Source organism: Pomacea canaliculata, linkage group LG6 (genome assembly GCF_003073045.1).
Source record: "Pomacea canaliculata isolate SZHN2017 linkage group LG6, ASM307304v1, whole genome shotgun sequence".
NCBI classification, from domain to species: domain Eukaryota; kingdom Metazoa; phylum Mollusca; class Gastropoda; order Architaenioglossa; family Ampullariidae; genus Pomacea; species Pomacea canaliculata.
Genome location: NC_037595.1, coordinates 1494597 through 1778626, shown reverse-complemented (window position 1 = coordinate 1778626; position 284030 = coordinate 1494597). Strand labels below are relative to the sequence as shown.

At 40.5% G+C, this 284030-nt stretch overlaps 16 protein-coding genes and 1 long non-coding RNA gene across 37 annotated transcripts; 9 read left to right on the top strand and 8 right to left on the bottom strand.

Moving 5' to 3' along the window:
• Nucleotides 1–37830: 37830 nt before the first annotated feature.
• LOC112565937 lies at nt 37831–38874 on the bottom strand. The gene has a single exon (XM_025241840.1). The coding sequence runs from the start codon at nt 38872–38874 to the stop codon at nt 37831–37833; it is 1044 nt and encodes a 347-aa protein (XP_025097625.1).
• Nucleotides 38875–55422: 16548 nt separating this feature from the next.
• On the top strand, nt 55423–58808 carry LOC112565660. Its single transcript, XM_025241275.1, has 4 exons — nt 55423–55753; nt 55963–56147; nt 56601–56725; nt 56975–58808. Exons 1-4 carry the CDS (start codon nt 55429–55431, stop codon nt 58476–58478), a joined length of 2139 nt encoding a protein of 712 aa, XP_025097060.1. The 5' UTR covers nt 55423–55428; the 3' UTR covers nt 58479–58808.
• Nucleotides 58809–65211: 6403 nt separating this feature from the next.
• Nucleotides 65212–68157, top strand: LOC112565936. The gene is made up of 2 exons (XM_025241839.1): nt 65212–66186; nt 68086–68157. Exons 1-2 carry the CDS (start codon nt 65212–65214, stop codon nt 68155–68157), a joined length of 1047 nt encoding a protein of 348 aa, XP_025097624.1.
• A 13402-nt stretch (nt 68158–81559) lies between these two features.
• Nucleotides 81560–85685, bottom strand: LOC112567227. Of its 2 annotated transcripts, none has more exons than XM_025243839.1 (4): nt 85603–85685; nt 84463–84572; nt 82738–82950; nt 81560–82501 (listed from the first exon to the last, which is right to left on the bottom strand). In XM_025243839.1, exons 2-4 carry the CDS (start codon nt 84545–84547, stop codon nt 82329–82331), a joined length of 471 nt encoding a protein of 156 aa, XP_025099624.1. In that variant the 5' UTR covers nt 84548–84572; nt 85603–85685; the 3' UTR covers nt 81560–82328. The 2 variants fall into 2 exon arrangements, with proteins under 2 accessions (XP_025099624.1, XP_025099625.1); XM_025243840.1 differs by lacking the exon at nt 85603–85685 and adding an exon at nt 85211–85572.
• Nucleotides 85686–87132: 1447 nt separating this feature from the next.
• LOC112567225 (apolipoprotein D-like) lies at nt 87133–89374 on the bottom strand. The gene is made up of 4 exons (XM_025243837.1): nt 89079–89374; nt 88534–88655; nt 87961–88046; nt 87133–87545 (listed from the first exon to the last, which is right to left on the bottom strand). Exons 1-4 carry the CDS (start codon nt 89190–89192, stop codon nt 87316–87318), a joined length of 552 nt encoding a protein of 183 aa, XP_025099622.1. The 5' UTR covers nt 89193–89374; the 3' UTR covers nt 87133–87315.
• An 815-nt stretch (nt 89375–90189) lies between these two features.
• Nucleotides 90190–92465, top strand: LOC112567226. The gene is made up of 4 exons (XM_025243838.1): nt 90190–90481; nt 91219–91305; nt 91532–91580; nt 92080–92465. The coding sequence occupies exons 1-4, from the start codon at nt 90419–90421 to the stop codon at nt 92190–92192; spliced, it is 312 nt and encodes a 103-aa protein (XP_025099623.1). The 5' UTR covers nt 90190–90418; the 3' UTR covers nt 92193–92465.
• A 3339-nt stretch (nt 92466–95804) lies between these two features.
• LOC112567374 (rho GTPase-activating protein 8-like) lies at nt 95805–128579 on the bottom strand. 11 transcript variants are annotated; one of them, XM_025244074.1, is made up of 18 exons: nt 128168–128579; nt 127474–127611; nt 125702–125827; nt 124427–124474; nt 122013–122039; nt 118702–118770; nt 115860–115960; nt 115270–115330; nt 113228–113315; nt 112459–112590; nt 111655–111741; nt 109410–109508; nt 108623–108724; nt 108234–108307; nt 106974–107051; nt 106330–106458; nt 105908–106014; nt 95805–105695 (listed from the first exon to the last, which is right to left on the bottom strand). In XM_025244074.1, the coding sequence occupies exons 2-18, from the start codon at nt 127541–127543 to the stop codon at nt 105528–105530; spliced, it is 1566 nt and encodes a 521-aa protein (XP_025099859.1). In that variant the 5' UTR covers nt 127544–127611; nt 128168–128579; the 3' UTR covers nt 95805–105527. The 11 variants fall into 11 exon arrangements, with proteins under 11 accessions (XP_025099859.1, XP_025099858.1, XP_025099865.1 ...); XM_025244073.1 differs by having other exon boundaries at nt 128160–128578; XM_025244080.1 differs by lacking the exon at nt 127474–127611.
• A 2546-nt stretch (nt 128580–131125) lies between these two features.
• LOC112566879 (citramalyl-CoA lyase, mitochondrial-like) lies at nt 131126–135906 on the top strand. The gene is made up of 6 exons (XM_025243290.1): nt 131126–131922; nt 132095–132286; nt 132602–132800; nt 133518–133631; nt 134201–134379; nt 134652–135906. The coding sequence occupies exons 1-6, from the start codon at nt 131596–131598 to the stop codon at nt 134745–134747; spliced, it is 1107 nt and encodes a 368-aa protein (XP_025099075.1). The 5' UTR covers nt 131126–131595; the 3' UTR covers nt 134748–135906.
• A 1549-nt stretch (nt 135907–137455) lies between these two features.
• On the bottom strand, nt 137456–142073 carry LOC112566344. Of its 3 annotated transcripts, none has more exons than XM_025242487.1 (5): nt 141867–142073; nt 139099–139364; nt 138747–138849; nt 138147–138398; nt 137456–137976 (listed from the first exon to the last, which is right to left on the bottom strand). In XM_025242487.1, exons 2-5 carry the CDS (start codon nt 139351–139353, stop codon nt 137879–137881), a joined length of 708 nt encoding a protein of 235 aa, XP_025098272.1. In that variant the 5' UTR covers nt 139354–139364; nt 141867–142073; the 3' UTR covers nt 137456–137878. The 3 variants fall into 3 exon arrangements, with proteins under 3 accessions (XP_025098272.1, XP_025098270.1, XP_025098271.1); XM_025242485.1 differs by lacking the exon at nt 141867–142073 and adding an exon at nt 141565–141794; XM_025242486.1 differs by lacking the exon at nt 141867–142073 and adding an exon at nt 140843–141397.
• Nucleotides 142074–142131: 58 nt separating this feature from the next.
• LOC112566756 (kinetochore protein NDC80 homolog) lies at nt 142132–155587 on the top strand. 2 transcript variants are annotated; one of them, XM_025243095.1, is made up of 16 exons: nt 142132–142249; nt 143290–143452; nt 144084–144246; nt 144758–144844; nt 145486–145671; nt 146335–146427; nt 146762–146855; nt 147788–147882; nt 148242–148386; nt 150323–150528; nt 151061–151207; nt 151500–151589; nt 153135–153227; nt 153542–153672; nt 153899–154001; nt 154324–155587. In XM_025243095.1, exons 2-16 carry the CDS (start codon nt 143295–143297, stop codon nt 154429–154431), a joined length of 1899 nt encoding a protein of 632 aa, XP_025098880.1. In that variant the 5' UTR covers nt 142132–142249; nt 143290–143294; the 3' UTR covers nt 154432–155587. The 2 variants fall into 2 exon arrangements, with proteins under 2 accessions (XP_025098880.1, XP_025098879.1); XM_025243094.1 differs by lacking the exon at nt 142132–142249 and adding an exon at nt 142295–142653.
• Nucleotides 155588–159906: 4319 nt separating this feature from the next.
• On the top strand, nt 159907–165432 carry LOC112566632 (transcription factor A, mitochondrial-like). The gene is made up of 8 exons (XM_025242903.1): nt 159907–160085; nt 161168–161301; nt 161609–161679; nt 161975–162109; nt 162529–162534; nt 163077–163172; nt 164046–164102; nt 164462–165432. Exons 1-8 carry the CDS (start codon nt 159931–159933, stop codon nt 164624–164626), a joined length of 819 nt encoding a protein of 272 aa, XP_025098688.1. The 5' UTR covers nt 159907–159930; the 3' UTR covers nt 164627–165432.
• Nucleotides 165433–165937: 505 nt separating this feature from the next.
• Nucleotides 165938–171854, bottom strand: LOC112566631 (histone deacetylase 8-like). The gene is made up of 11 exons (XM_025242902.1): nt 170743–171854; nt 170382–170434; nt 169107–169246; nt 168753–168894; nt 168178–168290; nt 167948–168025; nt 167727–167835; nt 167180–167352; nt 166779–166873; nt 166478–166583; nt 165938–166217 (listed from the first exon to the last, which is right to left on the bottom strand). The coding sequence occupies exons 1-11, from the start codon at nt 171265–171267 to the stop codon at nt 166153–166155; spliced, it is 1599 nt and encodes a 532-aa protein (XP_025098687.1). The 5' UTR covers nt 171268–171854; the 3' UTR covers nt 165938–166152.
• Nucleotides 171855–173024: 1170 nt separating this feature from the next.
• On the top strand, nt 173025–197981 carry LOC112565558 (inhibitor of Bruton tyrosine kinase-like). Of its 2 annotated transcripts, none has more exons than XM_025241068.1 (25): nt 173025–173179; nt 173607–174349; nt 174838–174934; nt 175552–175787; nt 176037–176122; nt 176466–176565; nt 176890–177007; nt 177130–177301; nt 178467–178590; nt 178944–179133; nt 179299–179464; nt 179821–179926; nt 183081–183514; nt 185664–185753; nt 186013–186133; nt 186334–186430; nt 186948–187049; nt 188091–188208; nt 188538–188598; nt 190263–190595; nt 190896–191080; nt 191449–191640; nt 192424–192618; nt 193929–194148; nt 194612–197981. In XM_025241068.1, the coding sequence occupies exons 2-25, from the start codon at nt 174026–174028 to the stop codon at nt 194756–194758; spliced, it is 4014 nt and encodes a 1337-aa protein (XP_025096853.1). In that variant the 5' UTR covers nt 173025–173179; nt 173607–174025; the 3' UTR covers nt 194759–197981. The 2 variants fall into 2 exon arrangements, with proteins under 2 accessions (XP_025096853.1, XP_025096852.1); XM_025241067.1 differs by having other exon boundaries at nt 178944–179142.
• Nucleotides 197982–198376: 395 nt separating this feature from the next.
• Nucleotides 198377–214877, bottom strand: LOC112565559 (arginyl-tRNA--protein transferase 1-like). Of its 4 annotated transcripts, none has more exons than XM_025241070.1 (10): nt 214746–214877; nt 211787–211850; nt 209080–209513; nt 208629–208738; nt 207239–207319; nt 205177–205338; nt 203557–203747; nt 202456–202555; nt 201735–201852; nt 198377–201310 (listed from the first exon to the last, which is right to left on the bottom strand). In XM_025241070.1, the coding sequence occupies exons 1-10, from the start codon at nt 214840–214842 to the stop codon at nt 201132–201134; spliced, it is 1536 nt and encodes a 511-aa protein (XP_025096855.1). In that variant the 5' UTR covers nt 214843–214877; the 3' UTR covers nt 198377–201131. The 4 variants fall into 4 exon arrangements, with proteins under 4 accessions (XP_025096855.1, XP_025096854.1, XP_025096856.1 ...); XM_025241069.1 differs by lacking the exon at nt 205177–205338 and adding an exon at nt 204954–205115; XM_025241071.1 differs by lacking the exon at nt 205177–205338 and adding an exon at nt 204954–205115 and having other exon boundaries at nt 198377–201307.
• LOC112565560 (2-oxoisovalerate dehydrogenase subunit beta, mitochondrial-like) lies at nt 214403–223241 on the top strand. 3 transcript variants are annotated; one of them, XM_025241073.1, is made up of 10 exons: nt 214403–214488; nt 214992–215062; nt 216202–216279; nt 216967–217035; nt 217779–217912; nt 218325–218480; nt 219853–220024; nt 220292–220437; nt 220820–220906; nt 221526–223241. In XM_025241073.1, exons 1-10 carry the CDS (start codon nt 214430–214432, stop codon nt 221664–221666), a joined length of 1113 nt encoding a protein of 370 aa, XP_025096858.1. In that variant the 5' UTR covers nt 214403–214429; the 3' UTR covers nt 221667–223241. The 3 variants fall into 3 exon arrangements, with proteins under 3 accessions (XP_025096858.1, XP_025096859.1, XP_025096861.1); XM_025241074.1 differs by having other exon boundaries at nt 214433–214455; XM_025241076.1 differs by lacking the exon at nt 214403–214488 and having other exon boundaries at nt 214900–215062.
• A 5637-nt stretch (nt 223242–228878) lies between these two features.
• On the top strand, nt 228879–233671 carry LOC112566434. The gene is made up of 3 exons (XR_003099587.1): nt 228879–229370; nt 229621–229817; nt 232888–233671. It is a non-coding gene; the product is annotated as an uncharacterized LOC112566434 (long non-coding RNA).
• A 26488-nt stretch (nt 233672–260159) lies between these two features.
• Nucleotides 260160–266109, bottom strand: LOC112565651 (putative nucleotidyltransferase FAM46C). The gene is made up of 2 exons (XM_025241237.1): nt 265722–266109; nt 260160–263740 (listed from the first exon to the last, which is right to left on the bottom strand). The coding sequence occupies exon 2, from the start codon at nt 263702–263704 to the stop codon at nt 262472–262474; it is 1233 nt and encodes a 410-aa protein (XP_025097022.1). The 5' UTR covers nt 263705–263740; nt 265722–266109; the 3' UTR covers nt 260160–262471.
• Nucleotides 266110–284030: the final 17921 nt, after the last annotated feature.

Below are 284030 nucleotides of genomic sequence, written 5' to 3'. Positions count from 1 at the left end.
CTTGCTACTTGGCTGACTTCGCTGAGCTGGCTGACTTGGCAGACGGCTGACCTGGGCTGATCTGCTGAACTTTGATCTAGGCTGACCTGGCTGACTGCTGAGCTTGCTGCAGCTTGGTGATTGCTACTCTGACGCTGAGTGGCCCTGACCTGGCTACATGCGACTGGCATACTTGCTGAACTGCTGAGCTTGGCTGACGCTGAGCTTGGCTTGAGCTATGGCGAGCTCTCGGCTGAGCTTGCTGAGCTGTCTGAGCTGCGGACTGCTTAGCTTGCTGAGCTTGCTGAGCTGGCTGAGCTTCTAGCTTGGCTGAGCTTGGCGAGTTGGCGAGTTGCTGCTGAGCTTGCTGAGCTTGGCTAGCTTGCTGACAGCTTGGTGAGCTTGGCTGAGCTATGGGAGTTGGCTGGCTTGCTGAGCTTTGGCTGAGCGGCGAGCTTTGGCGAGCTGGCTGAGCTGGCTGACTGCTGAGTGGGCTGAGCTTGGCTGACTTGCGAGCTTGCTGACCTTGGTGAGGACTTGGCGTGAGCTTGGCTGAGCTTGGCTGAGCTTGGCTGAGCTGGGCTGACTTGGCTGAGCCTTGGCTGAAGCGGCTGACTGCTGAGCTTGGTTTCTGGAGGCTGGGCTGAGCTTGCTAGTTGGCGAGCTGCTGAGCTTCTGAGCTTGCTGAGCTGGCCTGAGCTGCATGAGCTTGGCGAGCTGGCTGACTTGCTGAGCTCTGACGCTGGAGCGGCTGACTGGCGAGCTGCTAGCTTGGCTGACTGGCTAAAGTGCTGCTGCTGAGCTTGGCTGAGCTTGGCCTGAACTGGCGAGCTTGGCGAGCTGTGAGCGGGCTGAGCGCTGAGCTGGCTGAGCTTAGGCTAGCTTGCCTAGCTCGCTAGCATTGGCTGAGCTTGGCTGAGCTTGGCTTACAGCTTGGCTGAGCTGCGCTGAGCTCTGGCTGGCTGAGCTGGCTGAGCCTGGAGCTTGGCTGAGCTGGTGAGCGTGGCGAGCTTGGCTGAGCTTGCTGGCTTAGTGAGCTTGGGAGTCTGCGAGCTTGGCCTGAGCTGCTGACGGGCTGGAGCTGTGCGGGCTGGCTGAGCTGGCTAGCTTGCTGAGCTGGCTGAGCTGTGGCGAGCTTTGGCGAGCCTGCTGGAGCTTGGCTGAGCTCGGCTGGTCTTGGTGAGCTTGGTTGAGCTTGGCTTTGCTGGGCTGACTGGCGAGGCTGGCTGGCTTGGCTGAGCTTGGCTGAGCTTGCCTGAGCTGGCGAGCTTGGCTGGCTGGCTTGACTTGGCTAAGCTGCATGAGGCTGCTGGCTTGGTGGCTGCGAGCGCTGACTGGCTGACTGGCAGCTTGCTAGCTGCTGAGCTGGCTGAGCTTGGGCTTGCTGGCTGTTGCTAGCTGCGACTGGCTAGCTGGCGCTGGCTGAAGCTGCGAGCATGGCTAGCTGGCGAGCTTGGCTGAGCTCGCGGCTGCGAGCTAGATACTGGCTGACTATGCGACGCTGGAGATCGACTGGCGAGCTTGCACATGCGAGCTGCTACGCTGAGCTTGGCCTGAGCTGCTGAGCGCTGACTGGCTGACTTGCTGAGCTTGGCGAGCAGGCCTGAGCTGGCGAGCTTGGCAGTTGCCACTTGCTGAGCTTGGCTTAGCTTGCTGACTTGGCTGAGCTGGTGAGATGCTGGCTTGGCTAGCTGGCTGAGCTGTGCTGATGCTTGGCTAGCTTGGCTGAGTCTTGGCTAGCTTGGCTGAGCTTGGCGGAGCTTGCTGGCTTGGCTACTTGCTGAGCTGGGCTGCAGCTTGGCTTGAGCTTGGCTGAGCATTGGCTTGAGCTGGCTAGCGTGGCTGAGCTTGCGCGGCTTGGCTGACTTGGCCTGAGCTTGCCGAGCTGCTGAGCGGCGAGCTGCTGACTTTGGCTGACTGCTGAGCTGGCTGAGCGCGACTTGCGCGCGTGCTGAGCTGGCGAACTGGCTAGATGTCTGAGCTCTTGCGGAAGCTTGCTGAGCTGGCTGACTGCTAGCTGGCGAAGCTGTAGTCTGCCTGAGCTGCAGCTTGGCTGAGCTGCTGAGCTTGGCTGAGCTGTAGCTGGCGAGCTGGCTGAAGCCTTGGCGAGCTGCTGAGCTTGGCTGACTGCGAGCTTGGCTGAGCTTGGCTGAGCTTGGCTGAGTTGCACTTGGCGAGCTTGGCTGACTTGGCTGAGCGGCACTTGGCGACTGCTGAGCTGGCGAGCTTGGCTAGCTGGCTGAGCTGGTGGACTTGGCTGACTTGCTGAGCTGCATGACTTGCGAGCGGCGAGCCGGCGAGCTTGCGAGCTGGCAGCTCGGCTAGCTGCTGAGTTGGCGAGCTTGGCTCGACCTGGCTGAGCTTGCTGAGCTTGCTGAGCTTGGCTGAGCTTGGCTGACTTGCTGAGCTGGCTGAGCTTGGCTGAACTGGCTCTTGGCTGAGCTTGGCTTGACTTGGCGAGCTGGTAGCTCTGGCTGAAGCTGGTGAGCTTGTCTGACATTGGCGAGCTTGGCTGAGCTTGGCTGAGGCTTGGCTGAGCTTGGCTGACTTGGGCTATTGCTAGCTGGCTGACTTGGCGAGCTGGCTGAGCTTGCTGAGCTGGCTGACGGCTAGCTGCTGCGCATTGGCTGAGTGCTAGCTGGCTGAGCTGCTGACGCTTGCGAGTTGGCCGAGCTGGCGAGCTATGGCGACTTGGCTAGCTTGGGAGCTTGGCTGCACTTGGCACTGCTGGCTGGCTGAGATTGGCTGAGCTTGGCTGAGCTTGGCTGAGCTTGGCTGAGCTTGGCTGAGCTTGGCTGAGCTTGGCTGAGCTTGGCGAAGCTGGCTACTTGCTGAGCTGGCAGAGCTGGCTGATTGGCTAGCTTGGCGATGCTTGCTAGCTGGCTGAGCTGGCTTGAGCTCGGGCTGAGCTTGGCTGAGCTTGGCTGAGCTTGGCTGAGCTTGGCTGAGCTTGGCTGAGCTTGGCTGAGCTTGGCTGAGCTTGGCCTGAGCTGGTGACCTTGCTGAGCTTGCGAGCTTGGGCTAGCTTGGCGAGCTTGTCGAGCTGGCGACACTCTCTGAGCTGGCTGAGCTTGGCTGAGCAGCTTGGCTGAGCTTGGCTAGCTTGGCTGATCGTTGGCCTGAGCTGGCTGAGCTTGGTAGCTTGGCCTGAGCTGGCTGGCTTGGTGAGCTTTGGCTGAGCCTTGGCTGACTTGGCTGGAGCTGTGGCTCTTGGCTGAGCATTGGCTGACTGGCTGAGCTTGTGAGCATGGCTTAGCTGGCAGCTTGGCGAGCTGGGCTAGCTGCTGAGCTGGCGAGCGCCGAGCTGGCTGAGCTTGGCTGACTGGCTGAGCTTGGCTGATCTGGCTGACTGGCTGCGCTTGGCGAGCTCGGCGAGCTTGGCTACTTGGCTGAGCGGCTGACTTGGCTGGCTCTCGGCTGAACTCTGGCTGAACTTGGGCTGAACCTCTGGATGAACTTGGGCTTGAACATTGGCTGAATTGGCTGAACTTGGGCTGAACTTGCGCCTCGACTCTCGCGCTGCACATCCTGGCTGACTGGGCTAACTTGGCTGACACTTGCGCTGAACTCCTGGCTGAACTTGGCTGACTTGTGCTGACTTGGCTGAACTTGGCTGCAACTTGCGCCTGAAACTTGGCTGACTTGGCTGCACACTTCCGCGCTGCACTCCTGGCTGAACTCTCGGCTGAACTTGGCTGACATTGGCTGAACTTTGGTGAACTTGGTGAACTTGGATAACTTGGCTGAACGTGGCTGAACTTGTTCTGAACTTGGTGAACTTGGCTGAACTTGGCTCCTGGGCTGAAGCTTGGCTGAACTTGCTGAACTGTGCTAAACTTGGCGAACTGGCAAACAGGCTGAACTTGGCTAACTGGCTGAACTTGCCTGAACTTGCTGAACTTGGCTGAACTTAGGCTGAACTTGGTTCTGAACTTGGCTGAACGTGCTTGAACTTGGCTGAACTTGGCTGAACTTGCTGAACTTGCTGAAATGCTGAACTTGGCTGAACTTGGCTGAACTTGCTGAATCTGCTGACTTTGGCTGAACTGGCGAACTTGGTGCTTGGCTGAACTTTTTCGAACTTGTGCTGGCGAACTGACTAACTGGCAACTGGCTGAACTTGGCTGAACGGCTGACTATGGCTAACTGCTGGATTGGCGAATGCTAAACTGGCTGAACTGGCTGATGGCTGACTGCTGAACTTGTCGTGAACTGCTGAACTTGGCTGAACTTGCTGAACTTGCTAGACTTGGCTGATTGGCTGACTTGGCTGGTCCCTGGCTGAAACCGGCTGAACTGTGCTAACTGCTGAAACTTGGCTGAACTGGCTGAACTTGCTGAACCATGGCTGAACTTGAACTGGCGAACTGCTGAAACTTGCCTGAACTTGCTGAACTTTCGAACTGGTGAACTGCGCTTAACTTGGCTTTGAACTTGGCTGACTTGGCTGAACTTGGCGACTTGTGCGACACTTGACTAACTGCTGAACGAGTAACTCTGCTGATGGCTGAATGCTGAACTGGCTAAATTGGCTGAACTTGCTGCTGCTGAACTGCTACTTGCTGAGACTGAACTCTGTGCTGAACTTGGCTGATCACTTGCTGAACTCTGTGCTGAACTGCTGAACTTTGGCTAACTTGGCTGATTGCTGAACTTGGCTGAACTTGCTGAACTTGGCTCCTGAACTTGGCTGAACTGGGCCTGAACTTGCTGCTGAAACTTGGCTGAACTTGGGTCTTGAACTTGGCTGAACTTGGCTAACTGGCTGAACTGGCTGAACTTGGCTGAACTTGGCTGAACTTGGCTGAACTGGCTGGCTTTTTGTCGATTGGCTTGAACTTGGCTGAACTTGGCTGAACTTGGCTGAACTTGGGCTGAACTGCTGAAACTTGGCTGAACTTGAGCTCATTGGCTGAACTTGTGCGAACTTGGCTGAACTTGGCGAACTCTGGTCTTGGCTGAAATTGGTGAACCTTGGCTGAACATTGGGCTGAACTTGGCTACTTGCTGAAGCCGAACTTGGCTGAAACTGCTGAACTGGCTGGAACTCTTGGCTGAAACTTGGGCTGAATTTGCTGAAATGGCTGAACTTGAGCTGAACTGAGGCTGAACTGGCTGAACTGGGCTGAAACTTGCTGAATTGGCTGAACTTGGCGGATACTTGGCCGAACTTGGCTGAACCTTGGCTGAACTTGACTGGCAACTGGCGAGCTTGCAGAACCTAGGCTTGAACTGTCGGCCGAACTTGGGCGAACTTGGCTGAACTTGGCTGAACTTGGCTGAACTTGGCTGAATGGCTTGGCTGAACTTGGCTGAACTTTGGCTGAAACTTGGCTGATTGCTGAAACTTGGCTAACTTGGGCTGAACTGGCTTGAATTTGGTATAACTTTGAATGAACTTGGCTGAACTTGGAACATAATTGGCTGAACTGCATTTGAACTTGAACTTTGGCTGAACGTGCTAACTTGCGTGAACTTGGCTGAACGGCTCTTGAACGCTGAACCGTGGCTGAACTTGCGAACTTGGCTGAACTTAGCTGAAACTTTGCTGCACATTGCTGAACTTGCTGAACTTGGCGAACTTGCTGCGTGAACTTGGCTGAACTTGGCTGAACTGGGATGAACGTTGCTGAACTGCTCCGTTTGGCTAACTTGGCTGACTTGGCTGAACTTGGCTGACTGGCGCAACTGCTGACTGACGAACTTGGCTGAACTGCTGAATTGGCTGACAACTTGCGAACCATCTGAATTGGCTGAACTGCTGAACTGACTAGGCTGAACTTGCTAACTTGCACTGAACTTGGCTGAACTTGCTGAACTTGGCTGAACTTGCTGAACTTGGGCTGAACTGAGGCTGAACTTGGCTGAACTGCTGGCTAACTTGGCTGAACTTGCCTGAACTGACTTGGCTGAACTTGCTGAACTGGCTGGCTTGAACTTGGCTGACACTTGCTTGAACTGGCTGAACTTGCGCTTGTTAAATTGGCTGAACTTGGCTGAACTTGGTGCAACGATGCTAACTTGGCTGACTTGGCTGAATTGCTGAACTGGCTGAACTTGCTGAACTTGGCTGAACTTGGCTGCACTGGCTGAACTTGCCTGAACTGGCTGAACTTGCTGAACTGGCTGAACTTGCTGAACTTGGCTGAACTTGGCTGAACTTGCTGAACTTGGCTGAACTTGGCTGAACTTGGCTATAACTTGGGCTGAACTTGCTCAACTTGGCTGACTTTGGGCTGAACTTCGGGCTGAACTTGGCGAACTTTTTTTGGGGGAACTTGGCGACTTGGCTGAACTTGGCTTGAACTTGGCTGACTTTGGTTGGCTGAACTTGGCTGAACTTGCTGAACTTGGCTGAACTTGGCTGAACTTGGCTGAACCTTGGCTGAACTGGGCTGAACTGGCTTGAACTTGGCTGAATCTTGGCTGAACTTGGCTTTGAACTTGGCTGAACTTTGGCTGAACTTGGCCCATGAACTTGGCTAACTTGGCTAACTTGCTGAACTTGGCTGAACTTGCTGAACTGGCTGAACTTGGCTGAACTCACTTGGCTGAACTTGGCTGAACTTGGCTGACTTGGCTGAACTTGCTGAACTTGGCTGAACTTGGCTGAACTTGGCTGAACTTGGCTTCGAACCTCTGGCTGAAACTTGGCTGAACTTGGCTGAACTTGGCTGAACTGCTGCTGAACTTGGCTGAATTGGCTGACTGCGAACTGGCTTGAACTTGCTGAACTTGGCTGAACTTGGCGAACTCTTGAACTTGGGGCTATAAACTTGACTAACTTGGCTGAACTTGGCTGAATTGGTGAACTGAACTGGGCTTGCTGAACTTGCTGAACTGCTATTGGCTGAACTTGGCTGAACTGGCTGACTTGGCTGAACTTGGCTGAACTTGGCTGAACTTGGCTGAACTTGGCTTGAACTTGCTGAACTTGGCTGAACTTGGCTGACTTGGCTGAACTTGGCTGAACTTGGCTAACTTGGCTGAACTGCTGAACTTGCTGAACTGCTGAACTTGAAACTTGGCTGAACTTGGCTGAACTTGGCTGAACTTGGCTGAACTTGGCTGAACTTTGGCTGAACTTGGCTGAAACTGCTGGCTGAAATTGGCTGAACTTAACTTGGCTGACTGGCCTAACTTGCAACTTGGCTGAACTTGGCTGAATTGGCTGAAACTTGGCTGAACTTGCTGGCTGAACTTGCTGTTTGGCTGAACTTGGGTGAACTCTCTAAAACTTGGCTGAAACTGCTGAACTTGCTGAACTTGGCTGAACTTGGCTGAACTTTGGCTGAACTTGGCTGAACTTGGCTGGCTAACTTGGCTGAACTTGGCTAAGACTGAACTTGGCTAACTGGCTGAACTTGGAACTTGAAACTTGAACTTGCTGAACTTGGCTGAACTTTGAACTTGCTGAACTGAACTGAACTTGGCTTGAACTTTGGCTGAACTTGGCTCTTGGCTGAACTTGGCAAACTTGCTGAACTAACTTGGCTGAACTTGAACTTGGCTGAACTGGCTGACTAACTTGCTAAACTTGGCTGAACTTGGCTTGAACTTGCTAATTGCTGAACTGGCTGAACTTGCTGAACTTGGCTGACTTGGCTGAACTTGGCTGAACTTGGTGAACTTGGCTGAACTGGTGAACTTTGGCTGAACTTGCTGAACGGCTGAACTTGGCTGAACTTGGCTGAACTTGGCTGAAACTATGAACTGGCTGAACTGAACTTGAACTGGCTGAACTTGGCTGAACTGGCTGAACTGGCTGAACTTGGCTTCGACTGGCTGAATTGGCCTGAACTGGCTGACTTTGGCTGAACTTGGCTGGCTCTTGAACTTGGCCTTGAACTTGGTAACTTGGTTGCTGAACTTGAGCTGAACTGGCTAACTTGCTGAAATTGGTGAACTTGGCTGAACTTGAACTGAACTTGCTGAACTGCTGAACCTGAACTCTGAACTTGGCTGAACTTGGCTGAACTTGGCTGAACTGGCTGAACTTGGCTGAACTAACTGGCTGAACTGCGAACTGCTGAACTGCTGAACTTGCTGAACTTGCTGAACTTGGCTGAACTTGGCTGAACTTGGCTGAACTTGAACTTGGCTGAACTTGGCTGAACTTGGCTGAACTTGGCTTGAACTTGGCTGAACCTGAACTTGGCTGAACAACTTTGGCTGAACTTGAACTTGCTGAACTTGGCTGAACTGGCTGAACTTGGCTGAACTTGGCTGAACTTGGCTGAACTTGGCTGAACTTGGCTGAACTCGAACTTGCTGGCTGAACTTGGCTGAACTTGGCTGAACTTGGCTGAACTTGGTGAACTTGGCTGAACTTGGCTGAACTTGGCTGAACAACTTGGCTGAACTGCTGAACTCTGGCTGAACTTGGCTGAACTTGGCTGAACTTGGCTGAACTTGGCTGAACTTGGCTGAACTTGGCTGAGACTTGGCGAATTTGAACTGCTGAACTACTTGGCTGAACTTGGCTGAACTTGGCTGAACTTGGCTGAACTTGCTGAAACCTTGGCTGAACTTGGCTGAACTTGGCTGAACTGGCTGAACTTGGCTGAACTTGGCTGAACTTGGCTGAACTTGGCTGAACTTGGCTGAACTTGGCTGAACTTGGCTGAACTTGGCTGAAAACTTGGCTGAACTTGGCTGACTTGGCTGACTTGGCTGAACTTGGCTGAACTTGGCTGAACTTGGCTGACTTGAACTTGGCTGAACTTGGCTGAACTTGGCTGAACTTGGTGAACTTGGCTGAACTGACTGGCTAACTGCTGAACTTGGCTGAACTTGGCTGAACTTGACTGAACTTGGCTGAAACTTGGCTGAACTTGGCTGAACTTGGCTGAACTTGGCTGAACTTGGCTGAACTTGGCTGAACTTGGCTGAACTTGGCTGAACTTGAACTTGGCTGAACTTGGCTAACTTGGTGAACTTGGCTGAACTTGGCTGAACTAACTTGGCTGAACTTGGCTGAACTTGGCTGAACTTGCTGAACTGAACTTGGCTGAACTTGGCTGAACTTGGCTGAACTTGGCTGAACTTGGCTGAACTTGGACTGAACTTTGGCTGAACTTGAAGGCTGAACTTGGCTGAACTTGGCTGAACTTGGCTGAACTTTGGCTGAACTTGGCTGAACTGGCTGAACTTGGCTGAACTTGGCTGAACTTGGCTGAACTTGGCTGAACTTGGCTGAACTTGGCTGAACTTGGCTGAACTTGGCTGAACTTGGCTGAACTTGGCTGAACTTGGCTGAACTTGGCTTGAACTTGGCTGAACTTGGCGAACTTGGCTGAACTTGGCTGAACTTGCTGAACTTGGCTGAACTTGGCTGAACTTGGCTGAACTTGGCTGAACTTGGCTGAACTTGGCTGAACTTGGCTGAACTTGGCTGAACCTGGCTGAACTTGGCTGAACTTGGCTGAACTTGCTGAACTTGGCTGACTTGAACTGGCTGAACTTGGCTGAACTTGGCTGAACTGGCTGAACTTGGCTGAACTTGGCTGAACTTGGCTGAACTTGGCTGAACTTGTGAACTTGGCTGAACTGGCTTGAACTTGGCTGAACTTGGCTGAACTTGGCTGAACCAACTTGGCTGAACTGGCTGAACTTGGCTGAACTTGGCTGAACTTGGCTGAACTTGGCTGAACTTGGCTGAACTTGCTAACCTTGGCTGACTTGGCTGAACTTGGTGAACTTGGCTGAACTTGGCTGAACTTGGCTGAACTTGGCTGAACTTGGCTGAACTTGGCCTTGAACTTGGCTGAACTTGGCTGAACTTGGCTGAACTTGCTGAAATTGGCTGAACTTGCTGAACTTGGCTGAACTTGGCTGAACTTGGCTGAACTTGGCTGAACTTGGCTGAACTTGGCTGAACTTGGCTGAACCTGAACTTGGCTAACTTGGCAACTTGGCTGAACTTGGCTGAACTTGCTGAACTTGGCTGAACTTGAACTGCTGAACTTGGCTGAAACTGGCTGAACTTGGCTGAACCTGAACTTTGGCTGAACTTGGCTGAACTGGCTGAACTTGGTGAACTTGGCTGAACTTGGCTGAACTTGGCTGAACTTGGCTGAACTTGGCTGAACTTAGGCTGAACTTGGCTGAACTGGCGAACTTGGCTGACTTGGCTGAACTTGGCTGAACTTGAACTTGGCTGAACTTGGCTGAACTTGAACTTGGCTGAACTTGGCCTGAAAAGGCTGAACTTGGCTGAACCTGAACTTGGCTGAACTCTGACTTGGCTGAACTTGCTGAACTTGGCTGAACTGAACTTGAACTTGGCTGAACTTGGAACTGAACTTGGCTGAACTTGGCTGAACTGCTGAACTTGGCCTGAACTTGGCTGAACTTGAACTTGCTGAACTTGGCTGAACTTGGCTGAACTTGGCTGAACTTGGCTGAACTTGGCTGAACTTGGCTGAACTGGCTGAACTTGGCTGAACTTGGCTGTGAACTTGGCTGAACTTGGCTGAACTTGGCTGAACTTGGCTGAACTTGGCTGAACTTGGTGAACTTGGCTGAACTTGGTTCTGAACTTGAACTTGGCTGAACTTGGCTGAAACTTGGAATGGCTGAACTTGGCTGAACTTGGCTGAACTTGGCTGAACTTGGCTGAAACTTGCTGAACTTGGCTGAACTTGGCTGAAACTTGGCTGAACTTGGCTGAACTTGGCTGAACTTGGCTGAACTTGGCTGAACTGGTGAACTTGGCTGAACTTGCTGAACTTGGCTGAACTTGGCTGAACTTGGCTGAACTTGGCTGAACTTGGCTGAACTTGGCTGAACTTGGCTGAACTTGGCTGAACTTGGCTGAACTTGGCTGAACTTGGCTGAACTGGCTGAACTGAACTTGGCTGAACTTGGCTTGGCTGAACTTGGCTAACTTGGCTGAACTTGGCTGAACTTGGCTGGCTGAACTTGGCTGAACTTGGCTGAACTTGAACTTGGCTGAACTTGCTGAACTTGGCTGAACTTGGCTGAACTTGGCTGAACTTGGTGAACTTGGCTGAACTTGCTGAACTTGGCTGAACTTGGCTGAACTTGGCTGAACTTGGCTTGAACTTGGCTAACTTGGCTGAACTTGGCTGAACTTGGCTGAACTTGGCTGAACTTGGCTGAACTTGGCTGAACTTGGCTGACTTGCTGAACTTGGCTAACTTGCTTGCTGAAACTTGGCTGAACTTGGTGAACTTGAACTTGAACTTGGCTGAACTGGCTGAACTGGCTGAACTTGAACTTGGCTGAACTTGGCTGAACTTGGCTGAAACTTGGTGAACTTGAACTTGGCTGAACTTGGCGAACTTGGCTTAACTTGGAACTTGGCTGAACTTTGGCGAACTTGGCTAACTGAACTGCTGAAACTTTGCTGAAAACTTGGCTTTGGCTGAACTTGGCTGAACAACTTGCTGAACTTGGCTGAACTGAACTGCTGAACTTGGCTGAACTTGGTGAACTTGCTGAACTTGGCTGAACTTGGCTGAACTTGGCTGAACTTGAACTTGGAACTTGGCTGAACTTGGCTAACTTGCTGAACTTGGCTGAACTTGGCTGGCTGAACTTGGCTGAACTTGGCTTGAACTTGCTGAACTTGGCTGAACTTGGCTGAACTTGAACTTGGCTTGAAACTTGGCTGAACTTGAACTTGGCTGAACTTGGCTGAACTTGGCTGATTGGAACTTGAACTTGGCTGCTGAACTCTGAACTTGGCTTGCTGAACTTGGCTGAACTTGGCTAACTGGCTGAACTTGAACTTGGCTGAACTTGGCTGAACTTGGCTGAAACTTGGCTGAACTTGGCTGAACTTGGCTGAAAACTTGGCTGAACTTGCTGACTTGGCTGAACTTGGCTGAACTTGCTGAACTTGGCTGAACTTGGCTGAACTTGCTGAACTTGATGAACTTGGCTGAACTTGCTGAACTTGGCTGAACTTGGCTGAACTTGGCTGAACTTGGCTGAATTGGCTTGGCTGAACTTGGCTGAACTTGGCTGAACTTGGCTGAACTTGGCTGAACTTGGCTGAACTGGCTGAACTTGGCTGAATTGCTGAACTGAACTTGGCTGAACTTGGCTGAACTGCTTGAACTTGGCTGAACTTGGCTGATGACTTGGCTGAACTTGGCTGAACTTGGTGAACTTATGGCTGAACTTGGCTGGCTGAACTTGGCTGAACTTGGCTGAACTTGCTGCTGAACTTGGCTGAACTTGGCTGAACCTTGGTGCTGCTGAACTTGGCTGAAACTTGGCTGGAAACTTGCTGAACTTGGCTGAACTTGCTAACTTGGACTGAACTTGGCTGAACTTGGCTGAACTTGCTGAACTTGGCTGAACTTGGCTGAACTTGGCTGAACTTGGCTGAACTTGGCTGAACTTGGCTGAACTTGCTGAACTTGGCTGAACTTGGCTGAACTTGGCTGAACTTGGCTGAAACTTGGCTGAAAACTTGGCTGAACTGGCTGAACTTGGCTGAACTTGGCTGAAACTGGCTGAACTCTGGCTGAACTTGGCTGAACTTGGCTGAACTTGGCTGAACTTGCTGAACTTGGCTGAACTTGGCTGAACTTGGCTGAACTTGGCTGAACTTGGCTGAACTTGCGAACTTGCTGAACTTGGCTGACTTGGCTGAACTTGGCTAACCTTGGCTGAACTTGGCTGAACTTGGCTGAACTTGGCTGAACTTGGCTGAACTTGGCTGAACTTGGCTGAACTTGGCTGAACTTGGCTGCTGAACTTGACTTGCTGAACTTGGCTGAACTTGGCTGAACTTGGCTGGGAACTTGGCTGAAACTTGGCTGAAAACTTGGCTGAACTTGCTTGCTGAACTTGGACTGAAACTGGCTGAACTTGGCTGAATTGGTCTTGGCTGAACTTGGAAAACTTGGCTGAACTTGGCTGAAAACTGAACTTGGCTGAAACTTGGCTGAACTTGGCTGAACTTGGCTTGAACTTGGCTGAACTTGGCTGAACTTTGGCTGAACTTGGCTGAACTTGGGCTGAACTAAACTTGGCTGAACTGAACTTGGCTGAACTTTGGCTGAACTTGGCTGAAGCTTAACTGTGGCTGAACTGGCTGAACTTGGCTGAACTTGGCTACTGAACTTGGCTGAACTGGCTGAACTTGGCTGAAACTTGGCTGAACTTGGCTGAACTGGCTTGGCTGAACTTATGGCTGAACTTGGTGAACTTGGCTGAACTTGGCTGAACTTGGCTGACTTGGCTGAACTTGTGAACTTGGCTGAACTTGGCTGAACTTGGCTGAACTTGGCTGAACTTGGCTGACTTGGCTGAACTTGGCTGAACTTGGCTGAACTTGGCTGAACTTGGCTGAACTTGGCTGAACTTAACTTGCTGCTGGCTGAACTTGGCTGAACTTGGCTGAACTTGGCTGAACTTGGCTGAACTTACTTGGCTGAACTTAACTTGGCTGAACTTGGCTGAACTTGGCTGAACTTGGCTGAACTTGCTGAACTTGGCTGAACTTGGCTGAACTTGGCTGAACTTGGCTTGAACTTGGCTGAACTTGCTGAACTTACTTGGCTGAAACTTGGCTGAACTTGGCTGAACTTGGCTGAACTGGCTGAACTTGGCTGAACTTGGCTGAACTTGGCTGAACTTGGCTGAACTTGGCTGAACTTGGATGAACTTGGCTGAACTTGCTGAACTTGGCTGAACTTGGCTGGACTTGGCTGAACTTAACTTGGCTGAACTTGGCTGAACTTGGCTGAACTTGGCTGAACTTACTTGGCTGAACTTGGCTGAACTTGGCTGAACTTACTTGGCTGAACTTAACTTGGCTGAAACTTGGCTGAACTTGGCTGAACTTAACTTGGCTGAACTTGGCTGAACTTGGCTGACTTGGCTGAACTTACTTTGGCTGAACTTGCTGACTTGGCTGAACTTGGCTGAAACTTGGCTGACTTGGCTGAACTTCTTGGCTGAACTTGGCTGAACTTGCTGAACTTGGCTGAACTTTGGCTGAACTTACTTGGCTGAACTTACTTGGCTGAACTTACTTGGCTGAACTTGGCTGAAACTTGGCTGAACTTGGCTGAACTTGCTGAACTTGGCTGAACTTGGCTGAACTTGGCTGAACTTGGCTGAACTAACTTGGCTGAACTTGGCTGAACTTGGCTGAACTTGGCTGAACTTGGCTGAACTTACTTGGCTGAACTTACTTGGCTGAACTTGGCTGAACTTGGCTGAACTTACTTGGCTGAACTTGGCTGAACTTGGCTGAACTTGGCTGAACTTGGCTGAACTTGGCTGAACTTGGCTGAACTTGGCTGAACTTGGCTGAACTTGGCTGAACTTGGCTGAACTTGGCTGAACTTGGCTGAACTTGGCTGAACTTGGCTGAACTTGGCTGAACCTTGGCTGAACTTGGCTGAACTTTGGCTGAACTTTGGCTGAACTTTGGCTGAACTCTTGGCTGAACTTGGCTGACTTGGCTGAACTTACTTGGCTGAACTTACTTGGCTGAACTTGGCTGAACTGAACTTGGCTGAACTTGGCTGAACTTGTGCTGAACTTGGCTGACTTGGCTGAACTTACTTGGCTGAACTTAACTTGGCTGAACTTACTTGGCTGAACTTGCTGAATTGGCTGAACTGGCTGAACTTGGCTGAACTTATTGTTGAAACTTGGCTGAACTTGGCTGAACTTGGCTGAACTTACTTGGCTGAACTTACTTGGCTGAACTTGGCTGAACTTGGCTGAACTTAACTTGGCTGAACTTACTTGGCTGAACTTGGCTGAACTTGGCTGAACTTACTTGGCTGAACTTGGCTGAACTTGGCTGAACTTAACTTGGCTGAAACTTGGCTGAACTTGGCTGAACTTACTTGGCTGAACTTACTTGGCTGAACTGGCTGAACTTACTTGGCTGAACTTGGTGAACTTGGCTGAACTTGGGACTTGGCTGAACTTACTTGGCTGAACTTGGCTGAACTTGCTTGGCTGAACTTGCTACTTGGCTGAACTTACTTGGCTGAACTTGGCTGAACTTGGCTGAACTTGGCTGAACACTTGGCTGAACTTGGCTGAACTTGGCTGAACTTACTTGGCTGAACTTGGCTGAACTTGGCTGAACTTGGCTGAACTTCTTGCTGAACTTGGCGCTGAACTTGGCTGAACTTGGCTGAACTTGGCTGAACTTGGCTGAACTTGCTGAACTTGGCTGAACTTTGGCTGAACTTGGCTGAACTTGGCTGAACTTGCTGGCTGAACTTCGGCTGAACTTGCTGAACTTAACTTGGCTGCTGAACTGAACTGGCTGAACTTGCTGAACTTGACTTGGCTGAACTTGCTGCGAACTTGGCTGAACTTGCTTGGCTGAACTTGGCTGAACTTACTGCTTGAACTTGGCTGAACTTTCGCTGAACTCTTCTGAACTTCTGAACTTGCTGAACTGCTGAACTTTCTGAACTTCGCTGAACTTGGCTGAACTTCGCTGAACTTCGCTGAACTTGCTGAACTGAACTTGGCTGAACTTGGCTGAACTTCGCTGAACTTGCTGAACTTCGCTGAACTTCGCTGAACTTGGCTGAACTTCGCTGAACTTGCTGACTTCGCTGAACTTGGCTGAACTTGCTGAACAACTTGGCTGAACTCTGAACTTGGCTGAACTTACTGCTGAACTTCGCTGAACTTCGCTGAACTTCGCTGAACTCGCTGAACTTCGCTGAACTTCGGCTGAACTTCGCTGAACTTCGGCTGAACTGCTGAACTGCTGAACTTCGCTGAACTTCGCTGAACTTCGCTGAACTTGCTGAACTTCGCTGAACTTCTTGCTGAACTTCGCTGAACTTGCTGAACTTGGCTGAACTGGCTGAACTTCGCTGAACTTCGGCTGAACTTCTGCTGAACTTGGCTGAACTTCGCTGAACTTCGCTGAACTTCGCTGAACTTCGCTGAACTTCGCTGAACTTCGCTGAACTTCGCTGAACTTCGCTGACTTCGCTGAACTTCGCTGAACTTCGCTGAACTTCGCTGAACTTCGCTGAACTTCGCTGAACTTCGCTGAACTTTCGCTGAACTTCGCTGAACTTCGCTGAACTTCGCTGAACTTCGCTGAACTTCGCTGAACTTCGCTGAACTTCGCTGAACTTCGCTGAACTTCGCTGAACTTCGCTGAACTTCGCTGAACTTCGCTGAACTTCGCTGAACTTCGCTGAACTTCGCTGAACTTCGCTGAACTTCGCTGAACTCGCTGAACTTCGCTGAACTTCGCTGAACTTCGCTAACTTCGCTGAACTTCGCTGAACTTGCTGAACTTCGCTGAAACTTCGCTGAACTTCGCTGAACTTCGCTGAACTTCGCTGAACTTCGCTGAACTTGAACTTCGCTGAACTTCGCTGAACTTCGCTGAACTTCGCTGAACTTCGCTGAACTTCGCTGAAACTTCGCTGAACTTCGCTGAACTTCGCTGAACTTCGCTGAACTTCGCTGAACTTCGCTGAACTTCGCTGAACTTCGCTGAACTTCGCTGAACTTCGCTGAACTTCGCTGAACTTCGCTGAACTTCGCTGAACTTCGCTGAACTTCGCTGAACTTCGCTGAACTTCGCTGAACTTCGCTGAACTTCGCTGAACTTCGCTGAACTTCGCTGAACTTCGCTGAACTTCGCTGAACTTCGCTGAACTTCGCTGAACTTCGCTGAACTTGCTGAACTTCGCTGAACTTCGCTGAACTTGGCTGAACTTCGCTGAACTTCGCTGAACTTCGCTGAACTTCGCTGAACTTCGCTGAACGCTGAACTTCGCTGAACTTCGCTGAACTCGCTGAACTTCGCTGAACTTCGCTGAACTTCGCTGAACTTCGCTGAACTTCGCTGAACTTCGCTGAACTGACTTCGCTGAACTTCGCTGAACTTCGCTGAACTTCGCTGAACTTCGCTGAACTTCGCTGAACTTCGCTGAACTTCGCTGCTGAACTTCGCTGAACTTCGCTGAACTTCGCTGAACTTCGCTGAACTTCGCTGAACTTCGCTGAACTTCGCTGAACTTCGCTGAACTTCGCTGAACTTCGCTGAACTTCGCTGAACTTCGCTGAACTGCTGAACTTCGCTGAACTTCGCTGAACTTCGCTGAACTTCGCTGAACTTCGCTGCTGAACTGGAACTGAACTTGGCTGAACTTGGCTGAACTTGGCTGAACTTGGCTGAACTTGCGAACTTGGCCTGAACTTGGCTGAACTTGCTGAACTTCGCTGAACTTCGCTGAACTGCTGAACTTCGCTGAACTTGGCTGAACTTGGCTGAACTTGCTGAACTTGGCTGAACTTGGCTGAACTTGGCTGAACTTGGCTGAACTTGTCTGAACTTGGCTGAACTTGGCTGAACTTGGCTGAACTTGCTGAACTTGGCTGAACTTGGCTGAACTTGGCTGAACTTCGCTGAACTTGGCTGAACTTGGCTGAACTTGGCTGAACTTGGCTGAACTTGGCTGAACTTGGCTGAACTTGGCTGAACTTGGCTGAACTTGGCTGAACTTGGCTGAACTTGGCTGAACTTGGCTGAACTTGGCTGAACTTGGCTGAACTTGCTGAACTTGGCTGAACTTGGCTGAACTTGGCTGAACTTGGCTGAACTTGGCTGAACTTCGCTGAACTTGGCTGAACTTGGCTGAACTTGGCTGAACTTGGCTGAACTTCGCTGAACTTGGCGCTGAACTTGGCGCTGAACTTGGCGCTGAACTTGGCGCTGAACTTGGCGCTGAACTTGGCGCTGAACTTGGCGCTGAACTTGGCGCTGAACTTGGCGCTGAACTTGGCGCTGAACTTCGCGCTGAACTTGGCGCTGAACTTCGCTGAACTTCGCTGAACTTCGCTGAACTTCGCTGAACTTCGCTGAACTTCGCTGAACTTGGCTGAACTTGGCTGAACTTGGCTGAACTTCGCTGAACTTCGCTGAACTTCGCTGAACTTCGCTGAACTTCGCTGAACTTCGCTGAACTTCGCTGAACTTCGCTGAACTTCGCTGTTTGTTGATCAATCATCGCTATTTATCATCATCAATGATAATCATCATGATCATCATTATAAACAAAGATAATCATCATCAACAAAAATCATCATCATCCTTATCATCGTCAACAAAGATAATCATCATCATCAACAACAATAAAGATAATCATCTATTATCATCATCAACAACAAAGATAATCATCATCATCATCATTCAACAAAACAACAAAGATAATCATCATCATCATCATCATCAACAACAAAGATATCATCATCATCATCATCACAACAACAACAACAACAAGATAATCATCTATTATCATCATCAACAACAAAGATAATCATCATCATCTACAACAACAACAGATAATCATCATCATCATCATCAAGATAATCAATCATCATCATCTACAACAACAACAAAGATCATCATCATCATCAACAAACATCATCATCATCATCAAAACATCATCATTAAGAAATATAAACAACAATATCAACAAACATCATCAACAAACAAACATCAACAAACAAACTTCATCAATGTGCATCATGAACACTCATCATCAACATGACCATCAGCAACACCACATCAACACATGAGCAGTTTAGCAATGTCATAGATAACTTTCAACTTCTCGTCATTCAGTTTACTTAGACAACTGTTATTTTAATAGTTCCCAACATTCTCACTTACGGTTCGGATTCTGTCCAGGAGGTTCACACTAACTAACACACATATCTACACTTCTTGAATCTTGAAACTTCCTTCAATATTCTTCCTCGAAAACTCTCCTAAGCTGGGCCGCTGGGGTGACGAGGCCAACACACCCTCCCCCCTTCCACATTTCTATCATAACGACCGCCACTCTACATTATGTATCTACTCAGAGCTTTACCTTCTAATCATATCATTTCGCCTTCTGTCTTACATGAGATCACATCAAATACTAGTGGGGTATCCATGTTGCACACACAGATAGCAAATAAAATCAATAAAATAAAATAAATAAAATAAAATCAGCTAAAATTATCTCACGAATACAGTCGGGATAGAAATGTAATCACATCATCAAAAACGAGCCTTCACAATGATTCGCAAAATGAAAGAAGGAATAAAATCCCTAAGTCAAACACAGTTGTAAACACTTCAAGGTGTAAGCCCTAGTTCAATCAAGGCTATTCGGTAAACAACTATACACAATCATCAATCAAAGCAGTGGGTTTACACATCTCAAATCCAAATCTCAGTAAACACAATAAAGCCCACAATGACAATTTCTCTGTAGAGATGCAATAAACACATAAGCAACCCTAACGAGCAAACAAAGAGCAATCAGAATCTTTAAATGTAATAATGTGAACACTACTAATCATCAAGATTTAAAGTTCAATATAGGTTTGAGGAACAACCAAAAATTTTTTTCTTAAAACAATAGAATATAGAACCTAATGGGGAGATAATCACACGCTCAGACACTACCAAGCTTCCTCCAATAAACACCACACTCAGGGGTAAGGTGAAGATAGCAGGGAAAGATAGACAGACTACAGTAGAGACAGAGGCTATGTCCTTACTACGGGTAGAACTTTACAGACCCGTAGACCCCTGGAGCTGGAGACGGGGAATAAAACGTGAAAATTAACCATAAACATCAACAGAAAAACCACGTGACTCCTCAAAGGACAATCCTTCCACACAACAACTGTTCACAAGACAGACAGCCCCGCAATCACGTCGGGGTCACCACTTGTCACGGACAATCACAGTGGTCACACTTGAAAAACAAGAATAAGTCGAAGATAACACTTACAATTCCGTCATCTGCCATCTGCCATCCCGATGTCAGCGAACCTCAGCGCTAGGAATGCTCCTCCTCCACCCAATGGCTGTCCGGTAGCGTAACGGTTAACGCTGTCACCAAGACTGAAGATTGATTGTCCTGGGTTCAGCTCTCGTCTCGGGCATGCTGTTCTTTCTCTGCAAAGTGACATCTGTTTACAGGGCTGGCTGCCTTGCCGTGGTATAGCCTTTGTTGCTGGCTCCGCGTAAAACACAAATTCCCCCTCCTCCTCCTCCACCCACTCACTGTAGGCAGGTGCGCTGTCACACTAGCAAATACACTAACACGCCACTGCACATATTTGCATGGAAACAAATGCTGGTAGACACTTCCAGACTCTTTGGCCTGGACATGCGTGGAAACGTTGACAGGATGCTTGGTTCCTCGACGACCGACAAGGGAAGAAACTCCAGGGCTACCCGGATCGGTTCGAGCTACCCAGCCTTGCCTCGGTTGTAGTTACCCCTGGGTGGGTCCGGTGTAGGAAGAAGGCTCTCAGGCCCTCCTGTAGTTAGGGCTCCGTTTCAGCAGGTCCTCCTTAACTGTTCCTCTACATGAGTTCCTGTAACTTAATTACTAATGAGACTATCATTCACTGCTACTATTAGTCTCCCTGAGTTAAACTCATCACGTGATTTCTTATTGAACGTTAAGATTTTTCTCATGAAACAATTTAACAATACTTTTACTGTGAAATCAGAATTTAGAATTCAGAAAAATATAAACATAACATATTTGTTTACCTTTAGTCGACAAGGCACTAAAAGCACAGACTCCCCTGTCTGTATTTACACCTGTACAGGTAGGACCAACTGTCTCGGCGGCTGCGTTGGGAATGTCACACACTGTTCACTGAGCGAAAAACCTGGAGGTGAGCTGTCGTTACTAGTGTCACGTGTCATCAGCTGTGCTCCAGGACGGGGTTTACGAATTGGACTCTTTTTTCTCTTTTATTCTCACGCAGTACACACACTCGCACATTCGCACACACACACACACACTCGCACACACTCTCGAACTACGCTTACAAGCGAAATAAGACATTTCCCTGACACACAACATCATCCTTATCTTGTAATCATCTTGTAACTAGCACTTGTTTTGCTTAGTTTATTATTTTTTTTACTCTTTAGTTTAGTTTTGTATGTGAGCACACTTGTAGTATCCATGCAAGATGAAAAGTGTTTAAGGAATGCTGTCATTCCAAAATACAAACATAAAAAATTAAATATATTAAAACAGAAGAAAAAATTGTTAGTCTCTCATTGTGTTAAATTGTTTATTTTACTATTTTACTTTCTCTGAATTTTTGTTATCTTTATCAAGGTGCATCCTGAGGAAACTTTTGTTTACAAGTAAATCAGCAGCGGTCCGGTGACGCAGCGGTCAACGCCTGTCACCAATACAGTGAAGGTTGGCTGCCCTGAGTTCAGTTCTCGTCTCGGGCACGCTGTTCTTTCTCTGCACGTGGCATCTGTTTACAGGGCTGGCTGCCTTGCCGTGATATAGCCTCAGCTGCTGACACGGTCTAAAACACCAGTTCACCCCCCCCCCCTTACAAGTAAATCACACTGGAAAAGGAAGCATGCACAAGTTGACTTTTTCTGTTCATTTGGTCTTTCCTTTTGCATTCTGTCCTTTTCTGTTGACAGATGAAGTTACATTTACACCAGATACAACCATGTCTTTAATTATAATAATTTATATGTTTGATATCGAGTCGGTTATTAGCAGTGATAGTGTGTTACCGACAACCCAGGTACTTAGTTGTAATACACACACACACACGCAAGCACGCACACAAACAAAAAGAATAAATAGACAGAAAAGGGAGACAGACGAACGAGTTGAATAGACATTAAAAGATTTTCGTTTCGCTGAAATCTTTATCACACATCATAATAAATTTCTTTCAATGGAAAACAAAAGCGAAATCGGATTGGTTCACAAGTCCTTTATTTTCCAAGACATGAACTGTAATATTGTGTCAAATAAAAATGATTTCGTCGTCAGACCTAAACTCCCGAGTGACAGCCAACAGAATGTTTAGGCATGCGGACTTAATCGTGTATCTTCTCTTCCTTAAATGATAATAATCAGATTTGTTAAACAAATAATTTGTGTCGAGGTGATCTCAATGCGCTGAGCACAAACGAATAAACAGCAATTCATCATAAAACAATCAAACAAATTTTGTTGTAAAGTTTATACCAGTCTCTTTGATAACATTTTCAAAAGTCCACCTGAATTAAAATGTTGTTCAATTACTTAGTTAAGCTATTAAAATAATACTCAAGCTAATAACCTGAGCATTTAGACTATGTGCTTAGATGCCACACTAAACAACTCATTCAATCTGGCAGAGGATCAACTAATCAAAGGGACGTAAGACAGACAAGTTTTTGCTTGTTATCTCCCATTCTTCATTGTTTTGTTTGTTACCTGATGCGCACTGAAAAAAATATTTTTTCAAGATATATATATAATCAAGTCTGTAAAAGAAGATAGAAGAAATCAATGTTTACTCCCTTACTGCAATTGTTTATTTTAATCGGTCTGTTTTTGTTTTCTTTAGCAAGATAACCCTACGCTACGGAGACGGTGCTCGCGATCTTACTACTGTAACCTACTTGTAGTTTGACATCGTCTCGGTTGCTTTAGGCCCTCGTTTATTTTACCTTTACCTGTCACCAGTTTTAGGCCTTGAGTTATTTCGCCTGTCGCAATAAACTTTATGCAGCCCTTCATAGTGTTTAAAAGTTGTTGGATTAGCGCCAGAACAAGTTTCATGGCTGGCGAAGTTGGATGCGAAGGGTTGCTCTGAACGCTGACGTCACGTTTCCGAAGGTTCCAGAAGTTTTTCCCTTCACTGAGACCTTCTCCCCCCCCCCAAAAAAAAAAAAATCAGCCTCCGGTACTGCGCCGTGTAGTGTCACGAGTGATGAGTGATTGCGCCAGCAGCAGACATGCGCCGTTACCTGCACTTAGCGCCACGTGACGAGAGCTGATGCATGGCGACGACCCGTTCGTTTGAATGCTCGAGGGATTGGTATTGATGACTCTCATACCTTGCCTTCCCACCAAGGCCGACTGCTGTCACAAACGATTTATTTATTTTCTGACCGTAGCCTAGCGACTAGCGCGTCCGTCTTCCTAAACGCTTGTCGTATCCTTCCCAGATTGCTGTCTGATTTATCGAGGGAGGTACACAGGAAAGGGCTCGGTTTCCGACCTGCACACAGCTAACCACTACAGTTCACTGCCGTGCTCTCCATTTTTAAAAATTAAATTAAATGTAATTTTTAGTTTAATGTAAAATTTTAGGAATTGATTTAAATAACTTTAGTACCTTATTATATGCTCTTTATTTCTTATGAAAGCCAGTATCTGCCTCAAAAGTGAGTTGCCAGGTTCGTATCTTGCGAATGGGATCTGCTTCTCCGCGCGAAGTCAGCTGAGAGGGTCTGCCACTGCGACACTCAGTTTCCAATAAACCACTCACTTCAACTCGCTTGTACACACTGCAGCAGCTGGATGCAGCACTACCGCCACAAGAACTATTTCCCAGTGTTTATTGCCATCTTGCTGCATGTGTATAATCAGATACTCTGCCTCAATCCTAAGGTTTTGACTTGCCTCTGCCATGTTGCTTTTGCAAACTCCTTTCTTGTGGTCCTGGAGCATGTAGGCGACCCTGAATAACATTAGCATGAAAAAAACCAGCTAGTCTGACATGTTTACTGATGTATTTTAGCGTTCGATGAAAGGTTTGCACAAGGTTACTAAGATAACAACTTCTGGGAAAGACTTCTGGAAACAATTTTGCAATTGAAATCAGGTGTAGTTAAAAACAAAACTAAGGTAACTTAGGTCTTCCTCCAATGACTCGTTCTATTCTGGATTTTGTTTATAAGACAATTAACGAATTAATGTGTTCATATAAATTAGAGTACATAGATTTTCTTCTGAAATTACCGCGTAATTTTCAATTGTTCGGAGTCCTAGTCTACTGAATGTTATCATGGCCACACAGTTTCCCCAAACTCCCAGATCCCAATCTTCTCCACGTTTATTGCTTTTCCTCTTAAATTTCTCCTGATCTTTGCTAAGAACCCTGCAGTGTGCAAAAGAAAGAGAACATGAGGAGGGATGCTGTCATGGCCTCTCTGCTTTTCACTGCACTCGGAAGTTTTCGATGGCGAGCGGGTTGGTGAGTGAGGACCTCGACAGGTCTTGGCGACCTCAGGGAGGTCAGTCGTGGCGCGACGTGTGCACGAGGGAGGACGCTGTACGTCTCGCGCCACGACACGACAACCATCGCTGTCCGCGTCAACACGAGAAAAGAGAGGAAGGAGAGAGTCGGGTTGTCGGTCCGTGAGAGACAATGAAGTGCTTTTAGCTCCACCATAAACCATGAGGTCCTGTTCTCCTGAGTCTTAAAAGCTTTCCCCAAATCTCTGTGACCCAGTAACGCGTTTCTAATGCGATCTTCTTGCCTTCTTTATCATGTCCGACGGCCGTTTTTTTCCACGGAATTTGCTTAACGTTTCGAGTCAAAGTTTATTATTTTTTCTCTTCATTCTCCTTTCCCGCGGTCTCTCCCTTTTCTCCTTGTCGCTGTTCTCCTCTCTACATCTCTTTGTCTCTCTTTGTCCCCACCTTTCTGATCTTCTAATCATCTTTTTTCTTTGTGCTTTCTTTTCTTACATTGAACTGCATGTCTGATATTTTCCCTTTTTCTTATCTTGCTTTCATCTTTCTCTCTTATGTGGCAATAAAAACCAGTCTTTTTTCTCTGCTCTTTCTCTTTAATCTCTATCATCTCTCTCTCCTTATCTTTCTGGGCTCTACTCCTCCTTCTTTCTTTGTAATTCTCTCCCTGTCTGTAGTTCCTAACGCTGTTATTACCGTTTATTCTACATTTCGAATTCCTCTGAGCAGCGCCCATTCTTTCATTCTCCGCCATGTCTGTCCACAACAACCCACACACTGTGCTCGAAGATGGGAGACACATTCCAACCCCGCTCTCCCCTCCCTACTAACTGTTCACCTCGCTGAAATCCTCGTTACTGTCCTCTGTAGCAGAACAGAAGAGTGCTCTGTCTTTCGTCTTGGCCGTCATCGACCTCGGTGATGCTCCGGATATTGTCGTCTCAGGGCGAACTCAGAGGTGAAGTGATGGCGTCCACTGCTGGCTTCCTTGGTTTACAATGAAAGAAAAAAAAAGTCCGATGAAAGTAGTGAAATAAACAAACAATGCGGCTGCAGTGGTGACAGTGTGTATGTGTGCGTGCATGCGTCTATGAATAGGTACATGGATGCACGTACATGATACGACAGCCACAGATAAAAGACAATTGTGCGAAAGACGATACTTCACAGAGTATCATTGACACAGCATGAGGTACAGGAAGTACTTCACAGATGGAAAGAATGATAAATAGAAATGTCTGACAAAACACTTTCGTAGAAGTGTACAGAGTCGTTATCGAACAGCGTTCATCAACAGCAAACTCTAAACAAACAAAATAATAACAAAGTGATCGTCCCACTGAGAAAATGGCTGTACATATCAAAGCAGTGCCAGTCAGCATTAACAACTTAAGCATAATGATATATAGACATATTTTAACCAAAATGGACGCAAGCAAAAACTCTTTTGTGTATGTATCTACTATTTTAATTATAAAAGGATGCAGTCAAAGCGAGACCAAAGGCGCTCCGGAAGAGACGATGTTTGATGAAGGAAACATTTGGATGAAATCCAGAATCTAGCACTAGTCACATCACGAACACGTATTACTGGACGACATGCAGACGATTGTTTTTTTAATTTTTTTTTTTCAGTTCACTACTGGCTTCCAGTGTTTATTCACATTCATTGTTTAGGCTCGCCGAGACTAAAAGCGGAGAACTTCGCAAGCGTTGGTCTCGGCAGACAGATAGCAGTCCACCTAAACACGTCCGTGGTCACATGATGAGGGAAACCTTATCCTCTGTCCCTGTTTAAAGGTTCCCAAATGTTATCCTTCTTGTGTATCTATCCCAGATCATTTTTCTTATCCCGAAGCTTCGAGAAGTTTCTTTGTGCCTGGTTAACAAAGATGTCTAGCCCATGAAAACAGTCTCGTCTCGCGCGCTCTAGCGACATAAATATTTAGCCACACATTTCAGGAGAATTTTGTTGTAATTGAAGAGCTGGACAGCCAGGTATAGACATTCACACGCACTTGCCTTCTTCGTGTGCGAGACAAAACTGCGATACAAAATAGACGCTTCATACTTGTAATGCACGAAAAGAATTTATTTTCCTTTTTTCGATGTTCTCAACTGTTCAATTCTTTTGTAAGTTCTTCCCGATCATCTCTTGCAGACCTTCCTCTCAACCCTTCCCTCAAGTCCCTCCAGGCCAGATGCTCTTGTGACACTCCATTCACCAAAAAAGTCGTGGAATTTTCTGTGCAAGATTTACAGGATGCATCCTCGTACTAATGTTCACTAGAATCGTGCTAGCTCTGTGTGCATGTGCACGAAAAAATTTTAAACCACTCCGCAGCTAATGGCGTGCCAGTGACGCAAACAGCTGGCTTATTCCGACTCAAAAAACGAGTCCTGCCAGCCGCACACTGATTGGTTCCTGCCTTCACGTGACCCTGCGCCTGTTTGGTGCTTTGTTTTGTTGTGCTGTTGATTCGAAGCCTGCACTCTGTGTTTTATGGTTTAATCTTTGCGCAAAGATATCCTATTTAAGATTAAAAAAAGAAATTTGAAAGATCCTTTGCTATTTTGTTTTGAATCCTTTTACCGATAAATATAAAATCATGAGATTTTAATTTTTTTTTTAAAGCCTAAGCGATGATCTCCCCTCGCGACAACAGCTTCTCTTTTACTTGCCTCAAGATAACGAGAGCAAACTCGGGACGCATCTTGCCTAAATGAGGATGACAGTTTGGAAAATATGTTCTTTCAACTGCCACCAAGTCCTTAACGGGTTGCTGAAAAGCACGGTCTGAAAGCACATCATCCTTGTCGTTAGCGTCGTTTGCGACATCGACTGTCTCCTGGCGGCCCGCTAATAGCCAGCCGGTCGACGTGATGGTGTGTGCGGGTGGATGTCCCCTCCTGTCCCCATCCCACCTACCCCAACACCCAGCATCCCAAGCCCTTGTGCACAGCGTTATTAATCGTGTCCTAGGGCGGAAGTGCTGCAACATGATGAAGTTTAACTCCTAGTGAGACTTTTATTAGTCGCTGCATGCTGACATTTCACGCTGAACGGAGACCTTGTCCCGATGACTGATCGAAGGCGCTGGGCGAGAACTGTCGAAGTTTGGGGGAGGAGAGAGGGGGAGAGATTGTGAGAGTCTGGTCCAGACAGGTTGTGACAAAACGGGATTTGTGTGATGCTTCAAAGAGACGAGTCCGTCGACGAGTATTCACCCACCACCCACTGACCCCCACCACCACCACCAGGCCCGTCTGTTCAGGTGCAGACGCCAGTTTATAAGTACTGAACGATTTTCACGACGAGTGCAAACCGAATTCTCGTACATGTACAGATTTACCGAGTTGATACCTCGACAGAAAAAAAAGAAGAAAAAAAATGTATTTCTCTCCCTCTTTCATCCCGGGTCCAATGGGAGGACACCGACACTTTTGGGAAATAAGAGATAGAGAGTTCTTCATTATTCATTTAAAACGTCCTTGTCTCCCTTCGGGGGATACCCCTTCCTACCCTCCGTCACGCGTACTCTCACAGGGGCGGGGGACAGTAATGGTGGTGATGACAAAGAGTGACTGTCCCTGTCAAAAATAATAAGTGTTTGGTGTGAAACAAGGGTTACAAGCGGACATTCCCACCGAGTTCTGGGTTGTTGGGTTTTCTTTTTCTTTATACAAAGCTTTTAATGTCCTAGAACTGAAACTGTTTAGCCTCAGCCACAAAATCTTTGTATGCAATCTCTCTCGTTCACACCCACACACACACATTCACTGGTCAGTTTGTAACAGTTAATGTAATAAAATCTAAGTTTTTTCCCTCACTTACTTGTTCTTTCCTGCTTCTATCCCTTTAATGGATATCGAGTCACTGCGTATGTAATCAAATAAATGGAAGTATATAAACACAAGTAAACAAGCTAAAAGATTTTTGGAGGAATGTTTCTACCCCCACCCTCTCTCTGTCATTCTGACCTAAACACAGATGCATGCACATACTCTCATTCATACCTATACATACTCATATATGCTTATATATGTAGAGAGAGAGAGAGAAACCCCCCCCCCCATCAACACACCCACACACACACATTCTCTTCATTCATCTAAATGGCCGTCCTAAGTAACACCAAACTGAGCTCATCTAATGAGGATCTTTTTATTTGTTGATGTTAATTAAGAATGTGAGGCATTGGGAGTGTGAGTATAGTAAGCTGACAAATTATTTGTACATTGGTCAGTAAATGTTTTAGAGTTGACTAGACCAGTGGTTCTCACAGTATGTGGGACCGCGGACCACGTGACTGCAGTAAAAAATACGGCGGCCCACTGAGGTCTAAAATCACTTTTACCGTGAATTCCACATTTAAATGACCGCATGTGTCTCTGACATATGATGACTGTCAGCCATAGACCACGTGACATGGATACAATCAACACTGGTGTGAAATCAACACTGGACTAATTAGTGTCTCTTGCGATTTCAAGATCACTTTCCTGGCATATGATGACAGCCTGCCATGGACCACGTGACATGCGTGCGGAATTACTGCTTTGATTCCCCCTCTATGAGCACAGGTGACATTATAAAATCGGGGAGACTTCCCTTTTCTGTAGCTTTGAGGTTAAAGGAAAAAACTTGTCCAGTATCTGTTCCTTCTGCCTTTTTTGTAAAACTCTTCGGTAATACCACATCACATATCCGACAGACGCATGCCACCTTCATACTTTGAAATCATTTCCTTTTTCACTTCATTTGTTGGCCGCTTCCTTGTCATTAACTCACTACTGTTTATTGCTGTTAATCTTCTTTGGAGCCATGATTGAGGATTATCTTATTAAAATAAAGCACAACAATCACTAAATAAGAAGGATGTGCACAGATAAGGAACGACTGATCGTAACTGTGTCTCGAGCGCGAATGATAACATGCTGGTCGGTCACGTGTGGTTCACGTGGCTGTTCGTTATCCGAAATTTTGTTCGCTGTCCGAAATATTCGCTATCCGAAGCGTTCGCTAACCGAGGTTCCACTGTAAATATAATTTATTTTTCGTTGGAGCCTGAATTCGAATTAAGTTGCTGTCGATAAATCCAACTACTCTTTGAAATTCATAGACCCTGACATCTTTGTCTTTTGAGCACAACCTTGATCCAAGAATGACATTTCGTAAGGTGCTCGCTGATGCAAAACATCGGTGAATCTCGCCACAGTACGACTAACAGTCGATTTGTCTACATAAGTGAAAGCTTGATGTGAAATAATACCGTAGAATTACATTGATAAGCACTTACAGTAAAGGTGTTATTCACCTTGCCGACTTGTGACAGCCATCTCGCATGCCACTTCAACCGTCAGCGCTAGAAAGTTCTCTCGTCTACAATGAACTTTGTAATACAATTCTAAGTCATCAAACACTTCAAACGGGTGCAATCTGTCACCAAACAATCTTCTCAACAATCGACACTGCTGGCACTGAATGATATGAAGGCTGCCATGGTTCCTCGCGAGTAGCGAGTTATTCCTCCCCGACAACTCGAATAACTTTAAACGCGATCCGTTTGTTGTTTAACAATAAATCCAGAGAACACTTGTCTTTGACCATTTATTTATTTATTTAATGCTGATTAGCTAGAAATTGCTTCTTAATATGCAGTCATTCATTATCAAAAGATTCCTTAGCCAGTAACAAAGCATTAATCAGCAAACGTGGTTTCGTCTCTAACAAGTCTCTCGATATTTTGAGAATTTGTTGTTTATCAAATACGCAAACATAAATCAAAGCATGTATTCACTAATTGCTTTCCTTTTATCATATCTAGATGTCTTGTGGACGACAAATTTGATTTTAGTCATAGAAATAAAAAGGTATTCCACAGCAAGTCTCTTTTGTGGACAACAAAGTGTTACAAGAAAAGTAACACAAACGACAGCAGTCTGTTTAATTACTGGTTGTCTCAGTTTCACGGCTTTTTTTTTTTTTTTTTTTTTTTTTGGAGGTGGAGGAGAATGTAAAAGAGGATGTGAATTTTACTTCCAAAATATTATACTTATTCCGTGTGATTGGCAATGCTGAAAATGATGATATCATTACCATGACAACACAAATAGCAGAAGGCACCCAGTGTTCTCACTACTTTGTGCCGCTGTTTCCATAGTAACGTTGAACGACCATGTATACAAACACCACTTCTCCAACTTACTGTCACTAATAACACATCGACATTGAAATATTTTCCAGAAGGAAACAAGAAGTTTATTACTTCCGCAGACGGATTCAATTTTCACGCAGAACATCGGACTACAGACGATATGGTATTGCAAAGTTCGGGTTTTATGGAGTGGCTCGCCCTTGACCTCAGACAGCAGCTGATGGCGCGACACTCCCGCCGGAAGCGTGAAGACTGGCAAAAGTAGACAAAGATGCTGCACGAGCTTCTCACCATGGACAGCACGATCACCAAAATGCCACAGACTAAAAAGCTATTCTGGTATCGCCCTCCAAGATCAAAATCGTCGATGGCCACGCCAACCACTATAAACACCACGTAGGGAACGGAGGTGGCGATGTACACACACGACACCACCACCAGCATCTTGGTCAGCGCCACCTGCTGGCTGCTGTTGCTACTACTGCTCACCGACTTCCGCCACAGCATGGCGGTCCGCAGTCTCGCCACAGTCAAGGCTGTTGTGACGGAAATCCCTACAAAAATTACTATCGGTAACACGGTCATCAACAGCACTTCTTGGATGGTAGAAAATAAAGTGTAGTTGTCCATCCACGTTTTAGTGGATGTCCACTTCCAGCCTGTCACGTGACTACTGTTGTTGGCCTTTACTGCAATCACGTCATACCGGAAGATGTTAACGGAAAAGCCTAGCTGTGTGGTGATGTATATACTCCCCAATATTCCCCCCATAGCCCGCGAGCTGAGGAGCGAAAGAGCCCGCAGTGGGGTCATGACACACACACACCTGTCCACGGCCACAACTAGGGTGATGCAGGTGGAAAAGGTGTTCATCTCCAGCGTGAACCACCTCGTATATTTAATGGCTTTCAAGTGGATCTCCTTACCTAGAACCTTGTCTACGAACTGTACATACGATCCTATGACACTCTGGCCGAAGGAAGACACGAGGTAGAGCAGGTCTGTGAGGGCCAGGCAGAAGAGGCAGAGGTTCATGCGGTCCCTCAGCCCCTGTCGCCTGAACACGATGCCGTTGACCACGTTAGACGGCACGCCCACCAGCAGAATTAAAGGCTTGATCACACACTGTGATATCATGTTAAACATCTCAGCAGTCTCATATGTGATGATGTCAACATCGCTGTTGGGAACAAAAGATGTGAGGTTCAAGAGGTCCTGCCCCATGTTCGGATAGTGACTCTATGGTGTGTAACTGCTTCTGCTCGGAAAGCTGGCTACAAGGCCTGCCGCATCTTATAAGCATCTACAAAATATTTTTTGCTCCTTCCTGTGTCATCTGCTGAAGTGTTGTGCAGGTCATTAATGTACTTTATTATATGAGACTCCTAGTCTTCCGCACATGTACCTACAAAATCAATTTGACTGTATTCTTGTTCACAAATTTATGAGTTCTTTCTAACGCATTTTAAAAAATATAAATTGTAATATTGAGAAAAAAGGATTTTTTAAAAATACTTCTGTCGATGGTTCAGAAGAATAATTAGGGAATATTTTTAAATATATCAATAAAAAATAATCTTCGGTGTTTGTAGCTTAGTATTATATAGGCTTTTAAAAAAAATTCTTCAAAGATCTACACTAGCACACCGGTGAGCTCATTAGTCCAGTATAAGTAACCGGCAGAAAAAAACCTCCGAGGAGGTGGAGGGCGACGGTATTTCTGAAAGCGTACCCCGAGTACGGAAATAATGTGTGTATCTATTACACTGTGAATGTATCTGTGTGCAGGAATCTGTGTGTGTATGTGTGTGTGTGTTGACAGAGGGGTGGGTGTGTGGGTGGAGAAGAGAGACTCGATTGATTAACGAAGCTAAAAACGCACACACAGAGAAAGGAAAGAATGACTAAAGAAAAAAAAACACCTCAGTTTCGAAAAAAAAAAAAAACAGTAAAGGAGGAGGACGAGGCATATTTTGATGTATTTCTGAAACAAACATATTCTCCTTCAGCATTAACAGCTTCCAATAGTGCCTTTCCTTAATTTAATAAGAATTGGAAAAAAAGCCAAAATAGTGTCGTAAAAATACTTTATGTCTTGATGATAGGATATTTTCCATGAGTGTGGTCACTCACGTGACTCATTCTGTTGTCTGCATTCTGAGACTGAACAAGAACAATGAAAGACCGGGTGTTACCAATTGTTTTTAAATACAGGTTGGGAAACAACATTTAGCGACACCATGCGGTAATATTGAGAGTTTACTCTGTAAAGAGATGTCACACACATCGTTATGCCCACTGGTTCTGAATCCAGAAACTTCCAGTCTTGGACTGGCGACATGTGCTTGCTGCCTGTGGTCACTGCTGTAACTCTTGGGGATATCCTAAACACGGTTTATTCGCTTTTCTACCCGTGTTCCAACGCTGAGAAGTATTGACGACTTTCTCACTTGAAAGCATCTTCTTTCCGTTATTTATTTTCTTTGGCTTTGCAGGAATTAAATGTTTCTTTCAAACATATCTTTCTTTTGATTTTAATTCTTCTTGTTTATCTTTCTGTCCTTCCTACTCTACCCATGTCTTGTCTCAAGCGCTCGTGAGCGAGATTACACGCTATATAAATCACACATTTATTATTTATTATTAATAATATAAACACAAACATTGCAGATGCAGTCGACAATGACCACATATTTTGACAGGTCTAGAGTGTTACGACACTTAGGAAATTTTCTTTCCCAATAAAATCAGCGCTCCTTCCATCTAAATTATGTATCGAAAGACTTGGTATTGTCGTATTTTCATTTATTATCACCACCATTTATCGTGGTTAAAGAGCACCATCTCTAGTCTATAGCAGATGCCATATTATCTCTTGACAATTTTTAAGATTTAAAAAAATCGCTATCTTTTGTTTTCGTATGTTTTGCGGGGTTTCCTGTTTTTCCTGTTCCCTGATAGGAGGAGTAACATCAAGACGGTGAGGTAAGCGAATCTGTCAAACACATGAACGATAAAACAAGGTGTTGTCACTTAACGGTTGTGTGAGAGAGAGGGTGTGAGGGGTGGGAGATGAGCGATTTTGCTCCTTAGCTGATATCTGGTCATAAAAGGATAAAATCAAAGGGAAACCGCATTTTATAGACGAATCCGTAATAATAATAATAATAATAATAATAATAATAATAATAATAATAATAATAATAATAATAATAATAATAATAATAATAATAATAATAATAATAATAACAACAACAAGAATAAGAAGCTGATAATTGAAATACATTGTTATAATCTTGGTCTTTTGATGACACTGTGCCGGTGCGCATTACCTGCGATGCTTTTTGAGATTCTGAAGGCGTAATCATGAAAGACTACCTGGAAAAGGGAAAAACAATTAATGGATTGTGCTATGCATTATAATTAACACAACTGAAGGAAGCAGTCAAGTGGAAACGCGGAGGGAAGCTGAGGGCAGGTGTGCTCTTGCTCCAGGATGGCGCACGTTCACTCTGTCAGGTTGCAGTAGGTGAAGCAGCCAACTGTCACTTTGAATTGCTACCCCATCTCCCTTACTCACCAGACTTTGCTCCATCTGACTTTTACCTGTTTCCTAAACTCAAATCCTACCTACGTGGTCTCCATTTTGGAAACAACGATGAAGTCACATGTCCTGTGGAAGATGGTCGATGGTCCAGGAAAGAAACCTTCTTACTTGGTGGGATTCCAATGCTTGGGTATCATTGGTTGGACCAAGTGCATTGATATCAAAGGGGGCTACATAGAAAAATTGTGAGAAACTGTCTTGTTTCGGCAACTCCTTCTGGGTGAGACTTAGAACTTTTTGAACGACCCTCGTAACTACGTCCTCCTCTACTCTGAATATGACCAGCGTACTGCGACACAGTGAGGTAACTACTCAGAGCTGGCCTCTCTGTGTCCGTAGCCTGGACATTTAGCATGTTGTTCATTGTACATCTCTTGACTAGTCATCAGCCACTTCAAAGACAGATAAATCATTTGACATTTTTTTTAAACTTCTGACACTATCAGCGAGCACTTTTGTTGTAGACTTGCAGATGTGTACCTCATAAGCCGCATACAAAACAGTGCCATTTGTTTCGCTTGTGTATGAAAATTACTCAAGGAGAAGATTTCGATTATCACAACACAAATAGAAATAGAAAAGGTCGCTCCATGACCTTACAGTTACAGGGGCCAGTTTTCTCTACAAGCACGCTGTACCCCGGTATCGAAGCGTTCGGGGTACCTGCAGTTGTACGCCGCTGCTCTACCCGTTAAACTGTCAGCTACCCCGATGTTCATAATGCTTACCTGCAGTCTCTATAACAATTTGTTTTCTTTGATAGTTTTTTTTTAAAGCTATCACAGATGCATTTATCAATCCAAGCATTTATTTGAGCAGTTCGCAATGGTTTTCTAGTCGTTTGCAGATCTCTAGCCTGGGGCTTAAAACAACACGTGGGCGTTTGACTGCCCACGTGACGAGAAAAGGTCTCCCATCCCTCCAACACATTATAACATTTCTACGACAAGAGAGAGATGGTCTCCCTTCCAGAAGTCCTACTCTAGACATGATGAACCACTTACAGTTTATTTCCTCAGCAGGCCATTATTAGCCTTTTGATTACTTTACTACTTTTGTTTACTACGCGCTTATGATGAGGCTCATCAAAACACGCATGGCCTCTAAATTGATATTGTTCATTTAATTAAAAACTTGACAAGTGTACTAAAAGGTGAGTGAAACGACATTTACCACGTAGGGTGTGCCTAGAAAAATTATATTTTCTGCAAATATAGCTGCCTGAAACAAAAACTTTATTATCTAATTTCAAAGCTGATGATTTTTGCACCTGTAATTAATTAGCACGTCCTGCAAAATCTCGCTCTCGCGTGCTCGTAACTTGTTACCTGTCACCGGGCGCCAGAGGTGAAGTGGTTAAACCATTTGCTTGTCACCACTGCAGTGAGAGGCTCTGGGTTCAGATCTCGTCTGGGAACATTCTCTGTATGACACATCTGTTCGCAGGACCGGTCATACGGGGTTTTCTCCGGTTCCACCTCCCTCTTCCCCCATAGCACGAAATCGTCTGTAGGTGGAAGCACTCTCCCGCTAAACCAACCAACAGGTCAACCAATCATCAAACCGTATCGCCAGTCTAAGCATGTAAAAATGGCCAACGGTCGGAGCGATGTAGGGGATTTCTTGGAAGATATACATCTATTTTGAGTAATGGTATCTTAAGTCCAGCAACAAAACTTCCCACTACTTTAAGTCTCGACTCTAGTCGAGTCTCCGTCAGTCGAGTTTCCCAATGATCGTGCAACAAGTGTCTTCACCAGTGCTGCCAAACCACAAATATCATAAACTTTCTTGTCATCACAGAAGTGACATACGTTAGAGATGATGGCATCTCTATATCAATAAATTACTGATCAAGCAACCTTGTGAATTTATCTCATTATGCTTTTCGTAAGTTTAAATTAGTAACAGCCAAGGGTTGATATACTAATGTTTGCATCATGCAGTGAAATTCTAGGTGCATTTACAATATTTTTTCCGTTCAATCAGGTGGTGGACATGACATGTTTAAGGGAAGCCAGAAGAGCCTGCAAAATGCTGATTATGAAGACTAAAGTCCTAGGCTGCAATTTTATATCAACTGTACAGCTTTTACACAATACTTTTGTTTTCATTTCTTTTCTTATGATTCATGAACATTGTCTGGCGACATCAATGCTGTTGTTTCCCGACCTTTTCGCTGCTAGATTTTATTTGTTACATTCGTTGTTTTTCTTTGCTAACTACTTGGTTGGAGTTGGTCTGTGTTATTATTGCTTTATTTAAAAGTTACTGTCCACATTGGAAAACAAAATATAAGATTTAATGCGATGCGTGTTGTTACGTTTGTTGACAAAACATCGTCTCTACTCCTCAACCTTGACACATCACAATTAGAACAATTAAAGCTGGTCTGTGCAGACGACAGTAGTAGGGCAGAGATGGTTAAACTGTACTTGTGCCCCTCTGACAGATGTTTGAGACCACAGTACTACAAACCCTGCAAGTTTTCACGATTGAGATGTGGAGTTGCTGCACGAGAAAAGTATTCGTCTAAACACTAGGAGGGAGCTCTGGGAGTGGATGCTATCATCAGCTCCTTCAAGCTCTCTTGACTTTGCATAGTAACATTCACAAGCAGCCTGCCATTAATTGAAAACCGTAGATGACAGTGCAGTTGACCCTCGAACAACACGGGTCTAAGTGGCGAGGGTTCTTCTTCTCTTTTTTTTTTTCTTTTTTTTTTTTTTTGTTTTGTTGTTGTTGTTGTTGTTGTTTGTTTTTGTTTTTTTGTTTGTTTTTTTTTTTTGTTGGTTTTTTTTTAAGAGAGATATAATTACAAAAATTTGCAAAACTTCCCTCGCAAATAACGCAGGCTAGGAATAATTATAGAAACAAGAACAAGTCGGGTGTGTCACAATACAAATCTATGTAGATACTAGTTTATAAGCAACTTTTTAAAGTTACAAATTATCAAACTTAATCAACACAAACACAGTGGAAGTCACCGTTGGTAGTTGAGCAAAATAAAAACAACAATAGAGCAGTAAATCGTACCTGCATACAACAAACTGTAGCACACACTGTATTACTGTAATATCGTAACCACTCCTTGCTGTTGTACGAGAAGCAGTGATGCAACTGTATCGGAGCCAAACTGTTTCTTATTCCCAACAGTCGACATGCTGGTGACAGAGCCTCTTGGTGCTTTGTTTTTGGAAGGGAAAGTGCTTCCACCTTGCGGTGATTTCGCAGTGAGGGATGGGGATTTTTATGGGGGGGGGAGGTGGGTGAAAGGAGGGGAGAGTGTCGTTGTTTTATGGCGCCGCAAGTGTTGTCTGCTCTTACTTGTGGTCTCTGCTGGTTTGCCGCTGGCATTGGGGGTGAGCTGTGTTTGTGCCATCTTTTCTTAATTTTAATCTGAGGCCTGTCGAGCTTGGGCTGGTGGTGGACTGTGCTGGTGCCATCTCGTCCTGCTGTTGTCGCTTGCTATTGGGGCCTAGGAAGCCTGAAGTCCACCGTGGTGGGAAACCGCTCTGGTTGCCGTTTCCCTCGTGATGCTCTATTTTTATTTACTTTTCTGGTATGATTTTAGTTTCTACTTGTTCACTGGGTTTTAGACGGTTTGTATTTTTTCCTCTGCGTGTTATAGTTTTATTCATGGGAATGTTTATGGCTATATTTTTTGTATAAATATATATTTTGGGGGTTATGTTATCCAGTTCTAACCTTCGGCTATCATATACTAGTCTGGACTTTGGGTGGCTTGTCGCTATTGATGCTACTAATAAAAGTATAGTAAGCCAGAGTTCTTTACGTGGGTTGAGAGTTATTAAGGTTTAGCGCCAGTCTATATCTAAAAAAGTGTTCTTCTCTTTCTGGTTTGTTTTCATTACACACCAGAAGCACAGGGGTTGGGTGGTCTGTACATCTTGTTAAGTATTCTCCATTAAACTTCATTCTATTTTGGTTTCGTCAGACATATTTGTCTTTAAGAACATCAGAGTGGGACTAGATTGGTTGTCTGTCAGTCTCTTAGTACCTTTACCTTCATTTTTACATTTCTCTTGCCACGTCTTGCTGGTTTTTAGGCTTTTCTTCTTTCTGCTGTTGAAATAGAGATGTTAAGCCCGATAGGTGGGGCATCACCTCTTAAGCATCCGATGGCAGTAGAGAGAGAAAGCGACTCACGCCGGAAGCGTGAAGACTGGTGGAAGTAGACAAAGATGTTGCACGAGCTTCTCACCATGGACAGCACGATCACCAAAATGCCACAGACTAAAAAGCTATTCTGGTATCGCCCTCCAAGATCAAAATCGTCGATAGCCACGCCAACCACTATAAACACCACGTAGGGAACGGAGGTGGCGAAGTACACACACGACACCACCACCAGCATCTTAGTCAGCGCCACCTGCTGGCTGCTGTTGCTACTACTGCTCACCGACTTCCGCCACAGCATGGCGGTCCGCAGTCTCGCCACAGTCAAGGCTGTTGTGACGGAAATCCCTACAAAAATGACTATCGGTAACACGGTCATCAACAGCACTTCTTGGATGGTAGAAAATAAAGTGTAGTTGTCCATCCACGTTTTAGTGGATGTCCACTTCCAACCTGTCACGTGACTACTGTTGTTGGCCTTTACTGCAATGACGTCATACCGGAAGATGTTAACGGAAAAGCCTAGCTGTGTGGTGATGTATATACTCCCTAATATTCCCCCCATAGCCCGCGAGCTGAGGAGCGAAAGAGCCCGCAGTGGGGTCATGACACACACACACCTGTCCACAGCCACAACTAGGGTGATGCAGGTGGAAAAGGTGTTCATCTCCAGCGTGAACCATTTAGTAAATTTTACAGCCTTGTGGTAGATCTCTTTTCCCAGTAGCTCGTCTCCAAATTCTACAAAAGGTCCTATGACACTCTGGCCGAAGACAGACACGAGGTAGAGCAGGTCTGTGAGGGCCAGGCAGAAGAGGCAGAGGTTCATGCGGTCCCTCAGCCCCTGTCGCCAGAACACGATGCTGTTGACCACGTTAGACGGCACGCCCACCAGCAGAATTAAAGGCTTGATCACACACTGTGATATCATGTTAAACACATTGAAAGCATCATACGTGATGAAGTCCATGATGAGGCAGCACACAGGGATCCTGCTCCATCAAGGGACTTTACCTTTGTGTATGCCTCCCGTCCTCACAGTGCCGACAGAATTAGAGACTTGGCCTGCTTATCAACATACTCATTACACCATTCCGCCTGTTATTTCCCTGGCACTACTACTTCAGAGGATAATAACGGCAAATGTTTTATGTGCTTGCAAAATATCGACTTTTTCCTTTCATTTGCAAAGGAGAAAGCTCTTGTTATCTAGTTTATTATTTCAAAGAAAGAAAAAGCTAATTATCAAAAACATTTTATTCCAAAGTAATTAACGTAGCCGTATATTCTGATTTTCACAGCGTCATCTACGCGTTTTTATGGCCCAAAATATTTTTTGAAAGGTTTCTTTATTTGACTATTAACTGACCTAACTCTTTGATCGAATTTAATTAAATACGTCTAACGAGAACAAATATTTCTGGGCTTTTCTTTTATTTTGGGGAGAAAAATTGACGGTGTCTTTGTTCTGTTTAATTATGGATTCAAAAATATAAATAAAGCCAAGCTAAACAAAAGCGGAGCGGGCATTGACGTGCACGGGTGGGTGAGTCAGTCGTCTCTGTGCACAACAGGCGATATCTTAGGTGGGTGTGTGCGTGTCTGCGCTTCCTTTACGCATTTTCTCACAAGATATCTGAAAATAAATCACAACTTTTGGTGTTTTCCTATTGAAAATATACCTTCTAAAATAAAAAATAAAATAGAAATCAGACTTTTGTCTTAGTATTTTTTAGAGCGCGTGCTTGAAGTGTGCATAGGAGCGAGAGGGTACACACTGCACACTTTGAGAGAGAGTGGTCTCCGTGTTTCTTTCTTAAACACTCCGCTTAGTCAATTTTAACAATTTAGCACGAAAACAGAAATTCACAAAAAGAAAGTTTCACTACAAAAATATTTCTTTTATTGAAGATGGTCACCAGTTGAAGAAATCGAGAATGAACTAAAATAAGTAAAATGTATATTCCTGTATGGATTACTGGAATATTTTCACTGAATTTGGTTTGTCTCCGTCACACACTACTACAAGCCATTAAAAGCATTGAAGCACAGGTTGTAAAGACCAGTCTGGCTTTTGTGGTATAGTTACATGTCCTTTTTACAGCAGAATAGGTATCGCTTTGTTTCACATTTAAAAAATTGCATATTCATATCATTGTTCACCATTTACTAAGGCCTAAAAAATCTCTCGCTTCATTACAGGGAAATTATTTGCATTCCTTTAAAGAATAGTCTTTCACTTTTAAAAATGAGGATATAAAGTGTCCCGTTATTTATTATTATGAACTTTTAAGACGTTTAATAATATAATTTTTTTTATTCTCCCCGTGGATTACAAGTAGCAGATCACCGGAAACTTAGAGAACAAGCTGACTGGAAATTGGTGTTTTTTGGTACTTGTGTAAATATTGTCAAAAATTCTCGATCATTTTACACTAAACTGCGCTGCTGTTTATTGAGGACGTAGGCTATGGTGGATCAGAGCCATTGTGAGAACACAATAAAGTGTAAGTGTATTGCGTACATGCACGTGTCGGCGAATTTCAGAGGAAGGCCCAAGGTTCACCACAGCAGACATTTTCGATCTCTCATATTTCTAATCATCACTCGACGCTTTTCTTTAGTCCTTTATTCTTGTGAGGTCTCCTCTGTTGGTTGTTAGTCTTGTGAATGACTGATCCATAGGTTAGGTGGTTGTAGCTGCACACTATTAACATAATCATCCTCGTCGTTCATATCATCATCGCTAACGTGCTGTCCTAAAGAATTGTGATCTGACAATCTCGCATCATCATTTTTGTCATCAACGACAAAGCACATCCACTTCGCCAAGGAATCTAGCATCCCATGGAGTAGGTGGTTGAATCCATCAAATTACATACAACACACACATTAGTCTCCACAATGTTGTATTTTATTGTTCATTCATGTTATATATATATACACACACAACCCAATAGGTAAATAAAGATACACAAAATATGTACTTAACTATTCTGACATCTCAAGATACTGGATATCTGATGGCAATACAATCCAAAATAACATTGGTTGTTATGTGTTCCATAATGGTTAAGTACTGATATACATAAAATACTTCATCGAACGCCCCAGAAACTGTCGACTGAGAAAAATTCTCAAATACAAACAGCAGTGTAAAAAAAAATCAAGATGATAGTCTTTAATACAACTTTCATTGTAGCAGAGGTTATTCTCTCTGTTAAGACTGGTCGATATCGTCCTAAGACTAGTTTACCGAAGCTACCTCAAAGATAATTGTTAGTATTAGAGAACAATCGTTAAATTTTCTAGTTACTTAGCTGACCGTTTTCAAGATGTATTAACGAAGGGTGAAAAAAAAGACATATTTCAGAGTGCCTGCATGCGTTTCCCATATAGCTCTGTTTATTGTGATTTATAATGACATTGTTGTCGACATAAAACCAATCATCAGACTATTTGCTGACGATACTAGTTTATTTTTAGCCATGTGTAATCCTAACGTCAGGCATATCCAACATGCGGCCAGTCGTAACCACGAGTGACTTATTTACAAAAGGTTTTGTGCTTAGGTATCTGACTATCGTAGTCTACACGCTAGTCACTCCAAGCTGGAGAATAGGAACCTATCCGCCTTTTCGTAATCAGGTGCGCGGAAAGAGATGCGCAGAAATTAGAAACCCACGCTACTTCCTGTTTACACCTCACGAACATGTCCGAGTCGTTTACCCCATCTGTGTCCTGTCGAAATCTGCAATGCGTACCCGATATTTCTATCAGAGATATTGAAGGATTTAGTTGCAGAAGCTCGGCAAAATGCAATCATGAGCGTGGACACAATTATTTCGCCGAGAAATATATATTCAACGTACGGGGTCAGCAGACCCTTTGCAGAGTGAATGTGCAATTGTGATTCCAGCTTTTTGTCTGAATGTGCCACTATGTCAGTGTCATAGATATAATTGCAAAAAAATAAATATATTCTTACATCAGAAATATATTACAACATATACTGAAGTAGATTTTGATGAGATCAAATTAATTTTAAGTTGTGTCTGGTCCTGTGATGCTTTTTCTGTTTTTTCTGCACATGCATTTATCCGATTTTTAAAAAAATACAGTTGAACCGAATCCCAACAACGATGGTTGTCAAGCAACATCTCGATGCTACAGATCATACACGAAAACTGGAATTCCCCACACACTTGAAGTTAGTGACGGTGAAAATTTTCTTCTCGCTAAAATAATTGTTAAAAAGGCATAGTGAAACAATTTCACAGAGGAGAGAGAGAGTATAATAGACTTTCTTTTTCTAATGCAAAATTTTCTAAATTGTCTATGATAATGTTTTCATCAAAGAAAGCACTGTTAAATTGAAATTGTTTTATTGTGATTACCAGGTCTTAATCAGTGCCACAAAAGCAATCGAGAACTTTATGCTTTAACAAAAGAGATGGTCAACATAGTTAATAGCCTCTTAAAAATTTATTTTAGTTTTATGATTACAGTATTACAACATTTCATCCCACAGCAATGATACCATTCTCTATAAGCAAGAAGCTGACTCCAATGGTTGATACCAAGTATGGTAAATATCCTAGAGGCAGTACACTGGCTCATCAGCAAAAACTTCATGACAGCTTCATCATGAACTTCACTAAACCAGACACATTTCCTGCTCTTCCCCTAAAGAATGTGATGTCAGGAGATATTCCTGATTTATCAGAAGAAAACCTTTTAACCTCACTCAAAGTTTGTTTTCTTTTTCACCACTGTATTATTAGATACATTAAAATTTTAGAAGTGGACAGTGAAATTAGCTGACCTCTCCAAGTCATCTTTATTCCTGTCCTTTTCTTTCATACACATGGTTACAGTTTAACATTGTCTTTTGAAGGATTCTCATTGGCACTTACATGGGTAAGGAGGCTGGCATCCAGGACAATGGAGAATGTTTGCCTGCATTAAGGAATCATTTTCCTCTTTTTTTTTTTATTACCATTGTATATTCTCTTCCAAAGTGCTTGGTATAGCCCAAGGTTAACATGTGCATTTATTCTTTATGGATTTCAAATTATTTTGCCAGGTCCCTCAGCAAAAATCTGTTGAAATAGAAAGGGACACAAGACTCCAGTTAAATTGTCCCTTGTGGCACAAGCTGCAACAACACCGCATCACTGCTTCTGTTGTAGCAGATGTCGCAAAAAGGAAGAAAGGTTAGGTTTTTGTTCCAGTTTTTTGTAGTAAGTGCAGCTATATGAATTCGGAATTCCATGAAAGGATAATGTTGGACATTTGTCGGCTTTAACTGTGCATTGAGGTACACAGCAAAATCGACTATCACTGTTATTTTTAAAGAGCCGGCATGGTCGAAGAACGCTACGTGCATCAACAGTAAACATCAAAACCTTAAGTGGTTTGGATTTTCTGAGTGGTAAAGGTCATCTGCATGCATAATTTTCCGAAACTGTAAATAACCTCGTCAGAAATGCACTGTTACCAGAAATAAGAGTTGGACAAAAGAATTAGAGAGCAGATGGGTTTGGGAGGATAGGGTTCGAAAAGGGATGCAGCACAGGATACAACAAGGGTGTGCTGACACGACCAAGCAATTGGTGGTACCATCACAATCAGCGTGAAATGGTCGACGTGGTTGGAAGAATTTAATGCCTATGTCGACAACATTGGACTGATCATCTCTACCACATTAACACTAACAAACAGCAGAGACGTGGGTGAGGTGTTATTATACACAGCAGGATGGCGGGTGAAACGTCTAAAACGTTGCCTAATGGTGGCGACGACTAATATTAATGGCAGTGGATGCTTTAAACAGACACTACATCGTGCGTCCATACACAACTTTCGTGCGTCGTAAATTCCAAAAACTTGTCCAGGAAGATGGTAAAACCATTGCACAGTTCGTTAGTCGCTTGACATTGAAAAGTGATGGGTGCAACGCCGACTTGAAATATGCCATTAGGTAGTAGAGAAATGCAAATCACACTCTTAGAAACAGGTGATAAGCTCTCATTCTCAAGGAGCTTTTGAGAATAGCCAAAACTTACGAAGAAGTGAACGAATATTTACAGGTAATGCAATGTTTCTCGCAAGAGGCAGGGCGGAATATGCCGCTCTGTCGCCTCTTGAAAAACAAAAACTGGCGAGGGAGGCTGCAACCCCTGCTCTTCCAAGTACTTTAGAAGAAAAAAAGAAATATTTGAAGCAGCTAGTGCAGCAGCTGAGGAAGGTGGTAAGTGTTCACCACGTCCCTTTGACACTGGCATGACATGTATATAATTCCTTTTCCCCTTTGTTTAATTATAAACTGGTATGTATTAGATGTATAGAGGTGCACTGTACGTTTATTTGCAATCTAATAGTGAAAGTACAATGGAATAATTTAATTTGCAGGAAAAAGTACTTTCACACATTGGAGTGGCATACTATTTTGAGATGGAGTTAGATGACATGAACCATGTGTTACCACATGACAACATATATAGAAATGTGCTAGCAGAAAGGCCATCAATTCCATATGACATCAAGTATCTGCGCCAATGTGTGCAGAAAATATTTAATGATTCATATGGTAAGAGAGTGTCAATATTTGTATACCTTGGAAAATCTATAAAATCCTTGCAATTAGATAAATGACTTTTATATTTTTGTTATACTAAGGTGTCATGCTACAGGGAAATGCAGTCAGCCTGACAGGCATTGTTCGTTTTTATAACCCACGAAGTCAGTACAGAATATGCTGTGAAAAGACTGCTTTCTCCTTTACAAGTAGATGCAGGATGAGCTGAGAAACTGCTATAGCAAGTATGAGCACAGCAGTTAATCTTTCTACTGTCTTGGGGCATAAGATGTACAGTATTAGAGTACTCAATTGTTTGAGAAAATGAGTTGCTTTCAAACATCCTAGAAGAATTATAAGTAGGTAATATGTATTTATTGTATTGTGCCGATAATTTTATACCACTTTATCTGATGTGTGAATGTTTGATTTCAGGAAGAGCACTGGGGAAGGAGGATTGTAATTCATGCTTCCCATACAAGAAACACTTTCTGGCACTTGTAGTCAAAGTTGCAGGGATGCCAGAGGGTGTTCAGTTTAAACACCCTGCGGATTCGTCGTGTCCGGAGAAAAAAGGATCGTCCTTACCTAAGATGAGTCGCACACAGCGCTCAAACTTGACATTGCGACAATTTACACCACCTGACATTGTCAATGAAACTCCTTCCTACTCTCTAGTGTCATCACCATTAGAGGAGGAAGCGTTTAATTATGAAGGACTTGACAGAGAAAGTGGCAATACCGAGGACGACGTGGTGACAAGAAATGCAGCAAACATGGACACGGCTAGAGCGCTGATCTTTATTCCTCAGCCTTCTACCTCTCGTGAAGAGGAACAACCGTCGACTTCTAGACAAGCGGACGTCAGGGCCGTGGAGACAAATGATATAACCGTCTCCTCTGGTTCTGCTACAGGAGGCATCAGACAAGCATCTTTTGCAATGGATAATGTTAGACTATTGAACAAAGTATCATAGAACCCTGAAGTTTGCTGGTTTGTGGATGAATGTCTGATTCGTCAGAAATGCAAGAATTTGCCAGGGAATTTTGGCCTAACTAACGATTTCACAGAAGGACTTTAACAAAGTTTATATTGTAACTGATGGCTTTCTCAGAAGTGCAGTGTCAGAAAATCATTTTGTGAAAACGGCTACAGCTCGGGCAAATGGATTTTTACTCTGTTACAAAATTGGTAAACTTTATTCCTTTGACATTTTTCATGTAATTCAAAACTTGTAGAGGCCGTTTTTACTTAGACCTTTTTTCTTCTTGATATATTTAGTACCGTTGTAGCTATTTCTCGACTTTCAATCATTTTTCGAATATTCGATCTTGTTCCGGTGTCAACATGATACGAAATCACGTTCCTCCAAAGCAGATAGCCGTAGGAGCAGCAAAAACACAAACTGCATGGCTAAGTCACCGTAAACAATCCAGTCGTCAGCAGGTTGGTAGTATATGGCTTGTGTATCAGCTACTTTCTCTTTGTTCACTTTGTGTAAATATGTTTAAGTCTGTAAATCTTAATGCATGATAGTTAATTCTCAATGTGGCAACTATTTTTTTCCAACATTCATTGTATGCATGCACGAATAAATATAAGTGGTTGCCAAGCTGACAAACCTTGACAGCGATATGATTGTGGGAGAAGGTGAACTTCTTACTCCGTTATATGTACTTAAAACATTGTCATATTAGGAAGTCTTGTTAAGAAAATACCTCCTTTCTAAAGTTGTCTACAGTCTACAAATGTATCCATATTTCAGCATTTACATAGTAGTCAATAGTAGTCAATCATCATCAGATTCTTTTCTTACTTTTTATGGTATTTTATTAGTTTATTTCATTTATCTGTTTATATATGTTCATTTTTAGATGGATACTTATTCTGATATTTTAGATGGAAAACCAAAGATCCACACCGTTTGGAGCACCCTACCAAGATATACCTTTTATTCCACCACAACCACCCAATTCATGCTGCCTCAGCACTGAAGCACAGGGATGTGTCAAAAGAAACACAGACCAAGATGGACCAGCTGCTTTTGAATGGGTATGCTCCTGCTGCTGCTCTTGAGAAATTTTAGTTTGACTTGCAGCTGGAGGATCCAGTTAACTATATTACCATCAGTGGTGATCGTGCTTTGTGTCCAGATCTCAGCTGGGTGTACAGGTAAGATGAATCTACTTTCTTAATCTTTACATTTTCTAAATTGTCATTGATACTGTTTGGTTCCCCCACCCACCTGACACAAAATTCCTATACATCTGATTTTACTCGTTTACATCCTGCAAAAACCAAGTAACATCTTAAAAACTAGAAAGGAGTTCTTTACTAGAATCTTTACTAGACTGATGACAGAGTTCAGAGTTAAAAATATTAAGATTTAATTAAATTTAAAATCGAGTCTGGAGTGGAGGCTTTAGAATGTTTTGGATCAGGCCTTCATTGCAAGAACATATCGGTCTTTTGTATAGCCAGGAATATTTTACAATGACAATATTTCTAGCAGAACAGAAATTTTTGACAGCCCTCTTGTCACACGAAAAACTGATGTTTATGCATCTTTCCTGATAATGATACATATATTTATAATAAAATGAAATTATATGCTTGCAGTTAGGCAGAAGGCATAAGAATTCATTTTTCGCAGTTTCATGTCTTTTATGGCATTTACAACTTCAATGAATGTAACTTTCATGCGGAGTTATGCACTGGGACAGGAGAGATATGGAAGAAATGACTCTACTGAGTCTTTGAAGGTCTTCATACAGAGTATAAACTCAAATTTTCCACAACAGACAATCACCTGTCAGGAAGATTCAACCACCAAAGATGCTACTGTGGATTTTGCAAAGATGGACATGACTGAAGAGGGCAAAATGATTGTGGCCATTTGTACCCCACTGATGCGTAGGGTGCATCACCCCTTAAAACACAGTGGGGAAATAGTGTTCATAGATTCTACAGGAAATGTAGACCGCACTGGTGTTCGTGTGTTTCTTCTGGTAACTCACAGCTGTTTGGGTGGATTACCACTTGGTGTGATAATCACATCCAGTGAATTCACAAGCACCATTAAAGCAAGCCTAAAGTTGCTCTGTTCTGTAATTGGCCCCTCTGGGTTTTTTGGCCGAGGTCACAAGGGACCTCTCATCTTTATGACTGATGACTCTAGGGCAGAGAGAGCAGCTCTTGCGGAAATTTTCTTTGAGTCAGGGCAGCTTTTGTGTGCATTCCATTTACTACAAGCCTTTTGGCGTTATATATGGGATCAAAAGACCCAGGTACACAGGGATCAACGGCAACATATATTTCATCTGGTAAAAGATATTATGTATGCAGATAATAAAGAAATGATGGACAGAATTATTGAAAAGGTACTAACTGATGAAGTACTAAGTAAGTATATTCATGTTCAAGATTATATCAAGAAAAATCTTTTAGACAGGAAAAGTGTATGGGCCATATGTCTTAGGGAAGGGCTACCCATACGTGGTAACAACACAAATAACTTTTGTGAGGCAGCAATGCGTATATTAAAATACCAGGTTTTGATGCGCACCAAAGCATTCAACCCACAGCAACTTGTTGACTTCCTTTGTCATGATTTGGAAGCATATTATGGAAGGAAATGTATTGATATTGCAAATGGGCAGCTACAGAAAGTGCAAAGCTCCAAATACTTAATAAATCAGGAACATATTGCAGATGACTTCATCACCCAAGTTGGGGGTTCAAAAGAAATGCAGTTTGATGTGAGAAGCATGAGAGACCCAAATGTTGTATACAGAATAGACATGACAGGTGATTGATTTCAGATGCAAGAGCACTGTTATCCCTGACCTATTCATTGATGGTGCCAGGGTTGAACGTGTTGAACAGTACAAATATCTAGGAACTGTGATCAACGACAAACTCACTTTTAACACCAACACAGAGGTCATTCACAAAAAAAGTCAATCTAGATTGTACTGTTTACAAAAACTCCGTTCCCTGAATGTAAACAAAAAGGTTTTAAGTTCTTTTTATAAATGTTTTCTCGAGTCTGTGTTGACATTTGGTATGGAGGATTGAGAGCTAGTAACAGGAATGTGTTAGGTAGAGTTGTGAGTGTGAGTGGGAGGGTGATTGGGGAGAAACAGGAGTGTCTGAGTAAGTTGTATGAAAGACGAGTAGTACGGAAAGCGAGAGTGATTGTGAAAGATAGTACACGTGTTAGCACAGTACTATAATCTTCTTCCGTCCAAGAGACGTTTTAATGTTCCAAGAGCGTCCACTGCCCATTCCAGGAATAGCTTTATAAATAAGTCTGTTGTCTTACTTAACAAGTGTTGTAAGGATTTGTGAGTGTGTGGGTGTGGGTGTGTGTTTTTGTGAATATAGTTTTAGTGATGTTTCTGTCTTATTTAGTTGGGCTATTTACATGGATTGTAGGTGTTTGTGTGAGATGATAGTTTATTGGTTTGAGTGGAATTAAGTTTTTATTATAAGCCAGTTGTTTCACTACGTCTTGCAATTTCTCCTCGTTGAGATAATAAAGTTGAATTGAATTGAATTATAGAGCAATAGGAACAACTATCTATAACTCTTGAATAAATATTTCATACCATAGCCAAAAATTATTTCTTCATGTTATTAATTTTTTATTTATTATACAGTTGTAATATTAATGTGTTTTTTAATAATGTATATATTATTTTGCTATGTTGTTCTGTATATACTATTACAGTTATGCCATAATTTAAGATGTGGGTCTTCAAACACCAAACAAAATGATCTATGGTGACCTAGGACGGTATCCAGTATTGGTGACCACAAAAGTTCAATGCATTAAGTACTAGCTCCGACTCATTCATATGCATGACACTAGACTCCCCAGAAAAGCAAACAACATGTTATATTATCTACAAGAAAACTGTAAACGTACTTGGGCTTTTTTTGTAAAAGAACTTCTCTGTGTCAATGGCTTTGGATTTGTTTGGCTTCAGCAAAGTGTCGGTAACAAGAACGTGTTTTTAAGAACCTTTAAACAAAGACTTATAGACTGTTTCCAACAGGAATGGCACAATGATATATGCACAAGTGAAAGACGAGCTGTATTCTAGTTTTAAGAGCTACGTACAACCTGAGAGATATGTAAATATACTGAGAATACGCTGTTTTAGAGAAGCATTTATTAAGTTTAGATTTGGAATATCACCCATCAATGTACATCGTTATCGCTACAAAAATGATGTATCTCCCAGTATGTTAAGTTGCCCCCGGTGCAAGAATGAGATAGAAGATGAAGTGCATGTTTTGTTCCATTGTCCTGCCTATGACAGTTATAGAGCAAAAGTCTACAGTACCATATGAACAGGGCAATGATGGAAGTGTACCGGGAGCACTAGTTTAGGTCAGCAGGTACTGCTGACATTGCCTACGCCCCCAACCCACACCCTCCTCCACCCCACGCGTGGTCGTGTGAGCGGCGCGCAGCACAAGACGGGCAGCAACAGCGGGTGACGTGGTACCCAAACTGCCCTGTACAAAATGCGGGCGAAGAGCAGCGCCTGCGCCTTTTCTGTCGGCACGGGAACTGGTCCTGCTGGTATAGCAGTAAGCGAAGAACCTTGAGACTGAGTTAGCGAGAAGTACCTTAGTACCGCAAGGCGCTCTGGTCCGCTGGAAATAGCGGCTCGCGACTCTCAGTCTCTTTTCTCTCGTCCCCACCCCAGGAAGTCGAGCTAGCGAGAAGTACCCTGGTGCCGCAAGGTGCTGTGGTCCGCTGGAAATAGCGGCTCGCATCACTCAGCGTCCCACCCCACGGAGTTAGGTGTTAGGTTTGGCAAGGTAGGTAGTTGTTAAGTTTGGTAGTTGTTTTGTTTCTTTTGTAAATAAATTTATGTCTTTGAACTGTAAGCACTCGTGTAAGCGTATTAGTGTCAGCGAGTCCTAGTGTGCCGTACGCATGTCTCTGCCGTGTGAACGCGAGCGAGGTTTGCGTACTGTCCATGTATGTAGATGTGACAACAGCAGAAGAGAAAGAACACGCGAGAGCAGGTCCGGCAGAACTGACGGACGCACCGACTGAAAAGACACTTTACGTGTAGTTTGGAAGTAAAGCAGAGTCTTTTGTTGGACTCCTAGGTCGGCTGAAGTTCGGGTGCATGTTATGGATAGGTAAAAAAAGAACACAACGCGAGGCAGGTAAAAACTAGACGACGCACCCGACTACGAGAGCCAGAATTTTTGTAGAGTGGAAATCCAGCTGGCAGTTCTTCATTCACTTTTTCAGAAGATAGCGTCAGGATTTATATAAGGTCAGTGTATGGTTATTTATGATTGAAGTTTTTCATGATAATAATTATATGGACGTCCTAAACTGAAGTGATCTCGTGTTTGTTTTATTTGAAAGAACACGCAGTCTGACTGCCGGTCATGACATACCCACCCTTTTTTAACTGCCTCACGGAAAGCGCTACTTCCGGTATATTTTGTACATCATCTAAATGAATTTAAATTTCACCAGCTAATGAATGTTAAATTCAAGCGTATACTTATTAACTTGAGCAAATTTATCCAAAAGGTATTTTCATTGTTTAAATAATCAATATATATTTATATACACACATAGTGCCATATGTATCTATTTACATATATTTGCCATATTGTCGCCATGTGTTGTGAGCTTGTTACTGAGATAAAATTGTCACTGTGTTTTTTATAACTGTGATGTCATGGCTAAAAATGCCCTCATGAAGAATGACTACACTACTGGTATCGTTTCAGAACATGAACTATCTATGGAGAACAGCGGAATACCTAGCGAGATATGCAGGAAACTGGGTGTGGGGGCGAGTAACAGCAGCGCTATTACACCAACCTCAAGCTGCACCAGCTCAACCCCGTGAGTACTTTAACACGCTGATAGGGTGTTAGCGAGAGGTGTCGGTCAGTCCGGTTACAGAATAACGCAAGTTTTTACCGATACCTCGGAAACAACAATAAGACAAATATCAAGATTTTTGTATCTTGTATTTAAAACTAAGAATGAAATAAGTTCTTGAAGAAATGTTAATATGCTTGATTAGGGATTTATTAGGAATATTGCTGATGATGTTTTTTTTGTTTGTTGTTTTTTCTGAAATTGTCTAACCTCCGTGAAACAAACCAAATGGTTTATTCAATAAATCGTTCGTTCGTTCGAATGACATGCTCCAGTGGTAGACTGCGCGTTTACCACGAGAACTACAGGGTGTTAGCGAGAGGTGTTGATCAGTCCGGTTACAATATATAGTATCGGAGAGTGTTTTTGGTTGCGTCGTGTTTAGCGTCAGAACACGACGTCATTTTATGACGAAGTTTTAGATTGTGGGGAGAGTGAAAATTTTTGGAAGAAGCAGACGAGATATCGAAGCGACAATCAAACAAAGGACATACGAAATCTTCAGTGCTATTTCAAATTTCAAGGGAGTAATATAACGAGATTCTGGTCAGTGTATGGTTATTTACGATTGAAGTTTTTCATGATAATAATTATATGGACGTCCTAAACTGAAGTGATCTCGTGTTTGTTTTATTTGAAAGAACACGCAGTCCGACTGCCGGTCATGACATACCCACCCTTTTTTAACTGCCTCACGGAAAGCGCTACTTCCGGTATATTTTGTACATCATCTAAATGAATTTAAATTTCACCAGCGTATACTTATTAACTTGAGCAAACTTATCCAAAAGGTATTTTCATTGTTTAAATAATCAATATATATTTATATACACACATAGTGCCATATGTATCTATTTACATATATTTGCCATATTGTCGCCATGTGTTGTGAGCGATTTACCAGAGACGCATGAGAGACCGGCCTTGTGATTATATATGTGTATGGCCAAAGACTGTGTCTTTCAAGTGGATGGCTTTGTACAGGCTCCGAAGAACGGGAGACGGCAGGTGTAAGCAAAGGCATCCTTCTCAAAGCTCAGAAGGGTACGCTTGGACTACCAACCAGCGGCCAAATTCCAAGACACCAGAACTGTGTGACTCGTCAGGCCACAGGACAGTAAGCGTGGTTACTGGACGTGGCGAGGTCAGCTTTGCATCACCTCTGGCAGCAGTCAGGGAGGCGGATAAACTGTGTTGTTACAGTGAACACTGGACGTCGCGCGGGACCTTTAGTTTGTTCAGGGGGTGTACTTGACTGTTTGCGGTTTTTTTTTTCCCGGAAGGGAGGGGGGGGGGATCTCTCCTTCGGTAGGGTTACTTTGTAGTTTTGATTTCATGCCTGTTTCGTTTTTTCTTTCCCGTCCTTTGAAGTTGGCGAGTCTTAGTTTGGGTACCGCCAATAAACTTGTGTGTTGTATTGTCCTCTCTTGTCTGCGTTTTGTGTCCACTGAGAAGTGATTGGCTTTGTTGCTCGCTTCGGGGGCATGGAAGTCTGTGTGTGTGGTTGTGAGTGTGTCTGTGAGAGTGCGAGTCTTGCGGTGCCCGAATGCGATACGCGACAAAATGGTGGAAATGCGGGGTAGTTAACCCACTACCCTAGTCCTCACTTCTCAGTGCCGTCTTGTCCTGTGTTTGTGTTGTGATGTTTTGTTCGTGTGTTGGGACGACTGTGAGCCGAGTTTGATTCTGTATACGGCAGGTGGCTGGCTAGCGTAGGCTTGGTCAGGACGGCTTGGGGCAGGAGGATCTACTCATTCGACGTGCTACGTGGCGCGGTTCGGTCAGCTGCAAGTAGCAGTGGTTACGGGTCAGGAACACCAGGCAGGAGAGCAGACGCGTGGGTGCGCTACACTGCAGGGGGCGGGAGCCTTTCCCTTAGGACCTGGTATTATTTGTTAATTGTGGTCAGTTCTGTGCAGTTCTGTTTTCATTTTCTTTTTCCTGCTATTATTGATTTCCCAACTGTTCTCTGATGTCGCGGTCAGGATCCCCCGTGTCAGCGCACACGCAAGCGAGTGCAGGTAGAATGGCCGGGAGCATTTCTGGGAATGATTTGCAGGGGGTTGACACTTCAGACAAGGAATGGGTGACGCCTTCTTGTAAGACGGTCCAAGAGTCCTCCATGGAGAGATATGTCCGGGTGGGCTGGGAAATAGGCCTCAGTGGCAAGGACCTCCTGGATTTTGCCAGAGAGGAGAGGGAAAGAGAAGAGGAGAGAGAAGAGAGAAAGACAGGCAAGAAAGGATCCGGAGGGATGAGCGGAATCATGAGCTGGAGATGGCCAGGTTCCAAAGTGAGGGCGCAGGGCAGCCAGGGGCGAGGCTATAAAACTGAAAATGCCGTTCTTCGAAGATGGCGAGGACCTGGAGGCCTACCTGCGTCATTTCAAGCGCTGCGCTAGGACACAGAACTGGAGCCCTGACTCGTGGGCTGTGAGGCTAGGCGCCCTGCTCAAGGGGAAGGGGCGTGACATATATGTGAGCCTCAGCGACGAGGAGGCAGGAGATTATGGAAAGTTGAAGAATGCGCTGCTTGTCAGCTTCCAGCTCACGGCAGACACGTACCGGAAAAAGTTCCGTGCAGCCATGCGAGAGACCGAGGAGACTTTCTCTCAGTACGTGACGCGGATGAAGACGTACCTGAACAGATGGTTGGGGCTGGCCATCCACTTTCGAGGGGTTGCAGGGCTATTTTTAGGTGAAATATTTTTGTCAAGTTTTTCTTAAGTTACAAAAAATAAAAAATTAAGAACAAAAATTTGCCAGCAGGTATTACTGCATAACGAGAACTTTATGCTTTAACAAAAATCAGGAGGGATCACCTTGGGCTACCTCGATTAAAATGTATTTTAAGACAATTTCGAACTTTTATTTTAACACAGACGTGCATTTTTTGTCAAGTGTTTCTTACGTTCAAAAATAATAGAAAATTAAGAAAAAAATTTGCCAGCAGATATTACTGCTTAACGAGAACTTTATGCTTTAATAAAAGAGATGGTCAACATTTATGCTTGACAAGAGCATACAAAAGATAAATTTCATTATTTGTTTGTTCTGTAACAAATGATTCCAGAACAAATGTTTCCATTCAGAGTAGAATGAGCAGCGATTTAGCATCTATGACGTCATACATGATAAATTACTCTTGCTCATTATATAATAGTTAATAGCTTCTTAAAAATTTATTTTAGTTTTATGATTACAGTATTACAACATTTCATCCCACAGCAATGATATCATTCTCTATAAGCAAGAAGCTGACTCCAATGGTTGATACCAAGTATGGTAAATATCCTAGAGGCAGTACACTGGCTCATCAGCAAAAACTTCATGACAGCTTCATCATGAACTTCACTAAACCAGACACATTTCCTGCTCTTCCCCTAAGGAATGTGATGTCAGGAGATATTCCTGATTTATCAGAAGAAAACCTTTTAACCTCACTCAAAGTTTGTTTTCTTTTTCACCACTGTATTATTAGATACATTAAAATTTTAGAAGTGGACAGTGAAATTAGCTGACCTCTCCAAGTCATCTTTATTCCTGTCCTTTTCTTTCATACACATGGTTACAGTTTAACATTGTCTTTTGAAGGATTCTCATTGGCACTTACATGGGTAAGGAGGCTGGCATCCAGGACAATGGAGAATGTTTGCCTGCATTAAGGAATCATTTTCCTCTTTTTTTTATTACCATTGTATATTCTCTTCCAAAGTGCTTGGTATAGCCCAAGGTTAACATGTGCATTTATCAGGGCATAGCATTGTACGCCGTTCGGCGCATTTACGCCGACTTGACTTCTGACTTACGCCGATTTCGAAGTAGCGTACGCCGATCGCGCTCGCCTCGTCAGTAGCACATTTTGTACTCAAACGGTCTCCGGTTCCCAAACGGTCTCCGATTCTTGCATTTTGTGTTACTTCCTTTGCGCGCCACACGTGTTGGCTTTAGTCAGTTCTTACGCTGCGCGGCATTTGCGAGTACAAAGAAAAAAGCTTGTGGTACGTTTGACGATGGCAAGATCTGACATCGTACGGCGCGGTGAGCTATTCAGCGATAAGGGTTCCCGTTATTCGTGGAATTGGGAATGGCTTGAAAAAGAATACAGTGTTACCGTGTCGGAAAAGGAGGGGAAGAAAGGAAAACAGACCAAGATTATGATCTTGTGCTACGATCATTGCATTAAAAAACTCGCAGCAGTGGGCAAGGCATATTGTGATGTATGCAGAAAAGAAGTAGCCTACGGGAATAAAGGGTTCACTGCCATCAAAGTCCATTGTGACACATCTTCTCACAAGGAGAAAATAATCTGCCGATCAGAGAACAATCATCTGCCTGGTAAGTAATTTAGATTGTAAGTTTGAATAGACTTTAACTCTTAGTTGCAACTTTCAGTTGAAACAATTTTATCTTAGGACGTTTATCTTAACATGAACTTGTAATCAGATAAATCTATTATCTTTTCTTAGGGTAAGCGTGCTGAATAAATAAACATTTGAAAATTAGGTCATGAAAGCTAAGGCTTGGGGTTTTTTTTGAATTTCTAGGCCAGCCTTTGGAATCTGAAACTTGTGGACCTCATGCTGGTCCAAGTCAGAAACAGAAGGAAAATGTTTTGACTCTCACACCAGTATCAGACAGAGTTCACAATCTTACGGCACTCACCTTGGGATTTGTGGCTGAACATTCACTGCCTGTGAACTTGGTACCAAGTCTTCTGGATTACGTTAAAGTAAGTCCTACTGTTATTTTATTTATTTATGTATTTTTATATTGTTTTTATTTATTCATTATTATTATTAAATGTGTGCTTTGATTTTTTTAATGGATGCTACACACTAGATCTGTACATGAACAACGTTGATATTAATACTCAAGGCAAGGTATATCAGATACAATGTGGTATGGACCTGTGTTGCAAAGAGTAGGATGAACAAAAATATTGGCAGAATTATATTCGCTATCCATTCCGTGTCTGTGAACCCAAAGCAATTGCTGACACAATATTCTCACACTATTCCTCTATTTCTGGAAAAAAGAGGCAAAGAAAAACAAAAAGACATGCAATTCACACGTACACAAACAGAATTAAAGAGGGTTGGGGGTTGGGGATGAACTTTGAGAGAGAGAGAGAGAACTCAAGCTTTGTCTGATTTTTTTTTTTATTTTTGTTTCTTTACTACAGGCCATGGCTTCTGACAGACGTGCTGTTCAGCGCATGCCTAGCATAGCAGCAAGCACTGCTTCTTACAAGCTTAGGCACGGGCTGCAGAAGACACTACAGGATGAGATACTGGCAGAATTGAAAACATGCAATTCACATGTACACAAACAGAATTAAAGAGGGTTGGGGGTGGGGGATGAACTTTGAGAGAGAGAGAGAGAACTCAAGCTTTGTCTGATTTTTTTTTATATTTTTGTTTCTTTACTACAGGCCATGGCTTCTGACAGACGTGCTGTTCAGCGCATGCCTAGCATAGCAGCAAGCACTGCTTCTTACAAGCTTAGGCACGGGCTGCAGAAGACACTACAGGATGAGATACTGGCAGAATTGAAAACATGCTATTTCAGTCTCAATATTGATGAAGCTATGAGCAAAACCAAGAAGAAAGTGCTGGCGATTTTGACCAGCCATTTCTCGCCGTCCATGAACAGGATTGTGGTGCATCATTTCGCTGCCATCAGTGTTGTGAAGGTGACATCTGACAATCTGTTTGAGGAAGTATCCAACTTCATGACAAAGCATGGCCTTCCTTGGGCCAATTTGACATCGGTTTTGATGGACTCGTGCAGGGTGATGAGGGGAAGCAAGTCAGGGCTGGAAGTACAGATCAAGGAGAAAGCACCAAACATGCTAGATATTGATGGTGACACATGTCATCATGCTAATAATGCAGCACACGTCTTCTGCAAACCGTTTGGAAAGCACGTGGAACAACTTCTTGGAGATCTGCACACAGAATTCCACTACAGCACAGAACTGCGAGATGTCTTCTTCAAGTTCTGTGTGGCATTGCAGATAAAGGCAACAGCAGCAGAGCAGTTTGCTTCTCACCGCTGGTTGTCAGTACTTGATGTGTCAGTTGACACACTGCGTCTCTGGGATGCAACTGTTCTCTACACTGCCAGCTTTTTGATGGAGAAAGACATGCCTGCGTATCAGCCTTTGATTGATGAAGTTTTCCAAAGAAGAGGAGTGAATGAGAAGGGTCGGGACTCTATCAGAAAGGCACAGATCTATCTGAGAAAGAAATGGTCTACATTCACCGTAGCTGGCAAGGATCGGAAGTTGAGGCTGGTGAACAAGATTTTCATCTTGGGCGAACAGACTCTCATCTTGTTGAACTTGTACGTTTCCATTCTTTCCATTCTGAAAGAGTACATCGTCTTCTTCCAGAAGAGAGAGCCTGTTGTGCACAGGTTGCATGACAAGCAGACGGAATTGCTGAAAGATTTTTTGGCTTGTTTCGTCAAACCAGAGGCTTTGTCCGCTGCCTCAGATGTTACCAGCATTGATCTGACAGATCCAGACAACATCCACATGGAGTCTATGTTCACCATCAGCTCAGCAGCCAACACTCTGATGAAGAAGCAGCCCAAGGAAGTGAAGAAGTCTATCAGACTCAAAATGAGAGAAGCGTTTGTGAAGTGTGGCACTTACCTTCAAGAGAAAATGCCTGTAAACAACAAAGTGCTGAAGATCTGCTCTGTACTAGATCCTATCATGAGGAACACAACGCAGGCAAGACAACTGCTGGGCCAGATTCCTTCAAGGACAAACTTAGTGCAGAATGACCAGGACACAGTGGATAGATTTCACAGGGAGGTGAACAAGTACACCTACGACGTGAGTCCAAGCAGTGCCTCAGAAGATGCACCTGTGGATGTGTGTGGGGTGGAGTTTCGCAGGACAGGTTTCCTCTCCTGTGTGCAGCAGCAAAAGCCTTGCTCAGTTGCTTCCATGGCCCAATTGTGGAATCCACCTTCAGCGAGATGGGAAAGATCCTGTCCAAGGAAAAGACCAACATGGATGTTGACACATACATGGCCATGCAGACTGTGAAGTCAAGACTGGCTACAGCCAAGAAAACAGCAGTGGAGTACTTTGCTAAGGCAGACCCCATCAAAGAACCTGTGAGCAAGCAGCTAGTTGAGAACATGAGGAATGCTTGGATTGACAATGAAGAAAGAAAAGCCACAAACCAGGAAACCAGGAACAAACTTTGCCATGAAATGGCTTGGAACCTGATCAGAAACTGCCGTCTAAAGCAAAAGAAAAAAGGAAAATACTGGATGAAGCAGTGCTCGAAAGAAAATCTAGCAAGAAGCAGAAAACAAACAGCCAGAATGACAATCCTGACCAAGAAAGGGTTGTCAACGGCCAGAAAGCAGATGCTGTCAAGGATAATGTTGTCAACAGCCAGGAGGATGCTGGGGAGGATATATCTGACCAATTAGTTGATGTGGCAGTTGTCGCAGACAAACCAAAGAAGCAAGCAAAGCTGTCTTCATTCTTTAGATTTGACTGTGCATAGAAAAGAAACAATGCAAACTGATATTGTGACAATTCCTGCTAGTTTTATTGACAGCCTAGTAAAGTGTCAAGGATAATGAAGATGCTAACCAAGGAGTGAATGTTGTCAGCAGCCAGAAGGGTGCTGGGAGGATATTCAAAAACGCTGACCAAGTAGTTGAACATTGTGACAGTTGTCGCAGACAAACCAAAGAAGCAAACAAAGCTGTCTTCATTCTTTAGTTTTGACAGTGCATAGAAAAAAAAAACCAACGCAAGCTGATATTGTGACAATTCCTGCTAGTTTTATTGACAGCCAAGTAAATAATTATATAAGTATAATTTGTGTGTGTGTGTTTCATTGGTCCCAATGGATTTATGTTTGGTATACATGTGTGTGTGTGTCTTGTTAATGTTATTGTGAATGAAAATATTTGCAAAACGTTGCAGAAAAGGGTGAAATTAATGCTTCAAAAACTGAAAATCTTTCAGCTGACCCCCCAGTAGGGGTTTTGCCCCTACACCCCACCAGGGGTACGTCGGCCCCTGGACCCCGACCCTGTAAGCGGAACTCAAGTTTTCCAATGCTATGCCCTGATTTATTCTTTATGGATTTCAAATTATTTTGCCAGGTCCCTCAGCAAAAATCTGTTGAAATAGAAAGGGACACAAGACTCCAGTTAAATTGTCCCTTGTGGCACAAGCTGCAACAACACCGCATCACTGCTTCTGTTGTAGCAGATGTCGCAAAAAGGAAGAAAGGTTAGGTTTTTGTTCCAGTTTTTTGTAGTAAGTGCAGCTATATGAATTCGGAATTCCATGAAAGGATAATGTTGGACATTTGTCGGCTTTAACTGTGCATTGAGGTACACAGCAAAATCGACTATCACTGTTATTTTTAAAGAGCCGGCATGGTCGAAGAACGCTACGTGCATCAACAGTAAACATCAAAACCTTAAGTGGTTTGGATTTTCTGAGTGGTAAAGGTCATCTGCATGCATAATTTTCCGAAACTGTCGATAACCTCGTCAGAAATGCACTGTTACCAGAAATAAGAGTTGGACAAAAGAATTAGAGAGCAGATGGGTTTGGGAGGATAGGGTTCGAAAAGGGATGCGGCACAGGATACAACAAGGGTGTGCTGACACGACCAAGCAATTGGTGGTACCATCACAATCAGCGTGAAATGGTCGACGTGGTTGGAAGAATTTGATGCCTATGTCGACAACATTGGACTGATCATCTCTACCACATTAACACTAACAAACAGCAGAGACGTGGGTGAGGTGTTATTATACACAGCAGGATGGCGGGTGAAACGTCTAAAACGTTGCCTAATGGTGGCGACGACTAATATTAATGGCAGTGGATGCTTTAAACAGACACTACATCGTGCGTCCATACACAACTTTCGTGCGTCGTAAATTCCAAAAACTTGTCCAGGAAGATGGTAAAACCATTGCACAGTTTGTTAGTTGCTTGACATTGAAAAGTGATGGGTGCAGCGCCGACTTGAAATATGCCATTAGGTAGTAGAGAAATGCTGTAGCATCAGCAGCATCATGAAAACAATGGCCATTGGCATTCTGTCTGTGTTTTCAGCACTGTTCAAATTTCCAAGCAGGCAACTTACTCCGGTCAAAAAAAACAAGAATGTGCAGTTAGACATAAGGAGTCTTAGGGTGTGGTATGCCACCATGATATTCCTCTTTATTTTGTTAGCATGCAACATGGAGAAAAGTAAAATGTTCAATAGATTAATGCATACAGTGTTGATTAGTACATATCATGCCAGGATACATTTTTATAACTGATAAATGTTGTTTAACTTTTTTAGGTTTGGATACCCCGTATACATAGCAAAAAGAATTGCTGAAGAGCTCGCTGACACAATCACCGATAAACATAAACTTACAGTTCACATGGTGATTTTTCTTCGCTATGTTTTGGGATGAAACAGAAGCATGCAGAGCTCATAGCACGACTGGATGACAAAGTCAGATTTGCAGTCCATGTGTTTCACATTTATGCTCACAATGCCAAATATCAGGTCTGTTTTATTTACCTTGGATTTTTCCCTTGGCATGTTTATCTTTCTAGATTACAAATTTTAAAATTTTGTCTACACAGGGTCTGAATAATGAGCATGTGAGGGCTGCCAACTGTGTGATGGAATGCTTTCAAGCACAGGAAGAGAAAGCACGCATCCTTGAGATGAGAACCTGTTTCAGCAGTGGCTGCTGGAGTGCAACACATCTTTATATGTCCACAATAATATGCCAAACCAGCTACTCGATGTGACCACGGCATGAAACATGTGAAGCCTCTAAGCAAATTCAAAGTAGAAACAGAATTAAGGGGTCTTTTAGCAAGATTTAGTGGCAGCGGAGCCTCGAATCGAGCTACACAATGAGCCCTTTCCATCGTTTCGACTCCCTACAGAACCAGTAAAAGCAATGCGGACCGGGTGTCACAGCTGATGAATTGATTTAATATTTTTACACTAAAGAATGTGGAAAATCAATGGACCAATGGGGCGATACTTCTCCTCATGGACACCTATGCCAAGCATAAGGAAAAATGTGCAATTCCTACTGTGAGGAAGACAGAGGTATGGGTGGATTGCTTCAGAAATGGCAGCCTCAGGATATACCACTTTGCTCTGGCAGCACTTGAGAAAAAAATGGAGCAATATGAAAACTTATGCCAAAACGTGTAAGAAAGCTGGTCAAAATCCAAAATATTTGCTGCTATCAAAATTTAGGTCAACAGACAGCAACAGAAAAAAGCAGGAGGCCTGGAAAAATGTGGTGAGGACGATATATGCTCAATCATTGGCTGAGCGATCAATGGATGAGGTAAATAAAAATAATGTTTTAATTATTTTCTTTTTGCCCATAAACAACTGCAGAAGTAAAAGATAGAAGTAATTTGGTTAAGCGCAATTCAACTGGAAAATAAAATGTCACTCAACCTGACACTGACCATTGTTGATAAGAATTTGTTATTCTCAGGTAAAGAAGAAATAGACCTTGAATCTCAGGCAAAAAAAAGATGCCCACAATAAAAAATATCCAAGTACAGGTGGAGGTTCATAATCTCAGGTTGCAGAATGGACTGACACAATATAAATGTGTTTGGATTGCACAATCCCGTTTTCAATGGCATTGAAAAGGAGGGGGGGGGGGAAGTGGAAATACCTCTTTTCTCAGATGGAGGCAAGTTAAAATTTCACGTTACTAAAAAATATTTAAACGCTCTATTAAAACTACCATACATTTTTGTCTGTTTATTAATAAACTGGCCAATTATAAGTGGTTAGAGTTTAATGTGCATTAGTTCATGTCATTATTAGCCAGCAATCATTTATTGGTTGGCACATGTTGTTATGCTGCTCGGTGCAAAAATTCTAACAAGTTGAAACCCTCATATCTTGAGAAAAATAGGAAAAAAACATGAAAGGTGCAAGAACCCCAATGTCACGGACCAGTCTATTGGGAACAGGGGGTTGTTGCCCCTGTCTTTTGTTTTTCAAAGATTATTGCCCTTACCTTACACAGGGTTCCCAGGGATCAGGGATGGTGCCAAAAAAGGACCTTAAAAGGACCTTTCATGCATTCGTAAGGACCTAAGTGACAGTCATCAATGCTTAAGTTTTTCTCTTGTGTGGTCGGAAAGATGTATTATTTATGAATCTGTGGTCTTCTCTATGTTCTCAAATACATGTATTTCTAGTAATAAATAATCAAAGAGTTAATTTTGATGCCTGTCTGCCATATTTAGATTAGATAACTTAAAAAGTGTCCTTAGCGCGCTGATAACATACACCGTTAATGTTCCAAGTTTTCTAGAAATCTAAGTAATAATAATTGCAAAACCTGAAAGCCATTCTTTGGTGTAATACAAAAGTCAGTTCACGTGTCTCTCTCTCGCACGCACACTCTAACGGGAAGAGAGAGAGAAATAGAGCTATGCACAGTAGTACTAGAAGATCAAAGTTCAAGAAAGAGTAAGTTTCTAAAGACCTTTTGAAAAAAGAGTGCTTTTTGCGAATACGGAAGGGCAACTAGTGTTGTACAGATGTGTAGACCAAACATGCAGCGAAAAATCGTCGGTATTTTGCGCCAAAGTCGACTCCGGAAATAAATTTGTGGTAATATTTTATCGATAAAAGGACTTAAAAGGGTCACAGAGAAAATGTAAGGACCTGTGTGAGAATTTGAAAGGACCGCATGGCAAATAAAAGGACTTAAAAGGCCTTTTGGCGAAAATTCAATATAAAAGGACTTAAAAGGACCTTGCAAGGACCTGGGAACCCTGTTACATATATGAGTGTGTTGGTTGCGTGGTGGTTTCGCATCAGAACCCGACGTCATTTTATGAAGCAATTTGAGAGGGACATAAGGTGAAAATTATTTGGAAGAGAGCAGACGGCTGTGAGCAGGGAAGAGAGGCGGACGGAAAGTGTGTGTGGTGTTAGCTTCGGATATTGTGTCGATCCCTGCGGATTTATGAGTGGTGCCCACTTTGGGTCATGTGTTGATCCCCAGGAGTATATTTGTGGTGCCCGCTTTGGGTCATGTGTTGATCCCCAGGAGTCGTCAATTAGGTGTCTGCCCAGTCAGCACCTATTATTATTATTATTAAGCATAGGAACGTGTATGTGGTTTCCTCTAATCGTTAGTGTGAGTGTCAAGTGAGGGCAAGACTACACCACTGTTGGACAAGGGGCAGAGAGGATTTTACCTAGACGTTGCAATTTTGGGTGTGAGTAACTAAGACTAACGATTTATTCAAAAACATACGACAGTGGGAAGTATATTGAAATGGACATGTGTATGTCGTCTTGGTGACATTAAGAGAACTGTTTGAGTTACAAGGCGCTGTGTGGAAGACCTATGGACTTTGTATATATTTAGTTAATGTTGATTGATTTAAAGCTTTGATTCCTACGACAAATCTTTGTGATATATGATTGAAAGAACACGCAAGGGGACGCGTGCGTGTAGTGAGTGAAAGTGAGATCAAAAACAGCGTCCCTGACACCCAAATGAGAGTGATGTCCCCTGGCCCAACTGGCTGGAGGGGACAGAGCTCTGTTGTATTTTTTGTTTTATCTGACATCCTCCTGGTGTCGGACTTGTGCTTGTGTATGATTTTGATGGGCCTGCCATCGTGTGTGTGGAGTGTAGTGCCTCTTCGCTTTGGTGACTGCAATTCTTTGTCAACCTTCTGACTTGGCGATCGGCGGCGCAGTCAGTAAGCTTCATGCCCGTTGGATCGGTGAACTTTTGTGTGTGCTAGGGTCATTCGTCGTTCCGTAGGACTGATGTTGTCTTTTGGATGTGACATGTGCAGATATATTTCGTATGAAATGCATTCTGGCTTATATGACATGTCTGATATTAGGCCTGCGGATTGTGCTCATATTGCGTGTAGTCGCTGACCTTTGGCTTGGAGTACCGTCATTTTGTTCTGACGTCACATTATTTTACGTCATTTTATGTCATGTGTTACGTCCCCGGAGGATCATTACCTTGTCGAGGTCGAGGGGCTAATGTGTATCTATGTCCCTGAGAGCTATACCGGACAGGGTCACCCAAGCCGGGCAGGTCAAAGGGTAGATACCAGATGAAATATGATCCCTGGTCCTCCAGGTTGGGGGTTGGGCACAGGGCTAACAACCCTGTCCCGTAAAAAACACTCTTGTTACGGAAACAGTGACGAAGAAAACCAACACCAATGTGTGCGATGGGCTCCCAGAGGTATCGCAAGATCCTTGTATGACTGTCAGTAGCGAAAGCCGAAAGGAAACTACTGGCACGAAGATGGAAGTCTTGAGCGCCAAATGTAAGACCAGAATAGGCTTCTGGAATGTGCGCACCATGTATGAAACAGGCAAGTTAGCACAAGTTACAGCCGAGATGAGGCGTTACAACTTACACATCCTTGGAGTAAGTGAAAGCAGATGGACAGGTTCTGGAAGAGTAAAGACCCAGACCGGAGAGACAGTGCTGTATTCTGGCAGAGAGGACAGCCAACACCATGAGGGAGTAGCCATCATCCTGAGGAAAGGAACAGATAAGTGCCTAATAGAGTGGAAGCCGATCAACAGCAGACTGATTACAGCCAGAGTGAGAGGGAGACATGGCAACATGACCTTGATCCAGTGCTACGCACCAACCAACGATGGCGATGATGAGGCGAAGGACACCTTTTACGATCAATTGCAAGCAGAAGTAAGTGCAGCACCCATCATGACCTGTTGATTGTGATGGGCGACATGAATGCCAAAGTTGGGAACGACAACACCCATGTAGAGAGAACTATGGGCAGACATGGTTGTGGCTGCATGAACGAGAACGGAGAGAGGCTAGTGGAGCTATGCACTATGTACAACCTGGTGATTGGAGGAACACTATTCCCTCACCGTAACGTCCATAAGCTAACATGGTGCTCACCCAATGGTAGGGACAGTAACCAGATCGACCACCTAATGATCAACGGCTCCTGGAGACGTTCCCTGCTTGACGTCAGGGTGAGAAGAAGAGGAGATGTTGGAAGTGACCATCACCTTGTTGTAGCAAACATAAAAATGAAACTGCGAAGTACAGGACGCAAGTCAGCAGCACACAGACGCTTTGATGTGGAAAGATTGCAGGACCCCAAGCTGAAAAATGCCTTCACTCTTCAAGTGAAAAACAGATTTCAGGCACTTGCAGACATGACAGACATTTGCGAGGCAGACGCAGAAAGCATAAACCAGAGATGGGACCTTGTGAGAACAGTGTACCAGAAAAGCAGCGAGACGAGTCTTGGACTGAGAGGAACTAAGAAGAAGGAATGGATAACACCAGAGACGTGGAAGGCGATAGAGGAAAGAAGAGACCTTAAAAAGAAGGTGGCTAGCACCAGATCTGAAAGACTGCAAGAGACATTCAAACTACAGTACAGAGAGATGAACCGGAAAGTGAAGCGCTCGGCGAGATCAGATAAGCGTGCCTACTTGAACAATCTAGCAAGTGAGGCCGAAGAAGCAGCAAGAAAAGGAGAACAAGGAAAGCTGTACAAGATCACCAAGACGATTAGCGGCAAATTCCACAGCACCAACAATGCCCCAGTCAAGGACAAGGGAGGGAAGCTGCTAACGACAGAGAGAGAACAAGAAGCACGCTGGGCTGAACACTTCAGAGAGATCCTGAACAGACCACCACCTTCCGAAGAAGCCGACATACAAGAAGCCATTGAGGACCTAGACGTTAACATCGCCCCACCAGAGAAGCAGGAAATCATCACAGCGATTAAGTCCTTGAAGAACAGAAAGGCACCAGGTCAGGACAATCTGAATGCTGAATTATTCAAGGCAGACCCAGAACTGGCAGCCAATATCCTGCAACCCCTATTTACCGCAATATGGGAAGGGAAGCAAGTCCCAGATGACTGGACCAGAGGAGTGATCGTCAAAATCCCAAAGAAAGGATCCCTTAGCGACTGCAACAACTGGCGAGGAATAACTCTCCTGTCCATCCCGAGCAAGATCATGACAAAGATCATCATCCAACGAATCTCAGAGGCAGTGGACACACAACTTAGAGAAGAACAAGCTGGTTTTCGTAGAAGAAGAGGATGCACCGACCAGATATTCGCACTACGCAACATCATTGAACAAATCACAGAGTGGCAGAGGCAGCTCTATATTAACTTCGTAGATTTCCAGAAGGCTTTTGACAGCATCCATAGAGAGAGCCTTTGGCGCATCCTGAGAGCATACGGAATACCAATGGAAATTGTACTGCTGATCAAAAGCTTCTATGCGAACTTTTCATGCTGTGTTGGAAACAGTGACATCTCCTTTGAGGTCGGGACCGGAGTGAGACAGGGCTGCGTGATGTCTTCCCTGCTCTTTAACCTTGTCATTGACTGGGTAACGCGCCATACAACGGAAGATGAACCAAGGGGCATACGATGGACACTCTCCACGAACTTAGAAGACCTAGACTTTGCCGACGACCTGGCCCTGCTGTCACACACCCACCGGCACATGCAGGAGAAGACGACTCGCCTGCACACTTTTGCGCAACAGGTCGGACTGCACATCAGCCGGACAAAGACAGAAGTGATGACCCTGAACACCACCAATCCAACACCGATCAGCATAGAGGGAGAAGACCTGCCGATGGTTGAAAGCTTCACCTACTTGGGCAGCGTGGTCACGCAAGATGGAGGAGCAGGCCGTGACATCCAGAGCAGACTGAGCAAAGGCAGGGGCATCTTTTGTAGCCTACGCAACATCTGGAAGTCGACACAGTACAGCATCAATACCAAGCTGAGACTTTACCAGAGCCTGGTCATGTCCACTCTATTGTATGGCTCGGAGTGCTGGCGAATGACTGACAGCAACCTCAACAAACTGTCAGTCTTCCACACCAAAAGCCTGTGAAGAATCCTGGGCATCTTCTGGCCAAGGACAATCTCCAACGAACAACTACTTGCCCAGTGCGGGCAGGAGAGTATGGCCACCATCCTGTTGAAGAAGCGATGGCGCTGGATTGGTCACGTCCTCCGAGGCGGGAGCAACTCCATCATAAAAACTGCCTTACACTGGACGCCAGAAGGAAAACGCAAGCGAGGTCGGCCCAAGATCACCTGGCGCCGAACTGTGGAGGCAGACATGAAGACCCAAAACCTCAGCTGGGGTACTGTGGGGAGTCTAGCCCAGGACAGGCAAAAGTGGAGGACCTTTGTCGCTGCCCTACGTGCCGACCGGCATAACGGGAACTAACTAACTGACACCCAAATCCCAAGGTTTTTGGAATAAAAGGACTCTTTCAGCACCTGCTGGGAACATCTTTTGAGGGTAGTGGGTGGAAGTCATTCTTCCTTCAAAAAGCTCCAAGCAGGAAATATTTGGTGCATACAGGGAGTGCATATTTCAATGTAGTTAATTTGTAAGTTTATACTTGTTTGTATGAATGTTGTATGGAAGACTTCTTTCAAAAGTGGCTAAACAAAGCCAGTCCAAATTTTGGTCAGTTGGCTTGTTTCAGCTATATTTTGGATAACAAAAATAGTGGGAAAATAAGTTACACATATTTCTTTTTTTTTTCCCTTATCGTCTTTATTTTCACTCAAATCTCATTTCTACTTGTTGTTTCAGGTAACGGTAATAGAACAACACTGCAATGACTGTGTAGTTTTGGGAGAGCTGGATAATGCACAGTGTAAGTAGTTTATATTATGGTGAGGGGTGAGCGATCGCTCAGTGCGAGTGGCAGCTTAGCAGGTCTTGCCAACGTTTACCAGATTAGCAGCTGCTAAATGAGGATTATGGAATAATGTCATAGCCCACAGTGCTCGCCTCACCAAGCCAAATCCAGAGATAGATTTTTCGAGTGGAAATACTGATTGTTTCGACATTTATTGTGTAAAAGGTTATGCAGGGAAAACGTTCACTGAGACCAACCTCACCAAAGACAATTACACATATATTTTTTTAATTATATATATATATGAGTCATCACGGATCTGAATAAGAGAAATTAGAAACGAGGCTCTGTGCGTTGATTTATGCCATTAAGGTCACTTAACCGACACATTCTCCGGACAGCAAACCAGTCGAAAAGTAAGAAATTGTTTATGATTATTAGTAGTAGTGGTTTGTTTGTTTATTTATGTTTTATGCCGTGTTAGAAACTGTGGCCATATCACGGCAAAAAGCAGTTGTAAATGTAAAAGTTTTGGAATAAAACTGCCCAAGTCGTATAAAAAAATATATACATGTTTTAAAAGCTAGCACAGTAACTAACTAAAATGTAAAAATGGTGGACAAAGCATTGAAAAAGGGGTGTTGAAGCGCTGACTCACTCATTCTGCTTTACTGGCATCATTTCAGAATGCAATTTATAAGAAACATATTGGTACGGCTGGTGAGGTTCAGCCTAGTTAGAGTAGCAGCATTGACGTTGCGATGGGTGCTGAACCTTTTGGAGCAACAGGCACCTCCTCAGCCACCTCCTCAACCCCGTGAGTACTTTAACAGGCTGGGGTCGTATTTAAATTATGCACTCAAAGATCCAGAAATGTGGAAAGTTCAACCCGCTGCTTCTTTCATATTGTCACTTTGAAAACATGGTTTTCCCTCTTCAGGGCGAGAATAAAGAATAGCTGTTTGCTACCCTTATTAATGAACAATTGTCATGGTCATTAAAATTGCCATTGTCATTGTTATAATTGCTACTGCAATTGCAAATATATTTTTATTGCCAGTATTATTTTAGCTGTACGTTTCATTAACAAAGATCATTGTAGTTATCAGGGTCATTATTGTTAGGTTAAGCATTCTCTCTCACACAGAGGTACCTAAATGTTTTACCTTGGAATGGCAATCAGCAATTTATTTCCATTATTTTTCTCACTTTGAATTATGTATTGCTCATTTTGTCTTTATCTTACAGGATTGTGGACATAGACTCGAACCAAAGAGTTCAACTGGCTATGGAGGGGACTGATGGAGGTGTGTTACCAGCGAGGGTGCCATATTACCAGCTAAAGCCTTTTCTGGAAGATAACACGGAAAAGGCCAAGAATAATTCTGTTGTCGATGGGACCAGCCATACCCATATGGATGACGAAGTGCAGGCTGTTAAGAATTCAGCACTGGTAACATCACCACATATGGGAGGAGGTCAAGGTGGTATTGTGTGTAATAAGGTTGATGTTGATGTGAATGTTGTAGTTGTTGATGTTGCAGAGATGAAGCCAAGAAAGCAGCATGTGACATGTCATTCCAAGAACGCGAAGTGAACACAAAAGAAGGCTTCCTGTAATAACCAAAAAGGAGACTTTGCTTCAGAGACTAGGCAAAAGAAACAGAAGAGAGAAAAGCCCATGGATAGAAGTGATGTTGTGTTTGCAGCAATGTTTGGACCCAAGAGAAGGAAGACTGAACCACTACCAGTGGTTCCTGCTGAGAGGCAAGATTGTAACAGTTTCAATGAAATGAAACTGGTCCTAGATCAGAAAAAGGACCTTTCTGGTCTACATATTGATCATTTCTCTGCCATCTTCAAGGACCAGTTCCCGCTAATTGATGGCCTGCAGAAAATTGGCATTTTTGAGTCCGAGGAATGCCAGCGCGTAGGAACACCAGCAGGGAAGTTTGTGCAAATTTTGCATGTTGGTAACCATTGGGTTACAGTTAGTAATATCCACTGCTCTCTACCAGAGGAGGTGATGGTATATGATTCTTTTTCTGAAACAATATAAGAATAGATCATAAGGCTAAATTTTTAAAGCAGCTAGGCAGGCTATTGTTTACTGATGCGTCACATATGATAATAAAATTTGTTAATGTTCAGAAGCAGCAAGGATCTGTCACGCGTGGGCTGTTTGCACTTGCATATGGCCATGCATTGTGATTAGGTCTACAACCAGAACAGCTGAGTTTCTACGAAAAATACATGTGGATCCATTTATCCAGCTGTTTATCAGCCAGAATGCCTATGCCATTTCCAGTACTGCCTTGTCAAAGAGACGCTAATGGTAAAGAATTGCATGGGCAGATAAAGGAAGAAGTGTTTTGCATCTGTCAACAGCCCAACCAGAGAGAATAGATATAGAGAGGGTCCACTCATGACCACTGGGGAAACTCGGTTAGAGTTATCTTTCGTAACGTGATGTTAAGAAACGACATGGCACAAGCTAACGAAGGTGATCGTCTGAGGCAAGGTGGACAGATTTGTTCTGCAATTAAGCCAGGTTCAAATTAACCTCAAAAGGAAAAAGTTTCCACAATTTCCAAAGGACGAAGAGAGGTAAGCTACAAATTTATTCTCAAATTATGATCCATAAGGGTACTGTAGTTTAAGGCATTCGTCAACGTGGTGAGGTGTTATAATAATATTTGTTATTAATATATTGAAAAAATTTTTACATGTGCAAAATATGGATGAATTTTACAAGAAAAGACTTTTAACATCTTACACCATCTGTGTATGGAAAAGGCTACTGTATGTTCAAAATTAAATGTTTTTGTCTACGCAAGGCTGCCGGCGAAGGCATGTGACCTTGGCTGATTTGCGGTATTGTCAGACGTGTTGCGTCATTTTATTTTTTTGTTTTGTTTTTGGCATCTAGAGGATTCTATGGAACAGGCGAGCAGATGCTCGATGTTTTTTGTTTTTTTTTGTTCAACTGTGGTGTATTGTTGATATCAGCGAAAGTTGAACAGTTGGTCGTTGAGTATTCGAGAGTAAAGCATTTCAAGAGTTCGAAGTGCTAAGCTGCAGTAGGCCTGTGTGGCTGCCAGCTTATGATGTTATCGGTGTTGTGCGGTTCAAACATCGCCACAACGCATAGCGTGTGTTACTAGTTGAAGCAACAGCGCGTGTTGCTGTTGTTAGTTACCGGCAGGAGTCGCCGAGGTTTTTTTTGCCAGAGTGTATATTACAGTGTGGACTGATGCACAAAGTGTTAATAAAGGGTTTTCCTGTTCACACGTTGAGACTGGAGTAACTCTGTTACTGGAGAGATTGACAACGCAGATTCCGGACGTTAACGAGTCAAGTTACAGACTGACGGGAGAAAGGGAATAGAATCGTCAACCAAATGTTTTCTCTCCCCAGTCATCCTTCATCATTCTTTTTTTTTTCATTCCAAACGTAACATCTGGGGGCTCGTCCGAGATATCTGCACCGTCATCTTTGCCGTTACAGAGAAGCTGCCGCAGTCAAGACAAGAGAGCTGTGAGTGAATCTTTGTCAGTCTCACTAGTGTATAGTCATGGAAGTCATGAAGGAGTTAGTGAAGTTAAGCAAAGAGCTGGGCCTGGAGGGAGAAGAGTTAAGAAAGTTTGTAGAACAGAAAGAGAGGAAAAGAGATCAGAAACAGACGGAAAGAGAACAGAGAGAGGAGAAGAGAGAAGAAAGAGCTGCAGAGCGAGAGCTACGGAAATTACAACTGGAACATGAAGAGAGAAAAAGACAACGCGCGCTTGAACTGGAGATGGCGTGTCGGAGGCCAACAGTCACCACATCGGAGGTTTCTGTGAAATGCAAGAGGCCAAAGTTGCCAAAATTTGTAGACGGAAAAGACAGCATGGACTGTTATCTAAAATGGTTCGAGTGCTATGCTGAGTTGTCCAGTTGGCCGCGAAGTGAGTGGGCAGTGTCATTCAGTGCGTTGTTGTCGGGGCATGCACTGGACATTTACTCACGCATGCCGACAGAAGCGGCTCAGGAATACGATCATGTGAAGCAAGCGCTGTTAAGTGGCTATGAATTCACGGAGAACGGCTTTAGGCGACAATTCCATGCAAGCAAACCGGAGAAAGGGGAGAGCCCCGAGCAGTTCACAGAAAGATTAAGAGCGTACCTTTATCGATGGATTGAGGCAGCGGGGCAACAGACGGACTTCGACGGTCTGTTATACGTAATACTCAAAGAGAAGTTCATTGAAGCCTGCCCCAAAGACTTGGCTGTCTTCTTACAGCAGCAGGAAGACCAGAGTCTGAAAGCATTGTCCAATGCTGCATTAAGATACCTGCAGTCGCAAGGCAGAGAGTTCACCGACAGGTTAAGAGGATCCTTGGCTGAGGCCGACACGGCCCAGAACACCACATCTGCCCAGCGCAGCCAGGGTCACGAACAGCATCGAGGCAACAAGCTGCGGTGTTACTCCTACGATGGAAAGGGTCCATATCCTAAGGTACCTAATGACTTTATTTAACAAAAATTTTGACAACGGGGATTACCTTAAAGCCTGGAGTGGCGCGACGATAATCCCCTTATTTAAATCCGGGAACCGAGTTGAAATGGTGAATCCAGAGACAAACACATAATTATATATCATGTAACATGTTTTACTGGTATATATATTGAGCATTATAAAAATGATAACATAAAATGTCGTTCATTATGCAATCTTGCGAAGTATGTTTGCCAACTTATCCGTTTTCCACCATTTTTGGGGTCTCGTTTCTTTTTTTGGTTTTTATAGGAATAAATTCTTAGTCCCTTACCCAACCCTATAACCTGGAGGAAATGTAGACCACTTTTAGTCTGATCTCTACCACTTGATCATGCTAACTGCTGTCTGGAAACATTCTCTGGTCTCCAGATCAGGCGACGTATGCAGGGACCCGAAAGCGCTGCTATAGGTATGATATCTCTATCGTCATGATAGCGAAAGTAAATTCGTATGTAGGGACCCCTGAAAGCCAGCTATCGTACCCATGAGGCTAATGGAGCCTCACCCCTCCGTTAGCTCGCTATTGTACCCATAGCACAATATGGGGGACTAGACATTATTGATCCGTATTCGATGTCGTTTGTGCTGAGAACGTGTTTTTCGGGACAGGAATCATCCCCTGGACCGTTACAACGACCAAGAACTGTACCAGAAATGTAGATTTAGATGACACAATATTCAAAAACTGACAAATGAAATTGCAGGAGCAATCGAATTGTCGAATCGAAGTGGGGCGCTTTCTCCAGATAAGAACATGTTCCTGAGAAGATTAATTAGCTTAGCTGAGCATTGGATTTCCCTATCGTACATAAGCCAAGACTATGAACATTTGAAAGATTTGGTAATTAAGGAACAGTTTTACCGAAGCGTGTCAAAAGATCTGGTTGTGTTCTTACGAGGCATTTGCCCACAGCAATGGCAGAATGTGCAGAACGTTATCGTACAGCACACTCCCACAAATCCCTGGCAAGATAAAACGATACAACCATGTTCCTCAAGATTCACAACTATGTCTTATGTATAAATGTTGCATTTAACAAACGTTTTGGCCAAGATATGAGTCAGGAATCTCTTGATAAGAAACTGTTTAAACTAGTCTGAAAAAACAAGAAACTATACCAGAATACCAGAGAGAATATCCTCCTCCATTAGTTAGGTCTGATAAAGCAATTAACCAATACACATTCAAACTACAGAGCAACAGTTTTATGATCTGTTTACATCAAATATCTCGTGTTCTCAACTTTTAATTAGTTCATCAGAACCATTCACAGGATTGTTCATTATCCTGAATTTTACTCTTGGCAATGTCATGTAATGACAACAGAAGACATGACAATTTCTTCCACTTTACACTTGCCCTAACAAATATTGCATGTCCGATATTCAATGAATTGATTTTTGCAAATTTGACAGAAAAAATGGCAGTCATCTTAAAACTTACAGTGGCAGTCGTTAATTAAAACTTAAAGCTTTAAACCTCTCCAGCTAAACAATAAATTTAACAATGCCAATTCAATCAACTATAAGAAAAATTAGCCATCTGCCAATCAAATATTCCTATGCATCCCTGTTGACAAGTGGTTATGCTAACCTTCTGATGTTGATCATTTAAAGAAACAAATGAATAGACAAAAAAAAAAAAAAAAATGGGGGTGTGGTATGTCAATTTTCCAGACACTGTTTATAATTTAACATAAATGTGATCACAACCTTACTTTTGGAGCTCAATGGTTCATCATTTCCAGATGTTTAAACTGCTTTCTGGAAAGAGTAGCGATCCAATTTTACAGTGGGCCGTGAAGACTGTCTTCCCTTGACCTACTTGTTTACAATGTGAATGGTTGGAAGCAATCCAATATCTTTAATAGAACTTCCTTCCTAACAGTTAAGCTATATCTGAAAAAGAAACAATATTATGAATATAAATATATTTTCAAAGCTTATAAATATCAAGAAATAACTACCAAAGAAAAGCTGATATCAGCATCAGCGGTTCAAGATTTTAAAAAAATAGTACAGTTGGACCTTGATAAGTCGAACTCAAAGGGACCCGAAAAAAATTCCACTTACAGAGTTTTCGAGTTAGGGAAAATGGCATAATAGGCGCAGGTATTTGGCCGGGAACTAACAAATAATTGGATATAGGGAGGTTTTCCACTTAGGGAAGGTCGACTTATCGAGGTCCGACTGCATAAAAAACAACAGTATAAATTATAAATAAACACAATCAAAACACACCTACTTACAAGTTAAACACAACTGATAAAATAATAGCATAAAGTTAAAGTGAAAAGGAAGCTGTGATAAGGCTGGAAATGCTAATTTTTAACAAATTTTCTGAAATGCATTTTATCTTTTTGCTTTTCCTGAGCTTTACAGGTTCTTCAAATAGCTAAAACAGTAATATTCCTAAAAATAGTTCAGCCAGTGACAACTACTACAATGTATAACCACTCAAGCTTTGCACCAGTCTGCTCAATGATGCCATTACACCCAAAAGGTATTACAAAACATTAGTTTTTTTTTATCAGATTTTTGCTGAGATTAGACATTGAACATCAAACACCGCCCACTATAAGATGCCGCTCTTTTTACTTTGAAACATTAAAATTATATTAATGCTTTTGAAGTAATACAAAGGATTTCATTGCTACTTTATTTGAGTACATAAAGTATTCAAAATATTTTAATAAAATGATAAGGAAATACACAGGATTAAATTTGCAAATTATTCCTACTCAGTTTGATGAATATTCTGATTTATGAGTGAAAGGAATGAAATACGAATGGTGGTGTAAGGTTATATTTTATATAAGGTTATATTGAGAATTTGAAAGAAAAGCAGTGATTACAAAATAAAATAAATGCTGGGAAATACCATGTATCAAAATGACATCATAATGATGTGCAAATAACGATTGTTCCTGACAATTAAAAAAAAAAAAATGTTGATAGTAAAATCTTTTGTTTGAAAATTCATGGTTGTAAAAGGATGTGATCATAAAAACAAAACAGAGATGCAACAGACCATATATTCCATTTAGCGAGTCCACAAATGCTTGTACTTGTCAATAACCCTGCCACCTATCCCACAACACACACAGGGCACACTTTTTTACATTATATTACACGTTTCTAAAGCTCTTACCGCAACTTTTTTTTTTTTGTAGCAGAAACTATAAAAGTTTTCTGATGGACTTTTCTAGAACCATTCATTCCCAATTATACGGAAATAGAAGTCTGACAGTAGCCTCAGTGTCGGAGATAGAGCGGAAGTTTCAGTAAATGAAGCAATCAAAACTAAAAATGTCAACCTATTTCAGTGGAACCTTGGTTAGCGAACGCCTCGGATAGCGAATTTTTCGGATAACGAACAAAAATTTCGTCAAAAATTTGTCTCGGATAGCAAACAAAATTTCGGATAACGAACAGCCATGTGAACTACATGTGACCGACCAGCATGTCATCATTCGCGCTCGAGACACAGTTACGATCGGTCGTTCCTTATCTATGCGCATCCTTCTTATTTAGTGATTTTTGTGCTTTATTTTAATAAGATAATCCTCAATGATGGCTCCAAAGAAGATTAAGAGCAATAGTAGTGAGGTAATGACAAGGAAGCGGCCAACAATTGGTGAAAAAGGAAATGATTTCAAAGTATGAAGGTGGCATGCGTCTGTTGGATATATGATCGTATTACCGAAGAGTTTTACAAAAAAGGCAGAAGCAACAGACACTGGACAAGTTTTTTCCTTTAACCTCAAAGCTACAGAAAAAGGAAGTTATCCCCGATTTTATAATGTCATGTGTGCTCATGGAGGGGGAATCAAACAGTAATTATTCCCCTTCCTCCCCACACCTGCTTCCAAACACGCCGTCAAAACGGCAAGTTTTCTGATGTTTAAATGCTTTCGTTAATGTTTTTTATGTTTATTTAATTCCATTTATATTGCATTATAACTGTTCTCATTATAACCTACCTATATAGCCTGTAACTTTCAAATATTAGCGAGTCAACAGGGGCTGGGAACCAATTAAATCTATTTCCTTTATTTCTTATGGAAAAAATTGTTTCGGATAACGAGCAACTTTCCTGAACAGATTAAGTTCGTTAACCGAGGTTCCACTGTAATCCTGTGATGATAAACTATTCATTAAAATAAATAACCAAGCATGTAAGGAATCCAAATGAAAACACCTATCGATCTAATGTAGACAAGCAGACATTGAGGCGATGCCTGGGGATAGGAGAGGTGAGGGTAGCAAGTCTAACCTTGACCAGAAATGCCATGTTTTCAAATTGCATTTTGGTGCATTACACCTCAGTTTACATAAAACTATAGATTGAAATTCCTATTTGTTTATTGGTGTGCTGAAGGAGATTAAAAAAAAAACATAGCAGCAGTCAAAATTGTGTGTTTCCATGACATGTAGAAAAATATAAAACGGAAGGTTCTATAATTTCTATAAGCAGAGATGCACTAGTTGCCAAGTTGTGTTTTCATCATATCAATAAACTTTTTTCCGAACTTTAGTTTATTCAGTTACTACTTGAAGAGCATAGGGCCACAATTTCCCAACTATTTGCTATTTTTTTATGATAAGTCAACAAGGCAACAATGACAACATTTTGCAACTATAGGTTGCTCCTAGTTCAGACAACCACAATCAACAGCTCAGGATTATTAGTTAGCCTTATACACATGATCGAAAACAAGCTGAAATGAAAAATTTTGTCTATGTGATTTCACCTCAAAAGCATACTTGAGGGCTTCAAAAACAAAGAGTAATGCACTATTACTTCTCCAAAATGGTATAGAGGAAGAAACAGCTACTTGTATTCAATTTTTTCCAGGTGTACTGATCTTCAAACTGTTTGTATCCTAGCCCCAAAGTTTGATAATTCTCTAACTTGTTAGGCAGAAAAATGTAAATTAACATATTGTTAGAAACACCTGTATCTTTTCAACTACTAAACATACCGCTACAAAATATGGCAAGATTTTATAGGGGTATGTAAACTATTGGTAAGTTAAAAATCTGACATATTTTTATAAGCAGTGTACAAATCTTTTAAGGTAGGCCCTTCGACCAAACACTGATCACGTGTGCAAAAACATTAACTCAAAACAAATATTATTAGGACTATTTATCCCTGTTCTCTATGTCACAATTTTCATTATGGGTACTAAAAACATTTTTTAGCTGTTTATAAAATACTTTAGTGCTCTATACTTAAAAAACCTTAAAGATATTCAAATCATAGATTAAAAATTTGAGTTTCCTCTTCAACTTAACATACTTTCTCCTTACCACCATTCAAGTGCCTCTTTTCCAACATGACTGCCATAGTTGTCAACATGTAAGGCTGCCCCTGTTTCATCGCCTGAGGATCCCAGCACAGGCATGGAATTGTAGCAGCATAACAGCTCCTCCTCCATGGTTTAAGATGCCATAGAACCTGTTGTTAGGTTCTCCACACTCTATAAAGATACAGAGTGGGGCACCGATTCATAGCAAGAATCATGTCCACAAAGAGAAATTGGCAGAACAGCTCAAAGAATGTCGGCTTTCTCACACACACAAAATTTTCATTACCAACTGCAAGACACAAAACACGGCCAGCAGCACTTGGGGACATTATATAATTTGGATTTCTTTAAAATAAACGATTCTTAGTGAGAATGTTTCAAGCATGAGACAGATGTTTTGTGTCTAGGCATTCCTTACCTCTTGTAAAATCCCATTTCACCCAGGAAGAACAAACATGTCTGCATTTGTATTAGGGATTTGTTCTGGCTAGTTTTAGCAGCATTTCCCAAGATGCTGATGATTTTTTTTTAATCAGACTCCAAAAGATGAAACTGTGACTCAGCAATCTGCAGCAGAGCAATTCATAATTTTAATCAAACTAGTGGATGAAAGTTTGTGAGCAACATTTATAGAAAAAAAAACTCAAGCCAAAGAACAAAAGAACTGCACTAAAAAATGTGTTGTATGCACTATCTTTAGATTTTCCTTTTCACATAAAGCTTCAGTTGCAGCAAAGGGTAGACCAAAGACTCTCAGCCCCTCCATATTCACATTTTTTTAACTATAAGTTTAACTTTTACACTTTTTTTTCTGCGACACTGATTTCTGATTTTTTTAATTTGGTGTATAAAGATTTCTTTCCTAGTTTTTCATTAATGTCCGCCTTTCAGCTAACAATAATCACTTAATTTCGGGAAAACTTTACACCGGACAAATATAATGGCGCATTATATGACACTTGTCAAGGTTCATGTGATGTACAAAAGTAATAATGAGCTTATTTTAAACAAAATGTTAATAAATGAAATTGAACAGATGTTACAAAAGTCATATCAAAAGAAGATCACATGAGCATCCGGCGTACCTTGTCTGTGGACCATGAAATCTGAAAATTCATGTCCAGGCGAGTGAGTGTTGAGGCAGAGATGTCATTTTCTGACTTTGTCATTCACTGCTCGACGCTAGGTTGTGTAATCCGCACTACATATGCTAAGTATAATATTCTTCACTGCATATTCCAACAAATGCAGTGCACGTTGTTGCTCCGTTAAACTTGTCCCGCATGTCGCCATTTTGTGAACGCTCTCCTTGTTCACGGACGTATATAGGTTCCGGCCTTGTTTACCGTTATTGGTGTTGCCCCAATAAGTTCAATTTTCCAATCCACTTTCAAAAGTTCAGAATTGCATTAATGAAAAAAAGAAAACCTTTCCGACCTTCTGCTTGTCGGTGCGTTCCATAACAATGTGGAAATGTCGAGTATCGTGAACAGTTGACAGCAAAAGAAAGGGAGAAGATTCGGCGCGAAAATTGACGTCATCAACATGGAGTGACTTCCCTAAGTTGATGAAAAAGAAAAAAATAGGGTTTAAAAAAAACAACGTTTGTCATTTTAGTGACGATGAAAAAGATGAAGATAATTTACAGCTTATATTCAAAAGTAAGCATAGTGCAATTTGTAAAAACGGTTACTAAAATAAGTTATTTTCAGTCTCATAATAAAGTATCTTACAATTAGACGTAACCATGAAATAAAAAAAAACCTATCGCAGAATATATTACCTAAAATTTCTGAACCCTCTTTTCCCCAAAATGACCTCCACCGAACTTGCACACTTCAAACCTTTATTAGTACTTTAATCTCTCCTTCGCTTCAAACAATGCTTTAATAACCCATTTTAACTGCATGCACGTATTGTACAGTGATACCTCGGTTCTCGAACGCCTTGACTTTCGACCAAATCGGTATTCGACCAGGAAATTCGAGAAAATTTTGTCTTGGAATTCGAACAAATATTTGGAACTCGAACATCCGAACGTCCGAGATGAGCCGAGTTGAGCCGAATGGCGTTCATTCTGCCCAGCGCGCCTTGCTTGCGTCATCAGTGACAATGACCATCCCCCTTCCCTCCTCCCTCCACATTCATTCCCTCCTGCCATAAAGTTTGGTACAGGTACAGTAAATGAAACACAATTTACTGTACTGTACAGTACATTTTTGTTTGTTTGTTTTTTTTTTTGTTGTTGTTTGTTTTAATAAATACACTTTTATTTCTTATTTCTTGTTGAGACTCATGTTTTTCTACATATTATATACAAATTAGGCCAGTAAATAGGCATTTTCTGGGGCTTGGAACGAATTAATCCAGTTTCCATTATTTCCTTTGGGTTTCATTGCTTCGGTTCTCGAACAATTTGGTTCTCGACCGTCCTCCCGGAACGAATTATGTTCGAGAACCGAGGTATCACTGTACTGATAATATAGATATTCTTCTAAATATATAGTACTTCAAAGGCAGCATATTTTACTAGACCTTCAATATAAACTACTGCAGCAATTTACTGCGTTTTATTCCATCATTAGACATTTCTTCTTGTATACATGTGTAGCGTGTACCGCAGCACCCAAACTGTCCAGTATAAATAGAAGGCAAAAGTCAGAAAATTGTCTTATAAGTACTTAAAATATATTGTGAAAATATCATTATTAAATTAGGCTTTTAGTTGTGTTGATCAATAAATATGCGGCTAGTAGATAAGCTACTGTGCATCTTTGGTTGAAATGAGTGACAACGACGCTCCTCCCCTTCTGCCTCGTGCTCCTCACTCGGGAAGTCACATTTCGCCTTCATGGGTTCGCTTTGTTTCCACTACCTAAAAATACTACTTCGGTAAGAGCAGGAAACCGTGAAAGTGGCTAAGAACTTCTCTTTGATTTAAATGGCTCTTTCTCCATGTTAATGAAGCTGAAATCGCGAAGGTCGTAGAATACGCCTACAGTGAAAGAAGCTACAAACCAAGCCACCCATAGGCTAGCTCATCCCCCGACTTCCCATGCACGCGCTTCGCAGTAAGAAAGTTGCTAAATGCTGATCGGATGTTGCCGTAGGTCACCCACCTTGATGAAATACCCTCATTACATCTAGTTCATTTCTGTTTTAGCGCGAGAGTGAGCGACTGCCAGTCAATCAGACAATCAAGTGGGGGGGGGGGGAGCTACTTCCAATTTTACAGGGCTTCAAACACAGCGCCATCCAGATACAAAATTCAACATAAAGAGAGCTAGCATCTTCAGGGTGTGTATCAGATCCCACTGATGTGGTAGCATTCGTACTTCCTTGTACTCAGGCACCCCCCACTCGCATGGCTGCCCTGAGTTCATTTCTCATCTCGGGCACGCTGTTCTTTCTCTGCACGTGGCATCTGTTTACAGGGCTGGCTGCTTGCCGTAATATAGCCTTAGCTGCTGACACGGCGTAAAACACCAATCCCCCCCCCCCCACTCGCACAAACCACCAGACACACGTACACACAAAACTAACCTCGAAATTCTGGATTTTTTTTTTTAAGTTTAATTTACAAACTGGGTAATAAGTGTCAATTAAGCTCCTGTTCCTTTATTTGTACAACAAAAAGCTATTAGCATTAAAGTTACATTACAATTACCTGAAGTAAGGGATAGACAGACAGACAGACAGTTTTCTCAAGACGTGGAGACGATCAGTCCACAGAGAGGCAGCGACAGCTGGCATGACATGGTCCCAACTAGAAAGGGATGCCCTGGACCGGGTCCGATGGCGGCGTGTGGTTGCGGCCCTATGCTCTACTGGGGGCGAATAGGAACGAAGAAGAAGAAGTAGTAGTAAGGGATGCAGAGAATTCACCAAACGAGCGACGAGCTGAACAGGTCTCTCGACAAGTTCAACCTCAATCGGAGATGTTTGGATCGATAGTGATCTCTGCTCTCAATAAATCAGATATGGATGAATAAATGGCTTGTTGATACGGGACAAGTGTCACCGCATGTTCTTTTAGCTGTGAAAAACACATAATATATGTGTACCTCCCTTTGTTAACATCAACGATAAGCTTCACCACAGGAACTCGATCGTGGATCTCTCAATGCACGTAGGTCCTAGTGAAGAAACTCACCCAGTGTCCATGTTTCTAACGATTTTCTTCTCAGAATATAGAAACATGTCACCAATCTTCTGCGCTGAAAGGGAGGTAAACATATAAATTCCAAACTATGCCAGTCCTATATGCAGGTAAACATGTAAAACTAACAACAAGAAATGTGGAAAGTTATTTGCAGATGACTGTCTCATCGATTCTGGTCTAAGTAAGGCTCGCGTTATCGCACGCCTGAAGAAGGTCTTTAGCTCGATCAAACGGGGCGCCATGCTCCCTCGTCTGGATGGCCTGGACTAAAGCAATCACATCTTGTCTTATCCCAAACTCAAGGACTGCCTCGACGGCTGGTGAGGCCCAGAAGGTTTGAGAATCATTTCCTGCAATAAAAATACTGTAAAATTACACATGAAACCAGTACTGCGAGTAGTTTTTAAAGTCATCGTAGAAAAGGAGTAATGGGAGTCCCGTGCCCTTTCAATGATTAAGGAGTGGGATGATAGAAACCACCCCAACCCTTCAGGTATTGATTCAGCAGCTTTATCGACACATTCACACAGATATATATATAGTCAAGGTAGAGGAGGTAATGATGTATATCTGGATTGAATTTTACCTCCATGCGGAAGCGAACCTTGTAGCTGCACGTCACCAGGTGAGCTGCTCGTTGGATAGTTTTGTATAGCTTTGTAAAGATCCACAGCTTTCTCGAACTTCTTGCCTGTTTCCCGTCTGTGATCTTCGCTAGCTCGTAGGATGTCAGAAACAGAAATTCCCATATTTAGAACTGCTTGCTCTGGGATGTTGAGATAGTCTTCTTGGCTAGTGGCTGTATGTAGCAACCAAGAAAAAAAAGTGCATGATTACTCGAAAACTACAAACTTTTTGATAAAAGATGACAAAATGGTTGATGTTCAAGATACTATACGCAAAAAATAAAAGATAAGAACTCCCATCGACAAATGACACGCTTTTATAGCAGATTGAATGAAATTTCGTATACTTTATCTGGATAATTCTACAATTCAGATATTGCTGAACAAGTCAAATAAGTGTTCATATAATTGTTTTTTATCAAAGTACTTTATGTGTTTCACAGAATTCAAAGGAAGGTCGTGTTTCTCTTTTTCCACAAGCTGCATGGCCTTTCTTAGTCCCTCTTATACTTACATCGACAGAAAGCTAGGAACACTACCCTGGCACTGGAGCCCAAAGCTAGCGGGTGATGCAGGGCTAAACAATTTCTCAAGAAATATTTGTGTTCTTTAGAATCACTAGGAGAGGAACAAGTTGAAATTATCTCCTGTGCAAACAGTCATCTGAGAAGACCCTTACCTCAGGTTAATGTAATATTATGTATATTCCTGCATGTGCCCAGGCAAGGTGCTGCAGAATCAATTTTTAAAAGCGTGATCGGTGATAAAGGTAAGTGTTTATCTTACGATGAAACTGGGACTGTGTTTATACCTGCAAGAAAAGAAAGCTTTACGCGTGCGGGTACCTGTGGTGCGATGCCAGACAGACAACAAGTAGTCGCTATTAAGAAAACTAGGGAGGGAGAATGTGGTGTGAGGGAAAGAGACGGGATGGCTATTGTCTTTGGCAAGGGGTTACAGGAGTGTGGCGACATCTTCTGGTGCTAGGACTAGAAAGAGGTTATAATTTTCTGATGATTTTGGTGTTGGTTGTAGTGCACCAGAAATGTAATGGTGGATGGGGATGAATATGGAATTAATGATCCTTATTATGAGGTAGTGGTCTCAGTAGTGAAGTTGTGTGCTGATGACAGTAATAAGTGAGAGAAAAGAGACGAGACAGAGGTGACAAAAGTGAAACAGTAGAAACAACATCAGCAACATCTCCTCCCTCACCACCACCACAGCCACCAGCATATTCCCCCCTGCCTGGTTCATCATTACCCCAGTCTTTATAGGATACTCGTACATTAGGCATCTCCGCACTTCATTCCCTGGGGTCAGGTGCATCTGATGTCTTTAAGTTTTATCTGGGTAGTTCTATTTTATGAATAGTTCAGCTGCCTTCCTCTTTTGAACGGTTCATCTAAAGATTTTCTTTGCACCTCATCCCAGGGAAACATCTACTTTCATGATCTTTCCCTTTGAGATTTCTAGCAAAGTCCTTGTTACTAAATGATATATGCCAACGAGTTCACTGAAAGGCTTGGAGAAAGGGGAAGTTATCAAAAATTTTCTTTTCCTACGACACTCAATCTAGTGTGTCATACAGAAATGCACATGCATAACAGGCAGAATGTACATAAATACAATTGCTCAGATAATATGCTGGTCAGCTGTTGTAGAGTTTGTGGAGGAAGACCCACCTTGGATGCTTCGCAGATTAGATGACTGAATTGCGGGAAAAGTAGCCAGAACTTCCCCAGAATTTGCTAAATACTGATCTTCCATGACTGGTCCCAACTATCACCAAAACCTGAAGCAAAATAAAGATATGACTAACCCTGGATTATCGGTTGCTTTTTAAAAGAATGCTCTGTTGCCACTCTACAGATTTATTATACATACATATGTTTGAGACATACACCGCCCCCCATGATTTCTGACTTGTATGTGGTGTATTCTTCATGAATAATAATCTATCCTATGTTTAATCAATACAAAAGTGTTCGTGCATATACCGCACTATATTATAAATCACTTGATTCCCATTATACATTATAATCCACAATATAAATCACTTGATTCTTCAATAAGTTTAAGTCAAAAATATGAAAAGACGGATAGAGGGAGGCATTGAAAAATGGATTTAAAAAATGCTGCTCTCTGTAAAATGCATTAACTCAGTTCTATTGTTGTATGTATACTTATATGCACACAGTATAACTACGCACTCAAGCGCACATACACACACAGAGTAAATCACAAAATATAAAATAGTAAGAACGACATTATCCGTGTCACTGACTCTATGTCAGGCCTGGTACATATTGATTCTGTAGCTTATATCCGTGAAATCTGTTTGCAACTCAGGTTATTAAAGAATAAATAATATTAACCAATAATGAACTACATCGAAGCACACTGAATAGCCCACAAGCCAGCTTTACTTACTCGGTTTTAAATACTTTTTGACTGCCGATCTTCTAGCGAACGGAAATCCGTGTTATACTAAGATGGCGGAATGGCAAGACACATACGTAACATCTTTATTAATCACTTCCGGGAAATAAATTAATTAATCTGCAATGTGAATATAACATCAGACGTTACATGATGATTGCATCATAATAAAATAGGGAGCGGGTGCCAGGTGTATGAGAACCTTCACTCAAAGACGTTTCCTAGCCATGATTTAGTTGTATATGCTCACGACCTCTTACTCAGGGCGGGAAAAGACAGCATCGATGGGAAAAATGGATAGGGTAAGGAATCAACATAAGCATTACGAAAAGAATTCGATTAAAAAATATCATCATCATCAAGAAGGGACAGGGTTTGCTTACATTTTGATCGAACACAATCAGAAATGCTCTTGCTTGTCCTCACTACCTCCACGTTTCTAGTAAGAAATTAGTCGAATTTCCGGTCGTATAGATATAAATATTCTTAGGGCTTTCCCGTCTTATGTGTCAATTAAACTAGATAAACTCCAGTGCTAGATCATTGACAAATCTACTAATGAACATTTAATATGTTATTTAGCTGGATAACAAAAATCAGTAGGCTTTGCATGCATGCAAATGCCTAAAAGTACTTTTCTCTTAAAGGTCGGTTAGTTATTTATGTGCTCTGAGCGGGGAACCTTTTTTTCTCAAAGGGCTAATATGGTACATACAATATCATGCGTGGGCCATACGAAATTATCTACTTAAAAATTCCCTGTTTATTTTGGATAAGTTTTAGTTTTGTCACGATGTGCCAGCACTTTTACAAAGAGCACAATCCCAGTCTGCCTAGAAATGTTGTTCACTGAGTCACCACAATACGTTTTTCGTAAATAAACTAACTAAAAATATGTTCTGTTTCTATGAGAAGTATAGAGAAGCAACTGTTTGGAGTCTGTAAAATATATGTTTACATTTAGATAGCTCCTAGAGGAGAAAGAGAATAAACTAATATAACCTTGTTTCTTACTGAACAGATTTCTGTTTGTGGTTTGCAGTGGAGGTACAGTAGCAATAATAGTATTGTAATAATCATAATGACATGCGTGTACTAATCATGTACACACATACCTCTTGCTACACACATGTATACTTGAACTTGCATAAACTTATAAACCTAAGCAAATTTTTACCACCAAAGCCTTTTCATTTGTTTATCCTTTGAAAATTCGTGAAAAGATAACTACCTACAGGTAGGATGAAGTGATATCCCTTCTCCTAAACACCTACAACGTTTCTTGTCGGGGCCTGTGGATTTTCGCTGTTGTTGTCGTCTACCTAGTCCTGTTATTGGTGTCTACCGAGTGCTGATGTTGGTGTCTAACGATTCCTGTTTTTGTTATTGTTTTCTAATGTTTGTAATACAGTTGTTACCTTCTTCCTCGACTAATGGTCTTTTTTGGGGGATTGCCGGCTTTCTGCTCTACGTACTATTTTCCTTGCACCTGCCTCCTGCTCCGTTCATTTTCTCTATTGTGTTGATGCGACCTCTGTGACAGTCACCGATGTGTGAATCCCCCAAAAATGGACACCTGTGTTCCTCTTTGTCAACTTTGTCACCGTTAGGACAGGTAATAAATCCTATTATTTTAGGCTGCTTCGTGATCGCTAATACATCATCAATTCTAGAATCGGTACCCGTGTAGTTCCTGGCATGTATGTGCCTTGTCTTTGTAAAGCGCTTTCAGCCCGCTGTGATGGTAGTGAAAGGTGACACAAATCATGTTAATGGAAATGCTGTTTCCGACAGCCAAAATTACATAATTGTTGTTCAAATAACAGAACAAAGTTTTAAATTGGAACGTCTACGAAAGCTCTCCATTCCTAACATAAAAAAGGCAAAAAACAAAAACAAAACAAACACACACATAAAACAACTTTCTGGTGTTTAATTCGCTTCAGAAGGTACAAAATGTGTGTTTATTTGTCCTGCATGTTTTGGACAACATCACCTACCTCCTACCCTCACCCATACGCAATCAACCAGACATATTTGACTGTATAAAAACTAAAAGGTTATAGTCAAGAGAAAGTTTCATCCTTATCACGTGATTAAGGGGGGCAGCCAGACTGGTCAGTCTGGACAAAGTGTCGGACGTCGACGCCGAAGGCAGTCAGCTTCCCCTTCAGACCGTCGGCGATAGACGCTCGCAGGGTCATGTTGCGGGACAGGATCCACGCGAACTCGAAGCGGGCCAGCCCCAGGATGGACTGACAGGAGTAGATCAGGGAGTAGGTCTTGTAGTCGGTGTCCACCACCCAGTAGGGCGCGTACGGCGAGCCTATCAGACAGTCCACACCAGACTTACAGCATGGTCACAAATAAAGGATTACCACTGTCTTTGATGAATTGTTTGTAATAACTAGAAACAATATAAAACATGTGCATTGGAATATAAAAAATCAGATGATTCAAATATTTTATACGCATTTATGGAGGTTACTCCTTAAAATCAATCACGCCAATTTTAAATGCACTTACAATATGCTCAGAAAGAAGTCTTTCAAAAGAAATAAGTATTTTGAACTTGTTTTACGATATCATTTACGAGTTTGCTGTAAAATGCTTGTGAAATTTCAATGCAGAGAGCTATACTGCCATTAACAGTTGGCTGCTTCGTGAGCCTCTCCTGTTAAATGTACGAGCTTTTAAATACTGCGAGTTCAGATGTGACAGGTCTACAAATGAACACTCACTTTCGGTGAACCTAACAGACAATTGTGCAGGCTTGGATGGGTCTGAGATGAAGGCTTCGCCAATGGCCTGCTTCTCGACGCCATTCCTGTAACCATAGAAACAACTTTCTCGTCTTAGTCTTATTTTCATTCTCGTTTTATTTATATATACAGTGTGTGTATGTGTTATATATTCTCTGTGTGTGTGTTTTCTATATATATGTGTGTGTTTTCTATATATGTATTGTGTGTTATATATGCTATATATATTTTGTGTGTGTGTTCTACATATATATATAGTGTGTGTGTGTTTTAGGGAATGGAAGAGTTGTGTGTGCGTGCGCACGCGTAAGGGAGCTCGAAAGAAAGAAAGGATGAGGGATAGAGATATTGGGGACATCACATACATTCCTTGCAGTTGTATATTATTGGTGACACCGATATCTCAACATGTCTATCCCATACCCAGTTCTCAAGATAATTTAGCCTATCATCAAACTGAGCTAGTCTGCGACTATTTCTCTGTAGACTGTGCACGTCCATCGTGTCAACGGCTAAAAAGGACTAAAGCATCGGAGGGAAGCTGCGACTCACTCGATCTGGCGATTGAAGACTCGAATGCGGCCATTGTCCTTTAGGGAGTAGCGGGCGCGAATACATTTACCCGCCTCGAAGGTGTTTGGGAACACAAAGATCTCGTACCAGTCGCCAAGATACTGGAACATAAATAAACTTAATTAAAATTTTGTTAACAACACATTTTTTAAGTTCCGTAAAGCAGCATCTTCATCGCTAAGCAGAAAAGCTTCAAATTTCTTTATTTTTGGCTGATTTCTTTCTTTCTTCAGTCTTTTAAAGAAATAGCTCTCTTCTCTTAAGATTTAGTGAACCATAACAAACATTTACATTTTTTGAGTAAGCCGGCTAAAGGCCACTCATGCAGAGAGATTTACCTTTTTTTAAGTCTTTGCTTGTAAGTTTATCCCATTAACATGACGAACCGTACGTGTTGCCAACAGAAATAAACTCAAAGAAGAAGGCAACAAAAAGAGAAGACTGAAAAGTGCGAACAGTACCATGAATGTTGAACAAACCCTAACTAAAAATAAACAGCAAGAGTAAACTTTTGCAACACTCACCTGACTGGCATTCAGTTTACTTTGGGAGACCACCGGGGGACACGCTCCGAAGCCGGTTACCTGGGCAGCTGTTACAGCCAGAAGGCAGGCAAAGATGATCAGTTGGGGGCCCATTGTGTCCACAGGTCGACTCCAAGTCTCCGTAAAACTGCTTTTGTGGAAGAGAATGCGCAAGGTGAATACAAACTGTTCTTTTATAGACTAAACTCTCGAGTGGGTATGTTGTGTAACTACCCACGTGACTGTTTTATAAGCTGGGTGTGGGGTGAAGGTCATCAGGTGAACGGGTGGAGGGTTGATCCTTTTATCAGGCTGGAGCTGACATGTGAAAAGAGGTTTTCAGGTCAGGCTGTTTACGACAGGTAGAGTATAAGGGAAACGACTCGATGCTGATGGTGACTACAAACTGCAAGTGTACCAATTTCCCTCCCCTTTGTTGAATCAACATTTTTTTCTGTTTTGTTTGCTTTTTGTCTCTTTATCCAAGAATTATTTCCTAGACAGCTGACACAAGATATTAAATAAAGCCGTACTTTGTGCACTGGGGGATGCCCTGTAAAGAGGAATGCTCAAACAACGCAATCAATTTGCTCTGGTTGTTTTTGTGGTTGGTAAAATTTAGTGCCAGGCTTTTTAAGTGGATGTAAAAGTACAAAGCTATGGAGTGAGGATCATTGGTGTTTTACTTCCAGTTAGCAACTAAGGCAAAACAGCTGGCCATGTAAACAGGTGTCAAAGTATAGAGCTATTTTAACTAGCTTGATAAGATTAGGACACGAACTTATATCCCCTGGACAGCTGGCAGACGATTTTTTTTTCACTTAACTGCTAGAACGAGGCTCCAGACCACAAAACTTCCGATTCTTTCACATTTCAGATTAACTACTAAAAAGAGGCAGGAAACGACATAGCTTCCGGTTTATTCACATTCTTTGTTACGGCTCGCCGAGACTAACAGCAGATCACTTCGCAACAGGCCAAGAGTGAGTCTCGGCATACAGACATCAGTCCATAAATACACGTCCATGATTAGGAAGGAAAGAGTAGCTGAGTAGGGGGCGGGGCTGACAGGCACGTCAGAAGAGGAATGACGCAAGCGGACGCTGTCATCATATGCTGTGACGTCACGCCGATGACGTGAGACCCGCAGGGCGAGATCCGCCATGTTTCCCAGTTATTTCCGAGCACACTGTTAGCGACAGTCCGCCTTCTACACTCTCCATGTCCCTGGCAAGTGTGTATTAACATTGTTGTGTCTTCTTTTGAGGTCTGCTGGCATCTGGTGGTCTTCGGAACCTTGGGGGGCGCAGTCTGGGGTGCTCTTCTGGCAGCGGCTGGCAATGGAGTCGGGAGCGGAGGGCATCATTCTCCAACCTCTTTGGAAAATTCACAACATCGATTGGGTGCGTGAGATATTGGCACACAATAGGGGCTCGAATCAAGACTGTATATCACACGACTGCCGCCACTAACATTGCCACAAAAAACTTTGACAGAACTTTAAATGCAGAGAAAACAATTTAAAGGCAGCGAAACTTAAGTTGTCAAATCATACATTTAAAGATTGTTCTTAACAAAGTAATGTGTCGAAGAACCAGACATCTGAAGTGCATAAAAGTCCTGTTGTGATAGTAGACATATTGACGAAGATTTTGACCAAGCTCAGAAGGTTTGACCAAAGTTTCGATGTCTCGTAAGTTCACCCCCTAATCATTGGCTTCCTTTGGCCTTCACACACAACTTTATAAAAGTTGGCAAAACGGTCAGCATTTGTCCGGTTAAGAACGCTTTTAAGGCAGGAATAATAAAGTATTGTGTTGTAGATTCACTGAAGTGTGGCCTTGAAAGTATGGGTGAGTTACCAGAAAGAAATAGACGTGTATTAACGTTCTTACTTTTGTTCTATCGATGCCGATGATGGTTGGAAATATGTCACTGGATACTTGGCAGAAATGTTTCTCATTATTATTTTTGACAAATAGCAATGTTATTAGCAGCATTGATGATGATGATGATGATGATGATGACGACGACGACGACGACGACGACGACGATGACGATGATGATGATGATGATGATGATGATGATGATGATGATGATGATGATGATGATGATGATGATGATGATGATGATGATGCAGAGTGACAGACGGAACGTGTTTGAGACAGAACCCTCGAGCCCCACTCTAGACTTGCCGCGGCGAAGCTACAACATCAGCTACCGCTATGTAAGTAGCTACTCGACATCTTTGCCTTACAATGCCGTCACCTCCAGAGGTAGCCACCTTTGTGACAAATGCACTTAGCTGCACGCACTTGGTCTGTGACAAATGCAGTATGGTTCCCAGAAACAGAAAAACGCGTGCGCTCTGTGTAACCAGTCCTATTATCTACACACATTCCTTTCGTAAAAAAAACTTGCTTTCAACATTTCTGGTTTCTCTTCATGTGCAGGATCTGGTCATGAGAGATGTAGACGGATCTCAGTTCGGTGACAAAGTCGGTAAGAATTTCAAATTCTCTCGGCAGAACAGTCCTCTCGTCTCACTTTGCTCTGATCCTTTTCGGTTTCCGCCATTTTCTCCACATCTTGCACATTTTATCATCATCATCTCTGTAATTTACTGTTGTTTTAATATGTCTGCCTTACACTGTAATCGCATGACTTTGTTCATTATCGAAAGACAAAAATTACATCGCGTTTCCTTTTGTCCAGTTATACCTTACTCTAACAACTTTCTTTTCTTCTAATACTCATTCCCCTCCTCCAATTTGTCACCTCCTTAATTTTATGGCATCGTGTAATGATATTAATAACAATAATTATAAATTATGGGGTTTTGTGCTTTTGTATGATTGTGATGGTGTGTTTGTGTTCTTATTTACGTTTTTGTTTCCTTGCTTGCTTGCTGGCTGGCCAGCTGGCTTGTTCTGAAAGTGGGTATTTTAGTACATTTAGTACAGATTTGTGTACATGCTCAGAAGGAGTCTCCTGCTTTCAGACAAATTGCGAGACTTGGCTGGCAATGCACAACTAAGCGGAGGGTGGTGCCGGCCGCTTTGGAGCCAGAAGTGGTCATGGCTGAGTGCAGACACAGGGCGCAGCAGTGCTTAGCGTCGCTCGTGCAGAGGCAGTCGAGTGTGCACGCGCGTGCCGTGGAGAGTGTGAACACTGCGGACAGTGAATAGTTATTTACAGTTCAGTGAGCTGCGTAACCAGTCAGTCGTCTTATTGCATGCTACGTACCTGTACCTATACATACAGATCTAATAGCTCTTGAGAAGTAACTCATAGTTCACGTTGAAGTACAAAGTATATATTCCTATTTTATAATATATTTACAATATCCTTGATTAAAATGAGGGGCATCTTTTTTTGCAACCATTATCAGGCTCGATTTTGTTTCCTCCTATGAGTGGAAGGTGGTGCACAAGCACTACATCTAACCCCTCCACCTACCACAAAGTCAAAGGTACCGACAAAAGTGAAGACACAATGTAAAGCAGTGAGTCCTTGGATGCTGACATCCTACGGGAAACGTTATGAAGCAAGACTGGTATGTGAGGAAGACATAACGTGAGAATTTGTAAATAAGAAATAAGAAGCGATCAGGAAGTTATGAAGAATAAGGAGAATAACGGTGACTGTACCAAGACATTTAAAAAAAAAGGTAGATAGAGGACAAAACATTAATAACAAATGTGGTTAGACCAGGAAGACAAGAAGAAAAAAAGCAACTGAACCAGGAGGACGTATATTAAAAAGTGATATAAGCAAGAAAAATATAGAAGAAAAGCGGAATACAATTCTGCGAACCACCTTTGTCACCCTGATGTTCACAGCACGAGAAGCTGGATGATGATGATGATGATGATGATGATAATAATAATAATAATAATAATAATAATAATAATAATAATAATAATAATAATAATAATAATAATAATAATAATAATAATAATAATAATAATAATAATAATAAAAAAAATAATAATAATAATAATAATAATTTGTAAAGTATATACTCATGCTCTTAGCGCTTAAGAACAAGAACGAAACATGGACAGCCCACAAGGGACAGAAAAACAAATAACATGTGAACTATAGAATAAACAACGTACTAAACGAAGAATAAAATCAAATACAAAAAGCAAAAAGAGGAACCGAATAACAAGAACAAGAGCTGAGAGTAACATGATATGGCAAAAGGAAGGGTGTGACAAAGGACTGGCATTATGGGAAAGGTTGTTATGAGTAATGTTTAGGGTACACGGGGGTTCACAGAGATATGAGGCAAGGGTTACAAAGGTCGACATCCTATTCACAGGCACTCAAGTTTGCGCCGTGATGAATATTTTAAATCTTAAACTGACCACCTTCACTCGTACACCTGCTAGTCCAACGGGAAGAGGTCGAAAGAGCTGTACTCGGTCTCAAAGATGGAAATCCAACTGGCGTTGACGACATTCCAGCTGAGCTGCTCAAGTCAGGTGTGAAGGAAACAACAAATACCCTAACTACATGCATGTAGGAATCTCTAGCTTTGTAAAAAGATAACACGCGCAACCAAAATTGCCCACAGATGTCCTGCACTGTCACGTGACTATTTCTAGAGCTTCTTTTCTAGTGACATTCTCGCTCACTGAAGAGCGCGAACAAGTAAACTGTGTCGATAAAAGCAGCTTGGTTCCATTGGAATACTGTTACAGAAAAAGTCGTCTGATAAATTATAATCTTATAAAAAGTAATCCAAATTAAATTTCAGGCTGCAGAACTGTAGATCGACAAATTATGTTACTTGGTGTTGGCTCGTTATAAAGTAAATCGTCACTGATGATTTTTTTCCCATTAAATATATTTTCTACTTCACCATCAAAACATGCTGGGTGTACAAGATTCATTTAATTTAGCTCTGAAAAGCACACTTTGTTATGGCTTATAATTGCTTATGCAGTGCCTTCTATATAGTTCATATAGTTCACGTTTAATTGTGTGAAGCCAAAGGTTAACTTGCAGGAAACTGAAAGGTCATGTTCAAGTTGTTCCCGCACAAAGATTGCCCCACTTATATAAATCCTTAGTCTTTGCACCAGTTTCAGGGCGTTTGCCAAGGCTAAATAGCCGATCCTGGTCAGAAGTAGGTTATCTAAATATTTGGTAAAGTACATGTCAGTTTGTACATCTTGATAAGATTTAGCCCCTTTAGTGTTTACGTTGTCACGTGAGGAGGCTTCGTCCTGGGTTCAGCTCTCGTCTCTAGGACGCGGCTGTTTTTCTGCTTGTGGACCAGTATACAGTCAGGTTGGCTGTTCTGGGTTCCGCTCTCGTCTCGGGCATGCTATTTTTTTTTTCTTTGTGTGTGGCATCTGTTTACAGGGCTGGCTGCCTGGGTGTGATATAGCCTTATAGTTGCTGGCTCGGTGTAAATCACCAATCTCCCTTCCTCCCAAGTGACCCAACACACATGAATACAGGGGGCGCTATGGGGAGTAGATACCAAAGTCGTTGAAGAAAAGGAGTTTGTGGCCTGATGAGACCGCTCTAGCCGCGACACAATCCCCCCAGCTGACCCAGTTATATTGGTACATGAACTTTGGTTCTCCGCTAACTTGGGTTACTGACCTTTTCTATGCATGCGCTTACAGCTAAGCTCTCAACAACAACAACAGCAAATAATAAATATAGAATCACCATCAGTCTTTCACAATAAAATATAGCAAATAAAATATACTGTGGTAAATAAATACTAACGAGACATGACAAAAAAGTAGCTCAATGCACCTAGTGGCGAAACAAGATGGAGAGATAGAGCAGCTCCTACTCATCGGAGACACAGGTAGAGCTTGTCACCTTTCTCTCTTTACAAGGACCTACAGAAGGTACTGCTTTTGTCGTAAGTGTGGACTGAAGAAATGATGGGCATGGACTAAAGTAAAACAGAAAGATGATAGACTGCTTAAAAACAGTGTAACGACCAGTTGTAAGGTCAATGACTGTTTGGTGCCAATAAACAGACAATAACATTGAATCAATGCATTACTTTATTCATTAAATGAAACATTATCAGCCATTTCATTGAAGCAAAACATTTTAACAACACGAATGTGAGTCTGGATGGACATAACCCATGTTTCCAAAATTCAAAAGAGTGATACCGGAGAAAAAGAAAGTCAATATCGTGTGTGTCCATCATTGGCCTGAATGCAGGCAAGACATGTCTCATGGACTGAACCAATGTTCCCAGGGTCTTTTGAGAAATTGCCTGCCACTCTTACTGAAGGAACTAGTCCAGCTGCTGGATGGAAAAGGATATTAGTTTATTTCTTGTTGGTCCTTTGCAATTACATGCATTTTTCGGTGGGTTCAGTGACCTTTTTTGGGCTTGACTTCTGTAGTGAGCACGCCCAAGACCAAACTGGATTGTCGTCAAATTCACTAAAAAAGATTTTGAATGAATTGTTCTCTGTTGGTACAAACACGATAATAATGTAGAAAATATAAAGGTGGCCTCGATCGGCTCAGCCACCCCCTCCTTCAATCTGAACAATAAGGACACCTTGCTGTAGATGTTATTGTCCATCTGGGTAGGTGTCGATAGGTGTTAGTAATTATAATATCCACTGCCAACATACACTCTCACCTGCGCTGACCATTTCACACACACACACACAATCTAATCCCATTCCTCACTTCCACTCATACACAAATTACAAAGTTTTATACACAGGCTTTTTATAGAATTTTATTTGGTGCGCAGAGATCAGAGAACAGATATCGACTACACTAAAGTCCCTTTAAGACTGCTACAGCAAACCTCCAAGTGTCGGAAGGGGTCAGGGCTATGGTTACAAACCATGTAACTGTCCACTGGAAATGTCTCAATTTCATTGTAATTTTACCATCATTTACAATGGATCTTTTCCACAAATGTAATCTTGCAGTAATCGTTACGAAATCATCAAAAACATTTTCTATGTGCATGTGCACCAAGTGTTGTGTCACGCAGTTTGCATGCACCATCTCATTAGTCGATGAATATAGTATCACCATGTACCATCCCAACCCATGTATTAACACTGCAATAACGATGTGTAGGATGATATGCAAGTGATTTCTGCGTTAAGAGCAAGAAATATAACATATTTAGCTGACCATACAGTTTGCTATGTAGGGCACAGATAAACAGAATGTTGTGACACCCGAGGCAGTTGAACTGCGCTCATTTTGCTAAACACAAAACTTCTCAATAACAGGGTAGAAAGTACGACTAAAGTCAGGAATATATTCATCGATAATTCAGAAAAATAACACCAACTCCTTGGCAAATTCATGCTTTGAAGAGGAAGGTGTAGGTACGCTAGAAAGCGAGGAATGAAAGTTCTGGAGATAACGCTTGACCGTACTTGGGAAAGATTTTACAGGTGTGCTCGTTGGGGGTGAAGTCTGGTCTCCAAGACAACCAGACTTTTCGTGTTTAATCACCCGCAAGCCTGAAGGTGCTCACTACTCGGGCCTTTCACATTCGCAGACTAGTACAAAGAATAAAGATCAATTTTTAAAGGTGGAAACTATAAAATTGCGATTCTTTTGTTCCAGATGAAGGAGGCTGGTCAAAGTCCTGTTTGATTGCTTTAGAAGCCTGTCTGCTGTAAAAGTACTGTCCAACATCGTTTCTACAGAATACCAGTGTTGATAGCTCCGATCTCTGTGTGCAACAACGCAAGCAAATGCTGATGCTGTCAGCCTTTATTATTATCTCCTATTAACACACAACTAACGGTATGTATGCACGCCGTCTTCTACTCTTAAACAAGAAAATCAGCCCCATGTTGTCTACAAGGATATAAGGATGGCAGCGATGTGGCAAGATCTGAGTTGGCATAGCCATATCAAGAGCACACGGACACGCACGCAAATACGCTACGTGTATAAAACGCATGCGTGCACAGCCCCACACGCATGCACGCCCACACACATACACGTGTGATAATCGCAAGTCTGGATTTACAAGTGCACCTGGCAGCGTTTTCGTTAAAGATCACACGTGCGACATTACCATTTCATACCTACTTAGCTCTGGAAGTATATTTCTCACCATTAACCAAACACAGCACCAGTGTATCTGAGTGCAAGATGAGAGTTCTTGGAATTTTGAGAGGTTAATTCTAACCTCTTTGATGGAATGGAGGATGACATGGTCCATATAAGTATGCGACAAACATCCTAGATGATGCAAAGACGTCCAAACAACAAAGAAAAAAGAAAGAGACAAAGTTAATACAGGGATACCACTTACAATCGTTTATGCTAGTCAACACTCCTTAATAAAACTGCCATATCTCATCTGCTGCATGTCAAGTTAGCATGCACAACCGCAAGGTAGAATGTTGGAACTTCTCAAGCCAAGGAATCCCCTCCAACATTTAATCAGCAAGAATGTTACCATGAAAACTTCGTAAGTCAGAATGTTACCTTCAACATTTCTGAAGCCTCAGCTATTTAAGAGGTGTAACCACACTCCCCGAGAAACATGACTGATTCTACTGTCCACAACTTACACACACAACACACAATCAACCAAACACACTAATAAAGCATTAGATCAGCTTTAATTTTAAATTCCCATTACCGACGACGTGGTTTGCTTCCTCCCATTCTGGAGAAGTGTCTGCTTTACCCACCCCTCCACAAATGGGGGCAGGAGACCTACTAATTATCAATTACACAAGTCCTAGTGTACTTCAAGGGACACGGGTAAGACTGACACAGCTGGCATTGTATAGCGACGGTCACTGGTGTATTTCATCAACTCCTTTACATCGAAAGTATTTCCCTCTCACTACCCATCGCACCTTCTAATCTTCTGCGACCAGTTAACTGGCAAGAAATCCTTGGTACCATGGACAGTTAAAAAAATGGGTCAACAAAGGAGAGAGGTCAAAGTATGAAAAATCCTGCCTGCATGCACACTTTCTCTAAAGAACCGAATAATAGGGTCAATCTCACTACAGGCTAGCGACAAGGCACAGAATACTGATATGTATGTGTGCAAAGAGGTTAACACTAGCTACGTCACATGATTATCCATGTAGGTAGGGAAGGTTTGTATATACAATTTTTCATAACACAAGGGAAGATTTGTAGTTTCTCTCAGTTTCCTAAAAACAGGTGGTTGGTGGTTAGTCAACCACCAGGAAATGTTCCAGGTTAGAACTTGGGCATTTAGGTTTACCACTTTTGTGCCACATGTATTTATAGCTTCTATATAATAATAAGGAGGACGGTTTGTGGTTACAGTTTGGGTGTCACAAAAATAGGGATGAGCTGTAATTATAGTTTCACATGAAAAGGAAGTTTATTTATTTAATATACATATATTAGTACACCACACCATTATAGATTTGATCTCTGCATGCTTCAACATGCCATAGGTCAGCATCTAGGTTAGCAGTCACACTGCATGGCACATAACTTCCTCCCCAACCACAAGGAAAAAGAAAATGAATACACCATTAGTATCTCAATAACCCCCACTCACTACATTGCACATTAAGTAAAATAATGATAAAGCTCATCAAGATTCCAAGACCCAGAGTTTCTGGACACTATAAACGAGAAACATATCAAAAAAGCAAGAAGCTGCTGCTGCTACTTGGCAGAATCTCAAGACACAAGCACTCAATGTCATGGCATGTCAAGTTAAAAATACAGCTCACAGAGTCACACATCAGCATGTCAAAGAAAGTACTAGCCTCTACAAAGTGGTGTGGTCAGTAAAGATCTCTAAATGATAAGAGGTATAGTTCAGCTAAAAAATAAACAACTCATCAACAAATCCCTACCCCAACCCCCAAATCAAAAATAAACATAAAACCCTACAAAACAAAACATCTCTACAATCTGACATTGCTTCAAAATAGCACAGCGCACAGTGAACATCTCTGGTGATTAACAGCCATAAGCACCAGAGCTAAAAAAACTGCTGAACAATCTTCCCAGCAAAATATAGCCTTGAGAGTGCATCTAGTTAGAAGCCTGGGTCTATGTGCAAAGTTTGTGCATTGTTCCATGTTACAGAGCAACAATTATATATAAAGCAAAGCAGCATGTTAAGATGGCTGAGAGCGGCCAGGACACAGTACCAAAAAGGGTGTAACCTTTATCTTCCTCTAAACTTTAGTCAACCTCCAAACAATAAAGATTTTTTTCCACAACTATAACAGAAAAGAATAAGCACTTTTATTTTCTACCTCAGGAAAACATTTTGTACAGGTCCTACATACCAAGCAAAGCATACAAAAAGCAGATGCTATATCTGTATAACAGTGAGCTACACCATTCAACAACTAATCTTGTCACCCACAGCTCTTCAAAGCCACGTAAAACTAAGCCTAAGTCCTGCCCCTTATTTAAACATTTTTTGGATGACCAAAACCCTGTGCTAATTTCCACCAAGCAACATGTTTTATATTGATATATTTAATGTTAACACATTGTAGATGCTGCCCTCATCCAGTTTCCTCCCACCACCACCACCCTCACTTGCTTTCCTCTTTCCTCCCAACAAGGGACCAAACTCAACTGATGCCTTGGAGGCCCTTTCTAAAGGATTCAACCACACTGCACTTGATATTATCTCTAATTTAAACTTTTTTCACTTCTTATCTGTTCTTCATGTCTGTAATATAAATGCTTTATTTTCACCAGATTCTTCTGGTGCTGATAAAATTAAAATAATAAAAAAGCAAGTCGTGGAAAACATTATGATCTATAATTCTAAAATTTCTATAATTAGAAACTATAATGGCATGTCTGGAATGGGAAATAACCAAAATTGAATGTGAAAGCATACTTCGAATGTGTAAATAATAACAATCTTGACAATTTTCTGTACAAATTCGGCAGCACTGCTTTAAAAATAAACAACCTACAGAAACTACAAACTAAAAGGCTATACACGTTATTCTATTTGCAAATGGCCCACAAATGGTTAATCTGAATATAAAGCGCTTTGAGATTCTGATGTTACACACAATGTAATAAAGGTAGGTATTGTGATTAAATGTAGAGAGAGAAAAGGGGGAAAGGTCAACCGTAACACACACAAATTTTCAGTAACAAAATGAATGCCAGTGAGATCGATGAAAGATTTGTCTTAATATAGTTGTGCAGATTCCAGACTATATGGCTTAATGATGTCATGAAACAATATTACACACCCATAAAAAATAATTTCTCAAAAATGCCCTTTTACAACACTGACACCAACAAAAATTTTATGAGCCTTGTCAACATGCCAAAGTTTAGCCAAGAGATTACTTGTTTGGTCACATTTTCTAGTACCTGCATCCCTCACCAAAACTGGGAAGTTTTGTTATATCAGACTTTTATGCTTTACCGATCTGGTTGAACTTGCCCAAGACCACCATGTAAGCTTGTTAAATGCTTCACCTATGACTGCAGGCCAACAGAATAAGTGAGAGTAATACTTTCATTAATTATTTAGAATTGCAGTAATACTTTAAGCAAATTAAACTTTCTGCATGCAGATATAGTAACATAAAATATTTTGGTGAAACTAATAAGTTTGCCAGTGACTGAACAGTAGCTCAGTAAAGAGTTAGCTGGACTGCTTGAAGATGAATTGTCTGCATTAACTTCTAGAACAAGGACAGACGAGGTTTTACAAATCAACAGCAAGAATAAGAGCAGATGATGCAAACTCTCAAGCTTTATGGTCTGTAGTGTTTTCAGTTTATTGGCTTTAAGTCATGGAAAGTGGAGGTCAAGGACTTTTTCCAAAAAGGAAATAAAAAATAAGTAGCAAAATTTACTGCAAGTCTATTGCTGACTAAGAATTTTATTGTGGTTTTGATATTAAGCTACTAAATGGTTCGCCAAGACCTGACAGCCTACAATTTCATGCAAGACTTGGTGTTGGTCTTGGCAAACAGACAGCAGTCCAGACATAAACATTGATGGTTGCATTATAGCTTTTTAAGAAGACTTTAAAAAGGGGAAACTATTCCAAGTGATTAGTGAACAAAGCTCTCCCTCTTTTTTGCATGTAGCATTTCTGTCCTCCTACTATCTTCATCATTGATTTATGTCCACAGTGATAATTTTAAAAGTTTAGGGTTACAGAGGACAGAAAATCTGCTATCATTTTAAACTATAAAATTCTTCCCCCACCTCAACCCTTTCAATCACCACTCTCTCCATTCTTTATACTCAAAGTTTCAAAAATCTGTTAGACAATGTTGAGTTTTGCAATAAAATGTAAAAAAAAATCCATCTTTCTTAATATACTTCATCTTTGACAATGTCTTCATGCAGTTGGTGAAGATCTGATAATGAAATAGTTTCAACGTCAAACAGCTATCTATAAAACTTCCAATAAGACAACCAGTTAGTGAAACCTAGTCCTTTGTTCTCTTTCATTCTCTCCCCTCAAAAATTGTAAAGTGAAAAGAACCTCAGAACTCTGCAAAAAGAGATGTTTCAACATAAAAATAAATAAATAAATAAATGGTGCATCCTTGCACTTCATTCAAAATCATTTTCAAAACTGATGATCACCTAAAACAATTTAAACATACATTAAAATCTTGTCTGGTTTGTTTTCATTCCAGATAAATAGTTTTCTCGAGAGACCCATTCTTTCTTCTTTAAGTCATCTAAACTGTACAGAAATAATGAGATAGATGACGCTTTCATATACAAGCTATAACTGTAGGAATTGTAACTAAGAAAAAACACACTTCCTTGTTTGATATTGCAAGTTTAACATTTGTCAGATGCTAGTGAAAAATGTCTCTTGCATTTCTTTAAACAAAAATTGCCCCAACATCTGTTGCTGCTCTGTAACAATCTTAGCTTACAAGGCTTGTTTACTGCTACTTACCAGTTTATATACATTATATATATATGCATAATATATATATATCCATAAAAAACAACTAAAATATACAATAAGGAATGTTTATTTTTGGAACAATTAAGGATTTGTACATTTACACAAGTCAGCTGTATAGGTAGGTTGAATGCTTTATACAAGATATATACATAACAAGTGTATATTTATGCATGTGCATACATTACTGCATGTGTGCACGCCTACATTTATGCACACACTTCACATATTTCTGCATGCATGTGCATAGGTGTATGTGCACACTCCATGTGTCATTATCATTAAACAAAATTTCTGTCTTGCTTAGCCAACTCTTCTGAATAGCTTGAAAATTTTTTCAAACTTTAAATGTTATACATTGTTCTGAATAGGTACAATATTTTACATTACCAATTTTCTTCCCATCTCTGCAGCCTAAAAGAGATATTTATAAGAAATCTTACTTGCAATCATTTTCAATGCACCTTGAATCTGAGTGCAATAATCCATTATTTAAAAAAAAGAACTAATTTAAAAAAAAAATTGCATAGCAACCAGTAAAGGACCAAGGAGGTTAACAGGAAAGTTGTGAGATGGGGAACAACAAAAACTACATGATTTATCGTTGACAGCATCATTATTGCACGATATCTCAGTTTTAGAAAAACATGGAATGAAACAGCAAAAAAGAAGTAAACATATAATATCCACCACCATTTCATGACATCATTTAGAATCTCATGAAATTCTGTTACTATGTGCTGATGAGTATTACATGCAAGTAAATGACACTTTATCCAGCACTCCTTTATAAATAATTTTATTTAATATGTTCTAAATGGCTTTAGTACAACTTATCCATGCTAAAAAAAAATAAACGTAACATCCTACTGAATTTTTCGATACAAAGCTGTAGTGTCGAGTAGAATCTGGCTTTCAAAAGTGATTGAACTTCACAGATACAATAGCGGTCACTGAACAGTTACCTGCACTGGACTGGCGGAAAAGAATGGTTTGAACCAAGGTTGGTTGGTTGTTTGGCTGGTTGGTTGAGTTTTATGCCATGTCAGCAACTAAGGCTAAATCATGGAATGAGGTTACACTAAAAGGGTGAAAAATAAGATCCCCATGTTATACAATAACACCACAACTAATATAATCCAACAGAAAGAAAAAGGATAATATAACAGGGTCCATAATATATTAAAAGGGTGTTATGGCCTACGGAAAGAGGTGATGATCACACACAGTGCCGGCTACCCTAGTGGTTATTCTTCACTAACTGCTTACTTCTGGCCCCAAAAGTACTCTCATATTCCTCTGTCAGATCAAATCCATCCCTTCCTGTTGGAAGGTGAAAGCTCTGCCTTTAAGGTGATGATTATAGGCATTTCCACATTTTACAAAATACTACAATTAGAATGACTTGAGAATGATATAAAAATTTTGAGTGTGTGGCATTTGTCTTCTTTTTAGTGGGTCAGCCGAAGAACATCTAAAACAAGCAGACATCACAATTTGATTAACTACTGCCTCTACATACAATTACATTGAAATAATTGGTGAGAAAAATGGTGCACTTTACATGTACGCCCCCCAAATCTCAGGTGCTGGTCAAAGGAAAGCAAACTGCAAAAGATTATGCCAAGAATATGAAGTGATAATTATCTCGAAAGAAACAAAAATAAGCGAAGGATATTCCCATAACAATGATTCACAGCCAAAGAAGCAACAGAAGGTTTTGACATAAAGAATATGAAATAGCTGAAGTAGCTGCATGAAGTGGAAATCATAGTAACTTTCGAAGGTAAGCAGCAAAACAACTACAAAAATAAACACAGAATTAGAATGCATAGCTACATCACCCAGAGAAAATAACATTAGAATTCTAAAGTGCTGCTGTCAAGATAGGGTGATCTTTGAAGATGCAAGTGAAGAATATGAAAAGTGGCACCAGCATATACATGAAAGGATACATACACACTGTCAACATACAAGGCTTTAGTTTTATTCCTGCAGAAACAGAATGCCTTCAGATTTAACCTCCACATTGCTCCTGATCATGAGCTTTAAAGTAAAGGCATTTCCATGGGACATAGACACATATCACAGCTCTTAGATATTGACAAAAAAAAGTGACATGTTAACTTGCAACCCAAATATGCCACAATCGACTGAAATCTGTTCTTATGGCCCAGCCATATTTACCTATACTCACAAAAAGTTTCTGAAAAACTTGTCGAGCTCAAGTGCATTATTCCACTCTCTGTTAATCATAAATAAAAGGTTTGGTTATGGGCTTGTACATGTTTTGCTATGACTGAAAATAACCTTCTCAACAGGTAAGTGATGATTATTTTACTGCACTGACTATGGCTTTCACTTCGAGAAGTTTAAGAACAAATACAACAAACAAGAGCTTCTCCTTGATACCCTGACCACACAAGATCACAGAGATCTTGTAAGAGACATTTGAAAGAAAGCTGCTTCAACAAAGTAACTGGAACTGCATACTGGGCCAAGACAGTATAACTACACACAATGCCTAGCATGTGGCACCAAAAAACCCATTAAGGAAAAAAAACCCGATCTAAATATATGTCAATCTGTTTACAGCACATGTTGTCACTACTGCCAATGGCCAATGCAGTACTGATGCTTTTTAAATATATTATTATTCCCACAATTTGTAAGCATAATTGACTGTAATAACTTTATCATCAAACATGGGTGACTTTTTTGCACAATAATATATGCTTGCTTTTATAGTGGGGATTTTATGGCACATCATCTATGTATGCTGTCATTAGCCCAACAGCTGACTCATGGTTGGTGTACAACCTGGAATTAGTTCACAAATGGCACAGTCATCCCCCAGGACCATCAATGATTTTATTTATACCTATTATTTTCACTGTCAGTTGCTAAAAAAAAAAAGCAGACAAAACAGACTTAGATCATACAAATGACTAGCTAAACATTCTGTAATCCCAAACGCAGGGTGCAGAAATAGCAGTTATGCAGTTCAGTTGATATAGCAGTCAATACACTAACCTTCCTTTTTCCACTTTATGTGCACCTTCGTGTATCTGTGAACGCCTGGTTGCAACTGTATGTTTGACATTAAACTGTCAAAATACCATAATTTTAACAGCAATATCCATAACTTCTGTACTCCAACAGTTTGTAAACTGTTAGAATTCCACAGCTTTAATAGAAAGGTCCATAACTCTCATAATCCAACGATTTGTACACTGCCAGAATGCTGCAGTTTTAAAAGCATAATCTATAACTTTTATAATCCAACAGTACTTTGAAGAACTATGCCTTGTGGCTGTGTGTCTCTATGAAAGAACTCAATTACATGAATCACAAGACACCACAATCAAAAACTTGTGGACAAGTGTTCTCACAGGCAAGGTTCAGTATAAACAACTTTAGCTGCCTCCTCATTGTCCACAATGGCAGAGTCAACACAAAATATGACTTGACAGAAACTTATACCTGAGGTCAGAACAAGAAGGTTATGGTCATGATAGATTTAGGTCAGGGAAAAGTCACCTCAGAAACACATCATCAAAGTGCTCAATCAGAAGTTGTGTGAAACGTATGACAGGTTCAACTGTTGACAGTTTAGCTTGCCCTTTGGACCATGCCAGGTTAGGCCCAAAGACTGTGGCAATGTTAGCTGGAGACATCTTGTTCACATCTGCCTTGACAGAAATCTGAAACAAGGGACAATATGTTATTTATCTGCATGCTACCACATGTCAGAAACAATTCATCATCTATATGCACATAAGCACATTTATAAGACCATTAACACACACACAAATGATCCCATAATGTGATTGAATAACATCAAGCTCTGGAAACACAGACTCTTGCACAGTGCATAACACTTTCTTAACCAAACTATAAAATCTAGAATACCCACATCTACTAGGAACTGGACAATAGTCTTGAGAATGTTGTAGTTGTCTTCTGGTAATTCATCCTGCAGCATTCTCTGTACTTCTGTCAATTGCTTTGGAATATCATGTACTGTACAAACATAATGCAAATGCATGCATGAAAGCACACACACACAAGGCGGATAAATTACAAACCATCTAAGAAGACAGAGGGAAGACTTTAAAAGCAGAATGTACCCTGGCAGCTTTCAGTCACTCAAATATTTATAACAGCCAGATTCTCACATAAAATATATGGTCAACAATGAGTCAAATCACAAACCACAAATAATATATTCCAATGTAAAGTTAGTAAGCTGACAAAATATAATGAGATCATACAGAAAAACTCTTTGTTACCATGAAGAAACACATTATGTTTCAAACTAGAAAATGAAGAACTTACAATGAAGACGTGTGATGGGTTCAAACAAGTCATAGGTCATGAGAGGTTCTTGCAGTTCTCGAAGAAACTTTTTCAATGTTGCAGCAGGCACATGCACATCACCATAATCCGCAAAGTTTACCACCTCACCTGCATTAAAGGATCTAACAATAAACTGTCCAACAACAATACAGACTGCTATAAATAGAAATGTTAATGAACGTCTTACTTTCTAAGTGTGTGTTGGGGGGAGCATGGGAAACCTGCTGAAACATAAGTCAACATTACTAGAGCCAAGAAAATGCAAAGAGCCTGTTGTTAATAGAAAACAAATGGTTAGGTTTCAAACATTTATGTGTGTTGGTGATTTTAGTTATATTATCTGTGATGGACTGAGTAAGATTTACAAGATAACAAGTGCAAGTTGGCAATGTCAGCTGGAAGGCTGATAAATGCTGCAGGCCTCTGAAAAATCTTCTGCAACCATTTCTACAAGAGTATGAATTGTGTCTTTTCTATACTGCCTCCTCACTACCAGTTCTTTAGTGATCAACAGAGACAGTGATACTGCAAAACACCTACATACAAGATGCTATATATTATAAAGATAATTCAGACTAAATGTTTCTGAACCCTGTAAGCTGCATAAAATAAGCATTACTGACCATTATCGTATTTCTTCTGAACTTCCTGCAGTGTGGTCAGTGTGGCACAGCGTCGGAAAATTCCTTCTACTTCATCAGCTATCAAGACAAAAAAAGTTGATATAACACCGTAACATGACAATGCCTTCAGGAGAACACTTTAAACTGACACTGTAGTAAACTAACATCAGGGCTTCTGCTTACGCAAAAAATTGCGTACAGTACGCATTAAAAGTTTGGAGGACCCCTTCAATTTTCGTCAATGGGGTCCCCTCCAAAGTTGGACGAAGAACAGGGACCCCTTAAAAATCTGAAGAAGGGGTCCCTGGGACCCCAAAGAATTTAGCCTTAGCAGAAGCCCTGTAACATATATATTTATACTTTCATTGTCCTTGTACAGTTGATAGAAACTGCCCAAAAATGTATACAGCTGCATTAATAAACCATTAAGTACTTGTTCATCTGCTACACATTTATGGGGTATACATGTTAATTCATTTTACCAAGGAATGAATAAATGTATCACCACACATAATCCACCACACATAACCACCCATTACATATACATACCCTATACCCACACACAACCACCCCTCACATACACCTTATACCCACACACATAGGCTCTCACCCCTTCATCTACACTCACACATGTGCAAGCATGCACACCTAATCCTCATGATTTTACTGCTATTTTTCAGTGAGTGTTTTTGAGACCAGCCTCCATTATTATTATGTTTGTGGGCTTTTCTTTTTAGCATAGTGCTTTGAGTCCATCTTTAATGGTGGGGAAAAGTGCCATATAAATACATATTATTATTAGTCCTATACTTGTGGGGAAACTAACAAAGCATATGTGCATGTGTCCATGTAAATGTAACTGTATATGACAATAAGGAAGGTTACTGGTTCACTCAGAGTGTTTGGTTCCAACCTAAAACTAACATGAATTTAAGTAAATTGATATTCCAGATCCTCCACAAAATCCCAGCAAAATAATTTTTAGCTCCTTATTTCCCCACTTAATGCTGCTGACACCCCTTCCCCCTTCCACCCTTGACCCCAACTCTACTCTAACCTCTAAACCTGAACCTCTTCCCATTTAGTTCCTCCATCTCCTGTAATAGGCCCTTTCCCCAGGCACATTTGTATATGCATGTCGACACATACAGCACAAATGAAGAGATAGGAAACCCACTGAAATAGTAAACAACAGAAAAATCTTTAAATTCATTAGTGAAATTTGCCATGTTAGCTTTAAAACATAACCCATGATCTCACCTTTATTTTCCTTCATGTAAGCAATTGTCTGTTCCACCACAAGGGGCATAGCTTGTCCAGAATTTGTTTTGATGCTGAAAGATTTACTTAAGCCACTTAAATTCCACAAACCACAAAGCTAGAACATCAATATAAATTAGTTAAATTCACAAGTTTTCCAACAAACAGAGCTTTATAAAGACCTCTACCACTCTGCCCTTTACCCAAATTAAGCATGACCTGATGAATATGGAAATATGCATGCACACACACACACATACACTTTTTTCCCCCCTCACTTGCAATAGTTTAAGCCGAAGTCCACATTTTAAGCTCTCACCTTAATAGTTCTGTGAGCCAATATGTGTATGCAATATGTTTTTTAAAGATAAAATAAGATGTATACATACAACTGCAGTGTCACACCAAACTGCTGTGTTTTCTTAGGCCCATCACGTCCTGTCTCATAGGGGTACTGAAGTTTGCTGGCTGCAGCCTTTTTAGCATCAAACCTTTAAGTATAGTAAATGCAGTGACGTATGCTATAAACCAGTGGTACCCAACCTTTGCTCACCCGAGGGCTGCACTAGACATGATATAAAATCTCGTGGGCCAGAACATGGCGGTTTTGCCAGAATCATGATGTTAAAAATAAAATTAGGTTGTGTCTGGTTAAAATGAATGGGTTGGATGAAGCACCTTTGTGGGACAGATGTGGCCAGCGGGCTGTAGGTTGGGCTCCCCTGCTATACACAATGAATAATTAATGACTTAAGCTGGGGTTTTTTTTTTTGATTAAATTTTTGATACTTAACACCCACAGTGTGACTTGCCCTAATGCTGGCAAAGTTCAGAAACAAAAGTCTATCATAAAACTTCTTTTCTTTGAAACACCATTGTCTTTGCTGTGGAGCTGTTCTATGTTTGTCAATGATCCCCACTCATATTTTCCTCCACTGAGCTGCACTAATTCAAATGCTGATCAAGGATTTGAATAGTATAGTCTTTAAAAAAATCTTACTGCTAATCCATAAAAGTGTTCATGGTTCAGGTGAAAATAATGATTTATATCCTAAACTCTTTGGGGTATATTCTTCATAAAAAGCATCTTTAAGAAGCAATCTCTGCAATAATGAAGTCCAGCAGCAAAGAAGGTGTCAGCAAAAGTGGCATTCATGTAAAAGAAAACAAACTCACTCAAGTACAGGCTGAGGAACAGTGAGTTGATCAAATGGCAGATGGTTTTTCAGCTCCACAAGGTAGTTTACATACATCAGCTTCTTGCCAAACTTTACACTGAAAAAAAAACAAGCATGGCCACACACATGTATGCACACAGTCATCAAGACACATTCATGGATGCACAGACCATTCATATGAACACATACAAAAAAGCACTTAAGTATCCCTAAGCATAAACTCTTGAATTAGTTATAAATGTATTTAGTGACACATTATCTTGTACACTCAATTTTATGCAAAGAGTGGGTTACATTTTGAAAGACAAAATTCTGATGCAGATCCTGAAATCTGTTATCGTTTATAACTGGCAATCGGCAAATTTAAAATTCTGTCTTGAATGAACGTTCATTAATAAAAATGTCTAACTAGAAAATCTGTAGAAAATTTCTCTTGAAGCTGCTCTCTGTTCTGTTTTACTGAGAAGGAATATATTGTACAGTACACCTACACTTTGAGATCAACAACATGTACAGTGCAAGTGGGTGAGCAAGCATCCATGTGCCTGCTTACATGTGGTTTGTTATCTATTGTGACTGAATAGTATGGATAGTGTATAGTCAATGTGGGTTGTGTATGTGCATGTGAAAGAAAGGCAGAGAGGGACAGAAAGCAAACAAGAGTGAGATAGTTTGTGTGTACTTGCATATATATGTGAAGGAAATAATTTTTGATTGTGGTGGTGGTGGTTGGGAGTGTTTAAATAACAGTGCAAGTAGTGGCATCTGCAAGTGTGGTGTGTGTGATTCATGTTTATCTAGTAAGTGGCGGCCATCATCAAGTCAAATTTCTAGTGTAATGCTACTCGGCAGCCAGACAAATTCTTCTCATTTAATTCTGGCAGTTTTTAAGAAATGAACTATTCTGTATTTTGCTTATAACTGATGATACACATAAGCAAAACTAATACACATTTGCAGGATTTACAAATATATATTTTGCATCTGATATGATGCAATGAAGTAATATCATTTCTTTAAGTGTAGCACTAGTGGATACAAAGGCTTTTTGAGACCTTTTGAATGCAAGACAATCAAGGGCCCAATACTTTCTTATACAGTACAGCGTAATACAAAATGCCAACAATCTATTTGCACTCAAGCACCATGCCATAATGAAGGTGAAAACTAAATGGTAAGGGCTGAGGAAAAGACTTTAGCAGAAAGGACCTTCCGCATTTCACGGAGCCAAAGCTGAGGGCAAAGTCTATGCAGAGTGTAGTCCCACAAAAATTGTGCCCCTGGCGTTAACAATTTAAGTCATTCGGACTTGATTGTCTGAAAAAATATGTTTTGCTTGACCAAACTCCAAGCATTAGAAACTGCTTCTTTCCCTGGGTAAAAGGCGTGCTTTCAAGAAAACCTGGGCAGCATAAACAGCATTTTTCATAATAAAACCCAGCACAGAAACTTTTGAGCATCATCAAATTGTGGCTACATAGCATATACACTAAGAAGAAAAGAGTTTATGCCCTTACCTATACCCACTAGATCAAAAACAGAAAAAAAAGTTGTGTAAGGTGTCAGAGACCATCTTTTCACATTAAGCTGGATAAAAATAACACATGCTTTTTATGGTAAGCTATAAATATAAGCCAGTTACATTCCACATATAAATAGCTCTATCTTCTTTTCTTTTAAAGAGTGCTATTAAACAACAAATGTAAGGAGAACGGGAAAGAAAAAAGTAGAGAGTGGGAGTGGATGAGGAAAGGAAGAGAGAACAACAGATGGTGAACGAAATAAGAGAGAAGACAGGAGGATAGATGGTTGCTTAATGCCATATCAACATATGAGTCATATATCACTGTGAGGAGAGAAAGACAAGATTTAGAGAATATATTAGTGAGGAAATAAGAAAAGGTGGCGCACCAGGCAAACACAATGGAAAACAAGAAAGGAGTTAGGGTGCTGTATACAGTATTCTACTGTATATAGTCAGTACATAGACATTGTTCTGATCTGGCATGCTTCTTGATGCTTACTTTACAGCGTACTATAACACAAAAGTGTCACATTCCATAATGTTGTTATACAAATGAAGATTTCTGAGAGTCTGTGGTCTTAATATGAACACATGATTTTATCAGTAGTTTGTGTAAGCAGAAAAGTTTGAATAGTATTTGAAATGATCAAAAACATTTTGTAAGCAAAGGAAGTCAGCTGCACTGGATTGGGGGAGTGTTCAGTCATATTTGTCTCACCTGATGAAAGGTCGAAAGATGTTCCATAATATTTTAATGAAGTTGGTGGGGTGCACCAAGTACAATGTCTTCAAGTTTTTCTTGTATCTGCATGAAGTGGCATAGTATAATTAATACCTAGCAATCTTAATGAAGTTGCAAATTACAGCCAATAACTAACAACCATTTGCATAATATTTTTTTTAGCTTTTATTTCATGAAGATAAACAAACATCACAGAACTAAACATTTGCATAATATGTTGTCTTACACAGACAGTTGAACCTAGTACATTTTTTTAGCTTTTCTTGTTTTCTAAAACATATGAGTGTCTTTAAAATCATCTGTATTTTTAGCTCCAGAGTAACAAAAATCTACATTATATTCCAACATCTGTTCACAGGAGAAAAACAGCTGATATATTAAAGTCAGTTAGGAGATGTATTCATGAATAAAAGTCATTGAAATTATATTAGTGAAAAAATGTACCTAAGTTTATTCAGTCATAGTACTCATATGTAACAAAATATCATTATTGTAGCAAGTAATTATTTTAGTAAACCTCAGTTAGCATATCAAGGTCACTTTATGTCATCTTTGCACATAATCTTTAGGAAGCATTTCAAACTTCCTTTGCTAAACATATTTAGCTCACTAAACACACCCAGCTTACTAAGTAAGCACCATAAGCTCACTTCATTAAACATAATAAGCTCACTTTGCTAAACATGTGAAGTTCAGCATGTCAAACTCACTTAATGTGACATGCAAAACTTTACAAGTAAATACATTAAATAAATCATCTGGATGTAATAAACTACTTACTTTCTGTCAAATTCACGATATGCCTGAAGAAGCCAAGACAGTTTTGGTTTGTTGCGAGAGTTGAGGCCAAAGTGGAAATAGACTAATACATAGTCTTGTTCCACATATTTGTCAAGTGTGTGCTTGATATATCTGAAAAAAATGACCTTTGCTTTTTGTTTAAGGTTATAATTATTATCTCTCAAGTATGCATTTTGAAAAGAAATCATACTGCTTTCTGCTTAAGTCTCCACATTTTTTATGTGCTCAACTTAGCCAAAGATAAAAATCCCCCTTTTTTATAAGTTATGAGCAAATGTTGCCAAGTAGAAGTCATTTGTGTTTGTACTGCAGCACTCAAAGTGATGAGTAAGAAATTTATACTTTTATGATGTATATGCACAAAGGTTTTCTTTTTTAACTCTGGTAGAGATAATGGCTTGTGTATGCACAAAGGTCAACTCTCAATAAATTTATGCAGAAACCGCTTAGGTATTAAGTACAAATTAGAGTTTTAAACCCCATGGTAACATTTAAAAACAAATAAAAATGTCAGTCTAAGCTCAGTTTGTACTACATGTTCTTAAAATATGTAACTCTGTATCTAATCTGACAGCAAACAACACTTGGCCTTCAACAGCTATGTCGACCAGAATATATGAAAACGCAGCAAAAAAAATTACTTTCTCGATTCATATATTTAATTTTTGAAAGGTTGTGCATGGTGATGTCTTTGGTGTATTAATAGAAAAGACATCCCAGTTAAAGTCAGCTTGATAAAAGGACTCACTGCAGCAGACGCTGGTGGTCAAAGCTTTTATTGGAAGGCAATTTGCAGGCAGAGAATACAATGACTTTCCTTCCATACAAGTCATCACCTAAAAGTACACATTATGATGAATGATAGCAAAACTTTTGTAAGAAATACATATTTTCATTAAAAAAAAGATACTTTTGCAACCATCTTGCAAAAATACACAATACACATGAGAGAACATATTCCTTGTTTAGTGAGTTATGAAAGGAAAATATTTACAATCATAACACTATCAAAAAAATAATATATATTAAATTCATTTAATAATGATGTGCATGAAAGCCAACAAAAGTTATGGATTTGCTTATTAAGTTTCGGCTAAATCACAACTGCCCTACCATGTTTTTCCCTTTATTGTCTCTATCAGCAAAGCTTGTCATCTATCACACTCAACAAGCTGCTAACATTCTTGTCTGTGCTTTCATTCTATCAAGGCTTGATTACTGTAATTCCTTACTCCCAGGCTGCCCATCACAAACTTTAGAAAGTACAGAACTCTGCTGTATCTCTGATGCTCAAAGCCAAAAAAAAAAAAAAGGGGAGGGGGGGGGGGGAAAGATCTTGTCAGTCCTTCATTTTCTGGTGGCTGCCTGTCTGTGCTCACGTTCAGAATTCAGTAGAAGTTCTATGTGTTCTACTTTAATTTCTCTGTAGATTCTTGTCCTGTCCACTTCTCAGAACTTCTCTCCCTCTACATTCCGACCATTACCTTTTGCCCTTAGTCTGACCAGTGTATGCTATCTACTCCTGTTACCAATACAATAAGGTATGGTTACCAGCTTTTTAGCTATGGTGTAGCAAAGTTGGGGAAATCTCTTACTTAATATCTGCCAGTTACCCATCATTGAGTTGTGCATAAATGCATTAAAAACACACCTTTGTCATGAGCAATACTCATAAACACTGTTCACTACTAACTTGCTCTTTTTCTCTCCCCCTTCTCCTTTTATATGTCTAGATTAGGCTACTTAGTCTTCACTAGTCCAGCTGATATTACTTTGTTGACTACCTTTTAGATAACTCTTTGTTATTACTGTCTGTTATTTCTATCTTCACTGTCTTTTTTTACTTTATCCTCATCATTGTCCATCTTTCTATTCCTTCATGTTCTACACGTTAACCTAGTTAGTGCATTACTTAGTGCAAGTTCCTATATCAGCGTGATTATGCACCATAGGAATTGCATTGTTAGTAAAAGCTGCATGTAACAGGTTCTTTATCCATTCTTTTAGACTACAGTCAAATGCAGGCTAATCACAACACAGGCCCTAACAGGACAAGTTAATAGTCAATGCAGTATAACACATCTGAGTGCATTAAAATGCAGTCAAATGCAGGCTAATCACAACACAGGCCCTAACAGGACAAGTTAATAGTCAATGCAGTATAACACATCTGAAGGAGTGGGATTTGAGAACAAAAGTCAGGAAGCCAAAGCTTAGAAGTGTTAATGACATGGTGACAGAGTGAGAAAAACATTAGGAAGTACAAAGCAGTTGCTCACAATGCAATAACTGCATTTATAGTTGACAATCAAAGAAGGCAACAGATGTTTGGAGTACAGCAAGATAATATAATATAGCTCTTAAAAATCAGTACATCTCCCCTCCACACTTGTCTGACAGATGTATTATTGATATAATTGTTTACTTAGAATATTTACAGAAATTAATATTTGTTTCCTTTCAGTCTAATAGCGTCTAAGGAACCTGCCAGCTGACAACATCAACTGATGTCACTAACTTCTTTAATAAACTAAACTAGCCAGCTGTGCATTCAACTGTGTCATTCTTTTGCTGGAGCTCAGGGGACAGAAATCCAATTATAGATCTTAATCTTTCTTGTCATCTAACATTTAAACTAAAGCAGCTTCCAGGTCTAGTTCTGCATTATCAATACATTTCTTTTCAAGTCTAAGAAATAATGCTTATAAAATCATCCAGTGCAAATAAAAAGTTTCTCCTATGTGAGTAGCGCAAATAAATTGTCTCCTACATTAACAGTCAGCTGCTTACCTGCCACTTCCACAATGCCATATTTCTCTACATCCCCAAATTCACTCTGTTCTTCTTCATCCTGCGGAATATATTCTTTAATAAATAATAGCAAAAAAAAAATAAATAAAATAAATAACATGAAAAATGAGTATCCACTTACACACTGGTGTAATCTCAGCAATCAGATAAATGGCATCCGAAAATGGGAGAAACTCAGATGGCATGAAAGAATTACATTATCCAAAAATGACACTCCTAGTTCCTTGTGCAAAATCTGGTGAGCGAACAGGGATGGAAACTGTCTGCATAAAACAGTGTCTCTCAAAAGGCTGGGGCACCTGATGATTCATGCTTTGACATGGACATTTAATCATACTTGGATCAGTTATAGAACTGACAAATTTTAATATTCAGAGTTGACTGAATGTATGCAAGAAGATGGCCCCAGCACTCATGCACATCATCACAGAAATGCATGTTTATTAAAACAAATGTGCCTGTGTGCACACACTTTTTATATTACATAAGATTCTTAATAAGAAAAAACACTTCTGTAATTTTATACAGCTAGTCTTTTCCTGTCAAATGACTGTCATGTGGAAACATACTGGAGGTGTTCCTAACTCTGCTTCAAAATCTTCATCAATAAGCCCATCAGGAGTTATGGCCCCACCACGGAATGCGCCCCCCTCTCCTTCTTTGGCCAGTTCTGAAAATCATAACATAAAAAGTAATAATTTCTGTGAAGTTTGAAGGAATATTTAAATATTACATCATTTCTTAAGTGGGTCTTCGTTTTCATACACACAAATGCAACAGTCTGATGGCAAAGTATAACAAACAATATATATATATGATCATGGTAAGAAATACTGATATAATCAGCATTCAGGTAGAAATGCATACACCAATGATACTATAACATATACTCAATACGATGAAACAATATAGGTAAAAGATAGGCACCTTACTGCTGCATGCACCAAGATCAGCATGCAGGATTTAAGAAGACTGAATGTCATATGTGATTTTTAAAAATAAAAAGAAGAATGTGCAGAGTATGTGTGCATGAATACATGTCAGTAATAAAATTGGAATAATGTCAGTTTAATTTCTAATATATTCATCAGCATATAGCAGCATAAAAGAAGCCCATTACATTCGTACTGTAAAATAAAAGTTTGTTTTCAGAGCATAGGAATGGAAAAGTATGTACAATCAGTAGAAATATTCAAAAAAAAAAAAAAAAAAAAAAAAAGGGAACAACAAGGCTGGCATTTTGTGGTTCTGAAATTTAACTTCACATGCTCATGCATTTCAAATGAGACTTGGCATTGTTAATGAAAACTTACTTTGTTTTCAGCATAACAGCACAACCAACAAGAGTTTCACAACACATAATAAAATGCTGGCATTACTCTTGAAGAAACTAACAGCAGCAAGTTCCATTTGCTAATTTATAGCAGACACATACTAGAATAATTGCTTGATTAAAGACTGTGGATCTCTGGGATGGACAAGGCTGCAATGCAATTACTGGACTTGTGCTACAAGAACCATAGAGTTATATACCTCCATGACAAGAAATGTTAGTTCTGCTTTCTACTAGCAGCGCAACAATATGTAAATTTTCACATCTAAATAAATGTTCATGAAATAAACATTTACAATGGATAAATTGTTATTCAGACAGCACCAATACAAGTAATGGCTGCACGTGTCTTCAAACACAATGTGCGCACCTCTATATATATATTATGTGGTCCATCGTAGACAGTAAGACATACAAGGATGTGGTTCTCTAGTCTAGTGTCTTGGCCTGGCCAGCGCATGGATTAGTTACCCTACCAGTCTTCCTTTCAAACATTCACTACCATACATGCTTCTGCTTCCATTCACTTCTATTCGCACCAAGAGATCACAAGCTTTCTGTGTTCCCCACTTAACGTGGGAAGCAGATGACACAGACCTCCCACCAATCGAGCAAGACATTCACCATCCTTCCACCATCTTAGCCAATTGCCTTGTGGACAATCTTGGGAGAGACAAAGGGTAAGGGAATAATCTCCACAGAAGATCATGATACTAACATAGCATAAGAGCTGGAGAAGCATAGTGCCCATATGTTCACAACCGGGCCTACCCATCGACTGTGGTTTACTTGTGGAGGAAGATGAGCACTACACAGTGTATAAGCTCACCTACTCACCTCACTATCATCCAGGACAGGCCTGACATCTGGCACTAGTAAAGAGAGGAAGGACTGAATAGCTGACCATACATGGTTAGCTTCTCACTACAGCTATCTACGTCGGTGTTGATTTATTTATTCTCTAGTGGCTGTACATTTGTGATTAGACAGTGACTGGTTGAATTTGACCAAAAGAACCCAGAATAAACTGATTTGCATACAATGTAAATATTATAAAGAGATCATGGAATACACTTTAACTGACTTGCATACAGCACGGATATTTTAAAGTGATAACTGAATATACACAGCTTAGAAATGCATTCTCTCTCGGTCTGTGTGATGCACACCACACAGTTTTTTTTTTGCTGGGCTAATTGATACACCAGTTTTCTGGTTTAATAAGTGAGCTTTTGAAATTTTCATTACTTACTTGAATAACATTGTGCCCCACAGCAACCTCAATCTTTCAAAAAATTTAATCTCTATCCAAGCTTTCTATTCCTATTTTCTACATCAAAATTTGTTTGGATTTTCTAAAGGTAAGGGGCATACCTCATAAAACCAAAGAAACAGAAACGGATATATATAGCTTTGCTTAGTTATATGATAAACTTATATATCAATAAATAAGTCTCATACATACAAAACTGCCAATACAGTGTTTTGAATTAAACACCAGATCTGGCATATTATTAGCTTTTAATATGATTTATACCCCTTACCAATGCAAAGTTTATGCTACCAATATCTTGAAAAGAATGAAGGAATGTGAGAAAAAGATACTATGAGCATGAAAAAGGAAAAAGAATGAAATTAGCGACTATATTCTACTGCCTGGTATCATGTGTCTCCTCCACATTCTCTCAACGTAATTGCCTGAACATGAAAAGGTCGTGCTGCTTTGCAGTTGTATTCAATAACTGGTATGCCATGCAAAAAGGTGTGAATCAATGTGACTTAGATTTTTACAATTTTTTTAAAATGACATCAGTTTTCTCCTTATAAAACTCATTTGTTGATAGTTTGTCCAATTACTTTAATTTTTCATTTTATTTAATTTTCCTTTACATAAGTATTTCTGTTACCATTACCACACATCAATGCAATATCACCTACAGAATGTGACAGCAACTGTAACAGTTAATTTTCTTATATAAACAGCAGATGCAATCTCAAGCATTGAAACAGTTAAAATCAGAACTCAGGTTAGGCATCATCCAGTTTTGCTGACTACATTGTGTGCATCACTACCTTACCAAACTCCCAAGGTAGCGTGGGAAGGTGAACTGTATAGTTGTGACTTTCATCTCCATCTTCTTCAATGCCTTGGAAACAAAGTCATGTGACAGCACAAGTAATTTAAAAAATAATTTAACTTAGAGCTTTTGTGCTACTTTTGCAGACTGAACCAAAATATTAAATTGCAACAACAAAAAATAATATGAAAGAAATAATCAATGTTGCTACAATTCCCCAAAACACAAAAACCAACAGACAAAAACCCATAAAAGTTTACTTTGAAAGATGTGTGCAGCAATGTAGAAATTTTGTATATTAAATTTAGTAACCATTTGTTTGTAGACCCATTTAGACTGGACCAACACCTTTTGCCTTCACAACAATGGATAGAAGGAATGTGTCAATCTCAAACCATGCATAATAAACGTGCAGCCAAACCCTCTTGCAAACATTTAAGCTAACACCCATGCACAAAATGTTATATTTGCACAAATTTTTTTTTAAAAAAAAGAAGAAAAATCTCTGCAACAACATGCCAGCTAATAATAAAAGATGCACAATCAAGCAATAAATCTGTGTGAACAAAAAGTGAAATTTTGAAAGCATTAAACATGATCTGTTCAGGCTTAAATATAAGCATAATTTTTCCCAAGTGTTCAAAAATTAATTTCTTTGTTTACAGCTCCATAGTGGTAATAAAATAAACAATCTTAATTATTTTATGATTTAGACTATTTTGTCTAGAAGGATCTTCTTAATCCCCTGCATGGCACAACTGCATGAGCAGACACAAATAAATTATCCAATGCAAAACAAAAGCCATGCGAACTTTTTATGTTCCAATTCTTATTTCTCTTCAAATCTAGGTGGTACATAAAGTCATCTGTATATTTGGTTACATTGTTTAAGTCAGACTGCTCTTTCATGTCATTAACCCTCATCAGTTTTTTTAGGTGGCCATGTTTTCTTTTCTATTAAAGGCTGCTTAGAGTAGTGCTTCTGGGGTCCTGCACATATGCCCTAGTCATCTCCATCTTTTCTTCTGGATTATAGTTTACCATATTTGTGCATTTTTCAAAACTGATGATTGTGGTTGGCCAGAATATCTTTAGGATGGTTCTTGTTTTTAAAGGTTGTTCATTTGTTTGATTTTTGCTGTCTTCCAGCATTCACTCCCACAGAGTTAGATGCTGATGACATTAATGCTTTATATTCTTCCTTTTGTATTCTTGCTTAGAACTGTGAATTTCCAAATTTCTTTTAGCAAAGCAATGACTTGATTGTCAGTTCATTTGGTATCTACATGTGCTGATATTAGACTGTCAAAGGGATGATGAGCTCTTTTTCCACTTTTTCGCTCTCAATTGTGAAGTGGTCTGTTGAATGAGATTTCTGTCTTGTTTTTTTGATTTGCCCATGTTCAAGTCCTGTTTTGGAAGCAATTTCATTTAGACTTTCAATCTCTTTTAGTGCCTTCTTATATTGGCTTGTGAGTAAAAGAAGTTTGTCTGTATAATTTGTGTCCTTTAGAACTAAAGAAAACATCCAGCAAATTCCTTTTTTTCTATCTTCTGTTGTTTCTTTCACAAACCAGTCTATGCTCAGGATGAAACAATGAACAAATTTAACATGAAGAACAAAATACTGATATGATCCCTCATACTTTATGCAAAGTACTCAAGCTGCTTAGTTAAGGCTTTATAAAGTATATGTTATTTCACTTTAATAACTATGTAAATGCAATAAAAATATGATATGACCCTTCCCCCCAACCCATTCCACTTATTGCTACTTTACTTGTCTTCCTTTGCAAAATTTTGATACTCTCGGTCCTTGTTACTTGATTCCTCTTTATATTGTATGCATTTGTCTTTTGTTCAAATCAAACTATATTGACTGTCAAGTCCAAGACAGAAATGTTTCTTTACTCACAATCACATATAGAAACATAATATAAGTGTATATATAAACATAACGGGAAGACATACATACCCATACAAGACATTCAACACACACACCTACTCCTTCTCATGTATATGTGTGAGCCTCCTTCATCATCAGTACTGTTGTTCATCCTTCTGTCCTTCATACATTTTTAGTTCTTTTGTACCTCGTATGTTGTCCATATCTCTTTTTTTTTTCCCAAGCACTACGAGCATGCTCCTTATGAATACAAATCTTGCGCTTATTATTATAAGGTACATGCAGTTAAATGGGCATAGCTGTCATTTTTATGCATTTATAAATATCACGTAGATGATTGGCTTTTCAGGATTTTTTTTTTAAAGCAGTTACAGTAATCTCTAAAAGCTATGGTTTATCTCTGTCCAAAGGTTAGTAAAATATTAATCTCAATCCGATTAATAATTAAAGATTAGTATATCAAGAGGTACTACACATAAAGAGATTAAGTTAGGTTTTAAACATGAGCAAACTTTAAAAAGTGGTTATATAAAAATAGGAGTGCTGCATGTCACTTTTAAAAATGGTGATGAAGTTTACAAATACTATGAATAAAAAAAAATTACAAATTTTTATTGTAAAATATGCACAGTAAATCTGAACAAAATTCAAACATTTTTGTGTTCATGACAAGTGCAGCACTCAGTCTGTGCAGATCACTTTGCACCATGTATATGTTATCTCACATTTGTTTTATGCTAATGTAAACTCCTATTGATATTAAGGATGTGTTGTGTGCAACACTCTTATCTCTCCCCTCAGGTATACATCTGCATATATGTATGTGAATGAGAAAGTACAATAAGAAATGCTTCCAAATGAATATTAGGTATAAAATATGGCTATTTTTCCCGAGAAGTTATTTCACAGATATGAATTTATTGATTTTTAAAACTGAAAATATAATTTTTGTGTTTTACTGCAGATAAGTGTTTACTTTTAATGTAAGTTATCTTTGCTTACTTCTGCAAAATTAGTTATAGCCATTAAAGCCTAATGACTTTAATATTAAATTTCCTCGATAAAAATTACAAAAATTTGTCATTTGCTATCCAACACTGAGACTAAACCATGAAAAGCAACATTTGGATAAGTCAGAATACTTGTTCTGCCTCTGAAATCTGGAACTGATAGGCTCACGAGCTACAGGTCACACACCCCCACCCCTGACCTCATCATTGTGACAGACTGTATGCATCACTCTCACCAAGCATGGAGAGAGAGAGAGCCATGTATACATTCTATTGCATGCAGCAAAACTAAAAGTTCTCAAATAAAATTTTACTGCAGCATCTACTGCATACTCAAGCAAAACATACAGAGACCACAAAGCAAAGTAAGTGGTGTGGCACCACCATGCCATTACCTCGATCTAGCTGTTCATCCAGTTCAGCTGTTCAACAGTCAAACAACATGCGTTTAGTTATACTGTAGACAAACACATGCTTTCTAGAGTCACTGATGTTACAACATAAACAAACAGCAATCAGGCCAAATTTCTGTGGAAGTAAATGTGCTCATACACTCATGCCTAATGTTCGCAAGTGAACTGGACAAGTACATGCATGAGGGTGTGTGTGTGTATACATGAGGTCTATGCAGCATTATCAATATACTGGTATATTATACATGAATGAATGTTTGTGTATACCTGAGGTATATGCAGTATATATATATATGAATTCATGTGCATGATCAACTTAGCCTCACAAATGTGAATGCTTTTCATCCATGGTAGGGATCTCCCCATGCTTTACTGACATACACAAAAAATAAGCACCTTTCTGGATATGCAGTGACCATGCATGCATCATATGTGCCATTTTTGCCATGGTTTGTCTAACTGACAGTCTAGTAGGAACAATCATTCAGACTTTCCTCAAGTACATCAAATGCTATTATGATGCCCAACATGATAATTTCTAAATAACTGAAAAGCCTTAACGCTTATTGCACTTGCATTTTCTAGATGTCTTTTTTTCCATTTCTACCAACATTTGTGGTTGTCTTCACACCAAACACATTTCATGTGACCACCCAAAACTACATCCAGAGATTAGAGGCAACATATTGTGACATGACCACATACACGTATGTTGTTTTTCAGCAGGATTCTACATTAGCATGCTGGAAGGCAAAGCTGTTGCACATCGGAAGTTATCAGCCATTTAATAAAATATCAATGACAACAGTGATTGCATCAAAAAAAAAAAAAAAATCTTTTAAACTCAGATCATTCAAAAGTAAAACCTATCAACTTACTATACTGTGGCTAACATTAACTGGGTATAACATAAAATGGATAATAAATATCCATTTGAATAAAAACAAAAAAGCAATAAGTTACTAATAATATTTTTTCTTTGACAGCTCATGTGATATTATTGCCTAAATAATATACGTACTGCTTGTTTCCTGATTAAAAGGAATAAAAGCCTCAACACAATTGCTTCATAAAATATTAGCACTGACATATGAGCAGAATGATTTGTTCCTATGACAGGGGAATAATGTGTCAGTGATAAAATAATTGAGAAATGTAAAATTTCATCTTGCCATCTGAAAAGATAACAGAAATTATTTCTTTGTTCTTTTTTACTTTTATCAAAATTTGACCTCAACAAGTGATAGGCTCTCTTCAGTGACTATGAAATATTCATCAGTTGTCCTTAGCAGTGTCTGCATATAAGTTTTCCTAGGTTACCTTGACATGTGTAGGAGTGTGTATATGCACAGGCTACCAACCCACAGGCAAATTTTAAAGTTTCCATTTGTTCTTAAGCGCACACCAGAGTTTAATATCTTAATATATCGCCTCTCATTTCATCCCTGAAGAAAAATTATTTTATATTAAAGGAAAATTTAGAATAAATATCCTGTACAGTGTACAGTATGAAGTTCAGCCACCACCGAAAGCCTCTGTATTCCTATGTCTCCCAGCTAAGTTCCATGCAGTTAGTTACATGAACAAAACTGTTCTGAAGATTGCATAGAAACTTTATAAACAACCCTTCTAAAATATGTCACCTTTATATTATTACATTGGATTGTAAGGCTGTCTACATTTCAACTGTAGCCAAAAAAAAAAGCAAAAAAGTCTTTTCGTCTTTTCATTAAAAACTATAAAATATGTAGCATAAAGGATATGCCAGAACTGACATTTCTTCCACAAAGTCCTGTATGTCAAACTGTAAATAAAACTGTTAGAATTATTAAAACCCTAAAGAACTTGGATTTCAAAGCAATAGGTTGTCTGCTCTATTTTATCTAACAGTAGGGTAAAAGTTATTGCTAAGTAAACCTTAATGATTACCCTGGTGTGTATCTGTTTGTGTTGGTGTGCACGTTTGTGTGTGAGAGAGAGAAAGAGAAAGCAGGTTCATGTTTATGGATATATATAAATAAAATTCCTTGACGTATTTACATATTTATACAGAGGTAGGCCAGAATGCCAAGATAAAGTTTAAAGGAAGCTGCTTATGACAGCTAATAATTTTATGAACTTTTCAATTACTCTAACTTTTTAGATGTCCGTTTTGGACATTAGATTAAATTTTGGGGATTTCTACTAAATCATTTTTTTCTTTGAAATATCATCTGTTTCAATAAAAATGACAAAGAATTTCATCAAGATATTAAGGGGTTTTGTCTTCACACTTAACCTGACTTCAGCAACCAACTTCATGCAGATCTTAAGGTTTTCTTCATGTCATGCTGCCATCTAACACCATGCATGACACCATCACATCAGGCATAAGTATGCAGACTGTCAACTCTTACCTTCACTGCCATCATACACCTCATCCGCAGAGTTGTCCCATAACTCAACTAAAAATGACCATTTTTTCAGGAAAAATTTACTGAATAGTTAGTGAACTTGTAAGGCTAAACAAAACAAATAATGTTACTAAAAATAAAGACTCCCATGTGCCCATTATAAACAGTTTAAAAAACTAAAGATTTTAATCAGCTTGCTTATTTAACTAAAGCAAAGTCTCAAGCAGTTGTTATGATAATTCACATGCTGAATCATTTTGAAATTTGACTTTTTTTTTTTTACTTGAAAGCTACTAAAACAGAATCTTTTTAAAACTCTAAATGTCTTGACAAATAAAGCAAAAAATAAAAACAATGCTTGACTGGAACACATACAGCAGTGATAATATCCACATTTACTGTATGTCTCTGCCTAAGTGACAGTGTATGCAGCAATAATCTCCCCTTTCTTATATGGCAACAAAGGAAAGGGGATGAGCACTGTCCCTCAAAAATGCTGGTTTCCAGATAAGTGCACTAGGTAACATCTTACCAAAAAGTTATGGGACTACCTATACCTTTCTCTCTTATACTGTACACAGACCTGCAGGAAGTAGGCTACTTCACTGCAGCATCTCCATCTCAGAAGGGTGTGCTTCAAAATAACAAATATCACAAACAACAGAGTTACCCTGTCTAGCAGGGCACTGGCCAAACAGAAGACATAAAGACATCAAAAGCAGTTCTCCTGAGAGCTCAAAGCTTGTGAATGGAAAAGATCCAGAACATGGCATGCAATTCAGCATGAAGACGAAACTATCCTTTAATAAAAATTTCTTGACAAAAGTAAGTCGAGGTTTGTGAAGTTGTGTAAAATAGTCTGTGAGCCAGCAGTAAGAAGCACACAAAAGAAGTAGTCAACAAGAAACTGTGAAAGTAGAATAATCTGGCCCATAGGATCTGCCAAATATGGGAATGTATATTCCTATACAACTCTTTGACTTTCCTAAATTATTATTATTAGACAATGCTGAAATTCAAAGTAGTGAAAAATGTAAAATCCAGAAGCAAACAATAGCAACAATTAATCATCACTCATCTGAGACAAGTCAGTTACCTGCAGATAATACATGAATGTGTAGTCATGGACTTGGCCATGTATTCTTATTTTCCAGTATCCAAGTGTGGCTACATATTGATGTTTAAAAAAAAAAGTCTCAACATCTTCTCTGGGACTTTCACTGTCCAGAACAAGAATACTACCTTAACGTGAAAAATAAAAGAGCAATGAACAATTACCTTCCTTTGCTGATGATAACTCTAGACCACCTTCATCAAATTCCAGCTCTGGCTCATCTGTACTTGTGAAAAGTCCAGAATCTACACCTGCCATTTCTGACAATCGTGGCACAGCTCCTGCCTCTCCTGTAGGGAGATAAATGAGAAAAATTTGATTCAGTATGCAAATTTGGTAATGCATTCATTCTACCTGTATGCTTAAGTTAAAGAATAACAAGCACTCTGTTATGGATGCGCATGTATATGTAGATGCACAATGGAGATGAGATTGTTCAGGTAGTGATTATTTAATAATTAGTTCATGCTAAATCCCTACAAATCTACTATGCATTCGCAAACAACATAATAATGAAAAGCTATAAATGTAAAAGAGACAATATATAATACAAACAGTATTACAATACAAACATAGTGGCTATGGATTAAATTTTTACGGTCCTTCTGGTTCTAGTACACAACACAAATAGCAGCTTGCACTTGACTTTGGGTCATGAAACCACAGATGTCCCAAGAGAAAAGAGAAAATGCAGACATCAAGAGTGGCTCAAGGATAGGTGAAAAAGGCTACTATTAACACAAGTCTGTTCTAACCTTTCAACTGAGACAAGTGTAAATGTCATCCTTAAATAAGGTAGTTTTGCTAAGTAAATTTGGTGACCCAGACAGTTTGATGTGCCAACTTAAGAGTTCAAAAGTATGTCTGGGTAAAAATATATTTTTAGTGTGATGTTCAGGAAGCAAAGCATTACTACTCAGGTAAACCACACCCATCTTAGCTATAACTTAATGATGTCTTAAATGTTATACATATAATTACAAGTTGGTAATGTATCTGTAAAAGTACACAAGAGAGACATTAGTGGATAAACTGGACTCTAAGGAGAATGTGCATGCATCAGTCCACATAGAATGATCATTAGTCTTGACTGGAAAACATCAAGAAGGAAGATACAATTTTTAAAATGTGGAATGCAAATAAAGAAATGAACATTTGACAAAAAATTATTTTTGCAGAAGGTATTCTGAAGATGAATACAAATCTCTTTTTTTATAATAAAGTTATTAACCATTGCTTACTTTTTTCTCAACCAGTGCAAAATTAGTTTTAAGTGGATGGGTTTAGATTACCGCAAGATTCTAATTCCAAAAATATGGGTGAATAACTCTTAGGAGATGTAACCCTTTGCACATTGGAATTCTTCCTTGGAAAGAGGTCAGAATTTCATTTCCTGTGATGTCTCAAAAGTGAGCTCACTTATGGCAAAATCTTGTTTATACTTCCTTAAAGCTCTTGCACTGGCAGTATCCTTTAGACAAAATCTATGTCTATGTACTTGTATCAAATAATTTTAAAATATTACTTTTTACGACAAACTAACCCTACTTTCATTTAGCTTGTATGCTTAACACTGGTGCAATCTCATATAAATTAATTAATTTCTACATTGAGGTCAATGTCACTTGTATCATTTTCTTTCAAGAATTTTTCCCATGATGTTTATTGAAGATTATTTTAACCTAAAAATGTTTCCGTGAAAAAATCTCAACTATCCTCTGCTAATTTTAAGTTTACTTAATCAAGAAAAGCATAAGGATTTTTAAAATGAGTCAATTTTATCACAGTAATATTCACATGCTTTTGCATGCATGTACAAACTTTCTATCACATATATCTCTAAACGTAATAAAAGTAGAGTTTTAGATTGAGGAAAAGTGAGGCACCACCACCAAAAGCTCTGTCGATAAAGATGGATCTTGGCAAATCATCTTACCTGATGGATTTAACTTTGACTTTCCACCACTGTTGTCATCGCTACGGTTAATATCTGTCACATCTGTCATTGTTACACCTTACTGATACTTCTTGGTACTTTCTCCGAATCAACACTTTTCTGCTCGGTCCACGCTTACTGCACAGTAGCCGACTTAAAATTATTTCAAGCAAATGCAGCTTTGCTTAGGTCATGCAGTTTTCAGAAAACGATGCAAGATCCTATCTCTCCACTATTTTTGCTAGTCACCAATACCAAACTATTTTCCATTTTTTTAATTCGCCGTTAATGTCATCTGTTATCACTTTCGCGGGACTTTTTGTACAAAGATAGCAAAGTCAAACTGCTGCTGAATATTAATGTTATTGAAGAGCTCGTGCTTCACTGGTTTGTATTTCTATGGAAAGTGTTAAGAGCTACTAAAACAAAAAAGCTTTCTTCATTGACACATGATGATTCACGAACTAATGATGTAGTGATGAGATATAACACGCATGCAACATTGCAAGCGACAAAATTTCAAGGTTTTTTTTCTCGATGATTCGTGGAATCTTGTTCACAATTAAAGAGCATGCAAGCTGTAAAGTCAAGTTTTCACTGAAATCATGCGTGATATGGGTTATAAACAGACACCAAGAAAAATCTGACTTCGTTTCCTAATAAACACCACCCCTTCCTCAAACTACCTCTCTACCGGAAGTACTTGTTAATTCTTTGATGTCTTCCACTCAGTATCGGTGTTTTCCTGTCCAAAGTCCTGAGAAAATCATGTAGTGCTGGGGAAATGTCACTGCAGGTTCGTTTTCAAAGACAGAAAGCAGCAGATTTAAAGATCGCATCAAACAACGTTACAGTGTCACAGCAGACACAACTCTGCTGATCTTTTTCCCCTCTTTTACAGAAGAGCTTTCATTTGATGAAGGAGGGCATGGGGCACATCCTACTGTCGGCCAAAGTACACGTCAGTCCTAGTGGTTGGGAAACAAATTATAGTAGGAAAACAGATCGTCTTTCTTGTCTGTTACTTTCACTTCAGCTTCACGTTTTGTTTACTGTTACAAAACTTCCTCGATCGGGCTTTTCGGGCGGTGCAGCACCACAATTTTTTGACCAGTCTGTCGATCCGTTTCTCTATATCACGAACTTATATCCCCTGTATATTTTAAATACACGTCCATGTCTATACAGTGGAACCTCGGTTAACGAACTTAATTCGTTCTGGAAAGCTGTTCGTTATCCGAAATGTTCGTTATCCGAAACAATTTTTTCCATAAGAAATAAAGGAAATAGATTTAATTGGTTCCCAGCCCCTGTTGACTTGCTAATATTTGAAAGTTACAGGCTATGTAGGTATTTGTAATGAGAACAGTTATAATGCAATATAAATGGAGTTAAATAAACATAAAAACATTAACGAAAGCATTTAAACATAAGAAAACTTGTCGTTTTGACGGCGTGGTTGGAAACAGGTGTGGGGAGGAAGGGGTGGAATTACTGATTCCCCCTCCATGAGCACACGTGACATTGTAAAATCGGGGGTGACTTCCCTTTTCTGTAGCTTTGAGGTTGAAGGAAAAAACTTGTCCAGTGTCTGTTCCTTCTGCCTTTTCTGTCAAACTCTTCGGTAATACGACATCACATATCCGACAGACGAATGCCACCTTCATACTTTGAAATCATTTCATTTCAATTCATTTGTTGGCCGCTTCCTTGTCATTACCTCACTACTATTGCTCTTAATCTTCTTTAGAGCCATGATTGAGGATTATCTTATTAAGGTAAAGCACAACAATCACTAAATAAGAAGGATGCGCATAGATAAGGAACGACTGATCGTAACTGTGTCTCGAGCGCGAATGACGACATGCTGGTCGGTCACGTGTGGTTCACGTGGCTGTTCGTTATCCGAAATTTTGTTCGCTATCCGAGACAAACTTTTAACGAAATTTTTGTTCGTTAACCGAAATATTCGTTATCCGAGGCGTTCGCTAACCGAGGTTCCACTGTATCTTGTTCCAGGGCAAACGACAGAAGTTCCCAAGGAGAATTGTCATTAAAATTCTGGCTGTCACTCGTCGGGTGGACTATTTAATCACGTTGTATTCTTTTAATTCCTCTTTTATACAACCCACCCGGACTTAATTAGCCGATGAAAGTCCACAAAAGACTTTTTCTGGGTTTTAATGTATATATATACACTAGACATCGTCAAGTTCATTCTCCAAGTCTTGTGATAATACTCAACACCAGACATGATCCTACCTTACTGAACACTATAGACTGAAGCAACTATATCTTCAGCATCAACATTAAACTTATATGCATGAGTGAAAGCGACCACGGTCAAGATCTGTCAAAGATAGTAAATACTGTGGTGTTCGGTATCTTAATTTGATCTGCATGCATATATGTCCATCAATGCCGATATAGGAGACCAAATCAAAATTTATTTTGTGGTCGATTCATCGCCATGGATGATAATGTACGTGGTGGAATCAAATACATTTTTCGTAACTGTGATTCACGTTAATTAATTAATGGTTATAATCCTTCCCTAATAATTCCGCACAAGTGAATGTGACGATCGAGTAATCCGGGCATAATAATGTATATAATTAGAAAGATTTGTTCGCGGGAAACATCCGGGACTTTAAATTAGTAATTTGTGTTTTCCAGCTGGGAGTCGCTTCTCTCAGCCATGATTGTCATCTGTTCTTTGACCTAATACAGTTTGCGTGGAACACGATAAATGTCAAAATGTTTGACGGCTGAATGCAGCAAGATTACATGGTGGCAGTCAGCGGATTGTGAGTTCTGATTCAGTTTAAATTAATCAGGAAAGGCCATTTGTTCAAAGCTCCACAATCGTTCTGCTGCAGTGTGCACCACGGTCATACATTGTGCAAACTCGCCAAGAGGCATGTTTCAATGTAACGGACGTCATCTCGTGCGTGTAGACATGTTAAACCTGAGCAATAGAATCCCAATCACAGATGATCGACCTGTTCAAAATAAATTTTCCCCTTTCAATCCTCAAATCCCCGTGAATAGCGAAGCAGAATGATGTCAGTCTTAAAGAACCATTTGATCCAGCATCCGCCAGGGGAGCAACACTTAATATGAGCATTCCTAGTCAATGTCCAGAGTATAGACGCCCAGTGATGGTGGTCCCGCTACTCATGTCATGCAGGGCTAGCTAGTTCAGCTAACAGGAGACTCCTAAACCAATAACAGCACCGAGAATATCTCACAGCAGCCAGATCACCAAACCCGCTCGATATAAAAACTGATATCAAAGTTCTTTGTGGATTCCTACTTGATTAGAAAAGTAAAGTTTCTCCCCCATCTGCTGGACTGTCTCAATGGAGGGGAGACCCGGTGATTATAACGGGTTATCGCGTGTTGTGCTTCGCGGGAAAAGATCCGGGGCTTTTGTATTAGTGTTTTCAGGCTGGAAGTCGCTTCTGTCTTTAGGGCAGTGGTTCTTAACCTTGTTTGAGGTACCGAACCCACAAGTTTCTTATGTACATTCACCGAACCCTTCTTCAGTGTAATCATGAATTGCGGGTGTGTCTTGACCTCCGTGGCGGAGGCTCCTCCGAACCCCTGAGACCGACTCACCGAACCCCTAGGGTTCGATCGAACCCCGGTTAAGAACCACTGCTTTAGGGGATGGTCGACGCCGCGGTCCCCATAGGAAGAACTGTCGACACGAACGTCAAAGACTGGTCGTCCTGTACAGGACCATGCAGCTAGTTAACTACCGCCCAAAATAGCCAAGAGTAGCGGTCGAGTCCTGTCAGCTGCCGCGTCTATCCATGTGTCCCCAACGCAGGTGCCAGTCAAGGGACGACTGACTAACGCTTCTGTCAGCCATGATTATTTTCTGTCCTGTTTTTGTTTGAAAATTATCCAGTGTCAAAGCACGGACGGGATATTAGTTCGTGGTCAGTCTTTGACAGCCGAGTGTGGCATGTTACACAGGGAGACTACTCTAAGTACATTTGACGAAGATAGATCACTCTCACTGACACATGGTGCGAAAAAAAATACAAGTTCCTCATTCTTAATACACTATACATGTATGTATGTTTCTTTTAAAAGTACATTTCTTAAATCAAAATGCATTTCTTGGGCAAGTCTGCATATTTTTCTGCTCGTGTGGTTTTTAAAGTTGCATGCGTACGATACGGTGCACAGCCACGTCGTCTGCTCGACGGAGGTCAATCCAGTTTTATGGGCTACGAAGTGCTGGGAGTACCGTCTTCCAAGATTGTGAGTAGAAGTATAAGTCGTAATGTGGTCTCGGAGGGAAGTCGAAAATATGTTCCAAGGAGAACCTTGATGTATGTGCCTGGACACGATTTGAAAAAACTGCGAAAAATTCCTATCTTAGGAGTAGACTGTGCAGTGCTGGAGTGTGAAGACGGTGTTGCTTTGAACAAAAAGGTATAGTAGACCACCACCACCACCACCACCACCACCACAACAACACACACACACACTCACTAAATTTAATTGTGTAAATAGGACTTCCTCACTTTCTCTTTTGAGACGAAAAAGTTCACCAATTTACGATTTCGAAGTACCATTTTTTAAGTCGAGCCAACTTCTCATACAGTCTGAGGCACGGGAAAATATCAGAATGGTGCTTGATGAGCTCAAAGAAGTTAAAGGAGTCGACATAGCAGTGAGAGTCAACTCTGTGGGGAGTCAACTGCTAGAAGAAGATCTTCGTGTCATTTTGACAGCAGAGAACCGACCTTCCACAGTACTTCTTCCGAAAACAGACACAGTTAAGGACATTGTTCAGGTGATTATGTCATTTATTTACTTTTTATCTTTATTGCTTTTGAGGCAGCATAGCCTAGAAGTCTGCACAACTGCAAAGCAGAAGGTCACTAATTTAAGGTTTGGTTAGATATGCAGCTGGAAAAATTTCCCTGCACACATTGCAGCAGCTTTGCAGGAATGGATACCTGATTTTTTGGAGGTAAGGAGAGGGTTGACATATACCGATAAGAGAAATAAAGGTAAAGCATAGAGGTGAATAGATGTATATTTTTGAATATTATCTGAAACATGACATTATGTATATATTTAAAAATGTACGTCTCATATTCTTTAGTTCACAGATTGTCTGCGATCCATCTTGAAAGATAGTGCTTTGCCCTCTTATTGCCCACGTCTCATCACCTATGTTGAAAGCGCAGAAGGCCTAATAAACATGAAAGACATACTCAGACGTGCAGAGACATTCTCTCATGAGGGCATCTATCATCTGGATGGAGTGGTTTTTGGAGCCGATGACTTCTATGCAGACATAGGTTCTTTCTTTGACTTTTTGTCCTTTTTTGATTCTTTATTTCTATTCAGAAGTTGTTTTAGAATTTTCCTCATATTTTTCTTTTTGTCAGTTAACTCCTTGTCAATCTCACAGTTATATTAATGGGTAATTAACATGGGAGGGGATAATTGGTGTTTTATGCTAAGCCATCAACTAAGGCTACATCATGGCAAGACAGCCAGCCTTGTAAAAAAAGATCACGAGGTTTAGATTTATGTAAATCCAGATATCTAGGTTAAAAATAAATAAACGGAAAGCAACAAGGACTTTTTCTCATAAATTGATGACAGCACTACATTATAATAACTTGTCACCAACTAATTTCATGTCAGCCTTTGAATTGAAGCTACTGTTTCTGCATGCCCACATTGTGTTGATACCAATCAAGAAACAGTGCTTGAATGTAGGAGGGCTTGGAAACAAACTCAACAAAAAAGGAAATCTTAAAGACTTTCCTGACTTACTTTCCCCATTATGGTTACCAACAAAGTCAGGATTGGCTGACCTGCATTCAGATTTCATCACAGGCATGATGTTCTTTCTCTGCATATGGCATCTGTTTACAGGGCAGCGTGCTTTGCCATGATATAGCCTGAGCTGTAGACTTTTAAACATTTATTTCCACCCCTCCCCATTAAGGGGACAGCACTCACAGAGATCACAATAATTTTAGTTTCATCTTGAAACGTGTGTGCAGGTGCTGTGAAAACATTAGATGCTGCAGAACTTACATATGTTCGTCAGAAGATAGTCACGGTAGCCAAAGCTTTCCGCATACAAGCAATTGATATGGTATTTACAGATTACAAAGGTATGTGTTATTACACTCAGGTCTATGACACATGCTAGAATAAACTATTAATTTACCAGTAACTGAAAGTATCTGTATGTAGATTCTTAAGAGTAGGTAGGGGACAGCAAAATGAAGAGCTCACAATAACATTTAATTTGCTCTTTACTGTTGACTGCTGGATTTTCCTTGCAAGTTCTGATCATCTTGAGATACCCCAATGCCAGTAAAGTTTCCATTTTTTCGGTGCCCACAGCATAATATAATGTCAACAGCATATACCTCATTTTGTTTTATAGTTCTTCACTGTTGATGTCTCTCTCTTTTTTTCACAAAAAAAATCTTGTTGCAGTATCTGAAAAAACATTATTCTTTTGCTATTTAAACATGTTTTCCAACTTCTAATGCTGCAGACTTTTTAATGTAGTATTGATTGCTGAAGAAGGTAGGTATTTGAAGATGGTATTAACTGATAAGCTAGTTTGATGGCTATTAATGATGATGAATCATTTTAAAAATGACGATATCAAAACATGATGCAGCACTTCATAGTGTTAATTTAAATAATTGAAAATCTTATCTGGAAACAGATTCTGTTGGTCTGCAGCTACAATCAGAACAAGGAGCTCGTAATGGGTATACAGGCAAGCAGATCATCCACCCAAATCAAATACCCATAGTGTGCAAAGCATTTACGCCTAGTGCAGAACGTGTGGAATGGGCAACACAGCTCATTGCTGCCTTTGAAAAACATCAAGAAAGTGGTGAAGTAAGTTGTCATTATCAGGGATTTTGAAGGGGAAAACAAGCCCCTCCAAAAAAGGTTATCTTTATACTTAACTCTGAGTGCATTTGAGAGATATCATCTGCGTACATTTTTGCATTTGTATACTATGTATCTTATTGATCTATGCTAGTTAATTGGTATTTTCCTCTCTGTTTTCATGAAATGGTCATGTTGGAAATGTTCTTAATGTTCGTGTGTTTATTTATCTGTGCATCTATGCTAAATATTTATATATTTATGTGCCTCTGTTTCAGGGTGCATTTACATTTCAAGGCCATATGGTAGACATGCCACTTTTGTTGCAGGCAAAAAATGTCATTCAAACAATCAAAAATGTACACAAGGCTTAGTTCTGACAATCCACCACCCACATGTATATTTATATAGTGTATGTATCTACTGCAGGGACAGTTTGAATGTAAAGAGGCATTAATATGAGTCTCATGAAATTTCAGATAAAATGAGAACTACTCTTGTGTTGTTGTATTATTATTATTATTTTTCTTTTTTACAAACTTCAAGAATACTTTAAAGAAAAATAAAGCTTGATATTTTGAAGTCAGCAGGCAGATCTGTCCACTTATGTTTGCCAGCCTGGTTATCTTCTGGTCATATGGTTGTACAGTGTTGTGCCAGGTCATGTCACAAACCAGACTCAAATAATTGTACATTAGTCACAAGCGACTTGTAGGGTCTGTCAGGGAGGCAACTCTTTCAGACACTGCAAGTTTTTTGTTTTATACAATACATATGTAGCAGTTTCTTAGGAACTTTCGTAAAAAATGTTAGAATCTTTTGTTCTGTGTCAGCAAGCAAAGTCCATGACTTTCACCCACAGAGCAGAAGGTGGCCTGTGTACTGTCAGTGTACATGTGATACCAGGCTCAATATTGGAAAATAACAGGACCCAGTGGCTGGACATAGATGGCAAACAAAAGTAGCTCAAGCACACACCTTGTGACACCCAGCACATCACGGTGGTAGATATTGATATCATATTTTAGATTATCACAGACTGAATGGGGTCATTCAAATAGGACTGATCGAACCATTTCATGGCCGTGCTGGAGACCAAAAGTCACAAAGTCGCATGGAGGAAGACATATATATGTTGTAGTCAAGGGTATGAAAGTCAGTCGACAGATCAAGCGCTGACAGCACTGAGAGGTGATTCGGATCGCAGACAGAAAATCACGGTCTGCATATAGCAGTGCTCTTGGAGGAATGGTGCATTTTGAATAAAGCATACTGAAATGACTCTATCTGTCTCAGGAAACTTGCAGAGACGTGTATTATCTGTACACGCTTGAACAATGATGCATACAAGCACACCAAGTTAATAAGAAATAAAGATGACTTTTATATAAAGAAATATGTCCATGAAAGAATTTTAGATAGTAACCAAAATCAATGGAGTCGTAATATGGAAGGTCTGAAGGAGATTTGGTGTACTACTACAATACTTGGCCTTACTTCAGATGATAGAAAAATCAGAATAGATATATAAATCAAAAAATATATTTATACTCTACAGCAGGGGTGTCAAACTCAATTACCCAGGGGGCCAAATGTCACATTGTACACAAGGTGGCGGGCCGAAGGTTATTATTTAAGTCCGATAACTTTTTATTGAACAGTAGAAAACTAAACGTTTTGTTATTAAATTTGTGTAAACAAAATCATACATTAAAACAAAATTAAAGTAAAAACAAACCAAGGCTTAGCAGTTTTTCTTCTTAATTTACTTTGTCAGAAGTGGACGTTTTGACATTTTTTCTTGGCAACAAGTTCGTTTATGTTTGGAGTAAGTTTCTGTGCTGTGGAGATTCTCAGGATGGACTGCAAGTGTACATCAGTAAGACGACTCCTGTGTGATGTTTGTTGATCTTGATCATCACCAACTTTATGTACACAAGTTTGCTTCTCACAACTTAACGTCTCATCGAGACGACTTCCGCTCGCCAGCCCGCAGTCAGAAAAGGATGAGTTTCTATTAGTCTTTTGCTGAGCTGCCTCATCATACACGTGGGTTGACCCTAGTCACCCTTTGATCTCGGACCGATTCAGGGAAGTTAACAGGTACTAAAAATCTTCGACCCGCGGACCGTGTTCAGGCCAGCGTGTCCCGTGTCAAAGGTCAGATTTATGGGCCCCGCCTTCACTCTCCCTTCAGGTCATCAACAGGAGCGGTGGTAACTTGACGAGTGCACTGTTGGTGGTCTGTACAAACTTCACTAAACTCATCCCATCGCTTGCTGTGCTTGACGGGAACTTTTCTGTCCTTTGCTTTCTAACTGTCACCGTCGCCGGGCCATTCATAATGATTAACTAAAATTCTTTCGCGGGCCAGGTAAAATTTCATGGCGGGCCGGATGTGGCCCGCGGGCCGGGTGTTTGACACCCCTGCAGTCTACAGTCTCTTCCAAAAAAAAAAAGGGGGTTTTTTTGGTTTTGTTTTTTGTTGGGGATTTTTTTTTATATTCTTCATCATGTGGCCATCTACCCCTGTTTAAATAACACAAGAGTGCAGTATTTCAAGATGAGGTATCAGGGCTGACTTTCAGAGGATGTCTTATTTTTCACTTACAAATATCTACAGTTATTCAAGTAAAAACATCTACATTTATTCTTAGCGTCATGTCATTTTCTTCTGGAACTTGTAACGTTTTGTGAAGAGTGCGTTATGAATGTATGCAAGCGTGTATAAACATCTGCATGTAAAATCTCGCTCGCCGCACTCTTCTACCTTTTTCATACAAAAAGGTCCGGCCAACAATTAACAATAAAGAACACCAAAGGGGGAAAAAAAGTTATTAACTAAAGCATATTTTTCTGATTGATGCTTATTTCCTGCCTGAAAAGTGGTATTTTATGCTTTTCTTTACATGCATTGATGGTGTCCTAAGTGTTCAAGGTACACATAAATGTGTTACAACATCACAGTTGTTTTAGTGGTATGGACTGCAAGGAATTTGAGTTGTTGGTACAGTTTTCACTGGACTTTTGCACTGTTATTCATCCACACACATGAACACATTAGCACTGAACACTTTGAAGTTTATATGAAATATCATGATTGTGTTGAGAGTGTGGCAATACACGGGGATACAAAAATGTTGGGCATTTTCTCTATTAAGGCAGCAAAAATAATGAGCAATTGTGGTACTCACACATTTTCCCCCAAAGATACTACAGCTTCTTAGTGATAAAATAACAGTAAGAAAAAAAATGAAACATTTAAAATTTCTCATCCTGTAACACATTCACAAAGAAGTGAAAATGTTCAGAATGTGATGAGCTTTATAATCATAATCACTTGGTCACCAAACAGAAACAGACCGAAACAATGCCAAGACATCTATGTGTGCTTTTCTTTTGCAAGTAGAAACTCGTATAAGACATTGCTAGTTCCCTCTGACTTTTACCTATGTGATTGTGGCCCGTGACACACAGTATATGTGCCCTGCAAAATTCTTTCGTCTTATATTTTCATGTGCACTCTTTTTCTCACACAGTCTTCTTGCTTCTGTAATCGAGGCGCACCTCCCTTGTAGTGCAGGAATTCAGTTAGTGCGTTTCCTGAAAACAATATTTTTGTAAACTAAAATACTTTTTCTTAGGCACAAAAACCAACTGCAAATATCCAATGACAAACTTCCAAAAATCAATGATACACAAATAAATTTTGCATCCAAAAATTTTCAGTACACATGACACTATAAATGATAATGCAGTATATAAATTCTTACCCAGTGCCAGGTAGAGGCTTTTGAAGTCAGTTGTGTGAGGAGGCAAGAAAGTAGTTCTTCCTTCTAAGGCAAAGCAAAACTTTTGTAGAGATAATTGGCCTTCATGCTTTAGCGTTCGGCATAGCTCCATCAGTGTTATCGCGAAGGCTGTTTCTGGTTGTTTGGATGTTGCTGGCCATAATCCCCTTCTAACTAAAGTATCAACTTCTGGCTCACACTGGCAGAAATGGGATTTTACTTTATGCTGTCTCCCTGCAACATCATTTATAGAACAGTATCCTTTAACCTGGCCAACACACCTTTATGAAAGCGTTTTACCACTCTAGCTCCTTGGTAAGTATGATAAACCCATTCAAACATATGCAGTCTTAAATAAGGTGAATGCTATTAAAAAAATCATTTCCTGTGCCATTGAAGATACCACCGGAAATTATCCTGTGGCTTAAACAATAAAATGTCATATGGTATATTGTAATGTTTGCAAGGAGTCCTCAAGGGAACTGTTGGCATTAAGGAACTTTAATAAGAAACAAATAGTTTGTGTTTTTTTTGTTTTCAACATAATGTATTTCTTATACTGCTGCTACTAAATACACTTACCCAATGAGTCAAAAACGCTTATCTGACGAGAGTATATGCTGTCACATGAGTGTTCATGGATGAGTGTTGTATCTCTAATAAGGGGCACAAGCATAGAAACATCCTGGAGAAAATAAACATAAGCGAATTATCAAATAGAAAAAAAAAATAAGTTATGTCCTGTAACTGCAGAAAAAATTCAGTATACAGCTATGCAAGTGAATTTAATATTTTCAATGCAGCAGTTCTCTGGTTAGTGTTTATTAATATTTGAATAAAGTTTTAAGCACGCACAATGCTAACAGTGTAATGCATTCCCATAAACTAAGATTTTGAATAAATATACTTTAATATTATACATTTTAGTACTTACATTTTTCCAAACATACGACTGATGGTACATTACCACGCGGTGTATATTCTCATTACACGTCATGCAATACAGAGTGTTGGGTCCACAGTCAGGACACCATATGACTTCGGGAACCTCAGAAGACCTACAGAAGGAACACTGGTTTGAAGCAGGACAAAATCCTTCCATTCGGGCAACAACCAGGGCCGATCGTATTTTGCTCCATTCTTCTGCCTCATTTACTGCCCTTTTTTTGTGGCTGCTAGGTTCTGCCATCTCAGATTTTTCTGTTAATAGTGCATAGTACATAGTTATTAGCACAGGTAAAACATATTTTATAAAAGGACCCATTAAAACAGATTGGCAATCTCTTCAGCGCTAAATATCAAACTATAGAAAATAATTCTATTCTGAAATAGTTCTTAAATAAATTTGCAAGTTCAACTGTTGATCAAAATACTTATGATATATCCTTCTTATGCCAAAAAAACTGACAGCATTGCATTTTATTCAGCCAACTTTTATGAATTATTATGCAGAGTGTGATCTAATACTACCAACAACTGTTACATTCCTCAGTGTAAGCAAAAATTGTATAAAAATCTAATTTTATATATCTACTAATAATGTTCTGTACAATTTTGTGATTAATAAAGTTAACCTTACTTTCATTATTATAATTTAGAATGATAGCTAAGGTTGTCTCTGTCTCATTAAAATAAAATCTATTTCCAATACAATCACTGAGAAAATACAATAAACTGGTTCTTTGTGTGCCAGATTACCATGTGTCATCACTTAATTTATGTTTTCATTATTCCTGCAGATGTAGATATGGAATGATAAACATGAGAAAATACAGCTATGGATGTGAAATACATGTACTCTGAAGTGTGAGGAATGTTCAGAAGATATTTTAGTCATTAAGTATACTATTCAATGAATAGATATGTTCAATTAACATATATATAGTTCAATTATTGACATTCCTAGTTACAATGGTAATTTAGTTATCCACATACTGCTTTCAAGTGGAAAGGTTACACTGGGTTTATGCTCCACTTGTTGAATGATTCTGGGTTCATTGTGTTCTGATGAATCTAAAGAGCCTAAGAGGTTCCGAAGCTCTTTTGGGGTATATCACATCTTACGGCTCTTACCCATCTTTCCATTGTCTTTGATAATGCCAATGCTACCATAATTAATGATTCTTTTTCCTCCACTTCAACGCATTGTTGATTGCAGATACAACGACAAATATACCTCAAGTCAATAAATAACTGTTGACCCTACAATTCAATTTTTCATTTGGTCATTTCTCAAATGATAAATATATATTTAGCTTATCTACAGACTTTTAGAATATATATAGATGTGGGGGTGTAACGTACTCAAACTTCCCAGCATGACTAAACGTCTCAGTTCAAACTTCCGATGGATTAATAAACATTTTCTTGGGTTTATTTATCAAAACAAGCTCAAAGCATATTGTGAGTTGCATAATTCTGCTTTTGCAATGTTATAATGTTTCGTCCTTTACTTTTATTTCAAGCAAAATGCCAATCGAAGATTCACATGACCGATAAGCTTTATTTTTCTTCGCTTCATGACGAGTCGTTTGGTTTCGCTGCTGTGCCTTCGAATAGTACGCTATTCTATACCACGACCGATGATATTTTGAAAATATCAGCAAACTGCACAAACATGTGCGGCAATACTTTCGTACAATATAGATCGATGTGACAAAACAGCTGCATCTACTCACCAAACTGAGCAGATAGCAGAATGTACTCTATTCTCCAAGATAAAATTCACGCGCCACACAACTGCATGCGGCTGGACTGTGAAAACCTAGTTACTTCCCCTGACGTGGCGGGAGGAGGGAGGTTTTTGTTTTTCAAGGAAGTTGAGAGGGAGGGGGCATCAATTCAACCTCGGAGTTGATAATGTACGTCCATGGTTTAATGTAAAATCGTGATTCCACCGTTTGCCGATCCGACTACCGCGCGCGAGCTGATTACACCACTGCCGGCAAATAATTAACCCACACAGTGGATTCAAACAAAATACGTCAATCATCTTTATAATGATTCGACCACAAAAACCACACCAAATTTGGATGTAATCTCTTAGAATTATTTTCTTAATGAATAGCGTCCCTTTTTGTCTTTTCGTGTGTATATGTGCTCGCCAGCGAGTATAATATAGCTTAAATTATAATTTATATATAGTTGCAGGCTCGGCGCGTAAAACAACAATCCTCCCGCCAACACGGTACCGTACACCTACACCACGAACTAATATCCCTATACACGTCCATGCCTACTTCTAGAATCCACCTGCTCCGAAGTTATTGGGACAGCCAAATAATTTAGAGTGCTATTCTGAACCTTTATATAACAGGCGAACGCTTTTATAAAGTGTCTGAAATTTTTCGTGACGACAAAAACATCGATCCATCCTGTCAGATGTATTTTTTTTTTTTACCTTCCATCTTGGCGCCGATTTTTACATGCAGGACCAAGAGATTGAGCTTGTCTTTTGTGGTTTTGGCCGTGCGACTTCTGAACGTTATTGTTTGCGAATGAATGAAGCTCATATAATCCTGAAGGAATAAGAGTCGATTTGATCAGAGACCTTAGGGTATAACGTCTCTGATTTGATGCCGTTATGTGAATATGGTGTGCTTCCATATAAAGCTGCCGTTAGTTGTCTTCTGGTATAAATAAAGTCTTACCTTACCATTATCATAATCTGCATAATATCTACTTGTTCTATGCTCTCATTACCTGTGAATTCTTACATCTGTGACTGCGTTTGGTAACAGCATGTTGTTATTCAGTGTTCTCAATACAATTTCACTATTATCGTTGTTGAGCGCAGAGAGTGCATCATACTTTGGCTGTGACGCTGGGCTCAGTTATTATTATTTCTGGCCCATAATAAACAAATTAGTGCAATATGTTATCGCTAGCTCAGTTATTATTATTTGTGGCATATAACAAACTTTGTGCAATGTGTGATCGCTAGCGGAAGCTGTGGCAAGCCGAGACCACAAAGCGCATGCGCAAATACGGAAGCGCCAAACGCGAATGGTTTTGAAACTGGACAGACTCTGCTAAAACCGCAGAAGTCTTGTACATATTTTTCAAAAAGACGACTGCTGCAAAAAGTGAATCAGTTCCTTTTATTTTTATTTTATTACTGTTGTTGTATGGGTTGAAGACTAAACTAGAGTTAGGGAAATCCTTTTCTGATTATCATCGAATTCTTGCCAGAACCGTTCGATTGTTGACAAATATAGACATATACGGCAAACGAAACTACCAGAGAAAACTAAAATGTTTGTTAACAGCTTGTTTAGATGAGTAACAACAGTAGAATTGAGAAGCAAGTTTCTACAAACGCTTTGATCGTGTGCCGTTAATGATTTGTCTTTAATGAACTGGTTTACTCTGATACGATATTTTAGTAAATAAGTTTTGTGTTTTTTTTTTTACATCGGTGGAAATTAGGCCCGACAGGTAGGGTTCATAGCGTCGTGTGCCATCCGAGTAATGCATCGTTTCTAAATGGATCTGTCTGTTTTCATCGTATCTGTACACCTTTCAAACAAAATTTCGTACATTTACAGCATACAATCAAATAACAGACAAGATTCTGACATTCTTCCCTACCTTATGTGGTGCACATGGTCATACAGATCTCCATTACAAACATTGTTTTTAAGTATAGGACAACTCTAATGACTACTCTACTCTAGGTTCTTACACGTGTAATTTTTCAATTTTCTGGATGCCATTTGGTCTATATCAACCTCATATACTGTATGTTACATGCATATTAACAGTGGGTGGCTGTACATGATCAACATTTAGTTGTATTTGGGGTTTCAGCTAAATGATAAACAGTATGATGAGATTCAGTGCTAAGTAATTATATGTACGTTGTCATGATGGAACTCAGCTTGTGTAAATGTGTGTGTTTGTGAGGGGGAGGCATGTGCATAAGTGCTTTTATGTGTGCGCATAAATTGCTGCAGTCAGAGTAGGTGTGTCATAAATTCTTTGATTATTGTTATTAGACTGCAGGCTGTAGTTCATTTATCTAAAGTTTTCTTATCACAGTTATTATTGAAGTAATTAGCTTTTTTATTTTTTTCCATTGCATGTGTACAAACATTTTTATAAGTTTTTAACTTGTTCTGTCCAGAAAACATGAGGAAATCATCATTCGGTCAGTTTGGTGGCCGTTTGTCAAGTGGGCCTTTGAGAGTAAAGAATGAAAATGGTTCTACAAATATTCGAAAATCAACAACTGGAAGCCGCACACCACAGGGAAAAATGTTTCCTGTGACACTTCAGCCAAAGATCAGGTAAACTTTGGCTACCATTAAAATTGTCTCATTGTGTAGAAAGAAAATGCTAAGATAAAATAGTCTCTTGTGACACTTCTGCTGTTAGGATTCTTATAGTTGGTGTATTCAGCAGGTTTGTGTGAGTTTTTTGTTTTAGGAAATTGATTTGTATATTTTAATAGTTTTCATAAAGAGCTGAGTGGTTGACTACCCTACCATGTATTATGTGTGAAACACCTGTCACCATCGTTTGTTTCTTTCTTCCCGTTGGTTACTTGAAGAGTTTGTTGGCTAATGAGTCCACTCCATCTTGATCACCAGAGTAACTAAACAGAGGTGATTCTTCATTCTTCTGTCCATGGACAGTCTGTGTACATGTATGTCATTAAAAAAGGCTAGTGGGATATGAATTTATTAAATCTTGTTTCCAGCACACAAATGATTTCTTTGGATGTAGCACCTATTTTCATGGCTGTTATGGTGTTGTGATGTTGATTTGGCACACACAAAAAAAACAACAACAAAAACTCCATCAGTCACTTTCTCTGCTTAGAAAGAAGTGAAATGTATACAATAAAAACTAATTTTTAATATCTGCATCACTGACTTTTGTAAATTAAAAAACAAGTTTTTGAATTTGCTGTTTTAGACCTTCTACTGCTGTGAGAAACAGTAGTATAGGTTTCTACAACAGTGGATTAGGAACAAGAGGGAGCAGCATAGGTATACGGGGTCGGGTCGATGTACCTAAGGATCCACGCCCTATCTCTGACAGAGGCTTTCAGCAAAAGTGTATCAGGCAGTTGATTGATGTAAGTGAGAGATTTAGAGCATTTTAAATAGCTTAATATTTTTTTTTTCTGTCTATCAATATTTACTGTGATATCTTCCAGTTTAAAGCCTTACTAGAGTCATGAAACATATGCTAACTACATGTATTGTTTTATTAGCTGTAGTTGATATGTTAGTAACTTCTCTTGACATAGAATCATTTTATATAGTGCCTTTTTACCTCCTTGGGATAAACCTTCATTTTATTTTACGCTTCAACGTTTGGTATTTTCTCTGAGCAGTATTTTTACCTTCCTGTACTTGTACATTTAAGAATTATTGATTTTAAGCTTCATAATTCTTAGAGAGCAAGGTCCACATATGATATCTCTTGATGTTAATAGGCTGTTAGTTTGGCCTGGTAAGGATTTTAAGTTGTGCAGAAATGGTGGGCAAACTATGCAAAGAGGGTGGAAACTTTAGCGGTAGTGAAGTGATAATAATAATACATGCTTTACATAGGAAATGATACATGAATGCACTGCTTTTCAGTTTCTGGTTGAAAACAAATATCCACACCCAATATCTCAAAAAGTGCTTCACTCACCACCCTCGAAAGAATTCTTCCGAATTTTTGAGGTAACTTCTTACATAGCCTTTTTAATGAGAGGTGTCTTCTACTTTTTAAATGATTTTTTACATTTTGTTTCAAAGACATGGTGATAAGGGTGCTTCATGGATGTAAGCCATCAGCTTACTTTTGGCACCTGTGTATTTACTGCTGTTTAGTAATGTCCACGTTAACTCTTAAGCAGAGGAAGAGACTGGGATTAAAACAGTTGTTGTAAGAAAGATATTTTACCAGGCAAAGTTATTTCTTAATTAAATTCAGATCATCCAGTTTTCTTTCTGTATTTTGAGATAAAATTGCAAATCTGGTAAATGTTTAACATTAACAAATGTTTACATGAGCCTGTTATGTCTTTAATAATCCTGCTGGGTATGCCTTCTGTTGAGGCTGGAAATAACCTTGTTTATAACAAAGGATCCTATGAACTGCTGAACTGAAGAAGTTTGGATCATAGAAAGGATGTAATTTTGATTTTAGGCTTGAGGTTTGGAAGTGACATCTTTTTTTTTTGGCAGGAAATAATCTGTTGATCTTTTGTTACTGCAGTTGGGGTTTGTTTAAGAAGTAATGCTTCAACTGCAAAGTTAAATACCTTTTCTTTTTTTTTTCTTTTTTTTTTTTGTAGAATGTTACTTTTTGTGTTTTTCAGTTCATTTATCAGTTTTTAGACCGTAGCTACAAGCTGACTGGCAAAATGGAGGATGAGGTGTTACGCCTGCTGAAAGTTTTGGGCTACCCTTTTACTATCTCCAAAAGTTCAATGTATGCAGTTGGAACCCCTCACACCTGGCCTCACCTGTTGGTGGCCTTAATCTGGCTCACTGACCTGGTGAAGGTAGGGATGCTAGCAAGAAAATATGTAATATTGATTTTTTTTTTTCACTGATTCACAGGTCATATAGATTGATGCGGCTGACTGGTGAAAGTGATCTTTGTAGATTGTTGTGATTTCATGTCTATGGATCCACAAAGATGGAAAGAAATAGTTTAAAGGTGCATTGGGAATGTTAAATGTTGGGAGGATGCCATCAATAGAGATGCATGACTCTTGTTGAGCTATAAATAAAAACAAATATTTTTAATAAAAGATTTTTTCCAACGCTCAGCAGCACTACCGATGCCACTGTGCAGAAGTACTAGCCATTCTTTTCGAATGTGTGCTTCTGCATATATATGTGTAAGAATCTGTTCATGCCTGTGTGTACATCTGGGTATGCTCCCGTTCATAGTTGTGGATCTGTGTGTGTGTATATATACATATGTCGATGGGTATTTGTGTTTTTATGCATATGTGTACATATATTCACTTAGATGTGCAAAAGGATGGAATGATGCGGAACATCATGTTGATGAATATTTCTGTCCTCTAAACAGAGTTGAGAATGCAACCCAGGGTATTATCTAAGTTTAAAGTCACTGTAGTACATAAGCAAAGTCCATAAACTGGTGTGTCTGAAAAACAGTAAAAAGGAGGGACAATGTTCTATCTTGTTGACAGTATTCACAAAGCATGGCAGACACTACATTGCTGGACAGGCACATCATATTTACTCCAGAAGATGCAGACTTTGATTCCCTTCCTGATGATAAGGTATGTTGAGAATTGGATCTCTTTGTGAGTATAAAGCAATAAATTAAATATCCTATTGAACAGCCCTTACCTGTAGAAAAAAAAATTGGAATAACCAAAAAACAATTTATTTTTGGTGCTTTTTTAAATCATTCATGCATCTGAGTTATCTATCAGTTAACGAAGTTCTAGGGATTATAGTTTTCAGTTTTTTAAATTGCAACAATATGACTTTATGGAATGGATATCAGTTTACTGAACTGATACCTGCATGTGTCATTGACTTTTTTGTGAGTTGCAGACTTGTTTTATTGAATTACTTTATTTTATTTTTATTTTTAAAACTTCTTTTCAGATTTTATTTGAATATGTTACCCAGACCTATGCTGCATATTTGAGTGGCGAGGACTCTTATGATGCATTTGATGAAGAGCTCTCAAAATTACTTGGTATATCTTCACTTTTTTGTTTTGTTTTGTTTTTTTAGCTGCTATTGTTGTTTGTTGTTTTATGTGATAGTTATTCTAATATATAGTGTTTAGAATTATTAAAGTAAGCATTTCAAACTTCCTCCAAATACATGAGGCGTAGCCTGCATCCTCTACTGGAGTTTAAAATAAACAGCACCAACATAAGATGGGCACTTGCACTGGTTCTGTCTCAGGAGCATCAGTCTTGTATGTGGTTTTTGAGTGTGATTTGTGTTTTTATTGCTGTAGTTAACCCTTTTCACTTAGCCGGTGTGCTTATATTCCTTAAGGTATGCAGAGGTAAGATAAGAGGTTTACGTTGTGTCTGCATCATGTTTTGAGAGTCATTCAAGTCCCCATTATTCATTTTCTTATTAGGGGAATGAGGTTAATGAAGCTAATTTTTGCGAACAAATGATAAAATGTTCCTTATGTGAAAATAAAAATTTGTTACTCTCTTCTTTATGTGTCAAAAGGTCTAGTCAATGAAAAAGACTTACCTTACAGGATCTTGAAATCACACTTGCAAATAAGGTTGCTTCACTTTGCAAACCTAAGTGCTAGAAAAGTACTTCCTTTATGCACAATCTTGTCATATGTATGTACACTGCACAGAAATATGGCCTTCTTTCAGTCTGAAATAAAGTCATGCAGCCATTGATTTTTACACAGCAGGTAGACTTTGAACTTCAGTTTCTTAAGTAATAAAGTTTCAGTGTAGTTCCTACCCAAGTCTGTTTAGTAGAGCATTGCTTGTAGTACATCAGTATACAAAACGAAATACAAAAATGAAGTTTTAAAACCTCTGTTTAATCCAGCTGTTATTCTCAATTACATTGTCACATTTTTGCTATAGAGTGTTTGTTCACGTTGAAGGAGCAGGTGAACTAGTCAGAATAATCTGTGTGCAGAGGACAAGTATCTGGGGCAGTCAGGTGGTATTGAGGCAATCCAGTCAGAGAGCAGCCGCATCTCCGAAGAAATTGCACTACTTGATCAAGAATTGGTCAGAAACTTTAAAATGCTATTATTTATTTTTTTTTTTAATTTTTTTTTAGCTTTATACATTTATGTATGAAGGATGGAAAAATGTGGTGGACTGCAAAGAATGGGTGCTCGTTTTTGCATACATTTAAACTGAAGCTTTTATTAAAGAAGCATGGGAAAACTCTCAATAGAGGCAGTTAGGCAACTTCTAGGATAAATAAATGTTCGTGTCTCTAAGATGATCACACAAGGATATTTTTGCACTTTAATGTGCATGAAAGAGACAAATGCTCAAGCAAGTTTGGGATAGATTTTATAACCTGTTTTAAAATTTTTCCTACTTGTCTCAGGAAAAATAATGTTAATATTCCTGTGTAGAGTCGTGTAAACAAGCTGCGGGAGCATCAAGAGATAATGCTGCTTGACGAGCAAAAGTATCGTGACTATCTTAGAGAAGTGGAGGCTGTCCAGCGCAAACACCAGCAGCTCTTGATTGATGCCCAGGAACAGTCTGTCCTGCTGGGTGAGTGCTCTCATTTCTAGGCAGGTACACAAGGTTGTAGCAACATGATTTTGGCCTGAGTATCGATTATCTTCAACACCAATGTGAAGGCAGTCTTACTGAATGGTTCTGAAACCTGGAGAGTGACAAACACCATTAACAACAAGCTCCAGACCCTTTACCAACCGATACCTACGCCGTATTCTGGGAATAAGAAGGCCTGAAAATATCTCCAACAGCAGCCTGTGAAAAAGAACCCAAAATGCCACTAGCCAAGACATCAAAAAGTGCAAATGGATAGGACACACCCTGCACAAACCAGCTGACACCATTGACAGGCAGGCACTTGACTGGAATCCTCGGGAAGAGGAGAGTAGAGAGACCAAAGCAGACTTGGAAAAGATCAGTAGAAAGCGAGGCAAAAGACATCGGAACCACCTGGGCCCAACTGAAGGGAGCTGCCCAAAACCGGGTCTGCTGGCGAGGTGTTGTTGCGGCCCTATGCTCCTCGAGGAGTAACAAGGAGTAAACTAGCTAAAACTAAACTAATGATTTATTTATGTTCACCACAAATGAAACAATTCATTTATGACATTTAGATTTGAATTGTAATGAATTACAATTTCTACAGATGTGCTCCACTAGAGCAATCTATGACTTTTCAGCTTTCCCATTGTCTTTTCAACCTGACATTGTAATGGCTTCTTTAGTCATCACTACTATGGACAACCGATTGATCTTTTCTGCGTTCGCCATGGAAGAAACAACAGCTTTTGACATGTAGATTTTAACAGTACTAGATGAATATCTTGGTCTATAAAGATTTCATTCAGCTGAACAACAACAAAGTCTTCTGTTAAATACAATGAGAGAGCCGCATGATCTTCATCTTTCTTTTGTATTTTGAGGTTAAGCGTGGCGAGCCAAGGAGTTGCTCTACTCAAGCTCACTAATTATTATTTTTCTTTTATCAGTAATAAAATGACCACTATTTTATTGTCAAATGCAAATCTTTAACAGGCAAATATGATGACTCAGCCAGGTCTGTCTATTCTCTCTTCTGTTCTGCACCCAAAATTTTGGCTGTGGCGTGCACGTATATGATAGTCTGACTAAACTTCAACCCCTAAAATTGGGCTATATTTGTTGGAAGTATGAGCCATGAAATGTCCATAAATGTAGTTAAAAAGATAACTGCTCATCTGGTTCTTTTTAGTGTGACATCCAAAAAAAAAAAAAAAAAAAAAAAAAGCTGCCAATCTGTTCGTGTTTCTGAGATTCTTAGTGGATACTTAATAAAATTAGCGTTTCGACATCCATTTGTTACACACATCCGTCGTCTACTAGACAAAAGTGATTATCTTGGTGATCAAAGTTTCTGTAATTTGGGTACCAAATACCCTGACACCCGTCAATATAAATACAGATCGCTTTAATTTTTTTTTTTCCAGGAATATGTTGACAAATACTTTTTCTGCAGAAGTTGTAGAACATTGTTTGGTGAAAAGTTTCAGTGCACCCTGAATGTTTGAAACTTTGTAGTGTGGATAGAATATATGTTAAAAGTGACGCAACCTTATTCTTCTTATTTCACACATCAAACACAAAACATGCACACAAAAAAACAACACACAGAAAGCCATTATTATTATATGTATCTCCTGAAATCTTTATTCAACGATTGATATAGTTTCAGGTTCAACAAAGCAAAAATAAAGATGATGTAAGCAATCTAAGCTTGACAGAGGCGAACTTTTATCACTGTCATATGCTATGCTGCTAAAGGGTCATATTCCTAGACATCTGTACACTAAACAGTTTTAGTAATTTGCTGTAGAGTGCAGGAAGTCTGGTTGTGTGATTTCACTCTGTGAAGTTTCTGCATGAAAGAGAATTTGTCATCATTTGGTCGGTTTAGCATGCAAGTCTCCTTCAATTTTACATCTGTGGCTTGCAGCTGAAGAACTACAGTCAGTTCATCAGAAAATTCAGCACATGCAGGTGATCTATGAACAGCAAGAGCTGACACCTGCTGATGTTGAGAGGCTGAAGGCTGCCAGGTTAGACCTGCAGCGCCAGGAGGAGGCTCTCGAGAGAGAGGTCAAGGACCTCAGTTCTGAGATATGGAAAAAAGAGATTGCTTATGGTCGCTTACATGAACAGGTATTTACCATTGAAATGCAAATATTATTGTCTAATAATACGCCTGGGACTACATAGAGAGTAAACTGCACTTGACTTACTTTACCTCTTTATTGTAGAGCTGTCCTAAAGGTTTGGTTTGTGTTGGCAGTAATCACACTGAGGCTTGGTCTAGGGGCCCCAGTATGGAGGGCTTGTTTGTTTGGCTGTAAATTATGCACTGGATGGGGGCTGATTCATCAGCAGATTTTGAAGACTGATAAAACTCTAGAAAAATTAGGAAAATGCCTACTTTATACTCAACTGCTTGGCACACTGCTTTCTGTATGTTTGGCATTGTTTACTAGCAATAATGTGCCAACATTAGTCCTGTATTTTGTGAATAATTCAAGCAGTAGAAATGTTTGTTTTGAGATCAAACAATCATTTATTCCTTAATTGTTTTGATCAGTTTATCAGAATTTCTTGCTGGGCAGAATGCTTATTATGCAGCAAGAATGTTTGATGGCATAAGCTTGAATGTTCGAAGCAAAATCTATTTTTATAATCACAGCTGAATTCCAGCATCGCTGAATATTCAAAATTGGCACGAGCTCACAAACTAATCCCAGTCACAGCTGAAAATGCTAATGGGATTGACTTTGAGCTGCATGTTTCCTATCAAGAGTCAGAAAGCAACAACTTCGACAGCATTATCAAGGTAAAAGAAACATCTCCTCAAGTATATATTTTAAATATGACCCAAATTTCCTTCTGAAAGCACACTATGAATTTGAGTTATATGTAATGCATACAGGTTTCATGTATTGACCAGCATCTTACTCATTACTTACTGTGTGATATGGGAGTAAAATTTTTAATGAAAGATGCTCACCACCACCACTCTTTATATCTGTGGCTTTTAAGCTAAGTTTGATTGATTTTAGTATGACATTTTTGGGTGATTTCATTGTTCTTTTATTTTCCTTTCATTTGATAATAATTGGTTAAAGCCAGCACTAATGGCCATCAAGAAACAAACAATGGATAAGCTTCACCATGCCGAGACTTGCAAGCTTCAGGAGGAAAGAAATCTGGAACAGGTATTTGAAACGGAGTCTTGTACTTGAATTTGCAGCTCTTTTAGCAGGCAGCAAGAGCTAAAATTTCAAATTGACTTTGTTTCAGTTTTTTTTTAAATATTGTAATGAAAGCAAGATTATCCTTATGCAATGGCTGACAAACATCTAAAAAATAAAAAACCCACAAAAATGTGCCAAACTACGTGAAAGACTAAGTATGGCAGATCATATTACTAACATTTTTAAGAATATTATAGACTAAAAATGTTCATGGCAGAGACCATTAAGTTGTGCTTGGAAAAGGGAACGAAACTTTTTGTATTGCTTGATTGATTTACTTCAAACTTGAGGAAAGCTGCATAACTGCACTAATTTTAAAGTGATGTAAACTGTGTAATATAAACATTTAATGAATATTAATTATATCAACTGGATTCTGTAAAAATTGAAACAAACACATCTTTTATTTTCTTTAGTCTTTTCCCTTTTAAAGGATATAATAATAGGTTTTTGTGTTTTTGAGATTTTTATATCTGAATCTGCCAAGGATATCTCATTTCACACACTGATTAGTAGCAGGACCCTGGCCATGCTGCTAACTACATTTAGTGTTAGGGCAAGTATTTGTTAACCAATTCATCATGATGGATTAAAATATTTTGTCGTCGGTAATTAATAGGAACCAAACAGTAGTTGAAGGGCCCATGCAAAGAGTTACTGAAAATCCTGAAACAATTACACAGATACATAAAGGTGATCACCTTTTGCTGTCATTGATACATTGCTGATTTTGTGTTTATTTGAATAATGTACATGCATATGATCAGACCAATCAGAAAAAGGGCAGATGCCAAAAATGTAGAATAGAAAAATGGTTGCTTGCACATTTAGGTTTAAAGTGCTGAAAAGTTGTGAGGGGCTGTTCTGATCGTCACTTGTTTTACTGGGTATAAGAAACAGATCTGAAACATTATTGAATATATTAATGAGATGTTTGCTTTATTCCACTTGGTTGTGTAACATTAAGGAGCGACATTACCTATCTTTACTTGGTGGAAGGATGTGTACATGTTTATGATTACTGTAACCAGGAAGTACTGTATGAACTTACTGAAGTTTTCACTCTTTATGCTTTCCTCTTTTAACTGTTTTACTTTGCATTTTCTCAGTTTCTTTTCTTCACTTTCATCTCTCCTTATGGCGGTCCGGTGGCGCAACGGTTAGCGCTGTTAGCGCCAGTCACCAATACAGGGAAGGTTGACTGCCCTGAGTTCATTTCTCGTCTCGGGCACGCTGATCTTTCTCTGCACGTGGCATCTGTTTACAGGTCTGGCTGCTTGCCGTAATATAGCCTTAGCTGCTGACACGGCGTAAAACACCAATTCCCCCCCTCATCTCTCCTTATCTTCTTTTCCTCTGGTTCTTTGCTCTCAGCTTTCTTTCCTGTACACTGAAGGTTTTTCTTAGGTTCTTTTAATTGAGGCCTGAAAAAAAAATGAGGCAGAAGTTTCATGGCTATAGAGGATTATGGCTGTGAATAATAGTGGTGATTGTGCTGCTTTGCAGTTTCAAGAAAGCATCTCAGAGAGTGAACAAGCCCTGGCTGAACTGGAGAAGGAGATAAAAAAAATAGATGAGGAGTTAGAGTGCCGAAAGCAGGTGAGCATTCTTTAATTGTTCCTGTAATTAACATGTACATCGTTACCTGATCTGTGGCTTGCTGCTTTTTATAGTTTTACTTGTTGAAGTTTACAAGTTGAACCATATTCCTCCTTGAAATGTTCTTATCTTTTTTATATTTATGCTAAATTCTGCTTTAGTGACTAAAAGCTTAAATATGAGGCCTTATATACATTGAAATATGCATTGTCATTTTAACAGTTAACAGGATAGAAATTTGTATAAAGCTGTAATAGAACATGCTACAGTGACTTAAAGCAGTTATTGCCACTTATCCTGTATTCTTTTGATAGCTTTACCAGAGGGACATTGATGGACTCCAGGCAGCAGTGGACAATATCCAGGCTGAAATTCGAACTTTCCAGACATCCTCTCAGCTCAGTCTTCAAGATGCAGAAAAGGATTTGCGAGACACAGTCAGCTGGTAAGCTTTGTCTGTTGGGGCCAGTGTGTTCTCATCTTGCTTTGAGCCTACAATGTGCCTTTCGCTGATTTGTCATATATATATATACAATAAGGTGGTATTTTATCAGATACTCAGCCCACTTTAATATCAGATCCATATTATGCTACCTACTACATGAAGTCTGTAACATTTATTCTCAGGCACATATTTTGCTTTTATGCTAAATTACATTTTTTATATGCAGGGCTGACAGAGAGAAGGCAGCCCTCATCAAAAAGGAGCAGGAATATTCCCGCTTCATGTGCAACGCATGCACACTTGTCTCCGATCACAAGACCCACATGCATGTAATGTATTTATTGATGTGACATGAAGTAGAATGTCTTGATATGCAGTTGTTGCTGGAATACAGAGTCAGTAGTACATGCTGTTTAACACTAAACATCAGCTAAATTGTTAAAAAAAATACCCCAACCAAGTGATATTAATATTTAAAAATGCAAAATGTAAAAGGAAGAATTCAAAAGAGGAAAAAGGATATATTTAATATCATCGAGAGAGGGAAGCTGTTTTTAGACTAACAGCTTCCGTTGTGTTTTGTCTTGTGTAGTTTGTACTGATATGATGAGAAATGAGCATGCCAAAAACGTTTTCTGTTTGCATTTCCAGCAACGCCTGATGGAGCTGGAGAAGGAAGTTAAACAGGTGTTGCTTCAGACTCAGCACCGCACACGCATCATGGAAGAGAATAGCTTGAAACTGCGCAGCGAGCTGTAAACGAATAATCTACATCTCACAGCCAGTTACAGGAACATTTTGTCCCTGGCTTGCACTCTAAGCTCACTTTTTTAAAACCTGGTGAGGAATGTTGTCCAGGTTGTGGACACCATCACCAGAGAAGTTGTGCAACTGGGAGCAGTACCGATGAACTTGCCTCTATTCCACCTTCCTCTTCTCTTCCAGCAGCATTATCTGAACCACCATCACCACTATCTTCACTTCGTTTTCATGTTTTGCTTTTAATTCTAACAGTTTTTGTGTAAGACATTTTGTTATTGTGCTTATTACATTTGCTGGACATGATTACTTTGTTCCCATGTCAAGAGAAATGATCACTTTTTATCCAAATCTTGTCAGGGGTACCAATTATAGGTTTACTAGAATAGATCATAACTGGAGAGAAAATATGTTTAAGAAAGAATCCATGCATACATTAAAAATGTGTGTGAAAGGGATAGAGTAAATGTTTGCATGTGCAATATTGCGATGTATATCATGGCTGATTAGTGTGAAGGAGAAGAGAGATGCATTCATTGACCTTTGATGTTTTTTGTCGCAAATACTTTTCTCAAAATGCTTTTTGGTGTGCTCAGATACATGTATACTGCGTTTCCACTAGCATGTGACCGCAACACAAAGTTTAGATGAGCATTGTAGAGTGCTTTTGCATGCCATAGAAAAGACCTTTGAGAAAGGGAGAATAGATTTTTATGGTAATATTTTTAATAGCATCAATCACTAATTGCCTCATTTTAGTTTAGCCACAAAAGTACTTTGTGCATTGTTGTACATTTAGAAATTATTATGTGTACATTGTTGTTAATTTTCTCCCTCACTGCCCTATCTTCTCCACCTCTTAAGAGTTGGGTACCCTGACAGCTGGGTCAACTGGGGAGTTTGGACAGATGCCAGATACCTTGGCCATCTTCCCCATTGGAATAGCTTGCTACACTGCCAAGACACCCTGCACAGTCTGTGCGATCGCTAGGGACTAGATTCATTAACAATAGCAGGAGTGACAATGATGGGGGGGAATAAAATCACATAAGACAAACACCCATGCAAAACTGATGTATGTTTTATTTTTCTATGACTGTGCCCACATGGGTTACATATAAATAATTATGAAATTACATACAAGACTTGTAAGTTATTTTCATGCAGTTTTATTTACATTTTTTGTGTGTGATTCAACCAAAGTATGAGGTTTGGAAGTCAGACCTAACTCTCCCATACATTTACCATTGAAAAGCTTCGGCTTGTGGTACCAATAATATAAAAAGAGCAAAAAGGCAGCTTTAATCAGTCATTGATGTTATTTATCAAAAATATCACAAATAATAATTTCTCTACTTGTGCTTTTGTTATGGAGAAGAAGAGGAATTTCTGGTATTGGCCTTTCCCTTTTAGCCTTGAAGTAATTGCAGACTAAAATGCAGTGAAATTTGCCTCCAGTCTCACAAGTTTTACATTTAGTACAGTAACATTGTAATCTTAATGTATCACAGTTTAAACTGATAGGCGATTAATAATAATGATACGCACATTTATGTAGAGCCTGTCTCCAGCATCAGCTTGACTCAAAATGATTTACAATAATAAGAATGCACATATAGCACTGCCTCATGAATAAGACAATCTCAGTGTACTGCACAGGAAGATTAAGTCACAGTCCAACGAAGAAGCAAAATGCAAAGATCTGCAAGTGATGTGACACAAGAGCACACAATACTGCAATAGTTTCTCTTGGGGAAGAATGAGAATGAAGTATGATCAAGCCACGCTTTACAGGAACTTTTTTAAAAACTTTCATCAGTTTTTTTTTTTTTTAAATGGGGGAAAGGGGGAGTGTCATGGGAAAGAAATAGGCAAAGGTGGGCACTGAATGAGGTGATTACACAGAGAGAGGGTGAGTGCTTAAAAGACCATTATGTAAAACAATACCAACATAATAATAAAAAGTTTGAATTGGGAAAATGATCTGCATAAGATTTTTAAACGTTGATACCCAAGTTTTAATGCTTAGGTGCATAAAAAAATATTACTCAACAGAGGCAGGGGTTGAATGGTCCATTAGATAGCCATGCATCTTATTCTTTGAATTTTACCAGCAGCCTTCATTCACTTGTACACTGAGCTCATGTCAGTTCGCCATTTTTAATTATGTAGTTATTGAGCTGTATTTTAATATAGTTTTATCTGTTGTAATTGTATGCTAAAAATGATAACATTGCTTTCTTTGCCTTTCTGTTGAGTCTGAACAGTGTTAAAGGACTGAGTATGACCTCTACTGTTCTGATCATGGTAAACATTGCAACATGCTGATTGCACATGATGTGTTGAGCTTTAGACTAGACTCACTAGAGCATGTGTATTATTGTCTCTGTGTTGACTGGTGAACATTCACAGTCTTGAAATCCTTGGTTGACTACTATTTGACCAGTCAATGTGCTGTGCCAAGATTAAGAAGGGAATTGATCCTATACATCACCCAACAAATTTTAACTCCTAGAAGCTGCTTTATAGATCTTTGCTATGAAAGCATATGCAAGTGCTAAAATCACTGCCTCAAAGGCCAGTCAATATTTTTTTGTCTATTTCTATCAGTAATCTATAGGATGCAACTTTGGATATCGTTAATGAATCCTTTTTCTGCAGCTGCCTTTCTTGACATTTTTTAGCTGGTTGTCTCCTGGTGCTAATTTTGAATTTTCTAGACCTAGTCGCTACCTTTTGAATATTTTTTGTAAGGCTTTAAACTTAAAGTAAGCAGCAGCATCTGTAAATTGAAAGTAACTTTCTTTTTATGATACTAGAGTAATATTTTTTTTATCATAGAAAGAGACCTGATATGTAATTACTATATGTATATCCCTTTCATAAACTTAAAGAACCATATCTTTGAAGACAACTGTCAAATAAACATCTGATTTTGTTTTTAACTCAGAAGAAACTTTTAAATTCCCCTGCTGATGAGATTCAAACTATTCAATAAATCGCTAATTGAAGAAACACATATAGAGTGGACTTCATTATTCATATACCTTTTTTGGGTAAGCTGTAAAATTTGTGTTTTTTAATAACAAAGGCGTACCATCCTAAATTGTGTAAAATCTATTGGAAATCAACTTAATTCACCAGATACCATTAAACTAGGTATATTCATGCTTACTACAGCTGTTTTGTAGCAAGGTCACAAGGGCTGAAATACCACACTTCCAAACATTACAGTAATGTAGGTACAATCTATATATCTATCTATTCCTTTTCGTGCATCAGGTTGCACATAAGGCCTCAACCAGAGTCCGCCACCGATGTTGATCGGCTGAAACCCACTCCAGCTGACCCCATGTCCTGCCTTTTCCTTTCATCTCCCTTTCCACTGTTCGTAGGTACAATCATTTTATCAAAAATCTATCTGGATATCTGCTATAAGTGTGTTTTCTACATGTACATTGAAGTAAAATATTTCCCAATATGCTTTTGTGAAAGGAATGTGCACGTATACATGTATGTGAGAAAACTTATATTAATGCCTGACGATAGCAAGAGGCTGAATATTATAGAACGAGATTCTCAGCATGCACAGCGGTAATTGACATCAAATCCTATAAGGGGGTGTAGCATCTCTGCTGCGACCATATCCCACTACACTGCAAATCAATATTGAACAGTCCATCAAATGGCAGTTGCCACTCTACACGATATGCGGATTTTGAGAAGGCTTTTGATTCCGTAGATAGGGAATCCATTTAGAAGCTGATGCAGCACTATGGATTTCCATCAGAGTTCATTGCCATCATCTAGCAGCTGTATGAGGACTCTACATGCCAGGTGATCCGCAAAAGGAAGATGATCGACCCCTTCGAAGTGAGGCAAGGTTGTAATCTATGACAATTTTTCTGATTGTCATAGATTATAGATCATAAGAAGAACAAGCTATAACAGCAACACGGGCATTCAGTGGACCTTTGCATTCAACTTGAGGATCTCGACTTTGTGAATGTCATCAGCCTTTTGTCCCACAAGCAGCAACATATACAGACAAAGCTCACTCGGCTCTCAAAAGAAGCAGCAATGACTGGCCTGACAACATCAAGAAGAAGGAGGGAATGCGGATCAACAAAAAACAAGCACCACTCCAACTACATGTGGAATGTATTACAGCATCTGACCTTTTTATCTACTTTGGCAGCATAGTCAGCAAAGCGCCACATCCTCAAAATCAGATGGCCCGAGATCTCCAATACAGACCTGTGGGAGAGAACCAACCAAAAACCTGCCAGTCAAGACATCAAGAAGCCAAAGTGGGGCTGGAGCTGGATCGGTCACACCTTGCGAAAGCCAGGCATAAATTTAACGAGACACAGAGTAGCACAGGGTTGGGAGACCCAGATATGGAGATTGGTCCACAGCTGGCATGACATGGACCCAACTGGAAATGGACACCCAGAACAATCCAATGGCAGGGTGTAGTTGCAGCCCTATGCTCGACTGGAAGCGTAAAGGAATAATAATGTAATAAGATCCTATAATGTTATTTATACAAATACATCTTCCTGCACACACACACACACCCATGCATGCATGTGGTGGAGTTGAGAGAAAATACTAATGTTAATTTCTTGTTAAGGCAGCTTTAATGCAAAAATGTTGGAAACATTTGAAAAAATGTCATTATCACATCTGAAGTATGGGGCTTTACTTTAAGAAAAAAAAAAATGGAATCTAAGTCAAATAAATAAATTAATATAAAGCTAAAGTAATACCATTGAACACACTTTTATTTAAAATTCAGAGTGAGGACTGATTAAGGACGATGCAGGATTCTACTTCAAGTTACTAGGACTTTGAACATTTTATTCCACATCCTCTGCATATTCTATAGAAAATTGACAACATTTTTGTAAATGATAATACAGTACAAGTAATTATAATAATTGGAAAGGGAGATTTTGTGGTACAAAAGTCATATCTGTACATGACACCAATCAGTATTCCTGTTTTGGATGATTATTCTTATGTTTAGTTAATATTCATGGTAAAATGTTGGTTTCTTAAATATTTTACACAGTTTTTGACTCATCCGCCCAGTGAAAAAAATAACCTAGATGTTCATCAAAATGAGTGAGATTTACTGTGTACTATAAATACAAAATATATATAAATTATATAAGTATTATTTCTAGATATTACATATAGTCTCTGGTGCAAAGTGCAATCACGAACTTGTATTACACTGCTGGCAGACGATTTTCCAGTTACATACCAAAACGAGGCAGGTTTGTACAAAGCTTCCGGTTTAGGCATTTTCATTGTTAAGGCTCGCCGAGACTGACAGCGGAGAACTTTGCCAGGCAAGGACGTGTATAGGTGGACTGCTGTCTGTCTGCCAAGACCAACACTTAGCCGCTATTTAGCCTCTTGCGAAGTTCTCTTCTGTTAGTCGGCAAACCGTAACAAAGAATGTGACTAAACCGGAAGCTTCCTTGTCTCATGCCTCGTTTTAGCAGTTGTGGGGGGGGAAAAAAAAAATCGTCTGCCAGCAGTCCAGGGATATTAGTTCGTGGTGCGATCATGGCCGCCGCCTTCACATGTTGGCGTGTTATTCCTAGTGTTTTCCCAAAGCGCTTGGTATTACCAATAAACAGGTATGCTGGGTCGATAATTGAAAGATATTATCCCGTGTTGGTATATGATTAGTCACTACATAATACTTTTCGTCAAAAAATAGAGTTTTAGCTCAGACATATTTCTCGTACAATGTCACTTTGCAAATAAATTCTTTTTAGGTTTGGCTTGCTGTAGATGGGTCTCTGAAGTGATAGGGAGTGCCAGGATCTATACTTTATGGCCTTTTCAGTGAAGGGGCATTAAAAATCTGAACGGGCCATTTGGGACCTGGTATATAATACATCATGGTTGCTACGGGTTATTATTGATGTGCACCTGGTGCCCAATGAGTCGGTCCATTGTTTTCTTACACAAACATTACTTTAAGATCGCCACATTTTATTTGAAGTCAAGACAAAGATCCAAAGGAGTTAGTACGATGCATAAACCCTGCATTCTCAGAAAGGGGTACCATGTGCTGCTGCTTGAATCAATATCTAGTAAAAGATTTGTAACAGAATGGATCTTTACAGAACATCATAATATGAAGAAGCATCACCAATCACATCTTTCTATATTTCAGTGTTTAGCACAGCAACATTTTAGAATTTGTTTATAATCTGGGAGAAAAAATAACTATGTTGCCTTTTGTCTTTTATTCCCCTCAGAATCTGTTTAAGAATGTAAAATATTAAAAATTTCTTTAATTGTAAATGGAGTGTTGCAGTTTTCTTTTAGTTACCATAGCAGTCTACTTTCTGCTCTTATATAAAACCATTTTACCATTTTAGTTTACATTTTGATTTGACTGTTACATTTCCATATAACTTGTGCTGTTGAGAGAATTGAAATGCGCTGGGCATGTTTGAAGATGGGGAGTAAGGAAACATGTGAATAACTTTATATTCTTCTTACAATAGATGCTGTATCTCTGGGTAATGCTGAAGTACTATTCAAGATGCTTGAAAGAACATGGTTTAGAAGACTTTGATTTTGTACTGCTTTATGTTACTCTTTGAATGTTATTTTCTTAGAATAAAATATAAGAATGTTTGTATGATAGTGCTTAATATTAGGTTACACTTGTGAGTTAACTATCTTAGGCATTTAATGTCCACAGACCAGTTAAGGATGTGCAGCACTTGATCAGCATGTCTCAGTCTACCCAGTCCTCAGATGCACCTAAGAAACCACCTAAACCATTTGTGAAGTTTTTGAAGGAGAAGATTTCAGAAATCAAAATGAATGACCCAGGTTTATTATAGACATACTTAAAATTTCATTTTTTTTAAATTTCGGATATCATTAACATTGTTTATAATATTTTGTAATTATTTGATAGAACTTCATGCAATTCTTGACACCCTATTCTTCTTTCTATGTTTGTCACTACTGCTGTTTATCATCCTTTATATGCTATCTTTTTGTCCCAAGCACCAAGAGCATGCTCCTTTATGAGTGTGAGTGTGCACTATATAAATCACACATTTATTACCATTATATTAGAGATGGGACATGCAGAACTTTGTGGTAGTTTTCTTTCTACCATTTTATTTTAAAGGTATCAGTCCTTCCGAAATTAACAAGACTGCAAGTCGTATGTGGCGTCAGCTCGGTCCAGAGGGGCAAAGAGTGAGTTATAAGTGAGAACTGAAAGTCATGTTCAATTAACATATGGTGTAGACAGAATGTTAAAAATCACATCTAAACACTGGAGGAGGTAACTGCTGAGAATGATGCCTTGAACTATATGTAGACACTACATTACCAAAGAAAAACTCTAAAATTTAAAAAAAAAAAAAAAAAATTTAATATTCCAGATTTTGTAGCTGGAGTTACCCTGTTAGAATACAAACTAAATAAAATATCTAAATACCTGTGTAAGCAAGGAGCCATCCCTTTAACTGACATTTTTATGTATTGACAGACATACAGGTTACAGAGTCGAGAAGAATATGTGGACTACAAGAAGAAAAATTCGCAGTATTTGGGTGAAGAACAGGCAGCTCAGCTTGACAAAAGTGCGGAAAATGTATCCATCAGAAAATTGAAACGCAAACATGTTAGTGAAAGCTGGTTTTCCATGTAATCCAAGCTGGATATATTTTGATCCCTGTCTATATCTTATAAAATTGTTTGCATAGTCAATAGACAAATAACTTAACAAGCTGCAGAATTTATTTTGTGGCATGAATCAAGATTATCTACTTTTGAATAATAAAGCACCAGTGCAGAAAATTTCTTATTTTTTAATGTAAGTGATCTACAGCATTTTGCACTTTTGGGTGACAAAAGAGTGATTTCAAGTCATCATTGTTCATTGATTTTTATCATTAGTGTGCATATGCCATCCTCTAAAACATGGCCGTTTGCCAATGGAAACGAATCAAAGTTGGTCTGATAAATGTATCTTAATGGTTGAATGTTTTAGCTGATCATATGTTTATTTCTCTAATCTCTCTCCCTTTTTTTTTTTTTCAGACCGAGGTACTTTTCATGAGCAGACAGATGTATGGTCATGTTCGTCTGATGGACCTTTCTGATGATTTAAAGGATTTTTTTTAAGTTTTCCAGACTGTGTCCTCACCATTATTGTTTAGTTGCTGTGTCTTTCTAGTTTTGACATTTGTAGTCATTGTTAATGTAATCTAGCACAGCACAGATTTTACTTTTTTCTTGTTGTGATATTTGCCGATGTTGCTGACTGTAAAACATCAATTTTCTTCCTCCTCTTTCTTTATAATAAAATGAAAATTAGCCAGTTGTTTGTCCGGAAGCTTTTGACTTCTTAATTGGTTTCACGTCAGAAGATGCACAGCTCTCCCTTTGAGGATAAATTTATGACTTGAAAATAAAATTGGAAGAATTTTATTATGGCATTTGAAAAATGTTAATGTATATGCCATAATTTTCATGATGATGATTTAGCTTGGGATGTAAGTTATGATAACATTTGGTGTATAAGATCTACATGATCTATTTTGTGTGGATATTTCGTGAATCCATATGTTGTGATCCTTACATTGTAGGAGATGCGCATACTGGGAAAGCCAAAGCAACCACCAACTGCATACCAAATGTTTATGAGATCTTCATGGCTTGAACAGGATGGTTCATCTGTAGCTGTGAGTGAAATAAACCAAATAAGCTAAGGACCATCTGCCACAAACCATTTATAGACTTAAAAATGAAAAAAATTCTCCCTTTCATCATGTTGTGTAACTCCACAAATTGTTTGCCAGCACTTAGCAAACTCTTGATTCTGTCAGACACTCGATGTCAAACAAATTCCAGCTAAATGTGGTAAAATTGAAGTCATTTTGATGGCCTCCAAACATATGATTAAACATCTACCTCTGTCCACATCATTCACTTTTTCTGAAATGCAAACATTAGGTTGATCATGTCACACCACTTCTATGAGACCTGCACTGGCTGCCAGTTTTTGCATCAAATTCAAAATCACCATACTTTGTTATCATGTTCATAGCCTCGCCCCAATCTGCTTGAACATGTGTCACCCTACAAGCCTGGCAAGTCAGTGCTTTCTGGTCTCAACTTAAAATCTCTTTCGGAAACACCTATAGTGTAGTTGATGTACCATGACTGCTACTTTCTCCACCTTCTCCTATGTTTATCCACATTCCTAGCAATGTATTTGTACAATTTTTGATTGTGATACCCTTCTCTATCACATGGCATCACTATCTACTGTCCTTTACATCTTGTAAAGCACATTGAACTCACTTCTGTTGGGGGAAATTATTATTATTTGGACTTACACAATTAAGCAGAGAGTACAATTTGTATTTTAGACTTTGATGAAATTTTAAATTTTTCTCTACTTACAGGTTGATGTTTTGTGTGTGTGTGTGTGAGAGAGAGAGAATGCTTTGTTGTAATACTAAGCTGTGGTGGTTATTCTGAAAAGATCTGAGTCAAAAGCAATTGCTGGATCATATAATAGCTAACCACGTGATGCCTGATTTTTCTTCCAGCAAAAAAGCAAAGTTCTTGCAGCAAATTGGCACAATATGCCTGAAGAAGAGAAAAAGGTATTTGGTTTTGTATTATTGTTTCTTTTAGGTGTATTTTTTGTTTTTATATGTAGATGTGTGTGTGACTTTTGTGGTCTTTTATTCAGTTTATCATATGTCTGATTCTCGTGTCTTACATTTTTCTTTTGATTTGTATTTGGCTTGGGTTCACTCCCTCGACGGTGAGGTTTTTGGTCAAACATCTTTCAAATGATGAATTGTAGAGTAGAAAGATTGTTTTTGGACAGTTGTACCTTAACAAGACTATGACAATTTTTTGTTTTGTCCTTTGATATTACAGCAGATGATAAAAACATGTACCTGTATTCATTCTGCTAAAATTATTGCTAAAGAAGTTTGTATAAATCTTCTTACAGAAATATGAGGAAGATGCCAGGCTAGAAAAAGACAAGTACTTAAAGGAACTAAAAGAGTGGGAGGAGCAAATGATGGGAAACAAACATGTTATTCCCAAACCCATAGGTAAAAGAGGAAAGAACCCATCCTGCGTAACATTCTTTATACCACCAGAATTCAGATGATGTCGCATAAATAACGTGCTTCAGGAAAATCACAGATTCTTGAAATCTTCTAATGTGTTTGCTTCATGTGGATATGTCAGATAGTCCTGGTGCCTTAATCCAGTATTTTTACAGCTGATGTGCCAGTGGACTTTAAAGCTTACTGGAAGAACAAGCTCCCAACTTTCATTTCCTAAATTCCAGACCTGTCCAGGCCAGGCAGTGCTTGCCATGCTGCCCAAAGTACTGCCAAAGGTCAAATGAATTTTCTTCTGATCATCCCCTTCAACTGGAGTCAGTCTAGCAGCCATGTTCACTGTATTTTTCTCAGATGCTGCCTCATGCACCTACCTGATTGAAACAATAATGCAGCTGGATCCATCTTCCATCTGAACCTCTATGTCTGGGCATTATCAGGAGTGTAGTCACCAGATGCTTTGTAGCAATCGTCTCGGCAGCTTGAACTTGAGAGTTCATACATGCCCTTTTCTTCAGATCGATAGGTCTTCAGTTTCAGGGCAGTGACTTGTCTCTCTCCTCACACACCCAGGATTGGGTTAAGAATTTCCTGCTCTCACTCAATCCTTAGGAAGTCAGTCTTCACCCTCCTCCTAAGGGGGAACCCCATGATCTGAATAGGCTTCAAGATCCAATGCTAGCCTAATGCATCATTCTTACAAGACCTGCCACCGCAAGAGGGACAGGTGCCGTCTGTTCTTACCTTTGCGGGAGGGGAGAACGGACATCACAGCATAGTCTATATCAGCCTAGATAGAAATGGTTTTGAGAGAATTATTGATCAGTCCCTGGAATGCAAAAAAAAAAAATCCCATGGTGGGGGTGGGGGAATTGGTGTTTTATGTCGAGCCAGCAACAAAGGCAGCCAGCCCTGTTAATGCCACATGCAGAGAAAGAACAGGTGGCCCGAGATGAGAGCTGAACCCAGGACAGACAACCCACACTCACTGTAGTGGTGACAGGCGCTAACTGTTGCACCACTGAATCGCCCTCCAATGAGTGGAATCTCTTGTCCAGGGCAAAGCATGAAGTTTCAGTGGTAGTTAGTAGTCTAGCCTAGCCTGTCCAGAGATGTGGCCTGAAAGACATTATTCACATTATAGCCTGGCAGTCGGAATCAACATTCACCAGATTTTAACCTGAATGATTTCATTCACTTGGTTTTTGTTGATGCAGTTGGTGGCTCAACAGGTCATGTGTAGTACAAGACTCATCCACGCTTCCCTATTCAGCTTTTGAGGATTGAGCAAGATAGCAGGCCTTGCAGTTCTGTTGAAGTATCACAAATTTTATGTTCCACTATTGGTTTGGGCATTTTTTTTTTTTTTTTTTTTTTTTTTTTTTGAGAATACACATCTGCAATATATGTGCATCAAAAATTTCGAAAGACTTGTAGAAATTATGAGCAAATTAGTTGGTTTACAGCTATGGACTCACCAGCAATGAAAATATCCAAACACAAAAATAGATTTCTTTTCAGACAGTTTAAATAAATTCTGCAATGAGTTGTCAAAATGTGCCCTTGGTCTTTACATTTTCATGTCTGTTGCTCTCCTCATTGTATGACAACAACCCTTTATCTGCTCCAGGTTTTCTGAAAGAAAAAGTCACAAGCCAGCTGTTAACTGAACAGTAGTGTGCCTTAGCTCCTTACCAGACCTAGAATAATATATGTGATATTGCTAACCATATGCACTGCATCATTCTTTAAGAGGTGTGACAACAGTTCAGAATCTCCTGTCACAATGCATGAAACTATGACATGTTCCACTTACATCAGGAAAATGGCAGCCTATAAACAGATGAGAGTGCTGTGTAAGCCAACAGATGATATGCTGACACATCCTAAAATACCTGCAACTCTGCTGCAAATGTCCATTAGCTCCTCATCTTTGTTGAGATCTGGTCGATTACCTGCCTGAATGTTCATTTCAAAGTCTGGGCTGTAGTCCATATAGTACTGTAGATACACAAAAATATGAAGGAATTGCAATAGCAAGATTTAAGGTCAGGGATGAACGCTGACACCAACTAAGCCTTACAAACAAATAATTTAACTCGTGCACTTCATCTTCAGCTTAAGTATCACTCCCAGAACAAGAGCAAAATGTACAAGAAAGTTTATCATAGTGCGTTGATCCTGGACAACCCTTACCCTGTGATCTGGGACTTCCTGGGGAAGTTTTCGGCCCACTGCTACTGCTGTCAAATGTGCCCAGCAGCGAGCTGTGTTGGAATAGCTATAGCCACCTGAATTGAACAAAACCATACAATGCTTGAGTGTGAAGACAAATCTATCTTCTTCCTACCCACCCCAAAAAAAAAAATCCACTTCCCTTAAATAATGATTGTACAGAACAGTGTCGCTCACAAGCATGCATTACCTAATATGAATAGAGGATAAAAATAATGAGAAAAGATGGTTAGGTGGGAAATAAAAATATGCAAATAACACACAGTCTCCAAATTAAAAACTAAAAAAATTTGCCAGCTACTGCATTTTATAGGAAATGCATTCAGCATGTCTAACCAGATAAAAGACAATAGTAGCTGTACCTCCCCCTAGCACAAGTGTCGGCAGCTTCAAGTCTAGTATATGATGCAAGCAGTCAGAATAGGAAACTTCAGTCAGGTTGAACGCACCCATGGGATCTCCTGCAAGACCATCAGCACCACATTGGCACACAATGGCTTGTGGCTGATATACAGTACAGACTGATGACATAACTCTACAAGAATGAAAATAGAAATGACGAACAGTGACAGATCTTTAGCAATTTATTACACCCAATTACTAGTCAAAATGCTGTCTCTATATTAGTTCTTAGTTCATTATGCATTTACTATTCACCATATTATGATTGTTTATTAGTAGATTGGAATCACTCTAATCCCTGGATGGTATTCATACATTTCATACAATCGTCAGTAATTATGTGTTGAGATTGCTACAGCCATAAATGTATAAACAACAGCATTAATCATCAATCCTTCAATTTTATTTGTTAGATGCTTTAAATTTAAATGGTACTTGTTGATAGCACCATCTTTTATTTTTTTGTTTTAAAAAAGGTAAAAGTAAAGCTAAGGTAAACGTGGCTACCTCTTGAACACGGCATAATACTGGGCATCACGAATGCCATCCATGAGCGGGATGTTAACAGAGTAGAACTTTCCTCTCCTCAAACCCACATCACTAGCAGCACCAGTACCTGAAAGGGGGAAACCAATGCACAGTTATCTTTCACTGCCCCTTTCTATTTATAGTATCCTCAACAGAAGAAGAATAAACATAACAACCTTTAAGTGAAAAGAAAAACATACCTGGAAAAAAGCCAGGTGAATATTTGTGAAGAGAAAGAGTCAGCACATGGGGTGTTGTCGAAAAAGCATCTTCTACACCTGCAAATGCACACCATATATGCAAATACATAATGCCATACTAGCAAATTAACTGCCAAAAAATTAAACTTGGTCACATCAACACAGAGCATAGTGGGAACTGTATTAGACTAAGAATAGTGGAACCCACCGAGTTTGTGAACTATACTCACCGTCTCCATGGTGCAGGTCAAGATCAACATAAACAATCCTGGAAAACGTCTCTCGTAGTTTCAGTATTCCAAGTACGATGTCGTTAATGTAACAGAAGCCAGATGCACTGCTCCTAGTCAAACAGAACATTGGGTGTGTTTATGGCTACATCATACATCACAATCCAGATTTGTTTCAAATTAATAGGCATGCTTATGACATAATAATAATAAAAAGCACGTTTATGAAGTATCTTTCTCCAGCACCAGCTGGACTCAGCTTTACATACAGACAAGTACATGAACACTACACTTTTAATCAAATACCTTCTTTCTAGGTGGATCAATATTATGAATAACACCAAAAATAAACACCACAATCCAGATGATTGGCATTTGTCAAAAAAAAAAATGGTTATGTTTCTGGTTACATCATACAAATTCTTTGTGGCATTTCTGTTTTTTGGGGGGGTTGTGTACATAAACTAAATGTCTAGTAAATAAACAGGTGAAAATATTTTTTCATGGAGTCTCTTAACTATATAGTCCAGCACTAATCACTTAGGGAATGCAAGTGGCATTGGAAGGTGACTGACCTTTGCGCATGATGCCAGCCACCACACCAATTTATGGCCACGTCACATATGCCTTCACAAAGAGCCTCTGCTGCAGTAAGTGTTGCCCCAGCAACCAGAGCAGCACAGTCATAGATTCCTTCTTGGACAGGGCAGTCATAGGCTGACAGCAAATAAAAGAGTTCGCTGTCAGATACCCTAGGCCTAGAATAATAATACAATGTCAAGAAATATCATGTATTTTCTTGTTTCTTGTCAAAGTACAATGCACAATGAAGGAGGAAAAAAAGAAATATGTGTGTAGTCATGATTAGGTTCATGAAGATGTCATGTTGCTGGTCCTGTATTCATATTCATCATCTAAGAAATACTCACACAGCCCATAAAGTTCTGCCTCTTCTGTGTTAACTTTCTCTTCATCTGAAACACTGTTAATGCGATGCAAAAATTCAATGAAGTCTGTAGAGTGAAATCTTTGTATTTCTTCCTCTTTTCCTTTTCTGGGTGAAATAGTTCTGCAAGTATAACATTTAAAATGTAAAAGCATCTAAAAATCTCTAATAATTTTATAAATGCTTACAAAATTTTACTTCAAATTATCTACTTGTTTCATGTTCTCATGTGCATATATGTATTGAAGATCTTAAATGCATGTAATCTAAAATAGCATCTGAACTTGTTATCTCACATCACCTCATCAACCTGCTTTTCGTTGCATATTGTTTGAGAATGGATTTCCATCTGAAATTATCCTAACATGGGTCATATGCCTCCTTCATACAGTTATGAAACCATGAAGCCACTCTTGCCTTTTGCCCAAACTTTGTTTTGGGCAAATAGCAGTGAAACAGCAAAATGAGACTGTATTACAATGTACATGTATTTCAACACTTATCTGTCATTTAATAATGAAGCTTAACATCAAAATAAAACATGGCTGGCTAAGTGTAATTGAAAAATACATAAGAAACTTAATATACAGCTAATAAAATGTGATCCTCATTTAAAACTGTTATTTGCCTAATTAACTTATTGCAATTTATCTTATAATCAGGCACACGTTAAATGCAGGCGGCAATCTACTGCATGACATACTGATTTGATAACATCAGTGCATGACATCATTACATAATGACATCAGCATCAGCTACATTTATAGCCTCCTTCATCCTATCCTATTCATCTCACCTCTAAGTGCTGTGCGGTGCCCAGTTATTATATCAGTGTGCTAACTACATATACACAATGCATAAGAAACAGACAACAGAATAAGTAAAATGATGTCATGTTTTCAAAAATGAGGAAATAAATCAATAAATTAGCAAAACTAAAAGTATATTTATTGGATTACAAAAAATGTTTCGCCACGTCAATCTAGGTTTTGACGTCATTACAACTATGATATCTGTCATCTTGTCTCAGCTCTGTCCTTACATTGTCCTAAATAATGACCACTGGACTACTGCCCCTCTACATGTTATAACTACAGCAAGCACTGGTCTTGTTTCGAGGCCACTTTAGATGTTACTGGGGGATTTGTTAAGTCAAGACAAACAAGTCACATTTTCACACAAAGCTAGCTGCAGATCACAACACTAATCAAGATCAGTAAGTGTGTCACTACTTAGGAGTTGTCAAAAGTCTGCTTACATGACATCGGCGAGTAGACCAAGTGTCTCAATCAAAGAATGTACTACACCTGCCTGCAACAAACAGGTATGTTTAAAAGGTATTACAAAATTGGATCAAAATCTCATCATTATTTCCATGCCTCCATATACTTATAAAGTGGCCTGTAATGTCATGATGATTTGACATTTATGATCACTTTTTATGCATAGAAATAAATATTCATGAACTAGTCTAGTTCCTTATTTATGTGAAACACTGTTATGCACACTAACCCTAACCCTACCACTATCAGGATCACACCTTTTAAAGTAGAGAGTGCGATCTACCTTAGTTGTGATGCTATGCGTTATTAGTACCCATTTTTAATCATTATACACACCCTTCCAGCTATCCTTGGCAGATCATTACAGGCATCAATGAGTTCCTTGCTATACACATATCCAACTCGCAGTTCTCCATGATTTTTAACTTCTGGATCTACTCTGGAATATACATTATAGTCAACACCTTTCTTCTGTTGGTCCCAAAGTTTTTTGGCACAATCTCCTTTCACATCTACCGACTGAACATCTTCATACATGCATTCACCTATTCCATGTGTCAATGCATCTGAATCAGTTCTTGATATAAGAAACGGTGGGAGCTGGTTGAGACTGGGACTTGATGTTTGGGTTTTGAAATCTGTAGTCTTGTCATGCAAGTTTTTCTCTTCTGTTATTCTGTCCGATGTATTCTGACGCTTGGATAGGAAGCTCTCTATTTTCTCTTTGGACTCTTTGTCTGATATTCGGGCATCTGGGACAGGATTCGTTGAATCTAAGAATGTTTTTCTTTTTTTCGGAACGGCTTGCAGAAGTTGTGCCTCATCAACGCTCTCAAAACTAAACAAATCTTTCGACTCCATTCTTTATGCTTGATTGTATCCTCTTCCAGGCGAAGAACAAAAGTTTATTTTAGTTGCGAGAGTGCGCCCTACTTTACATAACTTAACAGCCTTTAATGCTTACAACATCTACTTATTCCTTCTGTTTTTTCGGGTTACCAGAGTGCAAAAGGGAGACGAGTATTGTATACGAAGCTACCAGTGTCTTAGGTAACCATAGACAAACTTCCCGCTTGTTTGAAGTTCCGGTCTGGGTTGCGTTCAACTTCCGAAAGCGCTCGCAACGTTTTCTGACCAGAACACGCAAGTCTCATCGAACTCGTTTACGGCGTGATAATCATGGCGGCATCTTGACCACACTCACAGGAATTAACAAATCAATGTGTAATATCACGGACGTGTAGTAATACAAGTTCGTGGTAATATATGTAGACGAAAAATAAAAGTACTCTATGGCACAGTTAGGTATCCGTATGGATGTATTTGCGTTTGGCACAGATTGTTGTTATGTTGTTTCCTGCTTTTCGGAATTGATGTCAAATAATATATTTAATAAATTAAACAGCTGCAATTATATGTTGTACCACCATTGGTACAATTGTCTTCCAACCGGCACCATTGTCTTTCAACCGGCATTAAAGGTCTAAGTGAGGTGCAGTTGTTTCTAATGACTTGCTAAAAATCAGTGCACGATATTTTGATAAATTAATGTATACTTATACAGGGCTTCTGCTAAGGCTATAACTTCTTTGGGGTCCCAGGGACCCCTTCTTCAGATTTTTAAGGGGTCCCTGTTCTTCGCCCAAATTTGAAGGGGACCCCATTGACGAAAATTGAAGGGGTCCTCCGAATTTTTAATGCGTATATACTGTACGCAATTGTCTGGTCACCTTACGATATTTCATAAATGCGATGACATTGAAATACACGTACTTTTTTAATTAATTCTCCTCACCACATTAAAGGGCGAGGAAATTAAAAGTATTATATTTTTCTTGCTTATTAAATAATTGTCATTAATTGTCATCACAATATAAATTAAACGCTTCCCAAGTACAGCGCATTACCAGCAACATTTCAACATCTTGTTATCACATACACACACAAAACGTGCTAGATCGTGATCGAAGTATAGATCGAAATATGAAATATACAGGTAGTCCTCGACTTACGACGTTGATCCGTTCTTACGCGGCGTCGTAAACCGAATTTCGACGTAAGTCGGATCATACGTTCATACAGTACTGTACCATAATAACAGCACAGTACTGCAAACACTTAGCCTATCCAAACACCTATCCTAACACGGTACCCTACATAATTATCAATAAACATAAGTAAAATATGGCCTTCCTTTTCTTGGATGCACTGTTATCAGATGAGTCTAGCTTTCGTTTGGGAGCCATAATGAAGGGTGTAATTATGGCTCTAATTCGATCAGTAATTCTTGCCCACTCTGAAAAAATTAAGCTGGTTAAAATTGTGATAACTTTCAAATACAGTTATAATCTTAACATCTGCTATAAAGAGTAATATTGCTTAAATAAAGCTTGATTGTGGTATTTCTGTGTTAGTTATCTAAGCGAGTCGATTGTCGAGCTGTTAACCTCACCCCACCCAAAAATCATCTGAAAATATAACCTCTATTCTTACTGTATTCTTTAAAGCTACAAACTAAATAAAATTAGATAATACAGAAGAATGGGTTAATACTTTAAGAACGTTTTATCGTCATAACACAGATATCTCACTCCTTTTGATTTTTTAGATTAAAATGTTAGTGAGTAGAGAGTATGTGTTGACGCGGAAAGTTGAGGGAGTCTGTGGAGCCTAAGAAGATATTTTTATATACACATATAATGGCTCGCTGTTTATCCCTGTTTGCCTCTTTTGAGTTCATTGTTAAGTTTATTACGATTTCGTTCTAACAAAGGTCAGTAAATACTCAGAACTATCTTTTTCTCTTCTTACACAACAAGTGCCCAACGACTTTCGAAATCATTGCGGCATGTCCCATTTATTGTCACTAGTGACACACACGGATGGCAGCACTGATGTAACGTTGATTACTTGTGTTGTAGGAACCATATGTTGACATTACCTAAAATAATTGCTTACCCTCAATACCATAGCTATTGATTAAAGAAGGCACGTGGTATTGTTAACACAAGTGTGTTGCTGATGCTGATAGCTGTGATGCTGCAGTTGCAGACCATCACAATGTTAGTGTTGAGCCCATGCAGTGTGTGTTTCAGTGGAAGAAAGCTGGTGTGAAGATGTCTGGCATATTGAATTTCAGATTTCAATTTTGGAATAAGTATGCTTTACAATTACCACTTTTTATGTACGTCTGATTTCAGTTAGTTCATCATTATGGCGTGCTGAACTCTGGAGTGATGGAAGCCCTTTGAGGGCTGGCCCCCCAGTGGGGGATGGGGTGTGGTGGAAAGACTGGTTCTTGGTGACTGTGCCTGTGCTGTGTACTAGGGATTTATTGTACAACTGTCTAGAAAGAAATAGATAACCATTTGGAACTGATGCCATATTTATCAGCCAGTCAGTCTTTATTGAGGGTTTTTATGAAAATTTGTTAGAATTCTTAGAAAAAGACAGTGATTTGTATATGATTTTAGCAAGAGCAGAAGTAAAATTTAGCATACAAGCTTAAATTCTTTGAGATGTAGATGTCTATTAAGGAATTGTAGTGTATAGTTCTTTGACAAAGGCAGCTGTATAAAAAAAAAAAGAAGAGAGGGAGTGAAGCGTCATAGTTATAAACATGCCTATCACATTTGATCAAGAATGTGGACCAAAGTGTCAATCGAAGCATCATAACCAAGAAGTGAATGCTGTCATCACACGAGGAACACTCCTGGACTTCCAGGCATACTCTCAGCTCTGTCACACTTGGGTTCAGCATACAGACACAGCTGGCCGTTCAGCTTTGCACTTGGCTGCATCTTGTGGAAAGCAGGACATTGCAGAATGGCTAATAACAGAGAAAAAGCTGAATGTTGCTATCAAGGACAAAGAGTCAGGTTGGACAGCATTGCACAGAGCTCTGTTTTATGGTCAGCTGTCTGTGGCAAGACTGTTGATACAGGCATGTATTTACTTGAAGCTTTTTAAGTTTTTTTTTTTGTTAATGCGTTGAATTTTCATTTCAGTTTTGTCATAACATTTTGTTATAATTCTTGTATGCAGAAGTATTGGATGGTGTTTTATAAAGCATATATGATTTAATGTTAAGTTATTTTGTAAGTAATTAAACTGTCAACATAATATGCACAATGTATATTAGATTTGCACCTGTTTATAGCAAGTCTTTACAAGTTTTTTTTCAGTTATGAATACATGGCTGTCCTTTAAGGACTGTTGTGAGTTTCATCTAATACTTAAGTTTTTCATTTTAAATAATAATAATAAATGCAAAATTTGTAAAGCACATACTCATAAGGACTTGCCATATAATTACTCTTTTAAGTCCACTCATCTGCAATTTTCTTGTCATTTAAGATTCTCAGCTTATGTAGTGACACTGAACTGTGCTTGTATATACCTAATAAGTGTGTGTGTCTGTACATTATCCAGTATAACTGTGAGCTCTATGTGCGAGATCATGAGGGACTTGGGCCACTTGACCTTATAATGAAAGACCATCCAAAACATCTGGCATTTAACTGGAAAGGTGAGCAATAATCAGGCATAAAAAGTCCGTTCTTTCTCTCTCATGGCTTTCCTTATAGCCTCCTCATTTAAGTTCAAGACATGCAGCATTTATAATTTGTTATATATTATTCTTCTATTACTGTTTTAAATTTTATGCAGAATTTAACACAACAGTTTTACTTTAGAGCAAGACTATAAAGACAAGTGTCTAAAATATATATGTTTTCTAAAATATATATGTATTTATAAAATACGATAAAGAGTATACAGTGATGGGAACATTTATTATATTTAATTAAAACACTATATGGTTTTTAAAACACCACAGATGTGGGGTAGAGATGTTTTATATCATGATTCTTTCAAAGTTCTGTTGATTTTGACAGCATAATTTACTTTTTTATATGCATTATTGGACACTATAAGTATTGTTTGCCTCTCCTTTCATAGGCTGCATTGGTTAAGAACTACTGTGTAGGATGCAACTTGCGAGTAATACTGGACATCTCTAAGGTTCCACTGACTTAATAAAAAATAATAATATTTTTAAATGGAAAAACTTAAAAAAAGGAATGCTATATTTTGATGGCTTATTTGTATGTGGTTATTAATGATATTACTGCTGTTTATTAACAGATCCAAATGAAGTTTACTCATGGGGTGATAACACAAATTTGACCCTTGGACATGCAAGTGAGCAGCGACGAAGCTTTCCTGAAGTTGTGGACACATTTAGACGCGGGAATATCTCAGTGAAGCAGATTTTGATGAGCAAGTACCATTCTGTATTCTTGACCCAAGAGGGACAAATCTACACTTGTGGCCATGGGCAGGGTGGCAGGCTAGGACATGGGGATGAAAGAACATGTGTGGTAAGGAGATTTGAACATTTCTCTTTTTTTCTTTCCCACGATATTATATACTGCGAGAGTTTGTGTCTTTTGCATTGTGGTACTTACTAAGTCACATTCAGTCAATTATGTGGTATTTGCAAGAGAAGATCTTATCCATTCTTTGATATGTACTGCAAGAGCAAAACTTGCTTCTTTTAGTGAATCATTGTACCTGAGGTTGTGGTTTTAAGATTAGCTTCTGTCAGGTGGTATTTTCTTATATTTCAGACACCAAGAATGGTTTTGGGTTTGCAAAATGATGTATGCATTGCCATTGCTGCAGCGCGAGATCACACAGTCTTTCTTACTGACAAGTAAGTGTTCTTTAGGGGTGGGGACATATGGAAGAGTGAGTTAGGTGAGATTTTGTACTTTCAAACCGCATTATCCATTTTGCTGCCATAGTCAGTTGCTGTCAACTTCCCAGGCCAGTGCATATCATCTTACAGGAAGACTGCTGCTCCCAATGACCATTAACGTTCACAATCACTTTTTACATCACACACTTACTGCTTATAAGGAGATGCAAAACTAAAGTTGCTAGCTCAGCACAAGGGATCTTTATGTGTTGGCATGCGATCTGTTGCAGATTGCAGATGTTTTATAAGATGGGAAGGTTTTATTCTGTGCTAAGCCAAGTTTTTTAATTCATAACAGGAACACTTTGTACAGCTGTGGGCTGAATGACTGTCACCAGCTTGGTATCACAGGATCAGGAGAGAGAGTACCCATGGATAAAAGTCTCATCCCTCTGAAGGTCAGCTCCACACCTGTTATATGCATACAATTTTATTTCAGTTCCCATCCACTTTCTTTGGCTGCATATTCAGTGGTTTGATCAACTGTTTTAACTCCAGGACCAACAACTGATGGTGGGGGTTGACTTGCAGAGTTTTTTAATAGGAGGGAGGAGCATCATTCAAAATTCTCCATTATTTCCATAGAAGTCAGAATCTACGATTTATATCATGCAGTGTCATTTAATGATTACATTATTAATGATCAATAACTAAAATATTGTTTAGGTGTTGCACAGTTTTTAATTTCTTCATTAGATTTCTAGAATCATCTTGTGTTTCAGATGAATGTCAAGCTGCTGAAGGGAAAAACAATTCGTGGGATTGGGGCTGGCCGCTTCCACACTGTGGTTTACACTACTGATGGTGTTTTCACCTGTGGTCTCAATGCCGGTCAGATTGGTGAGTAGTCATCACTGTGGTCTCATTTCTCACTTATCTAAGTTTTTGCTTCACTTTGTCTCATTCAAATGATCATCAGCTTGTTGGGATGCAGCTATGTGCTTTATTGATCATTGTTACAGGTCAACAGAAGGGAGAGCGTTACCAGACTCACCTGCGACAGGTGTCACAGCTATTCCATAAAGAAGCTTCCATTGTTCTTGTGGCATGCTCTGATGCAGCCATCGCCTGTCTGACCAGTCGTGGAGATATATTCTTGCTGCATGACTATACCTGTCGCAAGATTGCATCCAGGTAAATATTATTGATGAGTGCTTTCTTTTATGTGTTAAAGTTTAGGAAGATGTATTTCGAAATTTCTTTTTGAATGAATTTTGTCATTGCACTATTGTGCTTACCATTTTTAAAACTATTTTGTCCATGGCTTTGTGATGTGTTCATGTATTTGTGTAAGGTTTGGAAGTGCGTGTGCTCACGCGCGAGTGAAAGTTAGGTGAGAGTGCACTTGCACATATGTATTGTAATTGGGCTTGTAATTCTCCGTCTTTCAACAGGTTTCCACTGTAGAAAAACATTTTTTCTGCCTAAATGATATTTTTGCCCATCTAAAATGGAAAAAAAATTTGTAGAGTGGCGTCATGAGCAAGCATAGAGGTTTTGAAGTTTTTTTTGAAGATATGTAAGTTCATGCCCTTTTACCCCTCAAGTTAGGCAACAAAGGCTGATGAGTTGACAGATAGGGGGTTTGCTGGTGCTAGTTGGGCCAGGAAGTTGGGAGGAGATGGGATGTCTCCATTCATCGAAAAAGAAAAGTCAGGACTACATTTGAGCCACCATGTCTCAACAAGGAAGAAAGTCTTACAGTTTAAAAAACAGAACACAATGAACTGAGAAAGTAATGAAGATGTGATGTAGAATGTGTTAAATAACTTTGTGTTAAATAACTTAAATAACTTCATGTTTTGTTGAGAGTAATCACAACTTCTTTGATATGTCAAAGAACAGTGGACCATCTCTATAATCCTACAATGTAAAAAATAATCATAAACACAACAGAGACTGGGACATTCATTTAATCATCTGCCTATCTTAATGAGGATAAAAATATTTTAGAGGGATTTTCAGAAATAGGTTGGTTAGTCAAAGAAGAGTGGAATGAGATTGAACTAAAATTTAATAGGCTGGCAAATTAAACTTTTGATGTCAAGTTGAGACTCATGGAGATCTGAAGTAAGGAGGGAAGATAAGAAAAATCTGTATATCTCAGATTAATTTTATCTTCATTTCCTTTATGATCATCAATTGCAGATGCTCTGTTGTTGCAGATTGTATTTTTTCCTTTTTCTAGGCTGGATCATTACAAGCCCTGGTGTGTAGGTTCACTTTTTATGGTTAACATAGGCAAATTTAGTACTGTTAAATTATACATGGATACTTAGATATGTATTCATGTGTGCAGATGGCAAGAAATTGAAAAGTTGTGTGTGGCTGGTGGAAATCTTGACCACAACACAGACATAGATGTTCTTAGGGAGAAGGGTGGTTCGGAAATCAAAGTGGTCCTCCTCAGCACCTTTGGCAAAGTAAGCTTCTTTTCAAAATATAACATGGCATGGAGGCCACATTTTATCAGGAAATAAGGAGTTAGGTTTAACTGATCTAGGATGTGTGTTTGCTACCATACAAAAATTGTGCTCCAACCTGAGCTCTCTCTGTTTCAAATTCTCTCATGCACACTCATGTAAACATAAGGTAGTTCAGTGAGGTAACGATGAAGTCCTTGTCACCCAAATATCAAGGATTGAATTTCAGAGCTCTGATCTTTCTTTTCATGTGGCATGTTTTTACTGGGGTGGCAGATCTGCATTGATATAGCCTTAGTTATTGGCTTGTGAAATTGGTGTGAAATCTTAATTTTTACCTTGACACTCTGTAGGTGTTTCAGTGGCGTGGAGGCAGCCCCAGCATGAAACGATGTTACTGGGCATTACATCGTCAGATAAATGTCAGTGATGTTGCATTAAATGCATCTGGCATGGTGTTAGTGACTGACCAAGGAGAAGCATTTGCAGCTTATTTCACAAGCCGAAGATCAGGAAACATGCAGAAAGATTCAAGCAAAGACAGTAAGAAGGGTAAAGATAATTTCTTTGTGGCACTTTTTAAAATGTTTAATTAGTGTTAATCTTTATAATTTTTTTGTACCTAAGAAATTAACATGAGCATCATCATCATGGTGACAAACAAAGCTGTTAGCAGTGATGATACATGTTGTGTTCCCATTCTTGCAGAAAGTGAAGAAGACTTTGGCAAGATGTCACTACTTGATCTGCTGCTGAAAGATGAAGCAGAAGAGATGAGTTTGCGAAGACTTCCTGGAGTTCATCGTGGTACATACATCACATGTGACCGCAAGGGCCATAACTGTGCTGTCCTGCAGGCACTGCCTAAATGCTGGTGGGTGTTTCAAGAACTTTTTTTAGAATGCAAGAACTTCCTTCAGAATCAGATATCCTTTCTAAAACATGACATTCCAAAAGCTTGTTTAGAATTCTCATTTTTAAATTTTCGTGATGCCTATACAAAGAAACACTTAATAAAACAAGTCTTTTTTTAAAGTCAGTCCTGTATACAAAAGCCCCATTTTATTTTTTTTAGAAAAAAAACACGAATGCTGTTTACCTGTTTTCAAATGTAGTAAATTCAAGGATTTATTTCATTATGTTATCATAAACTTTAATTGCATTTTTTGCATTATTATTGTTCGCATTGAGAGAGATCGGATGCACATAAAGATAAGCATGGTCTTTCAGTTTGACCGACATCCCATGTGTATCAGAATCGACCATGTATGCTGACCTGCTTCAGATGATGGAGGAAGCAGACATCTATGATTCCATTCATGATACTATCTTACATGTGAGACAATAAATTTGTACAGAATGTATAACATAGATATAGATTTCTTCTTAGTACTGTACCAGATGATATGACTATGTGGAGATCACTTTCTAGCTACCTCAAATCCAGCTGTCCAAACCTGTTCCGGCAAACAACTACAGAACAGTAGGACTTGAATTCTGTTTGGCGCCCCACTCCCATTCCCACCTGTCATGACAATGAGCACTCAACTCCAGTTTTTCACCTGGCTCCACTCAGTTAAGATGTGTGTCAGCTACCTTGTTTCTGCAGTCTCTTGGATATACCAGTGCTGGCTGTGAAGTATCGTGAAGTCTACATGCTAACATCTTTACCGTACTGACTTCTTATCATGCCTGTCCTAATTTTCTTTTCCTCATGAAGTTTGCCGCTTTGAGACCACTTGGGACAAGTCGGCAGGCAGATGTTCAAAGATGAACCGTGGCTGGAAAGTATATGCATCTGCCTGTGAAATGCTCTTTAGAGCGATATAAAGTAAGGCTAGACATCTACTCCGTCTCCCCTCTGAAGACTGAGTGACAGTGCAGTTACACAACATCGATACCTTATTCTTTTAGTAAGAGGCTGGATAGAAGTGGCCATGCAAGTATGTGTCTCCTGTGCCCTCTCTGTCGGCATCCAATTGAGCCTAACAGTTTTTATGCACTTTATTTTAGTTTCTAATAATGTATATGGAAAGGTGTGTGTACTAAAGTGGTCACACTATGTTGCGACGCAAGCATGCTGTTTCCTTCTGTGCATGGTATTCTGTTATGGCCGAGCTGTTGGTGGCCGCGATTTAACACCTTCACCTAGCCCCACACCAATGTGCGCCGTGGGGCTTTGTGAATCACTCGGGCAGCAGAGGTAAGGGGGTTGCTGAACTCGAGTAACCTCTGATAACACTTTGGTGTGTGTTGGGCTGAAAAGCCTGATGGAAAGTTTTTGAATTTTTATAACTGTTGACCTATAATAATGACAACCAACTGAGATACATTATTTTAAAGAGCATTTTTTAAACATTTATGTGGTGTAACTTTTCAGAATTGTAGGTTTTGTTTTCTTCTACTAAATTGAAATGAAAAATTGTAACTGTATGGGACAGAGAGAAGACTGGGAAAGTAGGTCAAGAGTTAGAAGTTTATCAAAAAATTATCTTTACATTATATACAAACATATAGTGCCAAAAAACATGTATTTTATTAGAGTATAAATTAGAATTTAAATATTACTATTGTAATTTGCAGTTGTAAGGACAAATCCACAAACCTAGTGCTTGATCATCTAAAACTTGCCTACTTTCAAACAACAAAATACCTAATTGGTTGACTTTTTTCTAGCTGTTAAAAGAAAGTAATCAATACTAAAACAAATCCTGAATGTACCAATAGTTTCTTCCCTGTTTTATTTATTTATGCATAGCACGATGTGTTCTAGACTACCATATTTGAGGACTGCTCTGAATCACAGTTGATGACATGCTGGAGACCAGCAACGATCGTTGGATGACTAGATTCTGGGATCAGAGAATGCTAAGCCACCTGACGGCTTGGTACGACATCAAGTAGTTAACCAAGGATGTTCCCTGTAGGATCCCCCATCGGAGTTTCCTTGTGCACAGTACCCAGCAGTCCAGTTTGGAGGCTCATCTGCTCCCGGGTTTTGGGTACAGCAGGGCCAGTGGTCTGAGGAAAAAAAGTCTTAGCACATTAACTTTAAAAGCTTCCGGCAGGGTGTATAAGAAATACTAAGGGAGGGTTTTTGAGAGGTGTCCATTTGGTAATGGACTGAAGCTTACATTTTGTCTCAGGCGAAGGTAGCAGTTTGTCACTGTGTCTGTTCACTCAGAAACTGCTGGCGCCTATTAATGTTAAAAACTACTGATACTCATTTGGGTTGTTGGATGTGAGGACCTATAATATACTGCACTGCTGGCCATTTTGTTGCCTCACACTGTAGATCACATCCTCGTCCTTGGAATGGCACTGGTTTCTAACCTTCTGGAGTTTGATGACCTGGGGCCCTTCTAGGGCTCCTTTGAGTAACATGGAATACTCGTTTTCATGGTGATTATAACCTTCCAGCTCATTCAGAGTTTTCAGTGCAGTTGAGCCTGGTTCTAGGCAATCATTAAGGCTGCTTCATAGCGGCCTCTCTTGTGCTGCTAGAGCACATGAAGTAGTGCATATACCACTAACTTAACTGGGTAGAAGAGAAGTAGCATTCAGGTGATGGGAAGGCTTGTTATGACGTTACCCAGGTTCTACCTGTGGGACTTGGCACCCCTTGGCTCCGCAGCACAGCATAGTGCAGATGTGACAGCCTATTTGGCCGGCCTGAAGGCAGCTTTCATTAGTGCAGTTAAGGTGGCTTTACAGCCTCAGCCTGGCTGGATTTGGGGTGTGTTAATTTATTGTTTCACCTAGCATATGGCTAGGTTTGCTGCCAGGGTGGGTCACCACTTTCTCCACCTGTTAGTCTCCACATAATCATGTCATCAGTACGAAGAAGAAATACCATTTTTAGTGGTAAAATTTCTTCGAGTACTTAACAGATGACGACATCTAGCTCCCTCCTGCCTCCCCGTAGTGGGTTCCAGACTCAGTCCATGCACAAAACTGGAGTTGAGTGCTCACTAGTGTGACATGGGGATGGGAGAAGGTTTGGACAGCTGGATTTGAGGTAGCTAGAGGGGGATCTCCACATAGTCATGTCATCTGGTAAGCACTTTAAAAAAGAAATTTTACCATTAAAAATTTTTTCTTTTTTTTTCTTTTTTTTTTTTTTAATAAATCTACAAACCATTAGATTTAATATAAAAAATTTCTTTGTAGCCTAGCTTAATCATTTATATTAAATAGATGAAATTAGCCCAGATGTGAGGAATTCAGAAGCTGTTTATGCTTGCTTATTTGGCTAAAATTGCTGTAAGTTGGATGCGTCTGCAGTTAGATTAAAATAAAGATACTTGTTTTTAAAATTTTAATGCTGAATTGATAAGGAACAACATGTGCTGAAGTCAGCTCATTCTTTTAGTTCCCTTTGTTTTTTACTTCTCATTTCCCCCATTCCCGTCAAACATCCACTAAAATTCACATTGATAATATTGAGCATTGTATTTTTGCTAAAGTATCTGCTTTTTATTTGTCTGTAGGTAGGTGAACAGAGCTGGCCAGTGCACCTTTTTGTCCTAGCTTCAAGAGCAGACTTTTTTCGCAAGAAAGTTTTCTCGTCAGACCCTGCAGGTATGGGCAACACCACCAGGGAAATAACAGTCCATGATATCCACCCAGAAGTTATGGAGCAGGTGCTGAAGTTTATCTACACAGACACATGTGATGTTATGAAGATTGGGTCCAACTTCAGCTTTTCTTACAACAAGAAAAAGAATGTCAATGTTGACGGCTTGCATCAGGAGGTGATTGCTAATAGTGGAAAAGTCCTGTCAGCCTTTGAAGTGGACAGACAAAGGAAAAAGGAAAACACCCAGAAGGAGGAAGGACTGGAGAAAACATACAGAGGCAATGACCCTGTCAAGATCCTACAAGAAGCAGCAAGAAAACTCGGAGTCAAGGGCTTGTCCAAGAGGTAAGTATTTTGTAAGATAGCATTTAGCAGGTGTCTATTTACAGTTAGGCCTGAAACATGTAGCTTTTTATTATTTCAACCCACTTCAAGCTGTCATCCACTTGCTGATGTTTGTGTAAGGTCGCAGGAGTCATGAAACGCACAAAAGAGCCCGAAATACCACATTTTTAAACTGCTTTTTGTTACATTATACCTCAAGTTTTTTGCAACACTCAAAAAAAAAAAAGGAAATTAAAGGTTTGATTTGCTGTTATTGTATTTTGTATTGTATTGCATTTTGACTGATATGTATCTCCAGGAATAAGGCAAAATTTGTAAGGTGCTTACTCACACTCCTAAGGAGTATGCTTTTGTTGCTTAAGAACAAGAACGAAACATGGACAGCATACGAGGGACAAGCAAACAAATAACGTATGTGCTATAAAAGAATAAGCAGCCGTACTAAATGAAGAATAAAATCAAATACAGAAAACACAAAGAGGAACCAAAAAACAAGAAAAAGAAAAAGAGTTGAGAGTAGCGTGATATTGCAAAAGGAAGGGCTAGCATTATGGGAAAGGTTGTTAGGAGTAATGCTTATGGAAGAGGTGCGTTTTTAGTGCACATTTAAAGGATCAATAGTGAGTAGGTGGTGGACATGGAAAGGGAGAGAATTCTATTATTTCGCTGCACAATAACTAAAAATCCTGTGGCCATATGTTGTTGTTTTGGTGACAGGAAGAGTAAGGAGACGATCATCAGACGAGGAGCGGAGTTGTGTAGCTGGGATGTGAGGGAAGAGCAGCTCAGAGAAATAATCAGGGCAGGTGACAGCAAAGAAATTAAAACACAGCATGGACAGTGTGGACAGTTTGTACTGGATGCCAGAACAGATGGGTAGCCAGTGCAGAAAACAAAGAGGGGTGGCATGGTCCCGTTTCCGAGCTCTAAGCACCAGACGTGTAGTAGAGTTCTGTACTTTCTGGAGTTTGTGAAGAAGGTATACAGGGCAGCCAGCAAGCAAGGAGTTGCAGTAATCAAGTCTGGATAAAACAAACAGACAAGAGTGTTGGTAGCGCACGTAGACAAAATGTGACGGATGGCGCTGATCTTGACTAGCTCATAATAGACAAACTGACAGACAGTTGTAACATGTTTAGCAAGAGTCATGTCTGCAGTGACAATTAATCCCAGATTCCTGACGGAGGACACAAAGGTAATGTTGGTTTCGCCCACCTTGACGTTGGTGGACAAACGAGTGAAAATGGATTTCTTCTTCTCCGTTCCCTTTTATCATCATTGAGTTCAGTTTGTTTGACACCATCCGGTCTTTGACTTCTATGGTGCTGGTAGCAGAGTGAGACTCAGCCTGTGGAGTGGAGCAGTACAGCTGTGTATCACCAGCATATGATTGATCAGAAACGTTGTGACATTGGATGCAAGATGAAAGTGGCTTCATAAACAGAACTGGGCCAAGTACTGAGCCTTGAGGCACGCCACAAGAAAGTGGACCAGGGCGAGATGTTTGAACATCAACAAACACAGTCTGCATCCTATCAGTGAGATAGGAGTTGAACCACACTAGTGCATGTCCAGAAATCCCGTAGAGGGTGTGTAGTTACGAAGTCCATGATGTTGAATGCAGCAGACAGGTCCAGTAGAGTTAAGACAGAAATATCACCCCTGTCAAGGGCAGATAATATGTTGGTATTCACTTTAATTAAAGTAGTTTCAGTACTGTGAAAAGGTCTCTATGCTGACTGAGCATGGGGGATGAGCTGGTGCTGATGTGTTGTAAGTAGACCCAAAGATGAGCAAAACTACTTTCTCTATGATCTTTGAGAGAAAAGACAAGCTGGAAACTGGGCGATAATTGTTAAACTCATCGACATCAAGGGTGGATTTCTTAAGAAGTGGCCTCACTAGGGCATTTTCAAAGGAAGATGGGAAAAAACCTGAAGACAAGCTTTGCAACTATTTTTTACTACATGAATCGCTGCCAGAAAATGTTCAACATGACTAACGATACTGGCTTGAGATTTGATGCCTACTGATAAGTGTCTGCTTGTGCGACTTCATGTTTCTATGTGCCGTGAGTTTGTCTTTGTTGGTGAGATCAGGTATTTTATAAATGAAACATTATTAATACTGTTTGTTGTGGTCATGACAGATTGGAAGGAGTGAGTTGCGTCAACAACGTAATACAGTCTACTGGGAAGAAAATAGCGGCGCCGCGGCTTAAGTTTGACAGGACCAAAATGTGAGAGCTTATTTCCTGCCATTTTCTAGCAGTTATGCGGAAAGCAAAATTGAGAGTCTGGATGTAACTAAGTGGCAGAATGACTGATTTCTCATTAGTGTGCATTTTGTAAGATGTAAAATGAGGGTGTTTAGGTTCCACTTGATCAGTGTGGTGTTGTTTTCAGGGGTTACACGGTTTTTACAATGGTTTTCACTGTAGTGTGTTTTCAATTTGTTGTAAGTTTCCTTTTTTCTTTTCTTTTTTGGTATTCTGACAGACCGGAGCTGTATGATGTGTGTATTCGTGCAGAAGACGGCACCACAGTGCAGTGCCACAAATGCATCCTGGCTGCTCGTTTAGAGTATTTCCACAGCATGTTGGGTAGTGGCTGGATTGAGGTTAGTTACACCAACTCTGTGACTTACACCTACACTTTTTTCTAATTTAGAGCTTGATGAATGTGGAAAATGAAGCTCTTTGCTTTTCTTTCATGTTTCTGAAATCTCGCCTCATTGTCATGGCCACCAGGATGAGGAAGTAATGTCACCGGGATTGCTGGGTATTCGCGGCATGACCTGGTGCTCTTATTTGCTTGCAGACCTCAGACACAAGTTCAGTGAAGCTGCCAATCTCAGGGGAAGTGCTGGAAATTCTGCTGGAATATGTATATACAGACGAGCTTCCCATTTTGACAGGCAAGTGAAAAGCCTTTTGTGTGAACCTGATGATTTTCTGCCCCTTTATCTTTTGTGTTCAAGGATACATTATTTCTTCCTTTTCTGAAAATAGAACAAACATTTATAATATCAGTTGACCTTCATGTGTGTATATGTATTAGTACATGTTTATGACATTCACTCCTTAACTCTTTCACTCCCACAGGCGACAGTTGTCGCTTTCTCAGGCCAGTACTGGAGTATATGCATGTCGAATTGTGGGTAGACTGTTATTTTTAGCACACATAACTGTGTCTTCACATCATGAGCTATACCAGGGAGCATGAGCTTGCTGCAATTTTTGTTTTTGATTTCTGATGCCTAAATGCCTGTGTGCTTTATTTTGCCTGGTACTGGCTGCTAGAAAAGCAATATGTTAAGTAGTGAAAATGTTGAAAAGACAACATAATCATTTTGCATTTAGAGATACAACTGTACTAGAATGGTTTTGGAAAATGTTATAGCTAAACTAACATTTTGCAAATGTGCTGTACAGAGAGGCCGGACATAGAGCTGCTGTGCAGTGTGTTGGTGGTCGCAGACCAGCTGCTGGTTGTCCGACTGAAGGAGATGTGCGAGGAAGCTCTGACTGCCTTGTGTGAGTTTCACAGGCTCTTCTTTGAGCTGATAACTGGACATTTATGAGAGCGCACATGTGTGTGTGTGTGTGAGAAAGAGAATGTACACATATACATGTGTGTATATGAAAGAAAAATTATGTGAATGTGAGTGATAATGATAGGCTGAACACTTCAGTGTGTCATCATTTGTGTGTGTGTCTGTAAACCTTGGGGAAAGGATATATGAAGATGGCCAGAGGGTCGTAATTGCCACTGCTTTGAGCTAATTACACTCTCAATACCTCTGCTGTCTCACGCTGTGTTATTGGGTACATAAAACACACTAAATTGGTAGTAAAGCTTTAAATGACTCCAAGGCCTCAGTGTACGTCCCCAGTGAGAACTCAAGGCAATTTAGTGTTTCAGAGAAAATTATTAATACTCGAGAGCTTTGTACGTTGATCACAAGAATACAGTTACTTCCCAGACATTCCTTCTGGAGAATCCAGTGAAAAGACCCCAATTCCTTGCCTGACATGATGTTAAATTCACATCTGCAGCAATCATCAACTCTAGTGATTGGCTAAACATACCATACACACCCTCTCTGCCATTCCATTACTTAGTTATGACCAATCACTACTTATATTGTCCTTTACATTCATCCTCTCTCACACGTGTGTGTGTGGGGTGAGAGGTGGGGTGAACTAGTGATATAAAGGGAGAATTATAATTAGATGGCACTGTAAAAGATTAGAGACCTGTTCCTCATTAAAACAATGAAATGACCCCACTGCATTGAAATGTCTATTGGTTTCCCAGCTAAATGTTGTTTAAAAAAGTGTCATGCTCACAGAGTGGTTTTTATTACTGTTGCGCAGCAAGACATATCACAGTTACCAAGAGCCTGTTGTACCACAGGCTTTTCTGTGTCTGCCTAATGACCTTGCATCATGAACTAAACCAAGGAGCATGAGAGTGTAATTTTGAAGAAAGCATGGAGTTTTTTGCAGCATACAATATTTATGTCACCGGCATTAAAAACTTATGTCAGGTTTTGTATATGTGTGTCTGTTTAGTGACCCTGCGTAATGTTGGAGAAGTTTTGGAGTTTGCCACGACATACAATGCAGAGCAGCTGCAGCAAGTCTGCCAGCAGTTCATCCGTCTTAACTTGCCAGCATTGCTTGAGAACAGGTTTGCTTTTTTCTCTTGTCATGGAACAGAAAGTAAACAGAACATTTTTTGGCAAATTTGGGGGTGTGTATATGGCAGTGCACATTTTTTCTGTGCTTTGTTCTAACCAGACTATTGTCACCCCACACCCTGGTGATGTAAAATGGTGCAAGTGTTTAAGAATTGTTTATAACATTTATCTGATAAGGCACTTTCAAGACCACCTTCAGTAGTGCTGGCTGTTGTATAGTAGTACATGATTTTCATGTAGATTCATGCACTTTAGACATAAATGTCATGGATAAATTGCTCTTATTCTTGGAGTTAATGCTTAAAATCTTCGGCTTCAGGTCTCTGGATATGATTGGAGATGAGACAATGCAAGACCTGAGCAACTACTATAGGAGTGCAGTAAGTGAAACTAGATATTCAGCTTGCATCAGGTGCAGACTTGTTAGGCGTGGACTTGCCAGAATTTGTCATGATTTCTTGATCCCAGGCACCATTGTAGATTTGGATTCACAGGCTTTTTAGTTTTAAAGCTTCTGTGACTAAGAACCACTTCTTTATGTCATGTTCGTGTTTATTATTGCCTAAAGTGATAACAGTCTGTACTGTGGTATAAATATCACTAATATTTGGTACCGGCACACAAAATAAATTTTTTGAAAATAAGTATTTTTATGGTTGCATGAAACTACAAGAAAATACAAGAAAAACAAAACAAAAACTAAGTCTCTGTCTTTATTAGTTTTGGAGATATTGCTGTTTGAAGATCGTGATTTGTGTCACAGTTATAACTATTTATCTTGAATGATGTTTGAAGATGTCATATGTACATTGTGAAATCTTAGAAGTCCCCAAGTACTTTGTATGAGAAGTTACCAACACTGACTTTCTACTCAAGTTATCGAAAAAGTAATTTGTGAAAAAACATTCCAGAAAAAATACATCTAAATTTAAAAAAAAACAACAGTTTTTTCCTACAAATTTGCAAGGTCTCTTATGTGAGATGCATTATTACAAAATCATCAATTTTTCAGGCAGAAAAATGAAACGTTTCAGGGGTAGCGAACTTAAAACAGCTGTAATTTCTAATCTACTAGACAGAGTTGGTTCAAATGTGATAAACTAATAGAAAAAACATGTATCTTTTAATCTATGCGATGTTAATTACTTTTACATGTAGTGGAGGGGCGTAGTGGTTAAAAATGAAGAGTAGGTATTTTAATATTTGTAAAGGACATTCAAGTCTTCTTAGTCAACCCTAACTTTTATTTGATGGTGATTAGAGAAATAACACACACAAGTGCAATTCCAAGTAAATAAGTGAATACCCCAAAAGTTTGGGTAATACAGTCAACTCCCCCCCCCCCTCCCACTTTTGATTAAGAGGAGAGATTTAGGCAGTTGTTATAAATAATAATAATGAGAGCAATTGTAATACATTAACAAATAGTAGTTGGATTTGGTTATCATTTGCTTTGGCCTTGCTGCAGATTTAAAGTCCCCTCATTAATTCACTTGATTATTGTCTGGGTCTGAGTTTTAAGCAGATTACAACATTTTCTAACCATCAAAACATCAAATTTTTGTTATCTATAATAATAATTGCTTATGGCTTATTTTAACAATTCAACTTCCAGCTAAAATGTATTACTGATGATATATATATAATGTATAACAATAAGTAAATCTGACTTTTTTGTGTTATGGTTAAATTTACAGTAGATATTTTGTGCCATCTTACCAATCCAACCATCAAACGCATTTATCCTCACAAAATACACATTATTTTTCCAGTCACACAAAACAAAGACATACTCTGAACACCTGATGGAAAGTTGTTCTTTTTTGTGATTTAAAAGTGATATTTCTGTTCCTGATAATTCATAAAATACTGTGAATTGAAAACAAGCTATTTTTGTGTGATTGCCGACTTTCCACCAGTAGGAAGGTGTATGTGCCGATACCTATTAATATTTTTAATTAGGGTAATAATTTATATTATTGGACTAAGGAGAATTCATACACTTGAAAAAAATTGAGGGCTTAGGTTTATTGTGCTCTTCAAGATTCCTGCCATGTCTCGGCGCATGATCACTCCATGGAGTGAAGGGCCTGAAAAGGAGTATCTCTCAGCTTTGTGTGCTGAATTCAGTTCGGAACATGCTTTGACAAGCCGTGAGCCCAGCAATAAAAAGAACAAGCCTCGCAGACGCCAGAACAGAACCAGAAGCATCAGCGAGGAGACCCAGGCTCCTCCCAGTGGGGTAGGGAAACTACCACAGCTGCCTTCACCAGTTGAGGTTATTGAACGACAGATATCCGTAAGCTCTGAAGTGAGCGTCCATTCCGAGGAGGAAACAAACTTTATGGAAGTGGCAGTAGAACATCAGCCAGCATCAGTAAGTTGTTTCTCTTTCCATGGATTAAAGTTCTCATACTTGTACTTGAACAATAGCTGAAATAATTTCTCTACACTTGCTTATCCACTAAAGGGACATTGCTTATTGACTGGGGATATTCAAGAGAACATTGTGAAAAGACTCAATTGAAGGATGCTTAAGTTCACTTGTTCACTCACACATGCACACATCACACCACACACATTTGCTCTCTCTCAATTTTATTTATAGACGTAACATATCTGGACCAAAAATATTCATATAAAATATTATAAGCATTTGTGATTGTGGCTGTCTTAGGAGGACAAACGGCAGGTCACGTATGGAATACCCATTCAAAATCCTAGCAAGACTAGTCATGGCTGGGGTACCTCCATCCTCTCCCCATCCCCTGGCTCTCAAGAACAAGTCAAAACCGACAAGACAGGAGACAGTGGGACCCTAGGCCTGCGAAAGATCATGGAACAAGAAGAGGGTGGCTTGAGGTAAACTGCCACTTAAAAATAAAATATATTGTGAACAAGAGACAGTAATGAAGACATTATGATTATTTATTGTATTTATTGTTGTAATTTACCACAAAGATTGAAGAACATCCACAACAATGGTTTTGGAGCAGATAATGGACAGTTGTGTAGCCTGTAATTTGAAAACTGAGACAACACAAATTTCCATTTTGTCAGTTTTAAAATATCTTGTCAGAATCTGTTACCAATAGTTATTGTTATTTTCTGGTGTTTAATTATAGTTGTGATTAAAAAAAAAAAGTATGGCCAGAAATTAGCTGGGCCAAGTGATCTTCCACTGAAAATGTTTAAACACAAACAAAAGTTTTGATGTTTCTGTTGCTCAGAAACAAGCAGGTGGCAAAGACTGGTGGGAGCACACGGTTTTCATGGAAAGATGTGAAAAAGCAGAAAAAGAATAAAGCAGCTCATGCCCAGAAGTCATTATCTTTGACATCTGCACCTCTCAGTCCAAGTGCCAGTCAGGATACAAAGCAGCTGTTAGTGTCTGCTGCAGCCTCCCCTGTAGCCTGTCCATGGTAGGCAGCATTGTGGTCAATCCTCACAGCATTGTGCTCAGTCCTCATAGCATTCTACTCATTCCTCACAGCAGGCACAGTTAAGGTTTACATGTGGAAGTAGATGAGTCAATAGTTCATAAATTTATGAGATTTTAGTGCAGTGCGGTAGTTACATATATCCTGGCTTTAAGTAGGAGCAGAAAGTTCGAAGCTCGCTAGGACACTTGTGACGTAATCATTAGTGAAGGCGAAAGACAGTAGGAGCTAGAGCATTCAGCTTCATCTACCTCATGGTTTGCTCTTGATGCAGTAAACCGTTTATATTTCACTGCCTTTGTGGCCTATAGGGTTTCAAAAATGGGCATAAACAGAGTTAAAATATTTTGATTCTTTACAGTTTCTAGCTGTTCCACCATGTAGATATGGTTTATCTATGATATGTGTTTGTATGAACTGTAAATTGTTAAGGGCCTACAATTATATACACCCTTTTTTATGTACATAGCCTTTAGACTATGGAACTTTTCATCTTAGTGCACAGACTGCTGTTCCACCAAGTAGATATGGTTTATCTATGATCCATGTTTGGGCAAACTTTAAAGCCCTATAGTTCTAAAATTATATACACACTTTTATGTACACATAGCCTTTAGACTATGGAAACTTTTAATCTTTGTATACAGACTTCTGTTTCAGCAAGACTATAAGGATGGTGAAGAGTTTTAAATGAGAAGAACTGTTTTTCTCCTTCAGTAATGCCAGCAGAGTAAAAGCAGCCATGGTTGCGTGTCTGGTTTTCAGGGGCTCTGTCAACAAAGTAGTCCAGTCATTCAGAGAATTGATGCTTCAAGACAAAGTTAAGCAATCTGACACAGCAGGCAGATCAGTTGCTCAGTCACCACCATCTTCCACCAGCAACAGGCCATCTGCCAGCACAACTAGTGCTAAGCCACTGCTGCCTTCCAGCAGATCACCTGCCCAGGACTTAAATATCAGGTCAGTGGCTGACATGTTCAGTGACAAGTTTCCTGAAGTTAGTGACTTTAGTGATGCACATTTTAACCTGGGTTACCAGCCTTCTGGGAAAAAAACATAAAATCAAACTAAATGATGGGGAAACAGAAACCTGTAACTCAAGTTTACACTATACTACAATTCTAAACCATATTCTCCAATCCACACATCTTTCTCTCATATTTTAGTGTTTCCAACTTTGAAACCTACATGAGATCTATTACAATTCCATAAGCAATAACAGAAAAAGATGTCATACCTCGTCTTTGCGAGGTTAATCCACAAGGGTCAGTACCGCACTGCATCCAGTATCGATGGACACTACCCTGCTCTACTATGTAATCTCAACTAGGGAGACTTATATGCCCTGACTAAGGCATGTCTTCATCTTTCGGAATCCCAGGCCTGAGTAAATTTTCTACCTTGTTCCCGCCAAAAATCTGCTGCTGAAACAGGTTCACCATACACTTTGTGTCACGGTTAACACTTTCTCATCTAATGTTCTCATTCATTCTCCCAGGCATTCAGCATACACTTGCAGTCCATAAGTTGCAAAGGGGTTAAAATAATCTGAAAAACAGAGGTATGGACTGGCCCGTGACATTCCACCCACCTGAACTTTAAAAAAAATGGAACATTTTTTTAGGGCTAACTTAATGAGGGCTCTGTTATTGCATGTCAAATTGCTTTATCTTTGAAACTCTCTAATTTCCTTTTGATTGCTTGAGAACCAAGTTCAGTGCATCAATTTTAATGTTAAAAACTTAAATGGGAGAAAATTTACAGTACAACTAAAAAGGATAGGCAAACCTACAAAGAACAAGTTTTGTAGTAAGTTATTATTAACTGGACAAAACAAAGTTTACAAATTTAATGTATGTAATATTGTATTATCTTTGTTGTTTGCTCCCCCTTCTAAAGTGACTATGGTCATTGAATAAATGATTCAATTCAATTCAGTATTGATTGATTAGTTTGTCCTGCCAATGTCCTTTTGTTGATCACATTTCTTGTAAGTATTTATGGTTACTTTCTTTTATTTCAAGTGTCTTCTCTGTCCGCCAGACTTGTTCCTTCATGACCAACATAATGACCTAGTTTTTGTGCTAAGCGCTTGGTCCTGTATAAGTGTGATTCTGTGCTATATAAATTTTACATTTATTATTATTTAATATATCAAAAATAATATATAAACATATTTAATATATTAAAATACTTTCTTCACTTAAGGAAACAATAATTATCATCAAATTACTACTTACTGTGTTTGACCTTTCAATGATTCCTTGCAGCTGGGGGTTACCCCATCGTCCTGCATCATTGACTGTACCCTCCCCCAGTTCTCCGGGGCTGCCAGCCCAGCCATCCAACCCATGGCATCGTTCCGTTTATCCATCATCTCCTCCAGAGAATGCTGCCACTAGCCTACGATTTTCTGACATTGTGCGGGATGAGCTGCAGCAGAAAGACACACTGGAGAAGACTGTACAAAAACCTCTTCATCTCATTCAGGTGACTGTCGTCAGTAAAGAGATGTAGCAGATAAAGATGACAAGGACTATTTTAGGACTCTTTTTCTAAATTTCGTGAAAATATTTTTAGTTTATTGACTTCCTAGTTTTCATATTGGGATGAAAACACTTGACACCAGGTGGCTAACATGTATGTAGCATTTGTTATTCTGCATTTTGCTTACAGCCCACACTTCCAGAAAAATTATTTCCTTTAAAAGCTATGTTCTGTTGAAGATTTAAAAAAAAAGTTATTTCTAGTTCTTAGCCAAGATACTTAGTCAGCTACAATGCTATGACATCAGGAGGTTGATAATTAGTTTTTATCTAAAAGCAATAATTGGCTTACTGATGTGTATGTGGCAGAGAGTTCCTTTATGATAGTGTCACTATTGACGTAAACTAGAAAAATAAACATAAAAACATGGGTGGAGAGTGGCATAAACTTTGCTGTTTGACGACAGATGGAAGAGGAGGCCATGAGCGGGTTGCTGCTGCTGTACCGGGCTGATCTGCAGCATGATGAGCACATCACAGTAGAACGTGCGTCGTCCACAATGGCTGCTCCCCTCTGGCGCTGCCAGCGCTCCTCAGCAGCTGGACACAACTGATAGGAACTGAGGCTTGGGCCCACCACCACCTTATAGTGTTACAAACTTGTGACACTCCTATCTGGTATTTAAAAAATTAGTTTTATCACCTTTTTTGAGGCTTGAATAGGCATTTTGACATAAATTTTTTCACTTTTTTCCCCCAAAATCTTCATTATGATGCATCCTGATCTTCCTTATCCAATCAGTGACCCCACAGCAGGTCCATTTTCTTGGACCCAAACTTTGGTAGTATGGATGACTCACATTAATATCGAAGTGAGTATTGCGATGCACTAACTTGAACACCAGCTTGATTTTGTGCCTGGATTGATTAATAATTTATAATTTGTTTTGAAAGAACTGTGACGTTTAGCAGTTCATTGCTGTTTCTTATTAGTTAAAAAATACTTTAAAATGTCAAAACAAAATCTTATTCAGTGCATCCACTAACTTGCATTACAAAGCAAAGAAATGATTTATTTTATTGGCATCAATTTTGTAACCTCATTCATACTTCCTTATCATCTAAAAGGGCATTATAGGAGTGTGTGAACCTGTTTACTGTTTAGTTTTCTGTTTGATCACTGATGCTCACTTATTTTGGCAAGTTACAACATATGCAACCAGCTTGCAAAATGTGATGTTCCTCCCATATCTCATCGTTATCCTCATCATCTTTGTCAGTTTTGTGTCATGAAGAATGAATGTTAAATCCATGAGTGCCCTTATATAACCAAAAGCTTTAAGAACATTTACCTGTGTGGTCGAAAAAGATCATGCATTGTGCACTAGAAGCAGAAAGAATTTTATGAAATGTATCAAAACATTTTTTTTTTATTTATAACTTGGCAAATTGAACAGTGGGTAAGCTCTTGCCACTAGTCCTGGGTTCACATCTCACCTTGGGCATGCTGCTTTTTCTGCGCATGTGGCACCTTTTTACAAGTCAGCTGCTTTGTCATGATATAGCCCTAACTGGTAGCTGGGCATAAACCACCAGTAACTGTTCTCCACAAGCTGCTGCAAAGCCTCATTGCATTTGTCCTATATAGCATGTCTGTAAAGTTTTGTTGACTCTGCAGGCTCCTTGTTGGGCAAGAATATATTTGCTTGGATGATGACTGTGAGCAAGATCATAACTTGCATGTTTTGCCCCACTGATCGAGGCAGAAGAATGAATTTTCACTACTCTTTTAGAGGGAGGGAATTGGAAAAGCTCCTGTGTTTGTGTTGACAGCTGAATGTCAGTGGGGGGACTGAGGAAATGAGAGGTTGTTAGGTATGTACATACATTTAATTTATTTACACAGTTAGATCCCAGACCTGAGAATGAGATTGCTGGAGCAGAAAGCTGACTACTGCTTAAGAAATAAGAAATAATTTGATTCTGTCTTGATAATACATGTTAGTGATGTTGTACCTAATCAGGACATTGAAGAAATCTCTAGAGAGTGTTGATGGAGCTGTTGACCACTTGTACTTCCTAGTTAAGACTTATGGCTTGTGGGGTTCCATGTGTCAAGACTTGGGAAGATTGGCAAATTCGGATCTGAGTTTTGTTGAGTCTGAGAGACTCAGCAGTAGTCTCTGTTGTGACAATTGTGTGTTTGCTAATTTATGTCAGAACTAAAGTAGTTTGACATGCAATACTGAATGCTTTTCTTGAATTGTTTTGTGTTTGCCAATGGAACCGAGCTTAAACATAAGCTGCTGTTCTAGTGAAATTGTTGTAACCACCTATTTTGTGTGAAGAAAGATCATACCTTATCCAAGGGCAATTTTGTGGATGTTTTTTCCCAGATGTTTGAAGCAGTCATGTGTCTGTACTGTTAAGGATGTGTCGTGTTGTGAGTTGCATGCAAATGCAGGTGGTTTTATTGACATATAAGATGTAATGCTTTGTTCTCAATTTGATGAATCATTTCTTTCAACACTTGGAGTTGACACTTTTTAATGAGCAGTCTATTTAAAACCCCAAGTCTTTTGTAATAAGTCCTACACACACTTACCCTGCGTGTGTATGCAAAATTACAAATATACAGCACCTTGATGAGCCCCCGCAGATGAAAGTGAAGGGAAGTGGAGATTGTTACAGAAAGTGAAGGCAGATGATGTTGGACAGCGGTCAGAAAGGAAGTCTGGAAAAAGTACACTGTTTAAGGAGCTGGTCAAAGATGTCAACAATGCAGCTTGTCCATTGGATGTTGTTCTTTGTTATTCACAGTTTTCTACTGGCCTTCTTTTTTTTCACACAAACATGTTAAACTCCCTCTCCATGACCTCTATTTTTCTTGAAAATGACATCGTCCAAATAACACACACAAAGCTGTTAGATGGAGGACACCACTCATACACAAAACAGTACCAGACCTACTGCAACTCATTAGTTTGCTCATGTTTTCTTAGCTTGAAAATGCTAATCCGCTTGACATTGCTATTTCCTTTGTTACATAGCTGGTTGATTTTGCGGGGTATTTTTGGGGAGTTTCATTTTGATCATGATTCCATTCCTACTTCATAAAGGGCCAGATTCCTGAAGGCTTGTTATTTTTTTTTTAACTTGGTCATTTTAGTAATCTTAGTAATGTAAATATTTCAGAATTTTTTAGCAGTGATTACCTGCTTCAGTGAAGTAGAGTTTGTCCTGACCTTTTGTAAGTCTGATGCATTGAGAAGTATATACATGCTTGTGCTATGATGAGTTTAATAATTGACCTTGTGGAGTATTTTGAAGGTATTTACATGTGACTAAGTTTTAATTGTCAATAAAATATATACTGATGTCCATGAATCAAATCTGTATGTACTTACAGCTTTGTTGTCTCATGCATGGTTGGAGCAAGAGTAATTAGATTTGACATATGTTAAACTGAGTAAATGAATGCGTTGCCACAGTGTACATTTTGTAAGATAAAATATATTACAGTTTCCACTGCATAAATGAAGTATGCGCTGGATTACTAGAATAAATGACGACATGGCATCCAATTGTTTTATGAAGGAGGTATACTTCCATATTGTTGTAAAGAGACATAGACCCATCACTCACTTCATTGCAGTTCAGATATGCCGCTTGGTAATTTTTCTGAGAATTCGAGCAGTTTCACCTGTGTACACAGTATGGTTTGTGTACTTTGAAGTTTTGTTTTGTTCATTAACCTACAGATTGATTCAGAAAGATGTTTTTTCTTCAAAAGATGCAAACTGAAATAAAATTACATATCTTGAGAAAAAAAATTGACATCTTTTTACTGTTTTTTTTAAAAGCTTGCAATATTAATAATAGGTTTATGTTCCATAAATATTCCATGTGTATTTCATTGTGTTTGCAAATATTTTAAGAGCAGTCTACACAGGTTTAAAAAACCCTTTCAGATTCATCTAGAGATGTCAACATTGAAATATACCTAAGATTTTCTTGTCCTCGTGCAATGCATGTAGAGTGGTCCGGCGGCGCAATGGTTAGTGCCTGTCACCAAGACTATGAAGACTGGGTGTCCTCTCATCTGCTCTTTCTCTGCATGTGACATCTGTTTACAGGACTGGCTGCCTTGCCGTGATATAACCTTAGTTGCTGGCTCGGCATAAAATACCAATTTCCTCCTCACATGCATGCATGCACACGAATACACCACAGTTCTTTATAGATTTATTACAAAGATCTGAGTAAATTGCAAAGTATTTTTCTGACAAATCACACCAGACAAAGATACCTAGAACATAAGATTTCCATCACCATCATATTTTGACAATAATACTATCATGTTAGTAAACAAAGCTTGTCAAGCAGAATGACACATGGGTCATTTTATAGCAAAACAGATGCTTGTAGGTCTGTAACCCATCTCTGTTTGCATTAAATGCAGTTAATAATTGTCTTTTTTTATATTATTGGCCTAATATTCTTGCTTCTTTTTCTCCCTAAATATATCATATTTTGTCCTTGATATTTTGGGTATTTTTTTATTCTTCCCTAACATTTGGAGTATGGTTGTCTTTGTAAATCACAAATCTTGTAAAGTGTTTTAGAAGGGTCTCTCTCCTGTGTCAGTTTGTCTTGTTTAATGCCGTATCTATGACCTTGGTTTTTTATTTTTAAGAGACTATCTCTGATCTGTGTATTCAGTTTTCTCCCCATAGTACTTCTCTGATTCTGTCAAAGTGAGCACACATCAAATAAGCTTTACCACTATTGTAGACATGATTTATCAATACTATTATTTCTGAAATTTGGATGGATGTAACCCCCTGAAACATTCCAGTAACTCGTGACTAATAATGTAACCAAGAATGCACTCCATAAGGTGTTACACTTCTGCCTGATACACAATACCTCTACTTCTAGCAGTGTATAAATTTTTGGGAAAAAATGCAAACATGCACACTTCCTTCTATATTGTAATAACCAAGATCAGGAACAATGTCGACATTAAAGGGCTTCTGATGCCTTGACTTTTAGGGTTACTTAGGCATCATCAAAATTTGACCACAGTATACTGGCACATGTACACTTATTAGAGATATACAATTTATACACTGAAATATGTTACCAGGAAAAGCTTCTATTACATAATGAAGCTCATTAATGCAAACTGATCTGATAAAGCAGTTACAGACAGGTATATCCACCAGGGACATGTAGGCACAAATCCTGTAGACACCAAACTGCACACTATAACAATGGCCAATGCTAGTTAGTGCAAGATATAAATGAAACTAGATGCGACCAAATATCTCCGATCTGTTAAAAATCTTTGTTACACCAAACTTCCTTCAAAAACAAACAAACTGAACAACAAAATGTCATGGTAAGCAAGTGACAACAACTACTAATTGAGAGGATACAGTTTTTCTTGTATACATTGTAAGTGAAATTAAATGAATTGTGGTGTTACACCACAACCAAGAAATGGATGGAGGGAAAAGTATCCCCAGCAGCTGACATCCATTTGCTGGTCCAAAACACAAAAAGCTAATTGAACACAAGAAGACTATGCCTAAATGTGTGGACATGAGATGCAAGAAACAGTTAATGTCACTGGTGCTCTTCTTACATGAGTGAGAGAACAGAAACAAGCTTCTCAAATCTGACTGGCTCCTGATATTTACACACAGAATCTACAGTGTTAACACACATGGCCACAGGGCTTACACACACAGTCCACAGTGTTTATATGTGTAACTTCTATGGTAATTAATAATGTCTACAGTATTTCTGCCAGTCAGCAGTTGTAGCAAATTCAAGTGATAATGATACAAAACTGCTGTTGCATGCTGTGACAGTCTTTTACCACTCTCTGACATGTCACTGAAGGTCTGACACAGACTACAAATTAAAGAATTTAAAGAAAACTCAAGTCTGAAAGAAAGACCTCAAGCAGAGTATGTGAGCCATCACTAAAAATTGCTAACAAAGAAATAGCTAAGCTAATGTCAGAAAAAACTCATATCTGGCCATTTAAATCACGAATCATAACAAGTTTATGCTCACTGCTGCTAATTAATATCTCTTAAATACACTTTTTCTGAGTCCCCTCCATCAACACCAACTAATACTCTGCACCTTGATAAATAAAATTAGCAAAAATGTTTATACAGAAATGATGTTACTTATAGTTCTAAAACACATATGACAATAATAAAGGGATTCTTATGGTTTTTACTCTTTCCACTTACATGAATCAGGATCTGTCTTTGACTACAATTCATTTTGTTTTTCTTATCTCAATCTTCTTGTAAAGTTCACTGAGCTTGCTTTCAAACATGGAAAGCATGATACAAAAGGAGCATTTTGATTACATATTATTATCAGACAAAATATTTTCACAAAATACTGTTCACTAACTTCTGATGATACAAATCAACACAAAGCCATGGAACAAGATTATTTTAAATAAACATTAAATGACCTTTAAAGCGGTTTACCTTTGAGATTTTGCAAAAGGTCCAAAAGTTAGGTTATTTCAACAGCAAAGTATCTAAAGTATTTTTTTTAAAAAGTTACAGAAACAAGAGCTCAGAGAAAGAATATGAACAAGCAGCAAAAGCACAGAAATTCTATACTGGCACTGGTGAGGATAAGTACTGTTGGTAGCCAAGCATTTTACAATGGTCAGACATCATCAACATCGCAGCATACTTTAGTAAAGCAAGAGAAGGAGATTCAGCTTTATGATGATAATCATTCCACAACATGAAAATGCTCTGGACTGTATGCTTAAAATACAAGAGCGGTAGGACAATATATCACAGAGATTACAATATCACATCAATGCACGTCTTCTCTTGAGCTCTCTGAGGAGACCTAGACATCAGATCACTCAAACAAGCATGGCTTTCTTTTAAAGGTTTCATTTAGGCCTAATTGTCCAGAACACTGTAGGATTCCCCGCTATTTTCGGAATAAAAGCATACGCTGGGAACATGTCCGTCCCACAAAAGTGGCATACTCTCTTACGCTGTCTGCATCATTTGTACCAGGATTTATAGAGCAATACACTTCATATGGCATTATCTCCCCTTCATAGAGAACCAGCACCCGATCCAGATCAATGTCACCTTCTGAGTCTTCTGAAATGAATAAACAAATTAAACATGTAACAATGAATTTCTCCTGCTCAGGTTTCTCCTACATCTTGACAGCACTTTTTTGTAACCCCTTGCTCCAAAAAAAAAAAAAGATTCAATGGACCTTCCAAAAATATTTATCTACACATATATCTTGATATCAGTTTGCCTGTCTCTGTTTCTCTTCATGCATCATTTGCACTAGTTAAGGGAAGCTATTCTTCAGAAATTGTGGACCACCTATGATAAATTAATGTATTTTGTGTGTTTTATTGATTTTATTAGGCATAACACATAGTCCACTGTTAACCAAAGCATAGGCATATAAATGTTTACACCCCGCAGCGAACATGTCAAACGCAAGACTTGTAAGCATAAAGCGCTGATTGTGAAAGATGGCTGCCAGAGATTATCTGCTTCCTTCTACCTTTGCCAGTATCCTCTAGTCGGGCATAGCGGCTGATGTCTAGTTTAGGAACACATTTCTCAATGGGAATCCAGGTGTATGTTTCTGGGCACAGCAGCTGTGAAGGGACGAACTGGCCCTGTGAAGAAGTGAGAAAAAAAGGCAAGGACTGTTCTCATTATCAGACACTTTCACAAGTAGCTTAACGTTGTTTATGATCAGAAAGTTGCACAGCTAATGGTAAATCACAGTAAGGGGTCAGAGGTGAGGGTGGGGGAATGGGAAACTAAATGTCAAGAAATGAGTCCCAGCTGGTAACAAACAAAAATATCTGCATATCCTACTAATCACTACACAATGTTTTAAAACCTACCTTTAATAACTATTATTAATTCATAAATTCAATAAACTTTTTATGCACATGTGATCTGATCTACTCACACCTAGAGATTAGGAGTGAAACGTGTTTGTCCTTGTCATATAAAGTGTCTGTAGATATCAAGACCATAACCTGTCCTTATTATATTTATTATTTGTAACTAGGGTGAAAGTGGTGGTTCTGACAGGAGACATTGTTTAATGATGATTAAATGGTGTTTAAATTGCATCACACATGCAAACCAGTAAAACTCTTGAGAAACTGGAGATCAGGGGAGCTCTGTCCTCTTGACCTGCAATTTGGTGCCTTCAAATCCTGCGGAGCTAAGAACAAGACAAAATAAGGCCGTGCTCTCATACCAACCTTGTATCGCATTTTAGGACAGGAGTGGATGTAGAAACCCATATAGTAGAACCGAAGCTGTGGTGCCACCTTTTGCATCTCTCGAACAAATGCTATCTCCCTGCAATGGGCAAAACCATCCAGATGAGCCCCCACACCAACATAGATAAGTTCACACAAATAATGAATTTGTTTCAGGGTTTTGCACAAATAATCTTCCATGTTGCAAGGTACAAGCTTCAAAAAATTTTAGAACAATATGATATAATGATAGTAATTTGTAGTTGTAATACCAACATAGGTTGTACTCTCTGTGAACATAAACAAACATAACATACAGTGGATGGCAATATACATAAAGAGACACTGAACAACATAAAGATGAGACAGAGTGCACGAATCTGATGAGGAGCAAAGGTTTCGGGCAGGAGTGTGGACAGACAAGATTTCAGTAAAGTAGTGGGGGGAGGCTCCTTCAAAGAATCCATAGCATAGAGTTGAGAGCTGGTAGTCTTTTCTAAGCTTTAACAAGTAACCAATGAAAAGAGTGAAGAAGTGGTGTGAGATTTGCGAGTGCGGAAAACAAGATGAGCAGCTGAGTTGTGGACTATATGAAGTTTATCAATGAGGTGCTGTGGACAGCCAGCAGGAAGAGAGTCGCAGTAGTCTAGTTTAGACAGAATAAGCAGATGAGAATTGTAGTGGTTGAGATGGACAGAGTATGGTGAGTAGCACTGATCTTCTGGAGCTCACAGGATGCAGGACAACAGATATCAGAAAAATGTGATGTCAAGAGACATGTCAGCAGACATTATGTAACCTAAGTTGTCCTTAAGTTACAAAAGGAACATCGGCATCACCTGCCCAAACAGAGAAATTGGCAGTAATTGGTAAACTCTGGCTCTCCTTTTTTTGAAAAAATAAGAGCTTCTGTTTTATAATCAAAGTTTTTTGAAAGCCAAAGGAAAATGAAACATATGTTAATGTTGTTCATTCATATCACAAATTTTCGCTGCTTTTTTTTAATTGAAAAATATCAAAGTCTTCTCACGTGATATGCACGACTTGTGTAGTGTTGCATAACTATCTACTTGAGTTGATGATGAACATGACAGTATGTACCTCAGTGCAGAGTATGTCCCTAAAGATAAGAAGGCATAGTCTGGGTCGTAGTAGAGGTAGACAGATGACAGGCAGAAAGGCAGTATGTCCACCACCCCTACAGCAATGATCTTCCCATCCAGAATGTACTGCTGGTGGAATGAGCCATAGCCATGGGTCAGGCCATGCTCTCCAGGTGCTGGCATCAGGGCCTGGAAAAATAAATGCAGGCTAGGAAGCAGTTGTTCACGTGCATGAAGACAATACACTAGCATGCATTCTCTCACCTCAACCATAAGGATTAACAAATAGCAAGAAATCACAAAAATAAATAGGCATTTAAATAAAGCCAATTATAATTAACATTTCTGTTTTTTAAATTTATTTTAATTTCTGCAAAATATACATCCTTCGAAACTCAAAACTAATTTCCTACTTTGTACTATTAATTTCATTGGAAGTTCTCAGAAAACGAATTTATTTTGACAGTTCTAAACATTTTCATCTTATAACTCCGTGAAAATAAGAAATGTCAAATAAACTGATCACACTGACTCTATAGCATTGTGGTTTCAGGGGTGATGTTGCCACTATGCTGTACGAAAAACTTCCTCTGTTTGCAAAATTTCAAGCAATGAATATCAAACAAGTGTTTGCATAAGAGAAGCGATAATTAAACTTTTTAACATTATATTAAATGCAACAACAAATTAAAACTGATGTAATATCAAACTACCAGGAATAGGATCCATTAAGCAAGCTTCCATACATATTACCTCTTTGAGATAATGATAAAAGATAAGGCTGATATCACTTAGCAAGTTCTCTAGTTTAAGGCACTAGATGCTTTTGTACAACTGGAACTTTAAAGGCCAGATAATTTCTTTGAAAGGCAAAGGAGAATAAATATATTCTCTGCATATAGAATGCCTACAAAATTTTGATACACCTCCTTCATCTTCAATGATTCAGCTACACATATATGTGGCGCTAATCGAAAGCAACAGAGAGTGTATTTGCACCTGTGATTAGCTGTCACCTAGCAATAACCATGCCTCCCATAAACCTCACTGGCTATGAAACTACCACTGTAAGAGTGAGCGAGGAGAGGAATGAGATATGGATGTAGCAATCAAAGCAATCAAAGCAATCCTTTGATCCCTGGTAGGTCAGCAACCTATTTGCTTCTTTCTCTCCCTCTCTCTGACTGTTTTTGTCAGGTAAAATAAATAAATATTCAATATTGTTCTACCCAGCAAGATGGTCAAACTCCAGCTAATTCTTTCCATCTTTACAGTAGCATTTATACTCATAAAGAAAAATCGTCTTTTCTCGTTTAAAAGCATGCACAATACGTAAACCAACAAACAACCCAGGAAATATGTAAGCAGTTGTGGACAGAAGCTGTGAGTAATCACCTCTAGCGGCGAATTGACCAGAAATTCACAGAAGCTATTTTTACTGCACTCCGCAGCACTCTCCTTGTGAATGGCCATCTGGTACTTCATAAAAACCTTGTGTGTTTCCTTGAAGGAGAAGCGGTACCCATCAGACGGAGGGCTTGTGCGCACTAACTTTACCTAAGAATAGAAAAACAAAAATACAGACAAGAAGGTGAGAAGAGGATTGTGACCCATTTACCTGAAGTGGTGATTCAACAAGGAATCGTGTGTATTGCTTCAGGTTGGGCTTTTCAGGTGGGTCCTTGTGAACCACAGTCTGGTATTTGTGGTACACCCTATGTGCCGCAAAATTAGAAGCCACAAAATCCTGACTTTTGGGATTTGACCGAACCAGTTTCACCTGAAAGCCGAACATATAAACATGCTACAAGCTTAAAGAACATGCATACATACACACATTCACAGTCTACATAGATCACAGCATTGACAGAACACCAGGATGAAGCATCAAGCATACATCTTACCAGCAAGGGTACAGTTTACATGGTTTAACATTCATTTGTTACATGTAAAGTGAGAGACTCCTTGCATGTTGCATGCGCAAAATAAGATTTCTACTGCTAACACCATAGTAAAGGTTATGAGATTTCTCACAAATTGGAGTACTATAAATACACATCAAGGCGCCCTGCATAGCTCTTACAAATTTGATTGAAAATGCTCTTTAGAGCTTGCAACATTTTTCATAAGGAACAGAGGTCATCATAATGACATGAAATTTCAATGAAAGGCACGAGTGACGGTTGAATACAGATGAAAGGTAGTTGGACAAATCAATACATACAGCTGAAGTTACTAATTACATAGATTTACAAGGGTACTTATGAACTACAAGGGTACTATACAAATACAAATGGTTTTTGTTGACTGGGAATTTCTGCAGTAGTAGCAAACAAAAGGATGGCCACAATAACAACAATGAGCAAACACTTCGAAACAAATAAAAATTATTATACATTCTGAAGCACAAAAATAATACTACACTATGAGACCAACAAAAATCTTCATGCACAGAAGCAAGATGCACCCATCATTCATTTATCTTGAGTGGTGGTGAGCAGTCAGACATGAAACAACCAGTCCACTCCTTCACATCTGCAAAGCAGTTCTTACTCTGCCCATCTCAGTATCCAGTCTTATAAGGTGTCATGCTGGGTCACATGGCCACACCAGACAACTTGTGCTGCTTTACTCTTGCAAGGAGTTCCTGGTGTCCCACAAGGGTGGGGACCATGTTCCATACAAAGTCATTGACATCTGGCCATTACTGCTAATATCCCAAGATGAACCTTGTTTCCCTACATTCACGCATACATATGCTCTCATTTATGTGCACACATAAACAATCATATATATCTGTACACTCAAGAGGCAGTGTTACATTGGGGTTCGAAACGTATTTCATAGAGTGACACATGTTTCATATCTCAGTAATTATTTTAACCATTCTTAAGGTGAAACACTTGAATGGGAACGAAGCTAACTGCTTGGTATTGTTAACCCTAACCCTAACCAAAGTAGGTAATGCTTGAGTTCTCCATATGCCATATCTGATGGTGTGCAGACTGGAACATTTAAAAACTTTTAACAGGCAAAAAGGCGCAGTTTTTCAACTGGGCTATTATCCTCCACAATATTTCAGCTGCATATAAAAGAACAGGTTGAACAATTTAAAAAAGGTTTTGGCATATTATCAAACCTTTTGAATGCTTTTACAACATAATGATAATGGGAAATCCTATATTTCTTGTGTTGATAACAGGACCCTCTGATATGTGTTATGCAGTTGATCATCGTATGATGAAAGAGGACTTGCAGTATTAGTAAGTACAAAGATTTGACCAGTTGTAGCTTGATTCAGAGTTTAATGTTTATTAACCCCTCCTCCATCCCCAGCTGACCAGTTTGCCACCTTGTTTTACCTTGCTGTACTTGCATATGACACAAGTGTCGCTTTGCCATAGGCAGTATTTGTTCATTGCTGTTGGAGATTGTTTTGTGTTATTGTCTTGTGAAAGTTCTGGCCAATCAGCCCCTGAGCCTGGCAGCCTAAGGCAATTGTTTTCTTTGTTGAAATGCATGTGTTGTGAGAAGCAATATGTTCTGACACAAACCCAAAGCCCCTTCATGTCTCCCATGTCAAGAGTAAACCACAATCAAAGTGGAATCACAAACAAATGTAAACGAAGTGTTCCTCCCAACACACAGAACAGCACCATCACAACTATCACAGCACCTACCTCCAGTTGATGAGCTGGATTTTCTGCTCGTTGAGGTTCATTCAGAAAGTCTTCCAGCGCCTTGGGTGGTTTGGTCTTGTTCTGTAAAAGTTTCCAAGACATTTGTACTGCAGTTGTCTGTTTCAAGCACTCACTACAGATAACATACTACAGCACATCTCACACAAGAGGGCTTCTCAATAGTCCAAGTACACTGTCCTCATGCCTGTCTTCTGCAAATCAGTTTACAAAATTCTGAAGCCCACTTTTAAGGTGATACAAAAAGCATACCAAAATAATTAAAGTATGCAATTTCTGACACAAGAAAGGTATTACTTCATCCTGTACAAAGGGAAAAAAACCCAGGTGAATATCCTCAAGAGAGTGGTGTCTGCATATTCTTTTTCATAATAAAGATACTCATTATCCTAAATTACTCTGCAGATCTTGAAGGAGAAACTGTATATGATTAAGCAAAAAGTTGTTCTGACAGAATTACTTTATAACATTCAGAAAACAACTGTTATCTTGTGCCATATAGCAATCTTCTCACCAAGGAAACAAATGGTTTTGACTGAGCTTCACAAATAATTTACACAGGTTTGCGATGAAACAGAAACTCTACATATTTCAACAAAAATTAACAAAGTTTAATTGTATGTCTTTACATAGAAAAAATTAGTATACTGTATAGAAACGAGATAATATTTGTTATTCTGCTTCATCCTTAGCTGAAAGAAATCTGTGTTCAAATTATTTTGCTGTTTCTACATCATGATACAGGTTTTTAATATTCTAATTCTAATAACTGTTACTATTATGTGACATCAGCCAGGGAACTCAGCATTGCTCTGGTATTTCAGTCTGTAGACCCTTCCAACTGTGATTTGGTTGTTAACGTTCAATCTGCTGTTTGAGTCACATGAGTGGCTTAAGTGTAATGAAATAGTGACACACCAATATTCTTGTACTTTCTCCACTATTATTATCCCTTTTAAAAAAAGAAAAAGGGGCTTGTGTTAATTATTAATATCCCAGCTTAAGCTGCAAAGACATTTGTGACTGAGACTTGTCCACATCAACACGTGTTCAAATCAGTGTCTAGCCAAGGTAGTCTTTCTCATTATGCACAATGATTCCCCACCAACTCAAAAACTTTGCATTGTATTGGAGCAAAGAGCAAAGAGTTTCATTTTGGAACCAACCAACAATGTAAAAAAATATGGAATATAAAATTTAAAAATAAACATGCTCCCAAAACCCCCATCCCAGCCAAACACGGCCAGTGATCTCTCCACAGACGAAAATAATCTACTACATTTGGTGAAGATTGGACAAATGGTGTGGATTAATGCACGTGCAGACATTTCTACATTCTGCTTTATTTATGATTGTCCCCTCTTGACTGTACCTTGCTACTGATGATAGAAACTGGTGCCTTTCCTGTCTTATGCTCTTTGTGTTCCAAGCGAATAAGTTTGGCTTTCCTACAAGGGGGTTTACTCTTGTCTGCCCCACAGCCTGTTACACAATATCAATAGAAGAAAAACAATATATCTCTCTCCCAATTATTAAAGTACTACAGCATAATTACATAACAATAACACAATATTCCCTAAAGTTATAGCTACAATATCATGTAACATTATCTTCTTATGGCAACAGTATAACTTAAGCTCTTATTACATCAACTAAAACAAAATATATCTTGTTTCTTTTTTTGTTTTAGAGTCTTTCGTGCTTACTTTGCTTAAGTTGTTAACCACACTTCTAAAATAGAGTTCCTTTTTGTCTTCTTAACCACCCATCCTTCCCACACCCAAAACAAAAACAAAAAACACACACACAAACCATATGCTCACCTGGTTTTGGTGAAGACTTCAGGGTTTTCCCTTTTCTTTGTCCTGAGGTTTGTGTTAGTATGAAATTCTCAGAACTGCTGCCAGTGCTTTCTGGCTGACTCGTCATTCTCAAAGATGATGATGTCGACAACAAAGAGTTCTTGGCAGGTGCAGTTCTTTCACTCTTGACATCGTTGGTAGTGAGAGATAAATCTACTGGTTTCTTTGGTTCTATAAAGTTATCTCCTGATGGACCTTCCGCCACCACATTCTGGCTATCTTCCCCTTGTCCAGTGCTCTCCCCTGGCCTCTGACCCGTGATGAGGAACCGGTTCACTCTTTTAATTACTTTTTTTTGTGACTTTGACAACTGGAAATTGACAGCATCACACCGAATAGCATATTGGGGGCAGCATGTAACTTTCATTGTTGGCTTGTAGCTGTACTTTCCACTCCTGCAGAGCAAAGAAAACTGCCAGTTATGAAAAGTGCTCAAGAAAAGCATTAGCACTTTTAAAGCCTTTTTGAAAGCAACCAGCATGTACCAGAATTCCTAACATCAGCTGAAATTTGCACAAAATACTGAATCAAATGTATACTTGTATGTTTCCTCTACACATATGTTTCAAACACTTTTTCTTATTTAAAAAAAAAGGCAGAGTGACTGAAGCGGCAATATTAGCACAAATTTATTCTTTGCTAATATGGAATTATGAAACAAACAAGCACAGCTCTCACATAGACATGAATTAGTACAAGCTACACAATGCCAAGAACAAACTGAGGGGTGAGGCATAAATGAAGAAATGATATATACTAATGCTTCTCTAAGAATCAAGAGAACCAAGGTGATACACCACTGCAGCAAGACTTAACTCTATGGATTTAAAAACAACTAAAAATGTGTAATTTGAGAACCAAGGTGATGGGCCAATGCAGCAAGATCAATCCTTTGCTGAAGACACACCAGCTGTTCTCCTTCTCAGGCACACACTGCTATACAGAGTGTCCAAGATTGTATTTTTGACATTAGACTAAGGATGACCCACAACGTTAAAACTAAATGACGAAAAAACAGAAGCTTAAATTTGTTCAAAGAGGAGAGTCAGAGTTTGCCCTTCATTGCCTGTCTCTGTTTGGGTAGGCGATGCTGATGTTTCTTTTGTTACTTCAACATGTAACTTAGGTTACATAATGTCTGCTGACATGTCTCTGAATGAACACGTTTCTCACATCTTTCATTCTGCATACTATGAGCTCCGGAAGATTCACCATACTCTGTCCATCTCAACCACTAAAATTCTCATCTGCTCATTTGTTCTGTCGAAACTAAACTACTGCAACTCTCTTCTTACTGGCTGTCCACAGGATCTTATTGATAAGCTTCATAAAGTACAGACCTCAGCTACTTGTCTTGTTTTCAGGACTTGAAATGTGAACATGTCACACCATTTCTTCCCTCTCTTCGTTGGCTACCAGTTAAAGCTAGAATAGACTACCAGCTCTCAACTCTATGCTACGGATTCTTTGAAGGCTCCTCCCCTCACTACTTTACTGAAGTCTTGTCTGTCCACACTCCTGCCCGAAACCTTGGCTCCTCATCAGACTCCTGCATTCTATCCTCCCTCCCACAAAGACAGTCACATACGGACAATGGACTACTCCCTCTGTGCTGCTAAGCAGTGGAACTCTCTTCCACATAACATTCGCCACTCGGACTCCAAGGCTACATTCACACGCTCTCTGAAAACATATCTGTTCACTAAGTACTATCCCTGAATTACTATTCTTAACTCCCTGGCAATACTGTCTGTCATGCTAACCATCATGCAGGGCTTCTGCTTACGCAAAAAATTGTGTACAGTACGCATTAAAAGTTCGGAGGACCCCTTCAATTTTCGTCAATGGGGTCCCCTTCAAATTTGGGCGAAGAACAGGGACCCTTTAAAAATCTGAAGAAGGGGTCCCTGGGACCCCAAAGAATTTAGCCTTAGCAGAAGCCCTGATCATGTAACGACTCCATCTTACACTATTTCTGATATCTACATCCCTTCATCCACTGTTTTACCTTCTACTCTTGTACCTCATCTTTATGTTGTTCAGTTTGTCTATACATACCTCCCTCTCCACTGGCTGTTATCTTTCATTATTCAATATTGGTCTGTGCAGAGAGTGCGATCTATTTTGGTCGTGATGCTGCGCATTATAAGTTCCCATTATTATTATTATTTAATTTCACTTTGAAAATGGCATGGATTTAGCATATAACTCATAATTTGTAAGATTGTGTATTTTTCTGTTTTTTTAATACTTTTGCTAATTGTGTATTGGGGAATTTGCATATTGAGAATTCATGTATGGGGTATGGGGGTGAGTGGGGATTACTGAACTGGGAAATTTAGCTGAAGACATTTCTAGTAAATATACCCGTGTGTGAGAGTGCATGTGTATAATTGTATGTGTGTATGTGAGAGAGATAGAGGAATAGTACAAGGTACCTTTTATAAACATATAAATTAGCAATAGTAAAATGCAGTGCTTTGGCTGGAATGCATTGCTCAATAAATACTGAGATTGAATAATCAGTCATCAACGTTACTGAAAACTCTATTAAATGGTAAAACATATATCTCTCCCACACACACCCCCCAATGGGGACTGACAGCATTCATCTGACACTTTTATTGGACTTAGCAGCAGTCTTGCACTCTAAAGACCAGAAACTCACCGTCTCCAGCCTCTGTCAATAAGGTCCTGATAGTCTTGTACTGTCATCACATGAGCCCACATGCCTGTAGGCGGAAGATTGAAAGATAGAGGAAAGAGTGTCAAACTCAAGATATTGGCTGTTACAATTAACACTTATCTCTTCATTTCATAAATAAATTTGTTCCTGCCAACTTCCCATCAATATGACACTTTAGCTTTATGCTTAATTTGTGACAGTTGGAATAACAGTTTGTGCTAAGTGCAGTAGCTGCACTATGTTAAGTGCGAGGTTGGGGGTGAGCAGGCCACATCCTGTTGCAGTACCAAGTAGAGTGTGGGCATTGCGCACAGCATGCTGCTAAATGGCATCATAAAATGCCTGTTTTCCTAAGTAAATATGCACACCTGCTAAAGGTTTTAACATAAAGAACATCAACTAATACTCAACAAAAAGTTATGGTAAGATGTGCACCATTGCAAGTAGAATTTGACAATAGTTTTCAATTATAAAATAATAATGCTAATAAAATTAACACTTGTGTAGTGCTCTACCACAAAGCTAAGACTATGCTCTGAGCACTAATCAAATACATTTACGATATAAATAGCAGAGATTATACAACAAATAAACACAACAAATGCTACAGCTATTATGGAGCAATAGCTAGCATGAAACGTGCTCAACAACTCCAGATGTTTCTTGAACAAATGTGTTTAAAGGGCACTTTTGGATGACTATCATTTGCTGGTGGAGTATCACACGAGGGAGGGGTTCCAGCAAGTTGATGCTGAATGGACAAAGGTATTTACCAAAGATTTTTATTCTACTTTTGGAAATGGAAATGAGGTCAGCATCAACAGAAGTATGAAGATGCCTGCTAGAAGTAGTGAGCTAGAAATTCCGAGAAGTAAGAAGAAGAAGCAAACAATTAAAAACGCACAGGAAGTCAATGGAGAATATGATGAGGTTTTGCATGGTCCCCTTTGCATGCTGTAGTATGAGTTAGCTTCAGAGTTTTGAGGCTGTGGAATTTGATGAGAAGATTTAGACCACAGCAGGAAAAGTGAATGTATCAAGTTGTGATAAAGACACAGATAAGGATATGGGCAGGTCAAATGGAAAGATACCCACAGACTGCACTGTGCAGTGCAAAGTAGGCAACTCTGCTGATGTTAATAACTTAGATATAGTGATGTAACACTGCCCTGATATAGAAAACCCTCTATCCCAATGGTTGTAGTTTTCTTGTTTGATATTTACAAAGCTTTCTCCATATGCTGCAATGTTGTTTTACTTTTAAAAATGTGTTTGCACATACAAAAGGAATAGCTTAATATATTAAAAAAATCTCTGTTTTGAGTACACTAGTCATTTTGGGTACAGGATAGTCCCATCCTAAATCCCATCCTTCTACACAGACTTTATGAAGCAATCTTAAGCAGCTGATGAGGGCTTTTCCTAGAATGCATAGCCTGTAGTTTTTGACACTTCAAATGATCTTGACATACACACTTCTAGTTCCATCATATCATGAAGTTAAAATCAGTTGATAAACCATCAAGAATAAGATTGTCAAAATAAGTCATGCTGGTGTTAAAATAGTCCTTACTCTGTTTAGTGAAAGTGATCATCTGGGAGGAAGAGTGCTATATGAGCAACTCCCACAAAGGTTTGACCTCTTTTAAAACACTGTCAGCAAATTTTTTACGAAAGTCATGTCAATGAAATAAAATTAGTCATTTCTTATCAATTTTTATGTGCTCAGCATGATCATGACAATCAAAGAGTGAAATTAGCTCTAGTTTTCTTTTGTAATCTGCTATAATTATTGTGTACATCACGAAATGCACGCTAATAGCAACTGACCTCTGGTTAATACCTGTACAAAATCAAGTCATAGACTACATCTGAGATTTCTTTTCCTTTCTCTTGTACAGTTGTTCGGTAGCATCTCTGGGGAGTGTCTAGCAGTAGTCAGTCAGCATGGCAGTAGACAGTTTTCCCTGCTATCTTTTTTCCATCGCTGTGATATTTTGATGAAAACATTTGCCATGTTCATCACTAACCATACCACAGTTGTCAGCCAAGTTTCTGATACTGTATCAGCATGTCTTCTACTAGTTCCTTGTAGTTTTCTGCCCTAAAATTCCCAAGAAAATTTGTAAACACTATGCCAAAAGCATTCCATGCTTGTTTCACATCACCCTGCTGCGGACTGTTGAAGCGGTCATCTTTGAAGAGCTTTCAAATCTGAGGAACCATAGAAACTCCCTCTTTAATCTTTTCCTTACTGAAATGGGAATGGTAATAACAAACCAAGGCTTAGCAAGTTTTTCTTGAGTATTGAATAAACTTTTGTCTCTTTTCAGGAAAGTTGTGAAGGAATGTTGGGGTCCACCTTAAATCATGCAGTGAGGGTCATGCTGTGTTGTTTTCAATAGTTAGCTCAGTCTTAGAATGGTCTGAAGGGGAAGATAAGAGGCTAAACAACTACCCATTTATTTTATAATATATCATTTTCTGCATAAAGAACTCGATCCTCACATTATATTCTTTATTATTTGTTTGTTTGTTTTTTGTTTAGCTTCTACGAGAAAGTATCATCCTGAGGCCATAGATGCTGACATGCAGGAATACCTGTCATTGGGTGGCTGGTGCTAGATGAGCCAGTGTGGCAGGATGAAGAGGTCCGAGCAAAATAAATTGATATGGAGGAAGAGGTGAAAGATGAGTAGTGTGTGTGTGTATCTTAAGTATCTGCGTCTCGTGTCCATTTCTCGCGTATCTTGATTGTTACAGCGTTATTAAAAGGGGCAATGTTAATAGTCTCTCTGGAAGTGAGCGAGACACACTCTGGGGCGAATCGAAAGACCTATTTAATTATTGTTTTCCTTGACGACTGAAATGATTGCATATGGTACAAAAATGTGGTAAACAATGACGTCAAACAAAGCAATACAAACAACTACTGACTGACCGTGTGAATAATTTGTGTCGGGTGACCCACAATATCCGCAACGATAGCGTTCATGTTCTGCAAAGTATTCAACGATGCTGCGCTCTCGCCTCGCCATCTTGTCTGTCAGTCGATGACGAGTGTCCGTCACAACCAAGGGAGGCAATCACCCCTCAACCAAGGGAGAGCACTTTACCACATCAAAATGGCGCTGCCGAGTAAGACATTGTCTGCTGCGTGTAGACAATTTTCTCTTCTGTGTCGCAGATTTGTCGGAACTACTGCAGTCAGGAGCGTTCACTTCAGCTATGTTCCAGATACACCTGACCCTAAACACGGTACGAAATTTGAATGCTAGCTGCAATTTTTCAAAACTGAAATCGAGGAATGGTTTGATACAACGCTGATTAAAAGTAGAATTAAGTACACGTTGTATTATGGTTAGGAATATAATATTTATTATGAGTGATGGATTTTAATTTACAGTTTATATTATTTACTTTCAACACTTCATCAGAGCCAGTTGGAAAAATGCTCTTTCTTTTTCATCTCTGAATCTGTCACACAGGGAAAGTGAGAGAACTTTGGGATAACAATCTGAGGATAGACTAGTTGGATGATGACCAGGACTTCACAAAAAAAAAATAATAATAATGAAATTTAAGGGTTTACTGTGAGTAGTGATGAGATTGGAGGTGGCTGATGAGGCCTATCCAGCCTGCAAGAGTTAATGGGAGGAAACCTTTCTGTGCTGGGTTCTGGTAACAACTCTGCTACTGACATCATAGATCACATTCCTCACAAAACAAATAAAATCACACCTGTAATGAGCTATTGACATCATACATTAAATTCTTCACAAAACAAAATCATACCTAATGTTTATGAACTCACGTTGCACTGTTAGCAGTTAGTAAAGATTTTTTCCCCTCGTGGAAAGGAATATCCTGAGTTTTTACTTTGAAATACAGTGCATAAGGAATGGTGTTGGAAATTTCAAAATTCTGGTGGATGATGAGGGATTTCTGCCTCCATACATTATTTCATTAAACATATAATTTTTTGGCTATAACAAAAAAAAAAACAAAAAACCCTTGTCTTGTTTAGGAGTTTAAACTTTGTCTTGAAGTAATCATATTTTAACAATTGCTCAGTTTGTTTGTTTATTAGGGTTTTTTTTTAATAAGCATTTTTATGGAGTAGACTGCAGATGTTCACATCCTTGTTGTAGAGAGATAGGGTTATTTCTCTGATAAGCTTTAAAGAATATCTACTACTATTACAAATTTTAGGGATTCGCTGAATCAGTGACTGACATTAGATGACAGTTTCACTGAACCTTTCATTTAAGCATTCTGGACTGTGTTAATTAAAAAAAAAAAAGATTAAAAAATCTCAAACAGTGAAAAACTGAATGAAAGTTCATCATAGAAATTAGCATAAATCAGAATTAAACCATACTGCATTTTTCCTGCAGGTAGCACAACTCGCATGAACTTGTTTCAGTCCATCACCAGTGCTCTTGATGTCTGCCTTGGAAAGGACCCTACAGCAGGTTTGCTGCTTCTTCAGGTTGTTTAAATAGATTGGCTAGTGCACTGAAATTTGAAAATAAGTTAACTACAGAGTAAGTGAGTGGGCAATCTCCATATTCTGACAAGAGCTTTTTTGGTTAACCAGAGCATCGGTCTGTATGTCCAAACTGAAACAAAAGCACAGTTGGTTTGTTTATGGCTTGTGATGCATTAATATATTATGAAATTTAAGAACAATAAATGTGTTGTAAATGATCAGTGGATGAGTGTAGGATGCCAGTAAACTGTGCATTAAATAACTTATATTTACAGCCACAGTTCTAATGTCGACTTTCCCACATTTCATGAAGGATAGTTGCAGTTTGTTCCATACATCTGAAACAGACCCTTATCCTTTACCTGCCACATTTAGCTGGAATAACATTTAGCCCAAGTTCTCTGTAATGCCAACAAAGTCACTAATGACATTCGTGGCACCTGTTTACAGGTCTGGCTGCTTTGCCATGATATAGCCTTAGTTGCGGGTTTGTGGTAAAATACCAATACAATAAATAATGATAGAAGTTCAGACTTTTCCCCCTTCAATTGTTTTGCATATTATTTTACAATGACATTAATACAAAACTTGACAGAAATATTAATGATAGTTTATGGGTGTTTGTTTAGTAAGGCAGTATTGTGATTAAATTTAATTTTCAAATTTGCAGTTATCTTTGGTGAAGATGTTGCATTTGGTGGAGTTTTTCGCTGCACTGTGGGGCTTCGAGATAAATATGGTGAGATTTAGGTGGTTGTTTATACTTTTGATGTGATTTTGAGATATTTGCTTGTTTTTACTGTGGAGATGTATTTATCTTTTGCTACAATATTGACAGAAAATCCTCAAGTAACTTGAAGGCTCTCCAGCTGAAAACCCTATGGAAATAACACTTAGGCCTCATTGGTAATTTAAAGGATTACCAGATTAGTGACAGATATCACATTCAAAAGACTTTTTTCATTTCTGTTATTAATGCCTTGAACACAAAATCACAAGAAGAAACACGAATATCGAGAAATTAAACGAATTAAATACACAATTAAAAAATGATTTCCTCACCTATTCAAATCTCCATTTGGGCCTAGGACTTGTGTGATGTCAGCACTGAAGGCATCATGGTTGATATAAGCTGCCCAGAAAATACTAAATCTGGAAAGCCCAAGTGCAGATATGGAAACTGTATAATGCATAGGAAAACAGTGACAGAATGAGTGTTCATATGTTCCTAAAGGATTCATGAAGACATGAAAAGACAATAAGCTTAGTGTGCGCAGAGCTGAGTTCACTGCACCTGCTTTGTCATGTGCAAATGCCACTTTGCCCTGAATGTAACCCAGTAATGTACACACTGAATAAGAGGGTACCACAAAGCATCTTCATCCAGGCCTGCCTTTTCGGTCCAACAACATGGAAAAGTTGCATGAACACCTGAAATTATCTCAATAAATGAACTCTATATTCAACTTTTTGTTGATACAGGGGAAGCACGAGTGTTCAACAGTCCTTTGAGTGAACAGGGAATTGTGGCATTTGGCATTGGCATGGCTATTGCTGGCTCCACAGCAATTGCAGAAATACAGTTTGCTGACTACATCTTTCCTGCATTTGACCAGGTAAGGGAAATACCACATTATTGTGGCTCGGTTTTATACTCGGGGAAAACTGAGCTATGGCTCTTAGCCTCTTAAATGGTATCATCTATAAAGCGTCGTAGTTTAATTATCAATAGTGCAGATTACATAGTCGTATTTGCATTTTTTGAAAAAATATAACTGACCGGTTTTCTGATTTTTTTTCTGAACACTGGTTTGCTATTTCGCAAAAAGAAATGTATTTTATTTAGCATCCTGCTTGAGCATTATTGCATATTATTATTATTAATAGTAATAGCTGCTGTTGATTTTGTTTGCTGAGGGTTCTGATGTTTGACAGGCAAGTGTTTTGAAAAGATGTTTTTACGCAGAGAGTATGTCACAGATGACTGTAATGAACTGAAAGTAAGGTAGAATCTTTTTGTTCTCTAAGCTTCGTAATGAAGCAGCAATGTTTAGGTACCGAACAGGGAACCAGTTTGACTGTGGGCGCTTGACAGTGCGTGCACCATGCATGGCTGTTGGACATGGTGCACTGTACCACTCACAGAGTGTGGAAGCTTTTTTTGGACACTGCCCAGGGCTCAAGGTGAGTTCATTACCCTGGACACTTTATCACATAATTGTCACTAGAAGTATGTTTTATGCGGTAAAACCAACTTGAATTGATGTTTTCACACACAGATGTGCCACCATACCAGAATTGGGATTGTACATGACTTCCAGATGTCCTTTGCATAACATCAGCATTAGAAGTACATGTGAAAGTCACTTCATGTGTACCAAACATTTTCTTTTATTGCAGCCTTTGCCATTTATCTTAAATGTTAAATTTTTTGCATGATACATCATAAAACAACAGGGCACATCCTTACCAAAACAAATGTCTCGCATTTCGATCTGTGTAGAAAGTGGCCATACCAGTTTAACATGTTACAGCAAAGCCAGTAACAAAGTTGCAGTACATAGAATCACAGAAAGAAGATACTGTTATTCTAATGTTATTCTTACACTATATTTCAAGGTTTTTAAACATGCTGTTTGAATACCATTTTATTTAAACTTAGTCATTTGGTTATTGTTATTTTTTTGCCAGACTATAAACACTACATGCTTTCATGCAATTAATTCACACCAAAAAAAATTAGACATTGTTTTCTTTCTGCATAAAATGTTAATGCACCAAAATATATGTTCACTACTAAAATAATTGTGCATTCCCATAAAGAAAGAATGCTGCTTGCAAAAGGAAATCTTTAAATTGCATGCTATATACGCTTTTATTTGAGGTAAGGTTGAGACTTTATTAACAAGAGACGAACCCAGAGCAGACTACCTGATAGTTTTTTTTAAATTTTGAATATTAAGAGGAAAATTAAAGCATGTCACAAGCGTGGTAAGATAATTTTCAATGCTGCTATTATAATTAAGTAGAATGCTATATATTAAGAAAGCAAAACGTTTTCAGTGTATTAGTAGCATCAGTCTTTACCAACATATATGTATATGTGTGCATGTTTTGGCAGTTGGATCAGTGAGTGAGGGCAGAGAGTAAACGAATGATTGAATTGAAGGATCAGAGTGGGAGTTTTTAAAAGTTAAAAATATGTATCTTCATATATTGATGTGCAATATGTAATACATTTGAAATACATTGTAGTGAAAATAATGCATAGAATAAAACTGGGTAGTCAAAAGATGCTGATGCTGTGGCATCTGGAAGATAGAGAGTTGAAACATAAGTTGATGTTATGGTAACTATAACCTCAAGGTATTAAGGGTTGGACATGACTGAAGGATTAGATAAAAATGTTAGGAAAGTGAATTTTTTGATTGCACTGAACATGCATGTACATACCTTAGGTCCATGCCCATGTATATATTTAACATTTAATTCACAGTCGCAAGGAAGTAAAGAGACTAAAAACTGTAGATGTCGTTATCTGACCTCATGCTGACAGGTGGTCATTCCACGAGGACCTATCCAGGCCAAAGGCCTGCTTCTGAGTTGCATTCGTGATGAAAACCCCTGCATCTTTTTTGAGCCCAAGATCTTGTACAGAGCTGCTATAGAGGAAGTTCCTACTGGAGACTATGAGCTGCCTCTCAGCAAGGCCAGTGTTTTGTTGGAAGGTGTGTTGGCTGATTGACTTGCTGACAGTGCTACTTGGCTATGAGAATTATGCTTTGGTATTAAGGCTAACAATTTGACATGGCTTTTATTTGTACAGGCTAACTCAGTGATAACATTTGTTATGGAGGCTAAATTCATGACATAACCTACCTGACAAACAAGCTCAACAATACCTCATGAAGAATGCATTTTTTGTTTAATTGATGACAACTTGTTATCAGGTTTAGCCTTATAGTCTGTCTCCTCAAGCTGCTGCTGTGCTACAGGTTCTGATGTGACGTTGATTGGCTGGGGGACACAGGTGCACGTGCTACGGGAAGTGGCAGCCATGGCACAGGACAAACTAAACGTCTCTTGTGAGCTGATTGACCTCTGCACCATCCTGCCATGGGACAAAGACACTGTGCTTGCAGTAAGCTTCTAGCATCCAGGATGTGTGCACACACGTCATTATGAATAGAGTATGAATGTATGGAGTTATTTGCAGTTGGCATGTGCTTGTGTCTGTAAAAATGTTCAGCTTATTTGAGGAGGAGGAAAGATTGGACCCGAGGCCAGGAGAGATCAGTCAAAGGGACATAAGAATGCTGTACACTGTAGTTAGAGCTGTCAAATCCTTCGCAGACCTGACAAATTTTTCTGTTAAAGGACTTTGGTGGACATGTTTATCACTACCGCTAAAAAGCTTTTTCAAGGCTAACTTGATCCATGTTGTGAATGATTAAGAATCTTATCTGTGTAACAGAGATTATCTTAACAATTTTATCTTCTTTTTTTTTTTATTGTATTGATAGTCTGCAGCAAAAACAGGGCGTGTGTTGATAAGTCACGAAGCTCCTGTCACAATGGGATTTGGTGCAGAGCTGGCAGCCACCATTCAGGTATGTAGGATCATTCTTATATTGATAACATACCACGAATCATGGTGGCCTTATTTAAGTGTTCGGGATTATCTTTGCCCTGATAAAATAGAAATGCTAGCTTTCACTTACATTTAGTATGTGCTGCGTATGATTTGGGATTATTTTTTTAGCTCCAAAACATATCTTGCCAAAAAAGCATACCAAAACACTTGCACTAGATCACATTTCTAAATGCTATAACCTGTGTATAATGCATCATCAGCAGTGTAGAGAACTTAAAGGTGGCGACAGAAATGTACATGAGGGAGAAGTGGGGTATGTGTTAATGTGTGTGTGACTGTGCCTGCCAGTGTGCATGCATTTGTGTGCTCATACAAACAGTAAATTGAGGAACACATTAGACATAATATATTTTGTCATCAACAAGCATGACCCAGAGAAGGGATCTGTATGCTGACTTTCTGTGTCAGACGTTAAAGTGATTTTTTGTTTTAGTGATGTAGCATTGCTATCCATGCTTATTATATTGTTCATGAATGTGTTGCTCCTATATACCTGAATGCATTTATGCTTTGTGTGAATGCGTTGATCCTTTGTACCTTAGTGATTTCATAATATTCCTGTTTTTGTTCAACAGAGTGAATGTTTTCTGAACCTGGAGGCACCCATTGAGCGAGTGTGTGGCTATGACACGCCCTTTCCTCATGTGTTTGAGCCTTTTTACATGCCGGACAAGTGGCGCTGCCTTGAGGCTGTCAAAAGACTTGTCAATTTTTAGCCACCATTGTTTCCTATTGGCTCCAAGAGAAGCTGAGAAAGTATAGTACCATCGATGTAAGAGGGACAATTGCAGAGAGCTGCACAATTCTTTAAGATTTAAGATCTTGTATTACAGCTGGTATTAGCAATTTACTTTTTAAAATGTGCAGTATGTAAAAGATTTTGATGGGCCTTTTTTGTTTTCATTTGTATCTAGATCTAAATGAAATTTAAATAGTTTTCAATTTTCACTTGCATTGTGAAGCAGTGAACTTGCTGTGATATGGATGAAAAGAAAAAAGTTGTGAGATAATCTCTTAAAATTATGACGTTGACAATAGATTTTGGCAGATGATTGGGAGCTTGGTTCTGAACATATGGCATCAGGTAGAATTTCTATTTTTGTGACATGGTATCGTCATATTTCGTAGGTTTTATGTTAAAAAGAATGATATTTGACATTTTAGATCTACGGGTACACTGTGAGTACATGTGCGTGTATGTTCACACGTGCGTGCGAGCTGTGGGTGAATGTATAGGTGTGTTGTGTGTGTCCAGCTTGTCTGGTATGAATGACCAGACAAAATTTTCTATCAAACATATGTATTTTTTTTAAGTGCTGATATGCTAATGGCATACAGAAGTAAACTAATTAGTTTGAATTCTGTTGTTATATTTTACTAGATTATATTACAAAACATGTTTAGAAGTCAGTTCTCTATGTTAACTCAGTGAATACCGGTGACATATTGCATGAGCCTGGCAGCTGTTGTGTTAACTTGGAGTGACCAACGGCTGCATGATAACTAGAGCTACAATCCAGGTCCAGTATATTGATAGTTTCAGCTGTTGATGCTGAACTGAGGATACATTTTCCAAGTGAAAATTTTTTCAAATCTTTCAAATAAAAGTGGGGTTAGAAGGGAGCTTAGAGCAAGGAAATAAAATAAATGCAAGTCTTGCATAGATGAAGGAAAGGGGCGTGAATCCAAGAATCAATGAATCAAACCAAACTTGCACATATGCATGTCTACTGGTACGTCATTTAAAAAAAAAAATTCTCTTTAGTTTAATAAATCATGCCTGTTAAGTGTAGTTTCTGTGTGATTCAGAGTACACAAAAAAGTCTTCTAAATGAATGTACAAATTTATTATTATTTTTGTTTTTTCACGATCTGTTAATAAAATTACCATCCCCACTTGTTTTCACTTAATGAAAAACAAAGGGGAATCACTGATATAAGTTAACCTTCATTGATGGCAGTGTTAAGCACAAATCAATCAACCAATCCCCCTTGATTAGCAGATATGCTTGGCCATAGCTACAACAACAATGTATTTGTATTTTGTTTTGTTGTTGATTATTAACAGTTTGGTTAACCTGATAATGATTCTAGATTTAAATGCTCCTTATGGTTTTTTTAAACATATTTTTACGTGATTAAACAGGTTATTTGGAAATGTATGCCCATCATGTGACCTCATAACTCTTTCTCAAGTGAGGAGAACATGACTATAGACTTTGAAATGAAAACAAAACCATATTAAGAATCTCTTCATTGTATGATCATTTAATGAAGTGTATTTCACCTTGTGTGTTTTTGTATTTGAAAGTGTATATGTGTATGAATTTATGTACCTGTAGAAAAAGAAGAGATGGGATGAATTTATGTACCTGTAGAAAAAGAAGAGATGGGTCATGGCCAAAAACAATTTTAACTTGCAGAAACCAACGTGCGCGCGAGGGGAGACACCTGCCCGTGAAGTCTCCAAATCCCTGAGTTCTCTCCTCTTCCCACATAGCTTCGTTGCTCATGAGCTACAGCGGTCTCTCTCTCTGTCGTACACTTGCGCACGCGCTGTGAAGATAGCAGTAGTGACCCAGGAGCTACCTGTTGCTCACAATATGACACCAGCATTCAATCTCTTATCAGTATAGGTGTGAAGTGTCAGATGATCGGTCTTGAGTGCAGGTAGTTTACTAGTGAACCACCTGAGCGTGAAGTGGAGCAGTGTACTGGTAGATTACGTTCTGCTTTGTTAACCGTTCCTTTTCTTTTGTAATTTCTCCCAATCACGACAGTTTCAACAAATTTAAAATGATTTATTGAGTAAAAATAGGGAGGAACAACGGCTTTCGGACCCGAACCCCAACACAGCCGAAAACAAGGGAACCGCGTATTTTTAGTAGTTTTTTTTTTTAAGGAAAGGCGCGCAAACCAGCCAGTTTGATACCTGCGTGACGTATAGTATAACCCTAACCAACACACAAACATCTGCCAGTGAATTCTGTAGGAAGGTAAGAAAGATGGCTATCGCCCTCACACAAGGTGGCCCCCATAGGTGAGATTTCTAGTACTTTCCTACCACGGTAAAGTCATGGGACTACCTTTGCATATTTATTTATAAATATAAGTAAACAGCTACGTGCAGCTGGCTGTGTTATGCCAGTTTATGAAATGATTGAAGATGCTCCTCTACAGTGATATGGCTGCTTGTTTGTCTTTGTATGTCATACATGCAAGAAGTCATCATCATTATTTTCTATTTAACTGTCTCTAAAAGCTGTTCTGAGAACAACGATAACTAAAATCACTTTCGTGGGATGGGACCAAAGCCATACAGAGCACAAAGCAAAAGTGTTTGTGTGCCCACTAAAACAGTCCATTTTACTTCCATTTTGACAGCCGGCGTCTTCATTTCTAATTTTCTCTGCTAGTATTTATTAGGCACACTTTCACTTTCAAGCACGTGCGCACAAGAACACAAACACCTGTTCAGGATGGTCAAAGCGCTGACTGGAGGTAGTCGATATCCAGACTGAAGGTATTACTGGAAGTAACCGACACAGACTGAAGGTATTTCTTGAAGCAGCCGATACATGGACAAAGGGAATGACCGGAAGCAGCGAATACACTAACTGAAACACGGCCGGCTGACAATAACACAGAGTCCTTTTATCACAAGTTACATAATAACAAGTTGGGAGGACTTTCTTCTGTCTGATTTACAGATATTTGTAACGGTAGTCGATCAACAGAAGAAGCTTCCAACGGAAGCTTTTCCTTGCGGCAAAACTAGATGGTAAGCAAAGCAACTAAGCTTTATTTTTGGAACCATGGGGTCACACATTGCGCGATCTGTGTGTGTGTGAGGGAGAGATTCGCGCTGTATTGCCGGTGGTTTGGAGATAAACCATAAAAGGTTAACAGGGTACGCTCAAATATGCAACCATATACCCTACAAGGGTGTCAGGACAACCCTGTAGCTACTTACTCTCCCTGGGAATCAAAGGGGACGTTGCTAGAGGGAGAAGATGGGGAGAGTTCTCAGCATCGTGACGCCACCAGAGCACCACGCCGATCGATGAAAGTGAAAGGGTAATTAAGCGACATTTTCTGAGTTTGTGACAAGAAAATATTAGTATTCTGTCAATTTAGACACAGGCAGTCCGCAACTGGAGTCTGTAAATGCCGGGAAGCGGTTGCGAGTCAGACTCAAGAGCCAAGGAAGAAAGAAAAAACTATAAGGCGCCATGTTCTTGTATTAGCTATTTATAGTCCAGACATTACGGGGCTTCGTCGTTATCGATATGAATTCATCGACGGGGGGGGGGGGGGGGTGATATGGCTGGGTGAGAAAATGGGAGGGGAGTAGGTATCCACCTAGTGCCCAGGCGCATGACATAAACTATTACCAATTTAACTTAATAGCTTAAGCTAACTACCCAGCCTAACGACTTTCGATCAGACCTCCCTAATAAAAAACAAAATCTGCTTTTCAGACACATCCCTTTAATCACTGCCCAATCCAGGTCACTTACCCTGCTGCTGCTTCGGCTGAAAAAATAAAATCTCCATTACACAACCCACGCGCTACACCTGTTGCATTGTTAAGAAAAAATATTGAATTGATTCAGAGGGCCTTCTTGTAATGTTTGGAGAAAACGAAGTCCTCGCTGATTTCGTAGTTTTTGAAGTTTTAAAAGTCTTCGTGGCGCGATTAGAATTTCTCTTTCTTTCTTTCTCTTTTTTGTAGGCTGATATAAATAGCACTGACTCTTTAGCAGCCTCCGACTGAAGTAAAACTATTTGTGTGAGGGCTGACAGAGAGACAAGTATTGTCCACAGTGAGACAGTCGTTCTATGCAGGTAATGTAGGACTGTCCACTTTGAGTGAGATAGTGAAGGCAGTTTTTTTGTGAAGTAGATAATGTAGGACATGCAAATGACATCATTCGCAGCCGCGCCTACACACCGGAGGTGGCCCCCGAACTCACCACCTCCTCGCCAATGAGCGAAGGAGAAGATGTACCTCTGGATCAGACGCAAGGCCCGGACCCCCAGGGTACCCTTTGATATCTAAGGTGCGTGTGTGTTTGCTGTTAAGAGATCCTACTGCTCTTCCGAGGCCCGCCCTCCGTCCGCAGCCGACTACAACCAGCTGACGAGAAAGCACGATTCTGAGGTGATCACGTGACCCAGAAAGTCGTAGCACAGGTGAGGGTTGTCGTCACCCACCCTTGGACTTACATGTTGGATACCTGGCTCCAGGTCCCTGCCTTATTACAACTATGTAAGCGTTTTTAAAACGGTTTTAAAGTGCTTCAATGCTATATGGGGTTGAATTGGTCAAGAGCTTTCTCCTGGTGAGGTAGCAATGAGTCGTAGCCAGTCAAACATGAACTGAGCAGCAGCTCACTGAATGAACGAGCGAGAATGCTGGGAACAAGCAGACAGTGAATGAGTAGACAGCATTGAAGATTCTAGCCACTTGCCCAAGATGTCGGCAAGCTTTCTTTGCCTTAGTAAAAAGACAAGGGACTTTAGTAAGCCTGACATTTCACGAAGGCGACATGATCAGAACAAGTAAAAGTTACATAAGGGCTAACAGCCTGCGCAGAAACACACACACACACTTCCTAACACTGCGACGAATGCTAATTGAAAGAAGAGAGGAGTATTGCAAATATGACACGAAATTAAGTAGAAAGCATTCACCTTACTTTTAAGGATCAAAAACCATTTAATCCGGCTTAAAAATAAAAGAACTTAGACATATAAGCTAGCATGAGGAAATTACCCTGCTCGAAAAACCATCTCTAGTAAAGAACATTTTCACAATTATTTTTTTTAATTCTATCAATGCACTTGGTGAACTTTGCAATAGGTTCCAAGGAACACACGAAAACAGGACCAGCGAAAGCTAAACTGACAACTGATTTATACTGGCTATTCCAGAAATAGAATTCTGATTATTTTTGAAACTTGTGGCTGCGGGGAACATGGTTCCATACAGAAGGCTTTCACTGGTTGTCCAGTTGTGGAAAGACAGAACTAAGATGGAAGTGAAAGGCGGGGATGGTGCGGCGAGTGCAGACGGGAAGTGAAGGTGTCATGGTGACGCCTGTGACATGTCGTTATTATTTCACAATTTTCAGAGAAAATAAGCGTCTAGCAGGTAGACACTCCTGTGGACATAAAGAGCCTTGAAGAATATGTTTCTGTAATATTTTAACAGAAATATAAAACTGTTTTGTTTTTAATTTAAGAATGTTTTTGAGACCGAGATGTGTGTGTGTGCACGCGCGTGAAAAATCACTAAAAGTTGGAGTTCATCTGACGTTCTTCTCACATGGATATAGCAGGTCTGGAGTGGCGACAAGAGTCATTAGTGTAAGTGTGTAAGTCCACTCACTATGCATCCAGGCAACTGATGAACTGATGTAATGGCCTTCTGTTAAAATCGACATCTAAGTTGGAGTTGACAGATTTCAAAGTTGTCTACTTTTTGGTGCTCGTCCATCTGACCAAGAATAGATAACATCAAGGGGAAAACTTTGTTATCTTGATACAGCGACCGCGTGTAAGATGGGCACTTTACAAACTCGTAGGTCGGGTGTATATCCGGGTGTTTGCAAAAGACATGACTAAGAAGTGGGCGTAACGGATGGTTTCAGTTATGCACCTGTGTCAGCCTGCCAGGTAAACCAAGCGCTCAGCATTCCACACCCCTCGTCCACTTCAAGTTGAGAACGTGAATAAACATTGAACTCGCTCGTCCCACTTTGCAAGATGGCTGACACACGCAAAGACAGGTACAGTCTACCTGACAAGTCAGGGCAAAGCAAGATATGCTAGTGAAACTCTAAAGGCAAGGATGATTTAGATAAAAGAATAATAATTTAACAAGCGGTTACAGAAAATGAATAAGGCAAAAAAAAAAAAAAAAAGGGGGGGGGGGGAGAAGAGGAAGAAAAGGTTAAATGTTGCGAGCGAGTGTACCAACAACATAATTATTATTAGCTTGTTACACACAAAAGCTTAAGTCACACAGAATTTCTTTCATGGCTTTTTAAGCATACAGAGGAGAAAGAAAATCTTTCTTTGCCTTCCAGTAATAGTAGTAAGTGTTAAATTACATAAACTATATACACATTAAACTATATAAACTATATGGTTAAACTATAAGCATTCTTCTTAAAAAGAATCTTCTAAGATCGTTAAATCGAAATGTTTCATACAAATGCTGTAGCCACCTCAATCTCTGATGTTATCTAAAGGGAAGACTGTCTGCAGATGATCTAATTTCAACTTTTCATTTGCTTTACCGAATCTCGAGAAATCTCGGAGTTGATGTCATCAAAAGACTAAAAAAAGATGCATTACTTCCATTTAAAATTGAGACAGGCAAGAGATTTGTGGCGACTGGGGCTTGCGAAAAGCTTTTATCACGGACATGTAAACAAGTCCGAGCGTTTACTGTCAAACCTTTGAGTACTTGAAAGGAAGGATGACATCATGGACCTGTATGGGTGGACTGCTGTCTGTCTGCCAAGACTCCGCTGTTAGTCTCGGCGAGCCTAAACAATGAATGTGACTAAACCGGAAGCTTTGTAGTATCAAGTAGCAGTTAACTGGGAAAAAAAATATCGTCTTCCAGCAGTCCAGTAATACAAGTTCGGGGTAACATGTTTGAGACGCGACATTGAGAACTGAAAAGTCCAGGAAAATCTCGCGGTTTCTCGTTTGGACCACGTGTGCCTTTGTGTCCCTTACTGAAATGGCGCGGATTATAAATTGTTTTCGGAAAAACATGTTTGGTTTTAATTGTCTAAATACGAGTAAATCCAATGTACCGTTTATTATGTTAGTAGCATGTTTACTTTCATAACCGGGCTTACTGTGTCTTTTGGGATACACGAGGAGGTGGGCTATAGATGTTTCCAAAACTATGTCAGCTAAACAAGTGCGATCGAGTAGTTAAAAGGATTTTACTGTTCAAATTTTGAAGTGTCGTTTTTAGCTGGAAACTTCATAGGAAAGTACTCGAAGCTGCAAAGTGATGTGTTTAATCGTTCGTGTGTGTAGCGGAACAGATATTGTGTCTTGCTGCTGTCATACGCTTCCGCAGGGCCCTTCGTACGCTCGGCTGCGTCAGTCCGGTCACGTTGTTGTCTTAGTAACCGACCCCGCGGCCATGTCAGCTTCTCGGCTTAGTTCATTGGATCGTCAAGTCTATATTTAGCGACGACGTCAAGTAGGAAGTCGTCTGCTCGCAGCAGGAAATTTCAGAGACGTCCATGATGTTGCACTAAGTTTCCTAGGACGCTGGCTGAATATAAAAGTCGATGACAAAATAACTTCCCCCTCCTACTCCTTACCTGAGAATAACTCGAGGGGATCAAACTCATCGAGTCGGTTCCTCGAGTCTCTTCCTGCAGGTGAGTGACGGCGAAATGACAGCCCGGAGACGGGAGTGGTGGGGAAGACATACTTGTGAATGACGAACATAATCAAGCATGCACATGAATTAACCGACAGTAAATGTGCGGAACTGGCTTCGCGGGGAAAAAAATCTTATAAACTTCCAGCATGCATAAGGATCTTTGTCAGGATTTTCAAACTTTGGCTAGACTATGCCGCATATTCGGAATTCATTGGGGTGGGAAATATTTTGCTGACTGATTGAAGGTGCGGCGTATGGAACCTGTGAGTAACATCCGAGAAACAACTGTATGCTGCTTTTCTTGGAATGAAGTTTTCCCAGTGTCAGCCGCTGCCTGCCAGGAGAGTTTCTTTAGGATGTCGTCGCTGAAAATAATTCAGGAAACTCAACATTTCAACCCTTGCCTACAGCAAAACAGTTCCCACTTACAAGAGTCGTAAAGGTGATATTTTTGCAGTTTCTCAATACCTGTTTACTGACATCAGCGCTAACGGGAAATTCTGAAACAAGAGACACAGCTGGTTTGTCGACATCAAAACAAAACTTTCCACACCCCCACTATTAGTGTAGATTTCTCAGATAGATATATGTAAATAAAAAAAAAACAAACAAACCAAAAAACAAAAGCAAAACAAAACAAAACAAAATTGGCAAACGATAGAAATACTAATGATGTGGAGGCTGATGCCTTTGATCTTCTGTTTGTCTGTGCTTCTATCGGTCGATCTCTGCAACTGTTAGTCTATGTGGTGTTGATGTCCTTTCCTATCTCACAGTTAATGCTCGGAAATTTCTGTCTCTTGTTTGTTTTGTTTTTTTGGTTTTTTTTTTTTTTAAAACACACACTCACACTCTTCGTGAAATTAATTCTTTTTTTAAATCTGACAAGTTGTCGAATATGCGATAAATGAAAATATGTCAAATGACCCCATTATAAATTTTGCCAAATCAGAGTTCAATAACACGTTTTAGAGCGCAAGTTTTAGAAGGCATTTTAGGGAAATTTTGAAACAAGAATGACGAAATGGTCTAGGTTTCCCATTCAGATATTTTAGTATTGCGGCAACTTTATCCAGTCTTCTGATTTTATTAAGAAAGCTTGCATCTTCTTCGGAAGGGTTCCCAGGCTATATGACGAAAAGGTTCCCAGGTCAGATAAGGTAAGGTTCCCAGGTCAGATGGCATGAATGTCGTGAAAGAGGTGCTACCATAGTGACAAAAACTGAATCACAATTTTGAAAAATAACTTTAAAAATAAAAGAATCAAAGCGAATTCCGATCTGTCTTAAGAGTTATTAGCAACCTTTTGCTTAATTAAACAAATGCGGAACTAAGGTAGGAGTATTAAATGATTTGAATGCAAAGTAAACGTGATTAAAATAGTTCCAAATCTTTGCGTGGCTAATGTCTACTCCTACCAGTATAATAACATCACAACAATAAGATAATATGACAAAAACTTTATTATTATTGTAGAGAGATAAGGCGAGGTGGTGTTGAACATAACCAATCACAGCTTCAGACAAAAAACAAAAAACAAAAAAACAAATCAGCTTTACAAAGTACATCAAGATACAAACTATTATGTGCACAGCTCACATCCTGTTCTCACCCACTCCCTTCTCACACCCACTTAACTTGCAGCCCCTTGCAATGGCTGTTCGAAAGTATAACAGAGTTGGGTACTAAAGTATTTTGTGACGACTCTTGAAGTTTGAGAGTATGGAAACTCTATTCACATGGGACGAACACTAAACATTTAGCTAACACAATTATCTACGACAATCTTCCTAACATTTGCAGTCATCCGTTGCTCGCACACAGTACTCTCAGCTGTTTTTGTGTACTTGCCCACACGCTCCAAGATATTCTTAGTCCTGCGGCTCTGAATACCAAACCAGCAGACCATGGAGCAAAATATCGGTTATCTGCTCCTAACTTTATAATAGTATACTAACCTTGCACCTTTGAGCAGTGTTACAAGCATAAGTGCATAAATTATGCAGTAACTTAAAAAACAGCAACACGTGTTCATGTAGTCACATAAACATACGTACTAACGTACATGCGCGCACACACAAATGCACATTCTTACACGACAACGACATTTCAGCTGCAAGCCTTTGACAGCAGATGCGAGTCATTGGTCTGTATGTGGCAATGTTTGTATATACCTCTTCGCTGTGTCCCATGGCGGAAATGATTACAGCTTGAAAAGAGAGAACTACAAACGATGCGTGACAGTCAGTTGGTGCAGCTGCCAGTGGTAGGTTAGCTTGCCCACAAGCCCGAGCAAATCACGGCCAGCAAGTCTGAATTCTTAACACCGGTTGTCTTTATTTTTCTGTAAGTCCCATAACACCCCAAACAAACATTGATCCGCTAGCTACCTGAACAGCAGCGCCACTAGACAGCTCAGGGTGATGCCTGAAATCGGAAAGAGGGCCTTGAGAGGTGGGCGGGGAGGTGGAGGGCGTCACAGTCGTCTGGAACGGACATCGGTGGTTTGGCCATTCCAGACATGTTTCCGTTTATAGCTACTCTGGGCTATTTCGGGCAGCCACATTGATCCACGGAGAGAAGAGAGAGGGGCCGTCTGAGCACGTGTAGGCGCGTGGGTGTCTAGATGTGGCAGACGAACGGGACTATCAGAGCACCAAGCAAGAGAGTGTGTGCGTGTGCGCACGGCTCTGTGTGTCCTCTCGCTCTCTCCTCCAGTTAAAGCACATTGGAGCAGGCAAAACAGCTATTGTTACTGTAATGGGACGTAAGGAGAGCTGACAAGAAACAGATGCTGCAGCCGTTGAAAACATTTTTTACGGCTTTTTTTTTCTCTCTCTCTCTCTCTCTTGTACCCTGCTCGCTTGCTCTATCGATCGACTATTCCAGACTAGACAGATGACTTATCAGTGAAGCGCACACAAGCAGATCTCGCCGGTCCAACGCTGTAGCCAAAACATAAAGCTTAAGCTTAAGAAGCTGTCGTCAACGTGAGTGGCTCATTGTGTCTAATGAGCCGCAGTGTAGAAGGTAGAACCCAACCCTCTCATTCCGCTGCTATGACCAGTTTCTGCTATCACCTCTCCTGATGAAACGGGTATCAAAATCTGCTTTGAACTCCCTGATGAGACGGGTACCAATTTTTGCTAAGCAGCTGTTAGGTGGCAGGGGTGTGTAGGAGAAGGAAGTTGTATGTTAGGTTGAGCCAGCAACGGCAAAGTAGCCAGCCCCTTAAGGCCAGGGTGGTGAAGGCTGCTTCACAACAAAGTTTTGTTGCACAGTAAAGCGCACTGACCACCAGGCTAGGCATCCATTTATTTATTACATGTAGTGACAAGTGTCACGTGACACTGCAATAAACGAGCTGCTGGAGTGAGAGTTTAGAGCTCTACCCACACTGCCTTCACCCTTTATTTTGCTTTGAAAATCGCAGGGTAACTAAGCTCGAGACGAGATGCCATTTTTCAGAACCTGAGTGAATAACCTTTTGTTTTCTATTTACTGACATACAGGTCACCAAGGATGCAGCCAAGGAATACTGCCATCTTTACTACTGGCTGCAGCGTTGACAACATATGCGAGTCATTGATTTGAGTGTGGCGGTGTTTGTGAGGCAGTATCTGGAGAAAGGAAGATGGGAGAAGGAGTGCATTGATGTCATAAACGTATGACACCCTGTCAGCACCATCCATGGCGGAAGACAGTTTACATTTCATGTGGAGCTTAGTGGGGGCAGGGGAGGGGACAAACGAACAGCAGAAGCTGAAGGGGAGGATGGGGAGTTCATGACGTCAAGAAGGTGAAATAAAGTTTTGGGCTGGGTGTGAAAAGAGTCCGCGGGTGTTGATGAAAGCTGAGCCCGCAGCAAATATTTGACAGGTGAGTTCACGTCACACTGCTGCAGGTGTGTGATTAGCGGGGAGGGAGGGGAATAACTGGAGCTGATGGACTTAGCCGAGTTCTATCCTCAATTAAAGCAACATGGCTGTAAGGTCCTGGGCACAATCACAGCAAGTCGACACAAATCTCGCTCACAAGTTGGCAAAATCGAAAACACATCGGCATTATTTTTGAAATCGTGTATGGCATCATCTCGGAACAGAACATTCTGGACGTGTATGATCTTGGCATATTTTAGAGTGACCTCCACCACAGACCTTCAAAGGTCATCTGTGTCATCGTCGGAAAGTGAACTCTGGTGACCTTCATCTACTTGCAGAGCTTCCCTTTGACTTGCCCAGTGAAATGTGAGCTAATGTCTACAGCAAAGTCGGAGTTGCTATGTCATTGTGGCAAACAGGCCAGTTCTTAGCCCCCGCGGGGCCCGAGGCAAAGGGCATGTGCGGGGCCCTCACGCCACGATCACACGGTTTTCCATATGCCTAGTTACCATATCAATCAAAAGCGCGGGGCCCCTTGAAGCGCGGGGCCCTAGGCAGATGCCTCGTCCGCCTGCCCCTAAGCACGGCCCTGGTGGCAAACACGCTGTTTCTAAAAGCTTATCCACAATGATTTTGTGGAGTCCTCTCGGAGCGAACCCTGGGGTGAATCGGTTAATTAATTTACAGCTGTCCTGTGGCCACAACCCCATGACTACAGCACCCTCTACAACGTTGTGAGATGCTCTCTCTCTCTGTATGCTCTCTGTCTATACATATATATGCACGCATGCACAAGCAAACACACGCGTGTACACAAACACACAAGCATACTCTCTAGCACGAGCATACAGATGTTAATAGACGAATTAGAGGCTTCCCTTACTCCTATCCTCACCCACACGCCAGTAGTCACATAATTGTTCACATTCACACACACGCACACATTTCTCTCTCCTTCACCACTGCCGCCCCCGCGCCGCCACACAGACGGTGAGAGGGTCGTGCAGTGCGTGCAGCAGGCGATGCAGCGTGCAGTAGCTGCCTTGCGACAGCCTGCTGCACCCTCCTTCCCTGTCTACCTATCCTCATTTGCTGCTGATTACAGATTGATGAATGTCAAGACATTGACCACCTGGAGGTGCCAGGTGCTACATTGACCGAGTGGATCGAACAGAACCTCCCCGCTTGACCTGGCTTGTCCGATGTGATACCGATACACTCGGAGACATTTTGTCTTGTCCTTTAGAATGATGGTGTCTCGTCATCAACTCAGCCTGCCAGTCATTCTGGTTGCTTGATTGTTTGCTTAGCTAATAAGAGGGATTTGAGATTTGATTCTTTATTGCTCCAGCAAGGGTGTGAGCATGTCACTTTAGTTACACACCTTAGAAAATAAAACAATTATAACAACAATTAAAACTGTCTTCTGCAAACCCACGACAGAAAGCTGCATAGGTGTCAACATGCAGCATCTAGGAAGATATGCTCTCATATACACCCAGGCTCCTGCTCACGCATCCTCACCACATACTTCATACACACGACAAAGGAAATATTAAAAAAGAAAACATCCCCAAAAGAGGGAGAGATGGCGAGAGCGATTTTGATCAGCTGCTTCCATCATATGCAGGAGTGTGTATGTGTTTTAAAGCTTTAATCGATAGATTGACATTTACACCTGTCCAACGAAGATCGTTTTTCGGGTGCTTGGTCCTTTGCCGCTGCGGCAGACGCTGAACTTTTATTCAAGTAGTCTCCCCCGCTGACCTTTTCTGCGGGAACATTTGCTGACGTGCCCCTGATGCATGGGTGTGCCTGTCGTAGTCAGTGCCTGCAGTTCATTAGCTTTTCTTCAGTCTACGTCAAGCACGTGTGACTTTGACCTGCAGAAGGTCACCAACTCCGACCTTTTCCTGGAATTATTAGTCGCGGACATTTGGCAACATCGGGCAATCAGCAAGTTTGACACCACCATTCCCTCCTACCCCGCGAAGACAGGTCTGACTTGTCATCCGGCTAAGATGTCTTTATTCTTGGTGTGGCTGTAAGCCCAGAGGGCCATTTGTAGATGTTCTGCCGCGAGAGAAACGCGAGCTTTCTCTTTACATGCACTCAAAGAGGAAGCAAGAATTTATCACATTTCCAGAAACGTCCACGTCTACTATTACAAAATCGTGGGTTTTGTCTTTTGTATCTACCCACGGTTGAAAGAAGCACACAGGTCTGGGGATTTTTTTTACACCGCGTGTGAAAGCAGAGGCTAAAGGTCTGCAAAGGGGTGTCAGGATATACAAATGGCAGTGATGAGAAATACACCTAGTGATCCGGGTATTCACTCTTCTATTTCGTTAGATGGCGTAGCAGTTGCTAAGCTACATGCTGATGGATGGGTAGGTAGAAAAGGTGGATAGACGCCCACATTGAGAAGGTAAAATTACACACATCGAAGAATTAGATTGGGCCAGAGTAGAATTATAGACATTAAGCAATCTTACCATCATCGAGAAGGTAAGACTGGTCCAAGGTAGAACTGTAGACACTAAGACAGTCTGACCATCATCGAGAAGCTAAGATTTGCCCTCTTCGAAAAAGTACCCTTGCCTAAATTTTAAATACACGCAAATGATTCTCAGTAATGATTTAAATCATTTATACAGATCATTTTTGCTTCATATGGAGAGAACATATTTTAATTTGGGCAATAATTAATTTAGGAGTGGAAGGATTAAAGTGAAGGGCTGTGCAAATCTTTGTTGGCAAGTGAGCGTTGCTTATGATAATGTATCTTCAATAATCATGCAGTGTACTCGGCAACAACTTGACTCAATCGAATCATTTTATTGCGAACGCAAGCAGGCGCACAACCAGCTGTTGCCTGAGTTTGCCCCATCAGAGTTCATTGTGCCATCAGGACCAAACACACAGGCAAGTACACACGGACACACGCACGCACACACGGACACAGGCACAGGCACGCGCGCGCTCGCACACGCACACACACACACGTCTGTTCCGTTGTTCCAGCAGGTGTATGATGGGCACATTAGACCAGTTTATTCCAAACTTTGTAAAGACCAAGCAACCGGCCATCAGGATCAACCATGCGTCACGTGACTCAAGCAACGTTTTCAACGGGCTCACGGTGTTGTCAGATTTTTTTTTTAAGATTTCAAGATTCTTTACTCTGTCACCTCTAATGGGGTATTGAGATATTAAAAACATATCCATACATGTTCGCACACACATTCCTATCTTTATAAATAGCATTTATTATACACATACACACTCAAAAAAAAAAAAAAAAAAAAAAAAAACAGCAGCAACGACAACAGAAAATAAAAAGGAAAAGAGTGTCTACCCCTACCAGCGTTACCGATAAGCACGGACCAAATTTCGGACAGGTTTGGATTAAAAGAATTCAAGTGTCTTTTGTAAGCACTAGGCAAACGAGTATTGTGTGCTCACATGTCAGTCCTGAAAGGTAGCCCTCAAACATGTTTTGAAGAGAGATAAAAAGATTAATGGAAAATAAAAATCGGTGAATAAAAATCAGCTCGCTGCAAGCAGTCTGCCTAAAGTTTTGCGATACATATCGATCCCCCGTATCGTCACGTTACCCTCTCACCTGTATATCACTTTTACTTCCTTCTTTATTTGTCACTTGTACTCCAACTCAGACCCCCGCCAACCCCATCTCACCCCCTTCTGTCCATTTCTGAAATCTGTTTCTGAATGTATATGTTGTATAATATATCTATGTATCTGTTTCGGTAGGTTATTCATATGTGTATACTTTTCCAAGGAATAGAAAAAAAGGGCCAGGATATGGCCCCCTAGGGGTATAGAATTTTTTTTTAAAAAGTATTTATAAAAAGAGAAGTGACGGGACATACAGTACAAGAAATTAGAACAAACTTCGAGGTGAGCTGTAAAATAAATAAATGACAAAAAATAGAGATGGTTAAATAAATTGGAGAGCTGAGAGCTGAGTATGCAGTGGGGTAGCGGTCTTGAAAAAATTCCATTTGACAAAACGAACTCGTTCCGCCTCATTAATCTGTTCTATAGCGAGCGCCCCCGAGGGCTGCTGTACCGAGCCCTTCATGGCAAGTAGGTGGCGTTGTGAGGGACAGGGAGTGGTGAAGCGCGACAACTAGGTTACGGTGCCAGCATGATGAATTGGCACAGCACTCCTAAATTTAGACCCCAACATTCACGACAACGAGTGCCAGAGTCCTTGCAGACGGGAGACAATTCTCTTAGAATATCGTCAGTGGTGCGGGACAGAGGAGACGAGCCTTAAGGGATGTGGGGTGAGGGAGGAGTTGGTTTGTAGGTCTGCAAGCACGAGAAGACTTTTCTACTCAAACCTCCACCAGACTCTTTTACCGACAGTAACAAGGCGAATAACTAGAATCCACACACCACTCTTCTCTGTTTACCTTAATAGGCAAATTCAAATTAATAGTTTATGCTCTGTAAAGGCGTTTTCAAAATGAACATTTTCACATGAACATCACGAGGACAGGTCAGGCTCCCCTACCCGCACAGTTTGGAAATAGTTTGAACCTTTCCTGTTTCTCTTATAGGACTACTGGTGATGGAGTGGGGCAATTAATAAAAAAAATTAAATGATTTGGTAAAGCTCAGTGCGAAATGCTATTCCCCAAATCTAGGTGACTGCTCCCATTTTGTTCTCGAGATGCACGTGTACAGACATCCCAATGCACAGAAAGAGGTCACACTTGTTACGTGACGTTTGTACCAAGATTTGCCTAATTAACATACGGCTCTCCCATTGGAGGAAGCCTTGACAACGTAACCGTATCCAGGTACAATATTGACGTCCACGTTATTGACTTGATTCTGTGCATGGCGATGTCTGTGTATATCTCGCTAAAACCAAAAGGACGTATAACCACAGAGTTTGCGAAACACTATCTTACTTCGAGCTTTAGCCAAGTGTTACAAAAAGATCACATGACACTAATCTCGTAAATTAATGCAGCCGTAAATCTGTTACGCTATACTATGACGTCATAGAGCGTCAGTGCAAGGTGTGGGCACACCTTTGAAATAACGACTGCCCTGCTTATGTGTATGAGTGTTTGGGGCCTTGACAGATGGTCGAGGAAGTAGGATTCGATAATTTCCCATCACGCATGCTGCAGCCACTTTCACAATGCAACCTGGCTCCGGTCCCCGCTGTGCGCGCGATGTGTGTGTGTGGGTGGGATGGTATTGTGGGAGGAGAGTCATCAAGTGCACCGTGCTTTTTCGCCGTAGAGAGGATACCTTGTGTTGGGAGAACAGCAGCTACATACAGCGACCATTTCTCCGGTGGTGTTGCTGGATCGTCACCAGGATGACTTCTGTCAGAAACGATTTAAAATAAAAAGCCGAAAGCCACAGGGAGGCAGACAACGAACAGAGCACAGCAACATACTTGTCGTGACTGAGATGGAGAGAAGTTGACTGCCCTCGCTGCCTCCTCGACAACTGACAAACGGATAGCATTTCAGGGTGACGGTCACACGATGGATTCATTTCTTGTGAGTGGAATGACATAAGGGTAAACGCACTCTGGAGCTGCTGACACAGCATCTACACTCGTCTTCTACACCATCTACACTCATGCCTTCTTCCTACTCTGTGTATTTAGCCCGCACGTCGTTTACTTCACCCTACACGTCAGGTTTATGTCCGTCTACATGCCAGGTTTACTTTAGCCCACATATCAGTTTACTTTAGCCCACACGCCACATTGACTTTGGCCTATATACCGGGTTTACTTCAGTCCACATGTCAGGTTCGATTCCGCCTACATTCCAGGTTTAGTTCGGCCCACACGCCAGGCTTAATTCAGTCCGCTCATCAAATTTAGCTTCTCTTACGAGGGAGAGATTGTGTGGGAGGAGGACATAATTACCAGACTGCAAGAATCAAAGTGAAAAGACTTTTCTGTAAAAAAATTCTGATAACGAAACTAATTCCAACTACTCCAAATAAAGCAAGAGATGGAAAAAGGGGAAAATGTAAAGCACATGACAGAGAGATCGTGGGCTCCATCACCAATTAATGACTGTAAGACCTCACAGCCAACAACAGACACACATACTGACATACTGGTATGTGATACAGCCACCATCGTCATCACTATTATTAGACAAAGTCATGTGTCGCTAAGCAGTGTGAGGAGATAATAGCTACCCCCCGCCCCCAACAGCAGGCAACAGCCAGAAAATAATCAAACAGCTCAGTAGGTCACATATTCAATTATATTCACAGGATCATTCTTTTTCCATTTTATTTATATTCATTGATCAAACAGTATCACATATTTATATAATATTCTTAACATTCATAGCAAATAATGACAGTATATCAGCTATTATTAGATGTATTATGTGGTGACAGCTTGAACCTTGAACTCTAAGGCTTTCAACCCAACTCTTTAGCAAAATAATTATCTTACGTGATTCGAAGCTCGCTTTGGCAGCTTACTACTTTTTACATGATTGGAAACATTCAAAAGTGTCATTCGGTTGGATAATACAATTATACTTCAGCTGGCTTTAAAGATCATTCAGAGGGACTTAAAATATTCGAAATAAAAAATATAGTTTTATATCCAACTATAAAGAGAAGTTAGATAAAGTATTATGCTACGTTTCGATGAAAATTTCTCAAAATATTGTATCGCTCTCCCCCACCACCTAGTTATCGGCATTTCATCTTGTTGATTATATCATTCGATCACACATTGTCCGTTGATATATTTGATATAATATTATTAAGTTGGACTTTGAGATAGACATTAAAAGAGCAATTCAGCCGGACACAAAGAAAGTTATTTTTAGTGGAAAGTTTTACGGACTATTGTATCGTTAAATAGATATCGGCATTGCATCTCGTCCTCAACTCCAGTTGACTCGATATCACTCAATCACACCTGGCTGCTGATACATTATCACACAATTACTAACTGCTCACATGGACTCCACTGACACAACACCACACACAACAATGAATAACATCACAATGCCTCACCTCACTAGCAAGACATTCTCATAAAGACATTACCTGCCCCCGTGTTCACGAAACACATTTACCTGAGCTGATTAAATCGTTTTACCTGTGGATAATGTACTGGAGGAGCTTCATACGATAATCTTCTGCCATCAGATTTAAAATGGCGGAGACCATAACAAGTCAATATTAAAGGTGAGTTATACTCAGTCAAGGATGGGCGGGGGCTATTTTTAGCAGAGTGAACATGAAAGTGCATTTACAGCTCAACCGACAACTACAAGAAGATGACTGCAGTGAAGAAAGTGAACCAGGTGTGAAGTAGCCGAACACAGCCTGACCAGCTTTGTGAACAGTGAACCTCCTGGTTGCTATGTCCTGTAAGACCAGCTTTGTGAACAGTGAACCACCTGGTTGCTATGTCCTGTAAGACCAGCTTTGTGAACAGTGAACCCCTGGTTGCTATGTCCCGTATCACTCATCACAAGGACTTGATGGCCGAGGCTACATCGTGACCTGACGGCACTTCTGTCCTATTCATGAACAAGAAATCGTGACTAGGACGAGCCCCCGCCCTCTGTTGACTAAGGCTAGTGTTGATTCAGCTTTCTGTAGTCCACCCGGACCACATCCTCCACCTTAATAATGCATGCACGCAGACAAATACCACCTCTACACCACGTACACGCAGTCATACAGACCATCAACAACTCACAGACATGCACGCGCTTTGACACATGCACGCACGCACACGCGTGAGAGCCAGTCACGAGCATGCAAACACGTGGTAAGACAATCCTGATGATAGGGTGTCTGTCAGCTGACTCATCTGTCTTGTGCGATCTAGTTTTTCACCTTCGGCGAACTCTGAATAATGACTCGTCCTCCCAGCCCCCAGCAACAACCGCTTTTCCCTCCACTCAACACCGACACCATCTACCTTCGCGACCACAACAACGGTTGTCACAGCCATCCATGTCTTTGTGACACACGCTGACACACCGCCAATACGTCAGTAACAATGTCATGAACATTGCTACCTTGACAACCTTTGTCCTGTCATGGGTGATATTGGGTGTCCACGAAACTACAATAAACAAAAACATTACGCAGCATTTATACTAAGTTAAAGCAAATTGAATTTAATGTTCGTTCTGCACGTGCAGTGGATGAATATAAGTTTGTAGTCCGGTCACACGTGCGTAATGACGTCTGTCCATCTGCCCATCTGTCCATCTGAACAGTCAAGTTCGCTTCTACAGATGCGAAAGGTCTGAGTGTGTGCAAAGGTGTGACTTGCTTCTTTCTCTCGACTGGTTCAGCCTAAAGGCCCCTTGTCCACGAGTTGTTGTTTGTTTTTCAAACGGATGAGTTACATGACACTAATTCCTCTAACCTGAACAAACAACCCTCCCTCACCCCCTTCCGTTGGCAAGCCAGACGCGGTCAACACGCGCAGCCACAGGTAAAATCTACGGCGTCCAGGTGAATATATTTACGTTGTCAGGTTATAGCCAATGGGAGAGCTGCAAGCACGCAAACAAACATATCACAGACTGCAGCCATGCTTTAACATGATCTCACGATGTTGACACTGGCGCACACGTGACCAGATGTTGATATTTAGAGGCTCGTATCTGCCGCTCGTCAATATGTTAATTACTCACGTCTTTATTTGTTTCAATGAACTTTTTAATGACACTGAGCAGTCGCTCTGGTCTTTAAGATGAGGACATGCGGTGAGTAGATGGTTTGATGGCACACGTGCAGTGAGTGTTGGTCCAAACCTGTCCTCCGTCACCAACTGTGTCCGACAGTCTTTCACAGAGCCTCCTTTAGGTCGTGATGACCTCCCACAACCCCGTGGGGAGAATTATCAGCGTGTCACACGCTTCCTGCACTGAAGAAGAAACCATTAGCGAAACATCTGTTCTAAACATTCTTGGGGTTGGTGCAGCAACCCAGGCAGTTATGTCTGTTCTGTCAGTTGCCATCTGAGGTTCGTGGTGAGTTCCACTCATGTTTAAATCATTGTCATCAGCAACATCTGTGACTGTAGCAAAGTTGTGGTTTAGACACTCCTTCACAAGGTATCAACTTTATCTTATACCGCCGACATACGCATTATTCAAATCCTTCCTGAAAGGTTTTAGACCTTATCTTCTTCCTGCGACTTGAGCGGTTTCGGTTTTTTTTTTATATATACAAAGGCAGCATGACTACTGAAGGTGTAAAGTGTAAGGCAAAACTTGCTAAATATAACATATTTTATGAGAATTATGTTGTAAATAAACACAGGACTGAGCTACGCAGACTGAAGCTGAGGTTAAGTCATAAAAAACGAAAGACGGCAAAGGAAGGAGATACAAAATTGAGGAGATATATATGTTACACTTTTCCAACCTGTCATGCAACCTACTTTTTTCTTGCTGCAAGGACTCTTACACCGTGTCGTGGGTCACTATTAATGCATGACATCGCAAACAGGAAATATTTTCAGTGTTTAATGTAATAAGAGTTCCTTCTTCTGTTCCCTAATCTCTGATGTTTCAGTCCATTTGCCGGTCTCACATTAATAATCTAACAATGATAATGATCGTCATTTGTGAAATTGTAAAAAAAAAGTGCAGTAAATTTCCATTTCCTTTTATTTTGACATTCATCCGTTACACTGCCTTTCACATGTCGGTAATAATTTAGGGATTTATCTTTCTATAGTCGTGAAGTTCAATGATGTGAAAAAAACCCGGCGGCATCATGGAGGTTATTAGTAAAGGACGCTGTCCACATGGCGTTTAAAGAACATCAAAAATCATTTGAAAATTTCCTGGTTGGATAAAAGAATTCGCCTTGGTTTTGAGAAACTGCAAGACCCAAACGTTTCTGAAATCTTAACGGCCAAAGCTGGAGGTACATTCGCTGTGAAGAACTTGGGGGAGGAAGAACTGCGATGAGGACATCGTCACTGGAAACATCAAGATGTGCTACTTTCAACGGCCCAGGTATGCTAGGGTAGTGCAAACGAATGTTGGAAAGACCTGCTAAACTTTCAGACCCTAACATCCTTTAGAACAAGTATATTAAAACAATCAACCTGCTGACCTACCAGTCCCCAAAGTCTGAAGGGAGGAAAGTCACTTGGTGTTGGCAATGTCCTGATCAAGCAGGGCGGGAGGTTTCACTGCTCTGAGCTATAAAGAGAACAGAAAGAATAGACACACTCAGTAATTATACCCTTTCCAGAAAAAGGAACACAAAACTGCGAGAACTACCGAATAATAAGCTTAATAATCAACGCAAGTACAGCCATACTGAAAGTAATATAGAATTGCATCAGTCCTACCACGAAAGGGTTGCTAACAGAAGAACAGGATGGCTTCAGACAGGTGAGTCGATACTGAAACATAAAAGATGCTTCTATCACACATTCCCACACTTTAAAAATGCTTTTAACAGAGTCTGGCACCATAGGAAATGGCATGTAAACTCAACATCGAATAGTGTCTCGTCCAGGTCATCGAGGCGATGTACAGAAGCTCAACGAACTCACGGACGAACTGGCTGACTAACCTTAAAGAGTGGACTGGTCATCTTGTGCAGGGATTTACCTTTTTCTGTTATCTAGGCTTATTTCTAAAGACAGATTTCGAGACTTACAAAATAAATGGAATAATTAAAAAAAAGCCCAAACAATGGTATACACTAAGATGCCAGCTCAATAAAATGTGTAACTAAGACTGACTTTCTCACACAATTATACCTCTTATGGTATTACAAAGTCAAAATATTTTACAGTCATTGCAGAACCCAGTTGGTTTACATGGTATTGACACTTATAGACATTGTAAAGTATAACAATTATTCGTGACACTTTATATAACATTGTAAAATTATTAATTATAATTTCTATGAGGGTAAACCACGCGGCATCCAAAGTCCACTGGTGTACACCACCTAAAGCCACGATCAGCTGCCATGTGATCTCATTATCACCCTCGACAATGATTGTCCTTACATATCCTTTGTGCTCACTACCAACAGGGCTTAGCCTGGCTCTCCAGTGAGTCCACACTGACTCCTAGACTGAGTTAACTGGTACACAACAACTGTACACAGTTTACATTCTCTCTGTGTGTCTGTTTGAACGGAGGGAGGAATAAATTTACCTTCCTCGGAATTAATGTGACAAGTCTGAAACAATTCTCAGAGTTCGATGGAATCAAACTGCAGAATTCTTTCGACTGACGCAACGCAGTGACTGGTGGGGAGACAACTCTAAAAACTCGCGTGCTTTCTGCCCAACACTGGCAGATCCCTTGAGCTCTTCGTCAACCTCCCAGGCGGCCAAGAACAAAGAAGCCTGTGGCAAAAAGCACCTGAATGCACAGAAGGAGGAAGAATGTGACAGTAGACCGCCCGAGTTATCGGCCTTTTCGAACCAACAGCAGCGTCTAATTTGTCCCCTTGCAGTTGGCCGAACAAATATGTCGAGCATCAGACAGTGGACCCAGCCCGCGCACAAAGCCCAGGCTGCACGTGAAACCTGCTCTTTGCCTCGCTCTTTCAAAAGCCGCCCAGAAGGTTGGAGGGGCCGCCGTGGACGGACGAAGACGATTGGGGATGCTGAAGGTTGAGGACCGCACTCAAGGGAGGTCATCCCGAGAATGTGGACACTGATTAGTCCGCCTTGGTCGTACAAGCCTCCGCTAGGCGGCGGTAGCGCTCAGGTTTCAATGGAGACGTCCTCTACAGGAGGGGCCGCCTGTCCCTGGCATTAAAGAACAAGAAAATAAAATGTCGGGTAATAACAGTATGCATGCATCGGCGTGAAAAAAACTCACAGAATATCAATATCTTATTAATGTCAGTCAAGGCGCGATGGGCAATGTCCTTTTTCTCCAATTCCTGCGCCAGCTGTATAATAAAATCGCCTTTTTCCGTCTGAAGTAATCACTTGTTATAATAGCAATATTGATAAACTTTTACAACCTTATAAAATTTCTAACGACTGAACCCTCCAACTCGAAAATCAAACAAGTCAGAGCACCATCTAAATAGTTTTACTGTCTACATCTGGCAGTAAACCTGGTATATGTGGCCACTCTATGGTATACTTAGCTCCCTCTCAGCGATAAGCAATCACCACATTCGTGTATCACTAACCATACTTTTGGTAAAAAAAAAAAAAAAAAAAGAATAAAAAAGCAAACCCCTAAGCACATTCTTGGTGATTATTGAGAAGTGGTCATGTCTAGTCAATCACTGCAAACGGAAAATCTCAAGAAGACTGACACAGAGACGAGAGAGAGGGAGAGGATGAGAGAGATGGACGAGTTTGGTCTCCATAGGGTGGTAGGAAGGAGTAAAGAAGGAAGAGAAGAAAGAAAGCTCACACCACCGAGTGTGAAAACATCTTCCCCGAAAAAGGTTTGCATCACTTATCTCCCTGCTTGTCTCGGTCGCGGGTTGTCTTTTCTCTGTCAAGCCAAGAGTTTGTGGATGAGGTATGGAGAATGCTTCCCACAGTCTTCTGCCAAGGTATACATAAAGAACATTATAATTGCTCCTGTCATCACATTCACTGACAATGAAAACCTCTCACACAACCCCTTTTGGATTTTAAACCCAGAGAGCTGTTTGCGTACCAATTATTTGTTTGCATATTTTTTGTTTGTTTGTTTGTTTGCTTGCTTCTTTATCTCACTCGTTTGTTTGAAGTTTAGTTGCACATTCTCTTCAAAAGGATGTAAAGTTGTTTATCATCTCCAGATAAACCTATAACCCAGTGGTGTGCTTCCTGAGATTCATTCGTTGACTTCCGGTGCAGAAGGTTATCACAGGCTCATGAGGTCGGTGGTGTTGTCAGCGTGGTCGCCTGTTGCCCACCAGGACACCAAGGATCAGATTATCTCGCGATTCGAGATTTTCTTACAGAGCTCGCTACGCAGAAAAAAATTGAACATTCAACAGGATATATAAACATCTTCTCGTGTTTTCGACTTTTAAAAATATCTGCTAGCGTAGGAGGACAAGATTCCATTACAATGGTTGGAAGATCAAGGTCTGTGTTTAGACGAAGACAAGCAGAAGCAATCTCTTACAAAAATAGGATGCATTGTAAGAGAAGAAAAACAAAGGTCGGAAGACAAGTTAAATGTCTTGGGATTAAGTTTTGATAACTGCTGCTGAAGACATGGTATAAGAAGCCAAAAGGAAATGGCATACAGCTTTCTATAAATAAATTTTATCACAGGAAATCAACAAAATAGTTTCTTTTTCACCGCAAGCATTTCTGCAATTCTCATTTGCTCATTCGAACGTGTCTTTGTTATTTCATGGAAACGATTTAAAATTCCAGCATTATCTGATCGCATCTGCTATTTCATTTCTTTTAAAAAAGGAAACAGGACTTTCGTGTTTTCCCTTCGCCTGAAAAATGTTATTCCATGAAAAGAGGTTAGATTGTAATCATGTTTTATTTCTTCCGATATTTCGCAACCTCTGCAATGTATTTCTTTTTTTATTTCTTTCACTTTCTTTCTCATCTCCTCTGTTCTTTCTTTCTTTTTTTCCACTACTTTTCCTTGTTTACCAGAAACAACTTCCATCTAATTTTTTATCCGTATTTCCTTCAAACATTGAGTCTCTCTCTCATACACCAGACTGCCCGGACACACACTCACTCTCCGGTGGAAATACACATGTCCCTAAAGGTACACCGCGCTACTGCGCTTCACGAACAAAACAAACAAGGAACATGACCTCAGCCGACCTCGGAAGAAAGGTCAGCGTGCTCCGGGAGTGAGTTACGCTCACTGCTCGGTGATAACAAGGTCGTGGCCGCTTCTAACGCACATCTGTAGGTCGGGGTCAGAGGTGAATGTGTGCGAACATCGCGGTCGAGCACACACGCTGATATTCAGGTTTGCAGCCACTTGAGGGGAGAGGGTGGTGGCCTGACGACTGCCCTGTTGTGTCACGTGCACGTGTGCGTCTGCGAGGTCAAGGCTAAACAACAGGAGAGTGCATCCACCGCACAGCCAAACGATGGCGGACAGACACACGTGATCCAGCTTCACACACCATGCGCCGTCCTTGCTAATCATACTACGTCACACACACTCATAAATACATGCACACTCGCCAACATATAATGTGCTACCATATTAGATATGATTAAGGTTGTACAACAACAAACAAACACAAAAAAAAAAAATACAGAACAACAAAAAGAAAAGAAGCACGAATAAAGGATTGAAAAGGAAGATTCAGATTAAAAAAAAAAACATTAATGGCTGTCAGGGTCTGCAATAACAGTCTTTCACCCTCAATGTGTTGAGCGGACCGCCATTCAGAGAATCACATCAGTAACTTGTGTCCAGCCAGTCGTCACGATGAGATCACTATCGTCTCGCTTGACTGACTCCACACCGGTGGCGATGGGTGCACTGACCAGATAGCTGCAGCCAGAATCAGACTAATGTCCTCCAAGCAGGAAACTTTCCAAGACTGCGAACTGAATGTCTCCCTTCTTATCTCCAAGCTGCTGGCGGTTTTTTGTTTCCCTCCTATATTTGCAGGACATTGAATCGTGTTTGATAACTATTAAGTGAGCTGTGTGAACATTATTTATCAGTTTGCAAACAATTCCGTCGAGGATTAGCACATTGGAGATGACACCAGGTGTACCTTGCAGCCAGGTGGTGCAGTATAGTCTGTCCTGAGGCGGGTACATATCACGTGATCTCATCTATACAGATGATAAGACTGCATGATGACTGGGGTGGTCTGTGTGGAGACTTAATAATGAAATTCATCAGTGTGAGGCTTGTCATCATCCTCCTTATTTCAGCCTCAATTGTTGCCATCTGTCAGCCTGATGTTTGCCTCCCAAACCACTGTATCCGAATCCGCAGAGGTACTTTTTTTTCGGGGATTGATATTTCTGGGTGCAGGCAGGTAGAATGTTAGTACTGGCACCACAGACAGGATCTGTTAGCAAGACGACCTGAGTTTGTCTGCTGCTCACATTGTTACTTCAACCATGGTGTGGGGGAAGGACAGTGGAGGGAGATGTCAGAAGTAAATGTAGAACCAGAGTACACCAAGTCCCTACTGTTTTGTATAAACAAGAAAACAAAGACATCACGTACACCATCAGCACCCCCTGCACGTGGAGTCGGCACCTCGCACACAGATTGTTTCTGTATTTTTGTAAAGCACTGATCACATCATCCATGTTCTTTATCAGCATCGTGTGTGTGTCTAAATCGCATTGTATTAGTCACCCCTTCCTAAACGATTTATTTTCAAGGCCAGCCAGGTCACTGGGGTTCCGCGAACTGCTAGATAGCGACAGTCTTTTGCATAATTTACTATTTGCTCTCCCTGTTTCCCTCTCCCTATCTTCTCCCCCATATCTCTGACCTCATACCCGAGCTTGTCATTGCTTACACCGCTCACCAGCAGACACCCCAGCACGGGTGGCCCACCCCAGCACGTGCACCAGGCTCTGTTTACGAGTGCTTGGTGGAGCTGATGTGTGTTGACACCAAAGCGGAGGAAGCTCTTCTGGCAGTGACGTGTGCTGTGTGCAGCATTAACCTTTGAACTCGCCAAGCGCTGCTAGCTGCTGTGTGTGAAGTGCTGAATGCACTTACGTGCTTATCGCCGCCTCCAGACCAACCGTCGAACTTGTCGAAATGTGTGTGGCTACGACCGAAACCAAACAGAAACTTTGCTGTACAGTATCAATGTCTCATGGCTGGTGTCGGCACACAGGCAGGTAGGATAGTGAGTGACCTGTGTACAATCATAGAAATGATTTGTGAGTGTGCCATCTCATTCTAACTCTTGTTAATTGTTATTAACAGCTTATTCGCGAGGAGCACATCACAAGCGGGGAAGGTGCGAGGGTGGGTGAGTAGTGGGGAAGATAACCACGATTTGTTCGTTCCTCCTACCCTCCCCCTGGTTTCGTTTCTTATAGATAACCCTCTCACTCATAGGCTATTCTCTTTAGGTGCATCACAATTCGGTCTGCGTACTATTTTTATCGTTCGTTTGAAGCCATCCAAAAGAGCTTTGAACGAGCAAAAAAAGAAACACCCACACACCAATCATCTTCCCATAAAGCAGACGGAAGTTCCTGTCACCTTTGATGAAGATCTGAGAAATGGAGGGAATTTACATAGGATTACTACAGATACACTGACACGTCACCACGGACTACTTTATGTATGACATGTCACGCCAAACAAGGGAATCGACACATCAAAACAACATTGCAGGTGCCTGCGTGACCACAACGGCAAAGAGTGACGAAAGCAGTTTAATGACCTCTTACCCCAGAGCACGTGAGGATCGTGACAAACGAGCTCAGGTGTGTTTGTGCGCACGCCTGCGTGTCCTACCCTCCCCATTCTACAGATTGTTCCAATGGCTGCATTTATCAACTTTGCTGTAACCATGGACAGTTGACAGAAGGACTTGCTGTTGTCCTGATTTATTGCAAGAAATCAACTGTCCAGCATTTTGAGGGAGGTTCAGCTCTCGTCAGACCCTTGGCCTGGACCGGTCGTCGGAGGGACTAGACAGATGCAGCAGCACAGAAGGTTTAGCCGCTGGGGAGGCTGTCAGGTCTGGCATGGCGGGGTATGTTTGGACTGTGGTAATGAGGTCGTTCTGCCAAGCTGTGCTTGTCCGAGGGACAACAAACCTGGTCACTCAGTGGGCCACACAGGCTTTGATCGAATCCCATTCAGTGCCAGCGAGCTTTTACAGTTCATGTGTGTTAGTTAGAGAGAGCAAAGAAGAGAGTGTGTGGGTGGATGTGGACGAGAGGGAGGTGAGGGAAGAGAAACAGTGACCTCGTTTATGAACTTTTCAACACCAAGAGGGAGGGTTAAGAGCGAGACGGGGGACATTACCAAAATATAGATCGCTTTCCTAGAAACAGCAGTTACCTGTCCAAACCTGTTTCTCGGGCAAAGTAAACGAATCGAGTGGTGTGGAGGTACCTGTTGCCCTCTTTTTTCCACTTTCGTTTTGCGCTGGTGCTGACCCAGATGACGTCAGAGCCTAGCTCACGTGACCAACGTTGACGTCTGCGACCTTGACAAAGCTGCTGTGATCAGCAGGCAGTCACAACGGTGGAAGGGCGGAACCTTTGATTTGCAAGCCACGCCCTTACCTGTACAGGTTAGAAATGTTTGACAGAACCCTGTCACGCTTTTCGTCAAGGGGATTTAATCCGCACGTGAGCGCGCGCAGATCAAAGGTCAATAATGTGGCGTGATGACGTCAGTGAAGCACCTCGCCCTGAGTGAGCACTGCTCACTGAACGAACTCGTACACCTGAGTTCACGAACTGCAGTAAACAAACAAGAGAGGCTTATTATTTGCTAAATACTGTAATAAAAAGGAAGTCGTTACCCCCAATGATAGGAGGCTATTCCGACTGCGAATATTGCATGCTTTGTCTAGAATTATTTTTTCCCTTCAACTGCCACTACGCTGGATTTCTGCCAAACCACAGACTGTTATAAAATACTTTTTCATGTGCAGGTGATATTTAGAGCAAACATCCGCCTTGAGTTTTTGTATAGTGGTCTTTCGCATTTTTCCGTGCGTGGGTTAGATAACTAACGGACAGAAAGAGTCGCCAGGAAAACTAATAACTCCAGTAGTTCGCTTCCGATAAAAACCGAAATATTTTTTTTATACCTCTTTGTGTGACTTTACCGCCTCGCCACATCAAAGAGCTCTGGGGACGGGAGGAGGCTGCGAGATGGGGGTGGCTGTGGGGGTAGTGCGGGGTAGAAGAAACGAGGAGTAAGGCAAGAGTAACTCGAGCAGGCAAGTCACGGGGGGTGAGTAGGATCATACATTCCAAAGACTGTTGAGTTTGCTTGCACTGCTGTTCAAATATTGTCCTAACAACGTGTCAGGGTGGGTTGACTTTGATAGTGAACAGAACTCTTACATTTGGCTTGAGGCCTGCTGTCAAGGACGAGGTTCCAAGGGAATGACAGACGGAATCATAAATTAAACTGTTTTCGAACCTTGAGTTAGCTCACCACTGTATAAATCACTGTACAGGTACACTACTTGCTTCTGTTTTTGTGGTGTAAATTAGACTGCAAGGTAAAGGTGCATACCAAAATGATTACTTTCCCACATTTTTTAAAAACTGTGCAAGAAAAGAAGCCATCATTGTTTAGTGTCAACAAGTTTCTTGCACTCCTCAATTAGCAATAAAACGTTAATTGCTTTCTAATGCAGTGATGGAGACATTAACATTATGACTTTCTTATTGCCATGTAGTGATTATTTTTCAAGAGCCAGTACAGTCAGCTTTTCCATGGCAAGCACATGAGTGTAGGAACCGGCTGAGCTGGGCCTCGACACCAAAGGACATGCACTCTAGACTGAATGACACATCTTTACCGTCACTCCATACTTGACCTCTGCCCTCTGCAACCGTCACCGTCGCGCAGGGTCATCGGGACAGGATCAACGACTCTCTTCCCAGCAAGCTGTTTATGAACACTCAGAAGGAAGCTTCAACAGCAGGCGACCGTTAAGTTTGACATCTGCATCTTCGGTTTGAAGATGATTGACTGTTTGTCTTTTTCTTTATTTGTTTTCCTCCTGCTTGCAGGCAAAAGCCGAGTGTATGGCTTTGCATACCACGGACTGGGGAAAGTGGAGCAGGTGTAGAGACAGGTTCCACTGTCAGCTGAGGTTACCGTTATCAGGGGAGGGTGCGGGGGGTTATCGGGGCACAGACGCCACACAGACAGTGGAACCTTTCGAGTTTATTTTAAAAATCATTTTTCGATAAGATAGGAGAGAGAATGGGCCTGTTGTCTGTATTCCAGTCAATGGTGACCGACATTCCCCAGAGAGAAAAGGTTTTTAGGGAGGAGGAGGGAAAGGGGGAATAGTGTTCACAGAATCAATGTTAATTAACCTTTGGTTTTGCTTACTGGTGTTGGGGTACCAGCATGAGAAGGTGGAGGTGCAGAAGTGAAAACATCGTGGTTTGTTGTCTTTTGTGCATCGAGCTCGCGTCCACAAGGGGAATACGCTTTGCACATTCAATAATTATAATTATTATTTTTTATTACTGTAGTAAGAATCGGGTGTTTTGGCTCCAGATCTCTTCTCATGCACCTGTTCACGAACTGATATCCCCATCTTTATACGTCCATGGCTCGCCGTTTCCTCTCTGCCCTGGAGTAGCGGGGAAAGAGAAGATTCCCGATGGGCGGGTGAATTAGTGTGAAAGGATGAGCAGGAGAGTCTGTTGCTGTGAAAACCATCTGAGAGACCAGACTCCTCTCTCATCTTAGCTAACATCTTCCTTTTATGAGGCTGGAGAGTGTGGATGCTAGAATTAGCAGCTCTACCACGGCCAAGTTGAAGGCCTTTGCCCTCACCTACTTCAACTCCTCGAGGACTCAGCACCTGTGGTGTACGAGGTGACAATACCTGTGATGTTATGAGGCTCGGCATCGCCATCATCTTACCTGCAATTCACCTTCAGGAGAAATGGTTACCATGTAGAGAATATCGCCCGGAAGATTGTCTTTCGACCTCCATTGTATCTTCAGCTGCTCTTGATTAACAATTTATAAATACTACGACACTGATAAATTTCAAAGCCATTCACATTTGATCTTTACTCTGAGCTTCGTCATGCTTGATATCACACACACAAACACACACACACATACACACACACACACACATTTCACTCTCCTTGCGACTTCTTCACGCAGAACAAAAGTACAAGTCGGTGTGAACGTTTTTAGACTTTTTAATTTTTTTCTTTTCTTTAATGACACCTCTGCCAAGAAACAGAGAAAAGTTGAAAAAGCCTCCTTTGCAGGCCGGCTAGTGTATGTCCGCTGACAATAGCATTGATGCATGTTTTCATGACACTGACATCGTTTACGAACCAGCCACACACACATACACACTCATCAACTCCATTCGTAAACAAGAAAAAGTTAAACCGCTCTAGAATTAATACATATTTATATATATAGGATGGGTGGTGCTAAATGTAATCACCACTTATTTTTTAGGGAGGTGGAAACAAAACGACAGCGATTTTACAAAAATAAAACTTGCACAACTATGGATAGACTTGAAGACTAAGATTATCTGGAAATTTTAACACTTTCCTTCGAAAAAAACCACATTCTTTTAGTAAACTGCATTTAATACCAGTCTGTTAACAATAACCGGAAAGCAAAGGTCTGCGACACAGCGATGTATATATAATATAGAAAATATAGAGGAAGAAGCAGGATCGGCATGTCACAGGCTCTGTTCACAACTGTGCATTGTTTGTTCATTCCTATTTTTCATATACTGCCAGAAGTTCACTTCTGGACACGCCTAAGTGTTTTCAGAAAATATACATAACCCTAAAAAAAGGGGAATGGGAAATAATTCGATCACATTTACATATAGCAGCTTTTCCTCAAAGGGATGCGTTTCTTAAAGCTTTGACACACACAGATCGGGGGCACTTTCAGGAGAAACAGAAGACACACAAGTACTAACATTACACAAAAATGATTTTCAACTAACTACCCACTGACAAGACTGTCCAACGACCAGTGATCCCTGTCTCGCCGCCTCCATGCTGCACAACAGTGCCTCCGTGGTTACACCGTGCGCATCAACCCTCCCATCTCCTCACATTTTCTCAGGCCTCCCTCTGGAAACATTCAGACAGGTTGCGCTCCTATTTTTTTTTTTAACGGAAATGTCTTTTGCTAGCCCTCAATAATGAGAAAATAATTTGTTTTCCTTCCATCAGTGCTTGTCAAGTGACGCCTATGCCAAGGACAAAAAGTACTGGGTGGCAGTGATCATTCATTATCGATGAACTATGTGAATGTTCAACAATCGTTCACTGCAAATACTCTATTTCCACAGATGTTGCAGGTCGCTTTGTGCAGTGCGCGGTCCGGTTAGCGCCTGCCACCAATGCAACGGATTGGATGTCCTGGGTTCAGATCTCGTGTCGGGCACGCTGTTCTTTGTGTGCAAGTGGCATTTGTTTACAGGGCTGGCTGCCTTGCCATGATCTAAACTTAGTTGCTGACTCGGTGTAAAACACCAATCCTCCCCCCCCCCCCTTTGTGCAGTGCACTAAAAAATAGTGGAGGGTGGGGGAGAGAAGTGAGATTGCGAAGGGGGCGGCGGTTGTGGAGTGACGAGAGAGATCCACTGGAATCTGTGGCCAGGCTTGAATGGGTTTTGAGCAGAAGATGGCGGCACCCCGCACAAAAGCTGTTGCTATGACAACGACACGCGATGCTAAGAGAGAAAGTCCGATGTGGGGCAGCCTGCACCGTGAGCCCTGTCACCGTTAGTAACGGCCTGCAGACTGTTTGCACTGCAAATCGAACTCCTACATTTGTCGTGATGAAAGCACACCCTGTCGCCTCCAACTGTCCACGCTGGCTGTCGGCTACAATCCTGAGATACAACTGTAACAGCCGTCACCATGCTCTTCCTTCTGCAAACTGACTTTGTGCGCCTAACGACAACCATTTCGTCTAAAATAAACAAAATACCCCAAGACAATTGAGCAGGTTTAGAAAAACATTTAAAATGTCGGTTTAACGGCGTCTTCATGATTCGGGTAGTCATCTTACCCTGAATATCATCACTCAACCATACGACTGCCGGCAGTCACAGGTCAGCTGCTGTTGCCTTGTCTACCCGGGAGAGGAAAGGGGATTTTTCTCGAGACTGGTGTGGAAATACAACTCAGCTAGATGATACATGGGTGTGTTGGGGCGGGGAGACTGGGGTCAGATGACACAAAAAGATGATTAGCGCTTATTTATTCGCCTTGACCGTGAACTCGCCAGTGAAGTTCAATCTGACAGTCGGCGACTGTTGCATCCTCACTGCAGAGACCTGGATACAAGTCAACTGTTCACAAGCATCAGCAAGAATGCCGCGAGAGGGAAGGGAGCGCAAGTGGAGCAGTCTGTCTGCCAGCAGTGCCTGGGAGCGCGAGTGCGTGCGAGCAACAACGAGGTCTGGGGCAGGCTGCATGTGTCGGTACCAGCCAGCAAGTCCGAGGCCGGCTGCACGATGCTGGGCGCTGACTTGAGTTGTTTTTATTTTTTTTTCTTTCTCTCAACATCAAACGAATGCTAATAAAAGCTGGAAAGTTTTGTCATCAACATTTCAAATCGTTCCGCTTTTATTCAAAGTGTTCTTTTGTCATTTTTTTAAAAAACAATATTAGCAAAGTTCCAAAAGCTTCATTATCAGAAAATGTTTATCCACATACAGTCACACCTTCTGAGGTTAAAGTTATCGGTAAGACGTCTTGCATGCAGGTTGAAGAAAGAGTTAAACTAAAAAAGCTGGCAAGAGCATCGCAGGATTATATAACTCATCACAGTGCGAAGCAAGACCCAGAAGGTAGAAAAACCTTAGAGAAGGTTGAGAAGACTGTATAAACGCCAAGCTCAACTAGGGAAGGGGTAGGGGGAAGGGAACATATTTATCCCGTGGGTGGTTAAGCAGTGGTAATACATCGGGTATTACATCGGGTACAGCCTAAGATCTTCCATTATGCACACCTAACACCATTTAGGTCCCTCACGCAGGCAAACATACATACACTGGCCTTAAAGCTCAAACATTATGCTTGTTCCAACACTATCTTGCTCAATATCAATCTCCAGCCAACATGTTAGGGGTCAAGTAGCTGAGTTCACAGCCTCTCGCTTTTCCCGTGCTTAGCGATACATGCCATGACTCACAACAGATATGCCAACCCTTGCCTCACACACAGTACTGGCACCCAAGGTGGGAGTAGCTACCCCCACACACCACCACCACACAAACAACTGTTTTCACGACTGGGCCAAAAGCTCAGTCATTGTAAAGCGTCAATCCAACCCACAGCAGTCACAGAAGTGAGCTTTGCAAGTACAGAGGATGGAGTACAGCGAGAATATCCCCTCCATGCTTGTTAGCGAGTCAGATGTATACCGGAGGAATCCCCTATCCCCCTCACGTGGCAAGACGACGACTAGCAGACATGACATCACATGACCTCTCGCACGACGAGTGAACCCAGCTCTGGCAACACGGTGTCCAACGACCTTCAACCGCTGTCATCAACATGCACGAGTGAATATGTTGAGGCTTTAAAAGATAAAATGCAAGCTAGGAAACATCGTGAAACAAAACTGAAAACCCTGGGTAGGACACTTTAGAAGCTCATTTCCACTTGCTGACACATCTGGACTTGGAACAAGTCTGATCTTGGGACAGACATGATTTCAGCCCTCAGTTCCACGACCGTGTAAACACTTTTGTCGGGCTTTTAGTGGTTTAGTGGAATTCAGCACTTAACTGGCCACACACATAAATTGACAGACTACAAGAATCACAGATCTCCATACACTTCCAGCCAGTAAACTAAGCCCTCTCTCTTTGCACGAGGACTGCAAATACAACACCCAAGAAACCCACCAAGAGGGAAGTGTGAGAGTTTTGGAAGGACCATTTCAAACACCGGTCAGGAAGTGAAATAGCTGACAGGTGAACTATTTACAGCCCTTTGTGATCGGCTTTTCAAGTGACTGCCTCTGACAATGAGACATCAGCGCGTATCCCAGCGATTGATGAAGCCAGCTCACCCTTTGAGGTAAAGATAACCTGGTGACAGGTGGAGTGAGTTATCGCGGGGCCTCCTAGCTACCCCTGCGCCTTACTTTGTCATAGGAGACTGTCACTAGTCTCCAGTGACCTTCACTACAATCCTATACTCCAACATGCAATACTGAAGGCGAATAGAAACAGGATTTCCTTCTTATATTAATAGATGTGCTGATTTGTGCACATCTCAAACCCGCTGGGTACATTTGCTTCATCACCTGTAGGGATCTTACTCTCACAAAGAAATTGCTGCATGACACAAAGACTCAAGTCACTGAACAGTATCTGAACAAACAACACAAGGAAATGCGATAAACAGATTAGGAACAGCGCTGCCATCCCACAAGTAGTTTGACAGGGAAATTGCTGAGCTATTCTTTTGAACACAGGTGTAAACAGTCTACACAGCATATACTTTCACAATTCAAAAATAGTCTATGAAACAAAAAGCATGTCTTTTTTTTTTTTTTTTTTTAAAGATATCAATTCTATAAGTAAAACATGAACAAGTCTAAAATTGATTTTATTTGCAAGAAGGGTGAGAACCAGAGAACAAGCTTTTACCCACAGAAAAATAAACATGTTTTATCACACAGGTTACTTCCCCTCAAGTTCCTAACGAGTGTAATTTGAAGACATCAACATTGCTACAATGTAAACAACAGAAACAATTGCTAGTGTGGTTTTTTATGACTATACACACTTGAGATAGCTCGTCACAAAATATCAATTTGTTTTGTAGGAGAGAGGGAGAGAGAGTGGAGGTTGTAACCATTCTCTGTACAACCTCACAATGCAGTAGACATCGAAAGACGTGGCAAGAGAACTGATGAAACAGCATTTGCATACACAACAAGCAATGGCTATTCAGTTGATCAAAGCAACTGCCCTGATAGTACTCTGGATTTACATACACTTGGCCTGGAAGAGCAGCTGGCTCACATGAGACAATTCTCAAGAAAAAATAGTTTTGCATTTTTTTTTACCTCCAATTATGTACAAGTCGCCTATCAAGTGGGTAAATCTGATCAAGATTTCTCTCTTGTGTGCAAATGGAAAGCTTTGCTTTAAGGCATGGAGGACCCTGCCTACATACAGATGCATGCAACCACGCAAACACATGCACACACACACACAACTGTCTTTTTCACAATATTTTGTGAATCAAGTTGTCAGCTAGTGGAAGTCAAACAAAAACTATTTACATCAAGTGCCATAATACCACCACCAATCAACAAGGTCTGTTTGCTTTCTGCAAGCATGTAGTGAGATATACATTATACAGCCACTAACTGATTTGCAAGAAAAATACACAAAAATGTCTTACTACATGCAATTCTTACTAGACAGAATTTCAAATCATGCTCCTGTCTTTTAATTGTGGTGCTTTGTTTAAATTTGGAGTGGGAATTGATTCCCACCTATCTATATACAGACTCAGTTGTGACCTCTGCCCAGTTCACCACTCTACACTTTGGTAAAGGTAGTGGACACAGCGTTGACAGGCAGCAGGTAATCACGCCACAGAAGTAGTAAACAAACTGTTGACTTCTTACCCAGAGCAACATGAAAAGAAAAGGGAAGGAGTGAAAGATTGGGTCAGAAAAGACTAACATCAGCTCTACTGTAAACTGTACATTACATTTGGTTTTCAAGAATTTACAGGGTGAACCTAATAAATTTAGGAGGTCCATGGCCTTGCCTCTCCTGTGCCCTTTTCAGTATAAACACAGAAAATCATTTCCGATATTCATTTCATTGAAGTTAAAAAAAAAAAGATCATAACTGTTGTTACCATATTACACCTTCCTTAGGCACAGATATATATATAGGTATACAAGGAACAGCAAATTTGTTGCCAAAATGAAAATTGAAAAATTCAAACACTGTGGATATTTACAATTTTTTTTTTAATTATAACACAGCTTAAACACATTTTACTGACATAAATCTGCATTACAAACAAACTGCTCATGCAAAAAAAAAAAAAAAAAAAAAAAAAAAAAAAAAAAAAAAGAAGAGTGAAGAGTAGGAGAAAAAACTCACAAGTCGGTTCTATTTATAGCATCAACACCTTGTGAAACCCAGTTACCAATGTGTAAACATCAAAACCAGTAACAAGAAAAGGGCAAGTACTATCAGTCAGCAAAAGAGATGAGCCAAAAACTCTTGTTAAATAATACAGGTTGGACCACATAAAACTGGTATGTCACTGCATGGAGAGTGGAAGAAAAATAGACCGTGGGTTATACTCAGACGTACAGCTTTTATGTGCCCCACCCTGTATTATACTGATACCCATTTGAATTTGATACCGTCCAGATATGATGCTGTGGCAATATTGCAGCACCCTGTTCAGCCTTACCTTTAAGTATTAAGTAACATTCTGTGCGTGTGAAAAACACAGCTGACAAATAACATCTAAAAACTAGGGGGGTTGGGGGATGCAAATAGCAAAGAACAGGTCTTTTGGAAAAAACTTGTAAATCACAAACTGCTGCAAACTTTGAACTTTTTACCACCTACACTCTGTGTGCATACCCTATGGATGTGCATGTACTCTCATACACACACTAGTGCTAGCTACAATTGTATTTACAAACACACAATTCCCCCACTCAAGATAAAACTAAAATGTCAACATTCACTTGGCTAAGCCACTTGTGCCCTTGTTCAAGAAAAGAAGAAAAAACAACAACACATGGCCTTCCAAAAACTGAATAAAGAAATTATTATCATTGTGACACACACAAAACCAGGTATTCATTTATAACCTTCCCTCTCCCTGGAGGCACTGCAAGAGAAATTTTTCTTAAACAACTGCACAAGTGGCCCAATGAACATTTCTGATGAGAGGAAATTCTATCACCACGTGAACATATGTGCTTGTATCAACAGCCCTTTCTGGTTCCAGCGTTCAGTCACTTTCTGTCAGCAAGTGAGCTATGAGAGAAGTTCTCTCTGAATATGAATACTCTGAGACAAACCATATGCAATATAAGTCCTGTTGAACACTTTGTCCTGCATGCTGATCATAAATGTTTAAGTAGAGACTATCAACAACAGAGATCCAGGAAATATGACAAACTCACTATTCTGAATCACATATATAACAGCGGGGAAGATGGCGGGCGAGGGAATAAGTAACATTTTGCATTCTATTTATAACCAGCGGAAATCCACAGATGCACATGACGGTGTCTGTGAGCTTAAATGTGTGTGCGTGTCTGTGCAAGAGAGAGAATAGGAGAAATGAAAGCAGCAGGTCATGTTTAAGTATATCAGAATAATGAAACTTATTTAGGTCAAGGATTCACAGCTTTCATCATTATTCAAGGTAAATGTGACAAAACCTCAAAAATCGAAATTGAACACAAAAAATCAACACGTTTTTGGACAATTTTCAACCTATGCATGCAAGCACATGTGCACCCCTCCCCCAGCCCCACCCCACAAACACACAAGAAAAATCAGCTGCCTTTATTGTTGAGGCAGTTTTTACATCCCAGTCAAATATGAAAAGAAATTACTATATACGACAATGGCAATAGAAAATACTACCCAAGATCATCTGCATGAAGGGTGGCAAGTTCAATGAAACAAATTATATTCATATTTTTATATTTTACATAAGCATGTTTAACATTATTCAAGTAACCAGCACCCCCACATAGCACAATATACAAGGCAAAATACAGTCGTCCAAAATTAATGCAACTTTTAGTGACGGCTTACACTTTGTCACTATAAGTATACCATGGCCGGGACAAAGTTTCTGCCACCAGACTGAATGCTGTCAGTATGATTTTTCTGCAGCAAATGGATGCGCTGACAGTTTTTCCAAATATTGTGGGGATAATGTATGCCCTTTCACGACAGATTTAGCCCTGTGAATGTATCCTGCAGTATTACTTTCATTGTTTTGTCAGCAAATCTTACTTTCATATTTGGTAATATTGGCTCTTTTGTGATGCAACTGCTTTGTGACTTGGTTCAGTTAGCTGGAAGACCTATTTCAGGTGGTACTGAAACATTTGGAGAAGGTAATCTTTTCCCTCATGTCTGTGTGTTAACAGAATACTTGAACAGACTGTAATACATTTCGACCAATGGCAAACTGTAAGATTTTTATCAAGTGGCAACAACCTTGACTTTATTTACAGATAGGGCATGTACATTTTTTCTGAAATGAGAACAATTTCCCCTCATCTTCTATGTACCTAAGCTTTGCACAACAATGCTGGGCAGTCTAGCTTAGACTTTTAAGGCCTACATGAATATATTCACACAGGATCAAAGCATTTTTAAGTAGCTAACACATGCATACACACAGTAAAGTTGGTTTTTTATGATGAGATTGCAATCTTAAAATAAAAATCAAGTGGTTCAGAGTTGCATGATGAGCCAGTGAATCATAAGCTTAATCTATAAATACATTTTATGCAGGTGTGATATGGCAACATCAGAAGAAAACAAACTGTTCTCTTCAGACAAAATTCTGTTTTTCAAAGCTTTATTATCCCAGCAAAGCTTCATAATAAATATTTAAATTCATCTGTTTATTATGCTAGAATTGTAATGCAGAAAGAAGAAAACATTCGTCCATTTTATCATTAAAAACATTACATCTTCTCCATTCCATATGCCACACTGACAGTGGCAGTCATACAACCTGAACTTTGAAATAAATAACAAGACTTTTTTCTTTTTTTTTGGTGAAGCGAGAAATATGAGAAATAGTTTAATTTGGAAAATTTTCGGTATTCAATTTCAAAGACATGGCACCAGATTGTCTTTCCCTTGCCCGAAAAATTAAAAGTCAGTTCTAAAGTTTTATTCTACAACCATTACCTTTTGGCAAAAAAAAAAAAAAAGCACCAAAACAGTACCAAAAGAAATGTACGCTTCTTTTTTAGTTTTTGAAGAAAAATAGATTGTATTAGGGATGTAGAGAAAATCTCACAAACAAATGTGTTGCTACAGTCAGCCACACTTGCATGAAGCTTCCGTCATCCACAGGCATTACATCTGCACACTCATACAGCACAAGATGCACACGGCTTGCAGACAAGGATACCTAGTAAGCCAGAGTACACACACTTGAAGCAGGTACAGAGACTCATGCCATACCAGTTGCTTTAAGAAAGGTCAAATGTATTTTGGGGGAAGTGACTGGTACTGTAGATTTCATTTCATTACATGAACAGAAGCCAAGATAAAAAAAATGTCATCTTTTTGATGACTGCAGGAAATATTTACACAGTTTAACATCCCAAACCAATTTTCAATTCTAAGGATGGAAAAGTTATTTCTGAACATATTTTTTTTTTACATTATTCATCCTTAGCACCACACGCGATGGACCCCTCCTCCATTCGCCACCAGCTACCTCATTCCCTTTAAACAAATATATGGGACCTCGGTCATGGAACAACAAATCAACTTTGCCCGAGAAACAGCAGCAGTAGAACTTTTATGAACATTTGAGGTACGGAGGACAGAAGGGGCAAGATGCCGCATTACTTATCTGATGGCCAAAGGTGGGAGATGGAGCTGCGTAGCTGTAGAATTGGCTGCCATTGACGCTGCTGGCAAAGGGCCCATAAAACACCTGGTCGATTACCAGGTTGTTTAGCTGGTCCAGTTCATGCAGCTCGATGCACTTGACCTGGGCTTTTCGTTCTTGCGTCATAAGCACCTGGTAAGCAAGCTGGTGAATAAGGTTCAGCGTCTGGCGGCGCTCATGTCCCATTAGGCAGATGGTGCTTTCATCTACCACTCGATACAAAGTCATCAGGTAATGGTATTTCATACTTTCATCCCCAGAGAAGTGGTTGGCTAGGTAGGACTCCAGTTTTTGTCTCTGCTGGTTGATGTCACTGAAATCAATGAAGAACCTAGAACACATGTACCTTTCCATGGTCCGGATATCTATGTCATCTGCAGGCGTGAAACTTTTTACCAGCAGATAGCAATACTTCAGCAAACCACCTCCTCGGATTTCCTCGGGATTGCGGGTGGCTATAATTTTGTTATTGAGGTGGTACCAAGCTTCGCTGAAGTCCCCGTACACGCTTTCTGCCACTACTGTCGGGTAGAAATGCTCACTCATGGGCGCCTGGGACACGTCGTAGAAAGTCAAAAGACTATCTAGAATCACCTGGAAGGAATCAACACTGAACTCGAACTGTCGTTTCATCTTGTCAACGAACTTCAACTCCACATTCTTGCGCGTTTTATTTGAGAGCGAGATGAGGCTCCATCTGTCACCATGCTCGTTGCAAACTTTCACCATCTTTTGAACGTACGCCTCTTTCAGGCTGCAGCTGCTCATTTTATCTTTACTCACGCCTTCTGGCAGAAAATCAAGCAGACACTCAAGCACACAGTTGCGAACCTTCTGCAGCTCATTGTGGTTTGACAAGTCGACACCAAAAATCAAATCCAAATCGTTGAACTCCTGGCAGCTGGCACTGTCAAGAATGTAGCTGGCAGCCCCTCCGTTCAGGCGCACGTCTCGAACTTGGACACCTTCAGCAACAAGTTTCTTCTGCACAACTTGGACAAGTTCTCGCAGCTTGACGTGCAGGGTGGGGAAGTTCCCACGGCCGTGTATTGGCACCACATCCTCCATCACTTCGTGCAGGCGTAACACTTGGTCGTAACACAACACCTGAAAGCGGTTGCGACAATTCAGGGTAGCCATGTCGGTAAATGAGATGGTTTGAAGCTAGCAGCGTTTCTGAAAGAAAAAGAGAAGACAATGTGTTGACTTGACACTGGACACAAGCTGGCGGAGCTTCAGCCTACCTGCCACCCACAGGCCCGGCGGCTGATTTGTGCAGACATAGCAGATTGTTACGTAGCACCCATTGTCAACCACTTCACTCACGCTCATATCACTGCGCCCAGCAAAATCATTTTCAAAAACCATAATCTAAAATTATATTTAAGTAAGCCAAATACGCTAATTAAGTTGACTGGATAATCTTTAGACCAACCTTAGTCTGCTGACTAATGTTACACAGAAAGAACATTCTAGAACTACTTTCACGCAGTGCGCGTGTATCCCCCCTTTTACTGGCGTAAACAGCTGATCGCAGGGCGCTATTTTTAGCGGGGCATTGATTGGCTGGTGTCGCGTGTGTGACGCGGTGTGGAGATAGCAAACGCTCCAGTCACGCTGAATAAGCTTTCTCTCTCTAGCCGCTAATATTTCCTATCGTGATGCAACAGCACATCTGTACTAAACAAATATTCTAAATTAAACCAATGTTAACTAAGAGATAACAACGTAGGAGGTTGCCATACGGCAGTAAGCGCTTGTGCAAGGGAGGAAACCGCCCGATTGAAGCCAGCGGGTAGGTCACTCAACCGGTTTTTTTTTCTCTCCTTGCCTCGATTGCTCCATATGTTACAAGACAGGGATGTCTGGCCTCGCAGCATCGTCATTTGCTTTGCCGTAACTTTGAGAGAACTATAAACTAAAGTTGGGCAACCAAAATGTACAACTGTCTTTGAGATGGTGAGCTGTTTGTTACATATGTACACTACTTAACACATCCTTTGCAGCCTCAAAACAAAACCACGGGTATGTGCAGCATATGGAACATGTGCGTGTGACAGGGATATTAATTTCACCTACAACAATTATGTTTTTCAAGCATGTCGTCTTTACCGCTATGAAATCCCTTAAGTAAAGAAATTACAGGGTAATGGCCTCACAGCATACCACCTCATATTTCAAGTGGTTGACAATATGGTAACTTTTTAGTAAAGAACACTTAGCTTTAATGTACATTCTTTACTAATACTTCAAATTAAAAGTTTATTGTGTAGTTTATTAGGTACACTGAGTAATGTACAACTTTACTGCTTACACTGTAAATATACAGGTACTGCAGTGAAGGTGTAAATGATTTCTACTATACACTTTTGGTAGTAACACTATTTTTAATGTTCTGAGAATAGAAACTATAATTGTTTGATTTTTTTTTTGTCTCAGCATTTTTGTTCGTTAAAAGGCCACAAGAATAATGCTAGTCTGATCCATATGTTTGGGCATGGTCAATTTGTTCAGCTATGCTGGTACATTGACAAAGTGTGAGCGAGTCCACACACACACAAATACAGACAAAGTATACACAGAAGAAGAGACCAGTGCTCAACAGAACAGAAGCAGCCTAGGTAGGGCCAGTGTTAGGGGCCAACTGCATAGCAACATGCAGAAGGATGATGTACTGATTGCATGGGATCTTGTTCAGATTTCACAAACTGGTTTGTGATCTTCAGCTCAACATATGGATCAAAACCAAAGATTTATAAACCCTACCAAATTAAAAAAAAAAAAAAAAAATTCCAAGTCTTCCTTTAGAACATTATTTAAATTACCACAGTAGTAAAAGTATGATTTCTGGTGTTACTGACAAATCCTGACTGGCATTCTGTGGTACTTAGGACTGATTATAACTGATTATAACAATCAAGACCATGTACTATATATTTTACTAATTATATTTTTAGATTGTTTTTTAACTTTCATACAAACTCGGATGCACACATGTCACCGATATTGAGATTTGCCTAAATCAAGCGGCTGAAGACCACGAAAATTCAAACTATTTTAGAAGACGGCGACAGATCTGAGTGACACTAGACTTCCAACAATCCCACCGGCGAAATCTGCTCACAATTTTTACAATCAGTTGCACACAATATCTTACCTTAGTATATCAAAGTCCACTTCATAAATGATAACTTGAGTTGTTAGCAAATATTACGGCTTCTCTCTCTCTTTTTTTCCCACCGTTGTCGAAACAAATCTCTTCTTCCCAACTAGCAGAGTCGTATCCGTTAAACTTCTTGGCGATGGAGCAGAGTCTTGGTGACCATCGACAAGTGCAGCTGATGATTGTGGGCGCCTGACAACGTGTGCGATGTTAAGATGCGAGGCTATAGGCAGGACGAAGAGCTGAGATGGTGCGTGTGTCGTCCTACAGCAAAGACGCCCTTCTGCTGCGCTTTGCGGCTGCCGACTAACGCCGTGCGCTGCTAGCGCAATGATGTAGCGCTCGGGGGGCAGGCTATTTTAGGAAACAGCGGTACGCTCGAGGGCAAAAGAACTCATTGACGATACGCGCTGGCAAAGAACAACGCGGAGTGGCCCAGGCGTTTGCGTCAGCAAGAGACAGTCTAAATCGATTTCTCTCAACGTTGGAAAAATACCGTACGTGCTGTGCACACGCTGGACAGCAAAATCGATCAAATCTCATTAAGTCTCACTATATTTTCCTTATAAGGAAAGGGTCTTTCCAAAAGGAGACGGTTGTCATGGCGACTGGTTTTACGTGTGCTGTCGTCAGAGCGGCGATAGCCAATCGATGTCAAAACACTTGTGAATGGCGTGGACTTGTACTATGAAGAATATAGTCTTATTTCGCTGAAATAAAAGAAAATGAGACAATCGTGAACATTCCAAAAGGTCTGTTTACATAAGAACATTCAAGAACTGTTTGTTATAGTATGAGCAAGGCTATTTTGAGGTAGGTGCAGCCCACAAATTGTGTTATTTCGTGGTTGCTACTCGCGCTGAAGCAACGCAATCGATAGCGAGGCGTACAAAGGAAACCCTCCCATCCATTCCGTACTATCGACCTCCTCAAGACGGAGCCAGCAACATTTATCTTTCTAAGCCTGAAACTATAGCCTGCTTTGAACTGTACACCTGGCGTGCCGCACTCTCCTACTGTCAACGCTTTTTCGTGGTCTTGCTCCTGCTTTAGGAAACTCGAAGCTTCACATAATTATAAATCTGATCATTTAGCAAAGATGTAAATTCTTCTTTTTTTAAAAGATTTTCCTCGGCTACTATCCATTCCCCCCCTCCAAGTATATCGGTGTCTACAACATATAGTGATGCTGATATCAAAACAATTTGGAACAGTGAAGTTGCCTGAGTTGCGATAAAAGCTAGAGCAAACAAAGTAAACTCTGATATTGTTTTCTTCTTACTTCCTTATTTTTGTTCTATTTCTGTTGTCCCCTATTGTTATAGTCAGACAGATCAAAGTTTACATATCTCTTTTAACATCCCCCTTAGAAGTAAGTACAGGGACAGTCTCTCTCTCTGTACAGGGCGTATTGTACATCCTCTTTGCGATGCCCGACTTCAGGCCCACGTCCGCCGCTCTAACGGTGTCATTGCTCTCTTCCTGTGAAGTCCCCGGTAGGGCTGCAGGCCGACGACGATGTCGCTGTAGTTGCCGGAGAGGTCATGGCTGTCATCTTGACCCGCCGCAGAGGTCAAAAGTCATCCTTGGAGGTCGAGGAGCGATGAGGTGGGACAAGCATGACGTCTGCTCAGCGCGCGCTCTGTCTGTGAGCTGGGACTTGGTGATCACGAGGATTTCGTTGTTGTTTAAGGAAGGAAATCACAAACCGTCACCGGCAAACCTACCGCATGGCGGAGTGTCGGCACAGTCTCACATTTTACACGCATGCACGCGAGCACACGCTTCACAGTTATAGGAATAATTATACACTCGAGAGCGCGAACACACAGTGTTTACACACACACACAGCCACAGTCGAGTCCACGTAAAGACAAGACATGTGTTGGAGGCTGACTTAGGAACCTCATCTGACCTCTAGTAATTGCTCCATCGCCTATACTATCCTACAGAACCTGAATGAACGCTTCTGGGAAATAGTTGGGTTTTTTTTTTTTTTGTACTGAGCTCGGCTCAGCGATTTGACCAAAAAAACACACACAAAAAAGTTTCGCACTCTAGTAGACCTTTAACTCGGGTTCAAAGCGTGATGTTATCCGATGTTTGGGCAGCCACTGTTGTGTAGCACGTCACTGTACGCACAGTCTCCTGTGTCCGATTGTGGATACGTCACACTGCACAAGGAAGACAGCTGTATGTGATCATAAAAACCCGGCAGGATCATCGGATTCCGAGAAGTTTCAGGGATTTCCCTAAACAAATACATTTAAATGTCGCATGTGTGACTATTGGAAACTTTATACGCAATGGGGACATATTGATGGGCCGGATGTGTTCGATTAAATAGACCTTCACAGGTGTGGCCTGCTGCTGCATCTGGGCCCAGGGTAGGAAGCAGATTTCCCGTCGACATAGCTGGTATTACCACCGATTTGAAACTAGTGGATTACTGGCTGACTCTGCCACAGGCCTTCCTACTGATCGCAAGGCAATACCGTCTCAATATTTGTAATATCATGCTACTGTTTATTTTTCGTAAGCTATCGACGTTGCATACTTTTTGTTGTTTTGAACCGGTTTAGTGATCTGATTTCCAGTCTGAGTAGGAAGATGTCAATATGTTCATGTTCCACGCTGGGTTTTATCAGGTCACTAGTATCCAATAGTTTGAGATCAGTGGGTATTGCCCATAACAGAGGGTATTGCCCATAACAGAGGGTATTGCCCATAACAGCTAAACTCCGGTATCAAGCGGTGTTATCATTGTTTTTAAGTCCAAGACTATGCTGTGGCTTGTAAAGTCGAAAAATTATATCCCCGGACACGTGGTGATTGATAATGTGATTGGGCTCAGCCGACCGGTTATTCCAAAGACATTTGGACAATCTTACACACACCCAAAACATCCCAATGGTGACTCAAAGGTACATCTTTTCAGGAACAGGAAACATGGAGACAGGCGGCAAAACTTGGTAACTGTATGCTGTCTTCCTCTTTTTCTTCCCCACGGACAACAAAGTGCGCGATAAGGACGAAGCGATACTACATACACTCTACCCCAGGGGTAGCCAACACAGGGATGCATGGACCACGTGTGTTGCCCGCGGGGCCTGGGGATACCTGGCCTGTCTACTATCGTGTATGTTACTCAGTAAGTTTGTATCAAATAAATAATTCCTCATATTACTCAGTTCCCAGTGTCCAAAACGTTGGTGACCCCTGCTCTACACCTTTGCCGGAAGTCTGACTTCTGGCACATGCGCACAGGACTCTGCAGTCATTCCAGCGTTTGTGCTGACTGCATGCCGGACTTTATTTATTTGCTGGGAGGAGTATTTTACTTCATCACAGCTGATTTATTGCTTTATTATGATGATGATTATTATTATTTGCTGCGAGGGACTGTTTCTACTGTGTCACAGCTGTCATTATCACTGACAAACTGAGTCATTATCTTTGCCTCCACTCGCGCTCACATTGCGCAAACATCTGCCATCTCTGGCATGCCAGCCCTCAGGGTGAGCAGGATACGACCCCACACCGTTTAGTGCCTACCTGTGGTATACACCGTCTATTGTGTTGTCATGTTTGGCAAATTGTAACATCCGGGTCTTAGAAACATTCGGCAAACATGGTCACATGTTGCAGCAGCACGGGTCCCGTTAAAAGGTCCGCCATTACGCCTATGTGTAATAGTTGTGGGGAAACGGATGTACGTCATCACCAAGAAACGTTTACCATCTTTAGGGCAATGGCTGGCATGTCCTAGGCGCAGTGAACCACTCACAGCTCACCGCCCACCGTTCCTAGGTGGTGGAAAAGCTCCATTTAGCTAAGCATGGAGGATTTGAGACAATGCGTGTCCAGCCTGCAGTTCTGATAAAGCTGATGAGATTTGACAAAAGCCAGGCTGCAAAAGTACACGTACACAGTCATGCTGAAAAAATAATCAATGTCAGCTGAAAATTCCATCCCAGAATCACCCTGGGCGACCATCATACGTTCTACATATTCTGAGGAAAAAAACAAAGTTGAGGTTTCGGGTTTGGCCTGCGGATGAAAATGGTCCAAACCGTCAGCTTACGGGATGCTAAATTTAATCTGGAGGCTGAGCAGGAGTGTGGCTGGGGGATGAGGTTGCTGGGGTTCCGTGTGCGTGACGAAAATCACGTGCAGTTGACTACTTCCTCCCCCTCACCTCCCCCTCTTGCACTTGCTTTACGGTACCCGCCCACGCCCCTGTGGGCTGTGATCAATACTCCTCCTCCTTGATCATCTCCTCCGCAACACCCCGCCCCTCCATCCTTTAAACCCTCCTGACTTCCTCGTCATACGGCCATGGCGTCCAGCCCCGCACGTCCACCTTCACACAACAATCAAACACGTCACACAGCCACCGCCGAGAGACAGACCATGGAAATTCCCCTTCCATGTTCCCCACCAGTCGTGACCAACTGCCCACGAGACGAACATCGCCCTTTACATCAAGTTTGGCTTTGTGATGGTCTGAAGGTACAGTAGTCATGTCGGGATGTCCAAACATTGGTTCCTTTGATAACTTTCTGACCATCAGGACGGCAATAGTCATCAGGGGGAACCCTTCCCCTCATCAGACAGTCATCGTGTGGCCAAGTACAAGGCAGTCAATCAGTTGGTGACATGACATCACTGACAACAACAGACATCCACGACAACAGACATTCTGTTTAGTGGGGAAAAAAAAGCAAAGGACACACATGACCTGCTGGTTATCTTGTGTTTGATGTAAATGGTTGGCTTATGTGAAAGTGATTTTTTTTTTTAAAGAGGAAAGACTGATGAAGGATGTAAGAAATTTCAATGCCCCGAAGAAAAAAAAAATCCCCGACGGCAAATCCGGAGAAAAGGTTTTGCATCCAAACTCCTTGTTCCTGGAAAGGAGGTGGGAAGTGATGAGGTGCCAGCCTTTGCTCTGGGGACTGACCAAGGTTTACCCCCTGCCCCCCTCGGGTTTTCGTGGGTTTAGTTAAGGGTTCTAACCATGTCAAGAACTAAAACAAAAATTGACGAAATAGCATACGACTCCATTTTCATTAATGATTTTTAATCGATAACAGCAAAAAATCGGGAAGAAAATGTTGTCCAGTACCAGTCCCTTGACAAAGGCAATAAAGGCTTGACTAAATGCTAAGTTAATCTGTCCAATAACGGCCAGGCCCCTCCTACCTCTACAATCTACATGATCTGGCACTTGGAGAGAACAATTAGCGATCTCCGGAAATTAACCTCAGAATGAACTTGCGTCGGCGGTTCCGGGAAGGAGTTACTCCCGTTGTTTTTTTGCAGTCGTTGAGGTGTACGTGGCAGTGCAGCCTCCAAACAACAGGAAAATAACTCAGCATTGATATGAACGATAACAGCCAAGTAATGCGATAATTTCAGGTTGTGTCAAGCACACAATTATGTTGTTGACTAATACCAAAGGCCAGACTCCTTGGCTCGCATGACAAAGACATAAAGTTCACTGCCATGGAAATGTTTTCTGTGTTGTGGGCAAATGCCAACAGTTCAGCCAGTGGGGGGCAGTATACACTGATGGGGGTATTTCCCCCAACTTTTCTCGGTTACTTTAACTTGTTTGTTCTCAGGAATGTCTTATTAGTCTGACTTGTCCTACACAGTGAGAATTACATTATGTTGCTGGTACATAAATTATTTCTTTTTCTCATCCTTCGGTCAGCATCATGAGTATTACTACATATCAAAATAGAATTTTTATTAGTAAAGTTGAGTATTTTCTCTCTTTTTTGTCTTGTGCTATAAACAAGTAGTTTTTGTGCATTATTGTGTAGATAAAGTTTATGTTAGTGTTGTATTTTGTGGTCGGTTGTCGTTGGTTTAGATGATTCTTCATCATCAATGTAGTCTGCAGTAAACATTATACGAAATGTGATTGTGTGCAGTTGTCAGTGGTCTCATACAGTGGTGTGTGAACTAATGCTGTGTACAGTGAACCACCAGTGAACCACCAGTGAACCACCACACGCTGCCTCCACTGTTTACTCCTCTTAAAATAGCCTGCGCTGTGTTTTCGTGTTTTTCCTTGTGACACACTTTCCTGTCTTCAATCTCCAAAGACAGAAGTGGGTTAAGTCCACCACGCCTAGGAGCATTATGGAGGCTAAACTACTGTCTTCAAGTCTCCACTCCTGCCTCTGAAAGGTGTTAGACCTTTAACCTCATCCACATCCTCACCCTTCCACCCCCACCCCATTGCCAACACCTCCCCACCCCATTGCCAGCTCCTCCCCAGGGGGGAAAGTCATGACTGTGTGATTTGCATTGTAAATGATTCTCTGTAAAATTGCGGCTGGGGTATGGAGGCTCATTGGCTTAGCGCACTGCAAATGAAAACAAGAAAATAAACAAAGGAAGAAAATAAAAAGAAAGCTTCTTTATGGACACACTTGATTTAACACGAAGCGCGAGGCAATAAATCGAAAGAAAGAGAGCGAGGAAAGAGATGAACAAAGTGAAGTAAAGGAAGGATGATGTTTCATTTTACCCGCTCAGCCACTGAGGTTCTCACATGCAAGTGAGTTCCGCTCACTCTTTCTTCCATGTACTTCTGCCAGCAGCTCGAGCCCATCCCCTCCCCCATCCCACGATCCACCATGTCTTGGGGACAAGCACCAGAAGGAAGGAAGGAAGGTAGAATAAAAGGATTATAAAGTCTGCTGGAAGAAAGCCATAAAGAAAGAAGCGCTTTGATCTTCGTCCTTATGGCCGGCACCCGCCATAACCGCGAGCATTGCAGGTATAAAGTGTGTTTATCGCCTCCTGACACAGGGAGGGCCTCACACGGAGGACGACAGCAGGCGGCGCTGAGCAGACGACACCAGACAGGAGGACAACGGGGTGCGGGCCTGTCTCAAGTCCTGGGACAGAATGTCTCAAAAATAAATAAATTAATAAAAAAATAAAAGGTCTTGAATACAGCTGTTGACAGTAGCAGAAGGAGAGAACGAGGTGACACAAGTACAGAAAAACAAAAGATGCTGGGTGCTTGTGGGATGTAAAGGTGGGAGGGACAACACAGCAGGTGAGGAATAGTCGCTGGATGTTGATGTTTGTATGGTTACTAAGGTAACCCTGATTTATGAGTCACACGGGAGATAATACAGTAACCATGAAATCACAGTTTGTGTAGTAACCCATGAGGTAGCTCAGTGACTATGGGGGTGGCACAGTGACTATGGAGGTAGCTCAGTGGCTATGGAGGTAGCACAGTAACACTGACAAATGTTTGACATGTTATGAAGTCGATGGGCTGGAAGACACGATCCTGTAATATAAACCTGTCTTGTTTCTCACATCCTGGTTTCTCGCTGTCGGATTACCTGCCCATCAGTTGGGCGCCAGGTGGTGTAGTGGTGAAGACACTCGCTTGTCCGCCTTGCAGTGAGAAGCTCGGGGTTCAGATCTCGTCTCGGGACACTCTCTGTTTGTGACACCTGTATTTTTCTCACGGCTGGGCATCGCGGGGTTGCTCTGGGTACTCCGGTTCCCCCTACTTTCTCCCCCATAATGCGAAATTACCTCGAGGTTGAAGCACTTTCCTACTAAACCAACCAGCCAGCCAACTAGCTAATTTTCTGCTCTAGCAAAGGCCGTATTTAGTATTTTGGTCCCCATGCACATGGTGTTTCTTGCTACCTGATCTTACCTGTAGAAACCATCTCTTAGAGTCCGATCTTACTCACAGAGACTGTCTTACATGTTACTGTACATAATATCTCTCGTTGCCTGGCTTCACAGTGTGTATCTGATGTTACCTGTACACCTACCTCCCTGGTCTAAGTGCACCTACATGCTCCCAGGTACCCGCAGATAAGGCACGTAAACCAACATGGAGGGTAGACAGGTAGACAGGTAGGCAGTGTGTCACACAAATAACTCACGAAGCCACTGTTTGCACGGTTACACGGCTACTACAGGCACCATGGTTACAGTTCACACAGTAAATCAAACCAGGTTAACACACACTTAAGTGTTCTTCACGTGTTTCTAGGGAAGGGGACAAATAAAAGATCGGAAGGGGGTACAAGGGGAAGGGGTGAGAATTTGGTGCTTTATGCCGTCAGCCCTGTAAACAGAACCCACATGCAGAGAAAGAAGAGCGAGCCCGAGACAAGAACTGAACCCAGGACAGTCAAGTGAGCCAACCCTTACTACGTGGTGACAGGCACCAACACTTGCGCCACCGGACGGCCGACAAGAGAACTGTTTGCCAGACATGCGGCGTGGGAGGAAGGCGGGGGAAGTGGCTCACCGTGCATCTTCTGCTGGGACAGCACGTGCCTTAACCTTGACCTTCGACTCCTTCCACCCCTCACAAATACCCTCTTCCCCCCATTACCCCTCACAGACAGGCAATCCCGCCCCCGCACGTCCCCCATTCCCCACCGTCCCACCCCAGCCCTCGCTTCCAGACTTTCTTCCGCATCCGCAGGAACAGTCAATGAAGTGCCGAGTTCTATTTTTAGAGCACTACGCAATAACAAGGTTGATGGGGAGTGGGGAGTGGGGAATGGGGAGTGGGGAATGGGGAAATGGGGAGGATTGCGTGCCAGTTGGTTGTTGTTGGACAATGAGCGGACCGGCCATCGATCACGTGGTGTGTGGGCAGTGTGCCCACAGCTAACCCTCCTCCCGACCATAAACACACACACGGACACACACACTGAGCACGTGTGGGCGAGTGAACGTAGTAACTTCATTGCGACACCCGAGTGTGTGTGTGTGTGTGCTCTGTGTGTGTGTGATCTCTCTGTGTGTGTGTGTGTGTCCTCTGTGTGTGTGTGATATGTGTGTGTGTGTGGTTTGAAGGTGTAAGTGTACACCGCCATTGGTCAGTTTTAGAGTTTTCTTTTTTAAATTTGAGTTTGGGATGTGGCCGTTGAGTGAGCGTTCACTGTTCGCTAGGGTGAAGACTCCGAAGGAAGGATGTGCCAAACATAACAAGCGGCGACCAGGATTTTGAATGTGTTGGTATGTCAAACCACGTCAACTCAAAACCATGTCCAGTTCCAAACATGTGAAATACGAAATAAAAATATGGTTGACGTGGCAGACGATATGATATTTCATCAGGTGCACAACAAGTTTTGTCAGCTTACCCAGGCTTTCTCACAGACTCTTAGCAAACCTTTCGGCATCATGTGCTGAGGGCTGTGCTGTTATTTATATGGATACTGAATAAATAAGCATCAATCTTAATTTTAGCAATGAGTTTTTATTCCACCATCATGAGTTTTTTATTCTGTGAAAATGGACTGGGACGTAAAAGTGAACAAGGTGCAAAGAAATGAAATGTCTTCATGTCACTCAGCGGCTCTTAATAAGCTTGCCTGTCAAAAGCTCTTTCCAGCTCTATGAAGACATTAAACCTGTCATATAAGCCAATCCTTGGTCATTATCATGGCATGTTGCTGAGTGCAAACACATTGTTTGTTGGGAAATGTATTTCTTTCACTCTGCTTCGTAAATCGATGTGGCTGGCCGGGTGTCGGACTCCTCTGGCCAATCCAGTTCTTCGCCTCATCGAGCCACTTTCATCAATTTCTTTTTCTGCAATGTTTTATACGTATTTCCTGCTTGTATAGATGGTATGGGTTCGCAACATGAAGATTTTCAAAACATTTGCTTCTAAATTCGATCGGACCGCAATTTGATCAAAGACTATAATTATGGTCTTTGATTTGACGCCATGATGCTCTACCCTCGCCAGGGAACGCAACTCCGATGATGCCAAGAACGATAAGCCGCGGACACGGATCCCTTGAACTCCTGATTCACAAATGTATATCAACATATACAAACATCGTGTGTTAGAGGTTTTGAGCACCTTCATCCCACCGGATGGTCTTTTGACCGGAAGTCAGACACTCCCCATAATTTTATTTAAGGACCTTCCCGACAGTCAGCGCGATAAACGTGCGGGTCACAGTCCGGAAAGCGAATAAAATCTTGACTGTTGCTAAAAATATTTCTGCCAGACATATTACTCCGTGTTGACGCCCTCTGACGTGTTTGCACGAGGTTAGGTATGCCAGGTGAGTGACCTCCGACCCCTGGCCATGCAGGTGACGTTATTATCTTGGGTAATGACACAGTGAAGGTGTGAGAGGTGAGCGACAGTGTGGAGCGTGAGAGGCTGTCCTTGGCTTATCGTAGTCCCCCTCACGAGGGAAGGGTGTAAACAGGTGCGAGAAGAGGTTTACTTGGAAATTTCTACAGAAGCCGACATGCTAACAGCCGTTGTGTACATACAGACCATAAAGTAGCACCACATCTCTCTCTCTCACACACTCTCTTACATGGACGTACACAATAATTGTATCACACACACACTGACACATACATGTACCTGTATAATATAACTCAACACGCGAGCGAGCGAACACACATACACACGCGCGCGTTCATGAACTCATGGAAATAATTTGAGTGTGTGGTTTGGGACTGTATGGTCCTATATATATATAACAACTAAACATCAGTATCCTGTTTTGTCTTAGCATTTGTACCTCCCTAACCTTCTTTCCATCTATTTGCCTACCCCTTGACCTCGGTAGTCGACCTCTTAATAAATCTTTCTTTTCTTTCCACTCCACCTCTCTCTTAATCTCGTTCTGTGGAGTGTTTACCTTGTTCTTCAGTGTGTGTGTGACTAACAGGGAGAAGCACTTCCTTCTTGGCCTGCGCTGTGACGTCACCATGGCGGGCAGTAGCATGTAGACTAGCATGTAGCATGTAGACTAGCAGACTCCACACCACACTAGCACCATGGACAAGCTCAACATGGTGTTCACAAGATAAACAAGTCAACCACAGCAACAATTCATGTTTCCCAAAATAAAAAAATAAAAAATAAAAAAATGTTCTAGAAAATTCAGACAAGCTTAAAGACAGAAACCATTCCACAAACACAGGTAATGGTGTCACAGACTCACGGATGACTAACACACACAAAAGCTGAAGCAGATAAACGCACAGACAAGAATTTATTGTGATGAAGAGCTGCCACTCCAAGGGACATCACTCTCCGAGACTAATGGCCGTGTCCGGAAATGGAGTGCACACTCGTGTAAACATTTACAGCTAGTCACACGTCTGTATTTACACGTGTATATAGTGGTGACATTGCCGTGTGTACGGTCATTGACTGAGCCTGGCAGGTGATGTACGTGGGGTCAGTGGTTGCCCTCGTTATCGGGACTGTCATTGCCGAGGACACAAGGAGAATGTCGTCACCGAGACATCCGACACCATGCTGGGATCCAGTTACTCCTTACGGTGATGTATGTGATGTATCACAGGCTCACAGGTGTGATCAGCGTGTTAATGACAATGGAATGTTTAGATGTAACCTTATGTAACACCTACTCACCCACTTAGCGGTGCGCTAAGGTGAAAGTCAAGAGAACAGGTTGACAGCTGTGTTAACGGAGATTGTACAGGTGCTAGCACGTGACTGAGTGCACGCGCTGGTGTGTGGGAACGCACCTTGTGACGTACTCTAGTCACGTGTGTATCAGTATAAGTATCCCCATCAGATCTCTGAGGTCACCACCGGCGTGCACGTCACTAATTAGCATGCTCGCCGTGTCACGCCCCACCTACGCACCAGTTGACTCACGTGACTGGAGTCCCGTTCACAGCAAGGGGAGGTAAGCGTGGCCCTCACAGTGATCCTCCTTCGCTCCATGGCACGTCCTCCCCCCCCCCCCACACACACACACAGTGCGAGCCTTGCGACCGTCGCACGCGCTCGTCACACCTCGTGCAGGGGGAGCTCATGCGAGGAAAACACGTGTCGTCACCAACGCCACACCTTTCGTTCTCACCTTCCCTCCCTCACTCTCTTCTAGAGGAGTGTAGCGATGAGCCGGAGTCATTGCCTGTCATTAGTTGTCCGCTCTTTTCTGCATCGACACCTGCAACAGCAGCAGCAACAACAAAAAGTAAATAAAAATTAATCATTTTATTTATAGTATCCTTGTATTGAGGAATTTTTATATACACATGCTTATATACACATTAACAATCTTTCGCTCCAGTTTGTTTTTGAAAAATCTCTTCCTCGTGCAAGAATGGTCTGAAATAATATCAACACGATAAACTTCAGTCCCACGAATGCCTCCATTCTAAGGATTCTCTCGACTACATTGAAATCGTGTGGAAGATCAGGTTCTGCCTGATGGTGTCGTCCGTCAGAGTTGACAACAGATGTATCAGCCATCAGTCTTTCGTGAATCGGTTGTCAACTGACTTTCACATCTCGTCCCGTCAGGGGGTGACAGTAAAATGTAGGGACGACCCGCGGAACATGTAGTCTCTATAAATACTGGGTATGTATACTGCTGTGATGATCGTCACATTCTCTGTGAACCTGTTACAGGTCGTTACGGTTTTTCTTCCCGTTCATAAGTTATTCTCATTGTTGTCAACCGGAATCGCATGTCTCATTGCGAAATCAGCAAAATGTAGGAGTACTTGCATATCAAACAAACCAAGCATGGAGGGGGTGGTGTGGACCCCTCACACATACCCTAAGTTCTTGCGCCACACGCGTTACTAAAATTAGACTACCCCATGGTACCCATGGTGCATCGCAGCTGGTGACACGGTGACTGGCGACAGGGGAGGACAAATATCGAGAGGGGAAGGAAAACAAAGACCCGCCTACATACCTCCACGGTCGGTTGATTTGAGATGGTGACAGCAGTTAATCATCTCCCAGTTTCAAGCAGCTTCACTCCAAAGGCTTCACATCAATGGACTGAATGGCAGTCAAGTCTAATAACAAATTCTTTTCCAGGAAGAATGAGAGTGGCTCAACGTATTCACCACAAAGCTCAGACACTAATCAATAATATTATTATGAATAATAAGTAAGCTTTGGGCCTCCGCACGTGTGACGCCAATTACATTCCTTTTCGATTTCAAGCTAAGCTCCTGTGGAGCCATAGGCATGAAGTGGGGTTAGGATACCTCGGGATTAAGCTCCTGTGGAGCCATGGGCATGAAGTGGGGTTAGGATACCTCGGGATTAGTTATGAACAGGAAAAGGTGGATACTGTAATTACACAGGAACAAACCTCGGCAGAGAAGCTACAGGCCAACTTCTTGCCTCACCTGCACAGGTGTGAGTACAGAGGACATGCTAGGTGTGTAGGTACCCAGCGCAGGTCAACGAAACATTGAGGTACGGAGGTATCTTTTCTTCATCATGACCCCACGTCTGTGCATTTGTAACAGGAAAAAAGTTGATAGTCAAGTGTCCTACCCTCATGTCCCCCCACAACACCCCCCCCCACACACACTGCCCCACTAGGAAGACAATGGCAGGAAGCCACGTACACAACTACCAACACCCACACACCGTGACACGTCTGTTAATGACTAGACTTGGCCAGGCCGCCAGGCACCAATTGCCCAGCTGCGTTTAATGGTGTAGTCGCTGCAGTCGCTGTAGTCGCTGTAGACGCTGCAGTCGCTGTAGTCGCTGTAGTCTCATATTTTTGTCCGGGCCAAAGCGCTCTGCCATTTTACCCTCAGAGGTGAACGAGTCTTTAGTCGTCACTGAAATCATGTCGCAAGTGTTTGGCGAACTCAGCAAAACCACTCCCTGCCCTGGTGGTGATGGTGGTAGTTTGGTGGTGGTGGTGGTGTCGGGTGGTGACAGCTGTCTCCAATGGAAAAATGAGAGCCGTTTGCTGTGGACGTCAGCGGGCCTGTGGGAGGGGGGAGGAGGAGGAGGAGGAGGACAGGGGGATCACCGCAGGTCAGTTTTACAAAACACTGAATATATTACACGCAGGTGAACATCTGGCAACAAGTGCGTCACTGGCGGCGCCACCTGGTGGTGTGCTGTTGGAGGATCAGCTTTGTAGCAGGAGAGGAAATGGGGGGAGCACTTATATGCACTTAGGTGTAGGGGGAGCACTTGTATGCCAGATCGTTGTCGTCTGTTTTCGCTCTCTTGGCGTGGACTGACAGTGCAAATAACATCGCTCTGTTCATTAACACAGCGATAAAGAATAAAAACGATGATACACATCAAGGAGAGAGTGGGTAGGATGAGGAAGGGCGATGTTTTACGCCGAGTCAGCAACTAACCCTGCATCGTTCCAAAGCTACTAGCCCTGTAAACAGTTGTACTCAGGAGGCGTGTGACCAGGACGAGATCCGAACCCAGCACAGACCATACTTATTATATTACTCACAATAAAGAAAAGGAGACAGAGACGAGAGCGGGGATATCAGACAAGCCAGGAAGAGAAGATAAGGAGGAATGAAAAACCAGGAAAGAAACATTGATATAATTTTTATAACATTTCCTTGCCGGGAGCAAGCACAATGCGCTTTGATGTAATCAGGTTGACAATATCTCTGTCTCTCTCCCCATCCCTCAACACACACAAGGAGTTGAAAGTAGACGACAACAACACCAGCTACTTCAAGTTTTCGCGGAAAAGGAGTCTTTAGACCAGACTTCTCTCACAAATTAGCTGTTAGAAGGGCAGGAGGAGTAATTTACTCTCAGCGCAGAGCGGGACCCGAACCTGAGACCTCTTGATTATAGATGGAACGCTGCAACTGTCCGCGCTCCAGCCGACATCTTGAGAAGAATAAGTAACATTTGTCCGTCATCAGGAGCATATTGCTTCTGTTTTATTTTTCCCTCTTCAAGCCAATTATACTTTTTATTTTAAGCAGTTTGTGACGACAGCCAACACCCTGTAGCAACACGTCTGCAACACAAATATTCGCAACAATACGTCACAGCAAGTCACGTGGGACACAAACAGAAACCTTGTTCTTCCTGAGAGATTTATTTGCTGCTATCTTCCTGGTCAAGGACAGGCCGAGAGCTGCCAGAGCTTATCTCTTGCAAGGGACAGGGCGAGGTCCCTCTACACACCACAAGGAGGTGGTTGGTTGGGAGGAGAGGGCTGAGGGCTGAGCGCTGAATATTCAAACTTGCTCTCCACCCAACACATCCCTCCACTTAACAAAGTTTGTACATGCATCGTCCCATCTTTCCGTGCGTACGGCCACCCATGATTATATTCACCTTCAAACCTGCTTGTACTCTCTCTCTCTCACACACACACACAGATAAACACACACACAGATAAACACACACACTACCCGCACGTACGCAGAAACACAACCCAGACACCACAACAAAAACAATAGCAATAATAATACTAATTTGTGCATTTCCTCGTGTGCAGGCGTTTTCACAAAAAGACAAAAGCACACAGACCTACCCTGTGTGCTGTTAAAGGTGCTGCAGAAGCAAAAATACACAAATAACATAAATAAAACCAAAGAAAACAAGTTGTCAAACACAGCCAAGAATAGCAAGACCTGAGTCTGTTGTATGGGTTCTGTCATCTCGCCTGTACAGACCAAGTCATCTGTCATGAGAACTACTTCACAGGCAGCCACAACCCGCCGTGTGTCCCCACATCTTGCTGATGACCTCATCGCAAATCACGCTGGGTTCTCAGCCCTCCACAACCCTCCACAACCCTCCACACTCTCCTCATTCACTGACCACCCGCTACTCTACCCGCCTTTTTTTTTTCCATTCACTGTTGTAAGAATGTCTCCTCCCCGGGTCCAGTCCAGTCAGCCCGACAATTGTAAGAATTCCCGTTTAACAGCTCGGACTTCGTGCAAACGGCATTCAGGTCTTGCTATGGCATCGCACCAAAGGTCTTCCAGCAACAAGCAGGGACATAAACAAGCGAGCACACGCACGCATTTACAAACCAACAGAAACAACCACACACACACACAGATGTCTACACATCGAGGTATCGACTCTACTTGTTGGATTATCCTCTTTGTTATGTTGCTTCATTGCGCTCTGTAGATGGAACTACTGTATTAGCTTTCTTCTAGACAGTTACTCAACACGAATAGTCGTGGTGTGCATATTTTTTTCAAAGAGAACAACGTTCAACCACAATGCTAGGTCACAAGGAAGAAATGGCTTGCAAATGTAAAGACGTGGACTGGTCGTTCTATGCACCACCGCCAACAACAGTCCTGTATGGAGATGTCTTCTCAGTCGCTAAATTTATCCAGATGTTCCACCCGACAACCAGTCCCAGAAGATCAGCTTAACGGTTGATTAATTGGTAATTGTTTAATTGGTATCAACCAGGGGACCAACGAAGTAATGGATGTCGAACAGCAGCAGCAAGCAGCATATAAACTACGATTATATTCCGTGTCATTCACTTTCAGTCTTCCCAGTTCATCTGACAGCTGGGTGGACAGTGTAGGGTGGCTTCATCGGGGTGTGGGCCTCGACCACCATGTCCACCAACCATTGACACCTCTTTAGAATTGTAAGTGAGTACAAAGACTGGCCAAGTAGGTTTTGTACTGTATATACATCTATGAGAGAGAGAGGGAGAGGACGACTGCTGCGGTTCAGCAGGCAATACAACATTTTTTGTGGACATCAGATAAGCAAAACAAGTGGCCTTGACATGAGTGGCGGAGAGCGGAAGGATGTTTTTAGAGAAACAGCAACAAACAGACTCTTGAGACCACGTGACCTCGGGAAGAGTGTTGGCCATCGAGCAAAGAGCTTGTGGACAATACTGCGCCTGTCTGTCCTCACAACAAGAAACAAGTTTATATTAGTCTCTCTCCATCACACTCTTTCAGACACGCAGTGAGTGAGAGAAGAAGGGGATTAGAAACAAAAAGTTGAGTGTTTGAAGTGACAGATGCGATGATCAGGTCCCTGCACGTGCACACCGGTGTCTGTCGCTGTACTCGCTGTATAGAGTATCTCTGAGCCCTCATCCTCTACCTTTTTTTGTCTAAATGGTTCAAAGCAATTTTCACAAATGTAGCGGCTGTTGTTTTGCACAGTTAGATGTCCTGGATATAATTTAACGGCTTTTGGAATGTGTGTTTGTTGTTTATTTGTGTCACAGGGAGTGCAGCGAAGCTTTTAATGATGTTGTCGCTGCTTGTGCAGTTGTTGGTGGTGGTAGACACCGCAGTGTTGATGATGGTGATAGAAGCTTCTGCATGCAGCGAGGACAGACAAACATGTGGGATGAGGGAAGGGAGAGATGTGATGTGGGGAGGGAGAGATGGTGGGGAAGGAGAGATGGTAGGGGCGAGGACATTTTGTTGATGTTATTTTATCAAACGCTGGAGGCGGTCGCCGTGTGTCGAGGAGTGGAAATTACTGGGCGATGAATGTTCTGTCAAACGATTATATCTGCCGCACCAGATATCATCCAGTGTGCAAGGCCAGGGACACACAAAGGCCATGTTCACATCCAGGCCACAGTCACTTCCAAGGCCATTGCCAGATTGTACAATTCATTATATCAGTATCTACATATGTACACGGACACAGGCTGTATACAGTCAAACCTCGGTGTTTGTTGACCTCGGCTATTGTCGATTTTTTCAGTGAAAAAAAAAATTGTCTCGGTTTTCATCAGTTGCCTTGGATTTCGCCAGCTGCTGATTTTGCGAAAACAAAGAGCGACCCTCCCGTTGTCCTGCCGGGTGTTCCTCCTGTGTGAACATCTCCCCGCACGTGTAGCCAAACAATTCCGTTGCTGTCCAGTGTTTTCGTGCTTGTTTATTGATAATGATATTGATAATTGATAATACTACAATTACATGTAAGTGAACCACAGAAAGATTTCAGAACCAGCAGCTCTTTACATTAGTCTGTTATGTTCATTTTGTGTTCATTAATTTTGTTTGTTTTAAACACTATATTTATGCTCTGTAAAATGTGTTTTCGGTTTGCATTTTGGAATGTCTAAAACGAATTAATTGGCTTTACATTGATTTATATGGAAATAATTGCCTCAGTTTTTGTCGGCATCGGATTTCTCCGATTGTTTTCGGATGGATGATCGATGAAAACCGAGGTTTCACTGTATATATAATATATGTAGAGAGAGAGAAAGGATGGACATGTGATACTGGGGACATTACAGTGTGCATGCACCTGATTGAAGGACGCTAACCTTTTCCATTTTTTTTTATCTCAGTGAATTCTAGAAAAAAAATCGTAATTATTTGTATCAGGCACTACTGCTAGTTAAAGAGCGCCAATGAAGCGAATTTTCTAAACAGACATGGAAGTTTTTCTCGCCTTGAAAGGGGACACAAAAGTTTCAGCCAATGAGAGTGCGCAGAAAAATTCGTTGTAAAAGATCGATGCCAAAAGGATAAAATATCGTGATTAATCTGTAT

Excerpts from the sequence above, each read along its gene's own strand:
- LOC112565558 (XM_025241067.1), top strand. The coding sequence starts at position 174,026 with ATGCCTATCACATTTGATCAAGAATGTGGACCAAAGTGTCAATCGAAG. Across the intron at positions 174,350-174,837 it reads TGGCAAGACTGTTGATACAG|TATAACTGTGAGCTCTATGT; the intron begins GCATGTATTTAC and ends TACATTATCCAG. Across the intron at positions 186,431-186,947 it reads CGAGCTTCCCATTTTGACAG|AGAGGCCGGACATAGAGCTG; the intron begins GCAAGTGAAAAG and ends TGTGCTGTACAG.
- LOC112565937 (XM_025241840.1), bottom strand. The coding sequence starts at position 38,874 with ATGGACTTCATCACGTATGATGCTTTCAATGTGTTTAACATGATATCA.
- LOC112566631 (XM_025242902.1), bottom strand. The coding sequence starts at position 171,267 with ATGGAGTCGAAAGATTTGTTTAGTTTTGAGAGCGTTGATGAGGCACAA. Across the intron at positions 168,291-168,752 it reads GGCTGGCATCATGCGCAAAG|GAGCAGTGCATCTGGCTTCT; the intron begins GTCAGTCACCTT and ends CTGTTTGACTAG. Across the intron at positions 166,218-166,477 it reads CATTTGCAGCAGAGTTGCAG|AAAACCTGGAGCAGATAAAG; the intron begins GTATTTTAGGAT and ends TTTTTCTTTCAG.
- LOC112567227 (XM_025243839.1), bottom strand. The coding sequence starts at position 84,547 with ATGGAAGATCAGTATTTAGCAAATTCTGGGGAAGTTCTGGCTACTTTT. Across the intron at positions 82,951-84,462 it reads TAATCTGCGAAGCATCCAAG|CCACTAGCCAAGAAGACTAT; the intron begins GTGGGTCTTCCT and ends TGCTACATACAG. Across the intron at positions 82,502-82,737 it reads AGGTTCGCTTCCGCATGGAG|GAAATGATTCTCAAACCTTC; the intron begins GTAAAATTCAAT and ends TTTTTATTGCAG.
- LOC112567374 (XM_025244074.1), bottom strand. The coding sequence starts at position 127,543 with ATGACAGATGTGACAGATATTAACCGTAGCGATGACAACAGTGGTGGA. Across the intron at positions 112,591-113,227 it reads GACCACCAGCGTCTGCTGCA|ATATATCAAGCACACACTTG; the intron begins GTGAGTCCTTTT and ends CATTTTTTTCAG. Across the intron at positions 106,459-106,973 it reads TCAGAAGAAATACGATAATG|GTGAGGTGGTAAACTTTGCG; the intron begins GTCAGTAATGCT and ends CCTTTAATGCAG.
- LOC112565660 (XM_025241275.1), top strand. The coding sequence starts at position 55,429 with ATGGCAAGATCTGACATCGTACGGCGCGGTGAGCTATTCAGCGATAAG. Across the intron at positions 55,754-55,962 it reads AGAGAACAATCATCTGCCTG|GCCAGCCTTTGGAATCTGAA; the intron begins GTAAGTAATTTA and ends TTGAATTTCTAG. Across the intron at positions 56,726-56,974 it reads ATACTGGCAGAATTGAAAAC|ATGCTATTTCAGTCTCAATA; the intron begins ATGCAATTCACA and ends AGAATTGAAAAC.
- LOC112566344 (XM_025242485.1), bottom strand. The coding sequence starts at position 141,676 with ATGAGCTTCATTCATTCGCAAACAATAACGTTCAGAAGTCGCACGGCC. Across the intron at positions 138,399-138,746 it reads AAGCGTTTTTGACTCATTGG|GGAGACAGCATAAAGTAAAA; the intron begins GTAAGTGTATTT and ends ATGATGTTGCAG. Across the intron at positions 137,977-138,146 it reads AAGCCTCTACCTGGCACTGG|GAAACGCACTAACTGAATTC; the intron begins GTAAGAATTTAT and ends TATTGTTTTCAG.
- LOC112565560 (XM_025241076.1), top strand. The coding sequence starts at position 214,930 with ATGGCGCTGCCGAGTAAGACATTGTCTGCTGCGTGTAGACAATTTTCT. Across the intron at positions 218,481-219,852 it reads GACACTGCCCAGGGCTCAAG|GTGGTCATTCCACGAGGACC; the intron begins GTGAGTTCATTA and ends TCATGCTGACAG. Across the intron at positions 220,025-220,291 it reads GGCCAGTGTTTTGTTGGAAG|GTTCTGATGTGACGTTGATT; the intron begins GTGTGTTGGCTG and ends GCTGTGCTACAG.
- LOC112565936 (XM_025241839.1), top strand. The coding sequence starts at position 65,212 with ATGAATGCCAAAGTTGGGAACGACAACACCCATGTAGAGAGAACTATG. Across the intron at positions 66,187-68,085 it reads AAGCCATTGAGGACCTAGAC|GTAACGGTAATAGAACAACA; the intron begins GTTAACATCGCC and ends TTGTTGTTTCAG.
- LOC112566632 (XM_025242903.1), top strand. The coding sequence starts at position 159,931 with ATGCCTCGTTTTAGCAGTTGTGGGGGGGGAAAAAAAAAATCGTCTGCC. Across the intron at positions 161,680-161,974 it reads TCGGTCCAGAGGGGCAAAGA|ACATACAGGTTACAGAGTCG; the intron begins GTGAGTTATAAG and ends ATGTATTGACAG. Across the intron at positions 163,173-164,045 it reads AGGATGGTTCATCTGTAGCT|CAAAAAAGCAAAGTTCTTGC; the intron begins GTGAGTGAAATA and ends TTTTTCTTCCAG.
- LOC112566756 (XM_025243094.1), top strand. Across the intron at positions 147,883-148,241 it reads CACTACTTGATCAAGAATTG|AGTCGTGTAAACAAGCTGCG; the intron begins GTCAGAAACTTT and ends ATTCCTGTGTAG. Across the intron at positions 148,387-150,322 it reads GGAACAGTCTGTCCTGCTGG|CTGAAGAACTACAGTCAGTT; the intron begins GTGAGTGCTCTC and ends TGTGGCTTGCAG.
- LOC112567226 (XM_025243838.1), top strand. The coding sequence starts at position 90,419 with ATGGAGTCGGGAGCGGAGGGCATCATTCTCCAACCTCTTTGGAAAATT. Across the intron at positions 91,306-91,531 it reads ACAACATCAGCTACCGCTAT|GATCTGGTCATGAGAGATGT; the intron begins GTAAGTAGCTAC and ends CTTCATGTGCAG. Across the intron at positions 91,581-92,079 it reads TCAGTTCGGTGACAAAGTCG|ACAAATTGCGAGACTTGGCT; the intron begins GTAAGAATTTCA and ends TCCTGCTTTCAG.
- LOC112565651 (XM_025241237.1), bottom strand. The coding sequence starts at position 263,704 with ATGGCTACCCTGAATTGTCGCAACCGCTTTCAGGTGTTGTGTTACGAC.
- LOC112565559 (XM_025241070.1), bottom strand. The coding sequence starts at position 214,842 with ATGGCGAGGCGAGAGCGCAGCATCGTTGAATACTTTGCAGAACATGAA. Across the intron at positions 209,514-211,786 it reads ATTGACAGAGGCTGGAGACG|GAGTGGAAAGTACAGCTACA; the intron begins GTGAGTTTCTGG and ends TTTGCTCTGCAG. Across the intron at positions 201,311-201,734 it reads ACTAGAGGATACTGGCAAAG|AAGACTCAGAAGGTGACATT; the intron begins GTAGAAGGAAGC and ends TATTCATTTCAG.
- LOC112566879 (XM_025243290.1), top strand. The coding sequence starts at position 131,596 with ATGCATTTCTTGGGCAAGTCTGCATATTTTTCTGCTCGTGTGGTTTTT. Across the intron at positions 132,287-132,601 it reads CAGTTAAGGACATTGTTCAG|TTCACAGATTGTCTGCGATC; the intron begins GTGATTATGTCA and ends CATATTCTTTAG. Across the intron at positions 134,380-134,651 it reads AACATCAAGAAAGTGGTGAA|GGTGCATTTACATTTCAAGG; the intron begins GTAAGTTGTCAT and ends CCTCTGTTTCAG.
- LOC112567225 (XM_025243837.1), bottom strand. The coding sequence starts at position 89,192 with ATGGGCCCCCAACTGATCATCTTTGCCTGCCTTCTGGCTGTAACAGCT. Across the intron at positions 88,656-89,078 it reads GTAAACTGAATGCCAGTCAG|TATCTTGGCGACTGGTACGA; the intron begins GTGAGTGTTGCA and ends TTTATGTTCCAG. Across the intron at positions 88,047-88,533 it reads GTCTTCAATCGCCAGATCGA|GAATGGCGTCGAGAAGCAGG; the intron begins GTGAGTCGCAGC and ends CTATGGTTACAG.